Raw genomic sequence first — 265000 nt, forward strand, 5'->3', positions numbered from 1 at the left:
GTGAAGCCACCTGAAAAGGTAGAGTTCTTTTTTTTTTTTTTTTATATTAGAGAAACCTCAAAAGGCATGAGTTGTGGACTGCTGAGTTTTTATTTCTGCTCCTAAATCCACTCACCCAAGCCTCCTCTTTGAACACATGGCAGCTGTGGATGTAAGGGAAGACAAATGAATGTTTAGTGAAACCAAGATAATCATAATCTCGCATAATCTTGGTGTGTATTTTGGCAACACTGTTACCAGCTGTGAGCCACTGGTTACCAGTCAATCACTGGATTGAATGGAGAGACATTACACCATTATGATTATTTTACTTGAGAATAGCAAACTAAATAATATATGATCTGTTAACCTTCATCAGGTAAAATCCCTCAATGTACAAGAGATAAGGATGAGTTTAGTCTTTCATACAGTAAAGATACAGTCGGAAATGTCCTCATGTCTATTTAATGCAATTTGTGCTCCAATGCCCTCTGCTCTGCTGGAGGGTAGTTACGTAGGGAGAGGCTCAGGTTGGCCCCAAGCCTGCGGGGGAATCAAACCATTACGGAGTTTGTCCATACCGTACTACTGAGTTTATACAGTACTACTGAAGCACACAGAATTCATATCCACTGTAGGACAGTAGATGATTGATAGACAGACAGACAGACAGACAGACAGACAGACAGACAGACAGACAGACAGACAGACAGACAGACAGACAGATAGATAGATAGATAGATAGATAGATAGATAGATAGACAGACAGATAGACTTAACTGATGCCTAGAGGGAAATTGTTGTGTTACAGCAGTCAGACAACGAAAAGGCAGACATTTACAATAAATACGCAAAATATAGAAAAAGAGTGTATAAGATAGATAAAAATCAAAAAAGTATGCAATAAACAGCAGTAAAGTGTCTACCTGTAGACAACTTATGATGCCTGGTTTGTGTAAAACACATGCCTAAGATGTCCAACTGTGTTTAGTTAAGGACTACGTCCATGTCGATAGGAAAACAAAGGAGTAAAATGCCCTGTCCAAAGAGTCGTAGCACCAAAGGATCTTAGCACCCTCCAGGCTGGTTCAGGTCCATAGGGTCCAGCCGATCAGGAGATGCGTTGAACAGCATGAAGGACCTAAGGAAGCACTGTGGCAGGATCAGTCTGTGGCTGAAGGTACTCCTCTGCCACCAGCTGCAGTTATGGCTAGTAGGCACACACACATAGGGGGTTACTACCATATCCTCCATCTATCACCACAGATTGGATTGTATGGATGTGTTTGCATGTGTGCAGATGTGCATGCGTGTGTTTACAATTTCATGAGGCCTGGATTTTGTTTATGCTGTCATACAACAACATCTGCACAGACTAAAAACAAACAGCTAACATCATTTCCCATCTAATCTAACAAATAAATTAGCAACTCTCTGTATCTCTGTCTGTCCGCATTTTCCTCAGACACTGTTGGCCTGACAGCATTCATATTTGGCACGGGTACTGGCAGGGGTCTCGGACAGACGGTGATGAGCTGGATTTTTAAAGTAAATTAAATAAAAACTTTAACAAAAAATACTACTCCGGAGCCTCCTGTTCTTTGACAATAGGCTGCTTCAGCGTTTTTACTCTATCTACTGCACCAAAGTCAAGTCAGCAAACAGAAATGCAGCTCGGAATAGAACCCTGCCCTGAAACAAACCCTGCTCTCTGAACATTCGATCCAAAGCGTTTTCTATTACCTTGCATCAACATTCAAGCTACTCTAGAATTGCCGTTGGTCAGTTTTGCCTATTGTCTATTGTCCACCCTACACTATAGTAGCTAGCTAACTAAACAGAACATCTCTGCTAGCCATGATGTTTATTTTCTACTCCATTCACTTATGCTTAAAACATTAGTGAGAGCAGTTGTAGTTGTTGCATGAAATGGTCATCTTCTGGTCGATCTAGAGTGGTCAGTAAAATAGACCAAATGTCAAGAGGTAGACAGTATTGGATTCCTCTTGGCTTACAGAATCTAGCAATGTGCTTTTAAGCAGTTTGGAGTCAGTAAGAGTTGTTATAAGCATGGAGAATAATTGACCACCATTCAGTTGGGATTTGGGGCTCAGTAGCAAAATACATTTCCCCATTCATTCTGTATGGCGCCTGGTTCTAAAACCCGTATCTCATTACATTACTATGCATTCCATAACTTCAAAGTCGGAATTTCGAGTTCCATAACTAATCTCCAAAAATGTGGGGCAGCAGTGAGTTTGTGTACAATCCGTCACCCATCAGATAACACGTAAGGGATAATACATGACGGGGTGTGCTAACAAGCTCAACAGCGGCGCGAGCATAGCCTCAATAATGAAACTCATCTCCGGTAGCGTTCTTGCCAGGAATTTTAAAATAAAGGTCATGCAAAACAAATTTACTTTTTGTGATTTAACTGTGAAAACATTCCAGTGGATCCTGCCACCTCACCACTTCAAACTTAATCCAGGAAAGGTGAACATTCTCACATTTCTGCATTATAACGTCTGAAAGTGAGCAGATTTGTAGCAAGTGAGATGTCTGCAAAAAACTGAACTAGGTGGGTTGACCAGCAGGTTTATGCTCACTTAAGAATTTATTTAAATTTTCATTTAGAAGTTTTTTTACTTTATAACATTTTCTAAGGTCCCAAATGTTCTATATGATATTTAAAAATAAAATACATTTTGTTTAATGGCAAATTATATATATATATATACACACACACACACACACACACACACACACACACAGTCAAGCCGGAAAGTCTGCCAACCCCTTTCACCTTCTCCATGTTTTATTACATTACAGACTTATTCTACAATAGATTGAGTTCATTTTCTGTCTCAAAATTCTACATAAAATAGCCCATAATGACAAAGTGAAAACAGGATTTTAGACATTTTGTGTTAATTTATTAAAAATTAAAATGTAAAATCTATGTACACGGGTCACCCAAAAGTGAGCTGAGGAGCATTTTACTGCTTGAGATGTTTCTACAACTTAATTGGAGTCCACCTGTGGTCAATTTTGACCATTCCTCTTGGCATATCCTTGCAAGCTCCGTCAGGTTGGATAGGGAGCGTTGGTACACAGCCACTTTCAGCTCTTTTCACAGATGCTCAGTTAGATTCAGGTCTGGGCTCTGGCTGGGCCACTCAAGGACATTCACAGACTTTCTCCGAAGCCACTCCTTTGTTCACTTGTCGTTGTCTTGTTGGAAGGTAAACCTTCACCCCAGTCTGAGGTCCAGAGCGCTCTGCAGCAGGTTTTCTTCAAGGATCTTGGTGTACTTGGCTGCATTCATCCTTCCCTCTATCAGGATTAGTTGCCCCGTTCCCACTGCTGAAACACATCCCCACATCATGATGCTGCCACCGCCATGCTCCACTGTAGGGATGGTATTAGCCCGGTGATGAGTGGTGCCCGATTTCTTACAGATGTGACGCTTGGTATTCAGGTCAAAACGTTGGATTTTGGTTTCATCAGACCATAAAATCTTGACTCTCATGGTTTAAGAGTCTTCTAGGTGCCTTTTGGCAAACTCCAAGGTGGTCATGTGCCTTTTACTAAGGAGTGGTTTCTGTCTGGCCTCTCTACTATAAAGGCCTGATTGGTGGAGAGCTGCCTGGATGATCTTGGTTTTCCCATCTCCACAAGGATTGTCAGAGTGACCCTTGGGGTTCCTGCTAACCACTGGCGACAGCCCGTCTTTCCCGATTGCTCAGTTTGGCCGGTGGCCAGGTCTAGGAAGATTCTTGGTGATTCCAAACTTCTTCCATTTATGAATGATGGGGTGGCCACTGCTCTTTTGGACCTGTAAAGCTGCAGACATTTTTTTTTACCTTCTCCAGATCTATGCCTTGACACAATCCTGTTTCTTAGATCTGCAGATAATTCCTTTGACCCCATGGCTTGGAGTTTGCTCTGACATGCACTGTCAACTGTGGAACCTCATATAGGCAGGTGTTCCCAATTCCCAATCATGTCCAATCAATTGAATTTACCACAGGTGGACGTTGTAAAGTTGTAGAAACATCTCAAGCAGTATCAGTGGAAACAAAATGCACCTAAGCTCACTTTTGGGTGTCATATCAAAGGGTGTGCACACTTGAGTACATATGATATTTTACGTTTTGATTTTTAATAAATAAGTACAAATGTCTAAAAGCCTGTTTTCACTTCATCATTATGGGCTATTTTGTGTAGAGTTTTGAGACAAAAATGAACTCAATCTCAATATATAGTAGAATAAGTCTGTAATGTAATAAAATGTGGAGAAAGTTAAATGGATGTGCAGACTTAACTGTCTGTATGTATGTATGTATGTATGTATGTATGTATGTATGTATGTATGTATGTATGTATGTATATACACTATATATGCACAGGATCCTCTAGAATATATCTGAAGTGGAATTTGTGTTCAGTTATTAGTATTCTGAGCAGAACAGTTATTGTTTTAATGCACATTAAAAAACCTTTATTCTGAAATGAAATGCATTTTGCATTTAATTTTCTCCACTTTCTCTCAAGTATACAATGCTACAAGCTGTCTAGCAATAGATAGCCTGCCATTCGAGCCTGCCATAATGAACTGATAATGTCCACTAGCCGTGATACTAATTTTTGCTATGCCCTACTCCTTTCACCTATGCTAACGTTATCGTTATCGTAAGCCATCACAAAATACACAAAATAAATGGAATCCATAATCTTCTGGTCGATCTAGCGCAGTAAAATTGACCAAGAGGTCAAATTGGTCAAGAGGTGAACATCATTGGATTCCACTCTACAGAATGTACTGTAGCTATCTGCTTTTGAGCAATTTGGAGTCAATCACTGTTGTCATAAGCACAGAGAATAACTGTCCATTGACCTCAATTCAGTTGGTACATTTCCCCAATTACTGTCTATGGTGGCTGTTTTGATACACATATCTCAACTTCTGGGGGGATATAGTGGAAGGGGGGATGCAACTGTGGCATGCAAATGCATTTTGAATGGGCAGAAAGCTTAAAGCTAAATGTTATCTACAGTCAGATCAATAGTTGTTTGTTCTGAAACTGAGCTGATCAAAAACTTCACAGTGGAATTTCAGAATAAAGGCTTTTTTAATGTGCACTAAAACAAAAGCTGTTCTGCTCAGAATACTAATTTAAACCAGGCCAGGTCCAGTCTGGCTTATGTGCGTGGCTGGCTTGTTTCTGTTCAGGACTGGTAGGACAGAAGCTAGTCATGCCACTAAAATAACTGTGAATTGAAATGACATGAAATAATGTCTGATAAATTAAGATAGGTCTTGTCACCTGGACACATCAGTTCCAATGCTTCCAACGCTAATCCAGCACAATAAGAGTGGGATAGCCAGTTAGCTCATGAGCTCACAACAACTAGCAGCAGCTTCCATAACATTAATGGTAGCGGTCAGTGGCTAAAGCCATTACACTGATGATAAACATAAAGTCATCCCCACCGGGTCTTGAACCCTGGTCTCCCAGGTGGGAGTCCAATACTCTGACCACTTCTCTACTTGTGCAGTGGAGATGGGCAGGATGGTTTTGGTGTCCTTCTTCCAGTCCCTGGTGTGGGTTGGGGTTAGAATAAGGGTTGGCGTTGGGACAGGATCTGACATATAAGGCAAGGGGTAAAGGTTGAAGTGAAAGGATGAACGTGTGGAGGTTTGGGGTATAGTCCCATAAAGTCATCCCCACCGGGTCTTGAACCCGGTTTCCGGGTGGGAGTCCAATGCTCTCACCACTACTCTACTTGTGCAGTGGAGAATGGCGGGCTGGTTTTGGTATCCTTCTTCCAGTCCCTATGGGTTGGGGTTAGAATAAGGGTTGGGGTTGGGACAGGATCTGACCTATAAGGCAAGGGGTAAAGGCTGGAGTGAAAGGATGAACATGTGGAGGTTTGGGATATAGTCCCATAAAGTCATCCCCACCGGGTCTTGAACCCCCGTCTCCTGGGTGGGAGTCCAATGCTCTCACCACTACTCTATTTGTGCAGTGGAGATCATTAGGTTGATTTTGGTGTCCTTCTAGATTTTGGTGTGCTAGGGCTACTGCCTCTTGTGGTGCCAACAGAGAAATGCAAAATAAATATTTTATTGAGACATTTAAAAATAGGCCTTAACATTTCATGGTAATGTAATGATAATACAATCGCAATATACATTACAACACAAATGTGTTACAATTATATAATAATTCATATTATATTATCTAACCACATAATTATCATATTAAGATGGCCTGAACTGATTAACTGGACGGATACAGGTTTGATTCAATGCCATGATGACCTTCACTATGTTGTTATGTGATATGCTTTCTGGAATAAACAAATACTTTGAATTGTGTATAATTCATGCTTCAAATATAGTCTAGTTAATATGAATAGCAATAGGCTACATATAATATTCTATTTTCCTTTAGAGAAAATTATGTAGCAGTTTAGTGAATATGGAGAATAGCCTACGTATCATCAGCAGCGGGGGAACTATAGGAAATACAGGGTCCATTTGCAATTCAAAATCTAAAAGTTGGAGGCTGAATATGATGCATTTTAGGGGCTACGTTACAAGCTACAAAACAAACGTTGGCGTACACGGGGAGCAGGCCTAAGGCCTACAGACATTCAAAGACACAGGACACCTTGCAAAGACAATAGGCCTACAGCTGAACACATAATTTGTTTCATTAAAATGTTTGTGATGATTTAAAGCAAACATGATTAAAACGTTCGTTTCAATTGAATTATTAAAAGTAGGCTAACAATCTTAGTTTGAACCAGTTGAACCCCATTGAATCTCAAAATGTCTTAATTAAGCCCATACTCATATAATTAGGCTACCATAATTATGCTAGATCAATAACGTGAGGAAGTGAGTAACTAAAATTAATGTTAGCCCTACATAGTTCTACAACTGGCATAATAGGCAATAAGTTACAAAATGAATGTGTTCCTGTGTTGCACCGCCGCGCACAGCACAGTGGAGGCGCTCAAGTCGCGGCGTTTGGCCGCCTGATAAGAGGCCACTGAGGGTCCTGTGCTGCGTGCAGTCCAGCACACAATGTTTTCAGACAATAGTGCGCTCTCCGAGCTCAGCCCACATAATAGGCCTACATTGTTTGTCTACATGTATTCAAACAGAAACTGTCCCCAAATAAAACACAGGACTCTGGGCTGCAGTCGCCCAAGCTTTTTTTTCTCACTATACGCACAGTGCCGCGTGCATGTGTCCAGGCCTTTGCGCGCACGCACGCAATCACACGCACACACGCGCGCGCACGCACGCATGCACACACGCACGCGCGCGGACACACACACACACACACACACACACGCACACACACACACTCACACACACACACACACACACACACACACACACAGACACACACACCGATTCTAGACCATGCAAGTTCTCTGTTTACTCAATACTATAATAATTGCAGAATGAGAAGATGAAAATAAAAATGTAATTTAGAAAAATGTCATGGAGAGGATTTGTTGACAGTTTAAAAATCCGTAAGTTACAGGCTCCTCCCCTTCAGTGATGCAGTGATAACGGAACCTCCTTAATTACTAATTTCTCCATCCCAGCCGCGTCCCTCTCTTTATCCCACAAGTTCCTTCATGCATGCAATACCTGATTCCGACTGCATCTGATCTACTCGTTTATATACAAGATAGACTACCCGAGGTTTATCGTTCGATTCCGGCATGGAAGATCTGAAAGAACCGTCGATGGTGCACAGGTCTACTTCGTTCAGCATCAAGAGTCTACTGCTTCCCTCTAAATGCGATAAACAGGACTCCGCGGTTCCCGAAAAACACACTCCATCACCAGGGTCCGATTCGGGGGGAAAATCCCTGGATCCTGCTGAGATGGAATCCGCACCTTTGGACCCGGAGAAACAGAAGGAGGGGGAGGAGGGTAACACGGAGAAGGCGACGGAACCGAGTAAAAACGGGAAATATGATAAACCACCATTCAGCTACAACGCTTTGATCATGATGGCCATCAGACAGAGCCCGGAAAAGAGGCTAACCCTCAACGGTATTTACGAGTTCATCATGAAGAACTTTCCCTATTACCGGGAACACAAACAAGGCTGGCAAAACTCTATCAGACACAACCTGAGCCTCAATAAATGTTTTGTAAAAGTGCCGAGGCATTACGACGACCCGGGGAAGGGAAACTACTGGATGCTGGACCCATCGAGCGACGATGTGTTTATCGGTGGAACTACGGGGAAACTTCGGAGGCGCTCTGCAACCTCCAGAGGAAAGCTGGCGATGAAACGGGGGCTGCGCTTTGCTCCTCTCGGTTTGGGAATAAATGACAGGGCTAACAACCCACTGTACTGGCAGATCTCGCCGTTTTTATCTTTGCATCACCCCCATTACAATGGCTCATCGCCGGGTTTTCTGAACCAAGGGCACGCGTATGGGTCCTTACTTCCCGGGGTGGATCAACTTGGTAACGGAGACCTTACGCGCCCCATTCTCGGTGGATCTGCCGGGGCTCTGGGCTTAAACGGTTACGGCGTGAACACGTCTCCAGTTGGGCTGCTATCTGGACAGAGTGGCTACTTCGTCTCAGGGAGCCAGCACCCTCCGCCGCATCTCCAACAGAGCGCGCCGGCCTTCAGCGTGCCGAGCAGCTCGCCACAGACTCTGCTCTCAGACACACTCAGAACGTCCTTACAGGCTTTCTCACCGGGTGTGTCGAGTGGGTTTCACGGAGTTTTATCCCATCAAAAGAGGCTCGCTCCCAATGCTTTTTTAAACTGATCTCATCACTACAAGCATAGGTGCACACAATAAAAGGGCAATTGGGGGCAAATATCATCATTGATCGCAAAGTATAGGCTAACTTAAAAGACTATTTCTCAAAGATAATATGGCCATATGTACCCCGAAGAGCAACGGTTTATTATTTTGCGTTATTAGAAAGGGCACAGAGACCTTTTTACTTGCGGGTTAACAAACTAGACTTGCCAAAGGCAACGATATATTTCGAACTATTTATATCTTGTACAAAGATTTTCAATACTTTCTTTGAGTCGTTTATTTATGTTTTATATTTATTACGTACTGTATTTAAATTTTATTGTCAGTGTACACATCAGTATTGAAAAACGGCATTATAAATTATTTATATGAATATTAATTTTGAATAAATTGGGGAAAGCGCCTTAAACGAATGAGGAGTACAAGTCAAACAGGAGACAACGAAAGCCTACAACTCTTCTCTTCTCAGGTTCCCAGTTTAGACTCAAACGTAGGCTACTGCTGTATCTTATGTAAACAAATGGTACGCAACACATTAGAAAGGGGTAGAGTTGTGTGTGCATTTTTTCCTTTTGTCAATCATAGCATATTGTCCTCTGTTTTGTCGATGGGGCCATTTATGGGCGCATGTAGGCCTAGGACACGATATGCATGCCAGTAGAGGCAGTAGGCCTCCACCTATATGCTAGCATGCCCGGTGACTGACCCTATATTTCCATATTTCCATCTTCCATATAAAGCACTTGAGGTTTTCTGCTTCCTGGTAAATTCAGATCCTGTTGTCTTGATCCCTTGATCTGCTGTTTAATAATGGTCCCACCTTGGAGGACACAAAGCAATATCCCTTTAACGCTTGGAAAATGGTGGGTATCAAATCATATAGACCATTGAACATTGGAGGCAGAGCGAGGTGCAGCCTAGCCTACTTTAGCTACTTTCTTTTAAAACCAATGCAAATGGCGCTGAATTATACAAAGTCCCTAAATTATCCCCCTCTGCCGGGAAAGAACACCATAGGGATAAATGAACTCCACCATTCTGATTCTTCCATACAAGCGTATTAGGCCTAGACTAGCCTACTATACCTCAATTTGGAAAACACCGATCAAAACAATTAGCCTACATAGCCTAACATTATGCAACTAACAGAGGTTTCCTTCTCATTGTTATAGCCCTATTGAAGAAGAACCACTGGCTATAGCCTAATATAGGCCTAACATCTGACTAACTTCTCTTTTATCGGTTTAGCCCCGACCTATAGGAAGAGTAGCCTATAGAAGTTTATTTATTTCAAGACCATATTTTCAATGTTGCATTTTTTTTGGTGTAAATTTTCTTTAAAACTTTTGCACTTTTGTTGTTAGACTTGTACGAAGTAGCCTATGTATTGTCTGTTTTTGTTGCTGTATGTTTTCGAAAAACTAACGATTAAAGTATAAAACATTTGTGCAATACGTAGCCTATAGCCTATGTATGGCATATCTCAACATATTTCTACATTGTCTAAATGATCGTTAGGCCTAACCCTTGCCTGTTTCAATCATCTGCGTGTCTTTTATAGCCTATGTATGGCATATCTCAACATATTTCTACATTGTCTAAATTATCGTTAGGCCTAACCCTTGCCTGTTTCAATCATCTGCGTGTCTTTTGTGTCACTGAAGTGTCGTCAGTTAAGGGGAGCAGTGAAATTGCAATTAGGCCTAACTTTATAAGCACAAAGCAATCGGCTGGTGTCTCGGACAAGAAGGTGTGGTCCTTCTTTCCGTGAAGACAGACTAATTCGATTAGCCTATAGCCTATAGGCTAGTCTGCTACATGCTCATAATAATTGGCTACATTAAACCCTATAAGCCGTCAAGGAATTCAATCCTAACAGCGAAATGAGTCGTCTAATACAAAAACATAACACTTGGAAAACATTTGAAAGTGAAAAACATGAGATGTGCGGAATCTCTGGCTAGTAGCCTATAGCCCTAGTCAACTGCATTCGCGCATATTAGCCTAGTACAAAAATGTGGTATGGCTTAATTCAATACCTGCTATGTAGCATATTTAAGTTATAGACATAGCCCTACTTTACGCCTACATTATTTTACACTTTTATTGAGTGTGGCCTGTTTGCCGTGGGTCTGTTTCGTTACCAAAGTCGAACAGGTTACCCATAGGCTATAGAATAAGCCTATACGACTTTGAAGGCTTTATCATATAGCCTAGATAGATCCCAACCCAACCTTAAAGAATATTGCACTGAATTCACGATAGAAAGCATTACATCATGCCATTTGATTTGGATTAATGTTTAATAACTGTAGCTTTAAGAGGCACATTCGATGAATTTGGGTTAGGGTTAGGGTTGAGTGTGTCAGCAATGGAGGGTCTAGTTATTTGTATGATTTAATGTCAGTAGTAGGCTACAATTTACCCATTCATTCAGTAGCCTTATCATCGTGAATAGTAATTAGTCTATAGTAGGCTACATTTCAATTTATATATCACTTATAAGGTCGACGGAGAAATAAAATAAAATCAGGACAACATGATGTAGGCCTACACGAAATAGACCCTATTGAGCCTGAGAACAGCCCAAATTGTCGTATAGCTTTTATACTCTGCTTGGGAAGTGAAGTGAACCCTTTTGAAGCATGAATGTACAGTTTGAAACCCACGATGATTCTGTGACCCGAAAATGGTTCTATCTGTAACCTTTTTACAGTGTTCCTCAAGGAGAGTGGCTCACATATAGCACTATTTTTTTCTGAAAGTAATTCACAAAGCACGTTAGCTGACTGCATGAAGGCATATGGCTAAACGATATAGTCCAAGAGTTATGAATGACATCCATATTCTTTCATCTTTATCTCAATTACTCAAATTCAATTTAGTCGATAATGCCAATAATTAGCCCTGCACTTTAAGATGAAACAAATGACCAGTTTGTACCGCAATGGGGGTTTAGGACACAACCGGGTACCCTAACCCCAAATATATTAATTTATGTTGACAATATGTTAATAAACAACAACAATAACAACAACAATAAATCAAAGGGCAACATAAGTTCACAGACTCATGCAAAGCTGGTAAAGGATCGACTAGGCTGTAGGGGCTTAATATTTAACAATACAGTGCTAGAAGTAGGAGCCAATTAAACCTGTGTGGTTGTGTGTTGAAGGCACACGACCTTGTAGCCTACATTCATATGCCCCCCGGATGCCAGAGAGCAAAATATGACGAGTCATCTGCTTTATTACGAAACTAGAGTAGCCTATGCTGGTTATAGCCTACCATATCCATTGTGTTCAGGGTGAATTCGTTATGTATGGCCAGTAGTAGGCTAAGGCTATAGGGCCAGTCAATAAAACAAATCAAGATTAAGACAAATATTTACAAACATTTATATTAAGCTGTGTTACAAGAGGAAAGCAGAATCTAATCGCCTAATAGGTTTATCATTAACCAACATAAATTAAACTGCAGGCCTAGATCATGTGTAAGCTGCCATTTTAAACCTTTGTGGAGAATAAATTTGACTTCAATTATTTTATCTGTCACTACAATAGCCCAGTAGGCTATTCAAAATGATTTCAGTTGAACCATGAAGTAGGCTATGACTTTCACCTGGAAAGGTATAGGCTATATACCGCTATATTCCTGTAAATTCAGGACAGAACGATCCAGTAGCGGGAGGTAACCCGATAAAGGAAAAGTTAGCTTTAAGTTAGCCGGCCGGTCTAGCCTACTCCGTGCTTTTCGAATGGTCTCATCTTACACTCTCAGACCATTGTGAGGACAGACACGTACACGGATGTAAGCATATAGGCAACATTTATGGGATAAAATAAAATAAAAATTAAAGCAATTACGGAATGGGACGTTGGGCAGACGTGCCAATTTACAGATCAGCAACATCCATAAGGTATGCTTATCCATAATGAAATATGAGAAAATACACGATAGAATGATAGGCTACGCCTACTGTAGCATAGGTCTACAAAGCGTTATTCAACTTAATTTGAGAATTTTCAACTTAATATTTATCAACTCATGCTAATAGCCTATGCGTTAGACATAACCAGACATGGTGCTAGACATGGTCTAGGCCTATATAGACCTTATTCATGAGTCATAAATCCGGCATTTTAGAAAAGTCAGCTTGTCATTAAAATATGCCCTTTTATGGTACTATTACTACACTACGTCAGTTATTACACAGTTTAATATTTAATTTAGTTGTTTATGACCCTCGTAGAGCAAACGACGACCAAACCTGGGATAATTGCACTTATTCCACGAGGAAGGCTATTTTAATGGAATAGGGTTAAGTGTGTGTAATGTGTGTGTTCTAAACCAGAAACTATATGATAAAGTAAACTTTTAGTTTATTAATCTACAATGTTGTATCTCAGGCCCATCTCCTCTTTCGACAATAGGCCTACCGCATCTACAGCATTTGAAAATCTATTTATGGATGTTTAATGCGCTATCTTTTAAAAGTAAACCGCGGTTTAGGATACGAGGCGTTAACTTCTCAGAGGACCTATGCAGGAAAGGCAAAACAAATAGGTAGAAATATAAGCCACCCATTTGGTCACTGCCCCCGGGTGGAACCCAACAGAACCATTATTGCTCTTCTGGTTTACTTGTCATGAAACATTGGATGAGTGATGATGAGGCCTGTAATGCAGACATCACACCTGAATACAAGACACGAAGCCTCAGGGGTGGCTACTCGTTTTGGCATCTGAAAGAAATCCATGCGATAATGATAGAAACATGAGATAAGCATTCAGCAGTTATGCCTATTCAAAATTCAATAAACCTAGTCTATGTTATACAAAAAAGAAAAACACACATTTAGGCCTTTACTATAAAACTGAACAGCTGGATTGTAGCCTATAAGCTTGTGGATCACCATAATATGTATCAATGCATGCAGTGCAGGGTATATTACTTTATGAAGCTATTTGGGCTCTGCTGACCTTATAGGTTGTGAAAATCTTTTTCTGTTCCACCCGCATTTCACTTCCATTCAAAGGCTTAAGGTCTTTAACCCTGAGATTCCGTGATGAATTCTGAGAATCTTTGCTATGTTGGTGTCGTCTGACAGGCCTATTTATCTATATTCCATAAACTTAAAACACACTTACTCCAAAGAGTTTGGTATTTTTATTTGAAGGACAATCACATTTTTGCCTATGGCCATCATTCGTTTGGTCAGCACTGTAAAATATGATGCCTGTCTAACTTAGAAACATCTGACTTAATTTTTGTGCTTTGTTGACATTACCCATTTTCACTGAGTTTGTTCTGCTTTTACAGTATGGTGGCATTGTTCTTAAACGCATTTCAAATAAGTTTACTGAACTTAGTTATCTGTTCCTGTTCCAGCTGTTCCTCTTAATTTCCCTAAGGCAACGGGTTTCCTAACTTATTAAGTAATGTCATGCATCACATGATACGCAGCTTGTAAATAGATTTAACAAAAAGTTATAGTCTAGAGTTTTTTGTGTGTGCCGTCACGTTTTGAAAGCACACACTAGAGTGACAAATTGTTTTGTCATTATGAAAGTTGTTCATCAACGTCTTCGATGTAAGGATGTCAAAAAAGTAAAAAAGCACATCTGAGATCTAAATAGAAAAAAGGGTCTTATCACAACTGTTCCCAACTTTGCTTCTGCTAAAGCAGGGGAGGGCAATTCGCTAAATATCCTGAATATTAATTATCTACACCACACCTCTAAGATCTGTCAGCTGTCAATAGGCCATCGTCATGCAACCAGGCTCTTGAACAATGGACATTACCTGCCTGTTGCCTGTCTGCCTCTGACACAAACACACACAGCCATCGCCTCTCCCCGCAACTCGCACTTTTGTTTTAACCATGTAGGCCTATACCACAGTAGATTACTTTCAGGCACGAGAGAAGGCAATGAGAGAATAGCCGATAGGCTAATACAAGGTATACTTTTTGTCTAATTAACCCAATTATGAAAGTATCATGGCCCTATTATTTGCCATTGCTCAAATCGGAAATTCACGATTGGAAGGTTTCTGTCAATGTTTTTGCCACGTGTGTAGGCTATGATAAAATATCGCTAAGTTAAACGTAGGCCTAGAAGCCATAATTGTTTTTGTTGATGTTCGGACCACCACAATGTTTTCGAAACGAAATTAATGTCAAGTGATTTAAATGGAAAACGAACCTATTTCAATTTACTATAATAAGTTGACTTTACATGTTATATTTACAAGCTATGCACACGCGTCTAGCCTGATGTTTGCCAATAAACACGATCCTCCCCCAGCTGTCCCCTTCTCTCACTGTCACTGTGCCGCCTCTCCTCCCCCTTGGGCTGCCTTGTCCTTAAAACCGTGATAGAAATACAGAGGGATACTCATTATGCAACACGTTTTTTCTCAATGCAGGGTTTTGCAGTCATCTGTTTTTGATCTGTTTTAGACCCCCTGTTTCAGAACCCCATTCCTATAGGCCTAGCCTTTTCATTTTCGGGGGGGTGGGCTATGACGGCCTCTCTAAGATGGCAGAAGGAGATGGTTTTCAAAGCTTCATTGGGAGCTTATAAGCTTCATTCACATCCCAGTATGACTAGCAAGTAAGGAGTGTTGCCACAATATGCATGTGAAGCATGTTTCACACATCATTCTGGGTGGGTTCTTTGTTTATAAATATTTTTGCCCCATATTTAACACTTAAAGCTACAGGTATGATCAATGGCATGCTATTTAAAATAATAATTTGAGGAGTGTGGAAAGTTCATCCACCTTTTTAGCAGGGTAGTACCAGAGATGGTTAAAAACTAGATTCAACCACAAAAACATCTGGAATCAAAATTTGAGAATTGTCAGCCCTAGCCTCCAGAACACTAAATAATGACGGTACTGCTAATTCTTACAGAATAACTCTTAAGATTAGTCTGATATCAGACAGAATTGTCTTAATTACGTCGTTACACTCCGTTGAGAACAGTCAACTTTGGAGTGGTCATATTTGAATATCTGGACCCATTTTAAGACAATATGTGTCTGTGGCTCAGGAGGTAGAATGGATCCAATGATCGTTGGGTCAGCAGTTCGAATCCTGGCTCCTCCTGATGACATATCGAAGTGTCCTTGGGCAAGACACTGAACCATAAATTGCTCCCAATGAGCAGGCTAGCACCTTGCAGGGCTGCTGCCGCCACTGTTGTGTGAATGGGTGAATGAGACGCCATTGGTATGTGAATGGGTGAATGAGATGGCATTGTAAAGGGCTTTGAATAAAGTGCAGTCCATTTACCATTTGGCCTAGATTGCATAGTATCCCTCAATATTTCATTTAAGTTTGTCTGTGATCATGTACCATCATATACCCACCTATAATCTGTTTGAGAGCCAGTTTTAAAGATCAAAACATAGGCCTCAAGACATCATCTTGGAAGCTTCCATGGACAGAATTTCCACTCGACAGACCAAGAAGCCTAAGGAGACAATTCACATCAATGGGACGCAATCCCTTTTTAACAAAATACATCTTTGTGAAAGATAATCTTGGTTGGACACAAAACTCTGCAACACTGTCTCATTCCACACTGATTAATAAAATGAAATATTTAGAATGTGCAGCCTTATGTTCCAAGAGGATTAAGTAAGTAAAGCAAACATTCAACTGTTTAGATTATGATATCCTTCAATTTTCAAACAATGTCATGAAGACATTTTTGGATGTGTCTCCCTCTTTGGACAGAGCATGATGCTAGTACTTTCATATTGTTCAAAAGACCTTATGCATGTGCTCTCTCTCTCTCACACCCACACACCCACACATACACACAGGTGTAATGTATAGGATCGAGACAGATTGAGGTGTCTGTATTATGTTAAAGGTTATTCTGGTCAGTGGACTTTAAAGAGACTTCCTCTAAGTGGTCCCTAATCTCCTAGACTATGAAGGGTCAGTGCCAGCAGTCTCCTGACCCCAATGTGACCCATGGTCCATCCTGCGCTGACTGTCAGTGAAGACCAGTTTTACTGATCCCACACTTCATCCTTATTACAAACCGGATTACACATTAATGACATAAGCTCAATAATGAATGGCTTTAGAATGGGAAAGAACTTTGGTGGTAATTGTTTATTTTTGCATTGAAGTAAAACATTTTTTGGGTTTGTGGTTACCTGATGGTCTACAGTATCAACAAACGTTTGGTTTTATCAGTGACAAGCAAAGTTAGCTACAGATGTTCAGATTGGTATCAGGCAAGGAATGAGTTACGGAGTAGGTTTACAATAAGGTAATAGCTTAGCAAGTATTTATTCACGTATCACATAGCATGCCTTTCCTGAAACCCTGAGGTCCACATTTTCCTTGATCCACGGTGATGTCGTCTTGGCAAGGGGGGTATCCAATTTCGAAGTAAATGTGAATAATCAAACCTGAAACAATATATTCATATACAAGAACTCAAGAGCAAAATGGCAGACAGAACAGTAAATTACTCTGTGGTGAGGTCAAGGTCAAGGTAGTTACAGTATGGATACACTGATTAAACCTAAAGGCACTACAGTATATGCAACCATTACGACAAATCACTTTAGAAAGCTGTAACGTTTTCTAAAAGAGTGGACTATGTACACCAGAGAAGCTGAGGTATTCAGTGGGTATCATATGAAAAACAAATGTTTCCCACAATTACCCCTTTGCCAAATAAAAATGTGATTCTATACTTAATATTCATTTAGATCAACATTAACAGAATGTAGGCTACAGTAGCAGGTTTAGTAACATTATGTGGCAGATTAAATAATTAAATTATTCATAGTCCTTTCTACTCTATGTCTCATTTGAGCACTGCATGGGGCATTTCATAAGTATTAGTTTTGTATGAAGGCCCAGTGGCATTTGACACAATCAGGGAGGCAGTCGTGCAACACAAACACCAGGCTGAGGGACCAGAAAATCCATGGACATGAGATTGGACTTCATCAGAAACTACGTTTTGCGTTTTTAAATGAAGAAAGGAGTAACATGATGGTATGAATTTCCATCAGTATAGTCACATTAGAAATACTGTATACTATTACATTATCTAAAGAAAAACATTTTAAATCAATGTGCAAGATATATCACTGATAAAAAGTTGCATTATACAATTCACCACTTGATGCATTTCGACCTACACTTTCACTTAATATGAACACTAACATCCTTTTTATAATTCTAACTTTATATCAAGCATGACTATAACTTGACAATGGATATGCCTCACTGCCAAAGAAAAGGTTAAGATCATATTGAGTAAAATTCAATATGATCTTTAACTCAGTCATATAGTTTTCTTTCTTAGCATATATATATATATATATATATATATATATATATATATATAGAGAGAGAGAGAGAGAGAGAGAGAGAGAGAGGCATCTCATTATGATGACTGCAATGATTAAGATTAAATATTATCATTTTGATTTTGACATTAATATTACTGTTATCTGATCTCAAAATCAATGAGTACATAATTTCATATCTTTTATGAGATCAATGCTAGAAATGATCTGGAATGACCAGTATTACAAATCTCTCCATAGGTCAGTATTACACAATGTATTTACAGTATGTAAGGTAGCTTGTATCACCTCATGAAAATCCTTATTGTACTGGTAATCCTGAACACTTAAAACATCAATAAATACTATATATGATAGAATCATGGCAACAATAAAACAAATAAAAATCAAATATCCCTAAATACTAGAATATAAAATTATATTACCAACACCACTCAAAAGATTTATTTTATTAAATTATCAATTAGACAGGTACCATGTACAATTAACAACAATCTAAAAAAAACAACCAAGGTGAGTAAATATGAGAGGAAATTATTTCCAAAGCAAATATATTAAATGAATGCTAACTCACCCGAATATGTGTAATTGCAAATATATAGATTCCTCTGCTTAAAATACATTCAAAATAAGATTTACCAGACCCTATATGGCATGCAAAGGGGAATACAATAGTTTTTGTGAAAAAGTATTCAGTGGAACCAGAAACCACACACAGTGAGTCCTTTTATTATCATCCTATATAGTGATCAATATTGACAAGATACTGTTTTGTCTACAGCCAAAATCAGAATGTATTAATATCATATATGAGTTACTTTTAAAATAACTCATAAAATGTCTGCTTTGAGCAGTACCAACTTGGCTACAAGGTTTTCACACAAGTAAATGGTCAAATAAACACCCACATCTTGTCACTCAATGCGTGTTCATTTGTTTCTTTTCTATTCTTTTTTTTTTTTTTTAAGGGTTAGGTTTATTCAGAAGGTTTACAGTATGTTTTGGGTTATGGGTTAGGGTTAATGTCATGTAAGAATTCTACATAGCTAGTACAGTACAGTATAGTTGTCCACCATTTTACAAAAACCCCAATATACTCTGGCTAAGGTTGACATCTTGAACCCATAGTCTGCACATCGAAAACAAGTCCAACGGCACAACAACATTGGGTTCGATTTAGCGGGCCTTTTCTGCATTATTTTCAAACAAACACGTAAAGATCGAAGGGGTTAACCCTCCGCAGCCATGTTGTCTCCCCCCCGCCCGCTGGTTAGAATTGCGTGCAGAGTCAGAGAGTAGCGATTGCTGTGGGAGCGTGCACACCCAGGCGAGGTGACCTTCCCCAAACTAGCAGTGATGCAAGGGGCACGGGGGCCAGTGCGCATGCCCAGTAACATCCGCAGCGTTTCGTGACAACACTAATGGTCTGCATGGATCACTGGCACGCAGACTCACTTCTAATTAGAATTATCTCCATCCTCCACTGGCTCTATTTTCAGACCTCAATCTGAATGGTTTTCAGGGGGGCCTACAATCCCTTGACTCCACCCCTTGCTTACATCCCTCTGTAAATCCCTCCCTTGGGTCGGTCTTCCCCGCGTTTTCGCCCGATGTTTTCCCAACATGAACAAAGTAGGTGGCGATGATTCACAGGAGGTGCGGTTTGTTACGTATGCATGCTTTCATTTCTCATTGTTGTTTTCCTGTAAAGCGACATCTGCTTCAGGGTAGTTAGGCTGTATTTCCACATGCGTTGGAGATGTACAATCACTCTGCTCTGCGGCGTCCTCCATCTTCAGCTTCCTCAGCTTCTCGCCAAACTAAAATGCAAGAAAATCTAGCATAAATCGTTGAATGAAACGGGCATCGAGGTTAGGGTGAGAATGTGGGGGTGAGGGTGTTAAAGGGTTGAAGGTGAAGGTTGGGGTGAGAGTGAGGAGACTTGAATGAGGGCGTGGGGGTAGGGATGAGGAGACGGGGATGAAGACGTGGGGGTAGGGATGAGGAGACTTGGATGAGGGCGTAGGGATGAGGAGACGGGGATGAAGACATGGGGATAGGGATGAGGAGACTTGGATGAGGGCGTGGGGGTAGGGATGAGGAGACGGGGATGAAGACGTGGAGGTAGGGATGAGGAGACTTGGATGAGGGCGTGGGGGTAGGGATGAGGAAACGGGGATGAAGACATGGGGGTAGGGATGAGGAGACTTGGATGAGGCTGGTGGGGTAGGGATGAGGAAACGGGGATGAAGACATGGGGGTAGGGATGAGGAGACTTGGATGAGGGTGTGGGGGTAGGGATGAGGAAACGGGGATGAAGACATGGGGGTAGGGGTGAGGAAACGAGAGTAATGCTGGAAGATAAAAGGCTGTAGAGTTGAAGTTCTCACCGACGCGGTGTCGTGAGCAGTGAAGGGTGAGGCAGTGGAAAGGCCAGGCGACAGCTAAAGCCTCAGCTACAACATGGCAGGTTTGACCCCTCTGACGCCACAGAAACACCATGGCATCAAGAGCAAAGTAAACAAAACAAAACACTCTGTTAGGTTGTTGGCTAATTACATCTCGTGTGGCTATTTCTGAAAATGTTAATGTCAGCTTCTTTCCATCCAGGAGCTGTACCACGGTCGGAGTGCTAGTAAAGCTGCAGGATCATCAAAGACCCCAGTCACCCAGTGCTGTATTCTACGTGATAGGCAGGACTATACTGTATACCCACTAAGAACTAGTCAATCATCACAAATACCCACTACTGAAAACTAAACTACACCACTGGACTATGCCGTATACCCACTAAGAACTAGCCAATCATCACAGTATACCCACTACTGAAAACTAAACTACACCACTGGACTATGCCGTATACCCACTAAGAACTAGCCAATCATCACAAATACCCACTACTGAAAACTAAACTACACAACTGCTGCAGCCACCCTAATCATGGCCTGTTTCTGCTGCTGCGGTCTCAACGGTACAAACAGTACTGAGGTCACAAGGTCTGGACCTGCAGGCTCCGGGACAGATTTTTCCACCAGGCAACCAGACACACACACACACACACACACGCAATGTACATTTGCACTTTTCACTTTTCACATAATTTTCTATTGTATTGTATACTGTTCTTCTTCTTCTTCTTCTTCTTCTTCTTCTTCTTCTTATTATTATTATTATTATTATCTTGTATCTGTTATTGCTGCAAAGTTTAAAATTTTACTCCCCAATACAGTAAATACTTGTATAATGGATGTCACAAACAATCTTGAATCTTCAGGCAGACGATCTTTAAATACAGATTCTAAATATGTATACTGTAGGTCTAAAAACTTCTTTCCAGCCATTTTAGATGCTTTGATACCCTTGTTCATATTGTTGAATAGTAACAGCAACAATAAGTATATTGTAATAATGTACAGTAAATTAAATAGTGAATTACAGTAATATGATCATTATTATTAGTGTTGGTTTTGTTGTAATTGCTATTGTTACCATTACAATTATTATTGTAATTATCACAAATATTATCATTATTTCATACAGTAGTATATAATCGTAAAATATCTTATTTTTGAGACACAAAGCAAAACAAAACAACACAATCACCACACTCCTGGTAATGATTCAAAACAGGGAAATTAATATAAAATAATGCAAAAGCTCTCTTTTTGAAAATACAGACATCATTCCCAGTTGCAGTAAAATAAATTATTTCTGAGTGGTGGATACTTAACTGCATATCAAATGATTGATAATATACCAACAAGTGCATGTAAAACTTTTTAGAGAGAGTAACTTTACTGTTTATATTCTAATACTAATACTAATACTTTTTAGGAGCTACTGTGACAGTAGCCTAAGCCAACACACTGTTTTTTATTCATTTATCAAGAAGTAAGAAACCGATAGAAAGCACTTTAAAGCACTATCAAATACATAAGAAACTGTGCTTTGACACTGAGTAGTTGGATGGCAAAATATGTCCTTAAGTATTTGGATAGCATCCTAGCATGCAAAGAAAAAAAATAAATCAGAAATCGATATTTGTATTGGAACATATACAATTAAAATTGTATAAAAACAAAAAGTGAAAAATTCCCCATCAAGTATGAAGAAATACAGAAGTGGTAGTAGTAGTAGAAGTAGTCGTAGTAATAATAGTAATAATATTAACATTAGTAATTTCCTTTGCTGTAATACTGTATCTTCACACATTTATTTTCATTTATATCATTTTCTTCATAGAAACTTCCATGTGACAAGGTTAAACCTTTTTTTTTCACGACACGTCATTTCAACTTATCATGTAGGCATTCACTAACCATTAAGACCAGACCTGAATATCCAGCAGAACAGGCATTTACATAGACTAGCCTAAATAATGTTTCTATTTCAGAAATTGGCCTGATGAAATAGCTACTACACCCACTGAAACCAGTAATTCCCATGACCCTTAGTCTTGTAGGCTCAACTTAATGCTAAATATTCCAGCAAGCATGCCAAGTCTGTCATAATTAGTGACTACCACACACAGTTGACTATCTCCAGAACATTCTGTTTAGCAACTCATGAACCATCAGTAATACTTTGTGCCAATCCAGGAGCTTACAGGTCACTAATGTTAGGCCCTTTCCAGGGGATAATGCTGGGTGATAACAGGACACTTTAATTCTAGAGATAATCCTGTGTGCCCACACTAAAGACTTTGGCTGGGCACATTCTGGTAACTCATTGGACAACAGAGCCAGCGCCAGAGAGCTACAGTAATTCTGTTTTGACCAAATCTGGCATCAGATGCTGTACATGTCCAAGGCAGCCCAGACACTATCAGACATTTAAGTCTAAGCTGCATAACCATGCACTTATTAGAGGGGGTGGAGGCTAACATGTTTTAGCTGGTGTTGTGCATGTGATAGATAGATAGATAGATAGATAGATAGATAGATAGATAGATAGATAGATAGATAGATAGATAGATAGATAGATAGATAGATAGATAGATAGATAGATAGATAACAAAAAGTATTGGGACACACCTCTTAATCATTGAATTCAGGTGTTTCATTCAGTCCCATTGCCACAGGTGTATAAAATCAAGCACCTAGCCGTGCACTCTGCCTCTATAAACATCTGTGAAAGAAGGGTTGTTCTAAAGAGCTCACTGAATTCCAGTGTGGTACTGTAATAGGATGCCACCGTTGCAACAAGTCAGTTTGTGAAATGTTTTCCTTCCTAGATATTCCAGGATCAACTGCAAGTGGTATTATTGCAAAGTGGAAACGTTTAGGAACCACAGCAACTCAGCCACGAAGTGGGAGACCACGTAAAGTTACAGAGCGAGGTCACCGAGTGCTGAGGCGCATAGTGCATAAAAATCGTCAATGATCTGCTGATTCAATAACTGCAGAGTTCCAAACCTCGTCTGACATGGACGTCAGAACAAAAACTGTGCGCTGGGAGCTTAATGACCTATGTTTCCATGGCCGAGCAGCTGGATGCAAGCCTTACATTATCAAGCGCAATGCCAAGCGGATGGAGTGGTGTAAAGCACGCCACCTCTGGACTCTGGAGCAGTGGAAACGTGTTCTGTGGAGTGACGAATCACGCTTCTCTATCTGGCAGTCTGATGGACAAGTCTGGGTTTTGGACAATGCCAGGAGAACGTTACCTGCCTGACTGCATTGTGCCAACTGTCAAGTTTGGTGGAGGAGGGATAATGGTCTGGGGTTGTTTTTCTGGGGTTGGCCTAGACCCCTTAGTTCCAGTGAAGGGGAATGTTAATGCTTCAGCTTACCAAGACATTTTGGACAATTCTCTGCTTCCAACTTTGTGGGAACAGTTTGGGGAAGGCCCTTTTCTGTTCCAGCATGACTGTGTCCCAGTGAGTGTACAAAGCAAGGTCCATAAAGGCATGATTGGGTGAGGTTGGTGTGGAAGAACTTGACTGGCCTGCACAGAACCCTGACCACATCAAACATCTTTGGGCTAGGCCCTCTCATCCAACATCAGTGTCTGACCTCACAAATGCTCTTCTGGATGAATGAGCAAAACTTCCCACAGACACACTCCAAAATCTTGTAGACAGCCTTCCCAGAAGGTGCGACCGAAATCGTATTAATGCCTATGGATTTAGAATGGGATGTCATAAAAGCTCCTGTAGGTGTAATGTGTAGGTGTCCCGATCCTTTTGTCCACATAGTGTACATACGTACGTACATACATACAGCACACCTCCACACACTCAGGAACGCTCAGGCACTGTTATAGAGTCTGACACAGCCTTCTTACTCTTCTGTAAGTAATCATATAGATGGAACAGCAAGATTACGCTCTGCTCAATGTTACCAGTCAGCACCCCCTACACACAGTAGACAAAGCTTGTGGCTCACAGACCTAATTCCCTCTCATGCTGAATTGTGACAAACCCCAACACTCTTCACAGAGCTGAGGCCAGAGTGATGGGAGCAGATCTGTAGACATGTTCAGAGAGCCAATCCATCCCTGCTTCCTCAGAGAGAAAGATCCTTGGTGTGCTTGATGACTTGTGATATAATTGTGGTAATGACGGGAGCCGGAGTGCTGTGCGAGCTATCTTGACCTCTGCCGATGGGGTGGGTGGGCGGGCAGGTTAAGCAAACAGCCCCGAGCCGAGACAATAATCCTGCCCCCCCAGCCAGAGCCGCGGGTGTCAGGGTGGACTGTGATGCCATTCATTAGCACTTAGGGAGCCAGCGTTCATGGGAGCCCACCAATCACTGATCAAGGAAAAACTGTTGTTCTAAGGAAGCTGGGACTGAGATGCGTGACTAACCATGTGAATTCAGTCGGTCATTTCCGTCTCAGTACAAAGGTCAGTTGAACTGGTCTGATGTTATATTATAGACCTAGATCATGCACAAGTCTGAATCTGTGAGCTTTTAAAGCAGCGATGAAGGAAACTAGTTCCAATTGTCTTCGCAGCAGATATCGGTCTTAAATGATCATACACTGACAGCATCTTGACGTTGTGCACCCAGCGTTGCATACAGGATGTAGACCCTTTTCTCCTTCCTAATTGGTGTCCTTTATGAAGTCCTAGTCCCTTTGTAGAGAGCGGACAAGCCAGGTCTTCCTGGATTAGGGCTCCCTGGAGCTCTACAAACAGATGAAAGCTGCCCTAGACAGGATATAATGACAAGGAAGTACCAAACTCCGCACCCCTGTGGGCCCTGATGTAAAGAGCTCTTTTGGGTATCAATCAGGCGTGACTGTGCGATTTCTTTAGAGACTGGTGTCTGACAAAGACATTGTGATGTTCAGCATTGTCCAACTACTGTGAGAGAGAATACCCATGAAGCTCAACAGGAGGACCAGCCATTTTCTTCTTTTGGAGGAAGCTACAATGAGGTTGGCGTAAAGTCTTCAAATGCTTATTTACACGTCACACAGAGAACTATATCAGAAATTGTTACACCTCAGTTATGGCTACACACACATTTGTTTTGAGTAAACAAACACCACCTCAACATGTCTATTTGTACAACATGCGCATGTTGACACAGAGGGAATCTGCATTATAGACAGTGATGGAACCTCAGACGATCAGCTTTGGAATCTTACTGGATCCGATTAGATGTTCCGTGGTTTCAGATTCATCCTCCTATACTCCCTGAAATGACGATGTAACGATAAGAGAAGAAGAGAAGCTGCGTGTTCTGTGCTGTATGTTTTCAATAGAAACCTCCATTTTATAATCACTAGCCACAGACCATCACATCAGCATGATACACTGATACAACTGGGCCTGTGACTAGTATGCCCCATTTAACCTACTTTTGATTTCAACAGCAAACTTACTCTCTCTAACTACCGCCCGCTTTCAACATTTCCATAAAAAATTTCCATAAAAGTGACTTCACCTCTAGCTGTTGGTTGATGGTCTGTTAAAGAGAGAGAGAGAGAGAGAGAGAGAGATAGAAATCATTTCAGATTCTCTCAGGGTCTTCATTCATTTGGTTGGGAACCGTAGGAGGTCCTGTGATCAATGTACTCTCATCGTTCTGTCTAACCTATCCCATCTGCCTGTGAGACAAGGCTCTCTCTCTCTCTCTCAGTAACTCATACATTTGAATAACTAGTGAAAAGTGCCCGTTCAAAAAGCACTTGCCATGACATCAATGACGTCCCCCCCTCCATTGTAATATGATGCCCGTGGTGGTCGTCCTGCGCATTGCTAAGCATGCGGGTTGGGGCCCGTGGCCATTCTGTGCCTGCTTGTTCAACTCATTACAAATTCCTTATGAGGACATTTTCCTGAAATGCACTTCATGCACTTTCAATTCATTAAAATGAATTTACTCATACAATAGGTTACTTGAAACAAGTCCCCTTCTCTAATAGTCTACACTAATAAGATAACCCTTCCAATGGGGTGAGGTGCACTAAATGCAAAAATATTTTCGGCTCATTATGAGGGACATAAAGCTATACTAATACTTTACGTAATACTTTACGTACTGTAGCTAGCTAGAGATATTGGCCCCCAAATCATTTTACAAATTGTTTCATGTCACCATTGCACGGGTAAGATAAGTTGTGTATCGTACCACGACAAAGGAAAAGCCCCATATCTGTAGCTAGGTGGTAGCATTCTGAGCGCCTCTTGGTCTGGGGTTGACCGTAGCATTGTTCAGTAGCGTATAACTGAACACTTTTTCCCTGCACAGTGCCCGTTAAGATCCGCTGATCAAAGCAACAGGCGACACAAAGGTTCCTGTGTAATACACCTGTCGAATGTCAACTTCATACATCGCCCGGTTCTCAAGATAATAGCGCCCCAGGCAGAAAGACACCGAATGTGTCATTAGATTCAAGATTCTTTGATTTGTCACATGTCATGTGCAGTGTACAGTCACAGTGACTGTACACTGCAGTCGGCACCAAGATACAGTATGCTCATTACAGATGAACTCCAATACTCAAATTACAAATCACACAAGAAGTACCATTTCTATACAGTATTAAGATAATATATATCTAGAGGGATAGAGAGATTATAACCTTACAAAAATAACCCCAAAAGCCAACTCTATAAAATATTGTTGATGGTCTGGACAAACCTTCTACACATGCAGGTCTTGCTTATGCTGTGCCCAATGGCTCTTCTAGAGTGGTGCTTCTAACGCGTAGGGCCTACATTATACATCAGTTGACCTAGAGGTTCAATCCCCCAGCACATCGAGCAGGATTATCCATATAAGTAAAAACATCACTCACTCTGTGTTCACTAGCTCTCATTAAAACCATGCAAGCACTGAGATGGCTATTGACCTCTGTAATGCTGCTATAACCCAAACAGATAAATGGGAATAAACCCTCAGAAGTGCTGTGAAATTACCATGACCTATTACCATTGTGACAGAATTGTGTATGTGTGTGTGTCTGTGTGTGTGTGTGGGGGGGGAGGGGGGTGTGTGTGAATATAAATCACCCCCTGCAAGTGGAAAATGGGAATGGGAACATTTAACTTCACCAAAAAAAAGTTTCTAGTTCATGTCTGGTCCTTTGGGATATGGACGCAGCACACAGATTGAGACATACACAGGGTTTAAATTCAGGAGAAACGCCGCCCTGAACGGATGAAGAGAGAGCTATTATTCACAATCACCATCAAATCACCAGAACTCAGTATACTGGGACATCTGCAACCTATGACAATCAGCGGATAAAAGGACCTCAATCAATGTAGCAGCAAGGAGAGGCAGCTTGTTCCCCAGTCTCCTAATCAGGGACCATGGACTATGAGATCAATCAAGTCACCATTACAGGATCTAAGCAGTAAATCATGTTACAGTGAAATTATCTCACAGAATAGGTTTCGGGGTGATATGTAAAACTACCACTACCACCTAGTAGACTAGATAAGTTGTCCAGGAGAAGACATTTGTGTGTATGGGAAAAGATTTTTCCATACATCAACATCAATATAGTATATTATATTATAGTATAATCACTGCCAAGCGCATGTTCAATAGAATTCTAGCTTTAGCATGAAGAATCTTAGAGAGAACAGCACACATTCATGAAAAAAAAATTGTACCAAACTGCCGACCAATGATAACCACAACAAGCCACATACACTGGCTGAACATGTGCAAAACATGATACTGTATCTTACACACAGTACAGTACAGACCACACACACACACACACAATCACACACACACACACACACACACACACACACACACACACACACACACACACACACACACACACACACACGGCTACCTTTAGACACACCTTTCAGAAATACCAACAGCAAACATGACTTTACTATTACACATAAACACAGCTGTGGCGCATAATGCACCTCACACACACACATACACACACACATACGCAAACACGTACGTGCACGCACACACGCACGCACGATTCAACACCATCAAATCTCAAAGGAGGAACATCACAGGCGGACAAACAGATTCTCAGAGGAACATTATGACAACTGAATTCTAGGTCTATGCATCATTGACTGGACATGGCTAGAACAGAACAGACAGCTGTGATGATATAATAAATATAGCCTACTACAGACAGGACAGAGAGGTGTGGGATCTACCTGTCATCTTGGTGGAGCTCCCTAATTGCAGTGCAGGGCTGAATGAAGATCTGAGATCCCGGTCTGTCGGCCGAGCAAAATTGACAGAAAAAGTCTTATTTGAACATAGATCACTCTTTTACTATCACCTGCACCCAGGCAGGCTGGCACTGCCCATTCTCCAGCCGTGCTAGTCAGGCAGGCCGTGATTATAAAGCCCCTGTTACCCCCCTGCGTCTCTCACTAAGCTGTCTAATGACTAATGAGCATACTGTAATGTCGCCTGTGGTGACATATTGTGAGGTCGACAGTGTGCATTTTTCCAAGTGGCCAAGGCTTGGATTCAGACTGTCACACACATACAGCCAAACGGTCTGGCTGTGGCACAGATGCTGATGAGATAAAGTGGATTCATAAATAATGGTTTGGAAAGCACACAAACTAAAAGGAGAATCATTGAGAAGAAAACAAATGCTGCTTTGTGAATTTTTTTTTTCAACCATGTTATTAAAATGTGAGGTAAGTGGATGAGAGGAATTGTTTAAACGTTTCATGTCATGTAATTCCTGAATTGAACTTCAATATACAGTATGAATGAAATTCAGTTTGAGTAAGCTTACATGCATTGGTTTATATTAGTTACCTCTGCCCCAGCGACAGTGCAGGGCGAGAGGTAATGTTTTCGTGGCATGTGTACGTCTGTACATCCGTCCGTCCGTATATCTGTCAACTGGACTGATTTTCATGAAACTTGGTGGAATGGTCTAGCATGGGCGAACCTAGAACTCATTACATTTTGGAACGGATCCGAATTACTGTACAGGGCGGGTCCACGAGCTGACCAAACATGGCCGGCCATTCACCGCCATTCACTTTTTGTACCAGGATTTACGCAAAAACTACAAGACCAATTTTCATGAAACTGTGGAGGAGTATAGGATGGGCCAACTTAGGACCCATTAAATTGTGGAGCAGATGCCAATCCCGGGGCGGGACCACAAGCTGCCCCAAACACGCCCGGGCTGGACATTCACATCCATTCATTTTTTGGACTAGAATAACACAAAAACGACCAGACCGCTTTTCATTAAAGTCAGTGGAGCATGGGCCAATTTAGATCCCATTCAATGTTGGTGCGCACAGAGCCACAAAACACATTGAGGGGTGGAGGTCTGTGCTCTCTGAGCACCATTTATACTTGTGTATATGCATTACTTAATGTAGCAAATTGCTAGATTATATTTTGTCTAACAAAACACACAGGCGGGTGCCCGTGTGCACGCGCACACACACACACACACACACACACACACACACACACACACACACACACACACACACACACACACACACATATTTACAGTACACTAAGGCTATAATCCAGATGACAAAAACTAGAAGCAGGATTTGAGCCGCCCTACTGACATCATGAAATACAAGCAGCTTGAACTATGTTCAAGGGAATATTACTCAATCGATTACACCATTCTGAACAATATATTTTGGATGATAACTGAATTTGGTGAAAGCTGGACAATTCCGTACAAGACATGAGTATGACCTGACCCCGTTGTTAGCAGTACAATGGAGTGATTTGGTTTCCTCAGACTCAATCTCAATCAGCTGGTGGACACAGCAAGGGAGAACAGGATATTCTCAATGTAAACACAACACATACCCTGGAATAATCCAGGAAAGAGGCTCAAGACAGAACAAACGTGTTAAATAATATTTACATTTTCTATCATAACTACATCACTACACAGTCCTCAATTACCAATAATGTTGGATTGGTGACACTCAGATTCCAAACATTTGATTTGACAACATTTACTTTTACATTCACTCAATGATCATGGTATTTTGAACACACCACAAGTCTAATACTGTACATGCCAAGGAAGATAGAGAGACTCTCTCTGGGTCTTAAAGGGGACAATAGCACTATTAGTGGAGGTTAAAGGAACAGCAGGGTCAACCCAGGCAGCATTCTTAGTCCTCATCCCTGGATCCCGAGGCAGGAGTGAGTGTGAGCCAGTTCATCCATAAATAACTGTCTGTAAAAAGAGCTCTCCTATTGGCTACTAGAAGGACTGGATTAACGCCAGCCTATCAGAAAGAAGCCTATCAGAAAGGTGCCTGTCAGCCTATCAGAAAGGTGATCCTTTCTGGGAGTAAGACGATAGGTTCTACTGTCTCATCTCCTTCTTATTTCCCATAGATAAAAGCTGGTGTGTTCTTACAGGAGCAAGAGCAGTAATAAAAAGACACTTGAAGCATCATCATGGGGATGTGTGGCTTTGAGTGTCTCGACTCTTCCAATAGACTGTGGTTAGCCATACTGGCTCTGACTTCCACCCAAACCAAGGTGCTCCGTTAGAGTCTTTTCTCTTGACCATTCTCTCTAGTTTCAGCATTAGTTACATGTTTACTTTGTACAGATTGTGGGTTGTGAGGGTGCGCGCCTCTGTATGTGCGAATCGCTCAGAGGCTACTTTTTGCATTTGCCTCGCATCAAGACTACAGTCAGTGTTAAGAGCAGGAAGCAATGGGTCTTGAAGGGTTAAGTTGAGATTTGTGCCAAGTTCGTGGTTCATGAAAAAAATAAAGCGCATTACACCTTCGCGCAACCCTGGTCTCCACACTCAAGAGGCCAATCCACCCCCTGGAGTGTCCTACTAACCTGCAGCGTCTTAACACACTCACACACCGGAGTGTGTTTCCCAACAGCCTACTAAATCCCTTGACTAATGCGCTATCTGGGAGCACAGCAAACATGGCGTCATTCACCTGGTTGGAATTGAGAGGAGGATCAGATTTAAATCTACATATCCAGTGTTTGCAGATTTAATAATTGATCCCGTCAGTGTTTGCTAATGCACATTTACAGATCCCACTGAGAGCAAATGACAGATGGCGAGAGATATCCATTAATACAATATTCTATATTAGAGGTATTTTCTATACCTGTGACATGACAACGGCAAAGGAAGGAATACAGTTACTCTAATATTGAAGCATATTTTATTTTATGAAACATACAGTAATTTTGTGAGAACAACAGTGAGAGAGCAAGCATTCAATGGCTCTTTAGAACATTGACTTGACAGGACCTGAATGTGGACAGTAATTGTTCACACAGCTTCACATGCATTAGAGAGAGCATAACCTTTCCAAATGTCTATCTCCTCAATTCTATATACTAATGCAAAGTGCCCGTTCCAAATGCACTTGCCTTGACTGTTGACATAGTTGTGACCCCCTTCCATTATAGTATGAATCCCGTTGTGGTTCTGTGTGTTGCTGTGCATGGCTATTAGAGCCCGAGGCCATTCTGCGTGTGCATGGCTATTAGAGCCCAAGGCCATTGCCCGTACAATTACAAATTCCTTATAAAGGCTACTGCGATGCATTATTACATTATTACATTTTTCTTAAATGCACAAAATAAAATTAATTTTCTCATACAATGGGTTACTTGAAACAACTCCTCTTTCCCTCCTTAATAAATTTAACCTTAGCAATGGGGTAAGGTGCAAGTATAAAAAATGCAACACAACAATTTCACCAAATGAATTAATAAAGTATATATATTAATAATATCTATCTATCTATCTATCTATCTATCTATCTATCTATCTATCTATCTATCTATCTATCTATCTATCTGTCTGTCTGTCTGTCTGTCTATCTAATGTATAGAGAACATTAATTCAACACCAGGGCAGATAAATCAATTGAATCAGTTAAAATTCACCATTCAAATCATCACCTCCGCCGTACACCATAAACCAAAACGAATGCACCTGAACTACTTTTATTTCATGTCACAAACCGAAACGAATGCACCCATAACTGAATAAACTCCTACAACTCCGTTTCTAGTGTTCAACAACAAACTATTGATCTGTAACTGTAGTTAATATAACAACTAGATCTTAAAATTGATTCAATTAATTAAAAATTAAATTAATCTGATTAATTACATGATCTGTAATTAATTAATCTAATTAATCGCAATAATTTTTTGCTGGGAAGGATATTTAAATTAAAATACATTACATTATTGTGGCAGAAAGATGGCTTTAGAAGTCAATATATTGTTTTATTAAATTATTATTTGCAATATCCTATGTGTCAAGCTATCAATCAATCAATCAATCAATCAATCTGAGCAACATATTCAGCTTGTGCCAATACGTACTGGATTTTCAAAACTTGACCTCTTGATGGCGGCTTGTAGCTGGATTGGAGGAAATAATTTGTAATGCTTCCATTAAGCCCCTGTCTTCTACCATAGCAACTGACCTCCAGTCCATAGCAGTTCATTTTGCGACCGAGTTTGTCAGTTTGTCTGTGGTAGCCTTTAGCCTACTCATTCTGTGCAGCTAGGCCTACCTGTTTAAAATCGATTAATTTGCATTAATTAAAAAAATTAAAATCTTTTATATGTTAAAAGCAAGTATACAGCGACTTTAGGCAGTAGCATTGCTAACAATAGTAGCAGCATTGCTAACAATAGTATGGCTATCATAGGTTAGCTCCAGTACAACATAGCTATTGATCGCTTTAACTCTAGGACCCTTTTAGATACTGTAAAATAGGTTCTACTAACAATCAATCAACAATCAACAATCAAGTGAAGCTATCGTAATCTCAGAGTTAAGTAGCCCAACAGTTGTGTTCTGTAATGGTGACGCCTGTTAAAAGGGAAGTGTAGTTATTATATGAATATACCTTTTCCTGTAATATAATGCAGTTGTGTATTACTGTATGTTGCTTATGGTGTTTAGTTAGATTAGCCTATTGAAGAATTAGGCTATTAATTATGTCTGCTTGTATTATTGGTAATATTAGTATGTTATACTGCATAGTGTGTAGACTGTATGGATGTTTATTAGGGCCCGAGCACTGGCGGTGCGAGGCCCTATTGAAACTCGAAGGATTATTATTATTCTCCTACCTTCTTCTTCTCCCCAAACAAATGCCTTTTTGGCGGCCTAAACATCGATGAAAACGGATGAAACTTTGCAGATACATCAGTCCTGGTGAAAATCGGATATTTCATTGGTGACGGAAATGGGCGTGGCAAAACGGCTCAAGAGCGCCCCCTGGAAAGTTTAAAATGGCGAGCCCCACCTTTCAGTTGGATGTAGGCGAACGAAATTTGGTGGGCATATGTATTTCATCGAGCCACACTTAAATGTCTCTTGGAGCTATACCCAACATGCAACAGGAAGTCCGCCATTTTGCTCTTTATGTGCCATTTTGTCCTTGTTTTTACCATTTCCATGCCTCGTACTTCGACAAACTCCTCCTACAGATTTCATCCGATCAACTTCATATCGGGTCAGCTTCATCTTAAGACCTTTGTGATCAAAAGTTATCAAAAAAATTTAGTTTTCACCAAACACCCTTGCCGTGGCGCCCCGCCAAAGTTTGACATTTCGCCATAAAACACGAAGTCCTCATAACTCCTCCATACTTTATCCAATTTGTCCGATATATCTCACGCTTCATGACGCTTCTGTCCTGAACACATCTATGTGTCAGTATTGCGTCATACTTATAGCGCCACCTATTGGTGAAACAGGAAGTCCTCATAACTCCTCCATACATTATCCAATTTGTCCGATATATCTCACGCTTCATGACGGTTCTGTCCTGAACACATCTTTGTGTCAGTATTGCATCATACTTATTGCGCCACCTATTGGTGAAACAGGAAGTCCTCATAACTCCTCCATACATTATCCAATTTGTCCGATATATCTCACGCTTCATGACGGTTCTGTCCTGAACACATCTATGTGTCAGTATTGCGTCATACTTATAGCGCCACCTATTGTTGAAACAGGAAGTCCTCATAACTCCTCCATACATTATCCAATTTGTCCGATATATCTCACGCTTCATGACGGTTCTGTCCTGAACACATCTTTGTGTCAGTATTGCATCATACTTATTGCGCCACCTATTGGTGAAACAGGAAGTCCTCATAACTCCTCCATACATTATCCAATTTGTCCGATATATCTCACGCTTCATGACGGTTCTGTCCTGAACACATCTATGTGTCAGTATTGCGTCATACTTATAGCGCCACCTATTGGTGAAACAGGAAGTCCTCATAACTCCTCCATACATTATCCAATTTGTCCGATATATCTCACGCTTCATGACGGTTCTGTCCTGAACACATCTTTGTGTCAGTATTGCATCATACTTATTGCGCCACCTATTGGTGAAACAGGAAGTCCTCATAACTCCTACATACATTATCCAATTTGTCCGATATATCTCACGCTTCATGACGGTTCTGTCCTGAACACATCTATGTGTCAGTATTGCATCATACTTATAGCACCACCTATTGGTGAAACAGGAAGTCCTCATAACTCCTCCATACATTATCCGATTTGTCCGATTTATCTCACGCTTCATGAAGGTTCTGTCCTGAACACATCTATGTGTCAGTATTGCGTCATACTTATAGCGCCACCTATTGGTGAAACAGGAAGTCCTCATAACTCCTACATATGTTATCCGATTTACTCCAAATTGCTCATGCTTGATGAAGGTCGCATCTTGAACACTTCTGTAAGTCAGTATTCCGTCATACCTACAGCGCCACCTACTGGTGAAACAGGAAGTCCTCATAACTCCTACATACGTTATCAAATTTACTCAACATTTCTCACGCTTCATCAAGGTACCGTCCTGAACACATCTATGCTTCGGTATTGAGTCACGCCTAGAGCGCCACCTACTGGTGACAGGAAGTTTCTCTCAGTACTGCACACCGAAATAGCACAGCCTTTAACGGCGCAGCACCCCGACACGCGTGGGGTGCGAGGGCCCGCTCACTGCTGCTCGCAGCACTAGTTTGTTTTATTGTTTATGGTGTACTAAACTATCAAGTCTACAAGTCTACTAAACTATCATGGTGTACTAAACTAGGGCTGCGTATTGGCAAGGACCTTATGATACGATACATATCATAATACATGGGTCACGATACGATACGTATCACGATCGGATACATTGCGATAGGATACAATACATAATGCGATACATTATGACACTCTACAATTTATTGACATTTTTAAAATACAGCTGAAAATACAACTCCATCCCCCGCTCCCTGGATGTGATCCTGAGGGTGGAGGGAATGTAAGGACATTTTAAATCCATTTAAAACATGAATAATGTATCTATGACTGAATTATATACTTAATTTTCTATATCTATTCACTGTCTTGTTGTGTAATTGTCCTTGTGCATTTTTTTTTTTACTGTATTGATACTGTACCGGGGAAAATCGATACAGTATCGCAGAAAAAAATATTTGGATGTATTGCTGGATCAATTTTATTGCACAACCCTATACTAAACCAGCTTTTATTGTTTGTTCCTTTTAGACCACAACACCTGAACCTATAGTTACCTACAGATAACCAGTTATACAATTTGTACGAACCTGCGTGCCAAAAGAACATCCAGATAAATCGACTGAATCAGGTTTGTTTTCCTCTTCTGTAGCCTACCTTAAAGTCCTTCTGTTCTGATCTATGAACGGCTATCACAGGTAAATCAAATTCTTATCGAAACTAGTCGGGAGAAGAGCGAAAACATCTTTCCCGCAGAGAAAAGCTTTCAGTGTCGTTCTTTGTTTTTCTTTCAATGAAGAAATACTCTAACTGATGCTATAACAGCATCGACGCTAACTTCCGGCATTGTTGTTTTAGAACAGTTGCTTATTGCTGTTGTCACACCTAAACCACGCCTGCCATAGTTGCTAGCATTTCCTCAAAGAACGCTGATTGGCCGATCGTCTTCTGATCGGCAAATCAAACGGATCTCTATCGAGCTTTTCCAGACTGATGAGTGGAGTGAAACAACGTGAGCTGGTGAGATCGGGATGGTCTCACGAGGCTAGGCTACATCACCACCATTACAGGCAACACGCCACCGGTAAGAAACAAACGCTCGGCGTCCTGTGTTGTACCGTGCTGGTCAGTGGAAAAGCACCGTCTGTAACCAGCTAGCTTGCTGGTAGCATTGATTCTGATCCCGCACGGGAGCGACACACAGTGGCCGGTTGTGGGGTTGTGGCCTGTTCTGGAGTTGTGGAGGGACACAGGCAGACAGAAACGCACTCACACAGACATTTCTGTCATTATACCATAGTAAAGATGTGATATTGTGCATTACTCACCGATCCATTTCAATAGGTGTATGGTTGGTTGTCATGGCGTCAACTCAGCCTCAGTCTGAGAACAGGTGAGACTCGATTTCCTGATCCGGCCTGGCCCATCTCGCGTCGTAGCCTGTCCTTCCCTCTGCCAGTACAGAACCAGGGGACCCTCTCACCCAACGACTAGAGCCAGACCTGTGGGGAAGTCAGAAAGAAGCTCTACTAGGTCTGTGTTGGCCCACTTATTTCCCACTATATAGCCTAGATATTACAGCTAGCAGCTGTAGAAAATGCTACAGCAGGTTATCATTAGGGGGTTTCCCAGATAGCAGACAATGTGTTCTGTTGGGGCTGGGTGGTTAGTTGCCGTTTGGCGGGCAGCCAGACTTGGGTCCTGTGACGTCCCACAGTGCGACCTGGTGGCCTGGGGGCTCCACTGTGACATGGAGCATGAATGTCACATGGTCAGCCGAGCAGAAAAACACAAGGCACCGAGGGCGTTGGGGGCTCGGGGGCCAGTTTCAATACTGGGAACGTGTTTCCTTCCTCCCTCCCTCCTTACTCCATTGGAGTAAACACTGCCCTGACACTGTTCTGAGCTGGATTGGTGCAATCAAAGACTTTGATCCAGTCCAATCCTGTCATGCTAGATCAGTGAGTTTTCAAAGGAGAGAGAATGGTTTTTGCAAAGGAGATTGAGGTTTTGAGCTTTATACTGGCAGTGTAAATGATGTAATCAGGAGAGCCACTGACACCAGGTGACCTACTGTAGAGTATTACCATCAGCCTGTTTCATCCGGTCAGAATCAAACTGTTCATTCTGACCAGTGATTAAACCCCTCACTGCACACAGCTTGCTCATCGATACCCATTACTGCCCACTCTTTTTCATCTCATTGTACTCACAAGTCCAGGGAAGTGTTAGGTTGGACCTAATCTAATCTCCCCACAACAGATACCCTGAGAATGTCTGTACACATTGTAAACTTGCATATATTTATAGCTTGCCAAATGGGCTAATCCTGATTATGCAATACTTACAACTTGATGGGAAGAAGAGGAGACACTGGAAATGGGAAATGCTCTCCCTTTGTTCCCCCTCTATCCATGCACCTTCCAACCACGCTGCCCAATCAGCATAGAGAACATGAGCTGTTCCCTAACCGAGCTTCTAGAACTCCTAGAGGGAGGCGCTGTACAAGCAGCAAGCTGAAGGGAGGAATACAATTACAAGGAGAGGGGAGAATTAACCATAATTAAACTAATTTTAAATATTTTACTACTTTTATACATTGCTTTGGACACACACATTTGAGTATCCAAACATTGAAATCCGCTTGCCTACCCTCCTGCCTCTGCATGGTTCTAATGCACACACAGTTGGAGCTTCTCTTGTAAATGCGATCTCAAAAATCCCATTTTCAAAAACTAAATGGGACATGTCCCATGCAGGCTTAATGCAACCTACATCTGTGGCTTTGGTAAAAAGAACAAATCTAAACATGCAATCTCGTTATAGAGAATAATATTGCGAATGCGCAGTCTATGCAAGTACACTAATAACTGAACAGGAGTACAGTAAACTATTTGAAGGGGTGAGATGAGATGGGATAGCATGCCTCCTCTGTGACAAAGCTAATGGCGCTGGGACTGTATAAACTAGAGGATGGAACACCAGCATTACGAGCAGCAAGGCAGGCAGGGTTCTGCTCCAGTGAGCTGGCTGCATAGCGGCAGCCACCCTGACCTGAACTAACCTCCTGGGGTCATTAGAGACGCAGGGGAACAGACACAATGTCTCTAGCCCATGATGGGGAGGAGGCTCTCATTGTCTGGGGAGGGCAAGGCATGCAGGGTGGAGAGAACGCTTTTCCACCACCGGATCGTGGGGCTGGGAATGAAGGGATAGAGGAGTGGGGCTGAGGCTGATGGGAGGGGCTGGGTTCAGCCTGTTAGCCGGGCGGACAGGGCATGACAGAGTTCGGCTCATAGACACTGGAGGGTAGGGAGGAACTGGCGTCAGGGTGTGCTGCTGTGGGCTTTTAGTGCTCTGCGGTGGTTCAGGGTGAGAGGAGGTCTCCCTGGCAAAGTGCCGAGTCTTCAGGCTCCACTGAACAACCTTACAGTGAGACACCCTCCCCCCCGCCCCTGCTGTCACATTTCAGACCTGGAACCGTAGACATGTCAGGACTATGTTCCGTTTCGGACTGCTGTTCCCTTCCATGGATCCCCATACCCTCCCCTTCACAGACCTAGGACGACTGGCTGAATAGACATAACTCCCCCTAGTTCCCAATTTATTGTTTCTACCTACCTATAATCCCAGCAGATACTGTAAAAGGAAATAAACAAATGTACAAAAACAAACATCCGGAATGGAACACACCCCTAGGCCCACACTACATAACACATGGCATGTCATGGTCTGTCACAGTTCCAGAACAGGGGCCTGTGTCAGACGAGGCCTTTGCATTGGCTCTCAACCATCGCCATGGGGATCTCACCGCTACGGAGATCAGTATTTCAGATTCTGTTTCCTGTGTATCACCGTCAGGTCAAGACCGTTGGTAAATGTCCCAGAACGGGTTCTAACAGAGCGCCCGACACACCTTGCGCTGCTTCCATGATCTAATACCTACAGGTCCCAGAGTAAACAACAGGTCCATTAGTGGGAGAGAAACGTTGTGGGTTCAGGCAGTCTAAAACACCACCTCAGCAATGCAAGCACCCCAAAGGACTAGTTTGTCTATTAGTCATTGGAGTTTAAGTCTACTTTTTGCAATGCATAATCCTTTCAATGTTGTTGTTTTTTTGCCAGAAGTCACGTAATGGGGTTAAATAAAGAGAAGGAGAAATTTTCTGTGGAAGAGATTTTTTTTTAAAGAGTTTCAAGCACTTTCCAGAATATTTTGGTTAAAGGTGGCGGGTTCACAATTACTCACACCCATGGGAATGGTTCACCACATACTTTGGAGGTTTGTTTTCCTTCATGCGATGTGACAGCTAAGCTTTCATTGCATCTCTGAGGGTGAGTTGTTCGCTGAGGGCTAGGACCAGTTTTCTCACCAGCTGTGCCCCTTTTAACACCCCACCAAGAACCTCTTTCAGCACTTGTTAGTGTACCTCTAGCGGGTGTGGACATCTCAGGAAGGGAAGCCCCATTCTAACAATAAACGCCTTGCTTGGAGAAAAAACAATAGATGCGTACTAATGCAGTGCTATTCACCCAAAAGAGCTGGATTTAGTAGGCTGACAGATCTTGTCAAAACAGAAAAGGACAAGAGACAAGAGGCAGAGTCGGGACATGTGTATGCGGTCATTCAGTTCGTCTGGGGCTTTTGAGTACTGGAGTGGCATGATTGACAGATATGGAATCACACTGATGGTGTGAGAGCCTGAGAATCTGCTGTAAAGGGCCATTCTGAGAGCAGTAGCCTATTCACTCACACGCAGACACGCAAACACAGACAGTTACTGTATCTCACTACTGTACAATCTGAGGCCTGTTGTGTGAGATATGTAGTTGGTGTCTTTTTGGATAATTTCACCTGTGATGCAGACTTAGCTAATTTAAGAAATGCAGATTTATTGCATGTTATATATATTGAGCTTTAACTTGATCTTATATTCTGGCCAAGGCTGGCTAATGATTACTTAAATAAAATAAAATTCTTAGATTGAAAGATCAAACTTTGTCTACAGTACATTCATACTTATATACGAATGACACGCACAATCCACTGTGCCTTTTAGGCTGGGTGCTGGAACACAAACTCTTGTACAAGGAAAAAATATAGAGTTCCGCACACCAGATTGCTCCCATTAAAAATGATAAAAGATTGTTATTTTTTTTTTACTGCAAGTGCCAAAAGGCTCTTTCTTAGACTTCTGTTGAATACAGAGTCGGTCTGCCAGGTCTCTAAAACAAAACCGTCTTGACTGTGTTTCTGTTTTCACCTTTTACCAGGTCGCCTTGTTTAATAATGGATATATCTTTATGAACAGACAGAGGCGCTTCTAATAGATGTATAGTATGGTGGCTTTGAGTCTGAGCCCTTTATTGGTATACAAACTATTAAGAGGTACAAAAGTTGTATATGTGTACCCTTTTTATACCTTGTATTTTTATGTATGTATGTATGTATGTATATATATATATATATATATATATATATATATATATATATATATATATATACACACACACATATAGTTTAATGTATATATATATATATATACATATTAAAAATACATAAAAATACAAGGTATAAAATATAATACAAGGTATAAAAAGGGTACATATATATATATATATATATATATATATGTGTGTGTGTGTGTGTTTGTGTGCATATGTATTTGTAGCCTACTCTCTTATCGGTCTGTATACTGTATATATGAGATGTATTATTGGATACAAATTGATTGTAATGTGCAACAGGTGTGTGTAATTGTTGTGTATGGGTATTTAAGATGGTGACTGTATTCAACAGAAGTCTGAGGAAGAGCCTTTGGCTCGAAACGTCACTTAACTCACAATTAAAACATTCATACTAGGCCTAGGTAGAGGATGCCCTTTTAAACCATTGTTCAACTACCTCTTTTACCCATTGGAAACAATTATACAAAGCATCTCATCTCTAATATACAGTATACTCTGTTTTAAACACTAATTTAAGATAAAGATCATGAAGATCAGCATAAAAATGGTTTGGTATTGATGTTAAGTCAATAGATGACACTACAGGTACTATATAGGAGAGGGAAAAACTTGTTAGATAAATATACACCAAAGTTGTAGGCTTCTTCTTTCTCCTAATGTGCTTGAAATTGATGTTGGTCTATATTGAAACACCCACACAGTAGAAGCATAATTTAGGAAAATTTCTCAAATGAATGAAATGAAAATGAAAATATTAGTAATATCTAGGAAATGTTTATTTTTTTAATTTTTTAATTTTTAACTTCCATTGAAGTTGATTTCATGTAAACTTTTTCATTTGGAATTAGGGTTGGCATCCCAGGAAGCCATTCTGAAAATGCAGGCTAGTTAAACTTTATATCCTAAAGTTCTAGTGGGGGTGTCACTAGGCTAGGCTAAGGCCCCTCCTGCATGCCTGTGTATAGGCTGGTCTGTTCTATATTGCATGTTCAGTGAGTCATATGGTGCACATTTTTCGCTCTCTGCTGTTCCTGCACACTCTGAGGTAATAATAGCTAATGAAATTATCAGGGCTATTATACTATTAGGCCGGGAGCCAGGTCCACCCCTCAGGATGTTTTTTGGTACCTTTTTTTCTCCACTATTATTTCTTGTTACCCCATACCTTGGTCCATCACAAGTTGATAACGAGCACTCCCAACTTGGGGCCATTTGGTCTCAGGGGCCCAAAAAAACAAAACTAAAACAATTATGCTGCAACATCCTTTAAGGTCAACACGGTGGATTAGCTATCATATTCCACATGGACTTTTCAAACTGTCCTTAAACATGGGCAGTCAGTGAGTGACGTCGGCTGGCTTCATAATTACTGGTGAATCCAGATTCCAGCAGAATATGTCCCAGACCATGAGTTTGATTTAAACCATTTCATCGCTCTCTTCTATCGTGTTGTGTTGTCGGTGTGGCAGCGGTTGCCTGGGATACTTGATCTGGCTACACTGATTGCTCACGCACCCTGACATGGCAACCGCCATTACAGAGGATGACGATATGGTCTATAATGACTAGTCTACCAGTCCTCTATGTATAATGACTGGTTTCAGTCCTCTATGTATAGTGACTAGTCTACCAGTCCTCTATGTATAGTGACTAGTCTACCAGTCCTCTATGAATAATGACTAGTCTACCAGTCCTCAATGTATAGTGACTAGTCTATCAGTCCTCTATGTATAATGACTAGTCTATCAGTCCTCTTGTATAGTGACTAGTCTATCAGTCCTCTATGTATAGTGACTAGTCTGTTTTTTTAGGGATACGCTAACACTTAACCACTACAGTAAACTCACTCAGTGGGGTTGGGCCTGGGTATGAGAGCTGAACATGCAGCAACCCAGACCCCTCACTGTCGGAGATAACATACTCTTCTATTCATTTTCTATTTTGTTGTATCTTTATTAATTTTATTATTCGTATTTTTATTTCCTTTGTCTTAGTGTTTGTTGACTGTTTTGTATAAGTTTTGCAATAAAAAGTGATACATATTTCATATTCAATTTTTTCTTTTTTCTAATTGCTATGATTAGTGAGTGGACTACAGCATAGATACTGTAAGCAGCAAAGAGATCTAAGAACTAAAAAAAATGTGTTCCATTTTATGTTTGAGCTGTGTTTTAGTTTATCCTTCTGGCTGTATTGAGTGTTTATCTGTAGGTTAATAAAGTGTACTCTATTGATGGTTGGCCTCTTGATAACTAGTGATGACTGTACACTACATGAGTGTATTGATTTAGACAAGCTACTGTATATAATATACACCAAATATAGTTTTAATACCATTCAAAAGCATTTGGTTTCCTACTATAGAGTTTACTTTTCATGTTATTCACGTCAGTTAGCACAGCAGAACATAACATATTGTTAGATGCAAGAAATTTGCCTATTCCCATTTGGAAAGTGATTGAAAATTATATTTTCTCTGATTTGAGGTACAGTGAAGAACTTTGGCCACAGTAAGTTTAATCTTCTAGATAGAAAGGTCATCTTGGGCTTAAATTGAAGCTCATAAACTTGGGAAGTTTTTTATATACAAGTGAGGCAGTGACATACAATAAAGTGCTTGAAAATAATCACTTCTGATGAGAATTTGTCAAGCGGACAGACATTTTTAGTATTTTCAGCAAGCTCAGCAAGCCTGCGTATTATTTTGCTAGTTTCCCCTATGTTTCAGGATACTCCATGCCACATTTCTCACTTGACTATTTATGCAGTTGCAGTACCTTAATATTTGCATTTACATCATTTCGGCAGAAACTTTTCCCAAAAAGTTTTTTTTTTTTGGGTCCCTGAGACCAAACGGCCCCGAGTTGGGAGTGCTCGTTATCAACTTGTGATGGCCCAAGGTCTGGGCTAATAAGAAATAATCGTGAAAAAATGTCAGCAAAAAACATCCTGAGGGGTGGACCTGGCTCCCAGCCTAGATGGCAGTGTAATTTTTTACAATTATTAGGTGATCAAACTTCCAAAATAAATAGATTGGCAATCAATCAAAGGTAGGGCTAAGCTAATTTTTCACTTCGCAGGATTATGGAAAGCCTGGAATTTCCACTTTTATGACATGTACAGTACAGACCTGTGACTTTTACCATTTTCATGTTAACGTCTAGCCATCACTGGAGGATTGTGCCTCCTGTAATGTAAGGACAGATTATTATTTTTTTGGGCATAAACAGTTACAATAAACAAACATCTGAACATGATTTTTAATCCTTTGTGAATAAAATCCAAATTCTAGAAATGCCCCAGGCCCCTGTTGCAGACAATTACATAATCAAATAATTTTGCATTATATTATCCATTTAATACTTGTATGCAAATGGTATAAAGAGTGCTCAACAGTAACAATTATTGTAGGTTATAATCAAGCAACACCACTGTTGGCCAATTACCCTGCAGGTAAAACATCACAAATTAACAGGGTTGTAAGGACCTTTGTGGTAACTGTTGCCTAAGAAAAGTATTGCTGGCAATACAGTCTGTAGTCTGTGAGTGAGCACACATTGGTTGAATTTAGTTGGTTGAAAGCACACATTTATAATGTCAAAGCCATACATCTCCTACACAATCAACAAATGACGGCATTTCAATGGTATACAGCCTTTCCCATTGGTCATTTCCATCCACCATGTCTGCATTTCAAGGAACAGTGCAAAAAAATATACAAAGATAGAAAATCCATCAAAGTTAGGAATGGACATTTAGGGTGGTCCCATCAAAATAAATACCATAATATATTCTCTTTCTGTCTAACTCAACCCTATGTCTCTTGTACAGTATATTCTGTTCATCAAGGTCTATACTGGCTGTACTGTGAAGGGAGCAGGTTGGGGTTGGTTCCATAGCTGAGCGGTGCTGAACCTAAGGCAGTTCTGAAGGTTTGTGACGAAGGCATCCCTGCTCCCATCCCAAGGCCTACGCCCAAGCCCAGCCCACCTCCAGGCCGGGCCAGGCCTGGGTTGAGCATGTTGGTATAGGGGGGGGCTCCATAATTGATGCCCAGGCTGTATCCGGGCCTGTAGGGCTGCTGTGTGCTGGCCAGTACCACGGGCTGGATGTGTCTCCCAGGCGTGTTGAAGGCGAACTCAGGCGGGGGGTTGCTCTGCTTGGCTGGAGTGGAGGTCAGGGGGTCCATGTCAGCCTGGGGCCTGGAGGAGGAGGGAGTGGGGATGAAGCCAGCCAGGCCCCCATACTCAGAGGGCCCCAGTTGGGAGGTGGCGGTTGTGGGGAGAGTCCCAGCCATGAGAGATGGACGGATCCAGTCATCCTTGAAGATCTGAACCGTCAGCGTGGAGACAAGGGGGAGGAGGCGGTTTGTCACGTGGGCCAGCACCATCTGCTCGTTGGCATCTCTGCGGATTCGAACGTGGACCGAGCCAGCCTAAGAAAACACAATGAGGGGGGTGGAGGCGGGGAGGAGCGGAGGGGGGGAGAGTAGTTAAAGACTCCCTCCCTGTATTTATTATTCCAAATATTGCCCCTCCTCTTTCTCTCTCTCCCTCTCTCTCGCCCTCCCTCAATCAATTTTCCCTTCTTCTCTCTGTCATCCTCTTTTAGTTGTACATATTTAAAGTAAGCCAAGAATCCTTCCGAATCTTTCCTTCGTTAGCAGCCATCCTGTCTGTCTGTCTGTCTGTCTGTGAGCCTGGTTTCTCCATCTGCTCTGTGGGAGTCATACTACATGGTGTTGCTCCACCTGGAGGTAGGACAGGGGAACTGCACTGGCCTGGGGGATTAACTGTAACACCTTGTCGTAATGGGCATGTCTCTGCTGTGGGGTGACACGAATCTCACTAGCATCTGGGTTCACTTATTCAATGTGCATGTGTGTGTGCGTGCACAATGTGCGTATGTGTGTGTGAATGAGTGAGTGAGTAATAAACATGTTTTTTTCATGACACTGCCATTATTATTACTACTATTAAGAATTGATGTCAGAATCTGACATTTAAAGGAGTAATAACATAGTGGATAGTCACATTTTCTAGGTTTTTATATGCTATTTGCACAAAAGGGTATTGAAGAAACACAATGAAAGTATTAAATGTGTCCATTCTTTAGTTTTCAATTTATCATCCCATTTTCAACTGGTTGCGAATGTTCTCCTCGCAGTGAGTCATACAAGGATAACCACACCCCTATCCACGATCCATGGGTAACTCCTGACCCATAGTTGGTGCTGCTGGCCTACAGGCAAGACAATGCAAATATCTGACTAATGTTAGGTTCAGTTAAATTAGAGTGCCTTTTAAGGATTATTAGACTATTTCAGGTTATATTAATTTAGCTGTCAGGCTAACAGAGCTATCTAGTTTGCTTTCATAAGGTGACATTGATAACGTTAGCTAGCTAGTATGCTTTCATGAGAACAATATAGCTTTTATCTTAACTTGGCTGGATAGCAAAAATGATTATTGGGTGAGTCAGTATCCTTACCTTAGCTATTGATACTTGATAATAGTAGATAATAGTAATAGATAAAAGTTAGCTAGCTTGTGAAAATTCAGTCTCCCAAGATGAGCGTGTATCATAGAGGTAGCTACTGTATGGTAACAAACAACATGTGGAAAGTGGGTATGGTCTGTCAATCATAGTTAATCGACTGTTCCCATTACCACAGTCAAAATTTTTGTATTTTAAAGCTTGGAGCTGAGGGTGTCTAGAGGCGTACCCACACCTGGTTCAAAGCGAGTGCACATGCTAAGATCCAATCAGCAACACAGATAATTCTTCTATGGCCTTATGGGAGCGTGGGCGTACCCAAACCCACACACCGTGTGGGTGAAGCAGACTGAATTTACCCTGACAGACGGAAATTCCCCTCGCTGCTGGCTCGTGGCCTGCTCATGCAGAATTTACATACTGCAGCTTTAAAAGAACGTGGCCGAAAAACTGAAACCACTGGCCTGTATCGCATTGGTAAGATTTGATGTAAAATAATTATAATGTTATAGTATAAGCCTTACTTATCGCATACTTGAGACATGATATTCACAAAATTCTTCTGCTTCTGACTTCTGCTTAAAAACATACATAAAATATTGAATAAAATATGGGGGAAAAACTGAGGCAAGCTGGTCTGAATCTAGAGCAGGCTGGGTAGAAGCAGCCAGCCAGAGCCGATGGCAGCTGGAATGAAGGGCATTCCCATCCGTTGGTTTGTCAGAGGAAAAAAACACTGTTTCCAAAGTTGGAAGATAACAAATGAGGGATTTCAACCCATGAGCAGCTCGTTCTGTTTTTCATTTGAGTTAGCAAATCTGGTCAGCTTGTCAGCAGGGAAGCAGCCAGTAGAAGCTGAGTATGAATGGGACTCTTCTTGTCCCTGGCTTCTGGGGGGTGAGGGAGGAGGGGGGCAGGGACACTGTCTTGGGAACTACTGTCTTGTCTGACAACACCAAACACATATAGCGAGGGAAATACTGTTTTTACCATATGCCGAAAACATTCTGTGACAAACAGACATTTAGGACATGATTTCTTTATTTTTTGCTGTCTCTTTCCTTTATTTGACCATGGGTGAAAAAGCTACAGGACAAATACTGCCCTGGTGTATTACTGAGCTGAGGCATGTCTTACCAGTGAGCCAAAACCAACGGTCCAGAAGTGCTCGTTCCGGACCTCTAGTACCCCGTCCAGGGTGGACACCTGGTCCGAAACAAGCAGACCACAGAGTTACACTACAGACATATCTGGAACAAAACATTACACATCAAATTCTTAGGGTTCACTTGCTTACTAACCTACATCAAATAAAATAAAATAAAAATACATTAAAATACATTCAGTAATACAGTGTTAAGCCTGAAAATTGTTCTCACCTCTCTGAGCAGTTTGTCCAGCTGACCAATGACATGGGAGGGAGTGGTCTAGAGACGGGTGACACGATCACAGAAATACAATAAATAGAATGGACATTCACAGTCTGTTGTCCAAAGCATGTATCAAACACATATCAGGTATTATACATGAACATATATATCGTAGTAATGTGCATGTATATGAGCAGAGATGCTGCAGGCCATGCAGGTGGCCCTGGCGTGTCTCACCTGCAGGAGGACCTTCCCGCTGTAGACGCTCATGGGATACATGGTGCCGAAGATCATGAGGGCGATGGCCACCGCCGAGGCCGTGTCCACGGCGTTGTAGTTACTACGGTGACAGAGAGTCGCGACGACATCAGGAAATCATCATTATCATCGTCGGGCAATATACTCACAGAACAAATCCTCACAGATCTGTGTATTTTACCTAGTGGTTAATATGAGACTCAGTGACGGGTAGTAATGCATTCTCTCTCCACACTCCATTTACAACACCCCAGGATACATACACTATTAGCCTTACGACAGTAGTAGACTTAAACCATCCTGGAAAGCTGTATGTGTGTGTGTGTGTGTGTGTGTGTGTGTGTGTGTGTGCGCGCGCGCGCGGGCGGGGGCATATGTAGGTGTGGAGGACCTACTTCATCTCAATGAGCATGTAGGTGATGCAGAGGGAGAAAGCTCCGGCCATGTTGATCAGGACGAAGGGGTTCATACGAGGCAGGAGGACACTGCTCAGACCTGGGATGATTCCACACAGGCTGCGCGCAAGCACGCACACACACACACACACACACACACACACAAACAACACACGCACAGACACAGACACACACAAATAATAGGATTAGCACACCCAAGTCCCCCAACATGACTGCTTCATTCCAAGAATGTCACATGTGCACAAATGTGTTAAGAGAGGATGTGAAAACACACACTTGCAAGGGGCAACAAACACACTGACAAGACTAAGAGAATACCCCTGTGATACACATTCTAAAAAGGTTGTGACAAGTCATTCTGAGGATGAGATGATTAATGTAACATCCCGCTTTCTCCAAACACAGAGATTTTCTTTGTTCCGACATATTTTTTTATGACCATGGACCCTGGTCATAAATTAACAATTTACTCAGAACATGTAATAAAATGGTGTCTCCCCACAAAGCCGTCATCATAACGGACATGAAATATTCAGGGGTGTAGCTCTGAACACCATGACCTGAAAGAAACAGGCTCTGCTCATTGCTAAGGGAGAATCTCTGATTGTTCTTCTCAAATGCAATTTGAATCCAGAGATTAGGGGAAGATCTAATTTGAGGTAACCACTGCTAGTCCAAGAGTGTACCATTTTCAATTTGAAACGTCATAATATGGTAGCATCCCACAAGCACACAGTATTATTCACTATGGAGAGTACAGTACATTTCAGAAAATAAAAAACAGTATTAACTTAAAGCTGTGGTATGTAACATCTGTTCTATGAGCCTGCTATGAGCTAGAAATAAAGCAACTGCTTCAATCTCGCAGTTTGTGGGTTCACAAGTGCGTCTGGACTCTCGCATTCATCTTGTCGGCTAAGATGTTGAATTGGTATAGGCTGTTGGTTAAACGTGAGCCAATCAGAGCACTGTTGTAAACTCAGTTTAAGTAATTACATCATTAAACACATTTACTAAGCTTATAAGAAGCCTAAATGGTCATCCATGTTGTGCACCCTCAGATTGCGAGCTTGCAGTTACTTAGTATTTCTTTGGGCAGGGAGTAGGTCTGGTTTAATATTCATGTAGGCCATTATAAACCTGCTTTACACAATAAAAACATGATTCACGCCGTGTAGTATCACTTAAATGATTTATGAAGTGTACTTTTCATTTTGTGTGTAGAATTATCTTGTCAAAAGGTTGCAATAGTAATAGGTATAAAATAGTTTTTAAGCATGACATGCTGCCTAGCTCCATTCGAGCAGGCTCAGAATAAGTCTGCCTTGGGGGCAGTGTGAATACCCTGATTATGATAATAACTACTACTACTTAGTTATTTCTGTATGACTCCAGTTGACCAATAAGGGTTGATGTTGTTTTGGGCTTTGAACAAGGACCTTTCTCATCACTTAGCTTTTCTTTTTGGACCAATGCAAAGACACATTTATTTGGGGTGGGGGGTGGGGGGGGTGGACAGGATTCCCAATCCCAATAATCTGATTATCTCTCTGGTGCATTGATATAATTTGAGTAAAGCCACAATGGTGTGACTTCGGTTTGTGTGGATGTGTGGGTGAGTTTGTGAGTGAGACACAGAAAGCATACAGTCAGTGTACATACAATGTGCATGTGTGTGTGTGTGTGTGTACCCAGCCAGTGTTTAATTTCAGACTGCCACAGACAGAATACCCAGGATTACGGGGAAGTAAACAAACACTTGATACGATGCCAGTCTGCTGCCAGATCAGTGGCCCCAACAGCAGCCAGCAGCAAGAGAAACACTGGGCTTATATAACCTAACCCCCCAAGTGAAGAGAACAGGGAACCGTGGTGTACTCTGAGGACATTTATGACATGATTAGAGATGGAGAGAGAGGGAGAGAGAGAGAGGGAGGGAGGGAGGGAGGGAGGGAGGGAGGGAGGGAGAGAGGGAGAGAGAGGGAGGGAGGGTGAGAGAGAGGGAGGGAGAGATAGTGTGGGAGAGAGGGGGAGAGAGGGAGAGAGAGAGAGAGGGAGGGAGGGAGGGAGGGAGAGAGAGAGAGGGAGGGAGGGAGAGAGAGATAGAGAGGGAGGAAGGGAGGGAGAGAGGGAGAGAGATAGAGAGGGAGGAAGGGAGGGAGAGAGGGAGAGAGATAGAGGGAGGGAGAGGGAGGGAAGGAGGGAGAGAGAGAGAGAGAGAAGGCTGGGACATCCTGTCCACTGTAGCTCCTAAAGCCATTTCAGCTCAGTTCTTTTTAAGATTTCTGGGTGCTGTTGCCTTGTTTAAGGGGTACAGGGTGGGGAGAGGATAGGGCTTCACCTTCAAAAAACCCATGGAAAACTGGCTTCTCGACAACCAAAGCTGTGACCATTAGTGCCTCTGAATGTTGGGTGTAAATGTGCTTGTCTTGATATTATGTATTGTGTTGTGAAATTATGTACTGTGTAATGTGTACTGTCCCTGAATGTTGTGTGTACTGTGTTGATTTTAACCACTGTGTACTGTTCTGTTTTCCTTTACATTGCCTAACCAATTTTACCATTGCAGGTCGGCCTTTTAATTCCTGGCAGGGGGGCTGCCGACGGAAACTAGCCTTTTGGCTAAAATTGGGTGCATTTACACTATGTTTTTATTAATGTATGTTGTCCCTCTTAATCAAATAAACTAAAACTCAATCCTGCGGCAGATGGAATGGAACATATTATTGTGGCTTGAGTTTACTTCATGATAATGGGGACAAACTCAATACAGAATCCAATCATGGCCGCTGAAATTACTTCAATATTATACCATTTTAAATGTTAATGTTTGTACTCCCTTAAAGTTTTTATCAACTACAATAGTAACACTGCAGAAGGATCGACAATACAGCCTGTTCGGAGTTGTCCGAGACCTTAGTCAGATGTCCTATCCTGAGTGGACAGGGTCCAGGCTGAAGGTCCCATCCAACAGAGATGGAGGGGGAGCTAGAAGATGATCTCAGCCGTCACGGCTGAAACCAAACCCCTCAACCATCAATTATTAACCATACAAGTTAGCCTGTTCATCATTTTTGAAGCTACTGTATGGGGAAGGTGAGTTAGGCCTGGGGGCTACCCAATAAGCCACGTACAAGCCTTCCGAGCACGGCACTTACAGGGTTTCCATCCATCCATCAGGGGTCTTAACCTGAGGGCGAGGGCCCATAGTGAACACCACGGCAGAGGTGAGAGGGGAAGAGATAACAGACAACACCAGCTTTCACCTCTGACCTCCAAACAGATTTGCCTGAGGGGGAGGTCACCGTCATCCCCGAGAGAGGAAAACGAGCCAGGTTGCCCAGATAAACTTCTGCTGAGAAGCTCAATAAATCAACGACAAGTTTGGATGCTACAAAAGGCCACAACCAACAGACACGCACACACACTAGCAGACAAGCACCAACCCCCCCCCCCCCACCACCCCCCAGCCAAGCACCAACCCCCACCCGAGGGGCAGTGCAGGGGGTCGAGGTGTTCACCTCAGGGGCTGAGGACAGAGGGGAAGATGAGGAGGATCGATGCAGCTGGATGACTCGGTGAAACAGGATCTCACCTTCGACTTAGGTCAGCAACATGCTCCTGGAGCCAACTGCTACTGGCAGCTGTTCAGACCAGAGGTATGGAAGGAGGGCAAGGGGATGGAGGAGGGGGACAGGGATGGAGGGAGAGAGAAAGAGAACAAGTATTAGTAAATATTGTATGAATAAAAGCTGCATGTTCATGCTACGTAGTCGCCAACGTTCTCAATCAGCATTGTCTTCCTTGCTCCCCTCTCGGTCTCTCGCTAACTCAACTCTTTCTCTCCGTCTCTCTGCCCTCCCATCCACCTCTCCATATCTCCATCCACCTCTCCATATCGCCATAGTGAGTGTGCATATTGGGTTTGAACAAGGTGAGGGATGTATGTGAGCATGAAATCTACTCTTTAAGCCCAGACCATTAATATCCATGTGTCCTCTGGATGCGAGATGATTACTGGTCTAGCAATCTGGGACCGAACCTCGAAAGCCTTCAGGCCTGCTACATTTAGATACCACTGTATTGAATAGGAACCAAACAAAGTTTGTAAGGTTTTCGCACATTCGTGCTTGGCCCCCTATTGTAATAGGCTCTTTGCACAAGCTCCACTACTTCCTGAAATTCCACAGGCATTTTTATTTCCTGTCCTATACTATTGGATGGGAGTGATTAAGCAGGTGTGCGGCACTTCCATCCAACAGTATAGGACAGGAAATAAATATGCCTTTAGAGTTTCAGGAAGTAGTGGAGCTTGTGCAAAGAGCTCATTGGTAGTTTTCCTGCAATGGCAGTCTATGGTAGACTCTATAACTGACTGGTAACTTTTTACGAAACTTGGCAGAATGGTAGATGCTTGTGCCACGAACCCATGGAACAAGTCATCGATTGGCCAAAGAGGGGCGCTGTAGCAACCATTTAAAATCGCAAACTTTGAACAGGCATATCTCATGCCCGGTTTGACTTAGTCATGAAACTTTGCACACATATTCTTCTCCACACAATGAACAAATTTGCATCAAGAACCCATAACTTCCGATTACCAATCTGCATGAATCTTGGTACACACTATCCATCTAGGGATCAATATCTAAAATCCCATCTCAGAAAATGTTTGAAAAGTTGAATAAAACAACCACTATGAGCCGATTAATGTTGCAGAAGGCGTGGCTTTTCATATGAATGTTATCAACGGTTGGACTGAAAACCACAAAATCTTGTACATTTCACCACATATAAATGGAGGCTAACCCTCAATTATTGGACCGATCAAACAAAATGGGGGCGCTAGAGAGCTCGTTTCCGGTTTAGGCCTAACCGCCATGCCGATTTTTCAGAAACTTGGTAGAGTGGTACCAGGCCATGCCTAATGGTCACTGGAGAAATATGAAGCTGATTGGCCACAGGGTAGAGCTACAACAAGCCAAAATGCTTAAAAGTGGTTGAAACGCATCCGTTTCTGTGGTGACTCCCGTGGCCAAATGGGGTTAATATTTCTTGTATGAGTAGGTCTTGGCATGCTCTACAATTTACTAATTGGACTCGAAATAGCCAGATTCGATTTTTACGTTGATGTAAGTGTTTTGTGAAAAGCCACCGATCGCGCTTTCATGGTATTGGTATCAAATGTGGCTATGGTGTTTCGCTTCTTGCTTTTGATGCGTTTGTTGCGCTCGACTCCTGATATTGCTGCTTGCAGCTATTTTTTGTGTGACTGATCGTAGGTGCTAAATGGCCCTTCACTATGAACGATCTCAGTTATTTACAATTCTAAAATAATATTTATAGCTTTGGGGCATCTTGGCTAGTTGAGGAGCTCTGTTAAGACGGGAGGTTAACTATGTTAAGGTAGGAGGTTAAGTGAGGAGCCACTGGAAGTGCTGTGTAGTTGAGAGTGTTTCTGGAATGTAACATTGGAGCAGAGTTCTTTATTCATGATCTGCATGTCTGGCTGCCCTCAGGGGGCAATCCCACCGTCTGGAACCTGGTTATATAAGGCCATTTTGGTCTCACTCCTCTCTGTCTGTGTTTGTGTGTGTGTGTGTGAGTGCGTGTCTGTCTGTGTGTGGTATAGCCTTACTAATGTTAAATGATGTCAGGAGTCATGAAAAGTAAAGATGACGAGATGAGGGGATAGGAAGAGACAAGTTGAGAGAAAGAGTGCTTCAATTCTCCAGGCCCAAGCACAGGGCAAAGGAGAGAAAAAGCGAGGTGCTAACAGAGCCAATCAGAGCCCTCCTCTGTGGCTGTCACTGATTGACTGAGGGTCAATCAAGAATCTGGAGAAGGTGGAGGAGGCGGGTCTCCAGATGCTTTTGAAGCAGATTAAGGCCGTGTGTCCACCAAACCTTTTTTTCTCGGCTTAAAACGCTGGGCGCTCTGCTCAAAGCGCTCATCTGGGAGCGCTCATGGGCGCTGGGGAAGCATATAGCGCTTTTTCAGCTGAGCGCTTATTGTCATAGCAACCAGACATAGCAAAATATTCCTCCAAGCATTGTTTTTTAAAGACATGTTGTGGTATTCGTTCGTATTCATTGCATAAATACACAGATATTGAGACACAATCAATATCAACTTCTCAAAGCTAATTTTCTCCATTGTTGCTGTTGACGTTGGTAGAGTTGTTCAACCGTTTTGTCGAGACTTGTGTTTGTCCCGCCCCTTCTCCACTGTGATCGGACGGCTAGGTAAAAGCTGACATTGATGAGCTCAGCTGGCTCTGAGCTTTTCAGCCCAAGTTGAACATTTTTCAACTCGGGCAGGCTGATAAATGCTTGTCGTGCACGGCGCAGCGCAGAAAATACACTCAGCGCCACACTACGCTGCTGGCGTTTCCAAAAACGCGGCGCTCCCATTATAAACAATTAAAAACATACGCTACGCTCAGGGAAAAAAGCTTTGGTGGACACACGGCCTAAGCCATTCCAAGGGACGAGAAAGAATAGAAGGCTAATTCTGTACTATTTATCGGCCTGATCTGTTAAATTTGAGAAAACAATTAGGCTAGTCTGGCTCAACGGATGTAGGTTTTGGCAATAACCCTCGTCATTCGTTGTCACACTGTCCAATCAGTGGCGAGTCTGGCGACGCAAATTAATCTGATTCGGCCGAGAGATTATCTCGGCACCAATCAGATTTGATCTAGACTATTTTGCGGACTGTGATTGGTTTAAAGAAATACTGCGTTCCCCCCCCCCCCTATTGCAGAATGGTAATATGTCCAGCCAGACCTGTCTCCGGCGCTGGCACAGCTCAAACGAAGTGTGGTGATAGGTCTGGCTATGTGAGACTACAATTAGGCTAAATCGTTTAATACAAACGACCATTTTTCTGTCCAGTGCGACTGTTGTAATTGGTTGCACTAGTATGAGCAGAGAGTCTAGCTGGTCGGATTCAAATTCTCTTTTATTTTTTTGTCCTCAATACACTCTATAAGTAAGTAGCCTAGTGGCCCATAGGGCAGGAGCCTATCTCCAAATTCCTTAGTGTGAGGCAGCTTGATGTACAAGTACACCCCCGGACATGACGCTAGTATGTCACAGGGACTTACCCCAAATCCAAGCCTTGATACTGAGTGCCAAGAAGGGACGGGATAGAGCCCCCAAGCTCCCAGTCTCAGGACAGACAGTCTAATTACCCAGAAGACCACCGAGCTGGTGGCCCACCCTATAAGGTGATCTCAATGTTGCGGAAAACCCAGTCTCTCATAGCCAGACCTTTCTCTACACTTTGTTTCTCACTGTTCCAGCGATGGAGGAGAGTCTGGTCACACCCCCTTATTATTCTGAGACAGGGGTAAATCACTGTATTTCTTTAAACGAATCACAATCTTCTTGGGCGGCACTAAGCTTGTTGTTTTTCCCCTAATGGTGCCCTTTTCGAAATAATGTCGGGGCATGGAATCTGATTGGTGCCGCTGGAATTGAGCGGTGCCAATTAGCAGATTATCTCTAAAACCTACATCCGATGAACTACACTACGCAAGACGCAACTCCAGCACCACTTGGTGGATCATGTGACTGCTTGGGTGTTGGTGAGAGTGGAGGTACCTTCTGAGACATAAGCAAAGGGCTTGTTCCTGACAGACAGCAGAGTCAGCAGGTTGAAGAACAAGGCCACGAAGGTCCCCACTAGTAGACGACCACTGCAGAGAGAGAGAGAGAGAGAGAGATGGTGGGAAGGAGAGAAAAAACACGTTAGCTTGACATAAAACGATCGCTTTGATTAAAACAAATAGCTATACACATTAGCATAACACACACACACACCTGTATTCTTCACTCCTGAAATACCTTCACACATCAAGTTGATAAACAAGATTGTACAATCGATCAATCAAATCAAACTTTATTTGTATAGCGCATTTCAATGAAGTGTTTATTCTAGGAGGACGCTGTACAGCCAGGTGTACGCAGTTTCAAAATATGTCACGAATGAAATCCATACATCCAAATCACAGACAGTCCCTCTGAAAATAAATAACTATCAATACAAAATAAAACAATCACGACGACGAGTGGCAACAGGTTTTAAAGCTGGGGTGAGCCTCTTCTTGATAGGGTTTAAGTGGATGTTCGCAGCCCAGATCCAGATGAGGTGTTTTGGTACCTGTGGCGTCTCTCCTCTCACACACCTGCCTGACAGCAGTACTGATGATAATCTGGGCCTAGAGCCAAACCCTACATCTCAATCCTAATGTCCCGGTGGCATTGGAAAGTGTAATCTTGTCAGGGCGGACAGGTTTTAAGTCATGTTTTGTTTTTTTTAATCTGTATTTTATGATCGAGAGAGATGGGGGGGGGGGTTGTGTGTAGGATTTGGCAACCTGATTAGCTAACAATCCAGTTGTGTAGAGTCTCAAGGGGTGAAAACAGGGCAGGGAGGACATCCCAGTCTGTCTGTCTGTCTAGCCTCAACAAGCCCAGATGTTTGGACTGCTGTTCCGTTTTCCCTGGAGCTGGGAGGTGTGTGTGTGAGTGTGTGTGTGTGTGTGTGTGTGTGAGTGCGTGCGTGCATGAACACTTACGTGTGTACCTCCGGCTGCTCCATAAATCTCTCCACACTGTGGAAAAAAACAACGACAAAAAAACAAGCGGGAACATTGTCAATAAAACAAACATCATTTCGTTTGTCCACACGTCTGGTATTAACACGCAGGATCCCCTTGAGGTGCAGGACAGACGAGAAGAAGAATGTAGTGCCTTCTACCACTCAACACAAGCACAACACAGCCGGCCTCTCCCAAAGGCTGTTGAGGTGAGGTGTTGGAGGATGTGTCTCCGGGACAGATGTTGATATGACGGCACATGGCAACAATAGCCTATTTCCTCCAGTGCACAAGGGAGAGAATCACATCCTATACGCAGTGATCTCGCTGATGCGCACACAAGCGAGAGGGTAGGAAACCAGTCAACTGTGCACTGTATACATTAAACGCGCACACACAGACACACAACACATTAGCTCATATTCCTCTCTGCTTCTCTCTCATTAGCTCCCTCTCTCTCTCCCTTCATCCAGGTCTCTCTGCCCCTGGCCTGGTAAAACAGTTTGCCATGCTGTACTGGACTGGAAGGAGTGTGTGTGTGTGTGTGTGTGTGTGTGTGTGTGTGTGAGAGAGAGAGAAGGATATGATGACATGGGAAGCGCTCCCCCTGATTCCGCTTCCCCCAATGCCCCCCCCACCCAGTTGAACGTTGGATAAACCCTGCTTGAGCCATGTTGAGGGCCGCAGGGAAAACACATAGATTTAGTGCAATGACTGTCACACACGCACACACACAGGCACACACAGGCACTCCACATGGTTGATATGCTAGTCGGCGTGACCATGTGCGAGAGCTAGGACATTGTGTCATCATCATCACTGCCTCTCCTCCCCCATCCCTCTCCAGCAGTGCCCGTTAGATCAACCCTGCTCGTGGCTCAGTGACCGTTAGATCAACCCTGCTCGTGGCTCAGTGACCGTTAGATCAACCCTGCTCGTGGCTCAGTGACCGTTAGATCAACCCTGCTCGTGGCTCAGTGACCGTTAGATCAACCCTGCTCGTGGCACCTAGGGCCAACAAGCATGTGTGGTGCATGTCAGGCAGGCAGGGGAGCTGGCAGAGAGGCAGGCAGGCATAGAGGCTGGCACAGAGGCAGGCAGGCATAGAGGCTGGCAGGCATAGAGGCTGGCATAGAGGCTGGCAGGCATAGAGGCAGGCAGGCATAGAGGCTGGCATGGAGAATGGCAGAGGCAGGCATAGAGGTGGGCATAGAGGCTGGCACAGAGGCAGGCATAGAGGCTGGCTGGCATAGAGGCTGGCTGGCATAGAGGCTGGCATAGAGGTTGGCACAGAGGCTGGCACAGAGGCTGGCACAGAGGCTGGCACAGAGGCTGGCACAGAGGCTGGCAGACACAGCGTGATGGAGATGACGTTCCCACAGCTATGAAATATTCAGTAGCGCCCCCTAATGTGCTGGGGAGGAGAGGGTCAACCTTAGTACTGGGTTAAGTGTGTGTGTGTGTGTGTGTGTGTGTGTGTGTATATCTTTAGGTGTGAGGGTGGACACTGGACAGTACGTACCTCTCTTTCAGGATGAACAGGGCCCCCAGCTGCACCAGCACTGTAGAAGCAAACACCGCTAGCACCTCCAAACGCTCAAACCTACACACACACGCACACACAAACACACGCACACACACACGCACACACACACACGCACGGTAAGGGAACATATGTGTAAACACTTCAACACACACACACACACACACGGTAAGCGAACATACGTGTAAACACTTCAACACACACAAACAAACAGATGCTACTCAAACTGCTAATTAGGGAAGTTTCTGAATTGAGGTCCTGCAGGGTCTGTTCCATACATAGCAACACGCAGAGCTGGGGGGGAATCTGGCGCAGAGGCCGAGGACACTCGGTGAGCTCATTACTTCTCATAAAACAGCTGCATGTGTGAAAATAGGCAGATGGCTAAACTCAAACTTGGAAAAAATGTGTTAACCTGTCACACGTGTGTGAAAACACCATTTCTGCAAAAGAGAAGTGTTCTCGACAACCTTCCTGGTTCAACAAAGGCAGGAAAAATCCTCGGCAACAGAACCGTTTTAAGTCCCTGTGGTTGGACAGAGGACGAATTTAAATGTACTATATGACTAAAATCAATTAAAAATGTCAAATCAAAAGAAGCCGTACATGAATATTCTTGTAAAGTTCTTACTTTGACATGTGCAGCCATAGCATTTCCATCATTGATACTGTAAACCGTTTCCACAGTTAATTACCAACCCCCCAAATGCAAGCACAATAATGTTCAACAGCTGGCCTGGCGCCATATTAATGCAACCTGGATAGTCTGCCCAGAACAGTTCATGGTTAGTTGGGCCAATCACCCCCTCCCTCTGCCACCCCATTCTCCCACACCCCTCCCCCCTCCCCCCTCCACCCCCCAAATCCTTGGTGCTGACACCGGCTAAATGGCGCTGTTGTTGGGAGCAGAGAGGCTGTTTGCCCAACAGAGAGACTGGTTATTCTGTGGGGATGCTAAACAAACACCTCGGTGTCAAGAGGTGGCCAAATGTTTAATAGCACAGCCCGACACAGAGCCGGGGGCTGGGCCCCCGCGCGCACACACGCACACACACACACCCACGCGCACACATGCACACACACACACCCACGCGCACGCACGCACGCACACATATACGCACACACGCACGCACATACGCGCACACACACATACGCACACACGCAGGCACATACACATACGCACACGCACGCACACACACACTCGTGCGCACACACACACGCACCCACACACAATGTCCCCCACACACAATGTCCCCCACACAGTATTAGAGCACTAGTACACATAGACATTGTTCGTATTAGATAATCCTCAGGTGGCGACGACAAGTCTAACACATTTTTGATTTAATCTGATTAATGGAGATTCTAGATTAAGAAAATGGCGAACTCGGTTGTTGAGCCTGAGGAAATGGGAAATGTCCTGCGGTTGCTATGTACTCGGATGACTGGGCGAGTTTGACCACTGAATGTCCCGTGATACTGGGAGAGCAGTGCTGGACAGCGCTGGCTGGTGTTGGACTTGACTGGTGCTGAGCTCGACAGAGATGACCTGGGGCTGAGGCTGGCTAGGGCTACGTTCTAGGGCCTGGCTGGGTCTAGGACTGGGTCTGGGGTCTGGCTGGGTCTGGGGCCTGGCTGGGTCTAGGACTGGGTCTGGCTGGGACTAGAACTGGGCCTGGCTGGGTCTAGAAGTGGGTCTGGGGCCAGGCTGGGTCTAGAACTGGGCCTGGGGCCTGGCTGGGTCTAGAACTGGGCCTGGCTGGGTCTAGAACTGGGCCTGGGGTCTGGCTGGGTCTAGAACTGGGCCTGGGGCCTGGCTGGGTCTAGAACTGGGCCTGGGGTCTGGCTGGGACTAGAACTGGGCCTGGCTGGGTCTAGAACTGGGTCTGGGGCAGAGCCTGCGTGGTGGGTGGGGAGGGCTGTTCCAGTTGGAATGAGATAATCTCTTCGGTGGCTGACCCATTGTACTAGCCTAGTGAGCACATTAAGGCCAAGTGGAGCTGAAAAGCAGCTTTCGGTACAATCACGACTCCTCCACACCCTAAGGTCAGAGGCCCACTGTAAACTCCCTAAGCCTCCCCATCAGCCAGAAACCTACGCCATCAACACACACTCACATGGTATGTCAACAAAGCCTGTGTGTATGTGTATGTGCGTGTGTGTGTGTGAGATGGTAGGGCGATAACAATTCACACACAACAAACAAACAAATAAGCAAACAAACAGACATGGAGTAGGGCATCCATGCAAACAAAGAGAGGTCAGTTTCCCCCAACGCTCGGCCTAGAGGTCAAAGGGGATGGTTTGACCATCTGTTGACCCGGTGTGCAGTGCTGCTATACTCACCCGAACGAATACAGCTGACTCGGCTTCTTCATGCTCACCCAGGAGCTTATCAGACATGTGATCAGACTGGAGGAGGGGGCAGAGGGGAGGTTCAGTCGGGAGGGGCGGGGGGTTGGGGTCAAGGTGAGGTCAGATGGGAGGGGGCGGGAGGGGATGAGGGAGAGAGAGGTCGACGGTTACTCTTAAGGACGCTCAGGCTGTTTTGAGATCGATATGAAGTCTTCTTCAACTGCACTGCAACTTTTTCAACTGCATAACAACGCTAGACCGAGCAATTTTTCATAAATGACTTGACTGAGGACAGGGGCTTACCTGAAGAGATCGAAGATGGTGAGATACGTGTATGCGGTTAAGGCTGGAATGAGAGAGAGAGGGAGAGAGAGAGGGAGAGAGAGAGGGAGACAGAGAGAGAGAGAGAGAGAGAGTGTTACCGTGTTTTGTTTACATAAAACAAGTTTAACATGCTTATGTAAATATAATAATAAAATAAACAAATACACATGCACGCCGATAATGACACATACAAATACGTGTGGCCACCAAGGATTCCCTGAACTAACAATTCCTGCCTGGGAGGGGTGCCGGCATAGCTGTTGTGCGTTCGTAGCTGCAGGCGCGCGCACGCACGCACCCACCCACACCCACACCCACCCACCCACCCACACACACACACACCCACACACACAGACACACACACGCACCCACCCGCACGCACCCCCCACCCCTTCACACACACGCGCACAAACACACACACACACACACACGCACACACACAGGACTCTTGGGAGCAGCAGCGCAGGGCTGAAAGGAGGGACCATGCAGCCAGTGGGATCGTCTGGCTTTATGGAGCGGCTTTATGTAAGCTGGATATGATGGAGTGGAGATTAGGGGAGATTTGCATGGAGAAGAACATTTTGTTTCCACACTTGCCAGGGCCGTGTTGGCCAAACTACTGTGATGTAATCCTGGAAGACCAGCAGAGTGAGCCGAGGGCTGAGTGGATTGGACGGCTCTAATGGACAGACGGACGGACAGCCGTGGAGGCTCGGGAGAACAGTGCAGTCTCGGGCAGACTGGGCGTCCGGCTGGAACGTAAAGATATCGCCGCGTTCCGTCTCCATCTGCGTGACGCCTGCTATTCGGCAGAGGACATGTAGGCTAGGCTAACGTAGCATCCTACTGTACCTGTCGTATGGTGTAGGAAGCTCCAGCTCAGTCCTATGGCTCTCTAAAACACTACTTTGCCCTTTCTCCTTCCTGAAGTATTCACTTGATCGCTAAGAACAAACGTCTTGTACAGATAGGGTCGCAGGCTAGGCTACACGATCACAATCACAGTGTTCAGGATCAGATATCAGTTTATCCCGACTGACTGACTGACACACACACACGCACGCACGCACACACACGCACACACACACACAGATCCCCGTCCCACTACCACCACCACCCACTCCAATGACACTAAACCAGGATTTGCTTCCAATCTGAAATGCTTCCAAACACCGACACCCAGAGAGAGACCTGTGGGCTGCTTCTATCAACCAACACAAGCAGCATATTAGTCCTAACCAGCCAGACAGACTGATTGAGCCCAGCGGGACCTGAACCCAATACATGTAGCACACCGGGAGCAGATTAAGGTGGCTTGTGTATGTTTTCAGACCTAATCAATAAAGAGGAGTGAGGGATGGAGAGAGGGCAGGAGAGGAATAGGGAGGAGTGAGGGATGGAGAGATGGCAGGAGAGGAAGAGAGAGGAGTGAGGGATGGAGAGAGGGCAGGAGAGGAAGAGAGAGGAGTGAGGGATGGAGAGAGGGCAGGAGAGGAAGAGAGAGGAGTGAGGGATGGAGAGAGGGCAGGAGAGGAAGAGAGAGGAGTGAGGGATGGAGAGAGGGCAGGAGAGGAAGAGAGAGGAGTGAGGGATGGAGAGAGGGCAGGAGAGGAATAGGGAGGAGTGAAGGATGGAGAGAGGGCAGGAAAGGTATAGGGAGGAGTGAGGGATGGAGAGAGGGCAGGAGAGGAATAGAGAGGAGTGAGGGATGGAGAGATGGCAGGAGAGGAAGAGAGAGGAGTGAGGGATGGAGAGAGGGCAGGAGAGGAAGAGAGGAGTGAGGTATGGAGAGATGGCAGGAGAGGAATAGAGAGGAGTGCGGGATGGAGGGATGGTAGGAGAGGAATAGAGAGGAGTGAGGGATGGAGGGATGGCAGGAGAGGAATATAACCTGGGTGCTGAATATTTAATGCCGTCTGCAAGACTGCAGCCCAAACAGATCTGATTGGTTGTTCCCCCCTCCTGCCTTCCTGCACGCATGCACACATACACACACACACACATGCAAGGCCCAAACACACACACACATGCAAGGCCCAAACACACACACACACACACACACACACACACACACACACACACACACACACACACAAGGCCCAAACACACAGACACAGACACACACACACCCCACCCCAAGGGAACAAAGACCATTAGTGGCATTAAGTGCTGGTTGGTTATCAGAAGGGTAAGCAGAAGTTAAGGGCCCTGTGGGCCGAGAGAGGGTGTGTATCAGCTTTCCCTCAGCTCGCAATCCCTCGTCCAGAACTGCTGTGGTCAGTTGGCACACATCAAGTAAATATAGACGGAGACAGAGACAGACACACACACACACACAAAGACAATACAAACACACAAACACACACACACACACTGAGTATTAGGCCTAAAGCGCGAGCTGTCGACAGGCGGACGCAAGCGCACACACACGCACACACACACACACGCACACACACGCGCACGCACACAGGCTTCATTTCATCTCTCATAGGAGCAGATTTGCAAACTGCAGCAGCGGTGTGTCATTGCTGGGAGAAACACGCATCGACCGGAGGGGTCTCGGGTGTCTGTCGACGCGGCACATTAAAACAACAAACGATCGCTCCACATGTAAACTAAAAGCTTTATTGACTGGGCCTCCAGAAACACCTGCTGGAGGAAAAGGGAGCTGGGCAGAGGAAGGCTGGTCTGGGCCCTGCTGACGAGAGACACGGGGGGGAAAGTGAGACCAGGAGGAGGGAGGGAGGGAGAGAGAGAGAGACAGAGAGAGAGAGAGAGAGAGACAGACACACACACACTATATTACGTGCATACGTACGACGCGCACACACACAGACACACACACTATTAAGATGGGTAGTGTAGGTGACTCGCTGTTAAGTAAACAAGCCTACGGAGGGTCTCTCACTCGTCTCCGTCATTGGCATCAACACTCCCCTGTTCACAACGCTCTGTTAATGAGACAAAAAGAGAGACGGGATTGTTTTTAGCCGTCATTTGTCTCTCCTGCCAGGGTGGCGACGGTCTCCGCCGGATCCTGATGGATGAGGTTCGTTACAGCGGTCTGGGAATAGCAACCAGGACATGATTAGGACTGGGAGTGAGAATGGGGGGGGGGCTATTGAGGAACTTGTGGGGCGAGGATGAGGGCTGACGGCAGAGGAGTTACGTTCGGGGGGGGGGGTGAGTGAGTTGGGTAATAATAATTAATAGGAGCGGTGTAACAGTGTACCGTATCGTCAGGCTACAGATGGACGCTGGGAACTGGAGATGTTAAGTGGCTTGTCAGATGAGCAGGACGGCCGGGACAGGACCGCGGGGACAGCCCCCCCCTCCTAAGGACCCGGGCCGACGAGCCTCGATTGATATCCCCCCCGCACGCGTCATGCGCTCGCACGGCCCCGAAGACCCCTCATCTCGCCGCCCCCGGCCGGCTTGTACCGCTATCATGTGTCCCTGACCTCAGAGCCGGTGGGATTTGACCTCTCCCTGATCCCGCCCGGAGTTAATACCCAAGCTACTCTGTTCCTCGAAGACCACGCCCCTAAAAACCAGCCCGTCCTAAACATCTCTCTTGAGCGGACATCCTACGAAACCCTTGATCTCATGAAAAGTGTCGATGAGCTTTGTGCTAAATAAACCCTTTTCGTGGGCTTAACGCAGCTTAACACTAGTATGTTCCCATATATAGGGCGTCCCTGGTGTGGATGTGTGCGCTGTGGCCTGGCTGTGAGGCAGACCCAGTGTTCAGAGTGTTTGGATCAGTGTTTGAGCAAGGGGCAGATGTGGTGGTCGTTGAGGGGAGCAAACGGACCTCATAGTCTGGCGCAGGGCCGCGGCAGGAGCAGACAGAGTGGTGGAGACTAAACACTCATCTCTTCTCTGCTCCTCTCCTCCCCCTCTCTCCTCCTCCTCCTCCTCTCCCTCTCCTCCTCCTCCTCCTCCTCCTCCTCCTCTCCTCCCTCCCTCCCTCCCAGTGGAGCTGCAGGAGCTTCACCAGCTGAGCTCTATCGCAGCAGAAACCTCAGGGGCCTGAGAAAATACACCTACTGTCTCTCAAACACACACACACACGAACACACACACACACACACACTTACACATGCTGTTAAACAAACACAGACACACAAACACAGAAATAAACACATATACTGATAAACGAACAGACACACAAACATGCATAATTAAACACACACACACACAAACAAACACGCACACTGATAAACCAACAGGATATACACATCAGTGTTGGCATCAATTCCACTTCAATTCAGGAAGCGGGTTGTTCAGCTTAACATGCATAAAACTTAAATATTTTGAAATGAACCCTGGGCTTAGACAAGATAAACACACACACACATGCGCGCGCACACACACACACACACACACACACACACACACACACACACACACACACACACACACACACACACACACACACACACACACACACACACAAAATTAGAGGAGCCATGTGTGCAGCTACTGTAGCTGGAGTGAGACGCCACACTGGGTCTCCTGGATCGTTGTTTAATGGACAGCTGAACTCAACACAGACTGCAGGCTTGTCAGACAGAGTAAGCTCTCCATTCAGGAGGAGGGATGGGGGGAGAGCAGGGGAGGGGAGGAGGGATGGGGGGGTTGGCAGGGGAGGGGAGGAGGGGTGTTTGTAAGCCTGCAGAACAGGCACTTGACCTCCTTTTGCTTGGCTGCCCCCAGCTGTAGATCTACAGAGAGGAGAGGGAACACACTGTCTCTGGGTCTAGTGGAGAGGAGGGGCGGCCGACACAAACACACACACACAGAGACAGACAGACGCGCGCGCACACACACACACACACACACACCACAGAGATGTATGCAAACACACAACACAAACAAACATGATACGGACACACACACAGTCACATGAACACACACACAACACACCCACACCTAGAGTAAACAAAATGCTATCTTATTACAACCGTCCATAAACATGAGAGCTGAGAACGGTGAATCAAACTAAAATAGCCTTCAGAATCCTAACAACGTATCTCTCATACACTTCAATCATCTGGACTTCAGAACATCGACAGACTATAGTTGTCACAGCAGATCATCTTGACTCACAACACCCGACAACAACTATAAACTCAGTGACTTTACGAGAAAGCATTATTAGAACATAAAGCGTGCTTTATCTAAGTCGGCTAGCCGCTTGCTAACCATAATCGCTGATTGCAGTCACCTAATCCTGGATTCAGCTAAACCACAGCCTGGTAAACAAACAAACAAGAGTATAAGCAGCGCAGTTACAGACCTAAACATCCTGGTACAACACAACACAACCGGCCACAACGACCGCATCTGTAGCTTAGGCCGTAAGGCTGCCTGCTCCAATACATACACACGCCCTTAGAGACATGGGTTCGAATCCCCATCGTCTGTGATTTCCTCCTGTATAAATGAAATGAATACATTCGATAGGGAGTACAAAACTTTTTTCTTTTAAATATAAAAAATCAGCCAGTGTTGGTGTGTGTCTGTCTATAGTGACCTAGACAAATGCTCACGGGCAAGACAGTGTGATCGATCGTGCTAAAAGAAGTGTTGACAAAAGAGGAATGTTAGGATCAGGTGAAAAGCCCGGCCATCTTCTCCACCGCGGCTCTGAAACCCAACCTAGTCTTCCGATGGCAGAATGTGATCCGGACAAGCTGACAACACCGAACAGTGTCCTGGAGAATCATCCGTTTTAGTCTACGGGTCGGGGCTATGGAACAGGGCACCGCTTCGGGATCGGTTACACACACACACACACACACACACACACACACACACACACGCGCACGTCGCACAGACACACACACTCTTGCGGACTCATACATGTACATTCAATATGCACATGCATTGACCAACACACACACGCATACACACACACGCATACACACACACGCATACATACACACGCATACATACACACGCATACATACACACGCATACACACACGCATACACACACGCATACACACACGCATACACACACACACACGCACACACACACGCACACACACACACGCACACACACACACGCACACACACAAAATTAGCTGACTGAAACTGTCACAGCTAACCGTGTTCTCTTCGAGCGTAAATGCAGGCGTGAACCTAAACGCCGCTGCGTCCCTGACAGTGCGCAGAAGAAGCAGGCCTAACAGCCGGAGCTCCCCGGGCGCTGGAGCGCCCCGCTGACTAACAATGGCAGACAATGAGACTCAAAACCGTCACCGGGATGATTATCTCGCTCAGCCACGAGCTCTGCGCTTGGACTTCATGGGTCAGAGGCAGCATGTCAACCGCCCTCAACCCCACGCTCGTTCCCACACTGGACCGTTGAGCTGGGGGGGGGGGTGGTGGGGTGGGGGGGGGCGGGGCGTAGGGCAGCCTACATGTTTGGAAACAAAAGAGACCGATTCAAAAACTTTTGAACCGCCTACTGTCGGGCAACAAAAAAGGATCAGTTTCATGCGGTTAGTGGCAGTTGGGACGCGCACGCACACACACACACACACACACACACACACACACATGCCTCTCTATCACTCAGCATGAGAAACAGTGAGGAGGTAAATTGGACTCTGATTAGTCCAGGCTAAATGTGCTCTCTGTGTGTATTCAGCAGTGCGTGTGTGTGTGTGTTCAGTGTTCGTGTCCTCTGCGTGACCTCTGTGTGTGTGTGTGTGTGTGTGTGTGTGTGTGTGTGTGTGTGTGTGTGTGTGTGTGTGTGTGTGTGCGTGTTCTGTGGTGCCTGACTGGGCCCCGAGGACACATTCAGATCAAACTCCATTACCGCTGCTCTATACTTGGTTCCAGAACACCTCTGCCACTCAGTTTTAGGAACAGACTCGCCTGGAATCATCACCCCTTTACAGCACCGGGGGCCACGCAGGTAAAATGTAGTCCAACACTGACAGCAGGGTAATGTAGTTCCACACATCCTCCCTTCATGTGAGCAGCAGTGGAAGCTGCGATTGAACGCCGGCTGTGCGACTTCCTGCTTTGAGACGGCGGTGTGGTTTAGGGCAGCTGGAGACAGAGGACGTCAGGATGGAGAGAGGAGGATGGAGGGAGGGGGAAGAGAGGAGGGATGGAGGGGAAGCCAAGAGAAGGAGGGAGGAGGGGGGGGGGGTCGACGTATAGGTCCTGGTCTAATGAACCGGAAGACAAACGTGCAACGCTGCATTAGAGTCTTTACGCAATGACTGGAAAACACCCAGAGATGTGGAAGAGATCTAATTTGCCCTCCTGCCACACAAAAACACTACGATAGCGCTCGCACAGACGTTAACTTACAGCTACGAACTCTCACACACACACACACACACACACACACACACACACACACACACACACACACACACACACACACACACACACACACACACACACACACACACACACACACACACACACACACACGAAAACGCACAGACAGTACACACACAGCTAGATGGTGTGACTGACATCAAACCTTCACCCTCACGTTTCAATATTATCGCTCTAAAGTAACATCGCATGAGATGTTGTAAATGGACTGCACTTATATAGCGCTTTTCCACCTTAGCGGCACTCAAAGCGCTTTACAATGGCCTCTCATTCACCCATTCACACACACATTCACACACCAATGGCCATAGCTGCCATGCAAGGCGCTAACCTGCTCATTAGGAGCAATTTTGGGGTTAGGTGTCTTGCTCAAGGACACTTCGACATGTGGACATTGTCCTCACGCTTTGACTACTACAGTCCGACAAATCCTCCCAGCTCTGCGCACAAGTACCTTGAGGTCAGCGGCTGAGCCGGGGGGGGGTTAATGTGGGATTCGGGGTCTGAGCTATAGATCGCGCTTCCAGGAAGAGAAGGAAAGCCAATCTCTCACTGCTTCAATACCTTCAATATTAGCACAGCCTCATAGCCGTGTGGACAAACACCGCTGAGACAGTGTACCAACATGGCTTCCTGTCCTGGAGGGATCTATCCTGCCCCGTCTGTCTGTGGCTAAGTCTGGGGACCGGAGATGGGGGTTGAGGCTGGGGGCTGGGGATAGAGGCCGGGGAGGGGGCTGAGGGTCTGTGGCTGAGGCCGGGATGTATCTGGGGGGGAATATTGACGTCGGTGTCGCCTTCCTTTGGCCGTTCGATACCTCCATGTCCTCCGTTTCCTGCCTCGGCTGCCTCTCCGACACACAATACTAGTGGAGGTGGAGTTAGAGGGGGACTGGTCATGCTGAAGGAGGCTTGGGTTGCATGTGTGTTTCTTGCATTGCGCCGTTTTTCGAAAGGATTAAATCATAATGGGATTTCACACAGATTTTGCCATGATCGCTCAAATATTAGCAAACACAAACACACACGCACGCACACGCACACACACACACACGCGCATACATACACACACACACACAAACATACACACAGGAATGCACATCAGAAATGTGATCCAGCCAGTAGCTCTGCTATGCTCAAAATACAATGTCATGACATTGTATAACTCAATTCAATTCAATGAGGCTTCATTGGCATGACCAAACAAAATACAGTATTGCCAAAGCACGTCGCAGAAGGTAGTGCAATTGTGTACTACAAGTAAATAATAAATTAAAGCCGCAAGCAGCAACGAGACAGGGTCCTACGGTTAGGCCCCCTTAAGACTGACAGACAGGGGGAGACTGACCAGACAGACTGACCAGACTGACCCTCTCTCTCCCACACCTCTCTCTTACTCTCTCGCTCTCTCTGCCATCCTTCTAATGCCCAGCTAAGGTTTGTATCTGGTTCTTGCTGGATTCAGTATGGTACAGCAGCACTATCTACTCTGTATTGAGGTCATTGTGTCACAGTTACCACGGTCAAAGTTGGGGATAGACTGACAAACAGGGGAGTAGACTGACAGACAGGGGGGTAGACTGACAGGCAGGGGGTAGACTGACAGACATGGGGGTAGACTGACAGGCAGGGGTTAGACTGACAGACAGGGGGGTAGACTGACAGACAGGGGGGTAGACTGACAGGCATGGGGTAGACTGACAGACAGGGGGGTAGACTGACAGGCAGGGGGTAGACTGACAGACAGGGGGGTAGACTGACAGGCAGGGGTTAGACTGACAGACAGGGGGGTAGACTGACAGACAGGGGGGTAGACTGACAGACAGGGGGTAGACTGACAGACAGGGGGGAGACTGACAGACAGGGGGGTAGACTGACAGGCAGGGGTTAGACTGACAGACAGGGGGGTAGACTGACAGACAGGGGGGTAGACTGACAGACAGGGGGGTAGACTGACAGGCAGGGGTTAGACTGACAGACAGGGGGGTAGACTGACAGACAGGGGGGTACTTTGTGGCCCACGTTTTTTCTTTAAATGCCAGTTTCTCCGCCATCTTGGATTGGATTTCTTAGCTGTGAACACCCTATAGGGAGACACCTAGGGTCAAATCGTGGTGACTCTTTGTGGCCTACAGTAGTTACTCATGGTCTGCAGTTTGGACCTGTTGATTTTAAGCTTTTTTGGTCCAGAACTCTAAGACTTAAAGGAGAATTCAAGTCTATAATTTTGGAGCCTCTGTAATATGTGTCTTGTTTACAATGAACTTAAACCAAACCAGAAATTTAATAATAAGTTAAATAAACTGAATGTGGTGGTTACAGACGCTGTTATTTTGAAAGACTCAATTAACCAGCATGCATTGCACGAAACCGAGCTATCGGGAGTAGGTGAACGGAGTAGTAGCCATGATTATCTCTCGAGCGACCATTTGTCACTCAGAACATTTGTCAGACCTTGTATCTAGCTATATTTGCTATTGAAGAAAAACACAGACAATGCCAAAATTCTGTGCCATTTGTGGAATCAAGGATTAAAATGCACTGTAAAAAGCTTGAAGAACTCAGGTAAATGAAACATCTGTGCGTCGCTTGTCATCTTTTGTGAGAGTGTGTGCGATCGCATATTTTTCATTTTGTTGAACTAACTTTATAGAGTAGGCTAGAGCTAGAGGGTTAGCATGGTACACCCGCCTCACCCGCCTCAGGTCCCCACCCTCCTAGATGTTTGTTTTTTTAAATTGTAGTCCTCGTTATTTTGCTTCTGCGGACTTGTCTACACGTTTTGTTGCAGCAAAACCCTGGAAGTGCAGACTTCGTGAACATGCTTTGTTTACATGGAGCAACTATAGTCAAGGAAACCAAATTTGTCTTTATTGTTTTGTGGGTGTCTATTTGTTGAACCTAATGTTATTCTAGGGTGAAATTTCCCTTTAATAATTTATAATAATACAGCCCAACAATTAAAATAGGGTTCCTATACTCCGTAGAACCCCTAAATATATTAATATAAATAGCAATAATTATAAATAACTGTCATAGCAAGGACAGACAACACAGTCAAAGCATTATATTAGTCCTTCTAACTTTGTGTGTGTATGTTATAGCTATTCTTGTTTGTATCTCCATAAATAGGCCATCATGTCTCCAAGACTCTTGAGAATAATCAGCACAACTGGTGCTCTGATTCAAACTGTAACTATCCTTATGAAAGCAACTTTTAGGAGGAAACTGATGTTAGCACACAGTGTTGTAAACTGATCAAGCTACCAAATGCAGTTATAGATGGGTCCACTTCATAAGACCTACTTAAAGCAAGTCCACTTATTTATGACTTTGCCTGTATTTTGGGCCCTGTGGACCAGAACTGTATTACTGTGGTAGGCCAACTCCTTGTGTTGTGTACTATTCTTGTATGCTAGGTGTACTACATGTGTGCTACCGTTGTGTGCTTAGTGTATTGCTACGGTTGTGGCTAGGTGCGCTACTCACCCATGCTGTTGGTGGAGCTACACCACATCAGTAGGCAGCCGGTACACAACACATTCAGCACCCCGAACAGCAGGATCCTCCAGGACTGCAACACAACAACGAGAACAACACAAACAAACAAACAAACAAACACACAAGGACAACCATTAGGCTACAATAGCCACAATACCGTAGAAGATTTAGGCTTATAATTCTAGGTAGTCGAAATGCTTGCTCCCTGCGCCTGTGCAGAAACTAATGGCTTAACATTGAATAAGTCATGTCCTAAAAGCCCCAGGAGTGTGAAACCATGAGGAAAGTTGTAACGGCGGGCCGGCCAGCCCTGCTTGGCCTGTCACTTCATGTAGCAGTCACAGGCCTTCCTGGGAGTGCTGTGAAATCTACAATTACTGCGGTGCACGGTGTTATGACAGGGCTGGGGCGTTTAGTGACAGCCATAGCCAGGGACAGAGATGGGAGCTGAAGTGTGTGTGTGTGTGTGTGTGTGTGTGTGTGTGTGATGGGGGATGTGACCGCTTCGGGGCTCTGCTGTACACTGTGCCTGTGAGTGTGTGCAAACAGAGCGACAGCACTCTGGCCAACACATCGCCACCCCCCCCCCCAAAACACACATTTAGACTCACACACATACACACACAAACACTTGGACACACTGGCCCCTATGGAGGAAATATTGGGAATACGAGGTGATGCAGTGCCACCCTCTGGTTGATTATGGCACTGCAGCAGGTACAGATTCATCTCCGCTTTCCCTGACGCTTCCGCTGACAACGGAGGAGGCTGCAGCGGACATTGGGACGACACAGCCTTGAGAGCCCTGCTGCCTGTGTGTGACAGTGGCACACAGGACACTGTTAACGTCAAGCACTGCGCCACGTCATCAGCCTGGGTCCAATACTGACTGAGCCACATCAGCCCGAGCCAAACATTCCTATTCCAACTATCCTCCCTATCACATTAAAGAGAATCGGTCAAACATACCCCCCCCACCCCCAGTCTTTCCCCTACACTTCCCCATATCTGATGCTGCAACGGTGCAACCCCCCCGCACCAGGATCAATAAAGTACACAAGTACTACTACTAACTAGTAAAATTATCCGTCTTTTTCCTCCTACTAACTACACTTTTTCATACACTTTCTACAATACTCTCTCTCTCTATCTATCTCCCTCACTCCCTTGGATATCTCCCCTCTACCCTCTCCTTACTCCACTGGCAGATGGACGACTTGTGGCCCAAAGTAGCTTGTCATTAACCCGTCTTAATATGTCGTAGCGGACAGGACATCTTATTAGCAGCTATTTACAGTGACCTCCCCATACATGACAGACAGTGGGCTAGCTATATCCATCATTAAAACCTCAAAGTCATCAGGCAGTCGGCACACAAATGTGCATGAATTCTCTATGGCTAAAGACCTTGAACATCTAGACCTTTATTCTGGTGTGCCCTGTTCAGAATTCTGAAAAGTATCATTATCACATTCTGAGAAAATCCAGACCAAAAAGAAAACCAACCCTTTTTGGAAGAAAGCATATGCTTACTTCAGCAGTCGCATAAGCGGTATGCCAATACAATACTCAGCTGATGTAGGAGAAGATAACCTAGCTAGCTTGGATTTTAGTATTGAATGACCGAAAGGTGATAGAATGGGGACAAATTTCAAAATGCACATCTTTCGCCTTGATTTCGCCTCAATTTCCTGTATAATCTCTGCTGTAAAACTAATCCCATCAACGTTTATTGTCTCCCACCCCAGGCTGAGAATGCATTTTGAATGATGCAGTCCAGACAGAACAAACGTCTCACCGAGCCAGAGAGTGGAGCGGATAAAAACGCATTTTGAGTGGAATTGCGCAAATTATGAAAGTATGAAAGTATGAAATTTGGTGTATTTGTTCTCCAGAGGCTTCTGATCAAATCTGCCCGAATGGACGCTTGAAAATCCAAGATGGTGGCCATTTTTCAAGATTACTGCCAAATTAGCCTCCAAAATTGCTTCTTTAAATAAAAGTGACTATGACTATGACTTCAAGCCTGTTGGGTTGGATTTTGTGATTTTATATAGCACTCGACAAATTAATCAGGTATCTGGATATAAGATTTGCACCGGTATGTACCATACCAACATGTTTTTGAATGATTTTTCAAGATGCCCATCCACATCCATTGTATGACCAAAACGGTGGTAGAGCAATCATCAACTTTCTCGAAAATGCTAACTTTGTCAACGTTTTGATCTGAACCATTGTATATGATCATAAGTAATCTTATAACAGGGCTAAACATGCATTTTCCCTTTACTACTCCTTTAATATAGGTCTTTGAGTATGTTTTTCTGAGAATACCACTCATATTAAGCATTCTAGCATGCCTCTACCCCTCTGTTTCAGTCCTGTTCTGGATGTGCCGTTTCTGTGTCAGTAGCTTCAAATGTAAATAAGCTGCTGCTCCCCCCCGACTCTGTCCATGCCTCCACAAGCTCAAATAATGCAAATGCAGCAGGAGGTGAATGGTGAGTTAACAACTTTTTTTTCTGACAGGGGGAGGGGCGGTATAATTCGAAATAGTCCTGTTCTGATGTCAGAACAGGCAAATCTGAATGGCTTGTTGATTCACGTGTCTTCTGAAATTGGCTGCCCACAAAAAAACTGACTGGGTCTTCTTATTTCACAGTGTGTGTTAGCAGGTCCATGAAATACACCCACATGTATGTGCATAAAAGTGAGTTTTTCAATAGGGGACCTTTAAAGGGCAATGCTCGTTTTTGACAACCTGGACCTTATTTACGACATATTATAAGAAGTTTGACTCACCGAGATCACTTTTGTGTAGTTCGGAGGCCGGTAGAAGAAATTTAAAATCCAGCGCGAGCCAGTATATCCATGTAATCGCGGTGATCGGGGCACCGAGAATGCAGTTTCTAAAAATCTATTTTCGGCCGCTAAACGGTTGTTTTCATCAATCAGATTGAATGAATCGACAGTTGAGATTCCTCAACGCGAGCCATTGTTGTGGTTTTCAAATACGAGGTCTTTAGCCTCTGTAATATGATCTTAACACGCCTTTCCCCACTTGCTCCAGCACGCATGCGCACAGGCCAGCGCGCAGACTGGCTATTCTCCGGCTCACATTCTCTGCGCTACGATCGGATTGTTGCTGACGAATGACGACGACAATATTCTCGGCACCAACAACGATCGTAGCGCAGAGAATGTGAGCCGGAGAATAGCCAGTCTGCGCGCTGGCCTGTGCGCATGCGTGCTGGAGCAAGTGGGGAAAGGCGTGTAAAGATCATATTACAGAGGCTAAAGACCCCGTATTTGAAAACCACAACAATGGCTCGCGTTGAGGAATCTCAACTGTCGATTCATTCAATCTGATTGATGAAAACAACCGTTTAGCGGCCGAACATGGATTTTGAGAAACTGCATTCTCGGTGCCCCGATCACCGCGATTACATGGATATACTGGCTCGCGCTGGATTTTAAATTTCTTCTACAGGCCTCCGAACTACACCAAAGTGATCTCGGTGAGTCAAACTTCTTATAATATGTCGTAAATAAGGTCCAGGTTGTCAAAAACGAGCATTGCCCTTTAAGATTTTTCTAACCCTTCCATGACAAATCCATCACAAAGGATAGATTATGTCAGGTAAAGTGTTTTTCCAGGGAGACCTACTGGGGCCCAAGGGAATTCCTCTCTACAGTGATCTATAGGAACCTGGGAATTAACTTGTAGGAAACCTGAGAGATTAGAGCATTAGGTGTTTGGGTGCTAAATTACATGGGACGAGATATATAACAGCTTAAACATAATGAGATTATAAAGTCGGTAAAATTCACACTAAGAACTACCTTTAACACTCATGTGAATGCAGACAGACAGACAGACAGACAGACAGACAGACAGACAGACAGACAGACAGACAGACACTCACCCTTCTGTCAGAAGTCACCAAGCGGAATTCTTGAAGGAGTTTCCCAAATACGGATCTGTGAGTCTTCCGGAATGGGTGAATAGTGCCCTGTAGCCAGGCAGACCAAAAACACACAGTCAGTAGCATGAAAGTGTGGGAGATTAATCAACTGTTAATCAACTCCACTATCATAATATCTTATGATATCTTCTCCACATCTACTACTTAGTGGAGAGGATGTTTACGGTGTTGCTGGAAATGCTTGAACACAGTATAAACATTGATCTAACACCGCCATCTAGTGGCCATCTACTGTTATGATGCTGAGGCCTCTACGTGTAGGCCTACTAATAAACCCATGACAACACCTGTATTATGCACCATTGACCAAAGCAAATTGTATGTGTAAAAACTACCTGGCTAATCAAACTGATTCTCGTGATTCTGAAAGCAAAAAGCAATCTAGTAGCCAGTTACATGTAACTAAGGAACGGTTGCATGCAACTTACCAAGACATATGTGTCGGTTTCTTGCTTTTTCCTGTGCAATGGAATGTCTGTAAAATGACACAATTTAGATGAGTCAGAAGCTACAGTAACGTTAGCTACGTTACAAAGAAAACATCAATCAATTTTGAGATGACGGCTGTGACAAACATGCTGTTGTAGGCTAGCTAGCTACCAGTCAGATCACGGCCGAGCAACACAAGCAGCTGTCTGGCTAATGCTAACTAGCTATGTTTTTGTGGACAGTGCCACACTGAGTGTGATTTGTAATCTAGCCAATGTAGCCACATTTCTAATTGTATCCGTGGAAAGCTAGCTAGCTAAATAATAGTTAGCCGTAATTCAAATCTCCCAAGATCCTGTAATTTCTAGGCCAGACAGCTAGCAGTGGCTGGTAACGTTACTGGAGTTAACTATGGACCAATGTTAGCTAGGCTAGCTAGCACTAGTGACATACGCGTAACGTTATAACTCGCTAATAGAAGCTATTAGAAGTGGTGAACTAAACCATGTTTACTTGACAAATTATGAATGGATTAGGCCAAACTGATGAGTTGATGAATGCAGAATGAGTGTGTTCATAACGTTAACGCTAGCTAGACTAAATAAGCGACCTGGCTGGCTGGCTGCTAGTCGGCTGTCAACAAACCTGAATCCTTTATGTTGATCACGTCCACTGCAACCATGTCAGGCTTATCGAGTGGATTGACTTTTCTTTCGGTAACACCGGACGGCACCACGTCCGGCTTGGGACCAAATTTTCTGGGGTAGAAGTCCCCAGCATTGTGGTAAGAAAGTCCCGACTGAGACGTGGACATCCCGTCCATCGCCATTTTCGACTCCAGAATGGAATCTGTTGGCTCGTCCAGAGGACCTCTCCGTTGCGCAGGATATGCGCAAAATCACAGATCTTCTAATCAACGAATCCTGATTTGCGGGCTCGTTTTTTAAAAGGCAGGCGGTTCATTCTTTTTACAAATCAGGGCATCCACTGCACCTTACAGAATGTGTGAAGGGACATACTTCATGAATAGAAAAGCGAAGTCCTAATTACTGAAAATAGAAATAGCTTACGTTTTCAATAAATTTATTTATATAATAGCACAGTATTCATTAAAACAAGTTTTTCGGTGTTTCACCAAAACACTTCGTCTTTTGAGGAAACCATTCATGTAGAGAAGTATGCGTTTTGTTCACTCGCTTTCATTGAACTAGTGCAAAATGATGTCACGAGCTCACATTGGCAAATAAATCCGGATACTTTTGATCCCGATCAGAAAACGATCTCGTCAATCAGCGTTGGTTCTGGGGAATTTGAAATACAAACTCAACTCAATGATCTCATGTTAACTGTTGATTCAGGTAACTCTGCTGCTCTAGAGGTCCTTGACCTAACTGCTGCTTTCGATACTGTAGGCCAAGCCTACCACAGGATTTTATTATCACGTCTAGAACACTGTAGGCATCCCAGGTACCCTTTTATGGTTCCAGTCCTACCTGACAGATCGAAGCTTCTCTGTCCACCTAGGAGAGTTCTCCTCATCCACAACTCCTCTCACCTCCGGGGTCCCTCAAGGCTCCATTTTAGGTCCTATCCTTTTTGTGCGTGGCTTTAAGCCAGCGCACCATAGATAGCATTTGTCTGGTTGTCACTCCCTCCCTCCGTCCTGTTGTTGACCTGCAGTTCTATGTTGCCACCACAAGAGGCAGTAGTCCCAGCACACCAAAATAAATACACTATGACACCATGCACTTTCCAGATCCTTGGTAGTGTAGTGGATAAAGCATCTGGCTTCCATGGAAAAGGTCAGGATTTCAAACCCTGGTGGGGAAGATTTTTTTTTGTCACTGGATGTTATAGAAGCTATGTAAAATGTGGTTACCTGGTGGTTCTATGTCTGTTATGTAATTTATGTGCAGTAATTGAACATTTGAAATACTCCTGTTTTGGAATTATACCTACAGTATAGGTGTCTCAGTAATTACCCATTATACCCCCAAAATACACTATGACACTGTGCATTTTCCAGATCCTCGGTAGTGTAGTGGATAACGTGTCTGACTCCCATGCAGAAGGTCAGGGGTTCACTCCCCGGTGGGAAAGATTTTTTTTGGCACTGGATGTTATAGAAGCTATGTAAAAATGGGGTTACCTGGTGGTGCTATGTCAGTTATTGAATTTCATGTGTTATGAAATTATAAAGTTAAAGTCCCACAATCGGGAATCATTTGGTGATCTAACCCACCAATTCCAACCCTTGATAGTGAGTGCCAAGCAGGGAGGCAATGGGTCCCATTTTATAGTCTTTGGTATGTCCTGGCCAGGGATTGAACCCACAACCTCCCAGTCTCTGGGCGGACACTCTACCATTAGGCCACTGAGCTGGTTATACCTACACTATAGGTTTCGGAAACAGCTATCTTACACCTCACAGAGCAAATAAGATCTAAGCTTAACAAAGGTGGAGTTGTTGGTGCTGTTTTCTTAGACCTGCGTAAAGCTTTTGACACTGTTAACTATGATGTTCTCATATCTAAACTCTCCAACTTCAATTTTTCCTCTAAAACACTAGCATGGATGTCATCATCCCTCTCCAATAGAATGCAGTGTGTTAAAATCAAAGATGTGTGTTCCAACTATTCGAGGTGCACAACAGGTGTACCTCAAGGATCTGTGATGGGTCCACTACTCTTCAGTCTCTACATCAATGACCTTCCTCAGTACTGTCATGGAGTAGACGTACAATTATATGCGGACAACACTGTAATATAGGCTACACACATGCTGCATAAGCTCCATTTGCAGGCGAGAAGCTAACCAATGCTTTGAAGGGAGTAGTTGAGTGGCTAGACCAATCGTGTCTTACTCTGAATGTTAGCAAGACAAAAGCTATGTTTTTTTCTAAAACCAACTTAAAAACGTGAAATGTAAATATGTGAACATATTTAAGGGTGAACAAATCGACATTGTGACTGATTTTAAATAGGGGAGAAAAGTGGGATAAGGTGGGGCGTGGAGATGAGGGGGGAGCGGAGAAGGGAGAGAGGGTGAGGGGGTGAGGTTTGTGCACGGAGCGTTGACCGGGGGAGGGGGGAAAGAGGATCTGATATTGTTAACTTTCTTGTCAAAGAAGTTGGCGAAATCATCAGGGAGAAGGGAGGAGTTGGGAGTAGGAGGTGGGGTCTGGAGTAGTGTAGAGAAGGTTTCTAAGAGTTTTTTAGGATTGGAAGCAGAGGTTAGGATTTTAGAGCAGAAGAAAGCAGCTTCAGCAGCAGGTGCTAGGAGCTGCAGGTTGAATTCCATGAGCTAACTGGCTATCCCGCTCTTATTGTGCTGGATTAGCATTGGAAGCATTGGAACTGACCAGGCGACAAGACCTATCTTAATTTATCAGACATTATTTCATGTCATTTCAATTAACAGCTATTTCAGTGGCATGACTAGTTTCCATCCTACCAGTCCTGAACAGAAACAAGCCAGCCACGCACATAAGCCAGGCTTGACCTGGCCTGGTTTAAATTTACATGCTGCCGCTGGGGTCAATTTTTAGGAAACATAGCATCTCTTTCCACTGCTTTACGGATGATGTGCAGATCTATCAGCCCCTGACATCAAAAGGCAAGGACTCCGTACAACCACTGCTGGACTGTTTACGGGATGTTAAATCCTGGATGGACATGAACTTTTTTTTAAAGTTCCCCTCAGATTGTACCACTGGTTTGTTGGGCTCCTTCTCCCCAAATATTCGTTCTTCAGTCAAAAATCTCAGGGTGACCTTTGACAGTGCTTTTAAATTTGACAAACAGATTAGCTCTGTCATAAGAACCAGCTTCTTCCAACTAAGGCTTCTTGTCAATGTCAAACAAAAGTGTAACATCACCCCAATCTTGGCCTCGCTCCAGTGCGTTTTAGAATTGATTTCAAGATTTTGTTTGTTTTTAATGCTCTAAATGGACTGGCACCTCAATATCTTGCTGAACTCCTGCACTTTCATGCCCCAGATAGAGCGCTGAGATAATCTAATCAGCTGCTGCTGGCTGTCCCAAAGACTTGGCTGAAGACTAAATAGAGCTTTTCTAGCCTGGGGCCTATTTGCTTTGCCTTTGTGGTTTCCGGTGTAGGTACTGGATCTGCTCCAAGCGGAACGGCCCGGCGTATTGGCCAAGCTTGGTATTGCAGGTGCTGGGGTCAGAAAGACAATTTCCCATAAAGACCAAGAGGAAAAGAATGGGCCGAGAAGCAAAACGAAAAATCTTCTGGTTATCACTCAAAGTCAAAAACAACTCTTATAATTATCAAGTTTTAAATCATTGGGCCCAATTTTATTTAGAAGCCACAAGGTGCTGTAGAAACCAGGTAGCAACAGTCTTATGTGGACGCGCCTCGGGAACGCTCGATGCCCACTTGGGTTGCCAGTCTCGCCACTGATTGGGCAGTGACAACGAATGACAAGGTTTATTGCCAAAACCTACAATCAGACTAGTCTGATTTTGGGATTGAAGACCGTTAGGAAGACTAGGCGAGTCTACTAAAACCAGTTTATTCATCATTCTTTAGAAACTCAGTGAGTCCTGTGAGCTGAAGAGTAGTGAAATCCTTAGTGATAACTGGTATCAGGCCCTTGTACGGGGCACTGTGGAGACAGTGGTCATCATAGCAACACCCGTGAAGTCATAAAAGTGGGTTTCCTGTTTAAATAGTTGGCTAGGCCTAGAGGAGTTCCCTTCCTTGTGCTACTCGAGAGCAATCGCGAAAGTGAGTAAATATCATACATAGTAAACAAAAACAAACACAGGACTGCTTTCTTAGATCAATCAACCTTGTATTAACTAAGATATTCACATTAATTGTTATTTTTTCCCCACTAAGATTGATCCTAAACACCCGCAAATTCATGCTATTTTGCCAAACCACTTTGTTGAGTGCTGCTCAGGGCGATCACGGGAGTTTCCAAAACGGAATAAATACCACTCATATGAACACAAAACTGCTTTTCAGATCAGTTGGTTGTTTGAAATTAACTAAGATATCCGCTGGAAAAAATAATTGTTCTCATGGACATAAATACGAGGATGAGGGGATATTTTATGAAGGCAAATTGCATGCAACGTAGAGATGTAGTCGTTGTTGCCCTCTAATGGTGGTTCGGAAGTATAACTCCTATACTTTAATAACAAAACAGAAAAAAAAAGTGTGGACCGCTCTATAATAAGTACAGAAAACTGCTTTATATATAATATTTTGGAATTAAGTATTATCTAGTTTATCTGTATCAAACATAATCTTGGAGCCAGCAGCAATATTTCACTGTGACTGTACACAGTCGCCTACATTAGCCTAGCCTACATGTGACAAATTAAGGAATCTTGAATCTATAGATTAATAGGCCTACAAATACTGTCACCTATTTATAGACAATCACCTTTAGCTAGAAGGTGAAACATTATGACAGCAAGTCACCACAGACTAACAATATGAGGAAAACATCTTAATTCCTCATCAATTATCTCAGCAAGCTTTTTAAAACTTGATTTTCCAAATAGATTTTGAATTGATTGTTGACCACTACATGTCGATTGCTACCTATCGAGCGCTTTCCACCCTAAAAGTCTGAGGAATATGAAGACGCTGATTGATTGACTGGAGAGAAAAAAAGTTTAAGAGTAGGCTATAAATCAGCGATAGGCTAGGCCTACATAACAACAGAATTAATACTAATAAATATCATGGTTGAACTACAGTCCACTGGATTCAGATGGATTTGTTGTCTTGGCAACAGTTAGGCTACATCATTTGGCAGCAGAATTCAACTGGTCTGCTGAGATCTGAGTAGTTAAAACTGACTCCTCTCAATACTCCACTTGCATATTGAAACAGAGAAAATACAGCGTTTTACTAGTTAGAGTAGTTTTATTGTTTACACACACACGTTTGTGCAGCATTTAGTATTTATGATCCATAGGCTAAGCCTATAATTAAACCAGATAGACAATACAGACTGTAGCCTACATGTGGATTTCAAGCAGGCCTGGGCATGCATAGGTGTTGTAACCAGGGCTACAAATTAAGTGGGCAGGAGAATCCTACATTTCCTAAACTAATATTATCTGACTATACTTTAACTCACTCACTCACTCACTCACTCACTCACTCACTCACTCACTCACTCACTCACTCACTCACTCACTCACTCACTCACTCACTCACTCACTCACTCACTCACTCACTCACTAATATTATCTGACAATAGGCCTACTTAAAGTAACTAACTAAACTAAAGGAGCTGGCCACCACCACCACCTTCTATGACCTCATAATTAATTGGACAACAAATAACTAAAGGGAGTGGGGGAACAATAAAACAATCAACTTTAATACAAACAAAATAATAAACACACAACAACAACAACAACCAACAACAGCAATTAGTTCTATCTAAAGCCTATACTAAAATTTTCTATGCTAAACCCAAGCTAAATCTCTATTCTAAATCCTATGTCTAAACCCAAGCTGTAGTAGCAGAGTGGGAGCTCTTTAGTAGGGAAAGTCCAAGTCGAAGGGTGATGACAGGTGGATGATGATTGATGTGCCGGCTCTCTTGTGTGGAAGACAATGGGAGAACAGCGATCTGCGATGATCCTCTTCTTGGGGAAAGACGTTCACCTAGGCTGCTCAGATAGCCTAATGAAACCCACGAGATGGTCCTGAACTATCTGTCTGAAGTGAACGTCTCTCGACTCAAACGTGCGCTGACTAATTTGCTATTTGCAGATCACTACAACTCTATTCTAATGCTCTTTACTCACTTCAAATGACTAATTACTGTAAGCAACTAACGATTAAACAACAAAAACAGTTAGCTACTTTCTATTCTCTTATCGGCAACTGCAGCATAATGCCACTGAGTGTTTCATTGAAGTCCACAAGAGAAAAGAGGGTGAAAGCACACGTGTAACCTCTGGAGATGACGTCTTCGCTTTACAAACCAATAAATAATTAAAATAGAAATCAACAAAACCATGAAGACATTCTAATGCAGTACATTACATGATACACTCATAATGTAGCCTATTCCCCAAATAAACACTTAGGCCTACTGTACTACACCAAAAACACGTAAAGCATAAGACTCATACATTCCCCTATCTGAAAACGACATATACACAAGATAAACTGCTTCAAACAGTAACCGTTAAAGAAACAATTTCTGTGTTTTTTATTTTAATTTTATTTGACAATAGAAAAATTAAGTTGACATCATCGCTTAAAACATTGTCAAGTTTGTGTGTCGTCAAATCACACAAAGTCTCAGACTTATTTCCATTGTGGGCCTTAATGTGATGACAAGGTGGTGGCAGAACAAATAGTTAGACAGCATCCAACAATGAACAATCCGCTATAGCAAAAAATCAGAGATTGAATGAGAGAATCATGGGAGGGGAAGCGTGACGACGAGGGTTGACAGTATTTCGGTTGGTGGCACAAAGCCTGGAACGAAGCCGGAGAGGACCCTTATTTATTTAACTAGTTCTATGGTCATGAATAGTCACTTTGTACAGAAACTGTGAATCAAGTGTCACTGGGAAATGTGTATGTGAATGAGGCCAGTGTAGCCTATTAGGAGGTTCGGAAACTATAGGCGCCCTTGGAATCCCCCTTTCCCATGGGAGGACGTTGAACATCTGCTAAAAGATGATTTTTTTTTAAATTGTTTTATCCACACTTACAGCCAAATAATATACACAGCACAGCCTTAATGTGATTTAGGTACAGTATTCACATGATGCACTAAATACTATAAGGAAGGGAGATTATGTGAGAGAAAAGAGTAACATACTTGCAGTAATGCTACTTCATGCATCGATAATGAGTAGGCCTACTGTACACACAAGGAAGTGTACCAATGGAAGATTATGATCAGTTCCACTATTCTCCCTTTCTCTCTCTCAACCCCCCCCATCCCCCGCTGGGCAATGACAGAAGCAGGGTCTGTAGTGAGTGCACTGAATGCTCCAAGTAAAGAAAGAGGAAGCAGAGACCACCAGTGCCCTCCCATCTGGTCAGCATTGCACAGGCATCCCCCAATAAATCAACGCCCCAGACAGGAAACCAGTGCGTCCACACGACCCAATCAAAACAAGTAAACCAACGCTTCTCACGCAACCTCTATTGTGGAGGAGGGCCCAGCTCTGTAGTCCTCCTCCTTCTCCTTATTCTCCTCCTCCTTCTCCTTATTCTCCTCCTCCTCCTCCTACACACCCACATGCACTTCACTTACACACCCACTCACACCCACTCCCACAAAGTCACACTCTCAGAGCCACACCCCCTCACACAAGAGCATAGCGCATGGACATCCGACTGCACAATAGGGACCCGGGTGCCTGCTGGAGGGGGCTGAAACAGACGGTGAGATCTTCTTGACACTTGTGAGGTTTTCCACAGGGTTTGATCAAAATGAGCTCCTCTTTCCCAGCCACGATCCAGTCCAAAATGGAACTAGCCAAGGGCATGAGGGATGAGCAGAAATTGTACAGGTATAATGGGGTGCTGTACCCTGTTATCATGAGCCCGGAGGAGAACCTGAAGGCTCTGGAAGGAATGGAAGCCAGAGAAGATGATGTCATGCTTGTTGCATACCCCAAATGTGGTGAGTAACAAAACACCCATGTCCTCGTGCAGTTGATAATTAGGTAGAGAGCAACTCCTTGAAGGTAGAGAGAAACCATGACACATTTATACATAAAGTGTGTTTTTTCTACTATTATCTCACTTACTCATTATGAAAGATCATGGGCGAAACCTTTTATAGGACGTATTATCTTTTTTTCGTTTTAAATAGATTTACTATAGAGTAGTTGTTCCATAACCTGAGACATTCCACTTTATTGAGGAATCTGACACTGGAACACACCCTGGGCTCAAAGGGTATAAGTACACATTGCAGTGGTCAGAATACAAATAATCAATTTTAATATCCTGACACTTGCAGAAACATCGTCTTGTCCTAGAAAATGATCTTTTTAAATAATAGTTTAACTGTTAAGCATTTAAGACAGAGAGATCAGAGTCCTCTTTGTGTAACATGTCTCACAGTAAGGCAAACAGAAGGCCGCATATATCTGCCAGTATTATTCTAAGTGGATCAATTTACAGTGTTTGCTCCACGCTTTTTTCATTGTATACCGCAGCGCTGCTAAATTGATGTGTACTGTGTATGAGCGGGGACCGCCAAAAAGACAAAATCTGCCTAAAGTCGCTCAGCAGCTTTGGGAATGTGATGTGTATACAGGGGGCTCACTACAAAGACATTGTGATAAGCGATCGCCCTGGGGGAATGCCAGGTTAAACATGTGGCTCTCACCCGCGCTGCAGGCCGAGGGGCCCCTGGTATGTGGGGGATCTGTGGGCCTCATGTCTCACCCTCCATCTGTAGCCTATAGGGGGAAAAGAACTATTTTCATTTCATTGCGAGAAGACGCTTTTTTTGTCTCTCTCTATCTCTCGTGTACGTACACACACGCGCACGCACGCACGCACACATACTGTACAGTCCACTATCTTTCTCTCTCTCTCTCTCTCTCTCCCTCTCGCGTACGTACACACACACACGCACACACACACACACACACACACACACACACACACACACACACACACACACACACACAGTCCACTATAGTTTAGTCAGGGAATGACAAAACACATTTTGCTTATTTTGTTCTGTTTAAGCACAATTTACAACTGGCAGTACGACTGGAATTGTCCAATATAGGTAGAGTTCAGTGGTTCGCTCGAAGCCATGTCTTTTAAGGACATGCAAACTGTTACGTAACATTTACCGTATACTGTACTGTAGACAAAGATCAACCTGTGCAGATTTGAATATAGGTTTATGTGTCTCATCTTTTATCCTACTTTCATGTTAGTCTCAGTACCTCATTATGCATATCGTATCATCTTTCTAATATGGTTGGACTTCCTACATTTGCATATTCTCTATGCAAAGACATTGGACTGGAACTGTCTGAGTGTTGCTATCTCTGGGTGTTGCAAAAAAATACTGCTCTCTTCTTCAGTATTTGCACAAGCAAAGTATTTGCACAATCTCACAAACAAACAAACCTGAATAGTTTTTTACAGTACGTCATTGTTTTTCCTTGCAGGCTTTAACTGGATGGTGGCAGTGCTTCGTAAAATCATAGCATCTGCCACCGGGGAGAGAACAGAGTCCAGGATGCCCCCGTTGATGGAGTTCTTTGGGCCAGAAATGCTACAGGTGTGTATGTATGTATGTATGTGTGTATATATCAAATCTAATCAAACTTTATTTGTATAGTGCATTTCATACACAGAGGCACCACAATGCGCTTTACAGAGCAGCAATGGGTGGGGTGGTGGGGGGGGGAGTATTGGTCCCACCCCTACATATTCCAGAGGGAAGCAAAAAACCAGTGAGGCCAGAAAAGTGAGCTGTAAAAATTCTTCCCTGACCTTTCTCAACGAGAGTAAGGCTAAGAACATATACAGAGCAGTAAAGTGTGTGTGTGTGTGTGTGTGTGTGTGTGTGTGTGTGTGTGTGTGCGTGTGTGTGTGTGTGTGTGTGTGTGTGTGTGTGTGTGTGTGTGTGTGATGGGTTAACCTGGGTTAGAGTTTGTCAGCTGTCAATGTAAGAATGTAACACCTGCAAGTGTAACTGGTTGGAATGTTTCACTAACACATGAATATCACTGCAGGAATATTCCATACATCTGTGCTAGCTCACTGAACTAAAGACTAGAGGTATCAGCTCAGACGCTGAATCAGGATGTGCAGAGTCAGACAAAGTTATCCATCACCAGAGCGTACGCAGCCCAGCAGTTCACTCCTGCTCCAGAACCTGGCTAAGCAGAGAAATTCCCTCACATCTGTACATCATTACATTTACATTACATTACAGTCATTTAGCTGACACTTTTATCCAAAGAGACTTACTATAATTACATTTAATGTAGGAAAAGTCAGTGTATTACTTCTTGCCAGAACTCAAAAGTAAATCTCCTTGCTATAACAAGTGACTAAGAGCATAATCTAGTGCTGAAGGCAAAGTGAAGAATAGCAAACAAAAAATACAATAGGTGCTTAAAAGGGAGGATCCTGGTAGTACTTCTTGAAGAGTACTAAAAAAAGATGGGCAGTGACTCTGCTGTCCTTATGTCAGTGGGTACAGTAGTTCATTCCATCACTATGGGGCCAGGACAGAGAAGAGCCGCAACTGTGTTGATCGACCGCAGGGGCCTCGGAATGACGGGATAACCAGTTCCCCCGAGGTACAGTAGCATAGCATAGTGGTCAGGAAGGGGTGTAGGGTTTGTCTGTTCCTTTCATTGCCATGTAGGCTACCAGAGTTTTAAACTGGATGCGAGCCGCTACAGGGAGCCAGTGTAGAGAACGGAGAAGTAGTTGTGTGGGAGAACTTGGCGTGGTTGAACACCAGGCGAGCAGTAACTTTCGTCAGTGAGGAAAGGGCGAATACTCCTGATGTTGTAGAGCAGGAATCTGCAAGAGCGTGTAATAGATGTGATATGTGTGGAGAACAACAGTTGGTTGTCCATTGTCACTCCCAGATTCCTCGTAGTCCGAGTTGGCATCACCAATGTGTCTTCATTTGTGATGGCCAGGTCCTGGTGCGGGCAGCCCTTTTCCGGGAGGAACAGTAGCTTAGTCTTGTCCAGCCCTTAAGGTGGTGTGTCGCCATCCGCTCCGAGATGTCAGCCAAGGACTCAGCTATGCTTGCCTCCACTTGTGTGTCAGAAGAGGTAAATGACAGGACCAGTTGGGTGTCATCGGCATAGCAGTGATAGGAGAAGCCATGCAAGCGAATGACAGAACTCAGAGATGTAGTGTAGAGGGAAAAAAGGAGAGGACCCAGGACAGACCCTTGTGGAACCCCCATAGTCAGACTATGTGGTTCTGACATTGACCCTCTTCATGTAACCTGGTAGGAGCGGCCCGTCAGATAGGATACAAACAGGGAGCGTGCAGAGCCAGTGACGCCTTTCTCCTCGAGGGTGGAGTCAACCGAGGACACTTCTCTCATAGCTCTCTACTGTGTGTGTGTGTGTCCTTTCCACCATTCCTTTTTCCCATTCCGAGTACATTTTGCTATGTGCAACATAATAATAATAATAATAATAATAATAATAATAAAATGTCATTTGTATGCACCTGTCTTACAAATAAATGCAGCTCAAAGTACTTTACAACAGAGAATGTACATGCACGGAGTGCTTCACATAAAGGTAGACAAAATAAACAAAAAGCAGGAATATAAGATGGAAGATAAAACACAATAAAAGATAAGAAATCAAGCGTGTAATCAAAATTGGCAACCTTGCCCTTGAGGCCTCACCCTGAGCCCCTGAACCATTGATGTCCTTTCACTGAGGTAAAGGAATACATATACCTCAGACTGCATCTGTTGGCGTTAACCCCTATCTGCCATTCGATATGATAGCGCTCCATCACAGTGTTATCAAGATAGGCGACCTCGTCCGTGAGACCTCACATCGAGCCCCCACTTTCTTTCATTGATGTATGTTTAGGCACAACAACAACAACAACAACAACAACAAGAACAAAAACGTGCAGTAGCACGCAAGTGCAAAAGGAGCTAGTTAAAAGCTAAAGTGAAGAGATATGTTTTTAGCTGTCTTTTAAAACTATTTAGCGAGCTGGCAATACATGAAAAACTATGCTTGATCTCTCTGTAAGAGTATAGTCTATTCTACTCAGGAGGCCATCTACTTTCTAAATCCAGTTCAGAGCTTGAGGTTTTTAGTAGCTCTTTTGGTGCTTGTTCCTAGACCTAGACCTAGAATGCATATCCCTATGGCGGCAGTAACACTATACGGACACCAGAGGGAGACATATACCAGCTAAACATTGACAGAATAATAAAATAATCAATTTATGGCATTTTCATGTCAAACAACTGTACAAAATATGAAAATGCTTCCATTTTAGACCCCAAAATATTTTCGGCCTCTATGCTGGCTCTATAGATGCATCTAAACTAGAAAAGCTCACTCTACTTACATATTCAACAACTGTACATGCTGACTACATGCATCATGGGTTGGGGACGACAGGTTTACTGTGCACTTTTTTATTTAACATAGAGTATAGGGGGAAACACCCAGTACAGGCAGAATCTTCATTCCCACAAGGTCATGTGTCTCGTTATGTAACCGCTTCCAAGAATGAGGCTCACTATGGAAGTGCTGAGCATATAATTGTTCCACACCCCGACAAAGTCGAAGGGGAGGGACTTTAGATCGACCCCTGTACATGCAAGTGTCCAGTGCGTCTTGCACATGCTGTGCCAGAGCCCAACACCAGAAGGGCGCTGCCGCAACTCAATTTTCTCATTGTCAAGTACATTTTGCTTTATACATACAAAACTATGCTTGGTGTCTCAGTAAAAGTATATTCTATTATACTCTATTATACTCGCTTAGCCGTCTACTTTCTAAATCCACAGAGATGAGAGCTTGATGCGTTCCGTACTGTAGCTCTTTCAGTCTTTGTTTTGAATATTCATATTGCACAGCACACAGAGGAGGTGCATGGAGTTTGTATGGAGTTTGTGTTCTGCATTCATATACAGTACTATTATAAGCTCACATAATATGTGTCCTTAGGGTTGCCATACCCCTGCAGTAGTGATAGACCTGACTACATGTTACCTGTATTTCATTCATTAATTGTATGGAAGAAAACCTAGTCTAAGTTTACATCTTTAATGCATTATGTATTCTGTCTACAGTGCGATGATTTCTGTTCAGTTTTGTCTGTTGAAAATACGTTTGTGCCGGATTCTGTGGGCCAAGCTCAATGTTCCTGAATAGAGTGGGATATAATTCCAAATGAATGGGAGCACTTATAGTCATTATATTTCAAAACATACATTAGATCAGATGTCAACAACTGTACATGATGACGACATGCATCATGGGTGTGATACAGATTTACTGTTTACCTGTATGATATTGTGCCTGTGAGGCCCCTTTTTTTAATGTTCAATTAGGAACACATGTTCCAAGTGTGGCAGAGATGAAAACAATGTGTCCAGTAACACAGAAAGCCTGTGCTGCCGGATTTGTACGTCTGGACTTCAGCTCAAGATGGAGTTACCAGTATATTATTAATTTCTGAGAAGTGATATAGTTTGGCCTAACACTCTTTGGCTTGTTTAGCTGAACACAACTCTGGGGCTGATGCTGTATAGTGCATCATGTTTTAATCCTAAACAAGTGGTTTCTGTGTGAACAGCTGCCTCAGCAGGGAATAGTTTGTATCAATTAATGTGACCTTACCCCTATAAGCTATCCTACAGTATGTCAAAAACGTCATACTATACAACATGTGTATTTACTCAACGTTGTTTTGACTATACGAGTGTGGGAGAAACAGCATGCCCCTATGTCTCCCTCATACAGTAGGGTCAAATATAATGTGGAGGTTAGGTCGTGAAAAAAGGTCTTTGACGTATTTATTTATTCATTCCTGGGTCAACAAGAAAAAACGGACTTTTCAGGTGTTTGTTGTCTGATGTGTCTTTTCTTCACAGGTCATTGGTGAAGCGCCGTCTCCAAGGTTCCTGGGGACACACATGCACCCAGATAACATCCCTGCGTCCTTCATGACCAAGAAAACAAAGGCCAGCAATATGTCCACTAATTTAGAGTCTTTATACCCTCACTAGAGCTTATGTCGGCAATGTATATAGTTATGTCAAATGTTGAAATATGACCTTGTATGCCCTGTCACAGGAGATTTTCTTTTGCAAACAAATGTTCTCTAGCATCATATCATGTTTTACGCAAATGATTCCTTGACGCTAGATTTGTTGTGTGCTTCTTTGTTCAAATGTTGGTTACCCACTCTTGGCGGAATGCACATATTTCACCCAGTCAGACTCTAAAAGTGTAGAACTGATAGAACTTGTAAATTCAATAGTGATATTATCAGCAGTTTCCCTGCAGCACTTCCTCAATTTATGACATTTCAATTGAGGAATTTCCATTGTCGCTTCCTGTTAAAAACAGAGGTGTTAAAGTCCTGTGTAATGTAAGAGGTCTTCTGTTCTGGCATTTCCTGTGCAATATGAGAAAATAGTGCTGTGCTCTGCTACAACAGCCATGGTAGACAACATGGGCATACACATGGCACAAAGAACGCACTGAGCACTATTCATTAGACTTCTAACACAGGGGACACGGTGTGTCTCAAAATTCAGTCCCAAATTTCTCACTTGGGACATGAAGAATGATCAAAGAAGCACATCTGAAAGCATGCTACTAACCATGATTTGCCCTAAGGGGACTAACAAACTTGAATTGCAATGATCTGAATGCATGTGTGTTGGTTGCAAATAGATGCTGGTAATCTTCAGGAACCCTAAAGACACTGCAGTCTCCTTCTACCACTTCTCCAACAAGAACCCTGTTCTACCCACCACTGAGTCCTGGGACCACTTCTACTCACAGTTCATGAGTGGGGAAGGTAGACTCTACGCTCACACTACAAAGATAGAAATTATTATGAAATGCATTAAGAGAATGACAGCATAACCAAGACAAAGTTGTTGGTGACCAATGGACAGGCTTATTGATAACCAGTGATTTGATGATCAATTAAGTACTTTGACTGTAGACATGGCATTTGATGTAAAAATGTATTTAGCTCTCCAGGTACAATAGACCTCATGAAAATGCAGAGCAGTGTAAGCAAGCTAAAGCCACTGCTCCTGAAGTATTTTGGTAACATCTGAGTGGAATGAGCCTGGTCTGGATATGCTCTCCATCCCAGGGTACCCAGGGATGATGTCATCACGTCATGTCATGATGTCATCACGTCATGTCATGATGTCAATGAGATCCTGCAAACAAGCCTTAACGTTTAATCAAGCATGAATGTATCTGCTCCTAGTTCCATGGGGCTCGTATTTTGACCATGCACTGGCCTGGGAGAAGAGGATGGATGACCCTAATGTGATGATAGTGACGTTTGAGGAGCTAAAACAGGTATCACTCATTGCTAATTTAGTCAATCATAAAAGTGTACTCTTTTGTGTTGCAACTTCATGTATTTTAAATATTGATCACAGTGTTTGTTTTCAATTATTTCCAAACCCTGTAGTTGTGTTTTGATGGTAGTTGATGTCCCCAGGATCTATGTGAAGGTGTGTGGCGGGTGGCTGAGTTCTTTGGCTTCAGCCTGACTGACTCTCAGGTCCAGACTATTGCTCAGGAGAGCACCTTCACCGCCATGAAGGAGAGCGCCAATGACTCCCATGGACAGATGGGCAACGTATTCTTCAGGAAAGGTGTGTGTGCGAGTGTGTGTGTGTGTGTGTGTGTGTGTGTGTGTGTGTGTGTGTGTGTGTGTGTGTGTGTGTGTGTGTGTGTGTGTGTGTGTGTGTGTGTGTGTGTGTGTGCGTGTGTATGTGTGTAGAAGGTAAAAGAACGGTTACAAAACAGAATTTTAAGCACAAGACCCAACTCCAGTCCTGTCATAGGTCCTTATCCTCATGCTGTCCTGGAACAACTATAGGAATGACCTGAGCCATCTCTATTGGTTGAATACATCACTCATTTGTTGCAACACTCCACAGTGTACTGTATCTCATACAGATTTAGCTTCTTCTGGTTGTTTTTCTATCATTCATTGACATGGCCTCTGTGAGGGTGTGGCATGGATCCTATACTGTATCACATGCCTCTCTCCATGACCCCACACGACCTACATAACACTGTACTGCACATGCTGACTGGATTATGTACAGTGTGTCTTGGAAAATGATAAGGCTGTGTTTAGCTGACTAACATGATGGTATTCATACACCCACCCACCATAGAGGTCACATTCAGTCACTTCATGCATGCTGTTGGTGAATAGTGTAGTGTAGTGTGTGTGTGTGTGTGTGTGTGTGTGTGTGTGTGTGTGTTTCTACCTTACTTTTCAGAGGTGGTTTGGATATTCTCATGATGCGGCAGTCCTGCTCAGTCTTTGTAAGGTTGCATGGAGCAAGGATTTTATTATCGGTTGGGCTTGGGTGTGATGTGAGGTCAAAGTTGATCTTTTCTCCCAAGCTTATCGCTGTATGAGTACAGTAGTATGCGTTAGGGCCTCCCCACGACACTACTTGGATTTCACTTAAATTTGACCTTCAATTTACCAAATGATAGAGATCATGAACTCATCCCTTTTCAGATTGAAGAGTAGATTGGATTGTATTCAAGGATTTCTTTTTGTTATATGTGTAAGATAAAGGTACTGTACCAAATACCTGACAAACTTAGATTTTTTTTGTATAATGTCTCATTTTACCACTCCAGATCAATTTCTGAGGCCCCTTTCTATGGCCCCATGTTTGCTGGAGCAACATTGCAAGTATGAAAAGAAAAGCAAATATGATAACCATGCTTGCTTTCATCATGCTTTGCAAGTATGACATATTGAAAACACAATTTCAGGATTTTCCTGGAGATCTGTGGTCATCAAGCAATGTTAAGTAAACAATGCAGAAAGCTTTTAATTTATATTTTGAAATGAATTAGAAGTACTTTCCCCTTTAGTCTTAGTATTTCTGTGTTCTTTGCTCCAGTCTGACCAGTTTTGCTTCTCCAAATTCAGAAACTGTTCCTCACACTAACCATGGTACCATCTGATTCTGTTTGGTGATGTGTCCCCAAGGTGAGATAGGGGACTGGAAGAACCACTTCAGCCTAGCCCAGAGCCAGGAGATGGACGCCGCCTTCCAGAAACATCTGGCAGGAACCAAACTGGGGGCCAAACTGAAGTACGACCTGCACTGCAAATAAATGGTCAGCTGAAGAAGCACTGACAGACAGATAAAAGGAAGGACAAACCTCCGACCTGCAGCTAAGTGACCCTGATCAAGCAGTATGACATACTTTCAAGCACTGAGTGTTAGCTCCAACCAGCATGGGGGGCTAGAAGAGCATCGGGAGGGAGCAATGGGGGGGGGGGGGCTTTTTCCATTGGTTCAGTTGCCCCAGGCAAGCTTAAACAAGCACAGTTTATTTGAGAGGATCTGAGATGCTGTTTCAAGGGAAACCAAGGCAATGAGGGTAGAGCATACAACAGAGAGGAGGGAGGGCACTGACCAATGATACATACAGCACTGTACAGGGCATCCAGGAACTACTACACTGTAGCCACTCAAGGGCATTTCTTCTGTGTGAAACTGTGATATTAGTCAGACATGATGATAGACTTATAGATTTTATACATCACTTGTAATCGTTTTTGTATCAATGCCTTTGACCATGTTGAATAAAAAATGTTATCATTGATCCATATTGTTATGTTTTCTGTGTTTGATTTTACAATCATTCTCTCCTGACATCTACTGGCAACCATAGGCTACTATCGAACTGTAATCCAGATTTGTATGTCTATGATAAATCTACATAAATCAATGGCTAAGAGGTATTGGCAATACCACAGTTAGTACCCTAGTGACTGCCTCACACACAGTTCATGATTCAAAACTTCCTCTATTACACCCTAAAATAACCTTTAAAATGGTGAAGAGCAAATACATTTACAAGGGCTCATGAGATGAGTCAAGCACCAACTTTAACTTCAAGCACCAACAATCTCAGGCGGAGATGTCGTACGGCCTAACATATGTGGAAAACTTCCAACCTCCAGGTCCACCGTCTCTTTTAAAGAACTCCAAACCGAGTTTAACAATTTGGTTAAGAAGACGAGGGTTTCATATTTCGCTGACCTTATCACCTCAAGTAGGGGAAATGCCAAAGTCCTCTTTGAAACAATCAATAACATTGTTAGCTCTCCGCTCACCACAGTCCCGGCTTTTTCTAACAATGACTAGTAATGACCTGTTGTGAGGTCCGGCATCACCCCCTCCCCCCCCCCCCTCCTGTCCAGCCAACTATAGGCAGCCAATTATTACCAGTTTTTCTTGTATTTCCATGCAAGAACTAACCGACCTAGTGAGCACTATGAAAACTTCCTCCAGCCCCCTAGACATTCTACCAACATCCTTACTGAAGGATTAGCTCAGTTGGCCCTAGCCTGGTCTCCATCATAAATAGTTCTCTTGAGTCAGGTTGTGTCCCATCCTTTTCTAAGCAGGCGGTTGTGCAGCCTCTCCTTAAAAAACCCAACTTGGACCCTTTCATACCCAATAACTACAGACCCATCTCCAAGCTGCCCTTTATCTAAAAAAAAAAATAGAAAAGGTTGTTGCAAATCAACTTTCTGTGGTTTTAAATAGTCCTGATATTTTAGATCAGTTCCAGTCTGGTTTTTGCCAGAAACACTCCACGGAAACAGCTCTCCTGAGAGTCTCTAATGACATTATGATGTCCTCAGATGCAGGTGAACACTCTGTTTTGGTGACGTTAGATCTCAGTGCAGCTTTTGATACTGTAGACCATTGCATCATGTTAGACAGACTCAGAGAGTGGGTGGGAGTCTCTGGGAGTGCCCTACACTGGTTTGCCTCCTATCTTAGAGACAGTTTATCTGTGGCCGTTGGCTCTTTTAAGTCTGAATCTGCTGTCTTATCCTGTGGCGTGCCTCAGGGCTCTGTTTTGGCTCCGATTTTATTTGCTTTGTACATGCTTCCTTTTAGTCACATTATTAGCAATTTCCAGGGTGTCTCATACCATTGCTATGCAGATGACATTCAGTTGTACTTTTCTTTTAAACCTGACAAGGTTGAAAATGTAAATATACTAATTGATTGCCTGTATGCCATTAAGAACTGGATGACAAATAACTTTTAACAACTAAATACTGACAAGACCGAAGTCCTTATTGTTGCTACAGACATTATTGCTTCTAAGGTGGTTAATTACTTAGGGTCCTTAAAAGGAAATGTACGCTCCACCATTAGAAATGTCGGTGTCACTCTCGATCAAAATATGCACCTTGATACGCATATAAAATCCTTGACCCACACCTGTTTTTTCCACCTTAGAAATATATCGAAATTAAGGTCGATTCTGTCACATACAGAGTTGGAAATGACTGTCCATGCATTTGTATAATCCCGGCTGGATTATTGTAATTCCCTGTATACCTGCCTCAGCAAGTCATCTCTGGACCGTCTTCAACTGGTCCAAAATGCGGCTGCTAGGATTTTAACCAGGTCAAGAAAGTCCTGCCATTATCACACCCATCCTGGCCTCCTTGCACTGGCTTCCTGTATCACTCAGGATACATTTTAAGGTCCTTGTGCTCACTTATAGAGCCCTTCATGGGCAAGCACCTGGCTATATAAGTGACCTTCTCCACAACTATGCCAGCAGCCGGTCTCTGAGGTCCTCTGACCAGGGCCTACTGCTTGTGCCCCGAACCAGGCTGTTTTTTTCTCTTGTTTGTATTATACTGTCTTTTTTGCCTTTTGGACCTGTAAAGCATTTTGTGACTGTGCTGTGAAAAGTGCTATATAAATAAAGTCGTTCTTACCTACTTACTTACTTACTTTAATACAGAGCCCTGGGTACATGCTGTTGTTCTTGGTATGAAACTCAGGGAATTTATTTAATAGTCCCTTTCAACCTTAGATTACATAGTTCAGAGAAAGAAAGTAAGCAGAAATTCTTAATTGTTTATTCAAACACTGGTAACAGCTGTTACAGCAGACAAATGTCGGTGAATTTGTGTCATATTTGAATTAACTATTCAGAAATAGTTCAATCTATTTTAACTTGATAGGAAAATCACCTTGAAGTGAAGAGTGAACCACAAAGCCAGGAAAAAACACAAGTCACAGAGACAACCAGGTCCAGCCTGGCTTATGGCTGATGCTCATATAGATAGTAAGTAAGTAAGTAATTAAGTAAGTAAGTAAACTTTATTTATATAGTGCTCTTCACAGAGTGCTTTACAGTAATAAGTTCAAATCAAACATAAAATATGCAATCCAAAAACACACTAAAAACGAGAAACAAGAAAACAAAAAAAAAAAAAAAGAACATTGCAAGCAGCAAAAAGTACCGTATCAATTATAAATGACCAAAGGCCTGTCTGAACCAGTGTGTCTTTAGTTGTTTTTTGAACATACGTTCAGACGGTGCAGCTCTCAGGTCAGTCCTACAGATCCTACAGGAAGTGGACTGGATTTCATTGCATCAAGTGTTGCACTGTGCAAATGTGCTCTGAGAACAGTATTAGGTTATTATACCCAACACCTGTAAAGTCTTCATACAAGGCTGGCTTGACGAGGGAACAAGGGAGCAGTCATACTAACTGAACAATGCATGTTAAACAGAGCTGATATGTATCCAAAGCTTTGTCCAGACTTGAAGGTACAGGTGGTGTTGTCTATTTTGGGTTAGTATAATTCCCGTAGGGGGAAACACAAAGGGGGTTATGGGTAGCCGCTATGTGTGACCTTATGTCGTTATTAGCAACACAGTTGTGAACGACCTAGAAATGTTAATAAATGTTTAACTATACTTTGTGGGTTATCTTTGCTATGCAGATAGCTCACACCTGCCTAAGATACATAATAGGTGGCCCTGAAAAGGCCGTTGTGCAGTGCTGAGGATAAAGGCACTATATAAGTGCAGTCCATTAACCATTTAGAGTCAATTATGCAAATGAGGGCAGGGGTGATTCTGGGGTGAGCTTCATAAATGTAATTCTGGCTATAGCCCACGCCGTGCATTTTACCCACCAGACTACATCTGTTTATTGCTATGTATATGGTTCACACGTACTAGGAATTTGACTAGGCATACGCTGTTGGAGATGACATAGAACAGGGTGCAGGACAGGACAGTGCAAAGACATGACAGTGCAAAAAACAGTGCAACAAAATGCAGTGCAATGTACAAATGATGATATATTGTTAAAAATATTACAAAAATAAAGGAGGAGGCACAATTTCAGTATACGTACTATACAGTACAGAATGGGGTGTGGTGAGTGTATGTAGTGTGTGTGCAGAGTGTAGTGTGGTGGGTGAGTGGTGTTATGTACAGTGAGTGCAGCGTGTGTTCCATTAAGGTATGTGGAACAATCAGAGGAGGTCGTGTGCAAGTGGTGCAGGGGGTATTCAGAGACAGTCAAGCTGAGTTTATACAATCCTCATTAGGCTTCTAATGACATTAGTTTGGGCAAATTCAAGGTTCCCCCACCACTGAGAGCCCAGTCAGTCAGCTACCCACCCAGCAGTACACTTAGGCAGGGCATGCTCAAATTGGATCATGTCAGACTTTGCACCACTGACCTTACCTGCTGATCCCCCACAAAGTAATGATGACAGATATCCGTGCTGTATCATCATATGATAAATGTCGCCGGATGAAATGTTATGTAATTGGATTAATGGTTCTTATACTGGATACTTGTAATACATTCCAGCCTAAATTTACCAGTCCCTCAATAATCTACAGTATTGTCGGTACGCTCCGCTGCCACTGCTTCTTGATCAACAATGCCTCCTGGTGGTGAGTGTGCAACACTGCACGAAAAGACGTTGGTGCTTCCCGCCAACGCGCTGTCAGCACAGCGCCGCTACAGGCATGCCACGCCACTACGTTTTGCGATTTCTAAAATTAGAGGCTTTGATTTGATTTGCAGGTGGATCACTGACTTCCTGTTTGACAGGAAACAGCACGTGCAGCTGGGCAAAAACATCTCCAACTCCAGGTCCATCAGCACTGACTCCCTCCAGGGCTGCATCCTTCCCCCCTACTCTTCTCCCTGTACACCAACAGCTGCACCTCCAGCCACCAGTCTGTCAAGCTCCTGAGGCTCATGGACGACACCACCCTCATCGGACTCATCTCTGAGGGAGACGAGTCCGCCTACAGGTGGGAGATCGATAAGCTGCTGTCCTGGTGCGGCTAAAACAACCTGAAGCTCAATGCTCTCAAGACAGTGGAGATGATTGTAGACTTTAGGATGAAACCAGCCCCGCTCCCCCATCACATTGAATGACACCAGTGTCATAGCAGTGATAGAAGCCATGCGAGCGAATGACAGAATCCAGAGATGTAGAGGGAAAAAAGGAGAGGACCCAGGACAGACCCTTGTGGAACCCCCGTAGTCAGACTATGTGGTTTCGACATTGACCCTCTTCATGTAACCTGGTAGGAGCGGCCCGTCAGATAGGATGCAAACAGGGAGCGTGCAGAGCCAGTTATGCCCTTCTCCTTGAGGGTGGAGAGGAGGATCTGGTGGTCCACTGTTTCAAATGCTGCTGACAAGTAGAGGCAAAGGCCCTTGTACATGCAGGAATGAAACTAGCCACGGCATGGACATGCAATATACATTGTAAATGCAATGTACACAGTAAACTAGTCAGTCAATAGCCATTTGGTCAGTATGCAGCTTATTAGCCAATTAGGAGACAGGAGAGAGGGTGTTGAGAGCTGAACGACACAGCTGACATCCTTGTCAGATAGAATGTTGTGTCCTCTCTCCTGGTTTTGGAACACAGAGGAAGACAGATACAGACATAGGCAGAGAGGGAGACAAGAGACAGGTAGCTGAGATACATCAGAGTGAGAGCAGAGCCGGAGAGCACCCATTTGGCTGACCACACCCGTGTCAAACCTAGCTACTCAAACTGCACCGGTGATGGACCACCCTAATATCACTGTACATGCTGACAGCATGCATCATGTTGGACAGAGGTCTGCACTCCCAAGTGTCATTCTAGTTTATTTATGAAGCTCTGAATTTCAATACCAGAATGGATCAAGATTGTCTTTATTTCTTAAATTAGTACAATCATATTTGCATACAGTTATATACACGGGGATAACACAATTTCAATAAATTCAAATATCCAATATCACATATTGTGATTTAGCAATACAATTTACAACAAAGTTGAAGAAATAACTTAACTATACACATCATGTAAAGTTCCCTGCAGCGACACCTCTTACCTTGCAAGGTGTAAACCTTCCCCAGGACTAAGCCTGAAGACCCCGCGCCATCAGGCAGTGTACAGACCAACAAGCCCATGAAGATGAGGAACAACCAGCTAATGTCATTCAAGCCCTTTTTGAGAGAAAAGGGGACCGACAGACATACACATATTGTACACAAGTGTCCACTGAAATGCAACATACGTTCAATTAACCAGAAATCCATTTTCATGATTCAGTTTCTTTGAAGATAAATCAGTGCCATTACTATTGCATAACAATGCCTTTCAAGTGCATAGCTTAACTACATACTTCCTCCCTCATTTGTCAGAACTACTAGTCTTTTCTTATGCAGGTTGGTTACAATTGTCACAAAAACTCTTGGACAAGTGGAATGGGCAATCTTAAAAAACTACTATTGAATAGCTACCTGCCATTCTGTCTGACCATTGTAGAGCGCTCATACTTTGAGAGCACCATAGTTTTTCTGTCTAGCCTCTGCAATCTTTCCTCTATAAGTGAATTCAACAAATGCTGCCCTCTCTCTCTTTCAGTGGGGCAGGGAGGCTTTAGGCGTGTTGGTTGAGAGCTGAAGTGTTCAGGCTGGGGGCAGAAATCCAGGAACTGCTCAGCAAGAGGGCGGTGGGCTGGAAGCCTGAAAGCTGAAGAATCCAGGTATCGAGTCAGTGTTCTGGTCCAAGGCTGGAGGAGACCTGGGGGTGTCTTCAAGGTGTTTGGTGCCTTGTAGAGGAAGGTGTGTGAAGCAGGCATCTACTTGGCCACCTTCCTCAGCTCTGCCAGGACCCAGATGGCGAGTGTGAGGAGTGCCACAGAGCCAGACTGGTGGGTAGCTGCCAGGGGTGTGGGCACGTACAGCAGCAGGGTGCTGATGCCCAAGGCGACCTGATGATGAGAGCACACACAAGGACGATGACCATGACATTAGGCCATAGACAAACCCATACTAAGCCTGTAAGTGCCCAGTCCCCATATCCCCATTGAGTCATTTAGTTATGAACCAATGGTCCCTCAGGGAGAAGGGTGTAGTGTGTAGTGTACCTGTCCATAGGCCATGGCTGTGAGAAGGCTGATGGCAATCTTAGCCCTCCTGGGGAGCCTCATCCTCCTGGAGTACAGGTACAGACCTGTGATGGCCGACAGAGAGGAGATAGCCTGGAGGGAGGGAGAGGGAAGGTGGTGGCCAGGAGAGAGAGAGAAAGAGAGAGGTCATTATGGCTCTGTTCAATGATCACATGCTTTCCTCATCAAACTGGATTAGATTAAGGAGAAACTCACGTGGTTAACCCATTGGGGTGTTGCGTTGATATTCATTGTGGTGTCTGTTCGATCTTTGTTGATCGTATGAGTGAAACGCTGGCTTACCAGAATCCGGTGGTCGAACTGGACAGTGGTGGGGTTCTCAAAGAAGTTCTTGAGCGTGGGGGAGAAGGCCAGCAGGTCGTCAGGGATCCAGCGCTCGCCCATCTTAGGGAAGGAGTTGTACACCAGACCTGCATCCAACCCAGCCACAAACGCTCCTGCAGCACACCGGAGAACAAGCATCTGTAAGACTTACGGTTCTTCAAAAACCATAGATCTTTCTGTCCTCCCAACACACGTTAAGACACACACACACACACACACACACACACACACACACACACGCGCACACACGCACACACGCACACACACACACACGCGCACACACACACACACGCGCGCACACACACACACAACCTGAGAGAGCAGTGAGGAAGACCAGTCCTCCAGTCCCCTTGGCAAATCTTCTAAGCCGAGTCAGACGCTTGGTGTCAGCCAGCTGAGAGACAGAGAGAGAGAGAGGGGGAGGGGGAGGGGGAGAGAGAGAGAGAGAGAGGGAGAGGGAGAGAAATCATATATGAGACAAACATTAGGCTAAATCAAGGCATTTAAAAAAAAGGTGTGTTAATGATGAGTTAATGAGAATGTAGCACCGTATCAATAATTTGTGTACAGTATGTGTGCAAATACATGCCCCTCAGTACCTTGTGAATGGGCAGCAGCAGGGTGAGCCCGGTCCAGAGACTGGCACAGTAGAGCAGCAGAGCAGAGCCCAGGTGGGCAGACAGGCGGTACTGGCTGACCCGGGGGACGTCGTAGGACTCGGGCTTCTCCTCCAGGCCACTCTTCACCATGTACCAGCCCAGCAGACCCTGAGGAGAACGCAGAGGAGATAGAGATACTAGAGATATTAGGATAGGACAGTTTAAGGACAGATAGGAAATGTAGGCGAGAGAGAGAGGGTGGGGGAGAGAGAGGAAGACATGCAGCAAAAGGCGTGGGCCGTATTCGAACCCATGCAGCTGCGGTAAGGACTAGCCTTTACATGGTACGCTCCCCAGCCCATTGAGCTACCGGGGCTCCCCCAGATACAGCATTTTTGTCCCAACAAAGATCCAACGACTGATCTTTTTACAGATACACGCAGATACGTATGCACGTGCGCACACACACACACGCCTGTTTCTCACCACCCTCCCTCTTTCCTCTGTCTTATCTTTCACACATCACTTAAAAGGTAAAAAATGCAAGCCTCAATCTCTCCCCCTCAAGACTCCTCTCTCTTCCCACCATCTCTCTCTCTCTCACCTCTCCCCCTCTCTCACCTGGAAGAAGACGAAGCCACAGAGCCCCAGCACACGTCCCTTCATGGATCTGTTGAGGTAGCCCTTCCTCCAGAAGTAGATGGTGGGCAGGATGTAGGCCAGCCCCACCAGACGACCCCACATCCGGTGGCCCCACTCCATGTAGAAGATGAACTTGAACTCCGGCAGGGTCATGTCATGGTTCATTCTGCCGGCATACAGGGACACAGTGAGACAGAATAATATGACACCACAGACACGTCACAAAACAAGACCAAGAAGGATACCGATCAACTCGGAAAAGACTACATGCTTTATATTTCAGTCGGGTCACTGATAAATGTCATCCATCTGCCAACGTCTGTGGAAGGGTTGAAGTCAAAGAGATAGTCGATTTCATCTCATGTCTATCATATAGAGCAGTGATTCTCAAATGGTGTGCCATGATGTTTTTATGCAGTGTTTCCCATAGCCTACATTAAGGTTGGGCGATTCAGCGATAGTCTCCTCAACTGCAAATTTGAAAATGTGCGAGAAATAGATTCATACGTTGAGCAGCAGTCAACCAGGAATGTTTAGGCTGTCACTAAAGCATTTTCGTGAAAGTAAGAGCTCAATCTGTCTATGGGAAAAAAAATATTTTCCTATGGATTTCTCAAGAAGATTGATCTAGGAAACAGGGTGGGAATTACACGACGACCATAGCCGTCGATGCCCCTCCCTCTGGCCGTGATGCCCAGAAAATAATTCTACCCCCGCGGCCACCATGGCTTTTGTGCCCCTGCTACCAATCTAAATCTCAAGGTTCCTTTAAAAGCATCAGTAGTCTCCTGTCATTTTCTTGATATTCCATAATGAATTCAATTGAGGCTACATTGATATCAATAAAACGTCACAGCGGTAGTATACAATGTAGCCAGCTAGTGGCTTTGATGCGATGTGAAACTGGCATGCGCAACCAGCTGCAAGGACTGCTGCTGCGTTGTGGTTCATTGAGAGCGCAAGCAAGAAAACAAGGTCTGAATTGACTATATCGATAGCTAATAAATTATGACAGTTCAAAATGCCTTAGCTATCTAGCCATTGCCCAACACATTTTTTTTCTACAAAATAATGTCCAGTGTAGAGAAAGTCTCTCGATTTCAAGAATCTGAGGCGACTTAAGGGTCTCCGACTGATGATTTGACTTGTCAACTTTCAGGGGGCAGCCTTATGTGTTATAATGAAATCTTCTCCATTATCTTTTTAAATATATTATCTGTCTTGCTTTGTCTTCTTGTTCTTTTTTTGTAACATATACTATTAATTGTTTTTATTTCTCTTATTCTGTAAAGCACTGCTACATGTGCGACATCTGCTTGAATGAACATGTGCTATATAAATAAACTTGACTGACTATATAACTAAAAATGTATTACTATTATATTATCCTATTATATCTCTAATGGGTTATGATGGCAAGTCTGTGTTCAGATGAAAGGATGAACCTAACAGAGAAAGGAGACACAGACAGAGGGACTCACATCTTGAACTCAGGGAACTGCTGGTACTTGGTGAATTCAGCCTCCCACTCCGCCTGGGTTTGAGGGGGCTTCATCTCCCTCACCAGGTGCCAGTCAACCATGGACAGACCTGACTCTGTCAACCTGACACAGCAGAACACAAAGCGTTGTACCATTTGAGCTCAGGATTGATTAGTTAGCCTATATAACTAGGGTCATGCAATGTACTTGATAGTGATTACAGTGTGTGTTTTATTACCTTGTGACGCCACCCAAGACAACTGCCCCAACCACCAAGCCACTACAGCCGAGCAACCACCGCCCGAGGATCCTATTCGTGGCTGCATTTGGAACTGTGGCTGCCAACGTAACTGGGGCTGGGGCGGCCCCTGCCTCTGCTGCAATGCTGCTCTGTCCTCTTCTCACCAACCATTGCCGCACTGGAGGGCCCCTCTGTTGTTATGGAGCAGAGAGGATTGACGGTTACTATACACAGGATGTTGCCTGTGTAGTTTGTTTGAATTGGAACAACCCTCGTGTGATGAGTAGCCCTGCCTGTGACGGGAAAGCCCAAAGATCAACCCATGATTTCAGAAATTCTCTTGGGTCTCTATAACAAGTCCCACTCAACTGCAGCAACAAGCTAGCTAGAGTGTGACACGAGTTGTTGACTGTTAGACCACGCACCTAGCGGTAAGGAAACAAAGCAAAACAGTGAATAGTTAGCTAGCTAGTAGAAGGCAATATATCAGCGAACAATGACAGAAAAGTGCTGTCAGTACTACTAACGTAACATTCGAGTTACATGGCTTTTAAATCCATTGACCTTACTACTGGGTAGCTAGCTTACTATAGTAACGCTACTTTAGTTGGCAGCTAGCAGAGGGAGCACTATAATATTTGCAAACAGCTTTTAAAATGTCCTTCATAAGCATCAAAATATAAAGTTGCATAGGAAACAGAACAGCGTTCTCTTGCACTGTCTGTACAAGATATGCTAGATATGTTAAGGTAGGCTAACGACTTTATAGCTGCATATGGCTGGCTAGCTAGTAACGTTAGCAAGACACCATCTTACAGTTCTCGAGTAACGTACACCTACATTGCTCTGTTGGAATCCTCTCCCAGTACTCCGGCAGCCACACAGTGCCGCAGTCCGTAACGAAGAGAGCAGCATCGTTTTATGTGTATTGACAAGTTGCGCGTCACTGCAATTTTTACACAGCTACATGTGTTACATAAAATACATCATGTACCGATTCAACTCTGACCTGTGACGTCAGTTTGAAAAAAAAGTAAATTATAATATAGATGACTTATGTATTTCCTCATATTTAATTCAAACAATATCATATTAACTGCTTAATTAATTTAAATGAAACTAAACTAAACAATAAACAATAACATAATTAATTTGGCTGTAGATTTCGGTGCACGTGATTAACGGAAAGACTAATCGATCGTCGACCAGGCATAGTTAACAGAACACTATGATCCGCGGCAGATTGGATGTTAAACAGAGGAATTGACAGTTTGACAGGTAGCTAGCTAGCCAGCTAACTAGTTTTCCAATATATTTAGACACATTGTTGCTTTCATTACATTACGTTATATGTTAAGTTTGCTAGCTAGCCACTTATGACATTCAAGTCAATCTTATTTTGTGAAACTGTATGACGTGTGTTATAGAGAAACCTCGGTTCCATGCCAGTAGCCTAGTAGGCAGTTTGTCAGAGGTGCGCCTAGCTAACGTTATCTATAAAACCCTTCAACACAATCTGACTGCAGCGAGTATAGACTATAGTCTAGTAGTCTAGTGTATTCAAAAGCTCTCATCTCACTCCATTTGTGTGTGTGTGTGTGTGTGTGTGTGTGTGTGTGTGTGTGTGCGTGTGCGTGTGCGTGTGCGTGTGCGTGTGTGTGTGTGTGTGTGTGTGTAGATGGCAGAAAGCTTCTTGATGGAGGTGTGTGTGGACTCTGTTGAATCAGCCATCAATGCACAGAGGGGAGGTAGGTAATAGCCTAGGCTAGCTAGTGTTAACTCTGATTTACAGTTCATGGTCAATGTTCGACTCTGTCTTTCCCATTTCCTGCTCCTCAATTCAAAATAATGGCTTTGTTTCCATGAGAAACTTGTAGATACACACAGATCCTTTCTATCCACGATTTAACCATGACATGTCTGTCTGAGCTGTCAACATTAACATGAAAATCAATCACTATTTCATAATGAGGTATCCTGCTTGAAGTCACCATTCTTCTGGAAGGTTATAACCTGTAGGTTCTATTCTCTAGTTATTAGGAAGAGCTCTTGTTGGTTCTAAGTTTACCTAATACTCTGCTCTGCCACAGGTGCGAGCCGACTTGAACTGTGTTCCAGTCTCCTGGAGGGGGGGATCACACCTAGTATAGGTGAGCCTTACACTCTTGCCTACCATCTCACACACACTATTCATTGGAGTAGCAGTGAGTGTTAAAACACACACACACTCTCTCACACTCTCTCACAACCCCCCTCCCCCCACAGGGATTATCAATCAAATTATTAAAGTTCATACTCTATCTATCTATCTATCTATCTATCTATCTATCTATCTATCTATCTATCTATCTATCTATCTATCTATCTATCTATCTATCTATCTATCTCTCTCTCTCTTCCTCTCTCTCTCTCTCTCCATCCATCCATCCATCTAGTCTGTCTGTCTGTCTGTCTGTCGATCTATCTGTCTGTCCTTCCTTCCTTCCTTCCTTCCTTCCTTCCTTCCTTCCTTCCTTCCTTCCTTCCTTCCTTCCTTCCTTCCTTCCTTCCTTCCTTCCATCCATCCATCCATCCATCCATCCATCCATCCATCCATCCATCCATCCATCCATCCATCCATCCATCCATCCATGTATGCTGGGCTCCTAGCTTAAGTCTGGCCCTATTTACATGTTGTTTCAAGTTATGTTTAAGTTACAGTTTGAAAAGGAGCCTTCTTTGAATTTATTTTTATTTATTTATTTTTCTAATGTCACGTTGACCATTAAGTTTAGGGGCAGTTTAGCTGGCTTTTTGCCAACTATGAGTCTTTGAGTGTCCTTGCCTCTTGCCCCTTTTCCTGGTGTCACCTTTCCCCGGGTGCCACACAATTAATAATCTCCCCCTTTATGCTCCTCCCCCATTTGATTCCTTGGTCTGCCCCAGGCCTGCTGCAGGTGGTGAAACAGCATGTGAGAGTCCCGGTGTATACCATGATCCGGCCCCGCGGGGGGGATTTCCTGTACTCGGACCGCGAGGTGGAGGTGATGAGGAGAGACATAGAGCTGGTGAAGAGCCACGGGGCGGACGGACTGGTGCTGGGGGCGCTGACGGAGGACGGATGCGTGGATGCAACGCTCTGCATGGAGCTGATGGGTAAGGGTGTATGTGTGCTTTGCTTGTTGTGGAGTCGATCACAACTCTCAAATATGCACTGTGAAGTCACAACAACAGCTACAGAGCCACCTCCATCTCCAGCACTCTGGCCTCCAGGACAGACTCTGAGGAGGAGCCTTTAGAAGTCACAGCCCCAGTGTTGCAGACCAGCCTCTGCTGTTGTTTTAATGTGAACTCATCCTCTGTGAATCCAATTTTATTCTCTAATTTATTCTCTAATTTCTGCTCTTTTCCAACAGCTGCTTCTCGATCGCTGCCAGTCACTTTCCACCGAGGTATAAAAATAAACCGCCATTGGTGTGTGAATGTGTGTGTGAATGGGTGAATGAGAGGCCATTGTAAAGCGCTTTGAGTGCCGCTAAGGTGGTAAAGCGCTATATAAGTGCAGTCCATTTACCATTTACCATTACAGATGGCGAGGAAGTGGGTGGCTTTCATCCATTCCTGAGATTCTCCTCTCCCCTCCATCTTTCAGAACAGCTGAGAAGAGAGTAATAGAGCCTGCCCAGGAACGACTTGTCTCTCCAGTACATCAGAAGTGTAATCAGACAGTTTGAGATACACTGTAAAGCACATTCAAAGAAGATTGTGCTATACAGAACCATTTTTACCCAAAGAAGAATCCTCTAAAAAGGTTCCAGACTGAACCTTTTTCAAGTCTGTAAGGTTCCAGACTGAATAATTTTCAGTTCCTTAAGAACCATATCGGGACCTTACAGACCTGAATATGGTTCTATATGGAACCTTTCAGAGGGTACTGTTACAAATGGTTCAAAATGGCACCCTTTTTTTTGAGTGAAACTAAAGTAGGGAGACAGCAGAGCCATAGTGAGCAGAGCAGAGAAGCTTCCTCTTCGTTCAACCCTTCTATTCTTACAAATGTCTCTATACAGTAAATCACCTTTTTATTTGGAGTATAGAGAGGAAGTCTTTGGAGATGACCCCTGTTTGACCCCTACCCCTGAGTAATGCCATTATCTCATGTTGCTGTCATTGCAGCGTTTGACATGGTTCACGACCCTGTGGTTGCCCTGGAGATGCTGGTGTCTCTGGGGTTCGAACGTGTGCTTACAAGTGGCTGTGACAGCTCTGCTCTGGAAGGACTGCCACTCATTAAACGCTTGGTGGAGCAGGTGTGTGTGTTAATTGGAGCAGGTGTGTGTGTTAATGTGTGTGTGTGCGCACCCTATGACTTGTTCAGGTTTTATTTTACAATAGTCCTTTCCTGTCATCCCACAGGCTAAAGACAGAATTATCATAATGCCAGGTTAGTGGCATGTTCTCTAATCAACTACTATTGATGTAAAAATTAAATGCCTGTATTATGATTGACGCTGAGCTATAATAGCGGTAATTGCATGCACAAGGTGTGTGTGTGTGTACGTGTGTCTGTGCACGCGCACCTGTGCGTGTTCGACAACAGGAGGGGGTATCACCGAGCGGAACCTCCAGAGGATTCTAGAAGGTTCCGGAGCTCAGGAGTTCCATTGTTCTGCCCGCTCTGGTAAAGACTCAGCCATGAAGTTCCGGTATGTTCCTAAATTCAGTTACTACCCATGTCTCATTCTGTGGTCTGCTTTTAGACAAAGTTTTCCGTCAACAGTGTACCTGCTGACCATTGTACATGTGTGGGGAAATGTATATGAGCTATACAACAGTTGTGTTGTAAATCTCTTGTCGGTAATCCAATATAAATTCTTGATTGGTTGCTTAAAAAAAAACTGGGCACGCACACTTGTGTGTTCTACCTCCTCTCTCTCCTCCAGGAACACCTGTGTGAATATGGGAGCCTCTCTTGCAGCGCCTGAGTACAGTCTGAAGGTGGCAGACGTGAGCAAAGTCCGCAATCTCAACGCAATTGCCAAGAACACGCTGTAGGGACTAGAGTAGCCAATCATGACAAGCCAGTCTCTGACTAGCCAATAGCCATAGGGACAAGAGGCTTTCATCAAGCCAAATGAGCTGATTTGAGAGCTTTGTTTGTTTGTTTGTCTGTCTGTCTGTCTGTCTGTCTGTCTGTCTGTCTGTCTGTCTGTCTGTCTCCGTCTCTTGTCTGTCTAGTGATAAGCTAGTGGCTGTGTTTTAGACAGTCAAAAACATGCTGGCCACTCTAACCAACTGGTTGACCTGACTAATCTACAAATCAGGTATTTAAGATGATGGGTGATTTGCAGATCAGGCAGAGCTGTTTAACCTTTGTGAAAACAACAGGGACGTAAGGTCCTGTCATGTGGTCCCCTGGGATAACATGTCTCCAGAGCAGGAAGTTCATTACAAGGAATTACCAGGAAAGCAAAAATAAGGAAGCATGCACAATGTGGCTTGTGACACTTAGGGATTCTGGCTCCATTTTGGTTCCCAGTGTAGCAGTAGTCACAGATAGTGCGAGTTGATGACGTTTCTGACACGTCCTTAGTTATACGTTCCTCTGTGTGACCTCATGAACCCTTCAGCGTGCTATTTTTTTTGTAATCCTTCATGTCACAGAAGTCATATCTAAAGGTTCTTACAGCTTCATACACTGTATTGTATGAGACCACATACCACCAAGCTGCACAGCCTGCTGGAATTACCTCTGCACTTTGGAGAAATTCAAGCCTTTCACATTTCAGTTAATGTGAAGAAATGACATTTAATCGATTTGAATGTTCTGGGAGACAGTAGAACCCTAGCGAACGCAGTGTTCTATTTTTCAGGATTCTAACCATGGCATAAAATAACTGACTTTGTGATGTTTATAGATTTCAATTGAATTTAAATAAATCTTTCAATTTGTTCATGTGGAGTGTCATCCTGTCTGAACAGTAGATGTACAGATGCAATAGATGCACATAATATATTAATAATACATGCAATCATAATATTTATAAAGCACTTTTCATACAAAAGAAGCACAAAGTGCTCATTACAACACAATAATATAAGAAATACTGTAAAATGTGTACAAATAGATAACAAAACCTATAGAGACAAATGGTGTATACACTGTGCAGTACTGTACATGCGTACAGTACATACATACTGTATATACATACATGAGTGAGTACGAGATTGTAAAAGTCCTGCAAGCAGCCAAGGAACGTAAAGCTTATGGTTACAATTGGATACCCACTGATGTTTTAAAAAATGGTAACACTCTACACTTATTGCATCGGCTCTTTAATCACTGCTTTCTTTATAGCACAGTCCCAGAACTATGGAAATATGGTATCATTAAACCTATCTATGAAGGTGGGGGAAAGGATAAGAGAATACCTGTAAACTATCGAGGGATCACTCTGACCTCTGCTGTTTATAAACTGTTCTGCTGTGTGCTACATAACAGGGTCTCTGAGTGGGCGTCCAACAGCATCATAACAGATGAACAAATGGTAAAATGGACTGCACTTATATAGCGCTTTTCCACCTTAGCGGCACCCTAAGCGCTTTACAATGGCCTCTAATTCACACACACATTCACGGTAGCTACCATGCAAGGTGCTAACCTGCTCATTGGGAGCAATTTGGGGTTAGGTGTCTTGCTCAAGGACACTTCGACATGTGGACAATTGGAGCTGGGATTCGAACCACTGACTCTTCGATCACTGAACAACCCGCTCTACCAACTGAGCTACAGCCGCCCCCAACAAAATTGGCTCAGAAAGAAAAGGATCTGTTTAGACCATATTGCCACCTTAACTACCATCATAGACTCAAGGAAAAAGTTAAAGAAATCTACCTTCTGTTCATTTATAGATTTTTCCAAAGCCTTTGATCATATTAACCGTAGCATGCTCTGGGAGAAGCTGTCAGCCTTAGGCCTACATGGCAATATCCTTAACTCTCATTGCTCTGTACGAAAATGTGAAATACAGTGTCCGTATTAATGGCAGTCTTACAGACTGGTTCCCAGTTGAAATCGGTGTAAAACAGGGCTGTCTAGCCCTGCATGCTAACAGAGCACTAGGTGCAATTATAGCCAAAAGCAGTGTTTTGGGTGGCTTCCCCTTTAAATGCTTAAAAGATGTTTTACTAAATTGTTTGAATCTCTGGTTCTGCCCATCTTGACCTATGCAGCTGCTGTCTGGGGCTACAAATGTTTCTCCTGTATCAATGCTGTCTTTAACAGGGCACGCATGTCGTTTCCATTTAGGGGTTGGTAAATATACACCGAACGCTGCCATACAAGGTGATATGGGGTGGAAAACACCGTGGCAACACCAGTGGTCACTCATTCTTAAGAAATGGCAGGATCTCTGTGGTATGCCTGACAACAGACTATGTAGGCGTGTGTTTATATGGGCTGATCAGCTGAGTAATGTGAAAAACTATGCACATACTGATTGAACAGGCAGTTGCAGAGGCAGACGAGGAGAAATGGCTCCTGCTGATTAACAGGCCAGACGGAAACAAACTACGTACTTACTGTTCATTTAAGAATGCTTTTGAAACAGAACCATAATGTACAAAGTATGTCCATGCAGCATAGAAGTGCCCTTGCCAAGTTTAGATGTGGAGTCGCACCCTTAGCTCTAGAAAACGGTAGATACACTAACCCAGCTAGCAGGGAATGTTCCCACAACATTGGGAAACATTCCCAACACGTTCTGCTAATGTTTTTACATTCTTAGAATATTCTTATGCTAGCTGGGAACACTCCAGTGGAGAGTCATTTCTGTACACTTTGCAACAGTAGCTCCATTGAATCAGAAGCCCATGCCCTATTACACTGTGAACTTTACAAGGACATACGCTCAGATCTTTTTATCTCCCTCTCAAAGCACTTTGACCTTTTTAATGACCTTGATGATCAAAATAAATTGTGTATAATTTTAGCTGGTAGATACTGTATCAACGAATGCGCCAAAGCCTGCCACCTCATCCTAAAAAGAAGAGTAGCTTTCATGAGTACTGGTCCATAAACTGACCCATTTCTATTCCTCTCTATTCTTTTAGTCCTCATTCTCCTCTATACTGTATTTGTATGTCCCTATCCTGTATTGTATTCTCAATTGTATCGTTGTATGTGTGTAGTACTATCATGTACACGTTATTCTATTCTGATTTGTAATTATATTGTGTCTCACAACTCATTGTGAGTGGTCCTTAACTTTTTATTACTGCACTTTTGTACTAATGTGATGGAAATGTTTGTTTAAGGAGTGACACAAAAATAAAGATTATCTATCTATCTATCTATCTATCTGGGTTTGGACTGGGGTGTGCAGGGGACCCCTGAGTGCACTGAACCGCCCCCCACTGGCTGTGACCCAAGGAGGGCTCCACAGAGCTGCCCAAACACGGCCGCCCATTCGCTTCCATTAATTTTTTGGGATGGAGCAAAAAAGTTCCCTCATTCATTGTCAATGGGGGGATTCAAATGACCATATCTTGGCCATATCTCAGCCATATCTTGACGTGGGAAGGTCAGAGACACAGGGTCTTGACTGGCATAAATATAGCAATACTAAACATGTCCTGCTCGCACGCACATGCACAGAGCCACAAAATGCATTCATGGGAGGAGGTCTGCACTCTGAGCACCATTTTTTGTAATTAATTTAGGAAAATATGTCCTTTGTGTTAATCGGTACCAAAAAAAAAGGAATCAAATAAATTTTGATTCCATGTTATAACACAATAAAATGTGAAAAAGTCAATGGGGCTGAATACATTTATAGGCATTATGAGTACAGAGACTAAAACTCTGCATATGAGACTAAAACTCTACATATGGGATGAAAGTTTGGGCTGAATCACTGAAGAACCACCTACAGTCTAATCACTTTTCTACCTCTCTGTTGAATTGTCAGTGGTGTCAGACACACTGGCTCTGATATGCTGAAAGTGTCAGTGCTCAAATAGCCAATTGGGAGTAGCCTACCTCGTAGGATCTTCAAACGTTTTGTCAGGGTTTACTTTTTTGATGCTTCGTTCTTTTGACTGTGTATGAAGCGGGGTAGAATGACTGGTATGAATGAGTGGGTGTGTCAGAGTGGAGTTGTGTGAATGAGTGTGTGTGCACGTCTACCTGCTTCTCCACAGGTGTTCTCAATCACCCCCATGATTGGGAGAGTACAAATGCCGGTGCTTCCGTTCTACCGGGAGCTGACGTTTCTTCCACGTACCCGAGGACTCGAATGACGGGGACGGGTCTACCATCCTACACCGAACCGCACCGGAGATTGAGATACAACGCACGCATTTCACGCAGTAAAGCGCGCACCGGACTGGGCCAGCCGACCGTGCAGCGGGGTGATCGGCGAGAGATTCAGCATACAACGCCCTCAATTCACCACAGCAAAGGGAAGTCTTGCTTACCACTGCTCGTGTGCGAATTGAGCAACGCCAGTGTTTGTGACTGTAGTGTGTCCGGCGGCTGATTCTGCCTTTCCCCTCCTCTTGCCCGCAGCGCAACGGACCAGCCTACCATCGCGGAGCTACGAGCGAGGACGGTGGGAACGACCCACGCCTACCCACGGACGCCTAACGTGAATGCCTCGCTCCCGGGACTCCCATTGAGAGGCGCAAGATCGAGTGACGTCATCGAAGACGGGAATTCCCTCTCATCCCTCCCCCGATTGGACGAGGCCGTGGGTTGGGTTTTGGATGGGTGGCGCCACACGAACTATCCTCTACAAATAGGTTGTAGTTCTTTTTATGGGTGATAGTGTTTTTAGCAGGGTTCTGGTTGGAAGCCTAGTCTCGGCTGCCTGCTTCTAGGTACTATTATAGTTGTAAGACCAGTATATCGTTGTGTAGTGTGTAGTGCCGCATGCCTTATTGGGTACAGTGTACCCCATACCCCATCTTGAGTGCTCGGCCCCTTTTCGTTGGCCGTCTTACACGCAGTGGATTTGTAGTGGTACGTGTTGCCGTGTATGGTAGTGATACCTTTTGCAGTGATACGGGTGGCTGTGGTTTACCGTGTGCAGTGTATTTGTAGTGGTACGTGTTACCGTGTATTGTAGTGATACCTTTTGCAGTGATACGGGTGGCTGTGGTTTACCGTGTGCAGTGTATTAAATAGTAGCATTACTCGAACTCTCCATTAGGGGGAGCCCAATTGGTCCCAACCGTATTGTCTCACTAAAGCATAGTGCCCAGGATTAGTGCCGCCTGACCACCCTGTTTTATAAGCTGATTTTATATTGTTGTGATATTGTGTTCATCCCTATGGTGGGAAATGTGTCCTTAAAGGAATTGCCAATAAAATTATTGTGAGAAATATATATCGCCTCCTCTGGCTGTGTACTCAAGGGTCTTTAGCATAACCTGTACGGTTACATTTTTGGCGTTGTCGGCAGGACCCTTGACCTACATGGCAAGATGGTTGACGTTGACGATGCTGGCGGGCAGCCCCAGGGAGCAGTAGTTATGCCTTGGTTTATGGGTGGGCCTTGGGTGCCCAAGTTTGACGGAAGAGAGTCATCAAGGTTTCCAGAGTGGAAAAGTCAGATTGCAGCATGTATTCGAGCCCAGGGGCTAAATGCACAGCAAAGGGTCGATTTTGTGTTGAGCGCCTTAGATGGAGATGCCAAAAGAGAGGTGGCGCTGTTGGTTGTAGAGGAGCGCAACACTGATGTTAAGCTCTTAGAGGAGCTAGAGAAGCTATATGGGGGACAGAAGTCGGTAGCACAGCTGCGAGTAAAGTTCTTTAACTGCAAACAAGAACCTGGAGAGGAAGTGAAGGCATTCACCCTCCGGCTGCGGGAACTGCACCACAGTTGGAGAGCGCAAGACCCACACCAGGGGTCGGACGACGAGCTACTACGGACTCAATTCGTCATGGGTCTGAGACCCGTACCCATGAAGCAAGAGCTACAGCGGCAGCTCAGGAGGAACTCGACGACCACCTTCACAGAGGCTTGTCGGGAGGCAAGAGCATTAGAACGAGAGTTAGGAGGATCTGAAGAAGCTCAAGCCTGCCCCGTTTTTGCCCCTGCATCTAGGAGAGCCCCACCAACAACTCCTGAGTGGCAGCAGATCAAGGAAGACTTGCGGACAGAGCTGCGCCAAGAGCTGCGCCAAGAGCTTAAAGAACAGATGGCCCTCCTGAGTAAGTCTGTGGTAGACGAGCTGCAGGAACGCCTGAGCACGGCACAACTCACCACACCTCCAACTGCCGCTGCAGCCCCTCAACCACTCTGGCGCCGGCAACCGAACAACCCCCAACGTCAGCGCCTGGAGTCGGCGCCTCCGGGGCTATCCCACTACCAGTGGGACGGCCAAGGCCGTGCAATCTGCCGTGACTGCGGGGAAGCAGGACACATTCAACGGTTCTGCCCTCGCCGGCAGCCACAACAGGATTTTTGGCAACCCCGGTCACAACAGGGCAAGTGAACCGGGAGGGGCCCCCGATTGTGCCCCCACAAAGGCCCGCCATGGTAGGAAGATGCCCGGAAATTGAAGTGACTATCCAGGGTAAGACGATTCCATGCATCCTTGACACTGGTTCACAAGTCACACTCATGAGCCAAACGTTATTTCAGCGGCACTTTGGAGGGGAATGCATAAGCGACCCTGACCGCATATCATGGCTGGCCTTGAAAGCAGCCAATGGACTTAACATCCCTTACGTGGGTTATGCTGTACTTGATTTCATCATTGGGGGTATAGAGGTGAAGGAAAAGGGGGTGGTTATTGTTCGAGACGACTGCATCAATACGGAGTATGGGTTGCTGGGGATGAATGTTGTAACAGATTCCTGGGCCAGTATTTTTCAGGGTGGGCACCCAGGGGTTGCAGCCTTTAAATCAATCTTCTCCCCCTCTGCAGAGAAGTTGTGGGACGTGGCCTTTGCGGCCTGCCAGAGGGCAGAGGCCTCAACCACTCGAGTGGAACTACAGGGGGTGGCCAGACTACAGCGACAGCCCCCAGTGATGCTGCCTCCCTCAACGGAGACAATTATCTGGGCCCAGGTACCACAAGCTGCTGGCCTGGCGGATTGCCCGGTTCTACTGGAGGATCTGGACGGCTACGGTCGTGGATGGCGGGTGGCTAGGTCACTGGCCTGGACCCGAGGGGGGAGAGTCCCCCTACGCATCTGCAACCCGAACCCTTTCCCCCTTGAACTGCCCCAACGGTGCCCCCTAGCCACCGTTACCCAAATCGACCCGCACGAGATCAGGGGGAGGACGACCCTGACGTTGCGCAGCGCTGGCCCCCAGGCGATTGAGGTGGACGTCCAGCACACTGCACAGACTCCGAGTGAGGACCACCCAGCCCTGGCTCTAAAGGGCGACGGCCTGGATGGGGATCAGCAAGCCCAGCTGGAAGTCCTGCTACGGAAGTGGTCGCACGTATTTGCCACACGATGAAGATTTTGGGAGGACAGCGATCATCACTCACCAGATCCCGACTGGCACAGCTCCCCCGATACGGGAACGCTACCGCCCTGTTCCCCCAAGTCTCTACCCAGAACTTCGATCACTGCTGCAGGGTATGCTGGACAGTGGGGTCGTGAGGGAGAGCTCGAGTCCGTGGGCTGCCCCAGTGGTCCTCGCCCGGAAGAAGGATGGGTCTTGGAGATTCTGCGTGGATTACCGCAAACTAAACGCAGTGACCCACAAAGACTCCTTCCCACTGCCACGAATTGAAGAGTCACTCACAAGCCTGTCCAAGTCGGAATGGTATTCAACCCTCGATTTGGCTAGCGGATATTTGCAGGTGGAGGTGGCGACAGAAGATCAGGAGAAGACCGCCTTCACAACGCCCTTCGGCCTCTACCAATTTGACAGGATGCCATTCGGCCTCTGCAACGCCCCGGCCACTTTTCAGAGGCTCATGCAGCGCTGCTTGGGGGCCCAGGTCTACGACCATCTTCTCATCTACCTTGATGATGTGATCGTCTACTCCCCCAGCTTCGCTGCACACCTGCAACACTTGGAACAAGTATTCGCTCGTCTCGACGACCACGGCTTAAAGCTTCAGCCACGCAAGTGCCACTTGTTCCAGAAGAAGGTGGCTTACCTTGGACATATAGTCAGTAGCCAGGGGGTGGCAACGGATCCCGACAAGGCCGCTGTTGTCCGCGACTGGGCACCACCTACCACAGTCAAGCAGGTGCGATCCTTTCTTGGCTTTGCGGGCTATTACCGACGATTCACCCAGGGATTTTCCAAGATGGCAGCCCCACTCCACCAGCTCCTCCAAGGCCAAGCCAATAGGCCGTCAGCCTCCATCCACTGGACGAACGATTGTCAGGTGGCCTTCGACAAGTTGAAGCAGGCCCTCCTCAGCGCCCCCATCCTGGCTTTCGCAGACTTCCATCTCCCATTCCGGCTGTACACAGACGCTAGCCTGGATGGTCTCGGGGCTGTCCTGTCCCAGGTCCAAGATGGGACAGAGAGGGTCATTGCATATGCAAGTCGTAGTCTCCACCCCGCCGAACGCAATGACCAAAACTACAGCTCCTTCAAGTTAAGAGTTGTTGGCGCTGAAGTGGGCAGTCACTGAAAAGTTCAAGGATTATCTGTGGGGTGCGCAGGTCACCATATTCACCGACAACAACCCATTGGTCCATCTCAAAACAGCGAGGCTGGGAGCAACTGAACAGCGATGGGCAGCCCAACTGGCCAAAGACTCATATGAGATCCGGTACCGACCTGGGACGAAGAATCAAAATGCTGACATCTTGTCACGACTACCAGGGGAGACGACGGGCGCCGTTGTACAGGCCACCATGGGCCGATCCTCTGAGCTGGAGCTATGGAGGGAGCGACAGATGGGGGACCCCGACTTCCGTCTTCTCCATGCCGGGATAACCGAAGGTGAGCCCCCCACACCTATTGATCGTTCTACTTTGTCCCCCCAGCTCCGCTGCCTACTCCGCGAATGGGCCCACCTGGAGCTTTGTGAGGGGATCCTGGTGAGACACGTGACTGAGCCAGACACGGGCGCTCCAGTGAAACAGATCGTTGTCCCGGAATCCCAAGCTCGTGCCCTGTGGGAGGATTACCACAAGGCGGCAGGCCATCCAAACGGTGACCGAATGATGTCATTACTAAGGAGGAGATTCTACTGGACAGGTATGAGCAGAAATGCCCGGGCTTGGTCGGCGGAGTGCATCACTTGTGTGGTAGGAAAAGCGGGTGCGCAGCCAAAGGCACCTCTGTGCTCCATTCCATCTAGCTATCCCTTCGAGACTGTAGCTATAGATTACCTGACCCTAGGAAGGCCTGCCGACACTTACCAATATATTCTCGTCATCACAGATCTGTTCTCTCGCTACGCGCTGGCAGTCCCCACGAAGGACCAGACGGCTCCTACTACGGTGAAAGCCCTCTGGACTGCGCTCATCCTCCCCTTCGGCTGTCCCGAACGCATTCTCACGGACCGGGGGGGAGCATTTGAGTCGGCCCTGATGCAGCAACTCTGTGCGATGTATGGCTGCCAGAAGGTACGAACGACCCCCTACCATCCGCAGGGCAACGGGGCCTGCGAAAGGCTCAACCGCACACTTCTCTCGCTACTGAGCACAATCGAAGCCAAGCACCAAGCCCAGTGGCCAGCCCAGCTACCTGCACTCTTGCAAGCCTTCAACAATACCACCCATGCAAGCACAGGCATGACGCCCCACTACGTCGTCTTCGGCCGTCACGCCAGACTTCCAGTGGACATGCTCCATGAAGTCGCGCCGCCCCAACAGAGAGACGACCTGGACGGGTGGGTCAAAGGACATCATCAAGCCCTCCTGCAAGCCTATGCCACGGTTCGCAACAACGTCGAGCGGCGTAATAACTGGAACGAGGAGAACTACAACCGGAACACACGGAGCTTGCCACTGCTACCAGGAGAGAGGGTGTTGATGAGGAACTTTCGCTGCCAAGCCCAAGGGAAGTTGGCCCCCCGGTGGCTCCCAACACCTTTTGTGGTGGTCTCCCAACTACCGGATCGCCCAGTCTTCTCCCTACGGCCAGAAGGGAAGGACGGCCCCATCCGAACCATCCACCGCAACAACTTAAGGCCGTGCCCAGGAGATGCGCCGACGAGGGGCGACCAGGGTATGAACCTTCCAGCGAGTAATCCGGAACGTGCTCAACATGGACAACCGCAGCCCATTTGGCCATGCAGGTGGATGGTCCAGCCGCAGCCACCTGCTCCGCCTCAACACGGCCGTACATCTGGACAACCGAGGCCAATCCAAGGACCACCCTTCCCTCCAGCAATGGCATCAGCTCCGACTGCCCCAACTGCCCAGCCTCAGGAGGCCCCAGAGCACCAACTAGGGGCAGACCAAGGCGATTCGCAGCGGTATTCACTCCGCCCCAATCGTGGTAAACCCCCACCACGGTTTATACCTTAAGGGTTGAGACACACTGACTATAGTCGTGCTCGGGACGAGCACGGTTAAAGGGGGGGCGAATGAAGCGGGGTAGAATGACTGGTATGAATGAGTGGGTGTGTCAGAGTGGAGTTGTGTGAATGAGTGTGTGTGCACGTCTACCTGCTTCTCCACAGGTGTTCTCAATCACCCCCATGATTGGGAGAGTACAAATGCCGGTGCTTCCGTTCTACCGGGAGCTGACGTTTCTTCCACGTACCCGAGGACTCGAATGACGGGGACGGGTCTACCATCCTACACCGAACCGCACCGGAGATTGAGATACAACGCACGCATTTCACGCAGTAAAGCGCGCACCGGACTGGGCCAGCCGACCGTGCAGCGGGGTGATCGGCGAGAGATTCAGCATACAACGCCCTCAATTCACCACAGCAAAGGGAAGTCTTGCTTACCACTGCTCGTGTGCGAATTGAGCAACGCCAGTGTTTGTGACTGTAGTGTGTCCGGCGGCTGATTCTGCCTTTCCCCTCCTCTTGCCCGCAGCGCAACGGACCAGCCTACCATCGCGGAGCTACGAGCGAGGACGGTGGGAACGACCCACGCCTACCCACGGACGCCTAACGTGAATGCCTCGCTCCCGGGACTCCCATTGAGAGGCGCAAGATCGAGTGACGTCATCGAAGACGGGAATTCCCTCTCATCCCTCCCCCGATTGGACGAGGCTGTGGGTTGGGTTTTGGATGGGTGGCGCCACACGAACTATCCTCTACAAATAGGTTGTAGTTCTTTTTATGGGTGATAGTGTTTTTAGCAGGGTTCTGGTTGGAAGCCTAGTCTCGGCTGCCTGCTTCTAGGTACTATTATAGTTGTAAGACCAGTATATCGTTGTGTAGTGTGTAGTGTCGCATGCCTTATTGGGTACAGTGTACCCCATACCCCATCTTGAGTGCTCGGCCCCTTTTCGTTGGCCGTCTTACACGCAGTGGATTTGTAGTGGTACGTGTTGCCGTGTATGGTAGTGATACCTTTTGCAGTGATACGGGTGGCTGTGGTTTACCGTGTGCAGTGTATTAAATAGTAGCATTACTCGAACTCTCCATTATGAGGAGCCCAATTGGTCCCAACCGTATTGTCTCACTAAAGCATAGTGCCCAGGATTAGTGCCGCCTGACCACCCTGTTTTATAAGCTGATTTTATATTGTTGTGATATTGTGTTCATCCCTATGGTGGGAAATGTGTCCTTAAAGGAATTGCCAATAAAATTATTGTGAGAAATATATATCGCCTCCTCTGGCTGTGTACTCAAGGGTCTTTAGCGTAACCGTAGCATAACCTGTACGGTTACATGTACATGTTGATGTGTGTTTAGTCATTGACATGCTAATTTGGTTGAATGCTATAGTTGGCTGAACTCATAACTGCCTCATAGAAACTCCATATTACTGTCTGTCTAAATCCCCCATCTCTCTGTCTGCCTGTCAGTCTGAATCCCACATGTCTCTGTCTGTCTGTCTGAATCGCAGGGCGTGTCCTCAAGTTATGTGCTGTCCAAACGGTACTGGTGTTCACAGTGATATTTAACGTCACTGGCCCAGTCTGTCATGTCCACGTTTCAAGGAATGCATTATTAATTCTGGTACCCAAGAAACCAAGATCAGCCATGTCTTAGTGACTATCGCCCAGTAGCGCTCACCTCTATGATGATAAGGTGCTTTGAGAGGTTGATCAAGGACTACATCTGCTCCCAACTGCCCAGCACATTGGACCCTCTACAGTAGCCTATCAACCCAATAGGTCCACAGAGGACTGGTCACCATTGCCCACATACCTGACACTGCCCTATCTCACCTGGACAGAGGCAAGGGAGAATTATGTGAGATTGCTGTTCATTGACTATAGTTCAGCTTTCAACACCGTAATTGCCACCCCATACTCACCAAACTCGGGGACCACCTACCTGGTGAATCCTTGATTTCCTGACAGGCAGATATCAAGTGTTAAAGTTAAAAGTTCGTCCCAATGATTGTCACAGTGTGTGAAATTAGTTCACATTTGACCCATCCTATGGGGGAGCGGTGAGCAGCAGCGGTGCCGCACTCGGGAATCATTTGGTGATCTAACCCCCCAATTCCAACCCTTCATGCTGAGTGCCAAGCAGGGAGGCAATGGGTACCATTTTTATAGTCTTTGTATGACTCGGCCAGGGATCGAACTCCCGACCTCCCAGTCTCAGGGCAGACACTCTAAAGTGGGTAGAGTGGGTAGCCACACACACACACACACACACACCTCATCTTTATCCTCAACACTGGAGCACCTCAGGGCTGTATCTTCTCCCCATTGCTGTTCTCCTTGTTCACACACAACTGCATAGCACCCTCTGATCTCAATGCTGAGCGGTTTTCCCCATGGAGGAAAGCTGGAACCAGACTGTCTGTCTCTGAATACCTTCTCTGTCTGAATCTCCATGTGTCACTGCCTGTCTGTCTGAATCCCCATGTGTCACTGCCTGTCTGTCTGAATCCCCATGTACTGTATAATGTCATCAATCATCATGCTTTCGTTACTGTAGTTAGTCAGCTATCTGTCTGACTTGAGCTCTCCTTGAGCCCTGGACATTGGTCCTTGAGCCCTGGACATTGGTCCTTGAGCCCTGGACATTGTTCCTAGAAAGCTAGTTAACAAGTTAACTGTCTGATCCCTGGGTCCACACTCTGAGTCCACCTGGTTGCAGGCCATGTGAAGTTAGCATTACATTACATTACTTTCATTTAGCTGACAATTTTATCCAAAGAGACTTACAATAATTGCATTTAGCATAGGAAAAGCCAAATGTACTTACGACTTGCCAGAACTCACAAGTGCATCTCCTTTGTGGCTAAGAGCATAATCTAGTGCTTAAGGCAAAGTGTAATCAGTTTAATGATTAGCCAGCAGACACTGCCTGTAGGGAGAGGGGTTATCCTGAAGCACCATGTTCACACACACACACACAATCACCATGACGGAGCAGACTGCCTCTCCCAGTTTAAAGACGACAGGACCTGTTGGACTATAAGACATGTATGACAGTCAGCATTCTCAGAATGGTCTCAGAATGATTTCCTGTCTAAATAAAGGTTAAATAAAATAAATAGTTTGTATATGCTATTACAGAACATTTCAAAAGAGATTAGAAACCACAGCCAACTTTTTTTTTTGAGGAGGAGGCTCAATCAGGGATAGAGTCAGAGTTAACGAGTTGTTATTTGAGAATGCACGGTATAAAACAAGATACAAGATAACGTATTTGCAGTTCTAGTACTGTTTGGTGCTGGTCGATGGAGTTGTGTGTTTATGATTGATGTAGAGAGAGAGGTGGGAGTGTGTGTGTGTGTGTGTGCGGGGGGGCGGGGGGGGGGGTTGTGCAGGGTGAGGCAGGGTTGTCAATAGGCTGTTTGCTCTGATACGGCTAGAGGCCATGTGAGTGCGAGGGTGGGGCGCTCATCGTTAAGCTTGGCAGAAACAAGAGGCGCACACCTACCCTCGTCTCCCTCACGGCTGGAGCAGATCGTTGAGCAGGGGTCAACAGCTGAGCGGAGGTCTTCACTGAGGCTGGTGCATTCTGTCGGCCCACCAGTGTGAGTCTTTTATTAGAGAGGCAGACACACACACACTCACACACACACACCTGGCCTGCTGTGTGTTTACAGTTGACAGACTGTCAGGGTGCAGTGCGTGTAGCAGAAGGGTGGACTAGCTGACACTTTTATACAATGAATGTGGGGTTTGGGGGTAATATGTTTATATTGTGTGTTGCACTTGTACAGTTCAGCAAATATGAATTTCCTGCAAAGGACAATAAAGACTAATCTAATCTAAGGCCCGGATTACACTACCGGGTTTTTTCTGCGTTTTCACCGAAAAAGACCTACATTTGCTGCTAGCAATTACAGCAAGTCGTTGTCACTACTGTCCAAGGCCTTAGAATTCTACTATTGTTTTGGAAGCAAATGGGCTTGACATGTTTCAGCACTCCACTCATTTAACTAAAATGTCCCTGTTGAGTTTTTCAGTTGAAGAAAAACTATATCTCAAATTAGAGCTAAGACCTGTGTGAATTTCATTCACCTGAACATGCTCGCCTGCCTCTGTCTGCGTTTCAGGCCTGGATTACTCTACTGCATTTGTTCATGGCTATGTTTTTGTGCGTGGCTGGATGCCAGCGCACCTAGTGTAGCGTTTGTCTTGTTATCGCTCCCTCCCTCCCTCCCTCCCTTATTCCCTCCCTTACTTTGTTACTCCCGTTCAAGACCCGGTGGGGATGACTTTATGTTATCATCAGTGTAATGGCTTTAGCCACTGACTGTTACCATTAATGTTATGGAAGCTGCTGCTAGTTGTTGTGAGCTCATGAGCTAACTGGCTATCCCGCTCTTACTGTGCTGGATTAGCATTGGAAGCATTGAAACTGATGTGTCCAGGCAACAAGACCTATCTTAATTTATCAGACATTATTTCATTTCATTTCAATTCACAGCTATTTCAGTGGCATGACTAGTTTCCGTCCTACCAGTCCTGAACAGAAACAAGCCAGCCACGCACATAAGCCAGGCTGGACCTGGCCTGGTTGAATGGAGAAAATGATCCCCGATTACACACAAAATTGCACGCGAAGATCTGTTCAAATCTCTTATCACACTAACACTCCCGAAAACACATATCACATCGCCATTATATCAAACAGGTGATTTACAAGTTTGAGCTATAGCAATCAAGGGTATATTTTTCTTGGCTAGTAGCATAGTCGAAAATGTTGTGTGAGTTTAAAATGCAGCTGTCCAGCCATCCAACGAACACCAACAGTCACCAACAAATACATTTACGCCTCCATTTGTGTTCCATGTCTGTGTTCCCTGCTTTTAAAATAATCTATTTTTTTTGTGAAGAATCCAAAAAGATAGTCTACTGTTATTTCAATCTGTATGTGTGTGTCTGTGTGAGAAAACTATGTTTATAAAAGGTCGGGCTCATACTGTATGTGGAATGTGTGTGTACTGTATGGTGGCTAGTACCAACACGTGTGTGTGTGTGTGTGTGTGTGTGTGTGTGTGCGTGTGTGTGTGCGTGTGTGTGTGTGAGAACTGTATGTTAATGGGTTCATAGCATATTCATAGCAAAATCATATGCTATGAACTCATTAGCTGTTTTAAAATCACTATAACACACGGCCTCTCGTGGTTTATTGCTTAATTTGAGAACTCTGAAACTGAACTTTAAACTTTGCGAACATCAATGTTCGTGCAGCAACGCTACCATCACTGTTCAACGGGAACGCAGGCGCGCTGCCCCCCTGCATCGAACCAAGTGACCATCACGTCATGTGCCTCTTTCCTTCGTTGAGCCAGACAACAGCTCCGGACACCGCACTTTCAAACACACCGCTACTAAGGTTGTATCCATCAGTCTCCTTTGATTGTGGTGTGAGATGCCAAAGAAGTTTAGAAGATTTAGGATAGGCTGTGATGACATCCATGACATCATTCTTTTCATTCCTGCTGTGTTTTCATATTGCCACATGTTTTTCCATCTATTATTGAATTGTGTTATAATATTATTTTGATAATTGATTAGTATAATTTCAATAAATATTATTAATTTTGATCATGTCCGAGCGTCATCACATTATCTTAGGTCACTTGATTGAGTCAAGAACTCCTCCTGCAGACTGAGATATTGATAATTAGATTATTGATAAAGGTTATCTTGTTTCCCTGTACAAAACAGGGTGGTGCCCCATATACAAGTTGATTTAATGCATTAAATCCATTTTCCTTCATATTTGTGATAACTGCGGTATAATCATAAATTATACCAAGTCATAGTCATTGTTCTAACCCAGGGGTCGGCAACCTTTACTATCAAAAGAGCCATTTTTGGCCAAAAAATGAATACAAAATCTGACTGGAGCCGCAAAACATATTTGAGCTTAAAATGAAGGTAATGCTTCCTATTAGATTTATTTTCAGGCATGGTGGTACAGTGTATATGCACTCAGGGGGGACACATAAAGGGGGGCAGGGGTGTCTGGGGGTCCAACGGGGAAATTTTGAGCACCAAACACTACATTTCCTGCATTCTGGTGAATTTCTACAGTATGCAGTCTGCTGCTATCTAACCTGACGACCAGATAGTTCACTTTGCATAATCATCTGGGAAATCTCCTTTGGTATTGCTTGGAAAAGGGCAGACACTTTCAAAATGACTTGGCAGGTGATTGGATGAACCATCTGTGTATCACCATCTATCACGTGCTAACTTCAACCACTCCTCACTATCGTCACATTTAAACCCACCCTGCCTGTTTGTATTTCAAATTCCTCACAACCAACGTTGATTGGCGAGATCGTTTTCAGATCAGGCACAAACGGATCTTTATGGAGATTATCCAGACTGATTTGCAAAAGAAACAGAATGTGAGCTCACGAAATCAGGATGGTCTCACGAGGCTAGCTGCTATCTAACTAGTTAGCTAACTTGAATGCCAGCATGACCATTTATTTTAATAATAAATAAATGTAATTAATAGTAATATATTTATTTACTTATTCATTTCCATATAATGTTTGTCAAAGCCAGTGAGCCACTGTAGAGGGGCTAAAGAGCTGCAGGTTGCAGACCCCTGTTCTGACCCCTGTTCTAACCCTAGAACACGCTACACTGACGCTAACAGACCCCGTGGAGCCCAGCCGTAACTGGAGTTGGAAATGTATTAATAGTTTCAGTATCTGCAGGTCATCTAGGGTCTTTCAAGATTTATTTATTAATTTATCTTAACCAATTCTTGACTCAATTGACAGTGTGTTGCCCAACGTTGGTTCCTATGTCAGCTGATTGTGGTTCCTCACACGTTCTGTTGTTCCGTCTGTAGAACCCTGAGGCGGGGGCCGCATTCCTCAACAGAATCACGCTGACGCTAACGGACCCAGTGGAACTGAGCCGTAAGCACTGTACCGTACTAGTTAAAGAGCCCTTTGTTGCAGTCATGCAGTAGTGTGCATTGCATTACATTACAGTCATTTAGCTGATGCTTTTATCCAAAATGACTTACAATAATTGCATTTAACGTAGGAATAGCCAATGTACTACTATGCCCCCTTAACTGCTAGTGAACTCACAAGTGACTCCCCCTTAACACAGTTAGGCATTAACTGTGTGTTTATTTACAAGAGCTCTACTCTCCATTACTGCTTCATGGCTCAAAGTCCTGTGGTGTCACATCCTGCGATTGTCTAGGGGAGTGTGTGTGATTGAGAGTGTGTGACTGAGATTGTGTGTGACTGAGAGTGTGTGTGTTGTGTTCTGCCTGTTGTTGGACCAGGGCAGAGCAGTGGAGCGGCTCAGAGAGACGAGAGAGAGAGAGAGAGAGAGAGAGAGAGAGAGAGAGAGAGAGAGAGAAGACCCACGTCTGGCCACCTGTCTGTGATCAGAGCTGATCCTCCGGGACCATGGCTGTCCCAGCTCTGGACCAGTACTGTGGATCCACATTTTGGGTGAGGAGAAAGGGGCTGGTGGTCAGGGGAGGTTGGGGGAATGGAGGTCTGGGAGGCTGGGGGAGGAGGAGTCTGGGAGGCTAGGGGGTTCGGGGCTGGGAGGCCAGGGGACTGGAGGTCCTGAAGGATCTCTGTAGCTGGACCATGTGGGGCCAGCCTGAAGATACGCAGCGGGAGTGGAGTCACGAGTCTGTCAGGCAGCGCTGGAGCTTTCATTAGTACAGAAAATAGACTTGCGTAGATTATGGAAAAAACATTTCAATTTTGTTGATTTGACTCACAGGACGATGCAGTTAGTGCTACCAACATATCATATTCACAGATCCAGACCTGTAGATTGTCATGTTGAGAATGAGAAATGTTACAGTTGGATTTGTTGTTTATTGATTGATATAATGGTTGCTTGATGTATTTGTGGTTGTATTGATAATGAGTATTTGGTTTGTATTTTGTATCTTGGTTGACAGAGAGCATAGAGAAGACAGGACAGAGAGTAAATGTGTTATCATCCCCTTATGAATGTGTTAAGTAAGACATGACTCATGATTATAACACAGCACTAAGTGTGGACTGTATCTTAACACAGAGCCAAATTGTGTTCAGAACCAGTCTGACATCACCTCTGGTGTTGACCACACAAAAATTCCCAACTACAGCCAAAATGCCACTACAGCAGGGTTTTAGTGTGAAATAAATTTATAAAAATATCATGTATGCCAAATGTCATGTTTCTACAGTATTTGAAAGTGAGTAATTGTTGAGCTCATTCGCTGATCTATACAGCATAGTCTCCATGTAACACAACTAAAAGACTAATGGCTAATGGGCTTGAAAACCTGCTCAATGCTCTGACTGCTATTTATTACTTGGAGTATGAAATGTTCTTTCGATTTTATTTTGACACCATGGTCATCTCCATAGCAACCACTTTTATTTAAAAAGGTTTTTAAACGTCCAAATCCAAGCAATTAATTTAGATGAGGCTAGAGGCTGGATCTGGAAACGGCCACTAAAACTGTCAACTGTCAATGTTACTTACAGTAATGTGCTAATATATATATGTATACACACACCACAGCCACAGATGGTGTGTGTGTGTGTGTGTGTGTGTGTGTGTATAGGTGTGTCTTAATGTTCTCAGCTGAAGGCTGTTAATGCAGGTGACCTGTTTGTGTGTGTGTGTGTGAGAGAGAGAGAGAGAGAGAAAGAGAGAGAGAGAGAGAGAGAGAGAGAGAGTCTAATAATGATGAATCTCTCAATGCTTCAGAATTGGTCATACCTGGAGCGGGAGGATCCCGACCTGCCCGTGTGTTTGGAGCAGACGGTGCTGGTGTGGGCACCACTGGCGCTCCTCTGGCTCTGCGCCCCCTGGCACCTGGCTGACCTCTGTAGGGGGGAATCTAAGAGACACATGTCCAAGCTCTACCTCTGTAAACAGGTAACCTACACACACCTCTCCATGTCCACCTCTGTAAACAGGTAACACATTTGAATCATTTATTTATGTCCACATAATGAAACAATGCATACAGGGACACAAATACTAAAGGCACAGATTAGTCTACACTCACAATTAACATGGGCAATGTCTTTCACATACAAAACACATCACTCATGGGTACAAGTAGAAACGTCTCCGCCACATATGGCGGCTGCCAATAATTGCAGACAGCAATACTTGGTGAGCCTTTTAGCTTCCTTCTTGGACATCCCAAGTAGACGTAGTCCCCTGACAACCAACCTATGAACATGTCCAAGGCTGCCAAATATAAAAACAAGTAGTTTACACCTGTAGCCTAGCTCTGAGATGGTATTTATGAGAGGTTGGTATTTCAAGACCTTAGTCATAAAGGCTTCCTCGAGGCTTGTATCAAAGGTGCATGCTATCTAATACAGACACTTCTCTGGACTCTTCATTAACAACAACAACATCTGCTGTGTAAGCAGACAACTGTGAAAAGGCATATTGGTCATTCCAGAGATGGAACATAGATGCATTGACGCAGGCATGTGTGTACATTTTCACTGATGCTGGGGAGTGGTGTGATATGTCCTTAACTATTAGGTTCACTATTCTATCATGACGTGCTTTGTAAGCATAAGAGCCATTCAAGATATGTGATAGTGTTTCTGTAACCTGTTCTGTGGTGTGATGCAAGCAATGAGGAACCTGAGTGGAAGGAAACCAGATAGAGAGGTTGAGTCTGGTAGGTAGGACTTGTAATTTGCCCTTGATTGTGAATATGAGAATGTCCTCATCGAGTGCAGTGTTTTTGAGAAAAGAATGAGAAACAGAGTGATCAGCTGTGGGAAGAGATGCTAGTTTTCCCTGGAGTTTCCGTCCAGTCCAGTGTTGTTGTTGTTGATGTTGGTGAATGTCCATGAGAGTACGTCTGGCCCCTTTAGATGTTAACAGCAAATGGGGCTGTTGCCCTGACCTGTGTGAGAGGGTCAGATATACAGTCCTCTGAGACCCGCACAGTCTCAGAGTCAGACCGCACCCACTCCAGGGACACCCCGGTTCGGACGCAGCGGTCGTTCAGGTCTGGCCAGTCATGTCCAGGAACAGGGAGGACCGGGCCAGCTCCCTGACGTCCTTGTCATCGTTATTGTGCATCTTGAGAAGATGGGAGATTCTCATGCTGGTGTAGATCCATTCTACATTGGGGACCCCCAGGCCTCCCTCCCACTGGGGGTGAAAGATGATGTCATGGGTGTTGTGTGAATTAAGTCCAAGCCACCTGCGCACTAAGCTCACCGTCTTGTTGTTAATTTCACACAGCACTTTCTGAGGGATGTGGACATTGGAGAAGAGGTGCTGAACTTTCGACAGGGCCACCTGCCTGATGGCTTCTAACTTCATAGTTAGTGGCAGTGGACAACTGTCTATCAAGTCCAACCTGGATGTGAACTCAGTCAGGATGTTATTGACTTGCTCCTTCCACTCTCCTGCGATGTTAATTGTATGTCCCAGATATGTGTTTGTCTCATGAAGAGGATATACACAAATGGGCTGTGTTGCTATGGAGAACAGAGGGGGTGTGTCTGTTTTTGAGTGGTACCACCTGTTCCCCCCACTCCGCCTTTGATACAGGACAGCACATTTGCTGGTCTTGACCTCCAGGCCGGACCATTCTAGAAAGCGATCCGTCCTGGTGAGCATGTTCTTGATTACGTTCTCTTTCCTGGAGGCCAGGACAACATCATCAGCATAGCCCTGCACTGGGTTGGGGGAGATGACACCCTGGGGGGCACACTGACACAGCCACTTCATGGTAACACACACACACACACACACACACACACACACACACACTCATCTCTCCAATCTCTACCTCTGTAAACGAGTAACACACACACACAAACACACACCTTTCTAAGCTCTACTTCTGCAAACCGATAACATGCACATACCTCCCCAAGCTCTACCTCTGTAAGCAGTTACATTAAGACACAGCGAGGAAAAATGTGCAGTCAAGAATAACACAGTGCAGCATAATTTCTGTCCATCTGCGTTGCTCCCTCTCTCACTTTCTTTATCTCCCTAACTCTCTTTCTCTTCCTGTCTCTCTTTCTCTCCACCTCTCTTTCTCTTCCTCTCTCTCTCTTTCTCTTTCCCTCTCTCCGTCTTTCTTTTCCTCTCTCACACTTTTTCCTTCATCTTCCTCTCTATCTTTCTCTTCCTCTCCTTCTCTCTCCCCCCTCTTCTCTCCAACAGGTGCTGGTAGGAGTGTTGCTACTGACGGCCGTGGCGGGCCTGGCGCTGACATTAGGAGAGGATTATGGACCAGGGAGGGATGAGAGTGTGGTGGAGAAGAACCCAGCTGTTTTCTACACCAACCCTATTCTCTTTGCTGTCTCCTGGGTAAACACACACACATACACACACACACCAAATAATAGTGTTTACCCTCATACCTGTTTGTCTACGTGCTTAGGCTTGGTCACACTCACAGTGTTTCATACCAAAATCCAAACACAAGACGCACGAGTAGCAACACACTAACATAGACAATGGGCCGACAAGGAACAATGGAAACAGCAGGGGTGGAGCCGGGCGGACAGCTAACTCCTAAGCTCGGACACCAGGCCCGCACACATTCATTGCAGCAAATACAATTAATTAATTAAATTTAATTAAATCAGTTTGCATGATTTTAGGGACTCTCCCCGTCCGCCCCCCTCTCTCTGTTTGCCACCTTTAACCCCACCAGCTGCTGCTGCTGCTGTGCCAGGAGGGGGTGAGGAGGAGGGAGGGAGCGGTGGACTCAGCCACCCTCTTCCTCTTCTGGCTGCTCCTGCTGTTGTGTGAGGTCTTCCCCTTCCAGACCCTTCTTCGAGAAGCCCTCAGAAAGGTACCTGCTACTGAGGGAGGGAGGGAGGGCTAGGGGAGGGGGGGGGGGGGTTGTCTTGGAAAACTAAGACCTGGATTACACTAGCGCGGATGTCCATGGCTACGTTTTCGAACGGGGAAAATGATCCACGATTACACGCGAAATTGCTTGTAAAGATCTGTTCAAATCTCTTATAACACTTAACCTGCCCGAAAACGCATAAGAGCATATCAAACAGATGATTTACGAGTTTGAGCTAAGGCAATCAAAGGTATCTTTTTCTTGGCTAGTAGCATTAGTCTAGAATGTTGTGAGTCTAAAATGCAGCTGTCCAGCCATCCAACCAATGGCAACAGTCACCAGCCAATACTATACATTTCCATCCCTGTTTGTGTTCCATGTCAAGTGCGTACCCAGAATTGTTGTGGCAACATCTTTGAAAGTAACTTGATCACCTTTCATTCTTTGGACCAAGTTCATTCCATCAACCACTGTAGCAGAGTTTGCTGGGAGTCTATTATTACATTTTTCTGCAAAGTTGTGGCCATGGTAGCTTTATTTTGTTTTTCTCAGCAATCCATCTGGTGTGGACAGGGCAAAATTGAGGTTCCACATGCTTACGGTGTGGTCCAGCAAGAATGTATGGTGCGGTCATGAAGCTCAGTTTATGCCAATAGGAGCTTGCCTTGTGGGGCGGAGCTCCATGAAATCGAACGATGGTTACATATAGTTCTTTGAGTGGAGCGTAGCCCCAGAGGGTGAAGACTTTGCCGAATGCCAGTCTGCTTACTGAAAGTTTCGTCTAGGAGCAGATGTATGGACGAAGCCTGCTTATACAATGGTGCACCAGATCTAGTTGGGCACAGGTGCGTGTACTGTATGGTTTTTTTCTTCAGTCAATATAGCTGGCTAGGGTTTCTCGAGCCAATAGGAGCTTGCCCTGTAGGGCTACGCTCCACTCATAGAACTAGGGTTACAATACGTAGCCATCGTTCTCCCTTGTCCTCCATTCACCCTCTCTACATCTCTCTTTCTCTTCCCTCTCTCCCTTTCCTGAACCCCAACCCCTCTCTCTCTCCCTCCACAACTCTCTCCCCTCTCCTAATGATGTTCTCTCTCTTTTTTCTCCCTCTCTACTATGTTCATAAATCTGTTTTTTTTACCATTTCCCCCCACTCTCACTTCTCTCCCTCTTCTGAACCTCCAACCCCTTGGTCTTTCCCTCTCTCTTTCACTCTCTCCCTTCTGTTTTCTCTCTCTCACCCCCCCTTCTCTCTCTCTCACCCCCCCCCCCCCCATTCTCTCTCTCTCTCCCAGGGAGAGGTCCCAGACCTTCCTAGGTTCTGTCTATTCTACATCTCCTTCGGGCTGGAGCTTGTCGGCCTTGTCCTGTCAGCCTGGGCTGATGTTCCTCCGGAGACAGAGGACCTCGTCAAGAAGGTAATCTAATTCTAACACCAACCCAGTCCTCCTGGAGGGCTATGTTCCTCTTATCTAACCCTTACCCTAACCCCAAACCTAACCCTTACCCTAAACCCTTGGCTCCACTGCATCGGTCAGCGTCAACTGTCAGCGTCCGTCAAAAATCAAGAAATGAGCCTCGGCGATTCTCTAACGTTGGACGCAGGCATCGAACGCAACGCAACGGCTGCAGTGGAGACACTGTCATTAATTACAGTGGATTCATTTCCTTAGCGTCTGATAGCTGATGGTTGACGCTGACGCTAACGGACCCAGTGGAGCCAAGCTGTAACCCGAGTTGAAAATGTATTCATAGTTTCAGTATCTGCAGGTCATCTAGGGTTGTTCAAGATTTATTTAGTAATTTATCTAACCTTTATTTGGCCAGGCAGGTCAGTTAAGAATCAATTCTTGACCCATTTGACAGTGTGTTGCCCAACGTTGGTTCCTGTGTCAGTGCTGATTGTGATTCCTCACATGTTCTGTTGTTCCGTCTGTAGAACCCTGAGGCAGGGGCCGCATTCCTCAACAGAATCACCTTCAGCTGGATAAATAGGTAAACCATAGTCCGTATGACTACAACCCACACGCACACACACACACACACGCGCGCGTGCGCACACACACACACACACACACACACACACACACACACACACACACACACACAAACACACACACACACACACACACACACACCTCTCTCTGACTGCTCCGCTGTCCTTCCCCAAACACTCTCTAGTTACTCGCTGGATGTTCCTAAGAAGACATGTTTATCAAGAAGTAGACCTCCTGACACTTGATCTGCCCCGACCACCTATCATGCCCTCTCTTGGGTGTCTCCCCACTTCACCTCCCCCTAACCTCTGCCCTGCTGACCCTAACCTTTTGCTCCACATCCCTCCATCCCTCATCCCCTGCTCCCTCCTCACGCCACCCTCACCACATCATCAAATTTGTGCCCTCATTCATTTCACTCTATGTCCCATCCTACCCCTTGCCACCTCAATTCAATGCATCCCCTCACCCCCTCACCCCCTGTGTACCCCCCCCCAGCATGGTGATAAAGGGCTACAAGCGCCCCCTGGTCCAGGAAGACATGTGGGACCTGAACAAGGCTGACTCCACCCTCCACATCAGTCAGCGCTTCCAGAGAAACATGCAGGTGATCTGTGACAGATAAACCACATGATTCTCTGTTTTTAAATGCTCTATCTATTTTATATTTATTGTTGTCTGTATGTGTCTTGATTCTGTTTATATACTGTATCTTGATGATCTGAGCAAAATTCATTTCCAAATAGTGGACAATAAAGGAAATCTAATGCAATCTAATGTATTCTAATCAAATCAAATCAAATCAAATCAACCAGGTGGAGTTGGGGGCTGCCAGGGTCCGGCTCCAAAAGAAGCTCCGGAAGAGAGGGGACAAGTTGAGGGAGCATGCCCAGGCAGAGGAGCTTCAGAACGGGCTGGGCAAGGGGGTCAGCCAGGACGTGCTGGTCATGGTGAGTGTCGAAAGAGAGCAACCGTAAAGTGTTGTTAAAAAGGGTGCCTATAGGTTTCTGACATCATATTAAGGGCAGTACCTTCCAAAGGCTTTACCAAGGTTATTTTGTTTTTGTTTTAATCTACGGTATGACTGCAGTCTGTAGTGGAATTAAATCTGATCGAAAGTAAAAAGATTTGCCAAGGTTCGCTCAAAGAGGTTTAGTCTGGTTTATTGAGAGAAACATATGAGCGCAAGGACCTCCAGGATAACGCATGTGAGTGGTATCCAGCAGAAGTGCAGTAGGCTTGTCTTGCGGCGCCTTATATTCAAGCAATATACAGGTATGACGCTTCCAGGGATGTGATTGGCTAACCCATCTGTACACATCATAATAAATGGCAGGCATCATCAACAATGGTCAAGAGTTGAGACACGTGACATGAGAAAAGGCGGTAAATCTTGCAGGGACAATGGAACAAAGGATGGTTATTCTAGGGTGTCTAGGTGTGTCGACCTCCTGAAGAGAGGTCATCCTGTCATAAATGAGATTAGCACAGCTATGTGAAAGGTTGAGGGAGGTAGTGAAGTTATAAGGGAGGTGGTGAAACTGAAACTACAATTTCTATAAGTCTGACAGTGTATTTGACCCTAGGTGTTTTTTGTTTGTAGGTACACTTGTCCTGTATATGAAATGGAAATTATGCATTACCACTGCATTTACTTGTGATCATTTCCAACCCAAGATGTTTATTTGGCCTCTAAAAACTTTTGTGGCTCACCTGTATTGTTCACATTCTGAACTTTTATGTTTTTTTATACCAGGAGGAAAAGGGACATACAAAAGACAAGGAGAAGAATAAGAAAAAGAATACGAAGGTGGATGGGGACTACCCTGAGTCATGGCTTATTCCCACCATCTTTAAGACCTTCAGAAGGGTCCTGATCGAGTCGGCCATTTTCAAGCTCTTCCAGGACCTGCTAGCCTTCGCCAGTCCACAGCTGCTCAAGTGAGTCGAAAGTGTGCAGACCTCCCTCCATCCTTCAACGTGTCCCATCCATCCCTCTCTCTATCTCATCCATTACTCCTCCGGTCTCATCCATTACTCCACCGATCTCATCCATTACTCCCCCTATCTCATCCATTACTCCTCCGGTCTCATCCATTACTCCTCCAATCTCATCCATTACTCCTCCGATCTCATCCATTACTCCTCCAATCTCATCCATTACTCCTCCGGTCTCATCCATTACTCCTCCGATCTCATCCAGTACTTCTCCTATCTCATCCATTACTCCCCCTATCTCATCCATTACTCCTCCGATCTCATCCAGTACTCCTCCTATCTCATCCATTACTCCCCCTATCTCATCCATTGCTCTGTCCCTTCTCCAATCTCATCCATCACTCCTCCAACAGTATCTCATCCAACGCTCCATCCCTCCTCCTATAGTATCTCATCTATTTCTCACCACAGACCAGTAGCAAGATTCAAGATTCAAGATCTGTTTATTCGCCATGTATATGGTTTACACATACTAGGAATTTGACTAGGGTAATGACATACGCTGTTGTAGATGACATAGGACGGGGTGCAGGACAGGACAGTGCAAAGACATGACAGCGCAAATGCTTTACAAAATACAGTGCAAATGCTGCACAGAATATAGTGCAAATACAATATAACTAATAAAAATAAGCCACAAATGTATGCAACACTGTATATACAGAATGGAGTGTGGCGAGTGTACTGTATGTACAGTGTGTGTGCAGAGTGTAGTGTGATACTGTAGATGTGTGATGTTTTACAATGTGTACAGTGTGTGCAATGTGTGTGCCGTTGAGATAGAGTATGTGGTACAATCAGAGGTTGTGCGCCAATTGTCCAAAGGGTATAGAGTCAGTGTGTGTGTGTGTGTGTGTGTGTGTGTGTGTGTGTGTGTGTGTGTGTGTGGAGGGGGGGGGGGGGGCGTTGAGTGGGGCCTTGTTGAAGAGTCTGATGGCTGTTGGAAAGTAGCTGTTTTTGTGGCACATGGTCCCCGTCCCAATAGGCTGCAGTCTCCTGCCAGAGGGGAGTGTTTCAAAGAGACCGTGACCAGGGTGCGAGGGGTCGGCCACAATCTTTCTGGCCTGTCCTAGGGCCCTGGAGGCGTGCAGGTCCTGCAGGGATGGCAATGGCAGTTTACAGCTGATCATCCTCTCAGTGGAGCGGATGATGCGCTGCAGTCTGGGCTTGTCTTTATCTGTTGTGGCGAAGAACCAGATGTTGATGGAGATGGTTAGGATGGACTCGATGATGGAGGTGTAGAAGAGTCCTCTGTAGGAATCTTTCTCTTTATTTACAGGCTTTGGACAATCCTGCTAAGTCACTGTGACTCACCAACCTCAGCTGAGCTCATTAAAGCTTGACTTTTACTGTTTACTGTCTTGCTTGTCCTGTAAATATGACATGATGGCTCACTGATTTATGCTGTGTTCCAGTTGCATCGGAAACATCGGATTTCCGAGTTTGACATCAAAATCGTCATCAAATACGTCACCTGAACTTTGGAAATACGTCACTCTGAGCTCTGTGAATCAACAATAAGTGAAAGCTGAAATAAGAATGTTCATTAGCACTTCTGTTTCATTTGTATGTCATTAAATCTACACACTACTGTCCAACTTCTATCAGTGGACAATGTTGCTACAGTGTTCTTACAGTATGCACAAAATGGTGCATAGTGCTTTGTTATCAACTGTTATTGCTAACAATGGCTAACTTGGCTAGAACTACAAAGATGGGTCTGAAGTGGGTTTTTCGTCTTTTGTTTCTGGAATGCTTTTAACTGGGGTATAATGTCATCTCTGGTGGAAAATCCCGGTGTCCAATGCAACGCAGTCTAGGGCCTAAGCCCAGATTTGAAGTTCCCTGATTGGCTCATTCATGCCAGAGTATTGAAACCCTGCACAATTCAGAAGACGTATGAATAATTGAACAAGAGGACCCAAGCAAGGACGAAATAGGCCAGTAGTTTCCACTGTTTAGACGACTCAACAGAGGCTTGTTTATTTTAAAGCAGGTCAACTTCACTTTTATTGTCATGTCAGTCGAGTAATCAGTGATTCTAGAAACATCCACCAGCCTGACCCCCCTCCCCCTCAATCTCTTCATTTGGTTTGTTCCAGATTGATGATCTCCTTCACCCAGGACACATCCATGTTTGCCTGGAAGGGGTATCTTTATGCAGTGGCCCTGCTGTTGGTGGCCATCCTGCAGTCTCTGTTCCTGCAGCAGTACTTTCAGCGCTGCTTCGTTCTAGGCACCAAGGTCCGGACTGCCATTATGGCCGCCGTGTACAAGAAGGTATACATGTCACACACACTCACACACACACGCACACACACACACACACACACACACACACACACACACTCACACACACACACACACACACACACACACACACACACACACACAAGCACATATACCTGTCTCAGTCCCCCTGTATATGGCCTGTAATAAAATAGCTATCAGCAAACCCTAACCCTGACCCCACTGTTTGCATATCAACAGCTGCAGCTGAGTATCTGTAGATCATGTGTCTACTGGGGCCTCGAACCACAACGCATTGCCAAATCACCAGATGATATTTAAGCCATTCCTTAGGATTCAGATAAATCTCTATTTATTCCACCCAATTGATTTCCATGGAAACTGTTAATGCCAGAGGTCTGTGTGTGTGTTTCAAAGCTGAGGGTAGGCTTGCTGCTCTGGATATTGACAGGCCTCCAGGGAAATCTTCAGGAATAAAATAACGAATGAATGGTTTGTCTGTGTGTGTGTGTGTGTGTGTGTGTGTGTGTGTATAATTTCTATCTTAATAAGTCATTAAATGATTGCTGTTGACTCAGCAGAAAGATTCTTTCATTACTCTCACATCTCTCTCACCTCTCTTTCATCACTCTCTCACTTTCCTTTTGCTCACTCTCTCTCCCTCTTTCAAACGACCCACCCTCCCCCTCCCCCTCTCTTTCCATCCCCCCCCCTCCGTCTCCCTATCTCTCTCCACCATCTCTTTTTTTTTCTTTTCATATCTCTCTTTTCCTCTCTGTCTCTTTCTCCACTTTCCTTTTCTCTCTCTCTCTCTCTATCTTCCACTCCCTCTCCCCAGGCGTTGGTGGTCTCCAACGACACCCGTAAGGAAACGACGGTGGGCGAGACGGTCAACCTCATGTCAGCAGACGCCCAGCGCTTCAACGACGTCACCAACTTCATCCACCTGCTGTGGTCCTGCCCGCTGCAGATCGGTATCTCCATCGCCTTCCTGTGGCTGGAGCTGGGACCCGCGGTCCTGGCCGGCCTGGCTGTCATGGTGCTCATGGTGCCCATCAACGGCCTGTTGGCCACTAAGTCCAGAACCTTCCAGGTTGGCCTAAAGTAGAAACACATTTAGTATAAATGACTGGACACTGTAAACCACTGTAAGTCAGGCTTGGCACACAGATGACAGAATACAGTAGGTGGGATACACTTGATTTTGTCTAGTTGTTACAACTGATGAAGGGATGATAAGGGGATGAGAGAAGGAGGTGGAGGATATGGGGATGAGAGGATGAGGGGATGACCCTATGGTTTCAGTGTATCAGGACTCAAGGCTCCATCAAATGCCACACACACTCTCTGGATCCATTCGGAGGGATAGGACCATGACAAATCTTACCCAAGCAACACCTCCGGCAACACAATCTATGAATCTAACCCCAATAACCCTCGGTCATAAACATTGTAACTTCTCCTAATGAATAACCAGAAACATTTGTCACTTGTTTTAGTCATCTTATTGTCCTCAAATTTAGCCGGGATGTAGACATCTCTGTGTCAGCTGGGATTCATTGCCTACATCCGGAGCATTTCTATCTGTCCCTCCTCCCCACCAGATAGAGAATATGAAGTACAAGGACCAACGCATGAAGATCATGAATGAGATGCTGAACGGCATCAAGGTAACATCACATCGCTCGCCGTTCCTCCCAAAACAGAGAAAAAGCTGTGTTGTTACACAATCCAACTCAACTCATATTTAAAGGTGCCACAGACAACTTTTTCGTTTTGTGATGATCAGCAGCCATTTTGCTGATTCTGAAACATGCCTACGCTTGTTAGTTACTTCCGTCTCATGTAAGCTACATTGATGGCTTATAATAATTGTCAATATTATAATAACTGCCAATATTCTTGGGCAATAATTGTACCTGGCTCAGACGATGGCAGACAGAATTTGCGAGGCCATAAGGAACCTATCTAAACGCTGATGGTGTCATTTTTCTACAGCCATTACAGTGTGCAATCTACATGTATTTCATAATGATATGTTAAATCAAAAAAGCTGTCTGTATAACCTTTAAGGTTAATGTTTCTTAAACTTGTGTGAGTGCGGAATTGGAGTGGCCGACAAAATCCACCCGCTTCACTCCCCTCACATGCTCTGAACACCACCACCATATTTTGACATTTGCCGCCTCTAATTATCGGTGCTTTAATGTCACTGACCAAAACAAATGTACAATGTTTAATCAAGCAGAACAACGGCTCATGTTGCATTATCATTGCCATGAGCAGCTGGGTTTGACACAGGTGGCATTAGCCAATCGGCTATCATTGCTGACCCTAACCCTAAACCCATTGCTGACGATGTCCCATTCACATCCCAGCCAAGCACAACTGGGTCTGACTAAATACATAGCTTATTAAAATGTAATCAGTTAACTAGCTAGACACAATAGTCGCTAGTCAACTAGTGATCGGGTCACCTCCTAACTCTGACCACTTGGCTGAATGTATTGTGATACCTAAACAGTCTGTTCATTTGAGATGGCCTTTTGCTTGCTGTGCACTGAGAGCATGTTTCTCAGATGTTTCCAAGTGTCCCACGTCAATCTAAAGTATGTGTTCCGGCAGACACTCCGAAAGTGAGCTCTAAGAATGCAAGGAGAGATTATGAATGTATGTTTTGAGACACACTCAGAAACATCCCACCTATGGGCATGACAAACATACTCACAAGCTGGACACAAACATGATCTACAGTACCTGTATCCGTACACTATTACTAGTCTACTCTAATTTATCCAACATTATCAAACTCCCTTAACAAGAACCATCTAATCTAAACTCCTCAAGCTCTAAACTCTGTGGATTTGAAACTGGACTATACTTTTACTGAGACACAAAGTATAGTCATTTATGTACAGTGCAATATGTATTGGCAATGGGAAAAATGAACTGTGGCCAGCACCCGTAATGGTGGGCTCTGGTACATCTTGGACAAGCCATAATAATGGCTTCCCCCTGCGGTTACACCGGTTTGGAAATGGAAAATGGTGGCAGGGGTTTTCATTGTGAAGCCTGGACCGCCTGTTGATCTCTCTCAAACACTTTATAACTCTTTCCTCTCTCCTTCTCCTCTCGACCTCATTTCTGTTTTTCTTTTTCTGTCTCCTCTTCTCCGTCCTCTCTCCCTCTCTCCAGATCCTGAAGCTGTACGCATGGGAGCCGTCTTTCCAGGGCCAGGTGGAGGGGATCAGAGAGCAGGAGCTGAAGGTCATGAAGAAGTTTGCCTACCTCTCCTCCATCTCCACCTTTATCTTCGCCTCCGCTCCTGCCCTGGTGAATACAGAGAGAGAGGAGGGGGGGTTGGAGTGTAGGGAGAGAGAGAGAGAGAGAGAGAGAGAGAGAGAGAGAGAGGGACAGGCCCTGCTCTCAACCGTTGTCTTCTGCGTCTCTCACCTGTCCTAACTAGCGTGTCCCTGTGTCCAGGTGTCCTTGGCGACCTTTGCAGTGTTTGTCGGGGTGAGCTCAGAGAACGTTCTGGATGCAGAGAAGGCCTTCACCTCCATCTCTCTGTTTAACATCCTGCGTTTTCCCCTCGCCATGCTGCCTATGCTCATAGCTGCCATGGTGCAGGTAGGGTCACACACACACACACACACACACACGCGCACACTCACACACACACACACACACACACACACACACACACACACACACACACACAGACACACACACGTTAACCTGGTGTGCTGTGTGTGTGTGTGTGTCTAGACGATGGTGTCTAAGCAGCGTCTGGAGAAGTTCCTGGGAGGAGACGACCTGGACATGAACATTGTCCGCCACGACCCCGGCATCAGTACGTCAGGGTTCAGGGGTCAGGGCAGGGGTCAGGAGTTAATGCCATGACCCTTACATTCCCTCTCCCTAACTTAATTTAAACTGCAATACGGCTTCATTGGTCCATTTTGGAAGTTTGTCATTATATTGTCTAGTACCCAAATCATAACACACACAGGCGCACACACACACACACACACACACACACACACACACACACACACACACACACACACACGTACAAAGCCTTACCTTTGTGAAGTGGAGTAAAGACCCCTACTGTTGTGTTTGTGTGTGTGTGTGTGCTGTATATTTTCCCAGACACAGCAGTGAGTGTGTGTGATGGGACATTTGCCTGGGAGAGAGATTCTGAGCCTACTCTGAAGAGGTGAGTGTGTGCGTGTGTGTGAGTGTGTGTGTGCGCGCGCGAGCGCATGAGTGAGTGTCAGCTCTTAGCCCCAAGGCATTATTTCTATGTTGATTCTAAATGTGCGCACCATATTTTCTCTTTATGCGTGTGTGCGTCCCAGTGTCTCATTAGACATCAATCCTGGCCGCCTGGTGGCGGTGGTGGGAGCAGTGGGTTCTGGGAAGTCATCACTGATCTCATCGTTGCTCGGGGAGATGCACAGTGTCAGAGGCTTCGTCAACATACAGGTACGAACCACTGGGCCAGCTGGTCTCTAACAGAGCTGGTAGTTCCCGCTAATTGGGAATTGTCTGAGTGCACTGGCAATTTATTCAGGTCAGTTGGAGTTGTTTTTTTGATAAACTTGTCCTCCAGGGAGACACACAGCGCTGCTCTGTCATGTAATGGCGACAGATTACATTTTGCCTGTTTACGGGGACAAAGCTGCTGCTCTCTCTCCCTCTCTCAGTTCATCCCACACGTCTCTTTTATCCTCTCCTAACCCCCCTCTGCTCCTCCTCCCTCCTCTGCAGGGCTCAGTGGCCTACGTTCCCCAGCAGGCCTGGATCCAGAACGCCACGCTGAAGGACAACATCCTGTTTGGCTCCCCAGCGGAGGAGAAGCGTTTCCAGGCGGTGTTGGAGGCCTGCGCCCTACTCCCAGACCTGGAGCAGCTGCCCGGGGGAGACCTCACCGAGATCGGGGAGAAGGTGAGAGGGAGGAGCCCGGCTCTATCTTCCGGGGAAGGGAACAAAATCGCGACCGGAAATCAGAGCCTTTTCAACGCTGGTGGTGAGATTACAATCCCCTGTGAGAGCAGATATTCTGAAACGTGTCTCAGCGGCCAAAGGTTTCATTCACATCAAACCAACAGCTCTTTGCCCTTTCCAACGACTCTGTATTAGAGTGATGTTGGCTGAGGCAAGAAAAGCAGATGTTAATCATCATGACACACCACTCATGTCATCCACACATCAGAACACTCGCGTACACAGAATCAGAATCAGTTTTATTGCAAGGTAGCTTTTACACATACTAGGAATTAGCTTTGGTCAATGGTGCATAAGACTGATGGAGACAACATTAGACAGGGTGCAAGGACAGGGCGGGACAGTGCAAAGACAGGACAGTGCAAATGAGCAGTGCAAAACACAAAGACACAATGCAATATACAGAATGGAGTGCGATGTGTCTCAGTATGTGTACAGAGCGTTAATGTGTGTGCGACCGGTCAGACATGTCGTTCTCACGCAGAGGGTGTGACTTATTACTGGAGAACTGCAGTAAGCTACTGGAGGATGGTACAGAGAGAGGCTAGTAAGCAGACAGGCTACACAGCGCACACACACACACACAATACTCTCTCACTCCCACCTGTCGCCTGGTGTGCCCCCCCCCCCACTCAGGGCATCAACCTGTCCGGGGGTCAGAAGCAGCGTGTGAGCCTGGCGAGGGCCGCCTACAGCCAGGCAGACATCTACCTGCTGGATGACCCTCTGTCAGCCGTGGACTCCCATGTGGGGAAGCACCTGTTTGAGAAGGTGATAGGACCCAGCGGACTGCTCCGGGACAAGGTAGGTCCCACACACACTTACACACACACACACACACACTTACACACACACACAGACGCACACACCTCAGTCAAGTCAAACTGTCAGTGAATCAGCGTTTTTTTGTGTTTCTGTGTGTGTGTGTGTGTGTGTGTGTGTGTGTGTGTGTGTGTGTGTGTGTGTGTGTGTGTGTGTGTGTGTGTAGACCCGTATCCTGGTGACCCACGGGTTGAGTTTCCTGCCCTATGTTGATGAGATCGTGGTGCTGGTGGATGGGTGTGTGTCTGAGGTGGGGTCCTATGACAGCCTGCGCGCCAACCGGGGGGCTTTCTCTGAGTTTCTGGACACGTACGCCAAAGAGGAGGGCAACAAGACCCCCGAAGGTGAGCTTGTCTGTGTTTGTGTTTGAGTGTGTGTTCCACATGTTTGTGTGTGTGTCTAACCCTGTACGTGGGTGTGTGTGCGTGTGTATGTGTGTGTAGAGCCAGTGGTGGAGATGGAGGAGATGGATCTGGAGCCTGAAGGACAGGACCCCAAGGCTAACTGTCATGTAGAAGACGTGGTCTCTGCCACTCTGAGAGACCGCAGCATCAGACGCAGCCAGCGCAGCGGCAGGTAAGGCAGTGTGTGTGTGTGTGTGTGTGTGTGTGTGTGTCTCTTTGTAGGCCTATGCTGATCCAAACACTCTCTTTCATCTTGTCTCTTTCATCACGTTTCGATCTCCCTCAGTCTTTGTTCCCCTCTCCCGTGTGTGTGTGTGTGTGTGTATGTGTGTGTGTGTGTGTGTGTGAAGTGTCAGATTGAGGAAGAGCAGCTCCATAAAGAAACAGATGAGCCCCATTGAATCTAAGAAAGGACAGAGGCTGATAGAGAAAGAAACCATGGAAACAGGGCAGGTGCCCCCATCCGCACGCACGCACACACACACACACACACACACACACACACACACACACACACACACACACACACACACACACACACACACACCCCTGACTGGCTGGATACTATGGAACTGAGCCAGTGATATACAATATATATATATATATATTTCTCTCTCTCTCTCTCTCTCTCTCTCTAATATATACAAACAAGTCAAAAAACAAGTCAAACTTTATTTATAAAGCACATTTAAAAACAACTGTGGTTGACCCAAGTGCTGTACAGTGCTGACCATAGTGCTGTACACACCCAGAACCAGAGCCACACACACACACACACACACACACACACACACACACACACACACACACACACACACACACACACACACAAATCCTCTCCCCCCTGTCCTCTCCAGGTGAAGCTCTCCGTCTTTGTCCAGTACCTCCGGGCCATGGGCTGGGGCTACTCCACTCTGGTGTTCCTGGTCTACTTCGTCCAGAACATTGCTTTCATTGGCCAGAACTTGTGGCTGAGCGACTGGACCAATGACGCAGTGGATTATGTAAACAAGACCTACCCCAACTGGAAGAGGGACACCAGAGTGGGCGTGTTCGGGGGTCTGGGCATGGCTCAAGGTAACCATGGTTACTATATCTCTTTACCATTACAGAATTGGACCGGTGATGCTGACCGTGTGTACGATATCCGCAGTTATCTCGTGAACTTCATACATTCCTACATTCCTCAGCACCCTTGAGTGTCACCTGTGAAGCTGTTTGGATCAGTGGTTCTTAACCGGCATTGTCCGGTATAAAGTAGTTCCGCTTCCATGGCTTCCTGCTTCCATGGCAGGATAATCTCCCGTGCAGTGCTACGGTCAACCCAATACCAGTGGGTGTTGTATGCTGAGTTTTGCATGCCTGCCGACTTGCGTGCATGTGAGATGAGTTGGTACAGTACTGTATATAGCTACTGTACACATTGCAACCTAATTTCTCTATGAACCAAATTGATTTATCAGCATAATATAGGCTACTTGCATTCAGCCCTTAAAGGGGTAGTTCAGAATTTTTGACAGAGCTTCATTTATAACTTATCCATAATGTTGTTGATTGATGGAGAACATTTTCAGCTGATTCCATGCTGTCTCTCGTTCCGGTGTTAGCAGCATGCAGGACACTTCAAATCAAACCACGAACGAACAAATCACTGTGGAATTTCAGAATAAAGCCCTTTCAAATATTGTGCATCAGACACATACATTCAGATACATTCTAGAGGACCCCAGGTAGAGGCAACTGTCATGGCAAACCTATCTATTATCTATCTATTATAGATCTAGATAAGATAATGATTTGTTGATTGATCTACAAACCACCACAGGCCCAGCAGTAATGTTGTAATAAACCCTGGCTTTCGTATGTATATTCACTGGACAATCAGTTAATCTCAGGCAACAACATATCCTTCAGGGGCTGAGTAGAGGATGGTATGACCATCCCGATCTAGCGAGCTCACTGCTTCGCTCCGCAATATCGGTCTGGCCTTCGCCCCATAGAGAGCGATTACGTGGGCGGGGGTACTTGCCTTGACAGACAAACATCTTCAGCCAATCAGCGTTCAGCACACTTTTGCCAAATCCAGTCGGAAAGACGTCAAAAACGTCTTTTCCACCGAGAAACTCCGCTAGTGCATAGGTTTGTACTTGATTAAGTGTTGTGATTAAGTCTATTTCTGCAATAACTGCACTTATAGCTGCGTTTATTCTTCTAACGTTAACGTTACCACTCGTTGCTTCGGGAGCCGCCATGTTTGTTTAGCGGGCGGCAGGGACACGAACCAATCAGGGGCTGCTTTCCACTGTGGGGCGGGACAGCAGTTAAAACGCAGTCCCTGATTGGCCCGGTGTGGTCTGGATTTTGGCATAATCGCTCTGTAGGAGGCGAAGGCCAGACCGTTCTGCGTTATTGAAACAGAATGTGAGCTTGTGAGAACGGGATGGTCGTACAGGCTATAGAGGACTGGCCAAGCTATGACATGCCCCCCTTCAAGTCTGTCCCCAAGATAGCCTTGGTCCAGGTGGGTATACTGGTCGGGGCTGTACCCTGCTATACCGCCCTGCCAGCGACCATTCATTATGCCGTAGACTTTTTTTCACTCGGTCTACATTACTGCATCTACAGACAATATTATTTCGTTACTCACTGAAGCGAAGACATTTTTCGAAAGGTGAAAGACTCTGGCAGTCTTGAAAGCGGAGGGAGAGCATCCTGATACAAGAGACGCAATGATGTTTTTCCAGTGACGGAAATGCAGATCGTGCTTGGACTTTGCCAGTATTGCACACTCTAATGCATTTGCATATCTACATTGGTATAGATGGAGAAGCATGGGGTGGGTGTGTGCAAGGCTGCTATAGAGGAGCTGAGCAGCGTCAACATCACCCGGCTGTGGCGTCGGTTCTGGAACCGATATGCCGCTTTTTTCAGTCCTATTTCCTCCTTTTGGGGTTTGACCTTTGACCTACGCACGTGGGAATCGGGCTATTTCCTGTGTATATAATACGTGCCAAGGCAAGAGCGCTGTGCATCTGTTGCACTATGAATGTGTGTGGGTGTATATTGATCCCCCTCTCTCCATCCCAGGGTTCTTGGTGTTCCTGGGGACCCTGCTCCTGGCCAACGGGTCCATCTCCGCCTCGCGGATCCTCCACTCCCGGCTGCTCGCCAACGTCCTCAGAGTGCCAATGCTCTTCTTTGACACCACGCCACTGGGCAGGGTGGTCAACCGCTTTGCCAAGGTAATGGCCAGGGCGTGGCACCTCACACACCTCTCTGAACTCTCTCTTCTGAATGTATGGTTCCACCATGCTCTGATGAATGCTTTTGCCAAAATGTGCCAGCCGAAATAGCCAAAAGAAAGAATATGGTGTAAATTACTTCCTCCCTTTTTGTCTTTTTATGAAGCTTGGAGTGCTGCCATTCCCACTATATGTTCTCCACTGTGGTTTGTTTTTAACAAGTGTGTCTGGGACTTCGTGTTCCCATCTACCCCTGCAACTCTTCCCCAGTCGATGCTGCAAATGAACAAGTTCTCAGTTGACTTACCTTGTTCAATTAAGTCAACTGATCCCTGTGTCGTTAATTCTGTCATACCCTGTTTCTTGCAAGACATGCCATTGGTTATGTCACATCCTGTTTCCTGTAGGACATGTTCACAGTGGACGAAGCAATCCCTACGTCCCTCCGCTCCTGGATCCTGTGTCTGCTGGGTGTGGTCGGAACGCTCTTCGTCATCTGCCTGGCCACGCCTTTCTTCACCATTATCATCATTCCTCTGGCCGTAATCTACTACTTTGTACAGGTGAGAGAGGGAGAGAGAGAAGAGGAGAGGTTAGGTGAGAAGAGGAAAGGGAGGGAGAAGAGAGGAAGAGGAAAGTTTAGGTTAGGTGAGGAGATGGAAGGAGAGAAGAGGAAAGGAGAGAGAGGAGAGTTTAGGGAAGGGGAGGGGAGGAGAGAGAGTGAGGGAGAGGGAGATGGAAGGCAACTGAGAGAAGGAGTGAGCAGGGAGACATAGAAAGGGATAGTGACGTAGAGAGAAAGTTAAAGGGACCCCGAGGAGTTTATTTTTGGTTACGAAACAGTCTCATTTTAATGTGGGTGAATTTACATTACCCATACTTGTTTGTGTGTCTATTTTCGACAAATGTCGTTTCTTGTAAGTAGTTTATTTTTAGAGTATTATTTCTTGGTCGGGTCGTTCAGAACTTCCTTGGAATGACGAAACGATTTACTGCAGTAGCCTACACCGCGACAACAGACAGCACGAGCATATATATACCGTTATATATTGTCAAAAGTAACATTACTAGTAAGACCTATGTAATTACCTCGTCGGTGGCCATCGTTCCGTCTTCAAAACACCCGGCTCAGGTAGCTAAGGTTTATGACAGTGTGCGGGAAGGCTCATGGGAAATGTGGTCTTTTTGGGTGGAAAACACTTCCGCTTCCCGAAACTCCTTGTAGGGCCTTTAATTAGAAAGACAGACAGTACAACCTGTGAGGGAAAATGGATTTTGTCAGCACCCGTCTCATCAATATCTATCTATCTATCTATCTATCTATCTATCTATCTATCTATCTATGGATCTGTATAACTCACCTCACCTCATCCCCTCCTCCCCCATCCTCTCCTCTCCTCTCACAATCCTCTCCGACCTCCCTCCTCCTTCAATCCTCTCCTCCCTCCTCCTTCCATCATCTCCTCTCCTCCCTCATTCTTCCATCCTCTCCTCCCTCCTCCTTCCATCATCTCCTCTCCTCCCTCCTTCTTGCATCCTCTCCTCCCTCCTCCTTCCATCCTCTCCTCCCTTCTCCTTCTGTCCTCTCCTCCCTTCTCCTTCCATCCTCTCTTCTCCTCCCTCCTCTCCTCCCATCCTCTCCTCCCTCCTCCTTCCATCCTCTCATCTCCTCCCTCCTCCTTCCACCCTCTCCTCTCCTCTCTCCTCCCTCCCTCCTCTGTTCTCCTCCCAGCGTTTCTACGTGGCCACCTCGCGCCAGCTGCGCCGTCTGGACTCGGTATCACGCTCGCCACTCTACTCCCACTTTGGTGAGACGGTGTCGGGGCTGTCAGTGATCAGGGCCTACGGTCACCAGGACCGCTTCCTGAAACACAATGAAGCCACCATCGACGAGAACCTGAAGAGTGTCTACCCCTGGATTGTCTCCAACAGGTCTGGGCTAACACTGCAGGCGCACACACAAACGCAGGGATACGCACAAACACACACACACTTACACAAACCCATTACACATGCACACACCTGTGTGTGTGTGTGTGTGTGTGTGTGTGTGTCCAGGTGGCTGGCTATTCGTTTGGAATTCCTGGGGAACCTGGTGGTTTTCTTCTCAGCTTCATTTGCTGTCATCTCCAGAGAGTCCCTGGATAGTGGTATGGTGGGCCTCTCCATCTCCTACGCCCTCAATGTAAGTTATACACACACAAACAAACACATGTACTCACCTAAACACACACGCACGATGATGATGATGATGATAATAATGATGACCTTTAACCCCCCCCCCCCCCCCCCCCCCAGGTGACACAGACCCTGAACTGGCTTGTGAGGATGACCTCAGAGCTGGAGACCAACATCGTTGCTGTGGAAAGGGTCAGCGAGTACACGGAAATAGAGAATGAGGTGTGTCTGCTCAGATGGATAGAAGGAGAGATAAGGAGCAAGAGCGTGACCGCGGAATGGGAATGGTTAAAGATGCTACATGTTACATTCTTTCAGGTTTTTTTCTTTGTATATCTACATATTAGCAAATTGACCAGGAAAATCTGCGGGGCTGGTGAAGTGTATATGTGTCAAAGTATTTCCTGACCGCATATGTTGCAATAAGCCATGATATCATGTTGAGTTTTCCTGGCCAGTCTCTTCTAAAAGTATCTTCTAAATTATATAGAGTGTCACGGTGAGGGAGTACCTTTTTCTTTTTCTTTCTCTTTCAAAGTATTCTTTTTCGCTGAAGCTACTCAGTAAATGGCAAGATGTACTGTATCTTTGCACAACACCTCACAGTAAGAACTGTAGGCTACATTAGAGAACCCCCACTGACTCCGAAAGCCACCATAAAAAGGTTATTGAGAAAGTATACTTCTTTCTCTGTCCTCTTTTCTCTCTTTCAGCTCTTTACACCGCAGGTTTTCATTTCACTCCTTTTATGCAAGGCGTTTTTGGACCTATGTGATTATATTTCATTACAGCCTGAGTCACATCATGTGGAATGGCAGCTGTGTAACCTAGCAACAGGGCTGGCGGCTGTATGGTGAGGGCTGGAGGCTAGAGGCTAGGGGCTGGAGGCTAGAGGCTAGGGGCTAGAGGCTGGGGGCTGGAGGCTGGGGGTTGGAGGCTAGGGGCTGGAGGCTAGGGGTTGGAGGCTAGGGGCTGGAGGCTAGGGACTAGAGGCTGGGAGCTAATAGGCTGGGATCTGGAGGCTGAATGCTGGGAGCTGGAGGCTTGGGACTAGGGCCTGGAGGCTTGGGACTAGGGGCTGGAGGCTAGGGTCTGGAGGCTAGTTGCATGGAGCTGGAGGCTAGTTGCTGGGGGCTAGAAGGCCTGTCAGTGAATGGAGCCAGAACTGATGTGGCGTGTGCAGCATCATTACAGCATGCTTAAAGATGGCGTGGCTGATTCTCCACAGGGAGGCTGTATGCACTCACACAACCCGTCACAACAGTCTTTGCCACTGCTGTGCTGAGGGATTATGATAGCGTGTGAAGTGTTGAAGTGTGTTTCAACTCCCAGTCAGGTTAACTGAGGACGGACTTTATGAACTGACCAGCCAAATATCGCTCTCTCTCACTCACTCTGTGTGTACATATGTATGTGTGTGTCTGTGCATGTGTGTGTGCATGTACTGTATTTGTGTGTGTGTGTGTGTGTGTGTAGGCGCCCTGGGTGACAGATATCAGGCCTAAAGAGACGTGGCCAGAAGGTGGGAAGCTCCGCTTTGAGAACTACAAGGTTCGCTACCGACCTGAACTTGACCTAGTACTGCACGGCATCACTTGCGACATTGATAGCACTGAGAAGGTGAGTGTGTGTGCCCGCGTGTGTGTGTGTAGGTGTGCGTTTGTGTGTGCTTGCACATATCTCTACAACGTAAAAGGTGCAGCAGTATTCGCCTGCCCTGTTCGAACGGTGTGAAGAGCATGATAAGAGTTTTCTTTTCACAGTGGAAATTAAGCTGTTCAGTACTACTGAATAAAGCTTATATAATTGCAACTTTTGAAAGTGGATTGAGATGTTTGCGTTGGAATAAGGTGCTTCAAAGCTCCCTCTCTCTTGGGTGACTGGGCAGATAGACAGGGACTGCATGACAGGGGCTTTACTTGCTTTGGAACTAACCACATACTGAATGAGGGGAGGATAATCTATTAATTTCAATTAATTTCAATAAAATTAAAATGCACATTTTTATTTAAACTAACGCAAAATATTAAGCTGTTATGGCTGTTATAATGAATTGATTTTGGACCTGCTAGAATTGAACTTAGTACAGCAACTAACACAAGAGTCTAGAGAACAGATAGTAAAGCCCAAAACATTGCCAGTCAAGAAAAATAGACTTGAACTCTGTATACTGTATCTGTGTGTGGTTGGCTCTTTGTGTCTCGTGACAGACATGTTCTGTGTCCTTTACCTGGTGTAAAACAATGGAATTTATTTATTTCGTTTATTTTTTCACTGTCGCCGAATGTACATTTGACACCTGTCGATTGCTGTATGCTGTGTGCTCGGGGCTTAAGAGTGTATCCTCTGTCCAGATTGGTATCGTTGGCAGGACCGGGGCAGGGAAGTCCAGTCTGACCAACTGCCTGTTCAGAATCATCGAGGCGGCAGAGGGCCGGATCCTCATAGACGGGACTGACATCGCCACATTAGGCCTGCATGACCTCAGGACCAAACTCACCATCATTCCACAGGTAGAGTAACAGACACAGATACAAGCAGACCCACACACACACCAATTTGCACACACACACAGAGAAGCACATGCAAGCGCACATGTGCACACATACACACACACACACACACACACACACACACACACACACACACACACATACACAAACACACACATTCTCTCTCTCTTACTTCCTCGTCCCCCTGTGTGGGTAGGACCCAGTGGTGTTTTCAGGGACCCTGAGGATGAACTTGGACCCGTTTGAAACCTTTAGCGATGAAGACATCTGGCGCGTCCTTGAGCTTTCCCATATGAAAGAATACGTGAAGGGTTTACAGGAAGGACTGCACCATGAGATCTCAGAGGGGGGGGAGAACCTCAGGTGGGTCATACCAACACACCACAGACACGGCACAATACTGTAGGCAGCACAGACATCAATCCCTTGATCATAGTATATCAAGATTCAGGTCATTCCATCGTGAGGGAAGATGTTTACAAAAAAAGTCATGTTCGGATACCGGTTTTTGCACACAATCATTAATAGGCTACGTCTCTCTTCACTGCTCTCACATGCACGGCGCCGATGTGTGTGCGTAATAGCTCTCTATACAATCTACTGTAAAGCGTGTGTATGTGTGTGTGCCCATGCATGTGTATGGGCCCGTGTGTGTGTGCACGTGTGTCATTGGCCAGGCGTGGGTTGTCAGTGGACTGAGGGGATTTTGGTTTGCAGTTGGTGATCTGTCTCAGGCCTTTCCAGACAGAGGACATGTTCCCCTCTGAGAACTGATGTTGTAGTTTCTCTGAGAAGCGTCGTTTAGCCTCCATCACTGCCTTGCTGAACCTGTACTTGGACGTCAATGGGGCCAATGCGACTTCTCAAGCAGCCATCGCCCTCTCTACAATTGCAGAAGCGAAAGTGAAGTTTACTGCGAAATAGTTCTATTTCAAATGTAGCTTTTGTTTCAACATTCGGTTTATGATAGTTATACTGTATTTCACAGGAGAGCATACGGAGACTGGTAATATTACACCCTGTGCTTCCCATCTCGGATAAGCACATTTACTGTACTGTATCTTACTTTTTCTAACTTCTCACTGGCCCTGTTGACTTCCATTGTTGTAGCCAAGTGGGCGTATTGAGTGGTAGCTCAAGTATTGAGTGGTATAGTAGCTCAATACTGAGGCGGTCAGGGAAATTATACCCAATACGTGTCAGGTTCATGTAAGACAGACTGAGAATAGGCCCTAAAGTCCAAAACAGTGAACCTACCTTTAATTAAATTAATTTGCATGACTACAGACAGGCCAGACATACTCTGACGGCCTTTGTCAAAACAAACCTCAGATCTGGCACAAAAAAAAAGTGCCTTGTGTTGCCTCTGTGTATGAAATGCGCTTTACAAATAAGATTTGATTTGTTTTGAATAATGGCACTTTCCTCCCACTCAATCAATTACTGCTGCTCACACAGCCGGAGATAATTTGTCTTAGTGTGTGTACTTGTGTGTGTGTGTGTGTGTGTGTGTGTGCGCGTGTGCATGCATGGGCACTTTGAGACATTATATTAGTCATTTAGCAGACGCTTTTATCCAAAGGGACTTGCAACAGCATTTAACATAGGTAGTCAATGTACTACATCTGTATTATTAATGCAAATATGGACGAAATCCCCAGTCTGACCTACACATCCATCCCCATGTATATCCACTCAGTGTGGGCCAGAGGCAGCTGCTGTGTCTGGCCAGAGCTCTGCTCAGGAAGAGTCGTATCCTGATCCTGGACGAGGCCACGGCGGCGGTAGACCTGGAGACAGACGACCTGATCCAGGCCACCATCCGTAGTGAGTTCTCCCACTGCACCGTCCTCACCATCGCCCACCGCCTGCACAGCATCCTGGACAGCTCCAGGTAACACCCTCCTCACTCCCTTTCTCACTTTTCTCACACTCGCACACACCCGCCCACACGGAAAAGCTCCGCATTAGCAGTTGGGTGTCTGTAGGGCAGTGAGATGTGCTATATATATATGATGAATAATGAGCTCCAGTATATAGAACAGCCTTCGTGTAGTTTTGCTGTAAATGAGTGTAAGGCTGTAGTCACACTGGTGCTCTTGATGGAGAAAAAGCGGAGGTTGTTTCCATAAATATATACCAAATGTAAAAAATCTGCTTGAATTGAATGTTATTTTGTCCATATATATATATATATATATATATATATATATATATATATATGTTGACTTTCGTTGTCTTTTATTATTGTCCTTATTAAGCTCTGCGTTGTGTTTTGATTTCAATAAAAGATGGCCCCCAATCTCACACAATGCCACACAGTCCAGTGTTTCCTTGTTCTGATGTATCCCAAATAAATCTCTCCAACACGGGATTTGAGCGACAAGCAAAATCTATTTATTCCAGAAGGTTTGACATACAAAGACGATGGCATATAGTCTAATGTACAGTTGACCTCTCTATATGCTGTCTGGACTCAAATCAAAGCATTGGTCTCGTTGCAACTTTCTTATGGTTCGGGTGTCCCCCCCCTCGTCTCCTCTCCGATAAGACTGTCTTTCTGGTCTCTTCTGTGGCCTTGTTTGGTCAAGATAAGCTACGCCGCCTTGACGCTAACCACAACAATTGCTGTTTGGCACAGAGTGTACCAGCCATGGAATGTCATCTTTATCTCATAAGTCTATGGAAGAGGGACACCACTTCTTACAGAAAGCTACAGCTACAGCCATACTCAGAGGTCAATCATTATAATTTAGAAATAGCTAACAGGATCAGATTAAAAGGCATTTCTCTGAAAATCAACCAATATTCAACATATATATATATATATATACATATGCATGACAGTTTTAATTACTTCCCCTTTCCTTAGTTACTTGTATATGAAATCGAACAACCAATCAGAAATTAGCAAAATAAGAAAACAACTTAAGTATAATTATTGAAGAACAGAAGATCAGAGAATATCCTAAACAAATTCACATCGATCACAAAACAAAACATCTCAAAATAAGCAAATAGACCTAAATATACTCCTCTTCTTTGTTGTGATTGGTCATCTGGGAAAAAAGTGGCATTGACGGCAGGTGTGGCTTTGTTTAACTAATGTTAACTTATGTGCTCTGGCACAAAACACACAAAAAATGAGCTGGTGAACTGAGATAAAAGGGATTTGTAGAACAGAGGGTCCTTATAGATAGCCTGTCTCCAGAATCGCACGCCCACTTTCATTTTCAAAAGTGAAAGAGAATGGCAATTCAGTGTCAGGCTACACTAGATGGAGTAGGGCAAGAACGGACAAAGTCACTGTTTCAGTAATAAAATGTGATTTTATTACTGATGTGCTTACTAGGGAAAGGAATATCTTTATGGCTAAACTAGATATTTGTGACATTGCCATGCTCTCTTTTTCACCCCCTCTCTATCTCCTCTCTCTTTTCTCTCTGTATCAGGGTGATGGTGCTGGATGCTGGCAAGATCGTAGAGTTTGACTCTCCCGGAAACCTCTTTGAGAAGCAGGGACATTTCTATGCCATGGCAAAGGATGCTGGGATCACTGCCATCAACAGCACCGCCCTCTGAGGTCACTTCCTGGTGACTTCCTCATACTACTCCGCCCGTTGCACAAGAAGAATCATAGGACTTGTAGGACTCTGGGAGGCATTGAATCATATATGTACCTCCTTTTTGGTAAACTACAGAGGACAGACAGTTGTGGAAGCTGTTTGAATTGAATGTTTTTTTCTCCAAATATTAACTATATATTCATGTGTAAGATTTTTGCTATATTTTGGTATGTGATTTTACAATATCTATTCTACCTCTACTGCAATGTTGAGGGATGAGTGGTCAGTGTATAGCCTACATGTGAACGATGATATAAGATAATTGATAGATGTTAATTTGCTTTCAAAATCTCCCAAAAGAGAATTGTTCTTTCTTTTTTGGGGTTAAAAGTTATCGTTGAAATTTGTTGTATATAATTTGTGGAGCTATTACAATCTGTCCACGAAAGAGCAAATTCTGTTGGTATGACATTTGTTTTGTATGATCTGTAAGATCACAGCATTATGTATATTATTATTTTATACATACAAACACATTTAAATACATTTAAATACATTTAAATATATTACATTCAACATTCATTTCATTAAATGTCAGCCTCTCTTGTGTTCTCTAGTATACCATTAGCTGGCATCATTGTATTGGCACACTGAGTATCTGGGAAGGTACCGTATAAACACAATGGGGCATGTTCTCAGTGCCACCTATAGGGAGAGTGTCAGTGAACTGAAATGACAAGTTCGGATCATTAACTTGCTGACGGTGAAGGTGAGATAATTGAATGTGTGGAGTCATGGGGAACATTGACGTAGGCAGGGATCATGAGAACCATGTTTAATCCACCTCCTGTGTCATTAATCCCACCTCTCCAAATATCAATCATGCTACTCTGTGTGACAGGGTCAGCAGGCAGGTGCTTCTGTCTTGGGCTCCTTTCAAATATGCTGCTACGAGTAGTCTTCAAAGGTCCTTGAATATGAATGATTCATAGAGATCGATTATCCTCGTTTAATATCGCCAATAATGCTTACCCATCTCTATCGAAAATGTGGACAATTAAGCGACTGCAGCGCTGAGTGACATGTGATCACTACGGAGACTATCAGCTGTTATCCGACCAGCCTTTTAAGAGCTCCTATTTGATTCTGAATGTGGGAGTGTATTAAAGGTATTAAAGAGGTAGCTCACTACTGTTGAGTGACAGTTTAAATTCCCCTAATTCCCCTCACCCTAACCCGGGTCCGTATCCTTTTCCCACCCCCACCCTACCCCCGAACCCTGCCTCTACCTAGACCCAGGCACACTCACACTCACGCTCACACACACACAGACATACTCCAGTCCTGGGCTCGGATCCCCTCACCCTAACCCGGGTCCGTATCCTTTTCCTACCTCCACCCTACCCCAACCCCTGCCTCTATCTGGGCCCAGGCACACTCACGCACACACAGACACACACCAGTGTTTGCCATACCTCTCCCATGATGCTCTTAGCCTTTCTTGCTCTGAAAATGTAATTTAATGTAATTTATTGCTCTATGAATGTTCTTAGCTGTTAGACAAATATATTCCAGGAGCTTGCTCCAGGTTGCCTGTTTTAATATCTGTGTTGTTTTTATGGCTCTGTGCGCTACTAACCCTGTTCTGCCTTCCCTCTCCCTAGTGCCTCTCTCTCTCCCTCCTATCTTCTAACCAGGTCCAGTGGATGCCCCACTGTCTGCTATGGATGTTGTAGCATTTAGTTAACACACACACACGTACACACAGACATACACCAGTCCACTTCCGGCTTTAGGCCTGGGCCTGGGCCCAGTCCCCATCCCCTCACCCTAACCCGGGTCCGTATCCTTTCCAACCCCCACCCTACCCCCGACTCTACCTGGACCCAGGCACACTCACACACACACAGACATACACCAGTCCTGGGCTCAGATCCCCCTCCCCTCACCCTAACCCGGGTCCGTTTCCCTTCCTACCCCCTCCCTACCCCTACCTCTATCTGGGCCCAGGCACATTCACACACACACACACACAAACATACACCAGTGTCATATCTCTCCTATGATGTTTTTAGCCTCTCTTACTCTGAAAATGTAATTGAATGTAATCTATTGCTTTCTAAATGTTGTTAGCCGGCAGACAAACATACTCCAGGAGCTTACTCGAACGCCTTGTTGAGAGGAGTCAGGGAAGAATTTTTACAGCTCACTTATATGGCCCCCGGGTGACACTGTTTTTTTGCTTCCCTCTGGAATATGTAGGGGTGGGTCGTATGCCCACCTCCCTTGTTCTCTGTAAAGCACATTGTGTTGCCTCTGGGTATGAAATGCGCTATACAAATAAAGCTTTGATTGATTGATTGATTGATTGATTAAATGTTGGGGATACCCTTCCAGCTGAGTAGCTGATGTGTCACATAGCCTATGTATAGGCTACCGTTCTCTTTACGTTTCCTTAATTTTCGTGAAACGACCTTCGCGATTTAATCTATTAATTGTAATAGGCTAAAAGAAAATAGCTTAAATCTATTAAAATCTAGCCAAACATATATTTCAATTAGAAAAAGGAGAAAACGGATCCAGGCAACTCAAGGGATACGGAGGCAGGAGTAGTTTTAGTTTAAAAAGCCTTGTCATGGCTTACGCGTCAAAATGTTTCGACCTTGCAGTCTTCATCAGGACTAGTGACTAGACAAAGAGACACACCCTTTAAATACCCTTAGGTGAGACAGAAAACAATCATTCAATCATTCAATCAATTAGTTTGTCAGAGTGTTTAAGACATGAGGCGCAGGTGCGCACCACACATGAAACAAAAAGTGGGATGGAAATGTACTTGTTGGTGACTTGATGTTGGTTGGATGGCTGGACAGCTGCATTTTAAACTCATAACTTTTCAGAATGTTGCTTGTTTTTTAAATAAACATTTTATAACCTGAAAGAGCCTATTGTATAGAGTGTTAATTTGTGTGTATGAGGGGGGGGGGGGGGGTTGTTGCTGAAATTAGTTCATTGTGTCAAAGCTCAACACAAGCCATAAGACAACACTTGGGAAACATCTCACTTCTATGTCAAAATGAAACTCTGCAATCAAAGCCCAACAATCCCTTTTCAAAGTGGCATTTTTGCAACAAAATGATTCACACATGCACCAGTTGAAATATTCTTTCAAAGCAGCAACAAAACTGATGTACTTTATACAAATACTGCCGTCTTTAGTACTTAGTATACCTTTTTAATGTTCTTACACAGGCTTCTGTTAAAGATTGTTCTAGTACATCTACTCACATTTCAATCAGCAACAAAATAGAGAGGCTTCAGAAACAAACATACGGCTCATGTTTATGCCACTGCAGGTTTTTACAATAAAGAAAAGTATAATCACAGTACAGTAATCAATACAATCTTGGCAACAAGTAATTACATTAAAATTTGAGTGCAGTGGTAAACAAAAGATAGAATTGTAAGTGATGAGGTGGATGGTTTCTGGATCCCGCCTTCTGTCAGGGTCTGACATCACCTCATCCACATCACAAGCTATGTCATCCCTGGCTAGACAACGGGGAACGCTTCAGTATCAACCCTGGACTGACCCTGCCTCAGTATCCAACCCTGGACTGACCCCCCCCCCCCTCCCCCTCAGTATCCAACCCTGGACTGACCCCACCTCAGTATCCAACCCTGGACTGACCCCCCCCTCAGTATCCAACCCTGGACTGACCCCACCTCAGTATCCAACCCTGGACTGACCCCCCCTCAGTATCCAACCCTGGACTGACCCCCCCTCAGTATCCAACCCTGGACTGACCCTTGAACTGGAGGCTCCAAGACGGCTACTCTACCTCCTGAGCTGCTGCCGCCCCCTCAAAACGTGATCATGTGTGCAGTACTGGATGGACCTAGGGTGGCATGGTGATGGAGAACTCCTTGCAGACTGATGGAGGATGTTGAAAATTATTTCAGCCCTCAAAAGCCATATCTAGGTTTTTGCTGGGTGATGATCAATCTAGTAAATATATTCCATAAACCAAGGCACATTTAATTAATTTCATGGTGACCTCACAATGTATGTCTGATCTCCAGAGCAGGGATATCACAGTAAAAAGGTGTGGTCAAAAAACAATGAGTCTCATACTTCAGCCAAGATGACCTCATCTCAAGACCTCCTCCTACAGGTCTTATCTCTCTGGGCTAGTGTAAAGGGCTCTCCCCCTCCCCCAACTAAACATTCTTGAAGCTCACAGACCTGCTTCCACACACCACAAAACACTGATTCTTCGTCCAGGAACACAAGGTGATATTTCCCCCACGTTGCCCAGGGACATTCACAAAAGCTCTTTGTCCTGTAACATCTGGGCCCCGACGCCTGGTTTTAGATAGATTGAATCCAGCTTCATCAATGAAAATGAACTCATGACTCTTTGCAGCTGTACAAAAAAAGTCCAGGACTGTCTAACTGTGATGGCCCCTGTGGTGCCATCTAGAGGCGTGTGGGGTTGAGTGTGATCATGTCTAAATCATTCTGCCTCTCATCCCCTGCAGGTTGGCTTGCTTTGGTTATGTCAGGGTAGACATTTAGTTTCCTTTGATCCACTCTTCAACACCCCTCCACTCATACATTCACACACATCCAACATGAAGCACTACTGATGTACCCCATTGTACATTTCCTTCTGTTGGTTCTGTTCTACTTTGTTATATATTTTGGTTAATAAATATTATTGTTATACTTTCAAACCGTGATGTGTCTCCCTCTTGTTATGGCCTTCTGAGCCAGGTCATGACACTAACAAAGTGCATACACTGTACCCTGAATATGGTGCAACTCAAAACACAGCAAGTCAAAACAACATTTTCACACAAGGATGGGGTTGGAGGTGGGGGGTGGTTTGGGTCAGAGTGCGGTCGATATACTGACACGGTTGATATTATGGAATGTTGTGTGGTCTGCAATGATTTGCTCTTGTAGTTGATGTAGGCGGATGGCGTTGTCTGTCAACACGGTTATGAATCAAGTTAAAGAGCTGACTTGGAAGTGAACAAATTCAGAGAACATAGATGAAAGATGTATAGTTGTCATCACTGAAACTGCAGGCATCACAACAACATACAAATATATAATCATCTTTTTTCACATAAAGAAATACCAAACAATGTCAAATCCATGTTTGCTTTTAAACCACCCCTCAAAGAAAATGGCAGGGGCTGTATTGAATTAGGCATGTATGGGAGGTCTCAGTGTTATGGTTTGAGGGTGGTGAAGTAGGACACAAAAGCAGACAGCAGGCAGGCAGCGCAGGTTCAAAAATAATGTTTAATTTCAAAACTGCAAACCAAGGAACACAGGGAGCAACACACTAACATACAGTAGACAATGAACCAACAGAGAACAAAGGAAACAGAAGAGCTTATATACTCTGGGAGAACAATCAAGGAACAACATACAGTTGAGTAACAACACCTAACAAGACACAGGTTCACCAATCACCCAGACAAGGACATGTAGGGATTCCAACAAGACACCAACACAAGGACAGAGGGAGCTAGGACACAAGGGAAGGGAACAGGGAACAAGGCTGGGACTGGGAATGGAACTGGGCAGGAAACTCGAGTAAACTAGAGGGGGGAGCTAGAGGATACTAGAGAACTAAAGGAGGGGACTGAGGGGACTAGAACAGGGACTGGGAACTAGAGAGGGGAGTTTAGAAACACAAGGAGTAAGTAAGTAAGTAAAACTTTATTTATAGAGCAGAGCGCTCTTCTCAGCACGAGTGCACAGAGTGCTTTACAGTGGGGAATTAAAATAAACATACAGATCACAACTCCAAAATCAACATAGAAAAAATCATGACAACATGGGGGGGGGGGTCAATAGTTGGGCTACAGATCACCAAAGGCCTGTCTGAACAGGTGAGTCTTCAAGAGTTTTTAAAAAGATTTCTCAGAAGTTGAGGCTCTCAGGTCCTGGGGTAGGGCATTCCAGAGCCTAGGGGCCATCGCCCCAAAGGCTCGGTCACCCTTAGTCTTTAGCCTGGTCTGAGGCACCACCAGGAGCCCCTGGTCGGACAACCTCAGGGACTGGCTGGAGGAGTAGGGGTGGATGAGGTCGCAGATGTAGGCGGTGGCTTGTCCATGGAGGGCTCTGTAGGTGAACACCAGGACCTTGAAGTTGATCCTGAGGTGCACAGGGAGCCAGTGCAGGGAGGCCAGGATGGGGGTGATGTGGCACGATCTCTTGGCCCTGGTGAGCAGCCTGGCCGCGGCATTCTGGACCAGTTGCAGCTGGTCCACAGATGCTTTGTTTAAGCAGGTGAACAGATAATTGCAATAGTCCAACCTGGAGGATATAAAAGCATGGACAGACATGTCCAGCTCAGCATGAGCAACAATGGACCTAAGTTTTGCGATATTTCTCTGATGGAAAAAGCAGGTGCGAGGAGTGGGCTAGAAGGGAAGACTAGGCTAGAGGGACAGGAGTAGAGAGGGACTGGAGTGACGTGGGACTAGTGGGGGACAGGTGTCTAGAACTGGGGCTGGGAGGACACAAACCAACATAGAAGACCAGACAACGAACACAAGACCAAACACACAAGGAGGCAGAACAAAACCTAGTGACAATGTGATCAACGTGTACAAAAGTCTCTGGGGGGAGTGCACGGGCAGTCACTGGGAGGGGAGGTGCTCAGGGTCCAGGAGGGTCCAGGGGGCACAGGAGCTCAGGGGCAGGTGTCCAAGCCGGAAACAGGGGCTCAGGGCGAGCCGGAGTTCCGGGGCAGGGGTGAGGGTCTGGACCGGGACCAGGGGGTGAGCAGGGGGGAAAAAGGGCTTAAAAAGTTCAGGGGCAGGGATGAGCGTCCGGGGGCACTGGAGCTCAGGGTCCAGGGGTAAGGGGCCAGGCTGTGAGCAGGGGGCAAATGGCCAGGACCATAACACTGAGATTCTAAAACTCAAAACCAATTTATGTTGATTGTTCACATTGAACAGCCTCCTTGCCAATCTACCAATCTATCTCTAGAGGTGTTCCTTCTCCATTTTCATTTATTTCTAACATTTTAAATTGAAGTACAAAGCTCATTTGTTCATTCTAAACAGTAAGAGGTTGGGACTGACGTTTGACTTCTTTTTACCTCCTTTAGTACCGTCCTTCCCTCCGTCCCCATCCTTTTCATTGGCTACGCTGTCCTGGCCTCCGCTTTGACGGCAAGGAATCTAAAATGAAGGAAGTGACATAGTATATGCCACCGAGATCCATGGTGTACTTAGCTGTGACAGGGGCACTGAGCACTAATATCTCAAGAGTGCACAGTTCGTCAACATTTTTATATGGACCGTTGTATATGATCGTAAATAACAGGGCTTATGGTGCTAAATACCAAAGTAGTCCTCTAAAGGAGTAGTAAAGGGAAAATGCATGTTTAGCCCTGTTTTAAGGTTACTTATGATCATATACAATGGTTCAGATCAAAACTTTGACAAAACTAGCACTTTTGAGAAAGTCTGATAATTGCTCTACCACTGTTTTGGTCATACAATGGATGTGGATGGGCACCTTGAGAAATCTTTCAAAAACATGTTAAACTCTCGATTTCAAAGACAAGAAGCCACCGAGGGGGTAATTGGTGTCCGTTGGTGTTCTGACATCAAATTTGCCGCAAAGTATGAATCTTGTAGGGTTTTATTGATCATTTTATGAAATCCATTGACTTGTATTGACGCGACCGTTGTAGATGTGTAGATCAATCCGCAGAGGGGATTCAGCATGGATGTATTAATAGAACTGGATACAGCCACTCCATTCACTGGCCGCTATCAACAATGAAGCCCTATTGAACCGCGCCATCTTGGCAAATTTGTAGTCATTTGACTATTTCCGGTGACTTTTGACTTGCGCAGTTGAGCTTCTCTTGCCGACGCGCGTCCACGAAAAAGTTCACATTTATGTGAAATGTAGACGCACGTTCCCGGCTCTCTCGGCTCTCCCCGCTTTGATTTAGCAATGAAAACCGGCTTGCATATTAACCTGTTTTTGTCAAATATATCAATTGGAGAAATTATTTTTTCATCCAGGCATCTTAGTTTTAACAGGTTAAATATAACTGAACATGTTTCGTTTGCTAGTAGATGGTATTCATACCGTTCGCGATAACGTTATTGCAGCCAGGCTAAATTCCTCCAGGGAGCCAGTGACCGGCGAGTTGAAGAGCTTCACTCCCCGCCAGCAGGAGCTTTGGCCGCGGCTACCGCATCTCGGATAACCCGCTGAGTTCGTGGCTGCTATTTCACATTCGCCCTTGATCAATCCCAATACCGATCCATGGTAATAATGAATCAATCGTTCAGATCAGATCGGCAGTGCTGCATGCATGTTACAACATCATTGTTAGCTTTATTAACATAACCATAGCCTACATTTATCTCTCTAACGTTAGGCTATCCATCTTACACCAGTCGGCCATTCGATAGCTGGAAGCGGTCAACGCCAACGTTGACTGAAAACACCCAAACTCAGTGTATCGTTTCATCTTCATGCTACACATCAACTCCTTTACATTGTATGTGAATAAATTCCTGTTATTCTAAAAATATCCCATTTCTGTCCATTCTTGGAAAAGGCTAATAATTGCTGTCAAATGATCACTCCAGTTTATCACCGTATCCCACTACCATTTCAACTATGCACAGGAGGTTGTCTTGTGGTCATTTTCATTAAAAAATGATTAGCCTGATCAGTTTGTTGTATGTATTAAGCCCTTTTTGAGCGGTATGCTTGTATTAATAGCTTATAGCTTGCCATACTCACCAACCTTGGGACCTCAGAAATAGGGAGCATTTCCAAACCAAATTGCGGGGGGGGGGCATTAAAAGCATTAAAACGAAATGTGAAACATTATATATATATATATATATATATATATATATATATATGTGTGTATGGAGCAATTGTTTTTAATGTCCGACTTTTGTCTGTGCTGTTCAGTAAATGTGCATCTGTCCTAATTTATTGTAGCCTATCTACTACACAACCTAGTTCAAATTTATGAATCTCCCGCGGAAGTCAGGAGGGTTGGCAAGTAGGCTATGGTCACTGCTCCCCAGTAAAATTGAATAATTGAGGGGTTACTTACAGTACAAAAAAGTACAGCATTTGTAGAACTCGGATGATACTACATAAATTGCCATGCAAAGCCAGAGACTGTTGCTTGTAGACGACAAGACTGCTGTAACCATTCAAATGTGGAGGCTACACTGCATTGAAGGTGGGTTGGCTTACTTGACACAGAACACAGAAAACGGACACCACAAAAAAGGGCTTAAAGCAGGTCCTAAACAGCAGCAGGTCTGGTTGAGGTGTGAACTGGTCTCCTAAAAATGGCTTGAGCTGTGAGGATTAGAGGAGGCACACTGTTTCTGTTATTACATTTCAATAATAGAATATGACACACAAAACACAAACCACATACATACACACATACACAAAGGCCCGTCTTGGTTTAAAGCCCACTCACCAACGTCAAGGTGCAAGCCTATCGAGTGGGAACACGAGACCAATCACGAACAGGACAAACTCAGACGGGACAACACAGCATACAAATAATCAAGGAATATGTATGTTGTCATGCTGTTTCACATTTCGTTTTAATGCTTTTAATGTCTAATTTGTAATGCTTTGAATGCCCCCCCCCCTGCAATTTGGTTTGGAAATGCTCCCTATTTCTGAGGTCCCAAGGTTGGTGAGTATGGCAAGCTATAAGCTATTAATACAAGCATACCGCTCAAAAAGGGCTTAATACATACAACAAACTGATCAGGCTAATCATTTTTTAATGAAAATGACCACAAGACAACCTCCTGTGCATAGTTGAAATGGTAGTGGGATACGGTGATAAACTGGAGTGATCATTTGACAGCAATTATTAGCCTTTTCCAGGAATGGACAGAAATGGGATATTTTTAGAATAACAGGAATTTATTCACATACAATGTAAAGGAGTTGATGTGTAGCATGAAGATGAAACGATACACTGAGTTTGGGTGTTTTCAGTCAACGTTGGCGTTGACCGCTTCCAGCTATCGAATGGCCGACTGGTGTAAGATGGATAGCCTAACGTTAGAGAGATAAATGTAGGCTATGGTTATGTTAATAAAGCTAACAATGATGTTGTAACATGCATGCAGCACTGCCGATCTGATCTGAACGATTGATTCATTATTACCATGGATCGGTATTGGGATTGATCAAGGGCGAATGTGAAATAGCAGCCACGAACTCAGCGGGTTATCCGAGATGCGGTAGCAGCGCCCAAAGCTCCTGCTGGCGGGGAGTGAAGCTCTTCAACTCGCCGGTCACTGGCTCCCTGGAGGAATTTAGCCTGGCTGCAATAACGTTATCGCGAACGGTATGAATACCATCTACTAGCAAACGAAACATGTTCAGTTATATTTAACCTGTTAAAACTAAGATGCCTGGATGAAAAAATAATTTCTCCAATTGATATATTTGACAAAAACAGGTTAATATGCAAGCCGGTTTTCATTGCTAAATCAAAGCGGGGAGAGCCGAGAGAGCCGGGAACGTGCGTCTACATTTCACATAAATGTGAACTTTTTCGTGGACGCGCGTCGGCCAGAGAAGCTCAACTGCGCAAGTCAAAAGTCACCGGAAATAGCCAAGTGACTACAAATCTAGCCAAGATGGCGCGGTTCAATAGGCCTTCACTTTAGATTTCGAATCCTGGGGGCTTGGGGATTCAGGAAGCTGAACTACTTACAGTAGCTATTGTTATTGTTTATGTTGCTAGGCTACCTAGTTTGCGGACGTTTACACATGTGTGTGCTGTGACTAAATAGTTCTATGCTAAAAAAAAAAAAAATGTAAAGCCTTTCCAGATGAACTAGAATCTTACTTTATGGCGAATTATATGTCAGAACGCCAACTAACACCTCGGTGAGTTTCTTGTCTTTGAAATTGAGAGTTTAACATGTTTTTGAAAGATTTTTCAAAATGCCCACCCACATCCATTGTATGACAAACGGTGGTAGAGCAGTTATCAGACTCTCTCAAAAGTGTTAGTTTTGTCAACGTTTTGATCTGAACCATTGTATATGATCTTAAAACAGGGCTAAACATGCATTTTCCCTTTACTACTCCTTCAAGTTGTGCCTGGCACAAGGGGAGGAGATGTGTTAAGTCAACCACGGCCTCCCGTTGATCTCCAGTTATTTCCTCTCCAAAGTCAAATGATCCAAACTTGCCATCAACATACAGATAATAAATAGATGTACCCTAACCTACCCTACAAACCCTACCCTACCCTACCCTACATACCCTAACCTACCCTACCCTACATACCCTAACCTACCCTACCCTACCCTACCCTACGTACCGTTTCAGGACCAGGAAACAGGGGCTCAGGGCGAGCCGGAGTTCCGGGGCAGGGGTGAGGGTCTGGACCGGGACCAGGGGGTGAGCAGGGGGGAAAAAGGGCTTAAAAAGTTCAGGGGCAGGGATGAGCGTCCGGGGGCACTGGAGCTCAGGGTCCAGGGGTAAGGGGCCAGGCTGTGAGCAGGGGGCAAATGGCCAGGACCATAACACTGAGATTCTAAAACTCAAAACCAATTTATGTTGATTGTTCACATTGAACAGCCTCCTTGCCAATCTACCAATCTATCTCTAGAGGTGTTCCTTCTCCATTTTCATTTATTTCTAACATTTTAAATTGAAGTACAAAGCTCATTTGTTCATTCTAAACAGTAAGAGGTTGGGACTGACGTTTGACTTCTTTTTACCTCCTTTAGTACCGTCCTTCCCTCCGTCCCCATCCTTTTCATTGGCTACGCTGTCCTGGCCTCCGCTTTGACGGCAAGGAATCTAAAATGAAGGAAGTGACATAGTATATGCCACCGAGATCCATGGTGTACTTAGCTGTGACAGGGGCACTGAGCACTAATATCTCAAGAGTGCACAGTTCGTCAACATTTTTATATGGACCGTTGTATATGATCGTAAATAACAGGGCTTATGGTGCTAAATACCAAAGTAGTCCTCTAAAGGAGTAGTAAAGGGAAAATGCATGTTTAGCCCTGTTTTAAGGTTACTTATGATCATATACAATGGTTCAGATCAAAACTTTGACAAAACTAGCACTTTTGAGAAAGTCTGATAATTGCTCTACCACTGTTTTGGTCATACAATGGATGTGGATGGGCACCTTGAGAAATCTTTCAAAAACATGTTAAACTCTCGATTTCAAAGACAAGAAGCCACCGAGGGGGTAATTGGTGTCCGTTGGTGTTCTGACATCAAATTTGCCGCAAAGTATGAATCTTGTAGGGTTTTATTGATCATTTTATGAAATCCATTGACTTGTATTGACGCGACCGTTGTAGATGTGTAGATCAATCCGCAGAGGGGATTCAGCATGGATGTATTAATAGAACTGGATACAGCCACTCCATTCACTGGCCGCTATCAACAATGAAGCCCTATTGAACCGCGCCATCTTGGCAAATTTGTAGTCATTTGACTATTTCCGGTGACTTTTGACTTGCGCAGTTGAGCTTCTCTTGCCGACGCGCGTCCACGAAAAAGTTCACATTTATGTGAAATGTAGACGCACGTTCCCGGCTCTCTCGGCTCTCCCCGCTTTGATTTAGCAATGAAAACCGGCTTGCATATTAACCTGTTTTTGTCAAATATATCAATTGGAGAAATTATTTTTTCATCCAGGCATCTTAGTTTTAACAGGTTAAATATAACTGAACATGTTTCGTTTGCTAGTAGATGGTATTCATACCGTTCGCGATAACGTTATTGCAGCCAGGCTAAATTCCTCCAGGGAGCCAGTGACCGGCGAGTTGAAGAGCTTCACTCCCCGCCAGCAGGAGCTTTGGCCGCGGCTACCGCATCTCGGATAACCCGCTGAGTTCGTGGCTGCTATTTCACATTCGCCCTTGATCAATCCCAATACCGATCCATGGTAATAATGAATCAATCGTTCAGATCAGATCGGCAGTGCTGCATGCATGTTACAACATCATTGTTAGCTTTATTAACATAACCATAGCCTACATTTATCTCTCTAACGTTAGGCTATCCATCTTACACCAGTCGGCCATTCGATAGCTGGAAGCGGTCAACGCCAACGTTGACTGAAAACACCCAAACTCAGTGTATCGTTTCATCTTCATGCTACACATCAACTCCTTTACATTGTATGTGAATAAATTCCTGTTATTCTAAAAATATCCCATTTCTGTCCATTCTTGGAAAAGGCTAATAATTGCTGTCAAATGATCACTCCAGTTTATCACCGTATCCCACTACCATTTCAACTATGCACAGGAGGTTGTCTTGTGGTCATTTTCATTAAAAAATGATTAGCCTGATCAGTTTGTTGTATGTATTAAGCCCTTTTTGAGCGGTATGCTTGTATTAATAGCTTATAGCTTGCCATACTCACCAACCTTGGGACCTCAGAAATAGGGAGCATTTCCAAACCAAATTGCGGGGGGGGGGCATTAAAAGCATTAAAACGAAATGTGAAACATTATATATATATATATATATATATATATATATATATATGTGTGTATGGAGCAATTGTTTTTAATGTCCGACTTTTGTCTGTGCTGTTCAGTAAATGTGCATCTGTCCTAATTTATTGTAGCCTATCTACTACACAACCTAGTTCAAATTTATGAATCTCCCGCGGAAGTCAGGAGGGTTGGCAAGTAGGCTATGGTCACTGCTCCCCAGTAAAATTGAATAATTGAGGGGTTACTTACAGTACAAAAAAGTACAGCATTTGTAGAACTCGGATGATACTACATAAATTGCCATGCAAAGCCAGAGACTGTTGCTTGTAGACGACAAGACTGCTGTAACCATTCAAATGTGGAGGCTACACTGCATTGAAGGTGGGTTGGCTTACTTGACACAGAACACAGAAAACGGACACCACAAAAAAGGGCTTAAAGCAGGTCCTAAACAGCAGCAGGTCTGGTTGAGGTGTGAACTGGTCTCCTAAAAATGGCTTGAGCTGTGAGGATTAGAGGAGGCACACTGTTTCTGTTATTACATTTCAATAATAGAATATGACACACAAAACACAAACCACATACATACACACATACACAAAGGCCCGTCTTGGTTTAAAGCCCACTCACCAACGTCAAGGTGCAAGCCTATCGAGTGGGAACACGAGACCAATCACGAACAGGACAAACTCAGACGGGACAACACAGCATACAAATAATCAAGGAATATGTATGTTGTCATGCTGTTTCACATTTCGTTTTAATGCTTTTAATGTCTAATTTGTAATGCTTTTAATGCCCCCCCCCCTGCAATTTGGTTTGGAAATGCTCCCTATTTCTGAGGTCCCAAGGTTGGTGAGTATGGCAAGCTATAAGCTATTAATACAAGCATACCGCTCAAAAAGGGCTTAATACATACAACAAACTGATCAGGCTAATCATTTTTTAATGAAAATGACCACAAGACAACCTCCTGTGCATAGTTGAAATGGTAGTGGGATACGGTGATAAACTGGAGTGATCATTTGACAGCAATTATTAGCCTTTTCCAGGAATGGACATATATGGGATATTTTTAGAATAACAGGAATTTATTCACATACAATGTAAAGGAGTTGATGTGTAGCATGAAGATGAAACGATACACTGAGTTTGGGTGTTTTCAGTCAACGTTGGCGTTGACCGCTTCCAGCTATCGAATGGCCGACTGGTGTAAGATGGATAGCCTAACGTTAGAGAGATAAATGTAGGCTATGGTTATGTTAATAAAGCTAACAATGATGTTGTAACATGCATGCAGCACTGCCGATCTGATCTGAACGATTGATTCATTATTACCATGGATCGGTATTGGGATTGATCAAGGGCGAATGTGAAATAGCAGCCACGAACTCAGCGGGTTATCCGAGATGCGGTAGCAGCGCCCAAAGCTCCTGCTGGCGGGGAGTGAAGCTCTTCAACTCGCCGGTCACTGGCTCCCTGGAGGAATTTAGCCTGGCTGCAATAACGTTATCGCGAACGGTATGAATACCATCTACTAGCAAACGAAACATGTTCAGTTATATTTAACCTGTTAAAACTAAGATGCCTGGATGAAAAAATAATTTCTCCAATTGATATATTTGACAAAAACAGGTTAATATGCAAGCCGGTTTTCATTGCTAAATCAAAGCGGGGAGAGCCGAGAGAGCCGGGAACGTGCGTCTACATTTCACATAAATGTGAACTTTTTCGTGGACGCGCGTCGGCCAGAGAAGCTCAACTGCGCAAGTCAAAAGTCACCGGAAATAGCCAAGTGACTACAAATCTAGCCAAGATGGCGCGGTTCAATAGGCCTTCACTTTAGATTTCGAATCCTGGGGGCTTGGGGATTCAGGAAGCTGAACTACTTACAGTAGCTATTGTTATTGTTTATGTTGCTAGGCTACCTAGTTTGCGGACGTTTACACATGTGTGTGCTGTGACTAAATAGTTCTATGCTAAAAAAAAAAAAAATGTAAAGCCTTTCCAGATGAACTAGAATCTTACTTTATGGCGAATTATATGTCAGAACGCCAACTAACACCTCGGTGAGTTTCTTGTCTTTGAAATTGAGAGTTTAACATGTTTTTGAAAGATTTTTCAAAATGCCCACCCACATCCATTGTATGACAAACGGTGGTAGAGCAGTTATCAGACTCTCTCAAAAGTGTTAGTTTTGTCAACGTTTTGATCTGAACCATTGTATATGATCTTAAAACAGGGCTAAACATGCATTTTCCCTTTACTACTCCTTCAAGTTGTGCCTGGCACAAGGGGAGGAGATGTGTTAAGTCAACCACGGCCTCCCGTTGATCTCCAGTTATTTCCTCTCCAAAGTCAAATGATCCAAACTTGCCATCAACATACAGATAATAAATAGATGTACCCTAACCTACCCTACAAACCCTACCCTACCCTACCCTACATACCCTAACCTACCCTACCCTACATACCCTAACCTACCCTACCCTACCCTACCCTACGTACCGTTTCAGGACCAACCCCCAAAGGTACAACCAGAGAGAGAGGGAGGATGGGGGAGTGCACCGATGTTTTGTTCATCTTGAAATGACTTCTTGCAACAAGATTCTGTCTGAGTGATAGAGCACTGGGCTAGAGCTAAGCTGGTTTAGAGAGGGGAGAGAAGGGGCACATATTACAGATCCTAGATTAAACGGACAGGCATATAGCCTGTGTAACAGAGTTAGAAATATACTATTGGTTATGTGAGTTTAGCTGTAATTGAGCAGCCTTAGCAGTGTTAGTTGTTGTTGAGCCCCCTTTGGAGTTGTGGTGTACTGCAGGTCTGCGAGTGTGTTTTGTCTTTGTGGTGTTGCCGTAGTAGGCTTGACTGCAAAAGGTAGACCTTTGTGCGTTGTGTAAAATGATCCTTGTAATTTATTATTTGTGTGAAAACCCTGTAATTTAGGTTAGGAACACTGATGCATTGCATATGGCTACTATTTGTTTTCACATACACTGTGAGGATTTCTGTTAAGTGTTGTCCACGTTTCTGTTTACTGGCTAGCAACGTTGCATTCCGCGTTCTGGTTGCTTCTCAGACGAGGCCGCATGTGAAATGTGTATTTTTTATTTTTCCAGAGGAATTGCAGACATCTGGAAAACACGTGATTTATTTTTTGTGTGGCTTCGACTCGGGTATGTTGCTCCAAATATGTAAATAGATTATCTCAGATTTCTAAATTCAGCCATGTGTTCTGTACATTCTGCCATCATACTGTGTTTTTGTTCTAAATAATGCGTTTGTTATGTTTTAAGGAAATGTGTGTTCTTTCTGTAAACAAATGATCCCGATGTTGGAGAGAGAAAGCAGAGCAGTAGCGGTAGGCTTGACTGCATGAGCCCCAGAGGAATTGCAGACTCCTGGAAGACCAGTGTTTTATTTTGTGTCTTCCACTCAGAATAAACTGCTAAAAGCACATCGTCGCCTGTCCATCCTGCGACTGCTTGACCGTAGTTACGGTCCATTCACACCCAGGCCTCACGTTTACCAGGTAGGTCTCCTACAGTCCAGTGTAACATAATCTTAATACTACATGTCCAGTAATAATACATCAAATTAGAAAGGGCCAGGCCAGCAAGTTTTTCAGGTCTCTGAAGGGCACTCTTGCTAATTGTATTATTCTAGATAAACAATGTTATGCTCCTCTCCAATGAGTTAAATAAACCCTTTTTTTTCTATAAAGATGGGAATATCTTGAAAAAGGTAGACATTTTGTTTTGACTATTTTAGGGTACTATTATTTTTGCTATTTATTTGTTGTTGTAATGCACTATTTCTTATGTAGCCTATATGTTTAATCATTAATCTGTGCTTACCTTCTCTGTTCTTCTTGCTGCTGTAATGCCCCCTGGGGATTATTAAAGTTGGTCTAACTGTAATGGTAATTGATTTTATTTCATAGCCTGCAACAGGTAAAGTCTGCCAGACCTGGCTGAGCACTGTTCTGTAATAGACAGGGAGGAGACCTAGGGACTCAGCAGACCAGAGAGGAACAGGCATAATATCAGAGATCCAGTCTATCCATAATCGGGACGAGGAGACTGCTGTCTGTAGAATAACTGTTCCTCACCCACCGGCCAGCAGAGAAATTGCTACAAGTGCCAAAAAACAATCTGCCTGCCGAAAAACGACAGCACCCCCTAACTCAGATAGCAAAGTCTAGCACCTGATGACCTCTGTTGGAATAGAAAACATCCACTGATGTCCACTAGCCTGGCTTCACGCTGATCACGTGATCTCAAATGCTGTTACTCTATCTTGGAGAGAGGTCACGTGATCAGGGTCGTGAAGTCAGTTTAGTGGATATATCTGTGGATATGTGCTATTGAAGTGCAATAAAGTGTGTTTTATACAGTATAATATCATATTATGTGAGGGGCTGCAAGTGTAGCCACCTTGGAGAAAAGGCTTTCACCTTTCGAAAACTGTCTTCCCTTCGGTGACTAATGAAATAATTGTATCTGTAAACACAGTACTGCAGACCGAGTGACAAAAGATATTGGCACAATATCGAATGGTTCCTGGCAGGGCGGTATAACGGGTTATAGCCCTGAATCCGCCCTTACCAGGTCTCCATCTCTCTCCTCCCCCCTCCCTCTCCTCCTCCATCTCTCTCTCCTCCTCCATCTCTCCTCTCCATCTCTCTCTCGTCCTCCATCTCTCTCTCCTCCCTCTCCTCCCTGTGTGTTGCAGGTCTGAAGTCGACAGCCCCAGCCTTCATGCATCGAGATCGATCCAAGATGGCGGACCTGCCCCCCCTTCCTGGGCTCAGTGACTCGGTGGAGTTGACCCCTCATCTGGAGATACCCTCTCAACGTACGCATACAGAGTAGAAGTAGTACTAGTAGAGTAGTACTATAGTAGTAGGCTATTGTGTGGTAATAGTACTGTATTAGCCATTAGTGTAAAATTTGTGTAAAATAAACACACAGCAATATAAAATATGAACATTTATTCAAAACGAAGCATCATTCCCTCAATTCTGCCGAGCAAAATAGTTCCTCTTACAAAAGGGTTGCCAAGCAACAGAAGCGTTGGCGTCAAGCATGCATTGGATCAAATGGGAGGCGCATTAATACTGAAAAAGGAATGATACGCGGTCCCAGGTGTGTTACAAAGTATTTTAACACGGCTTCCAGCCAATCAGAATCAAGAACCAGAACTAACCGTTGTATAATAACTATATAATGCATTATTACTATTTATTGTTTATTAGCCTATGGTTGTTGTTCATCATCTTATGCTACCAGCAAGTAAGTATCTCATTGCTCTGTGCAACTGTATACAGTTCATATAATAAAACTACTTAGGAAAACAAGAGAAAGGGTAGGTAAGTTGGGCATCGCCCGGGAGTAACAAATTATTTTCCAACCTGATATTTTGATTCAGTCAAAATCTGTTAGGCATGACAGGCTCTGCGCAACAGGAAGTTGTTTCTATAAAAGGTTTAGCCTTCAGAAAAAGGCACTTCTCTCTGAGAGGCGAAAAGGGCAGGATCCCTCTTGAGGTCTAGGAGTGCACGTGCCTGACTGTTAGTGGGGTTTGTGTGAGTGTGTACTCTTGTCAGTTTCACTGTGTGACATGATAACCCTGTATGTGTTTGTCTCATGTTAACCTGTGTGTGTGTCAGACGTGTTAGAGGTGAAGCAGAGGTCAGAGGTGAAGCAGAGGTCAGAGGTGAACCAGAGGTCAGAGGTGAACCTATACTGCAGAGCGAGGAACCTGAGAGACAGAGCCAGAGTCAACTACACTGAGCAGGAGCCAAAAGATGACCACTACCTCTGTAAGAGAGCTGCTCTCTCTCTGTATATCCTCTCCCTCCCTCTCTCTTCTCTCTCTCTTCCTTCCTGTTTATCCCTGCTCAGTCTCTCTCTCTCTGTTTATCTCTCCTCAGTCTCTCTCTGTTTCTCTCCTCAGTCTCTCTCTCTGTTTATCTCTCCTCTGTGTCTCTCTCCTATCTATCTCTCTGTCTCTTTCTCTCTCTGTTTATCTCTCCTTGGTCTCTCTCCTCCCTGTTTATCTCTCTATCTCTGTCTCTCAGTCTCTCTCCCTCCCTCGTAAGTTTACCGTTTAGTTTTGCCAGTTTGAAACCTTGAACATTCTAGAACTGCTATTTTCTTGATTTGTTTTAAAGACTCATGATGACACAGGTACTGATAGGTCAACCAGGCTCACTGTCACAGATGCACACACACACACACACACACATACACACACAGTCTCTCTTTCTCTCTCATCTGTCTCTTTAAACTCCTCTCTCTCCATCTCTTTCCCTCTCTGTAATGCACTGCGTCTCTCTCCTCCCCCTCTCCTCCCCTCTCCAGACTGTGAGGAGTGTGAGTCTTTCTTCCTGGAGGAGTGTGAGCTCCACGGCCCCCCCCTCTTCATTCCGGACACCCTGGTGGTCCTGGGGGTGTCTGACCGGGCCAGACTGACCCTCCCACACGGCCTGGAGGTCAAGAGGTCACGGATACCCGGGGTGGGGCTAGGAGTCTTCAACTGTGGGGAGGCGGTTGCCAAGGGAACCCACTATGGCCCCTACGAGGGGGAGGTGATGGAGAAGGAGGAGGCCATCAAGAGCGGATACTCCTGGGTGGTGGGTATGAGGGCGGTGGTGTGTGTGTGTGTGTGTGTGTGTGTGTGTGTGTGTGTGTGTGTGTGTGTGTGTGTGTGTGTGTGTGGAGGGGTGTTTAAATGATCCTCATTAACCCCCTCAGGATGCGCCACATTTCAAAATGACAACAGATTATATTTATACTTCTAGTTCTGCGAGATTTTATCATACACACATGCAGCAAAAACATTGCCGGAATCCTTATAGTCGTGCCTTTCCGGGTTTAGCATAGTCAAATAATATGTGATTTTTAAAATAAGCTTAATTACACAAAAATGTAAGCTTGCATTATCTTGCATATTACTGTCAGACCCCCAGCAATGTACAGTCCCCTTTCTGTTGACATTCTAATGGGGGCTAATTGACCTGGATTGATAGGGCGCTTTCTCTGTGGACATCCATTCACATTCTAAACAGGTAACAGGGTGCGAGATGGCCATGGGTACATTGACGGTTTGTAAACAAAAGCCCTATTCGCTATCTGTCTATTTCTACATTATAAAGCGTTATAGAACTATTCTATTCTATAACGTAGTAGTCCGCTAGAATAGGGCTAAAGCGTGTAGAGGTATTTTCAATGTCCCGTACAAGTTGTACGCTCATATGGTTATTGGTAATTTTCCCCGTGGTGAGAGGGGCTTGTATGACTAGAGTTACTGTTGCTCTACCAAAATTAGCCTGATATAGCAGTAAAAAATATAAAGTCAATTCACAAGTCCTTCACAAGTTTTTGATTCATAGAGATTGCTTTGAGCACTTTAATTGAGTATTTCTCCCGATTGCGCGTGCAACATATTTGAGGGTTGTTTTGCAACATTGGATATATTTATTGTTCTCAATGGTGTCAATTTCAAAGCGTTTCTCGGGTTTCACCTTTCACCTGCTATTCTCCGATATTCTCCCATCAAGTTTGTTTTTTATGAATCCCAAAGTTTGCTCAGGAGTGGCGTCTTCTTTTGTGCGTGTTGTTATTGTTGTATTATTCTGTTTTGCTGATGATGAAGTCTAGGATGTAGAGTATTAGATGATTTTTTGTCTGCATGTTTCTTTTCAGCACACTGCTCTGACAAAGCGCTGTGCGTTTGAGTGATTCCATGTCCTGTGCATGATGTCCATGCAAATAGCCTACGAGACATGTTGACTGTTTGTGTACCAAATACATTGAAATACATTCTCTTGATGGACAGGCAGACAGACAGGCTGTTACTGTCCTTTGTCCAAGATGATGGCCCATTGTGAAAGATCATGGGGTGTTGTGTTGGTAATTAATATTCTGATTGCCTGCTAATTAGCCAGCTAAATGTGGGAACTGTTCTGGCTAAACCCTTCTTTTGGCTATTTAGATCTAAGTTGTTCCAAATAATTTTGACATCATTACAACCAAGACTTTGATTAACAACTTTCATATTGACAAAACTGGGTGTGTTTTTACATTTGTGAGGGCAGAAAAGACTAGTCTTTAAACGTTTGTGTTTGTAGATCTATTTACATACTGAATATGCTACTGCCCAAACTATTGAAAGCATATAAGTGTAGTTGTGATTTTTCTTCAAATAAAAACACGAATCACTTTGGAGTAAGTGTGCATTAAGTTGATGAAATGTAGATAAGTATCAGACACCAAAATCACTAATCTGAAAAAATCAGCACGGACCTGAAGGGGTTAATAAAAAGATTGATCTCAGGAGTTTTTTCTCTTTAACATTAGATGTCTGTCTGTGTTCTCAGATCAAGAGCAGAAACTGTGATGAGTACATCGATGCCAAAAGAGAGACGTACTCCAACTGGATGAGGTGAGGAACCAAGTAAATTGGTCTCCATCTACATCCCTCCTCTCTCTTACTTCAAATAAACCATCTCTCCAGTCTTGAATCTTTCTCTCCCTTCATACAGACAGTCCCTACATCTCACCCACTTTGTTTTCTCCCTCCCCCTCTTCCTTCATCCTTCCTTCCTCCCATCTCTCCCTCGCTCACCTGTTTGTTCTTATGAACCCACCCCCCACTCTCCCCCAGGTATGTGAACTGTGCCCATACTGAGGAAGAGCAGAACCTGGTAGCGTTTCAGTACCGTGGAGGGATCCTGTTTCGCTGCTGTCGGCTGCTGGCTGTCGGGGAGGAGCTGCTGGTCTGGTACGGACAGGAGTACAGATACAAGAGCATCTCCTTCGACTACTTCTGGGACAAAAAGAGCACCGCTAGAGGTATCTGTCCTCAACTCTTCTTCCCTCTGTCTTCTCCTCCATCTCTCTCTCATCCACCTCTTTCCTTAAAGCTGAAAGAACCAGAGGTCTGCTAGTCATAATAGTAACCGCTGTCCAAGTAGCTCTCCTCTACCATCCTTCCCTCTCTCCTCTCCTCTGTCTTTTTCCCATAGTGCCAGCCAGCAGACAAGACATGTGCATACAACGTGAAATTCAGGACACTCTTGGATGCAACGAAACAGGGGACGCTACGTCACGAACAGCGACGGCCCCTGTGCAAATCACTGTTGTGCGGCACACAAATTGCCGATGTTAGGCAGGCACACTAGCTATGTACAGAATGGAATGCTGTTAGTTGCCATGGAACATGGTAGCTTGACTAACGTTAATGAGTGCTGGCTAGCTTATTCTAGCTAAGTTAGCTAATGCCATGGGCTTCAACGTATTCATGCTTGTTTTCTCTTCTCTCTCTCCTCATTTTTTTCACTCCTCTCTCTCTCCTCTGTTGCTCTCCCTCACTCTCTCTCAGCCAGAGGACCCTCTTGCATATCTTTCTCTCTCCTGTCCTCAATCTGAAGTTGTGGTGTCGTTGTGCTCCCCCCCCCCCCCCCCCCCACGAGCTACATATAATCACTCTATACAGTATTTGAACTTGTACTACAGGTGTGAGAATACTTTTTAATGTTTGTCTCTCTCTCTTTCACTCTCCCAGGAGTGATGTCAGACTTGGGTGAGACTCAGGTGTTCTCCTGCTCCGAGTGCCCATTCACCTACACCTCCCAGATCTACCTCCACAAGCACATCAAGAGGAGCCATGACAACCTCTACGTCTCTCTGCTGAGGAGTGGAGAGATCAGACCAGAGACTCTCTCCTCGTCGTCGTCGTCGTCCTCTCAATCACTCCCTATCACCACCTCCAACACCCCCCTCACCCCAGCCCCCGCCCAGAGACAGACAGACACAGACAAGCCAAGACCGTACCACTGTGACCAGTGTGGGAAGAACTTCATTCAGTCAGGTGACTTAAAGAGACACCGGCGTGTTCATACAGGAGAGAAGCCATACCACTGTGACCAGTGTGGGCAGAACTTCATTACGTCAGCACACTTAAAGAGACACCGGCGTGTTCATACAGGAGAGAAGCCATACCACTGTGACCAGTGTGGGAAGAACTTCATTCAGTCAGGTGACTTAAAGACACACCAGCATGTTCATACAGGAGAGAAGCCGTACCCCTGTGACCAGTGTGGGAAGAGCTTCACTAAAAACAACCATCTCAGGACACACCAGCGTGTTCATACAGGCGAGAAGCCATACCACTGTGACCAGTGTGGGAAGAGCTTCATTAAAAAGGACAATCTCAGGTCACACCAGCGTCTTCATACAGGAGAGAAGCCATACCACTGTGACCAGTGTGGGAAGAACTTTGCTCATTCAATAAACTTAAAGGAACACCAGCGTGTTCATACGGGAGAAAAGCCATACCACTGTGACCAGTGTGGGAAGAACTTCACTACGTCAAGAAAGTTAAAGACACACCAGCTTATTCATACAGGCGAGAAGCCATACCACTGTGACCAGTGTGGGAAGAACTTCAATCAGTCAGCAAACTTAAAGACACACCAGCGTATTCATACAGGAGAGAAGCCATACCACTGTGAGCAGTGTGGGAAGAACTTCACTCAGTCAGGAGAGTTAAAGACACACCAGCGTATTCATACAGGAGAGAAGCCATACCACTGTGACCAGTGTGGGAAGAACTACACTGAATTACAACACTTGAAGTCACACCAGCGTGTTCATACAGGAGAGAAGCCATACCACTGTGACCAGTGTGGGAAGAAATTCACTAGGTCATCAGATTTAAAGACACACCAGCGTGTTCATACAGGAGAGAAGCCATATCACTGTGACCAGTGTGGGAAGAACTTCACTCAGTCGGGAGAGTTAAAGACACACCAGCATGTTCATACAGGAGAGAAGCCATACCACTGTGACCAGTGTGGGAAGAGCTACACTCAATTACAACACTTAAAGTCACATCAGCGTGTTCATACAGGAGAGAAGCCTGTCCTGTAACATCTGGGCCCTGACGCCTGGTTTTAGATAGATTGAATCCAGCTTCACCAATGAAAATGAACGCATGACTCTTTGTAGCTGCACCAAAGTCCAGGACTGTCTAACAAAGTGAATACACTGTACCCCGAATATGGTTGAACTCAAAACACAGGACTACAATGACCTGTGGGGGGGGGGTGTTGGGTCAGACACATTCAGTCAAAACTGCAGGCAAGGCAAGTGGCCCCGCAGACCACCCCCCCTCTAGAATGAGATCACCTGCCTAGGTCACTGTCTAAATTAATCTATGCAGAGCCTATAGGACACAATCTACTGCCATTACTGTACTACAGTATAGTACAGTGACAGTACAGTGGTCATGGCGAAGGTCTTCAACCCTAACACTGTTCCTCTTAAATGGAACCCTGTACAGCGTCATCACACGTTGTGGTTGACGCAAGATGCGGCAGAGTGTTGATATACTGACATGGTTGATATTATGGAGTGTTGTGTGGTCTGCGATGATTTGTTCTAGTTGATGTAGGCGGATGGCGTTGTTTGCCAACACTATAGACATTACAGACATTACGTTACAGACATTTAGCTGACACTTTTATCCAAAGCAACTACAATAATTGCCTTTAATATAGGAAAAACATAATTCACAAGTGCATCTCCTTTCTAAAACAAGTAACTAAGTGCAAAATCTAATGCTGAAGGCAAAGTGGAAGAATTGCATTCTAAATCTAGACAGTGGCCAGTTCATGGTCAATAATAATAATAATAATAAATTACATTTATGTAACACTTTAAAGACCTAATGACGCTTTATACAGTGAAACAAGTCAGACAGACAAGAGACACCAGATAACTAAATAGCTTATAGCCATTAGGCCAAAGGCCTTGGGATCAGTTATGAATCAAGTTAAAGAACTGACTTAAAGTGAACAAATTCAGAGAAATCCAAGAGAAACTAAATGACAACTGCAGGCATATATAAATATATAAGAATATAATTATATAAATAATATAAAAGAATATAATATATAAACAGAACATGACTGATTCATTATGGATGAGGAAATAAGGAGTTATAAGGGTCAAAAATAGTGACTGGGGGATGACAGACACTTCTTTCTACATCATATTTCGCATTAAAGAGGCAGCTATGGGGAAAACAATATTTCAGGGGTGACAGGAGTAAGTGGGGTTATAGAGGGAGGAGCTAGAGCACGTCCCTGACAGTGCACAGCAGGCTACAGTAGGCTAAATATCAGCAGTAGGCTAAATATCAATAAAACTAAATAAAAGAAATGGAATATAATAACGATTGATGTGGTGTAATTATACATAAAAAACAGTAGGGTTACACTGGCTCACTGGAATGGCTTACGCGCTTAATAGAATGGCACCTTAATTAATTAGATCAATTACACCTGTGTTTAGCCTATTATGACACTTCAACATGACTGCTGGGGAAAATGTCTGTGATTGGTGAGCTTGCTGAAGGCAAGAAGGCTTTGTGCAATGATTCTCGCTTTGTGTAATGAAACTAGTATTAAAGTTGCCTTTTTTTTTTTTTTTTATTCAAAATGGCCTAGGTCTAAAACACCAAGCGGAGAAAACGACGCACGAGACAAAAGTAGTTTTCCCATCAAGCTGTAATTTGCTTGTGTCTTGTTACAGCCTGAGGGCGCTAGAGAACAGTGTGAGGTACAACCGCGTTGGAATGTGCTGTGGATGGGAGTTGAATAAAGATATGGAAGCTGCAATTCTCCCTGTCCATTCCTTATAATGATGCACAATACCAATCTTTGCTGCATACGCTGTCACGAATGTTTGAATAAACTTTGTCTTCATGTGAGGCTGAAAGCAAAAGGGCGAAGACGGCATTAACTACTCTTAAATACATTATGTACAAGTTACAATGGGAAAACATCGGCTTAATTGTTAGATAATGAGGTGGCTCTTAAAAGAGCCTTTGGTGATGTAGAGAAAGCAAATCATGCCATTTTAGGCGCGCTCTCCGCGAATGCGGCGGGCCAACTGGATGTCTTTGGGCATGATGGTTACTCTCTTGGCGTGGATGGCGCACAGGTTGGTGTCCTCGAACAGGCCGACCAGGTATGCCTCGCTGGCCTCCTGCAGTGCCATCACAGCAGAGCTCTGGAACCGCAAGTCAGTCTTGAAGTCCTGGGCGATTTCCCTCACCAGGCGCTGGAAAGGCAACTTCCGGATCAACAGCTCGGTTGATTTCTGGTAACGACGGATCTCTCTCAGGGCTACTGTGCCCGGCCTGTAACGATGAGGCTTCTTCACACCGCCGGTGGCTGGTGCGCTCTTACGAGCAGCCTTGGTGGCGAGCTGCTTCCTCGGGGCTTTGCCACCAGTGGATTTGCGGGCGGTTTGCTTGGTTCGGGCCATGACGTCAGCTTTCTTCTCTGCGACTGCGAGTCAGAATACTAACGTCGACAAAAAACAAAGTACAATTTTTATACCGTCAGCAGTCGTGCGCTGATTGGACGGCCTGTCTGGGCGGCTTCATTGGCCGGCTGTCGCCTCCTTCTCCATTGGTCATTAACACGGGGTTTGGGATTGGACAAGACGACAAAGGCAAATGGGCGCCATACGCAAGGTATAAAAAATCGACCGCTGTAGTATCGCAACACTTTGGCTCCGAGTTACTTGATAGATCGAAAATGAGCGGAAGGGGAAAAACAGGAGGGAAATCCAGGGCCAAGGCCAAGACCCGGTCATCCCGCGCCGGTCTCCAGTTCCCCGTAGGTCGTGTCCACAGACTTCTCCGTAAGGGTAACTATGCCCAGCGTGTGGGAGCTGGCGCACCGGTCTACCTGGCCGCTGTGCTCGAGTACCTGACTGCTGAAATCCTGGAGTTGGCCGGCAACGCTGCCCGCGACAACAAGAAGACTCGTATCATTCCCCGTCATCTTCAGCTGGCTGTCCGCAACGACGAGGAGCTCAACAAGCTACTCGGAGGCGTGACGATTGCCCAGGGCGGCGTGCTGCCCAACATCCAGGCAGTGCTTCTCCCCAAGAAGACCGAGAAGGCTGTCAAAGCCAAGTAAAGTCGTTACTGAACTTCAGTTTCCCAACATCCCCAAAGGCTCTTTTAAGAGCCACCCACTTCACTTCTTAAAGAAAGCGCAATATGTATTTTCATACCAAGTTTTTAAGACTTGGCCTACTAAGACCTACAACGTTGCCAATCCTCCAAGTAAACCCATGTTATTTCTCTTAAGGGTTTGTCACGAGGATTCAGAAACGTCTCGGGATTGTTTTAATGTGCCATCAATTGCATGCTGCCTACAGTTGTCAGTGTACCGGCATATAGTTTTCTTGATCACTGGGCTGTTTGATCTGTGTTTTGGATTGAATCGCATTGTGTTGCGTTTTGTGTATGAAGTGCGCTACCATAAAGGGAACAATTCACGTCAAGTAACGTTTGACTTGTAATGCCTGTTGATCCTCCCTACTAAATAGACCTCCATTGACTTTCCGTCCTGTCCGAAATAGAAAGGCAGAAAAGAGCAGCAGCTCTGAATGATCCCATCAGCCCCAACAGACTGCTTACTACCTGTAGCCTACTACTAATACTATCCTACTCCGTCCTTCACCAGGTGTCATGCGCAGCATGATCTGCAAAAAAAAAAAAAAAAAAAATCTTACCTACCGGTGTGCCACCACACTTTAGCTCAACTTTGTAAGTCGCTTTTGATAAGTGCCTGCTAAATGACCCAATTGCATGAGCACCAGGAGCTACACGGTCAGACACTAGTCCTGTTTTAGTTCAACCTGCTGCTATATAGACAAATACAAGCGAAATTAGTATGGGCACATGGCGAAAGACAGCTTATGCCTTGATCTACTGCCACTTACATTACCACCAGAGGGCAAACAGAGAGAATGCATGGAGGTCTATGGAGGTTTTTCAAAAAGCCTTTTATAATTTGTGATGTAAAATGAAGTGTGTCATGATTGAAGTAGTAAGTATGGCCAGTGGACGTACCACAGTCATAACTCTGTCTTCTTTAAATATGAGATCGTAAGTGAAGCGGCTGTTCAAATTATAAAATGGCTGTGGCTGGAGGCAAGCCGGTCGAAATTTAGCCAGAGGCCACAGCAAGGCGGCGATCGGCGCTGATTATTGACTGCGCAGTCCTGATCCTTACGAACGAGCCCACGGTCAGCGCTTGTCCCCAGCTCTCTCACTAACTCTGCTAATTTTGGGCGCCAGAATGACGATATTCATAAACTATCCTAGTGTTGATCTGATCCAAAGCCTCAACAATTTAGTCCTAGAGTTGACATCCCAAGCCTGTGCTGTGGAAGTTCATTACAATGAAACATCAGCGTGCATAAAACGCGCACCCGCATGAATAAGGTACCCATACATTGAGATGCTTTTATGGAAAGGGGTGGGTGGCTCTTAAAAGAGCCTTTGTTATGTAGGAGGACGAAAACAGGACGTTTACTTCTTCTTGGGGGCTGCCTTCTTCGCCTTGGCAGCCCTGGGCTTTGCAGCTTTGGGCTTGACGGCCTTCTTGGGGCTCTTAGCTGGGGCTTTCTTGGGTGTCGCGGGCTTCTTAGCCTTTTTGGGGCTCTTGGCTGGGGCCTTCTTAGCCGCTACTGGCTTCTTGGCTTTCTTGGGCGATTTTTTGGCGGCTGCAGGCTTCTTAGCCACAGCCTTTTTGGGCTTCTTGGCCGCAGCGGGCTTCTTGGCGACTACTTTTTTGGCCTTCGGGGCGGGGGTCTTCTTAGCTGGCGTCTTTGGCTTCACCTCGGCGGCCTTGTTGATCTTGAAAGAACCGGAGGCGCCAGTTCCTTTGGTCTGTACCAAAGTGCCCTTGGTGACGAGGCTCTTGACGGCAATCTTGACGCGGGAGTTGTTCTTCTCCACGTCGTAGCCGCCGGCAGCAAGAGCCTTCTTGAGCGCTGCCAGGGATACACCGCTCCTCTCCTTGGAGGCGGAAACGACCTTGACGATAAGTTCGCCGACGCTGGGTCCCACTTTCTTGGGCTTGGCTGCTGCCTTCTTCCTGGGTGCCTTGGCCGGAGCGGCGGCTGCGGGGGCTGGGGCGACTTCTGCCATGTCTAGTTTCAATTTGCCCTCTAGTAACACACACGCTGGTTTTGCTGACTACGACGTTTTTAAGAGCTTTATTGATAATTTTAGTACATTACAAAAAATACAATACTTGACAGTTTAACAACAATAATAATATTATATAATAATCAGATTAAAAATTCAAAGTGCCATTGTGCAATAGCCAGTTGAATAACAGGCCTACAATTCAATACAATATTACAAAACAATAAACAATTCAAGTCAGGTCAGATCAATTGTGGCCCAGTTAAGTCTTGGGTGTGTCCTGTTTAGATCAATGGTCCTTCTCCTTTTGAGTTCGGTTTTGATCTGTTTTAAAACCATACATGAGCCAATGAAGGTGCCATCGATAGACATTTTGCACCGGGTTTTCCATAGTTTAAAAACAGTGATACAGATACATATATAAAACAGTTTATGGTTGTCGGTGCTGTCAAAATTGGCATACACCATTTTCCATTCGCAAGGCACTTTGACTCCTATATCATAAATTTTTTTCCATACATATTTGGCTCTATCACATTCTATTATAAGGTGTTCTATTGTTTCTATTTCTTTACAGGTTGGCATTGGGCACTCCACTGTCCTGACTGAGGGGAGGTAGTTCAGCACCTCTCTGACGGGTAGCTTGCCGTTTACCGTCAGCCACATAGTGTCACGCATGACTCCAGATATATCATCACAGTTTAAATATTTGATTAATTGTTTACTTTGGTCTTCTGTTAAATCTTTATACAATACCATCCCCCCATAGAGGTGGTCACTTATCTGTTGATATATGCTTTTGCTAGTTTGAGAGCACCAATCAATATTTAGACCGGCGTACTTGTCTACGAAGACTGCATATGACACCTTGTGGCCAGGTACGGTTGGTCCACGTCTTGTTCGTTTCCACTGGTCTTTTTCCCCTATCCATGTTGCTTTATTTTGTATTCCTTTTGCCATGTTTTTACAATAAGCTATGTTCAGCTTCAGGCCAACATCTACAGCACCGAGACCACCATGTGCCGTGCTCTTATACATCAGGGCTCTCTTTGCCACTTCCCTGTTGCTTCCCCATATAAAACGAACACACATTTTATTAATCTTTTGCATTGTGGTTGCAGGTGGTGGGAGTATGTTGGCTAAAAAAAGTAGTTTTGATATAATAAAGGTCTTTACAATCTGTATTTTTGAGTTGTATGTACTTGTCCTGAATCTCCACTTGTTAGTCTCTTCTTCTATTTCTTTTTCTTTTCTCTGCCAATTTTTGTGTATGACATCCTTATTGCTGAATAAAATTCCTAATATTTTCATTTCTTCTTTTACATCTATGAGCAGCTTAGGTTTTTTCTTTTCCTCTCCTATCCAGATGCACTCAGTTTTGCTATCATTTAGCTTGGCTCCTGAAGCCTGCTCATACTCATGAAAGTGTTCTCTCACTATGTCGAGTTCCTTCTGATTTTTTATAAAGACAGTCACGTCGTCGGCATAGGCAGCCACCCTCTCTCTTGTCCTATGCGGCTGACCTTAAACGGTCAGCCGCAAAGGGTTGACCTTAAACGCGACATGAGAACCGTGTGGACTCAGCTACCCAACTCTGCAGCTCCCGGTTACCAAAATGCTTCTCCTCTTGTGTTTTCTCCTGGCGAATAAAGGGCTAAAAATCAAAGTTGGAGTGGAGCAGAAGTCCTAAAGCGAATGTGACAAGGAGTAACCTATTTGCCGTTCGAAATAAAGCGGTTTGGGTAGCGGTGGCCTCGTCTGTTTAGTAGCGACTGTGTGAAAACATTGCCGTTGATCTCTCGGATGGAGCTGTGCAAACTGGGTTTCCACTGGCATTTGACTCCTAAAGTGTCTAAAAGTGCAAGCGATTATGGACACAAACCGTTGCCCAGTGAGCAAAGTTGTTTGGCGAGGGACTAAAATGATTTAGGGTACACAGATGTGGTGCCGGAGTTTTTAAACAGGGTCTCTTTTGGGGTGCGTAAAGCACAGTGTTGAAACTGGGTCTGAGCCCTGGTCCCTATAAAAGTGGTGTCTGTCCGTGTGTGTATGCTACCTTTCTCAGAGGGTGACTCTCATTTGGATTCCCTGCAGAATGACTCCCTCTGGTCTTTTTAGACTAGGCTACTACTACTACTACAGTCTACGTCCCTCGTCTGGCGCAATGTCGTCGTTTGGTTGGTATGGCTATGCAGTAAAGTGACCTGAGGCGCACCGGCTTCGTCTCACCTGGGTTGGTTTAGGAGGAGTCTCTGAGCACACCTATGTCATAGTTCCCTTTGAGGAGCGATGAGTTGGACTCATTGTACATGGGTTGAGGGTTAGGGTTAACCGACTTCTGATTTCGATTGCTGCCTGGAGACCGTGCATTGTTGTTGAGGCAGTGACCTGCACGCTAGCTCCCTAGGGTTTCGTCATTTAGATTGTACCACAGCTTGTTCTCATTCAATAACCTCCTTTCTTAGTAGCCTACAAATCAAACCAAATGAAATCGCCTAAAAGCACATTGGTTGCAGAGGGCAGAAAGGTGCAACATAGCCCAACAATCACAACACACTCTTTTTCTTTTTACTTAATTTGATGACCTGACTATATACATCTCTTCATCGTGTAATTGAATGTGCCATGAGAATTACACAAAGCTTAACAATTTGAAGAAGCCTAGCTTAGGCTTTAGGTAGGCTCCAACTGAAGATGTAGGCTACACTTTACACTTCACACGGAAAGTGCTTATTGATGAGTGATCAATTGATCAAAACTCCTTCTGTGCTGTTCTTTACTAAACTAGCCTACCTGACGTGAATATGCGTGGTCGAGGAAAAAGTAAATGAATTTGGCATAGTTTCTGAAAATAGTAAGCTTTTTATTTCTATAGCGCTCTTCATAGCACGGATGCACAGAATGCTTTACAGTAATACATTAAAAGGCAATACAACACGAGACAAAATTAAAACGACACAGAACAGAAAAAACAGAACATTGCGAGCAGCAAGGTGTTATAGATGGCCGAAGGCCTGCCTGAACATCTGTTTCTTAAGAAGTTTTTTGAACATGAGTTCAGTGGATGACTCTCTCAGGGCCTGGGGAAGAGTATTCCAGAGTCTTGGCGCCACCGCCTCTAATGCTGTGTCACCCTGGGCACTGTTCTCGGCATTCTCAAGAGACCGGGCCTCTGCCTGACATTGTGAGCTACTAGGCTATTGTAGCTATATCCCCAAACAGTGGTGAGCACCATGGCCCTGGTCATATTCAAACCCCTCTCTCTGCCACTCTTTTCAAACACATGCACACACACTGAAACATGCTAGTGTTGAATGTGTACTTTACATGCCCACGTACGCACACGCACACACACTCAGGTCGCCTGGTGAAAATTTCAGCCTTTGACCCATCCTATGCTATCCTTCCTCCAAGGGCTGCCAGGAGGGCAGAAAAAAACGGAGAGGGGGGGTCCCGGCATGTGCAATTGATTTGGGTCACATGTGAAACGAGGGCGTCAAGCTCAACGCAGATATTAGAGGGAGCCTTGCCTAAATATTTGCATACCCCTCCATATATAGTGGGTGAATACCAGCGGCTTCTTACATTTGTTCCTGTGAAGCAACGAATAATCGAGATGCCTGAACCTGCTGCGAAATCCGCGCCCAAGAAGGGCTCCAAGAAAGCCGTCTCCAAGACCGCTGCCAAAGGCGGCAAGAAGCGCAGAAAGTCAAGGAAGGAGAGCTACGCCATCTACGTGTACAAAGTCCTGAAGCAGGTCCACCCCGACACTGGTATTTCCTCCAAAGCCATGGGGATCATGAATTCCTTTGTGAACGACATCTTCGAGCGCATTGCCGGTGAGTCCTCTCGCCTGGCTCACTACAACAAGCGTTCTACCATCACCTCCAGGGAGATCCAGACCGCCGTGCGCCTGCTGCTCCCCGGTGAGCTGGCCAAGCACGCCGTGTCCGAGGGCACTAAGGCAGTGACCAAGTACACCAGTTCCAAGTAAAGCGGCTGCTTTCCACGGCTCCAAACTACCCCAAAGGCTCTTTTAAGAGCCACCCACTTTCTGTAAAATAATGCAATTCCATGGCGATTTAGATTGTTGGCTACTTTTCGTACATCTCGCAAACTGCAAATGCTGCAATTGGTCACCGAATGTGCCTTTTGTTGTCCAATCTGCGATTGTAGAATTCTTTTTTTTTTTTTTTTACAATGTATATGTACCTCATCTTTCCAGGGATCAAGTTATCGAAGTAGCATACAGTCCCATCTATAGCTAGATTGATCACTAATTTTTGCTATTGCACCCTTTTTCCAAACTCCCGCCTCTGGAAGACGGCGAGGCTGGATCTGCTTCTTGAATATCGTACGATGTGGAGCTCATTGCCTCAAACTGAAGATCTAACCCTACCTTTCAGTTTTATGCAAGTTTAAACAATCGATTTGATGTACTGTGCACTGTCATCCTTGTAATTGCATACTTATTCATCTAGTGTCCTTTGTTCATGTATATATTTTAAACGTAGTATTCAAGTCAAATTCAGTGTAGCCCGACTAGAAGGAAACGGAAGATTTCAGTACATAGGTCAGGTCGTCTAAATAGGCTATGGACAGCATACCGAATATTGCAAGGTAATTTTGATATGAATGGGCAACAAACCCGAGTCTGGGATTTTTTTCTGTTTTCCTACAATTAAACAATTTCAACAGTGTTGGCGAACAAGCAATTCATTCTGGTTAACCAGCTGGATTGTAGTTAATGTAGTTATATGCGAGTGTACAACGCAATGCGTATTTCGGAGCTCCTCAGATGCAAGCTCACGATTAATACAACCTTAAAAATAAATATGAGCGTTGACTTAATACCCGAGTTTCACTCAACATGGACACATCGCTTTTAATTGTAGACGTGGGTGGCTCTTAAAAGAGCCGTTGGGTTGGTGGAGTAAAGAAACGGTGAGACGATGCTTATCCGCCGAAGCCGTACAGGGTACGTCCTTGGCGCTTCAGAGCGTAGACGACATCCATGGCGGTGACGGTCTTTCTCTTGGCGTGCTCGGTGTAGGTAACGGCATCACGGATGACGTTCTCCAGAAAGACCTTCAGCACACCACGGGTTTCTTCGTAGATCAGACCAGAAATACGCTTCACGCCGCCACGGCGAGCCAAACGACGGATTGCAGGCTTGGTAATGCCCTGGATGTTATCACGAAGAACCTTACGATGGCGTTTCGCACCTCCCTTTCCGAGCCCTTTGCCTCCTTTTCCGCGGCCAGACATTTTTTGACGGTTTTCTTTTCAATTGTTCTACACGAAACCTTCGAGTTACTGTTCAATTCTCGAAACGGGGCCCGTCTATTATGTCGAAAATGCGGATGTGATTGAACACAGTGAGAGCTCTTTTCTGCTGGGCGGAGCCATGGAGGTATGATGAGACGGCATTGAAAATGGCTGCCTATTCATTTCAATGAAAGTTGCTCACCGGCGCATGAAGCCATTTGACGTAGGCTAGTGGCCAAAGCTCGGTATTGCAAGTCACGTGAAGGCATGCGGCCCAAGACCTATTCCCCATGATTTGTGGATTAGGATAAATAGGGCTAGAAAAGGAACACAAAATGTTTGTATTCATGGCTGAAGATGGTCTGATACGACCGAAGCGGTCCTTTTTTTGTGTGTTGTCACATTAAATCACTTTTTATTTGTATCCTGAGTGCCTCCTCTCTTTTTTGTCAGTGTGCGGGCTTTTTCTTCTATTTTTCCTTGATCAGTGCATTTGGGCCCACGCACCTGACTTAGATTTGAATCAGCCTCATTTTAAGAGCGCCAACTTTTCCTTCAGTTTGAACAGTATGCAAGCCAGCAGGTTCTCTTTTTAACATTAGTTTCAATGTTTCACCTATGGGATGCGCATGCGCGACCCTACGACGGAAGCTTTTATACAGCGTCTGTCGTGATAGGTCAGACTGGCAGTGCATGACAGGAGGCCCCACCCTCCGAGGTTATATACCTGAGTCACCGCGCCAAACGTCATTTTCGGTTTCTTCCCTGTGAAGATTTGTGTGAACCTATGTTCGAGTTGGCAACTCTAAAGCCGCCTTCACACTATTACGGAAAAATTACCGCGGTACGGTTCTGAAAAGACCGGAAGTCATTCGTTTCCTATGAGAGTCCGCAGACCGCATGCGACAGGACTCCGAGGGATGCGGTGCAGACAAAATTCCGCTCCGGTGGACGTCCGTATGCGTTCAAAAAATTGAACTCATCCGGCAAATCCCAGTCCAGCAGTACGACCGGGAAATAGCGTTGCTATGGTTTTGGTAAATAATGGTGTGTGTAAACAATGATAGATCGCTTTCTTGTCACTTTACTTGAATAATTTAATGTAATTAACTATATCAAAAACAGAATTAACAAGCCCATGTGATCTAGTGGAGCACGTTGTCAACATAACAAATATAACGAATATAACCAGACAATCTAACCAGCATAGAGCCGGCTTCGGCTATGGCTAGTTAGCTAACGTTAGCTATAAGCTTCGTAGATTTGTCAAACTTAACAAATACGACACACACACCACCCAAAGCTGTCAAAATATTGGTGTAACTAAGATAGCTGGGTAATAAAATATTTTTTTCCCACAGACACATTTTGCTACAAAGTCTGTAACCTTTTAATATAGTTTGGCAAATTTCTACCGCTTCGATGTCCGCCATGACTTGACAGATCACTGACTGCTCGGTGACGTCGACACTTGACGTATCGTCCGGCAGTTCTATTTCGCGGAGCTTCGCCCCATAGGGGGGCTTCGCTCCTAGTGGTTTACCCCGTTGCCTAGGCAACGCAGACTGAATATGAATATTAAAAATTGAACGCATCTGACAGCCAATCAGGTACAGGTGCCTTACTCTCTAAACTGTATAAAAGAGAGCTAAACCCATCAAACTGCTCCCAAAATATTTCAGCGAGCTGAAATATTGACTGAGTGTGAAGATCTACCACAAGTATGAAGAAAGCGGTCAGCAACCTGGAAGCGGCGGGACTGGGAGACATTCCAGCCCCACCAAAAGCCCTTCTAAGGGCTCAGTGTTGCTGCCGGAAGCTCAACCCGAAGACGGACTGGCACGATTTGTGCTTCGTCTGCCTCGGGGCCCAGCATGCGAGGGATGGTCTGCTTGTGCCTCCCCCGTGCACGCCGTGCTACCTCCTGCCGTTGGTAGAGAGGCAGTATCGTGCTGCGTTTTTTGCTGAGGAAGTTCCTCTGACCCCCGTGGACTCGCTCTCTATGGCAGCCTCCGGTTCGGAGTCCGGTTCTGAGTCCGGTTCTGAGGGAGAGGACGAGGAGGAGGAGGAGGGGAGAGGCGCTGTCGGCGATCGGTTCGGTCATCCAGCCCCCTCCCAGGTGTCTGAACCCGAGGACTCTGACGGTTCGTTGGACCCGGGGGAGGGTTAGAACTCATAGAACTGGAGTAACAATAGGTAACTATCGTTCTATTTCGCGGAGCTTCGCCCCATAGGGGGGCTTCGCTCCTAGTGGTTTACCCACAGAATGGGGTATAGAATGAATATGAATATTAAAAATTGAACGCATCTGTCAGCCAATCAGGTACAGGTGCCTTACTCGCTAAAATGTATAAAAGAGAGCTAAACCCATCAAACTGCTCCCAAAATATAAATATTTCAGCGAGCTAGAATGAGGGTCAGCAGGGCCTGAAGCCCTATGGGGCTACACTCCACTCATAGAACTGGAGTTACAATAGGTAACTATCGTTCTATTTCGCGGAGCTTCGCCCCATAGGGAGGTTTCGCTCCTAGTGGTTTAGGCGGAGCGAGCGATGCCCTATGTACCCCTGCTGAGCCTGACATCCCGACGGGACGTCAAACCCGGCATGGCTGAGGCCAAGGCGCCACAGTAACACAAGCATTATAACCTTACAATGCCATGATACACAGGCCCCGACCCACCCGCCACTATCAGTGCACTGAAGGGCGGGGTAAGAGATGCGCTGAGAAGGAGACTAGGTAGGGCGGCAGTTACGCATGGTAACTCTAGCCTACTATGTCCTTCACACAAGTAAATTACGACCACAACAATCCCACACATAACCCAAAGGGGATGTGGAGATAACAGCCGTATCCACCTGCCAGGAAAAACCTGAGGGCAGGTCACTTGATGGAACTGAACACTAAGGCCAGTAGCACCCAATCAGTCCATCACTCCATGTCCCGCCGCGCACCCCTGACAGCTGTGCTCAGCACAGATGTAGCCAGCGAGTCAGACGGGACATCCAAAATATAGTAGCGGATAAAAGGCGACGGCGTCGACCAAGAGCCATGTGCCGCCACACAAATATCCTCCACACTAACCCCATGAAAAAGGCCACCGACGTAGCCTCTCCTCTAGTGGAGTGCGCTCTGACCCTCCCAGGCAGAGGGCAGCCCGCCACCTTATAGGCTGCTGTGATTCCCTCACACAGCCAGCGGGACAGGCGCTGCTTGGATAGAGGTGACCCAACCTTGCCAGCGCCGTAGCAAACCAGCATGGATGCGTGGACCTCACCGCCGCTGTGGCCTTGACATACCGCGCCAACACACGGACGGGGCTCAGACGGTGTAGGCGAGCATCCTCCCCGTCCTCTTGCGGTGGAGGATAAAACGCCCGTAACTCCAAAGCCTGTGATCTGTAACTGTGCACTCACACAGCGAGCGACTTGGGAGACGATAGCGGCCGGCTGCCATTCATTCTCAATGGAAGCTGGCGACATAGGGCGACGGACGCCTCGGCGGCAGCGAGCGACGTGGTACCAGTAATCTGAGCGTAGATTTGAAGTTGGGCAGAGTTCAACTTTATGCAAATTAGCAGCGACATCGCCGAAGCAGCAACCAATAGCAGATCAGGTTACCTCAGAATGGCAGTAGAATACATCTTCAATAATGTGAGTGACACATGTAAGACCCACCCCTCGGCGTCTGCAGCTCTTGGCTGCCTGGGAGCTGGTGATGCGATGCATGCAACCAGAGCGACCACTGTCGCCCTAGTCGCCCAGTACCCCCTTCCCCTCACCCTAACCCGGGTCCGTATCCTCTTCCTACCCCCACCCTACCCCTGACCCCTGCCTCTACCTGGACCTAGGCACACTCACACACACACAGACATACACCAGTCCTGGGCTCAGATCCCCTTCCCCTAACCCGGGTCCGTATCCTTTTCCTACCCCGATCCTACCCCTGACCCCTGCCTCTATCTGGGCCCAGGCACATTCACGCACACACAGACATACACCAGTGTTTGCCATGTCTCTCCTATGATGTTATTAGCCTCTCTTACTCTGAAAATTTAATTTAATGTTATTTATTGCTTTATAAATGTTCTTAGCCGGTAGACAAACATACTCCAGGAGCTTGCTCGATCGCCTCGTTGAGAGGGGTCAGAGAAGAATTTTTACAGCTCACTTATCTGGCCCCCGGGTGATTACTGTTTTTTTGCTTCCCTCTGGAATATGTAGGGGTGGGATGTCTGCCCACCTCCCTTGTTCTCTGTAAAGCGCATTGTGTTGCCTCTGGGTATGAAATGCGCTATACAAATAAAGCTTTGATTGATTGATTGATTGATTGATTGAGAAGGGGGAGGCTGCAGCCGTGGAGCACCAGTCTGGTGCATGGAGGTATAATATAAACTCCGAATCGTATACTACCCTACTATATAGTATGCCAAAACAGGATGTAGTATGTCCCAATACATAGTATGCCACATGCAGTATGGCAAAAATACCAGGATGTCCTACTACATCCGGTCGTATTTTGCAGTATGCAAGCCAGCAGGCTTTTCTGCCTATTCTGACCCACAATCCTGTGCGCAGCGGAAATTACGTCACGTGCGAGTCGCGCTGGAGGCTTTATTATGAATCCTGCGGCGCACAGACAGATGTGCAATGATGGCGGACGCAAGCGGCAGCGGCAGCGCATTCAAGTGTAAGTACAGTAACGTCACTACATATTTGTAGCGACTCGTGTTGTGTGTATAATTGAAACATCAAAAGATACTATTGCTGCACGAAGCTAAGTGGATAAATGAGCGCAAATGTAAACCTATAACCTCAGCCAGTGGCCTAGTGGTATCTATAGTGGTAGCTACTAGCGTGACTTACTTCTGTAACATCAACTAGCCAGCTAGTTAGCTAGCTAGCTTTGTGGTGCACTGAAGTTAACAACGTTACCTCTCACTCTTCTGTCAAATTTGCCAAAATGCAGAATGCAAGCCAAGTCAGTATAGCTAGCTATGTAAGGTACGACCATGGATGTATTAATAGAACGTACGACATACCAATTCAGCTCACCAGAAAATAGTTTGCTGATAATGCACAAGCCTATCCAGGACGTCAGTTAGCTAACGTTAACTAGGTAGTTGAAGTACTAGTCAGTCAACTGCTTTGTCTCACTGGAAAACATTATTAATTTGTTAGGGACAGATGAACATACTGAGCAACTCATTCAGTGGAGGATGGAGAAGGAGGAGCTGTTCACTGGGAAGAGGAATGCTGCGATAAAGGGGTTTGAGTGAGTAACACTTGACCCTATTTTACTAAATGTGATGAAAGGAACATTTGTCATTGCTGGGCATGTTCCTTGTCCCCTTAGGATGTTTGTGGTCGAGCATGGCTTGGAGGGGAAGGTGACACCAGCCACCATTAAAAAGAAATGGGAGAACCTCAAACAAAAATACAAAGTCAGTCACCAGTGTTGTGTGTATGCCTTCGATTAGCCATTTACTATGCTTTAGTGTCATTAACTAATCCTGTCATCTAATTTGCAGGATTTAAAGTGTCCTAAAACAGGGGTCAGCACAGAGGGAGGGGAGTCAACAGCAGCCTCCTGGAAATGGTATGGGGTGATGGATGCTGCATTGGGCAGTAAGCCATCCATCACCCCACCATTGCTAATTTCATCAGCAAGCCAGGAGGCTGTTGAAGTCTCAACTCCCTCTGTGTCTGATCCCATTCCTGTGGAGGACGAGTGTCCTGTACCTGTGCGAAAGAGAAGGAGGGAGGGAGGTCAGTCCAGTAGCCAGGTACTGGAGTACCTTGGAGAGATGGAGAAGAGAGAGGCAAGGCAGCAGGCACTAGAGGGGCAAAGGTATGAGGAGGCCAGGGGGAGAGAGGAGGCAGCCAGGGCTAGGGAGGAAGAGAGGTACCAGGAGAGCAGGAGGAGAGAGGAGAGAAGAGAAGAGGAGGCCAGGAGGAGAGAGGAGGTGGCCAGGGCTAGGGAGGAGGAGAGGTACCAGGAGAGCAGGAGGAGAGAGGAGAGAAGAGAAGAGGAGGCCAGGAGGAGAGAGGAGGCAGCCAGAACAAGGTATGACAAATACAAGATGGTGTGGACTACTCCAGTCTCCCTCAGTATAACAAGATTGTGCTGTATTTTTACTCTATTTTAAATTTGTAGTGCCTTTTACTTAATAACTTCTATTTTTCACTGTACTATGCACATTTGGGAGCTAGCAATTGCATTCCAGTGCATATTATACCTGTATGATGTGCACCTGACTAATAAAACTTACAAGGGAGGAGAGAAGAGACGAGGAGGCCAGGAGGAGAGAGGATGAGTCTCGGTCAAGAGAGGAGAGGCGGGAGGACCACTTTTTGGCACTGCTGGAGGCACTCGCCAAGAAATAATAATTTAGCTTTGTTTGTTTTGTTTGTCTTGTGTTGCAGCATGTTTAATTTAATTAGCTTCATTTGTTTGCTTAAAATGCTTCATTAAATGTTTGGACCAACTAACCTGTGCTTTCTTAGAGCTCAATCAGTCAAATATACTGTATCCTGAGTGTTGAATAATTGTTGACTGACAGGGGTAGCTTGGCCTCCACTGGACTTGAAATGGTCTTTCAAAGCATCCACACTTTTTCCTTCAAAGTTACAGGTGAAACTGGGACAAAGTGATGTGTGGATTACACAGTACACAATACACAAGTTATGATTGATCATTGGATTTATACATCACACGTGTTAAACAAAACATAATGCATAATGGTAGCTTGGGAAAATGAGGGTGACAATACAAAATGAAGAACAAATTAACAGCCATCAAGCTTGGTTTTGGTGAAGAAACAATGAGGTGTGATGCTATGTATCCTAATGTTGGATCGTGTAATCGTGTTCTTGGAGAGCTGGAACACAGTCAAGTGGTGCAGACACTGCTGCAGCCAGGAGATCTCTGATACCTTCACCTGCTTCCACATCCCTGTTTCCAGGTTCTGGGCCATCGCCATTCTCTCCTGCCTCATCATCATCTTCCTCAGGCTCCACAATGTCGCCGTTGTCTAGGCAGAGGTTGTGAAGGATGGTGCAGCAGGTGACGACAACAGGTGCAAAAGTGTGGCTCACTTCTAGGGACTTGAAGAAAATGGAACGCCAACGGGTCTTCATCATCCCAAAAGAACGCTCTATGATGCCCCTGGCTCTGGACAGCTTCTTGTTGTACCTGGCCTGCACAGCGTTCTGGACAGGCTCACGGTAGGGCGTCATCAGACGGATGGGGGCAGTCAGGCAGGGGTAGCCACCATCACCCAGGATGCATCTTCCCTCTGGTGGGTAGAGCTGCTGGGAATAGACAGGACTGTTCTTCAGCACACGGGCATCGTGGACAGACCCAGGGAAACCACAGAACACATCTATGAACCTGCCACGATGGTCACAGATAGCCTGGAGCTGGATGGAGGCGAACAGCTTCCTGTTGAAATAGCAGTTTGCATTCTCTGCAGGGGGCTTGATTCGTATGTGGCAGCCGTCGATGGCACCGACTGCCACGCGAAATGCTGGAGAGCCCGCTAGCCGGGCAAAGCCAGCACCCACTTCCTCAATGTGGTCTGGTTGAGGGAAGCGGACGATCCTCTTCAGGAGCCCAACCACTGCCCAGCTGACCTTGTGTATGGTCCTGTGGACTGTAGTCTTGGGGATGCCGAAAGCCCTGGAGACTACCCTGTAGGAGGCTGCATGGGCAAGCCAGTACAGGAACATGAGGACTTTCAGCTCTTTTTCCCAGCCATGTTCAGCCTCCAGGGTAAGGGCACCTGTGAGTGCTGCTATGGATGCTCTTGTCAGGCGGAGGTCAGGGCGGAGGTTGGACACGCCATCAAAGTAGAGCTGCAGGATGGGTGCATTGGGGTTCAACTGGCAATATGTTGTAGGGTGGACATCCTATGAATATGAGTATGGTGATTGAATGTGAAATTAATGGGAAATAAAAAGTTAACTTAATTGCATGAATGGTTTATTTCCAGTTTGAGATACAAGGACACTACATTACGACTGCAATGATCTGATTATATACTGTCACATATCAAAGTTTGTAAAATGTAGGTTCAGTCAACTAAGTTTCACAACAGAATTGACAAGAATGTTTACACTAACGTTACAAAGTTAAATGTGATGCTGCTTCACATGCAGACAGGACATAGAATGACAATGACTGAAATGCATTATGTAATTTTACTGACGTGGATAAATACCTTGATCAGGTTAAAATGTACAATTCAGTTCAAACTACATACATTGCAAAGGAACAACAGGAGAGCTCTTGTCCTCCGACGGTATTGGCGTCTCTGGCGAGCTCGACGAATGGCGTTCTCGTGCATCTGCAAGGGATTTAATGCGCCAACCATTTCGAATCTTGCGAAACAGCTGTGGGCGAATGTCGCTTTATGGACTGCGACAGATGTCGTCAGATTTCAGGGCGCAATGTCATGACAGAGTAGTATGTCCCAATTGGATGTCTACTGCTTGCAAAGTACGTACTTTCTAAGGGCAGCTGTAGTAGGTACTGGTAGTAAGTAGTAGAAGTATGCGATTCGGAACGCAGCTGGAGACGGCGTTCAAAATGGCTGCCTATTCATTTCAATGAAAGTTGCTCACCGGCGCATGAAGCCATTTGACGTAGTGGCCAAAGCTCGGTATTGCAAGTCACGTGACGGCATGCGGCCCAAGACCCTTATTTCCCATGGTTTGTGGATTATGATAGATAGGGCTAGAAAAGGAAAACAAAATTTTTCTGGGTATCATTCAGCATCAGAGACCAATCTTATCAATATAAACTTTTATTTCAATTGTTTTTTTTTGTTTTTGAAGCCACCAATACCTGTATCGAGCCCATTTGAAACATGTGCTGTGAACGAGCCTCAGGGACGCTGGGCGTGCGTTCATGAGTCCTGCGAACTCGGCGGAAGACACGTCACCATAGGAAGACCCGCCCTACTCTGCCTCTGATTGGATAGGAAGTCATATGTAATGACGTCGGCTAACATTTGCTATGCTTTTAGCAATGAAGCTGCTATGATCATGCTAATCATAGATATGAATGTATGTCTATGATGCAAATGATCATGACATGTGGTTACTTTAGGACATCATTGGAAAAGATCTAGAGGGTAAGTGGGTCAATGTTGAATAACTTAGCTAACATTATCTAATGTTACATTTATTTATATTAACGTCAACTATATTGATAGGCTAGGTAGCTATGCTAATGGTAGCTAATGCTAACGGCTTAGGGTTAACTTTAGTTAACGTTAGTTAATGCTAAAGTTACGTTCGGAGGTTTCAGATGTATTTCAATTTTAACATAATGTTGAGCATGCTCAATGTGACATTGTTCATACATTGATTACAGTCTGTAATCTTGTCTGGCGTTATTTAGCTATAGTGGGCTGATGCTTGCTGCTGCTACTATAGCATTTGCCACATTATACATAAAATTAATCAAGCATGGTTATTGTTATTACCTGAAGGCATTATTACCATTGCAAGTAAGCATGCCATGTATATGCCATGCCTGGAAATCAAATTAATAGTGTAATTGTTCCCCATCATAGCTCATTGTACACTGATATAATCATTCTCCTTGCCTTTACTAATACTCATCTCTTTTAACAAACTTTGTGCTAGGAAAGAAATCTGAGTGTGATTCGGCGCTAGTGCTCATCCAGGCTGTTGTCTTCTCCCGCCTGGACTCCTGTAACTCCCTACTTGCTGCCATCCTGCAGCGTTGGGCCATCAGACTCCTGGAGAAAGCTGCTGCTGACCTGGTGTTCAACAGCCCCATGCTCTTCCACACAACTTCCCTACTCCGTTCTCAGCACTGGCTCCCTGCGCTGTCCCATCCAGTTTAGGACTGTGGTGCAAGCCTACAGGGCAAATGAACAGCTCCCTCCTTCCTCCAGGCTGTGGTCAAGCTCTGCTGCCTTGAGGTGATTGGTTCCCCAGTTGCTCCAAGCCCCCCTATGGCAGATTGTAACGGCCATGGCTCTTTTCTTGTGTGAAGGACATAGTAGGCTAGAGTTACCATGCATAACTGCCGCCCTACCTAGTCTCCTTCTCAGCGCATCTCTTACCCCGCCCTTCAGTGCACTGATAGTGGCGGGTGGGTCGGGGCCTGTGTATCATGGCATTGTAAGGTTATAATGCTTGTGTTACTGTGGCGCCTTGGCCTCAGCCATGCCGGGTTTGATGTCCCGTCGGGATGTCAGGCTCAGCAGGGGTACATAGGGCATCGCTCGCTCCGCCTAAACCACTAGGAGCGAAACCTCCTTATGGGGCGAAGCTCCGAGAAATAGAACGATAGTTACCTATTGTAACTCCAGTTCTATGAGTGGAGCGTAGCCCCATAGGGCTTCGGGCCCTGCTGACCCTCATTCTAGCTCGCTGAAATATTTATAGAGCAGTTTGATGGGTTTAGCTCTCTTTTATACATTTTAGCGAGTAATGCACCTGTACCTGATTGGCTGACAGATGTGTTCAATTTGTAATATTCAAATTCATTCTGCGTTGCCTAGGGAACGGGGTAAACCACTAGGAGCGAAGCCCCCCTATGAGGCTACGCTCCACTCATAGAACTGGAGTTACAATAGGTAACTATCGTTCTTTTGTACTGACATCGACTGCAGGGGATGAGGTCATTGTATAATTATGCCATTTCTGACTGACTTCTGAGCTGAACCAACAAGTAGGCTACCTGACTGCCTTTTATTATTATCATCAATAATTATCTATTTTTACAGATTTGCCTTTTTTTCTTGTCTTTTTTACTGCTGCCATCTGCGCATTTTTTCTTGCGTGGACTGTTGTGCACATGCTACAACACAGGAATTTCAAGCCTCGGCGGAACTCCACGACATAGAGCAGGGGGTGGGGGTGCCGCTCCGATTGGATAAGACGACAACGGCCCTGTGGCCAATGGGCGCCCGTTTCTGCAAGGTATAAAAGAACGGTGTTCCGATTAGCGTAGTATCATACTGTCGTAAACCCTGAATTACTGACGTAATCAAGATGAGTGGAAGAGGCAAAACAGGAGGAAAAGCTAGGGCAAAGGCGAAGACCCGATCATCCCGCGCCGGTCTTCAGTTTCCCGTGGGCCGCGTTCACAGACTTCTGCGTAAGGGCAACTATGCCGTGCGTGTGGGAGCTGGCGCACCGGTCTACCTTGCCGCTGTGCTCGAGTACTTGACTGCTGAAATCCTGGAGTTGGCCGGCAACGCTGCCCGCGACAATAAGAAGACTCGTATCATTCCCCGTCATCTTCAGCTGGCTGTCCGCAACGACGAGGAGCTCAACAAGCTACTCGGAGGCGTGACGATTGCCCAGGGCGGCGTGCTGCCCAACATCCAGGCAGTGCTTCTCCCCAAGAAGACCGAGAAGGCTGTCAAAGCCAAGTAAAGTCGTTACTGTTAAGTCTCCCGACAACCCCAAAGGCTCTTTTAAGAGCCACCCACTTGCATCTTTTAAAAAGCGCAATGTGTACTTCTACGATCCTCTAACAATGAACTTTAGCTACTGTTTCACATTAACCTGTGTGCAGCATGCCTTCCAAGTTAATGGGGTCATTCTTCACCCAGCAGTTATTTTTATATTAAGCCATTTTACACACCGTTGTTTACTGTGATGTAGGCTATAGGCTACAGTATTTGGGGGGGGGGGGGGATACTTCTCTTGCCGTTTTTTTATTTATTTAAGTAACACAGCAGGCCTATTTTACAAGAGCGAGTGTAACATTGAACAAAAATGATTTGTGATTAGTAAATTCTCCTGATAAGGCATTCAGTTTCTTTTTGTTTTCATTCTAGTGTTTCCCACTCACCATATTGGTGTTCAATTGGTTCTCAGAAATATCTTATGAACACAATACAATTTTGAGAAGACATTTACCTTGTTTGGATGGCAGTTTCATCTTGCAGATTTGAGGGATTTTACATTTCGTGTTTATTTATTGATTATTATTATTTTGTGTTCAGAATTTAGTGAAAATAAGGGATGCTTTCAGAAAACGTGTGTAAACAAGAGAAAAACTTGGTGGTGGCGGGTCACGGGTTAAATTGACATAAATTTGCCTCTAAAGCCAGGGCTCCACTGCAACGTTTTCCTTCAAATTACTTTGAAAATGGTAAATGGACTGCACTAATATAGCGCTTTTATTTTTTGTATTTTACATTGTATTTTACAATGGCCTCTCATTCATCCATTCACACACACATTCACACACCAATGGCGGTAGCTGCCATGCAAGGTGCTAACCTGCTCATTGGAAGCAATTTGGGGTTCAGTGTCTTGCCCAAGAACACTTCGACATGTGGACAGGAGGAGGCGGGATTCGAACCGCCGACCCTACGATCATTGGACGACCCACTCTACCACTGAGCCACAGCCTGCCCTGAATGACGTTAAGAGCTTTATTGATAATTTTAGTACATTACAAAAATACAATACTTGACAGTTTAACAACAATAATCAGATTAAAAATCCAAAGTGCCATTGTGCAATAGCCAGTTGAATAACAGGCCTACAATTCAAAACAATATTACAAAACAATAAACAATTCAAGTCAGGTCAGATCAATTGTGGCCCAGTTAAGTCTCGGGTGTGTCCTGTTTTGATCAATGGTCCTTCTCCTTTTGAGTTCGGTTTTGATCTGTTTGAAAACCATACATGAGCCAATGAAGGTGCCATCGATAGACATTTTGCACCGGGTTTTCCATAGTTTAAAAACAGTGATACAGATACATATATAAAACAGTTTATGGTTGTCGGTGCTGTCAAAATTGGCATACACCATTTTCCACTCACAAGGCACTGACACCTAAATCATACATTTTTTCCCATACATATTTGGCTCTATCACATTCTATTATAAGGTGTTCTATTGTTTCTATTTCTTTACAGGTTGGCATTGGGCACTCCACTGTCCTGACTGAGGGGAGGTAGTTCAGCACCTCTCTGACGGGTAGTTTGCCGTTTACCGTCAGCCACATAGTGTCACGCATGACTCCAGATATATCATCACAGTTTAAGTATTTGATTAATTGTTTACTTTGGTCTTCTGTTAAATCTTTATACAATACCATCCCCCCATAGAGGTGGTCACTTATCTGTTGATATATGCTTTTGCTAGTTTGAGAGAACCAATCAATATTTAGACCGGCGTAGGCCTACTTGTCTACGAAGACTGCATATGACACCTTGTGGCCAGGTACGGTTGGTTTACGTCTTGTTCGTTTCCACTGGTCTCTTTGCCCTATCCATGATGCTTTATTTTGTATTCCTTTTGCTATGTTTCTACAATAAGCTATGTTCAGCTTCAGGCCAACATCTACAGCACCGAGCCCACCATGTGCCGTGCTCTTATACACCAGGGCTCTCTTTGCCACTTCCCTGTTGCTTCCCCATATAAAACGAACACACATTTTATTAATCTTTTGCATTGTGGTTGCAGGTGGTGGGAGTATGTTGGCTAAAAAAAGTAGTTTTGATATAATAAAAGTCTTTACAATCTGTATTTTTGAGTTGTATGTACTTGTCCTGAATCTCCACTTGTTAGTCTCTTCTTCTATTTCTTTTTCTTTTCTCTGCCAATTTGTGTGTATGACATCCTTATTGCTGAATAAAATTCCTAATATTTTCATTTCTTCTTTTACATCTATGAGCAGGTTAGGTTTTTTATTTTCCTCTCCTATCCAGATGCACTCAGTTTTGCTATCATTTAACTTGGCTCCTGAAGCCTGCTCATACTCATGAAAGTGTTCTCCCACTATGTCGAGTTCCTTCTGATTTTTTTATGAAGACAGTCACGTCGTCGGCATAGGCAGCCACCCTCTCTCTTGTCCTATAAGGTTTAACTCCTCTGATTCTTTTATCATTCTTTATTCTGTTGAGTAGTGGGCTGATGGCTATAACATAGAGCGCTGCGCTCAGAGGACACCCTTGTTTCAGTCCTTTCTTTAGCTCAATAAAATCAGTAAGACTCCCATTAACCTTGACGGCCACCTGCGACTTCGCATACAATAGTCTAATCATATCAATAAATACTTCGGGGAACCCATATTTTTTTAAGACACACCATACATACTCCCGGTTTATGAGGTCAAAAGCTCTCTTCTGATCAAACCCGACAATGAAGAAGCCCTGATCTGCCTGTCTGCCATTATCATTTCTCTGATTTTACTCAGGTTGTCCCACATGACAACCTTTTATTGCACATGTCTGTTCCTACTCTATGATTCGTTGTAGGACACTACTTATTCTTAACATTATTTTAGCAAAGATTTTATAATCTATGTTCGTTAAGGTTATCTGTCTCCAGTTATTAAAATCACTTTCATCACCCTTTTTAAAGATCAGAGAAATAATGCCCTGGTAAAAACTACTGTGCATGTGGTTTGTAGCAATTCCTTAATTGAAGGTAAAAGCCAACATTTCTACAAGCTCCCCGGAGAAAGCCTGGTAGAACTCACTTGGGAGGCCGTCAGGACCTGGTGATTTACCTCTGCTCAGAAGTAAGATGGCAGACATGATCTCCTCTCTGGTTATGGGACCCAGCAGCCCTGCAGTTTCGCAGACACCTGCCAGCAATGCCTTCGATAGAAAGTCCTCGGGACCCTGTGAGCTGTCATTAACATTCCCATACACTTCCTCGAAGTTGTCTATGATCACCTGACTGATTTCTTTATCATCATGGACAATATTGCCATCTCTGTTTCTAAGTACTTTGATACATTTATGGTCTACTCTTTCCTTATATTTATGTATGATCGTATTAATGTTTGAAGGGTCATCTGCTTCTACTCCTGCATGCACTTTCACTGTACTTACATATTCATTATTAAAAACTGCAAGCTTTGTCTCAACATCTTCAAGCTTCTTTTCATCATGTTCGGTCAAAAGGCGTTTCCTTATACATTTAATATCTATATATGTTTTCATTAAATCATTATACTCCTTATTTCGATTCTCATTTAAAAGTTTACATTGAAGAATAAGGTGCCTTTTAAGGCTTCTCTTAATCTCCTCCCATAGCTCTACAGCCGAGCCGGTGAGAACTCTTAATTCTTTCACTCTTCGAATTTCATTTCTCACACTTTGTAACACATTTGTGTTTTTCAGACAGTGCACATTTCATTTCCAGCTGTTCTGCCGGGGGCCTGCTCTTGGGAGGCTGACCGTGGTCCGTACAGCCAATAGGTCAGAACTGACCCAGGCCTCTGTTCCATACGTTTGTACATTGAACTTGTCGGATACATAAACCCTGTCTATCCTCGTTTTGTACCTAGCTTCAAAACGAGTGAAACCGGTTGCATTTGGGTGGAGAACTCTAAAAACATCTTTCATTTTGAACATTTCACATGTGGTTTTAAGTATTTTGCTAGCTCGGCTACACAGCAAAAACTGGAGTGTTGAAATTCCAGGGTTGAATATTTCAGAGTTGATTTAAACTCCCAGAGTGTTATTTCAACACATTCTGATTTAAATGGTGTTTATTGTTGGAGTTATTTGACAGAGTTGATCACATCAGTGTGATTTCAACTCACAGAGTGTTACTTTAACCTATAGGCTTGAAAGGTCTCGCTGGGATACGGTCGTTGATTTCAGTAATGATATTGAAATCTCCTGCCAGAATTATATCATGTTGTCCACACAAAACCTCTTTGACCCTATCAAATAGTTGTACTTTTTCCTTGTCCTTCTGACTTGTATAGACATTGATCAACCTGAGTTTTTGCTTTTTCATGATACAATCCAAAACTAGCAGGCGACCAGGTATGAGCTCTCGTTTCTTTATTATCTCTACGTCTTTTGTGTTAAAGAAGATTCCTATACCATCTGTTCTATCAGTGCCGATGGTGAATTCAGAGTGTCCATTCAACCAACGTGCTTTTACATCTCTAACATCGTCTGTTGTTTTTAGCCATAGCTCTTGTGCAAAGATGACATCGGCTTTGATATTTTTTAGGACCGCTAGCTTCTCTCTCCTCGGCTTTGCCGATAAAATACCTCTGAGATTGATGGTAGCAATGTTTAGGCTCATGAGGTATATAGTTGCAGCTAGATATAAGCTAAGTCTACACATCATTCATGATTTTTGTTCTTCTTCTTGTCTTTCTTATTTCTCGTTCTCTTTCTTTCCTGGGTTCTAGTGTCCTCAGGGGACAATCTCCCTTTCTTGCCCACTAGATTGGGGAAGTTTTCTGGTGTCACCTGTAGAGAGGCGCCTTCCTCGCCTTCCGTCCGCCCGCACAGCATGGCTAGGGCTTCGTCCAGATCGACGCGCAGGCTGACTGAGTCGGGTACCACGCTTGCCACCTGGTAACTGGTCAAGCTGTTCTGGCTGATGTCCTGTGATGCCCACGTCCCGACGCCACTGTTGTCTTCCGGGAGCTGGGTTGATGTGTCTGACTCAAGAGTCAGACTCAGCTGTTGGTGGTGTCGCTGGTGAGGTTGTCGTCACGTCTGTACCGCTCTCCGCCGCTGTTGACGCCGTCGACAGTGCCGCCTCCCTCGCCGATGCCGCCTCCGTCGCTGGTGCCACCTTCGTCGCCGTTGTCACCGCCGTCGCCGCCGCTTCGGTGGATGCTGCCGTCTCTGGAGCTGCTGCCGATGGTGTTGGTGCCGCAGCTGGATCCTCCGTCTCTGCCGGTGCTGCCGATGAAGTCACTGGGGGTAGGGGGTTCTGCGGTGCTGCTCTCTCTGCTGCCGGTGGTGCCTTGTGCTGCTGGCTCTGAGGATGCTGGTAGGTCTCTGGCTCTGCCGCTGTACTTGTCGTGGGTGCTGGTAATGAAACCTCCTGTGCAGATGTTGAGGTTGGTGGAGCTGGGCGCTGCCCACCTGTTGCTCTGGCCCGGTTACTATATGAGGATGGGAAGGTGAAATAGCTGTGGCCTTCACCTAGGCACAGGGTGCAGGTCTCGGTGTTGTCACACTGCTTCCCCTTGTGGCCGACTTGTCCACAGCGCCAGCACTTGACCACGTGAAAATCTTTAGCTTGGTGGGAAATTGACTGACAGATGTAGCACCGCTGGGTCTGCCCCGGGTGAGTGATCTTGCCATTGTATGGGCCGAGGGAGATGGAATTTGGCAGGGATGTGAGCCGCCCCTCACCGTCACGGTTAAGTTTGATGCGGTAGCGCCGCACCCCAAACCACAGCCCAAGGTTGTCCAAAAGTTTCTCCACCGGCCGCAGGATGGTACAGTACCGGCGGAGGTAGTGCTCCACGTCATGGTCAGCGACCCTCGCGGTCCAGAACTTGACAATAATGGACAGGGTGTCAGCTGGGACGGAGGAGTGTGCCTCAAAGTCTTTCCAATCACTGTCTGCTCTATCTGCAAACAAACCCAAGAATTTCCGCAGAGAGCGATCTGTGTGAAAGCTTAGCTCAAAGTCTTTTCTGGAGGGAAGCTCGATAAACGAGAAAACCTCGCTTACCTCAATCCAGGTCGTGCTAAACAAGCGGCGACCAACAGAGTCTCGGGTAGGAGGCTCACCCTGCCCAACAAAACACAGCCTGACCCAGTGCCGGCCGGTCTGGTCGGCCATGGTTTTTGCAGGAGAGCAAATGTGTTTGTTTTAGAATGTGTTTGTTTGAATGTACTTCAAACGCATTTGGTATGAGGGGACCGCAGACACCGCGAGGTGCAGCGGTCAAAACTTTTTTCACGTTCCTGAAGCTCACAATAGGGAGACGTGTTTGTGTAATACGTCTGTCACACTTCTCAGGATGATGACTCCTTGCTTCTCAGGAACGAAAGTACGACTGCGAGTCAGAATTCTAACGTCGACCAAAAAACAAAGTAAAATTTTTATACCGTCAGCCGTCGTGCGCTGATTGGACGGCCTGTCTGGGCGGCTTCATTGGCTGGCTGTCGCCTCCTTCTCCATTGGTCATTAACACGTGGTTTGGGATTTGACAAGACGACAAAGGCAAATGGGCGCCATACGCAAGGTATACAAAATCGACCGCTGTAGTATTGCACCACTTTGACTCTGAGTTACTTGATAGATTGAAAATGAGCGGAAGGGGAAAAACAGGAGGGAAAGCCAGGGCCAAGGCCAAGACCCGGTCATCCCGCGCCGGTCTCCAGTTCCCCGTAGGTCGTGTCCACAGACTTCTCCGTAAGGGTAACTATGCCCAGCGTGTGGGAGCTGGCGCACCGGTCTACCTGGCCGCTGTGCTCGAGTACCTGACTGCTGAAATCCTGGAGTTGGCCGGAAAAGCTGCCCGCGACAACAAGAAGACTCGTATCATTCCCCGTCATCTTCAGCTGGCAGTCCGCAACGACGAGGAGCTCAACAAGCTACTCGGAGGCGTGACGATTGCCCAGGGCGGCGTGCTGCCCAACATCCAGGCGGTGCTTCTCCCCAAGAAGACCGAGAAGGCTGTCAAAGCCAAGTAAAGTCGTTACTGAACTTCAGTTTCCCAACATCCCCAAAGGCTCTTTTAAGAGCCACCCACTTCACTCCTTAAAGAAAGCGCAATATGTATTTTCATACCAAGTTTTTAAGACTTGGCCTACTAAGACCTACAACGTGGCCAATCCTCCAAGTAAACCCATGTTATTTCTCTTAAGGGTTTGTCACAAGGATTCAGAAACGTCTCGGGATTGTTTTAATAATGTGCCACCAACTGCATGCTGCCTACAGTTGTCAGTGTTATTACCGGCATATAGTTTTCTTGATCACTGGGCTGTTTGATCTGTGTTTTGGATTGAATCGCATTGTGTTGCGTTTTGTGTATGAAGTGCGCTACCATAAAGGGAACAATTCACGTCAAGTAACGTTTGACTTGTCATGCCTGTTGATCCTCCCTACTAAATAGACCTCCATTGACTTTCCGTCCTGTCCGAAATAGAAAGGCAGAAAAGAGCAGCAGCTCTGAATGATCCCAACAGACTGCTTACTACCTGTAGGCTACTACTAATACTATCCTACTCCGTCCTTCACAGGGTTGCCAGATTGGTGTGATGTTTTCCAGCCCAATGAGTGCTCAAAATCCGCCCAATGTGATAAAAAACCGCCCAAATATTATAGTATATAATATATAGCAGTGCATGCTAAGAAAAATGCCAGTTGAAATACTGAAAATAATAATAACTCATGTTGTAAACTGCAACGCACGCCTACACACAGTCTACGAGAGAGAGAAAGATGCTTAATCCCATCAAATAGTCAAAATGATATAATGCAGGCAACAAATTATAATAACACATGAGAAGCATGGCTATATCATGAATAGAGGAACGGCGATGTTGCGGTCATAGAAAAGAGAGCAACTCAAGATGACAAGATGAAGCTAGATAACAAGCTTTATTGGTGACAAGAAACCGCTAGAGAACGTGACAAGTGGACTAGGCTACACAACTTCCAATGGTAGGCCTATATAACCACCTGTATAACCACCCATGAATAGCCTGCCTGCTCGCCTACAATAACCGAGTCAGGAGTGTGACGCTCAGGCAGGCAAGCAGGCAGAGACACAAGTAATGAATCACTCAATGATGCCACATCCAGAAACACCTGCTGTATAGTATTAAATAAAAAATATCTTACCTTCAAGCCGAACAGGCCAGGAGTCCGTTCCAACTTCTAACGTAACTTGTCAATGTAAAATTATGTACATGTGGTGAACTTGCTAATTAGCAAATATTAATAGATGGTTGAGTCAAAGTTCCCCAACAACTGTCTGCAGGGTGGAACGTTGGGGAGGGTGGAACGTTGCAGCCGTCAAACCGCTCCGTGTTAGACCAGAGCGCACGTGCACGAGAGCAGAAAGCAGCGGTAATCCCATGCGATTTCTGATAATCTTTAGCGTCACTTGGGAAAATGCTCTCTCCACATGAGCATTTGATATGGGCAGAGTGAGCAATCTGATTGCGCCAATTAAGTGCCACATCCTGAAAGCACTGATTTCCTCCGGCATCTAAAGGCCTCCACCTCCAGCCAAAAGGCATCGATGCGGTGATCATGACAGAAACCTGCTGATCCCACATCCCCACGTTGGCATCTTTAGGTTTCTTCAGGGGGTAGCTAGCTAGATTTGACTCCGACCTCGACCTCGTGCCTTCTCCTTGACCGTGTGAATCAAATGCATCGAACAGGGAGAGAGCTCCCTCACCCCTATTGGACAGGTGCACATCTCCCACCCAATTAACATCATTGGATAAAATTGAAACGTCTGTCCCGCCACTTTTAAAATATATATAGGCTATATTTTTTTTTAAACGCCCGCCCAATGCTATTTTTTCCAGCCCAACCAGCCAGTGCTATTTATTCCAGCCAAATGTGATCAAAAGAAGCCCAATTGGGCGTGAACCCGCCCAAACTGGCAACACTGGTCCTTCACCAGGTGTCATGCGCAGCATGATCTGCAAAAAAAAAAAAAAAAAAAAATCTTAACTACCGGTGTGCCACCACACTTTAGCTCAACTTTGTAAGTCACTTTTGATAAGTGCCTGCTAAATGACCCAATTGCATGAGCACCAGGAGCTACACGGTCAGACACTAGTCCTGTTTTAGTTCAACCTGCTGCTATATAGACAAATACAAGCGAAATTAGTATGGGCACATGGCGAAAGACAGCTTATGCCTTGATCTACTGCCACTTACATTACCATCAGAGGGCAAACAGAGAGAATGCATGGGGGTCTATGGAGGTTTTTCAAAAAGCCTTTTATAATTTGAATGAAGTGTGTGTCATGATTGAAGTAGTAAGTATGGCCAGTGGACGTACCACATAGTCATAACTGTCTCTTCTTTAAATATGAGATCGTAAGTGAAGCGGCTGTTCAAATTATAAAATGGCTGTGGCTGGAGGCAAGCCGGTCGAAATTTAGCCAGAGGCCACAGCAAGGCGGCGATCGGCGCTGATTATTGACTGCGCAGTCCTGATCCTTACGAACGAGCCCACGGTCAGCGCTTGTCCCCAGCTCTCTCACTAACTCTGCTAATTTTGGGCGCCAGAATGACGATGTTCATAAACTAGCCTAGTGTTGATCTGATCCAAAGCCTCAACAATTTAGTCCTAGAGTTGACATCCCAAGCCTGTGCTGTGGAAGTTCATTACAATGAAACATCAGCGTGCATAAAACACACCCGCATAAATAAGGTACCCATACATGGAGATGCTTTTATGGAAAGGGGTGGGTGGCTCTTAAAAGAGCCTTTGTTATGTAGGAGGACGAAAACAGGACGTTTACTTCTTCTTGGGGGCTGCCTTCTTCGCCTTGGCAGCCCTGGGCTTGGCAGCTTTGGGCTTGACGGCCTTCTTGGGGCTCTTAGCTGGGGCTTTCTTGGGTGCCGCGGGCTTCTTAGCCTTTTTGGGGCTCTTGGCTGGGGCCTTCTTAGCCGCTACTGGCTTCTTGGCTTTCTTGGGCGATTTTTTGGCGGCTGCAGGCTTCTTAGCCACAGCCTTTTTGGGCGTCTTGGCCGCAGCGGGCTTCTTGGCGACTACTTTTTTGGCCTTCGGGGCGGGGGTCTTCTTAGCTGGCGTCTTTGGCTTCACCTCGGCGGCCTTGTTGATCTTGAAAGAACCGGAGGCGCCAGTTCCTTTTGTCTGTACCAAAGTGCCCTTGGTGACGAGGCTCTTGACGGCAATCTTGACGCGGGAGTTGTTCTTCTCCACGTCGTAGCCGCCGGCAGAAAGAGCCTTCTTGAGCGCTGCCAGGGATACACCGCTCCTCTCCTTGGAGGCGGAAACGGCCTTGACGATAAGTTCGCCGACGCTGGGTCCCACTTTCTTGGGCTTGGCTGCTGTCTTCTTCTTGGGTGCCTTGGCCGGAGCGGCGGCTGCGGGGGCTGGGGCGACTTCTGCCATGTCTAGTTTCAATTTGCCCTTTAGTAACACACACGCTGGTTTTGCTGACTACGAGTCCTCTTGACGCTGCTCCGTGCTGTTGTGCTGCTCGCCTGTGCAAAGGGTTGGCCTTAAACGCGACATGAGAACCGTGTGGACTCAGCTCCCCAACTCTGCAGCTCCCGGTTACCAAAATGCTTCTCCTCTTGTGTTTTCTCCTGGCGAATAAAGGGCTAAAAATCTAAGTTGGAGTGGAGCAGAAGTCCTAAAGCGAATGTGACAAGGAGTAACCTATTTGCCGTTCGAAATAAAGCGGTTTGGGTAGCGGCGGCCTCGTCTGTTTAGTTGCGACTGTGTGAAAACATTGCCGTTGATCTCTCGGATGGAGCTGTGCGCACTGGGTTTCCACTGGCATTTGACTCCTAAAGTGTCTAAAAGTGCAAGCGATTATGGACACAAACCGTTTCCCAGTGAGCAAAGTTGTTTGGCGAGGGACTAAAATGATTTAGGGTACACATATGTGGTGCCGGAGTTTTTAAACAGGGTCTCTTTTGGGGTGCGTAAAGCACAGTGTTGAAACTGGGTCTGAGCCCTGGTCCCTATAAAAGTGTTGTCTGTCCGTGTGTGTATGCTACCTTTCTCAGAGGGTGACTCTCATTTGGATTCCCTGCAGAATGACTCCCTCTGGTCTTTTTAGACTAGGCTACTACTACTACTACTACAGTCTACGTCCCTCGTCTGGCGCAATGTCGTCGTTTGGTTGGCATGGCTATGCAGTAAAGTGACCTGAGGCGCACCGGCTTCGTCTCACCTGGGTTGGTTTAGGAGGAGTCTCTGAGCACACCTATGTCGTAGTTCCCTTTGAGGAGCGATGAGTTGGACTCATTGTACATGGGTTGAGGGTTAGGGTTAGCCCGACTTCTGATTTCGATTGCTGCCTGGAGACCGTGCATTGTTGTTGAGGCAGTGACCTGCACGCTAGCTCCCTACGGTTTCGTCATTTAGATTGTACCACAGCTTGTTCTCATTCAATAACCTCCTTTCTTAGTAGCCTACAAATCAAACCAAATGAAATCGCCTAAAAGCACATTGGAGGGCAGAAAGGTGAAACATAGCCCAACAATCACAACACACTCTTTTTCTTTTTACTTAATTTGATGACCTGACTATATACATCTCTTCGTCGTGTAATTGAATGTACCATGAGAATTACACAAAGCTTAACAATTTGAAGAAGCCTAGCTTAGGCTTTAGGTAGGCTCCAACTGAAGATTTAGGCTACACCTTACACTTCACACGGAAAGTGCTTATTGATGAGTGATCAATTGATCAAAACTCATTCTGTGCTGTTCTTTACTAAACTAGCCTACCTGACGTGAATATGCGTGGTCGAGGAAAAAGTAAATGAATTTGGCATAGTTTCTGAAAATAGTAAGCTTTTTATTTCTATAGCGCTCTTCATAGCACGGATGCACAGAATGCTTTACAGTAATACATTAAAAGGCAATACAACACGAGACAAAATTAAAACGACACAGAACAGAAAAAACAGAACATTGCGAGCAGCAAGGTGTTATAGATGGCCGAAGGCCTGCCTGAACATCTGTTTCTTAAAAAGTTTTTTGAACATGAGTTCAGTGGATGACTCTCTCAGGGCCTGGGGAAGAGTATTCCAGAGTCTTTGCGCCACCGCCTCAAATGCTGTGTCACCCTGGGCACTGTTCTCGGCATTCTCAAGAGACCGGGCCTCTGCCTGACATTGTGAGCTACTAGGCTACTGTAGCTATATCCCCAAACAGTGGTGAGCACCATGGCCCTGGTCATATTCAAACCCCTCTCTCTGCCACTCTTTTCAAACACATGCACACACACTGAAACATGCTAGTGTTGAATGTGTACTTTACATGCACACGCACGCACGTACGCACACGCACACACACACACACGCACACACACACTCAGGTCGCCTGGTGAAAATTTCAGCCTTTGACCCATCCTATGCTATCCTTCCTCCAAGGGCTGCCAGGAGCAGTGGGCGTGTGCAGGGAACCAATCTGTCCAATTCTGTTCACCTTTTGAGAAAGCTGTCTTTTGATGTGTGTCCTGCTAGCTTGGTGACAGATGCTGCTGTAGCATCGTTGGATTAGAGCTACCGCTTGCTTACGCACACACAAAATATTCATTATTATTGTTACTATTATCATTAATAATAATAATAAATATCTGTGTTTCATTACTGTACTTGTACATCTCAGATTCAGGAAGCAAGATTGTCCCTCCCACATTTTTTTTTTGGGGGGGGGGGGGTTGACTAACTTAGTTTGTATGGATAGGCTACAAAAAAAAAAAAAAGGGGGGGGGTCCCGGCATGTGCAATTGATTTGGGTCACAGGTGAAACGAGGGCGTCGAGCTCAACGCAGATATTAGAGGGAGCCTTGCCTAAAAATTTGCATACCCCTCCATATATAGTGGGTGAATACCAGCGGCTTCTTACATTTGTTCCTGTGAAGCAACGAATAATCGAGATGCCTGAACCTGCTGCGAAGTCCGCGCCCAAGAAGGGTTCCAAGAAAGCCGTCTCCAAGACCGCTGCCAAAGGTGGCAAGAAGCGCAGAAAGTCAAGGAAGGAGAGCTACGCCATCTACGTGTACAAAGTCCTGAAGCAGGTCCACCCCGACACTGGTATTTCCTCCAAGGCCATGGGGATCATGAATTCCTTTGTGAACGACATCTTTGAGCGCATTGCCGGAGAGTCCTCTCGCCTGGCTCACTACAACAAGCGTTCTACCATCACCTCCAGGGAGATCCAGACCGCCGTGCGTCTGCTGCTCCCCGGTGAGCTGGCTAAGCACGCCGTGTCCGAGGGCACTAAGGCAGTGACCAAGTACACTAGTTCCAAGTAAAGAGGCTGCTTTCCACGGCTCTAAACTACCCCAAAGGCTCTTTTAAGAGCCACCCACATTTTCTGTAAAATAATGCAATTCCATGGTGATTTAGATTGTTGGCTACTTTTCGTACATCTCGCAAACTGCAAATGCTGCAATTGGTCACCGAATGTGCCTTTTGTTGTCCCATCTGCGATTGTAGAATTTTCTATATATTTTTTACAATGTATATGTACCTCATCTTTCCAGGGATCAATAGTTATCGAAGTAGCATATATAAGTAGCATCTATAGCTAGATTGATCTCTAATTTTTGCTATTGCACCCTTTTTCCAAACTCCCGCCTCTGGAAGACGGCGAGGCTGGATCTGCTTCTTGAATATCGTACGATGTGGAGCTCATTGCCTCAAACTGAAGATCTAACCCTACCTCTCAGTTGTATGCAAGTTTAAACAATCAATTTGATGTACTGTGCACTTATCCTTGTAATTGCATACTTATTCATCTAGTGTCCTTTGTTCATGTATATATTTTAAACGTAGTATTCAAGTCAAATTCAGTGTAGCCCGACTAGAAGGAAACGGAAGATTTCAGTACATAGGTCGTCTAAATAGGCTGAATAGAAATAGGCTGAATAGGCTGTTTAAATGGGCTATGGACAGCATACTGAATATTGCAAGGTAATTTTGATATGGATGGGCAACAAACCCGAGTCCGATTTTTTCTGTTTTCCTACAATTTAACAATTTCAACAGTGTTGGCGAACAAGCCATTCATTCCGGTTAACCAGCTGGATTGTAGTTATATGCGAGTGTACAACGCAATGCGTATTTCGGAGCTCCTCAGATGCAAGCTCACGATTAATAAATACAACCTTAATGAGCGTTGACTATTAATACCCGAGTTTCACTCAACATGGACCCATCGCTTTTAATTGTAGACGTGGGTGGCTCTTAAAAGAGCCGTTGGGTTGGTGGACTAAAGAAACGGTGAGACGATGCTTATCCGCCGAAGCCGTACAGGGTACGTCCTTGGCGCTTCAGAGCGTAGACGACATCCATGGCGGTGACGGTCTTTCTCTTGGCGTGCTCGGTGTAGGTAACGGCATCACGGATGACGTTCTCCAGAAAGACCTTCAGCACACCACGGGTTTCTTCGTAGATCAGACCAGAAATACGCTTCACGCCGCCACGGCGAGCCAAACGACGGATTGCAGGCTTGGTAATGCCCTGGATGTTATCACGAAGAACCTTGCGATGGCGTTTCGCACCTCCCTTTCCGAGTCCTTTGCCTCCTTTTCCGCGGCCAGACATTTTTTGACGGTTTTCTTTTCAATCGTTCTACACGAAACCTTCGAGTTGACTGTTCAATTCTCGAAACGTGGCCCGTCTATTATGTCGAAAATGCGGATGTGATTGAACACAGTGAGAGCTCTTTTCTGCTGGGCGGAGCCATGGAGGTATGATGAGACGGCATTGAAAATGGCTGCCTATTCATTTCAATGAAAGTTGCTCACCGGCGCATGAAGCCATTTGACGTAGGCTAGTGGCCAAAGCTCGGTATTGCAAGTCACGTGACGGCATGCGGCCCAAGACCTATTCCCCATGATTTGTGGATTATGATAAATAGGGCTAGAAAAGGAAAACAAAATGTTTGTATTCATGGCTGAAGATGGTCTGATACGACCGAAGCGGTCCTTTTTTTGTGTGTTGTCACATTAAATCACTTTTTTATTTGTATCCTGAGTGCCTCCTCTCTTTTTTGTCAGTGTGCGGGCTTTTTCTTCTATTTTTCCTTGATCAGTGCATTTGGGCCCACGCACCTGACTTAGATTTGAATCAGCCTCATTTTAAGAGCGCCAACTTTTCCTTCAGTTTGAACAGTATGCAAGCCAGCAGGTTCTCTTTTTAACATTAGTTTCAATGTTTCACCTATGGCATGCGCGACCCTACGACGGAAGCTTTTATACAGCGTCTGTCGTGATAGGTCAGACTGGCAGTGCATGACGGAGATGACGGAGGGATATGGTCCGCTGACCGCCGATCTGACGCGAGCGGCTCTCCAGCTCTGTCAGACGGCGGCAGCTTTCGCAGGACGGGGCATGGGTAACTCCGTCATGCAGCAGTGGCACCTGTGGCTCGGCTTGAACAGCATGAAGGAGGCGGATAAGCCGGTGCTACTCAATGCCCCGATCTGCCGCACTGGACTGTTCGAGTCCTCCGTGGGCCTGGCACTGGAGCGGTTTGGGAAGCTGGAGGACGACCAGAAGCCGCTTTCCAAGCACCTCACTGTTCCTCACGCCAAGGCAGCGACAGCGCGCGCACCCACCCAGCGGCAGCACCAGCATTCGGCGTCTCATCGCTGTGACAGGAGGGAGAGAGCGAGAGCGGCCAGGGCGGAGGCAGCATCTACCTCCCGTCCGGCGCACCCATCTCCACAGCCCCCTGCTCAGCGCACTCAGAACGGCGCCCAGTCCGGCGCTGTTCGCCGTGCTGGCCCATCTGGCGCCGCTCCATGGCACAAGAAGCGGCGCACGCAATGACAATTAACGGAGATGGACTGTTCTCCCTCTGTCCCCTCCGTCCCCGTTAAGGACGACGAGAGCGTCTGCAGGGACGAGTTAAATAAAGATTATTTTTGCACTACGTCGGTGGTCATGAGTCTTTGTTTGATGATAAACAGTTTGCATCTCATGTTACCTCAGCGGTTGACCGCTCTCTAACCTCGGGTGTAGCTAGCCTACATAGTAGTGCTTTAGCGTACTTTGATGGGCAGGGAGAGAAAGGTTGTACTATGAGCAGGGCGAGGTCCAGCAGTTCGGTGCTGTCTCGCCCTGAGTGCTTGGGGTGTACGGTAATGAAAGATCAGAGTGATGCTTCGGCAGCATCGTCTGGGATCTTGCTCCATTCGGAGCCGGTGTCTCATGAGCGGGGCTCTGCGGGGATTACCGCGAGGACAACGAGTTTCTCTGGTCAGCGCCGCAATAGTCCGGGAGCCATGGGGTTGAACCTTGTTTTGTCGGGTGCAATTTTTTTCTTTGCTGTTTCTTGTAGCTTGGGGGTACCTCTTCAAAATACAAGAGGGTGCTCGGTGATATTCCGTGAGCATTTTGAGATATTCATTCCCTTCATGCCCGAAAATGTTTACGAAGCACACCAACATAGCGCTCTAGTCAGCTGCACTCTCTAGTGAAGTGCTCAAAATTATTTCACCACTATCTCCCATGAAAAAGATACCACTTAAACCACTCAAGTATGAAAATGTTCAGCTCTTTAAGGACATTCCGAGACTTATTTCAGATTTTTAATACCTTTTATACTTTTTAAAATATTCTGCTTTTTCAAAATTTTTTGGGAATGGAAGTCAATGGGGGAATTTTGAAACCTTCTTCAGCCTTCAACTCCTTCATACTTTGAGCTACAGAAACTTTAAAGTATCTAAATATTTAGCTCTTTAAGGTCATTATGGGGTACATTTTTAATATTTTTCATACTTTTCAAAATATTCAGCTTTTTTCAACAAACAATACAATGGACAATGGGCGGAAATTGAAATCCTCTTTGAAGGGGAACGCCGCTGTCATAGCAAGTTTAGTAAACTGCTGTCACTCCTACAGTTTTAAGAACTCATACACATACGTTAAAACTGTGCTGATTCGTACAATGGAAGTATCTAAGCTGTGTGACTTTTTTCGAGGTATGACGATTTGTTCGACAACCATGCTCCCCATTCAAACGAATGGCGCTCCACTGTAACTTTCGAGCTGCTAATTTTTAATTCATACCCCTTTTCTAACTTGTCACCATGCCTACAGTTTTTAAGCTACACAGACATGTAATACATAAAAATGTTCAGCAAGTTCCCAGGATTCCTACGGTGTCAATATCTAAGCTGCAGCATTTATACTTTTTCCAGAGAGAGCTGTCTGATGCCGGCACGCCTTTACACTGAAGGGAATGAAGGGATGCTCAGTGTCAGTTGGGATTTGAATTTGGGGACACAAGCAGGCTCTCTTAAAGATACAGGCACCCATTTATGACTACTGTGGTAGCATTTATATTCCTTCCTACATTCCTTCCTTCCTACCTTCCTTATATTCAAAGAATATTCAGTATGACAGTCTTATTCAGGCTGTAAACTCATATTAATACCTTTTGTTCTTTTTCAGCTATTTAATTCATTAAAACCGTATGAGTTATAATGAGTGTCTAATCTATTAGTATAGTACAAGCAGTAGTAACTTGAGCATGTGCCCTTGTGTCCCTACAAACACCTCCACAGCTAGTGCTTCTCACCTCAACTTCCATACCAATACCTCCATAGCTACTGCTCAACCCCGGCGGGGCTAGAGACACGCGCTCTTCACTTAGGGGTGCATGGGGATGGCCTGGCGGTCACTGATATATTAATGCGCCTCCGCTTTAATCCAATGCATTGTAGTTATTGTTGTTGCTTGGCAACCCTTTTGTTAGGGGAATTATTTTGCTTGGCGGAATTGAGGTAATGATGCTTCGTTTTGAATAAAGGTTAATATTTTACATTGCTGTGTTTATTTTACACTAATAGCTGTAACAACCGTTGTATAAAAGCAACAAACCACTCGAGGCGTGTGTTATAGTGATTGCCTAACAACGCCCCATAGCTGTTATAAAATCACTAACACACGGCCTCGAGTGGTTTAATTAACGCACACATAGTCGTTGATGACCAACGTTGATTATCCGTTACATATAGAACGGTAAAGCGGCTTTGCCCTTGGTATATCGTGAATATACAACGGCTCGCAATCAGATTGCGAGGTCGGAACTACCCGTTGTATGCGAGCCAGACACCACTGGATGGCGTCAAGTAGTATACTACAATTATCCATCATATGTGTTTTAGTGTAGTACGTAGCCTACTAAATAGTATGAGTCGCAGTATATATTACATAGTATGTAATGTTGACTTTCGGACACAGCCCTAGTTTTTGGACATTGAAATACCAAAATGTGATTCACAACTGCAGCCAATAGAGGTAGGCAAATTGCTTCGTCTCATGTAGAATGGTAAAGCATTGGCTTCATTATTAGAGACAATGAGGTGGCTCTTAAAAGAGCCTTTGTGGGTATTGAAATGATAAAGCAACTCAGACTAGCTTAGGCGCGCTCTCCGCGAATTCGGCGGGCCAGCTGGATATCCTTAGGCATGATGGTCACTCTCTTGGCGTGGATGGCGCACAGGTTGGTGTCCTCGAACAGGCCGACCAGGTATGCCTCGCTGGCCTCCTGCAGTGCCATCACAGCAGAGCTCTGGAAGCGCAAGTCGGTCTTGAAGTCCTGAGCGATTTCCCTCACCAGGCGCTGGAAAGGCAATTTACGGATCAACAGCTCGGTTGACTTCTGGTAACGACGGATCTCTCTCAGGGCTACTGTGCCCGGCCTGTAACGATGGGGCTTCTTCACACCACCGGTGGCTGGTGCGCTCTTACGAGCTGCCTTGGTGGCGAGCTGCTTCCTCGGAGCTTTGCCACCGGTGGATTTACGGGCGGTTTGCTTGGTCCGGGCCATGACGCTTCTTGTCTTCTCTGCGAGTTGGGAGTTCTATCTCGAGAAACGGCTATGTACAAGTTTATATCGCCGCCCGCAGCCATGCGCTGATTGGACGGCCTCTCCGTGCGGCTTTATTGGCTGTCGCCTCCTTCTCCGGTGGCCATTGGACACGGAGCCTGGTGTCAAGCGCGCCTAAAATTCAAATGGGCCACCTCCCTCGCTCCACTTCCAACGGGCGTATTTGCTCCCTTTATCTTCAATCTACTCTAGTCAAATTATTTTGGGGGATTTCTACGAATCATTTTCAAAGTAATTTGAAGGACAACGTTGCAGTGGAGCCCTGGCTTTAGAGGCAAATTTGTCAATTTAACCCGTGACCCGCCACCACCAAGTTTCTCTTGTTTACACACGTTTCTCTTGTTTACACACGTTTTCTGAAAGCATCCCTTATTTTCACTAAATTCTGAACACAAATAATAATCAATAAATTAACACGAAATGTAAAATCCCTCAAATCTGCAAGATGAAACTGCCATCCAAACAAGGCAAATGTCTTCTCAAAATTGTATTTTGTGTTAAGATATTTCTGAGAACCAATTGAACACCAATATGGTGAGTGGGAAACACTAGAATCCCCCCCCCCATACTATAGCCTACATCACAGTAAACAACGGTGTAAAATGACTTAATATAAAAAGAACTGCTGGGTGCAGAATGACCCCATTAACTTGGAAGGCATGCTGCACACAGGTGAAGTGAAACGGTACCTAAAGTTCATTGTTAGAGGATCGTAGAAGTACACATTGCGCTTTTTAAAAGATGCAAGTGGGTGGCTCTTAAAAGAGCCTTTGGGGTTTTCGGGACACTTAACAGTAACGACTTTACTTGGCTTTGACAGCCTTCTCGGTCTTCTTGGGGAGAAGCACTGCCTGGATGTTGGGCAGCACGCCGCCCTGGGCAATCGTCACGCCTCCGAGTAGCTTGTTGAGCTCCTCGTCGTTGCGGACAGCCAGCTGAAGATGACGGGGAATGATACGAGTCTTCTTATTGTCGCGAGCAGCGTTGCCGGCCAACTCCAGGATTTCAGCAGTCAAGTACTCGAGCACAGCGGCAAGGTACACCGGTGCGCCAGCTCCCACACGCTCGGCATAGTTGCCCTTACGCAGAAGTCTGTGAACGCGGCCCACGGGAAACTGAAGACCGGCGCGGGATGATCGGGTCTTCGCCTTTGCCCTAGCTTTTCCTCCTGTTTTGCCTCTTCCACTCATCTTGATTACGTCAATAATTCAGGGTTTACGACCGTATGATACTACACTAATCGGAACACCGTTCTTTTATACCTTGCAGAAACGGGCGCCCATTGGCCACAGGGCCGTTGTCGTCTTATCCAATCGGAGCGGCACCCCCACCCCCTGCTCTATGTCGTGGAGTTCCGCCGAGGCTTGAAATTCCTGTGTTGTAGCATGTGCACAACAATCCACGCAAGAAAAAATGCGCAGATGGCAGCAGTAAAAAAGACAAGAAAAAAAGGCAAATCTGTAAAAATAGATTATTATTGATGATAATAATAAAAGGCAGTCAGGTAGCCTACTAGTTGGTTCAGCTCAGAAGTCAGTCAGAAATGGCATAATTATACAATGACCTATACAATGACCTCATCCCCTGCAGTCGATTTCAGCCTGACTTTTAGTGGGTGTCAGTACAAAAGAACGATAGTTACCTATTGTAACTCCAGTTCTATGAGTGGAGCGTAGCCCCATAGGGGGGCTTCGCTCCTAGTGGTTTACCCCGTTGCCAAGGCAACGCAGACTGAATATGAATATTAAAATTTAACGCATCTGACAGCCAATCAGGTACAGGTGCCTTACTCTCTAAACTGTATAAAAGAGAGCTAAACCCATCAAACTGCTCCCAAAATATAAATATTTCAGCGAGCTAGAATGAGGGTCAGCAGGGCCCGAAGCCCTATGGGGCTACGCTCCACTCATAGAACTGGAGTTACAATAGGTAACTATCGTTCTATTTCACAGAGCTTCGCCCCATAGGGAGGTTTCGCTCCTAGTGGTTTAGGCGGAGCGAGCGATGCCCTATGTACCCCTGCTGAGCCTGACATCCCGACGGGACATCAAACCCGGCATGGCTGAGGCCAAGGCGCCACAGTAACACAAGCATTATAACCTTACAATGCCATGATACACAGGCCCCGACCCACCCGCCACTATCAGTGCACTGAAGGGCGGGGTAAGAGATGCGCTGAGAAGGAGACTAGGTAGGGCGGCAGTTACGCATGGTAACTCTAGCCTACTATGTCCTTCACACAAGTCAATTACGACCACAACAATCTCACATATAACCCAAAGGGGATGTGGAGATAACAGCCGTATCCACCTGCTAGGAAAAACCTGAGGGCAGGTTACCTGATGGAACTGAACACTGAGGCCAGTAGCACCCAATCAGTCCATCACTGCATGTCCCGCCGCGCACCCCTGACAGCTGTGCTCAGCACAGATGTTGCCAGCGAGTCAGACGGGACATCCAAAAGATCGTAGCGGATAAAAGGCGACGGCGTCGACCAAGATGCCGCCGCACATATATCCTCCACACTAACCCCACTGAAAAGGGCCACCGATGTAGCCACTCCTCTAGTGGAGTGCGCTCTGACCCTCCCAGGCAGAGGGCAGCCCGCTGCCTTATAGGCTGTGGTGATGCCCTCACACAGCCAGCGGGACAGGCGCTGCTTGGATAGAGGCGACCCCACCTTGCCAGCGCCGTAGCAAACCAGCAACTGAGGCGTGGACCTCACCGCCGCTGTGGCCTCGACATACCGCGCCAACGCACGGACGGGGCACAGACGGTGTAGGCGAGCATCCTCCCCGTCCTCATGCGGTGGAGGATAAAACGCCCGTAACTCCAAAGCCTGTGATCTGTAAGAGCTCTTAACCACCTTCGGCAAAAAGGATGGGTTAGGATGTAACACTGCCTTGCTGAAATCACCGGTGATGGTGAGACAGCCTGACTGCGTCGACAGAGCACACAGATCACTGACACGCTTACCCGAGACCAAAGCGAGGAGTAGCGCCGTTTTCACCGACAGCCACTTGTGTGACACCTGTTCCAAAGGCTCGAATGGCGGCTCACAGAGCGCATTCAGCACCAAGGACAGGTCCCACTGCGGCGCCGTGGCTCTGACCGTAGGCCTAAGCCTCCTGGCGCCCAACAAAAAACGCCTCACCAAGGGATGCGTGAAAACTGTAGTCTTGGCGAAACCCTCATGACAAGCAGAAATGGCTGACGCATACACTCTAATAGTGGATGCCGACAATTCCATTTCCAGCAGGTGCTGTAGAAATAAAAGAATTGACTCTACCGGACAGCACTCCGGGTCGACTCTCTCACTCACACACCAACGCGTAAAAGCCGCCCACTTCCCAGCATAAAGCTTAGAAGTGGAACCGGCCCACGCGCACTGGATGGTACTGATCACAGCAGCGGAGAGGCCCCTACGGGCTAATCTCTGCCTCTCAGTAGCCAAGCCATCAGAGACTGTCCCAGCACCGGCGGTGAGCAGATTGCCCCCGCTGCCTGAGACAGCGCGTCCCGCCGATACGGCAGGCACCATGGGTCTCCCGACGCCATCGCCACCATCTCCGCAAACCAACGCGCCCCGGGTCGGTCCGGTGCTAGCATGATAACTGACAGCCCCTCTGACCGGTTAACAGCGGCGGAATAGCCGCTATTGGGGGGAAAGCATACAGTAGAGCTCTCGGCCACGGAGTGTGAGCGAACGCGTCCACTCCCAGAGGGGGCTCGTCCCGCTGGTTCATGGAGAACCAAAGGTGGCAGTGTGCATTCACTCGTGAGGCAAACAGATCCACCTCGGCTTCCCCGAAACGCTCCCACAGTTGTGACACAATCTGCGGGTGCAACCGCCACTCGTCCTGACGCGGACCCCCCCCGAGACATCAGGTCCGCTCCGACATTCAGATGGCCTGGAATGTGCCGTGCCGTCAAGGATCGGAGATTCATGCTCGCCCACTGCCACAATGCTACCGCTATGCGGTGCAGAGCTGGCGAACGAACACCCCCCTGCCGGTTGATGTAGGCTACCGCGGTCTGGTTGTCCGAGCGTGCCAACACATCGCACCCCCCTACCACGGGGGCAAAGTGCTGCAGAACCAACAAAACAGTCTCGAGTTCCAGGAGGTTGATGTGTCGCCTTTCCCCCGAGAGCCATTTTCCTCCTACGGCCTGCAACAGACATGTCCCTCCCCACCCCGAGAGGGACGCGTCCGTGAACACCGGCACGTGAATCGACACCCTGCCCATTGTGACCCCCTGCGCAATTATGCGCGGGTCTCTCCAATAGTGCAGGTGACCTTGGTATCACCACCAAGCGGCGTCTGTGTCTGACCGGGTCCAGACGCAACCGAGCAAACCACCGTTGGATACTCCTCATGTGAAGCAAACCCAGCGGAACCACCGCATGAGCCGCTGACATGAGACCCAGCAACCGCATCACCGACAACGCAGTGACTGCGACTGTCGGACGAAAGTGGTGGAGAGCCAGCGCTAGCGCCTCTCTCCTTGGATCTGACAGGGATGCTCTCATGGTCACCATGTCCAAACTGAGACCCAGATAAACTACCTGCTGAGCTGGACATGGCGCGCTCTTCTCCCAATTTATCGCAAACCCCAGACTCGAGAGGTGATTCACTAGTCTGGTGGTGTGCTCCATCGCTATCACTGGGGAGGGGGCGAGGACCAATAAGTCGTCTAGGTAGGCTAGTACTCTGATCCCCTGCCGCCGCAGCGGGTCGAGTGCAGCCTCCACGCACCAGAACGCGTTCCAGCCACTTGGAGAGAGAGCATTTCTCTCGCCATACGGCATAGCTGTCTGAGAGCGGGCGTGCGCTCAGTCGAGGTGTAACAGAGTTAAAAATGCCCTTTATTATTTATTATTTCTAATCTGTATTTGTCTTTTATTTATCATTTAACAATCCTGTAATGTGTTTATGTGAATTTTATTCGAATTGAGCAACCCCCAGACAGTATTTGTTATTTTGGAGCAATCTGTAGAGTTTTGATTCACTGCACTTTGGTTATCACACTTTATGTCCCTGCTGTGTTGCCGTCTCCCTGCAGCAGATTTGAGTCACTTTGCTGCAGGTTGGCTGTCATTGAAGTCAGAAGAGTCTTTATTTTATTAATCTTTGCTAAATATAGATAATTTAAGTTGCAATTTGTAGTGCATAATGCTTAACATCAGTTTTACTACGTGCCCTGATGATATCTGTGTTTGTTTTGACTGATGGCAATAGATATCCTAATGTGTAATTTCACCACGTTCTAGAATAGCTAGCTGCCGCTCCAGGCATTCTGTCGTTGTCATGTGACTCATGTAAAGCTGTTCAGAAAGATGCACTCGGTTTTTAGGGAAAAACGTATTCATTATTTTATTTTGCTCATTTAGACTTGCCAGTGCAGTGATCAACAGACGACAAATGTGTGTGTTTGCTTGTCTTCTACAGGTATGTGGCTCCATATAACTACTTGTGAATATGTTCTTTCTGAGAGTATTTTAGCTCGCTATTGCCTGAGCACTGTTACACTTCACACTTTGTCCAGCAGGTGGTGCTAGTTTACGACTTTTGTTTTAAGTCATGTTTTAATTTAATTGTACCTTTGTAATGGATTTTAACTGATCAAGTCAAAAAAGGATTTACCAAGATTCGCTCAAAAGGTTAAGTCTGGTTTATTGAGAAACAATACGAGCGCAAGGACTTCCTGGACAACGCAACAAGTGGTTCATCCAAGAAGTGAAGTCCCTATGTCTTGCTCTGCCTTATATTCAAGCAAAACACAGGTACGGCGCTTCCAGGATGTGATTGGCTAATCCATTGTACGCCATATGAAATGGCAGGCGTGGCCGAGAATACAGACATGTGACATGAGAAAAGGCGGCAATTTCTTGGAGGTGGGACCGAGTTTGAAAATCTTTTTAACAGTTTAGTTCGAATGTATGAGCCTCACGCAGAGGAAATCGCCATAATTATGAGACAATGCCTTGGGTTAAAATGGGGGGATGTGAAAGATCCGTTTGACATTACGTTGCCTTTTTCTCATGCCGATTTTAACGGCCAAAACGCTGCGCTGTTGAACAGAATCAAAACTCGATTCCCTAAAAAGATGAATTGGGACCGTATCACATATTGCAAACAAAATTCCGATGAACAGTTCGAGAAATTTTGGGAACGGCTAGAATCAGTTTTCGCCGCACACAGTGGCATGGACAAAGCGAACGCCGATTATAAAAAGATTTTGAAACAAAAATTAATGAATAACTCTCTCTCCTCTTTGTCCGACCAAGTTAGGTTGACGTGCCACACCTGGGAGTCGACTTCTCTCGAAGAGGAGGACAAAGGATGGTTATTCTGGAGTAGACATTTCTAGGTGTGTGGACCTCCTGGAGGCCATCCCGTCTATGTGAACGGTTGAGGGAGGTGGTGAATTACAAAAGGAGAGAGAGAACAAAGGTTTAAGGTGTTTGGAATAGGCCAGATGTAAATTCTATAATACCTTTCACTATAGGAAAGATGAAAAACAGTGTCTTGTGGTGTTGAAGACATGTATTTAACATGTATATGTTGTGGAGACTTTACAAAAGCAGCAGATTTGAGTCTCTTTGTTGCAGACTTGCCAGTGCAGTGATCAACAGAAGACAAATGTGTGTGTTTGCTTGTCTTCTCCAGATTTGCTACAGTGAAATAAATTCTCCAGAGGAACACTGAGTCATCACTGTCCATGCCCTAAACCACGTCCGTTACAGAGGCATTCCTGCCAAGAACCGCTCGTAAATTCGCTTGGCCCTGACCGCCGCTGACCGCCGCTGAGCAAGCGGAGGCATAGCCCAGGGCGGGCCCTCTCTGAAAGGGAGCGGAAGGTATCCCCGCCTCGGTGCGCGGGGGGGAAGCGTGGGCGTCGGTTAACAACGTTGTAACCTGAGCCTCAGCAACCCCTCGCACACTCCAGGCTGGGGAAACCGTCTGACGTGGATCGCGTCGGCAAGGTTCCCCCAGCGTCACTGAGGGAATCCCGGAAGAATCGTGCCTCTGTGACGCTGGGGCTAGCGAGAGCAAACCACTCGATACAGCCGCCACTGTATCTTGGTTGTCCGGAAAAGAACGTATCACCCGCTTATGGCAGGGCAGCACCGAACTGCTGGACCCTGTTATGCGATCTGATACCTCATCCTTCTCCAACACCCGTAGGCTAGCTAATCCCTTCGTAGGTAGGCTAGCTAGCCCCGATGCCAGTGGGTGACGCGAACTGCTGGACCTCGCCCTGCTCATAGTACAGCCTTTCTCTCCCTGCCTATTAGAGTACGCTAAAGCACTACTATGCACGATACTGCCTATCTACCAACGGCAGGAGGTAGCACGGCGCGCACGGGGGAGGCACAAGCAGACCATCCCTCGCATGCTGGGCCCCGAGGCAGACGAAGCACAAATCGTGCCGGTCCGTCTTCGGGTTGAGCTTCCGGCAACAACACTGAGCCCTTAGAAGGGCTTTTGGTGGGGCTGGAATGTCTCCCAGTCCCGCCGCTTCCAGGTTGCTGACCGCTTTCTTCATACTTGAGGTAAATCTTCACACTCAGTCAATATTTCAGCTCGCTGAAATATTTTGGGAGCAGTTTGATGGGTTTAGCTCTCTTTTATACAGTTTAGAGAGTAAGGCACCTGTACCTGATTGGCTGTCAGATGCGTTCAATTTTTAATATTCATATTGTGGTGGCTGGACTCGGTTGACCTATGACATTTGGACACTCACAAAGTACTATTATAACACTTCAGATTGAATTCACCAGTAGCCTACCACAGGGTTCTCCTCCCAAGGACCAACACAATCAACCTTGTCAAATGAGGACACGAAATATAACAGAGTAGAGTAAAAGAAACATACTTTATTACCTTACAATTGCAGCAAAGGGACGGTTACACAGAGACACAAGGGGTATCTGAGTAAGCGCGCCGACTCAAGTCGGAACGTTCTGTATATACTATTCCACACAATACATTGGCGCGTGACTACATGTGTGAGTACCTGATTGGTTGAAACTTTTATCTAATGCTTGTCCTATGAGCTTACTACTTTCGTTTTCCATTCAGCCGATGTGATTAGGGTGTTCCCTGTTAGTTACAACTTTAACAGGCTTTTCATTGTGAGGTGTCCTTGGCAGTCAACTTATCTGCTACTGGAACATAGATAATAACAACTTTTCATGCGTACTGTGTTCTGGAAAAATACAGACTGCTGACATTCAGTATTGAAGCAACTAGGCCTAAATAGGCAGGCCTTGTGTTTAAACAACTATAATAGTACTTTATCAAAAATACCTTCCACAATATTCAGTCTGCGTTGCCTAGGCAACGGGGTAAACCACTAGGAGCTAAGCCCCCCTATGGGGCGTAGCTCCGCGAAATAGAACTACCGGACGATACGTCAAGTGTCGACGTCACCGAGCAGTCAGTGATCTGTCAACAGTCATGGCGGACATCGAAGCGGTAGAAATTTGCCAAACTATATTAAAAGGTTACAGACTTTGTAGCAAAATGTGTCTGTGGGAAAAAAATATTTTATTACCCAGCTATCTTAGTTACACCAATATTGAACTATTTTGACAGCTTTGGGTGGTGTGTGTGTCGTATTTATTAAGTTTGACAAATCTACGAAGCTTATAGCTAACGTTAGCTAACTAGCCATAGCCGAAGCCGGCTCTATGCTGGTTAGATTGTCTGGTTATATTCGTTATATTTGTTATGTTGACAACGTGCTCCACTAGATCACATGGGCTTGTTAATTCTGTTTTTGATATAGTTTATAACATTAAATTATTCAAGTAAAGTGACAAGAAAGCGATCTATCCGCGAGCTCATAAGCTCGAACATAAGTTCACACAAATCTTCACAGGGAAGAAACCGAAAATGACGTTTGGCGCTGTGACTCAGGTATATAACCTCGGAGGGTGGGGCCTCCTGTCATGCACTGCCAGTCTGACCTATCACGACAGACGCTGTATAAAAGCTTCCGTCGTAGGGTCGCGCATGCGCATCCCATAGGTGAAACATTGAAACTAATGTTAAAAAGAGAACCTGCTGGCTTGCATACTGTTCAAACTGAAGGAAAAGTTGGCGCTCTTAAAATGAGGCTGATTCAAATCTAAGTAAGGTGCGTGGGCCCAAATGCACTGATCAAGGAAAAATAGAAGAAAAAGCCCGCACACTGACAAAAAAGAGAGGAGGCACTCAGGATACAAATAAAAAGTGATTTAATGTGACAACACACAAAAAAAGGACCGCTTCGGTCGTATCAGACCATCTTCAGCCATGAATACAAACATTTTGTTTTCCTTTTCTAGCCCTATTTATCATAATCCACAAATCATGGGGAATAGGTCTTGGGCCGCATGCCGTCACGTGACTTACAATACCGAGCTTTGGCCACTAGCCTACGTCAAATGGCTTCATGCGCCGGTGAGCAACTTTCATTGAAATGAATAGGCAGCCATTTTCAATGCCGTCTCATCATACCTCCATGGCTCCGCCCAGCAGAAAAGAGCTCTCACTGTGTTCAATCACATCCGCATTTTCGACATAATAGACGGGCCACGTTTCGAGAATTGAACAGTCAAGTCGAAGGTTTCGTGTAGAACAATTGAAAAGAAAACCGTCAAAAAATGTCTGGCCGCGGAAAAGGAGGCAAAGGACTCGGAAAGGGAGGTGCGAAACGCCATCGCAAGGTTCTTCGTGATAACATCCAGGGCATTACCAAGCCTGCAATCCGTCGTTTGGCTCGCCGTGGCGGCGTGAAGCGTATTTCTGGTCTGATCTACGAAGAAACCCGTGGTGTGCTGAAGGTCTTTCTGGAGAACGTCATCCGTGATGCCGTTACCTACACCGAGCACGCCAAGAGAAAGACCGTCACCGCCATGGATGTCGTCTACGCTCTGAAGCGCCAAGGACGTACCCTGTACGGCTTCGGCGGATAAGCATCGTCTCACCGTTTCTTTACTCCACCAACCCAACGGCTCTTTTAAGAGCCACCCACGTCTACAATTAAAAGCGATGGGTCCATGTTGAGTGAAACTCGGGTATTAATAGTCAACGCTCATTAATCAATCAATCAAAGCTTTATTTATATAGCGCATTTCATACCCAGAGGCAACACAATGCGCTTTACAGAGAACAAGGGAGGTGGGCAGACATCCCACCCCTACATATTCCAGAGGGAAGCAAAAAAACAGTAATCACCCGGGGGCCAGATAAGTGAGCTGTAAAAATTCTTCCCTGACCCCTCTCAACGAGGCAATCGAGCAAGCTCCTGGAGTATGTTTGTCTACCGGCTAAGAACATTTATAGAGCAATAAATAACATTAAATTACATTTTCAGAGTAAGAGAGGCTAATAACATCATAGGAGAGACATGGCAAACATTGGTGTATGTCTGTGTGTGCATAAATGTGCCTGGGCCCAGATAGAGGCAGGGGTTGGGGTAGGGTGGGGGGTAGGAAAAGGATACGGACCCGGGTTAGGGTGAGGGGAAGGGGATCTGAGCCCAGGACTGGTGTATGTCAGTGTGTGTGTGAGTGTGCCTGGGTCCAGGTAGAGGCAGGGGTAGGGTGGGGGTAGGAAGAGGATACGGACCCGGGGTAGGGTGAGGGGAAGGGGGTACTGGACCCAGGCCTAAGGCCGGAAGTGGACTGTTGTATGTCTGTGTGTGCGTGTGTGTGTGTTAACTAATTTGCTACGACATCTGCAGCAGACACAGGGGTATCTATCGGACTCAGGGTGGTCTGCTGGTGACAGTGGGGCATCCACTGGACCTGGTTAGAAGATAGGAGGGAGAGAGAGACGCACTTGGGAGAGGGGAGGCAGAACAGGGTTAGTAGCACACGGAGCCATATATAGAGCAATACATTACGTCAAACTACATTTTCAGAGCAAGAAAGGCTAAGAGCATCATGGGAGAGGTGTGGCAAGCACTAATGTGTGTGTGTGTGTGCGTGCCTGGGCCCGGATAGAGGCAGGGGTTGGGGTAGGGTGGGGGGTAGGAAAAGGATACGGACCCGGGTTAGGGTGAGGGGAAGGGGATCTGAGCCCAGGACTGGTGTATGTCAGTGTGTGCGTGAGTGTGCCTGGGTCCAGGTAGAGGCAGGGGTCTGGGTAGGGTTGGGGTAGGAAGAGGATACGGACCCGGGTTAGGGTGAGGGGAAGGGGGTACTGGGCCCAGGCCTAAAGCCGGTAGTGGACTGTTGTATGTCTGTGTGTGCGTGTGTGTGTGTTAACTAATTTGTTACGACATCTGCAGCAGACACAGGGGTATCTATCGGTCTCAGGGTGGTCTGCTGGTGACAGTGGGGCATCCACTGGACCTGGTTAGAAGATAGGAGGGAGAGAGAGGCGCACTAGGGAGAGGGGAGGCAGAGCAGGGTTAGTAGCACACAGAGCCATATATAGAGCAGTACATTACATCAAACTACATTTTTAGAGCATTAAGGTTGTATTTATTAATCGTGAGCTTGCATCTGAGGAGCTCCGAAATACGCATTGCGTTGTACACTCGCATATAACTACATTAACTACAATCCAGCTGGTTAACCGGAATGAATGGCTTGTTCGCCAACACTGTTGAAATTGTTAAATTGTAGGAAAACAGAAAAAAAAATCTGACTCGGGTTTGTTGCCCATCCATATCAAAATTACCTTGCAATATTCAGTATGCTGTCCATATTCAGTATGCTGTCCATAGCCTATTTAAACAGCCTATTCAGCCGACCTATGTACTGAAATCTTCCGTTTCCTTCTAGTCGGGCTACACTGAATTTGACTTGAATACTACGTTTAAAACGTATACATTAACGACACTAGATGAATAAGTATGCATTACAAGGTTGACAGTGCACAGTACATCAAATCGATTGTTTAAACTTGCATAAAACTGAAAGGTAGGGTTAGATCTTCAGTTTGAGGCAATGAGCTCCACATCGTAGGATATTCAAGAAGCAGATCCAGCCTCGCCGTCTTCCAGAGGCGGGAGTTTGGAAAAAGGGTGCAATAGCAAAAATTAGAGATCAATCTAGCTATAGATGGGACTATATGCTACTTCGATAACTATTGATCCCTGGAAAGATGAGGTACATATACATTGTAACAAAAAAAAAATCTACAATCGCAGATTGGCCAACAAAAGGCACATTCGGTGACCAATTGCAGCATTTGCAGTTTGCGAGATGTACGAAAAGTAGCCAACAATCTAAATCGCCATGGAATTGCATTATTTTACAGAAAATGTGGGTGGCTCTTAAAAGAGCCTTTGGGGTAGTTTGGAGCCGTGGAAAGCAGCCGCTTTACTTGGAACTGGTGTACTTGGTCACTGCCTTAGTGCCCTCGGACACGGCGTGCTTGGCCAGCTCACCGGGGAGCAGCAGGCGCACGGCGGTCTGGATCTCCCTGGAGGTGATGGTAGAACGCTTGTTGTAGTGAGCCAGGCGAGAGGACTCACCGGCAATGCGCTCGAAGATGTTGTAGTGTATTTTTATACGGTATTACATCAATACATCTGTATTACTCTCATGTAGTAATCATTTTATTAAGAATAATGAATAAACTCCAATTCAGTAGGAACTTGGTTAACTTAATTAGTTTAACATGTAGATGACAAACAGATGTCCTTTCCTGAGTCAACATTCCTTTGCCCCTGAGGAACAATAGAGATGGCACCTCTGAAGAAGAAGTCAGGAAGCCTACAGGTGATCAAAGCAGGACCGGAAAAACCCCAAGACTGCCCCCATGTCCGGAGGGGGCAGAACCCAGCGACACCAATTGACCTATCACAAAGACAAGCTTACCAGATCTGTGTTAAAATGTACCTCCCTCGTATGCAAAATTGTTTATCGTGTGTTCATTGGCCTGAGGCCAAGTATATCAACCCGGATACTACCTACTGTAAATCAGTACCGCTGAAATTTGACCTGAATGGCGTGCTCAATAAATTTGGTTTAAACTGCATTTTTCTCCAGAAGATTCTTTCCAAGTCAAGACAAAAAGATACGACAATGTCGTTCACAAAGGAATTCATGATCCCCATGGCCTTGGAGGAAATACCAGTGTCGGGGTGGACCTGCTTCAGGACTTTGTACACGTAGATGGCATAGCTCTCCTTCCTTGACTTTCTGCGCTTCTTGCCGCCTTTGGCAGCGGTCTTGGAGACGGCTTTCTTGGAGCCCTTCTTGGGCGCGGACTTCGCAGCAGGTTCAGGCATCTCGATTATTCGTTGCTTCACAGGAACAAATGTAAGAACCCGCTGGTATTCACCCACTATATATGGAGGGATATGCAAATATTTAGGCAAGGCTCCCTCTAATATCTGCGTTGAGCTCGACGCCCTCGTTTCACCTGTGACCCAAATCAATTGCACATGCCGGGACCCCCCCTCCGTCTGCCTTTTTTTTTTTGTAGCCTATCCATACAAACTAAGTTAGTCAACCCCCCCCCAAAAAAAAAAATGTGGGAGGGACAATCTTGCTTCATGAATCTGAGATGTACAAGTACAGTAATGAAACACAGAGATTTATTATTATTATTATTAATGATAATAGTAACAATAATAATGAATATTTTGTGTGTGCGTAAGCAAGCGGTAGCTCTAATCCAACGATGCTACAGCAGCATCTGTCACCAAGCTAGCACGACACACATCAAAAGACAGCTTTCTCAAAAGGTGAACAGAATTGGACAGATTGGTTCCCTGCACACGCCCACTGCTCCTGGCAGCCCTTGGAGGAAGGATAGCATAGGATGGGTCAAAGGCTGAAATTTTCACCAGGCGACCTGAGTGTGTGTGTGCGTGTGCGTGTGTGTATGTGCGTGTGCGTACGTGCGTGCGTGTGCATGTAAAGTACACATTCAACACTAGCATGTTTCAGTGTGTGTGCATGTGTTTGAAAAGAGTGGCAGAGAGAGGGGTTTGAATATGACCAGGGCCATGGTGCTCACCACTGTTTGGGGATATAGCTACAGTAGCCTAGTAGCTCACAATGTCAGGCAGAGGCCCAGTCTCTTGAGAATGCCGAGAACAGTGCCCAGGGTGACACAGCATTTGAGGCGGTGGCGCCAAGACTCTGGAATACTCTTCCCCAGGCCCTGAGAGAGTCATCCACTGAACTCATGTTCAAAAAACTTCTTAAGAAACAGATGTTCAGGCAGGCCTTCGGCCATCTATAACACCTTGCTGCTCGCAATGTTCTGTTTTTTCTGTTCTGTGTCGTTTTAATTTTGTCTCGTGTTGTATTGCCTTTTAATGTATTACTGTAAAGCATTCTGTGCATCCGTGCTATGAAGAGCGCTATAGAAATAAAAAGCTTACTATTTTCAGAAACTATGCCAAATTCATTTACTTTTTCCTCGACCACGCATATTCATATCAGGTAGGCTAGTTTAATAAAGAACAGCACAGAAGGAGTTTTGATCAATTGGTCACTCATCAATAAGCACTTTCCGTGTGAAGTGTAAGGTGTAGCCTAAATCTTCAGTTGGAGCCTACCTAAAGCCTAAGCTAGGCGTCTTCAAATTGTTAAGCTTTGTGTAATTCTCATGGCACATTCAATTACACGATGAAGAGATGTATATAGTCAGGTCATCAAATTAAGTAAAAAGAAAAAGAGTGTGTTGTGATTGTTGGGCTATGTTTCACCTTTCTGCCCTCTGCAACCAATGTGCTTTTAGGCGATTTCATTTGGTTTGATTTGTAGGCTACTAAGAAAGGAGGTTATTGAATGAGAACAAGCTGTGGTACAATCTAAATGACGAAACCCTAGGGAGCTAGCGTGCAGGTCACTGCCTCAACAACAATGCACGGTCTCCAGGCAGCAATCGAAATCAGAAGTCGGTTAACCCTAGCCCTCAACCCATGTACAATGAGTCCAACTCATCGCTCCTCAAAGGGAACTACGACATAGGTGTGCTCAGAGACTCCTCCTAAACCAACCCAGGTGAGACGAAGCCGGTGCGCCTCAGGTCACTTTACTGCATAGCCATACCAACCAAACGACGACATTGCGCCAGACGAGGGACGTAGACTGTAGTAGTAGTAGTAGCCTAGTCTAAAAAGACCAGAGGGAGTCATTCTGCAGGGAATCCAAATGAGAGTCACCCTCTGAGAAAGGTAGCATACACACACGGACAGACACCACTTTTATAGGGACCAGGGCTCAGACCCAGTTTCAACACTGTGCTTTACGCACCCCAAAAGAGACCCTGTTTAAAAACTCCGGCACCACATCTGTGTACCCTAAATCATTTTAGTCCCTCGCCAAACAACTTTGCTCACTGGGCAACGGTTTGTGTCCATAATCGCTTGCACTTTAAGACACTTTAGGAGTCAAATGCCAGTGGAAACCTAGTTTGCACAGCTCCATCCGAGAGATCAACGGCAATGTTTTCACACAGTCGCAACTAAACAGACGAGGCCGCCGCTACCCAAACCGCTTTATTTCGAACGGCAAATAGGTTACTCCTTGTCACATTCGCTTTAGGACTTCTGCTCCACTCCAACTTTGATTTTTAGCCCTTTATTCGCCAGGAGAAAACACAGGAGGAGAAGCATTTTGGTAACCGGGAGCTGCAGAGTTGGGGAGCTGAGTCCACACGGTTCTCATGTCGCGTTTAAGGCCAACCCTTTGCACAGACGAGCAGCACAACAGCACAGAGCAGCGTCAAGAGGACTCGTAGTCAGCAAAACCAGCGTGTGTGTTACTAGAGGGCAAATTGAAACTAGACATGGCAGAAGTCGCCCCAGCCCCCGCAGCCGCCGCTCCGGCCAAGGCACCCAGGAAGAAGGCAGCAGCCAAGCCCAAGAAAGTGGGACCCAGCGTCGGCGAACTTATCGTCAAGGCCGTTTCCGCCTCCAAGGAGAGGAGCGGTGTATCCCTGGCAGCGCTCAAGAAGGCTCTTGCTGCCGGCGGCTACGACGTGGAGAAGAACAACTCCCGCCTCAAGATTGCCGTCAAGAGCCTCGTCACCAAGGGCACTTTGGTACAGACAAAAGGAACTGGTGCCTCCGGTTCTTTCAAGATCAACAAGGCCGCCGAGGTGAAGCCAAAGACGCCAGCTAAGAAGACCCCCGCCCCGAAGGCCAAAAAAGTAGTCGCCAAGAAGCCCGCTGCGGCCAAGAAGCCCAAAAAGGCTGTGGCTAAGAAGCCTGCAGCCGCCAAAAAATCGCCCAAGAAAGCCAAGAAGCCAGTAGCGGCTAAGAAGGCCCCAGCCAAGAGCCCCAAAAAGGCTAAGAAGCCCGCGGCACCCAAGAAAGCCCCAGCTAAGAGCCCCAAGAAGGCTGCCAAGCCCAGGGCTGCCAAGGCGAAGAAGGCAGCCCCCAAGAAGAAGTAAACGTCCTGTTTTCGTCCTCCTACATAACAAAGGCTCTTTTAAGAGCCACCCACCCCTTTCCATAAAAGCATCTCCATGTATGGGTACCTTATTTATGCGGGTGTGCGTTTTATGCACGCTGATGTTTCATTGTAATGAACTTCCACAGCACAGGCTTGGGATGTCAACTCTAGGACTAAATTGTTGAGGCTTTGGATCAGATCAACACTAGGCTAGTTTATGAACATCGTCATTCTGGCGCCCAAAATTAGCAGAGTTAGTGAGAGAGCTGGGGACAAGCTGACCGTGGGCTCGTTCGTAAGGATCAGGACTGCGCAGTCAATAATCAGCGCCGATCGCCGCCTTGCTGTGGCCTCTGGCTAAATTTCGACCGGCTTACCTCCAGCCACAGCCATTTTATAATTTGAACAGCCGCTTCACTTATGATCTCATATTTAAAGAAGAGACAGTTATGACTATGTGGTACGTCCACTGGCCATACTTACTACTTCAATCATGACACACACTTCATTCAAATTATAAAAGGCTTTTTGAAAAACCTCCATAGACCCCCATGCATTCTCTGTTTGCCCTCTGATGGTAATGTAAGTGGCAGTAGATCAAGGCATAAGCTGTCTTTCGCCATGTGCCCATACTAATTTTGCTTGTATTTGTCTATATAGCAGCAGGTTGAACTAAAACAGGACTAGTGTCTGACCGTGTAGCTCCTGGTGCTCATGCAATTGGGTCATTTAGCAGGCACTTATCAAAAGCGACTTACAAAGTTGAGCTAAAGTGTGGTGGCACACCGGTAGGTAAGATTTTTTTTTGCAGATCATGCTGCGCATGACACCTGGTGAAGGACCAGTGTTGCCAGTTTGGGCGGGTTCACGCCCAATTGGGCTTCTTTTGATCACATTTGGCTGGAATAAATAGCACTGGCTGGTTGGGCTGGAAAAAATAGCATTGGGCGGGCGTTTAAAAAAATATATAGCCTATATATATTTTAAAACTGGCGGGACAGACGTTTCAATTTTATCCAATGATGTTAATTGGGTGGGAGATGTGCACCTGTCCAATATGGGTGAGTGAGCTCTCTCCCTGTTCAATGCATCTCTCCCTGTTCAACGATTCACACGGTCAAGGAGAAGGCACGAGGTCGAGGTTGGAGTCAAATCTAGCTAGCTACCCCCTGAAGAAACCTAAAGATGCCAACGTGGGGATGTGGGATCAGCAGGTTTCTGTCATGATCACCGCATCGATGCCTTTTGGCTGGAGGTGGAGGCCTTTAGATGCCGGAGGAAATCAGTGCTTTCAGGATGTGGCACTTAATTGGCGCAATCAGATTGCTCACTCTTTTCCCAAGTGACGCTAAAGATTATCAGAAATCGCATGGGATTACCGCTGCTTTCTGCTCTCGTGCACGTGCGCTCTGGTCTAACACGGAGCGGTTTGACGGCTGCAACGTTCCACCCTCCCCAACGTTCCACCCTCCCCAACGTTCCACCCTGCAGACAGTTGTTGGGGAACTTTGACTCAACCATCTATTAATATTTGCTAATTAGCAAGTTCACCACATGTACATAATTTTACATTGACAAGTTACGTTAGAAGTTGGAATGGACTCCTGGCCTGTTCGGCTTGAAGGTAAGATATTTTTTATTTAATACTATACAGCAGGTGTTTCTGGATGTCGCATCATTGAGTGATTCATTACTTGTGTCTGCCTGCTTGCCTGCCTGAGCTTCACACTCCTGACTCAGTTATTGTAGGCGAGCAGGCAGGCTATTCATGGATGGTTATACAGGTGGTTATATAGGCCTACCATTGGAAGTTGTGTAGCCTCGTCCACTTGTCACGTTCTCTAGCGGTTTCTTGTCACCAATAAAGCTTGTTATCTAGCTTCATCTTGTCATCTTGAGTTGCTCTCTTTTCTATGACCGCAACATCGCCGTTCCTCTATTCATGATATAGCCATGCTTCTCATGTGTTATTATAATTTGTTGCCTGCATTATATTATAATTTGTTGCCTGCATTATATCATTTTGACTATTTGATGGGATTAAGCATCTTTCTCTCTCGTAGACTGTGTGTATGCGTGTGTTGCAGTTTACAACATGAGTTATTATTATTTTCGGTATTTCAACTGGCATTTTTCTTAGCATGCACTGCTATATATTATATACTATAATATTTGGGCGGTTTTTCATCACATTGGGCGGATTTTGAGCACTCATTGGGCTGGAAAACATCACACCAATCTGGCAACCCTGTGAAGGACGGAGTAGGATAGTATTAGTAGTAGGCTACAGGTAGTAAGCAGTCTGTTGGGATCATTCAGAGCTGCTGCTCTTTTCTGCCTTTCTATTTCGGACAGGACGGAAAGTCAATGGAGGTCTATTTAGTAGGGAGGATCAACAGGCATGACAAGTCAAACGTTACTTGACGTGAATTGTTCCCTTTATGGTAGCGCACTTCATACACAAAACGCAACACAATGCGATTCAATCCAAAACACAGATCAAACAGCCCAGTGATCAAGAAAACTATATGCCGGTAATAACACTGACAACTGTAGGCAGCATGCAGTTGGTGGCACATTATTAAAACAATCCCGAGACGTTTCTGAATCCTCGTGACAAACCCTTAAGAGAAATAACATGGGTTTACTTGGAGGATTGGCCACGTTGTAGGTCTTAGTAGGCCAAGTCCTAAAAACTTGGTATGAAAATACATATTGCGCTTTCTTTAAGGAGTGAAGTGGGTGGCTCTTAAAAGAGCCTTTGGGGATGTTGGGAAACTGAAGTTCAGTAACGACTTTACTTGGCTTTGACAGCCTTCTCGGTCTTCTTGGGGAGAAGCACCGCCTGGATGTTGGGCAGCACGCCGCCCTGGGCAATCGTCACGCCTCCGAGTAGCTTGTTGAGCTCCTCGTCGTTGCGGACAGCCAGCTGAAGATGACGGGGAATGATACGAGTCTTCTTGTTGTCGCGGGCAGCGTTTCCGGCCAACTCCAGGATTTCAGCAGTCAGGTACTCGAGCACAGCGGCCAGGTAGACCGGTGCGCCAGCTCCCACACGCTGGGCATAGTTACCCTTACGGAGAAGTCTGTGGACACGACCTACGGGGAACTGGAGACCGGCGCGGGATGACCGGGTCTTGGCCTTGGCCCTGGCTTTCCCTCCTGTTTTTCCCCTTCCGCTCATTTTCGATCTATCAAGTAACTCAGAGTCAAAGTGGTGCGATACTACAGCGGTCGATTTTTTATACCTTGCGTATGGCGCCCATTTGCCTTTGTCGTCTTGTCCAATCCCAAACCCCGTGTTAATGACCAATGGAGAAGGAGGCGACAGCCGGCCAATGAAGCCGCCCAATGAAGCCGCCCAGACAGGCCGTCCAATCAGCGCACGACTGCTGACGGTATAAAAATGGTACTTTGTTTTTTGTCGACGTTAGTATTCTGACTCGCAGTCGCAGAGAAGAAAGCTGACATCATGGCCCGAACCAAGCAAACCGCCCGCAAATCCACTGGTGGCAAAGCCCCGAGGAAGCAGCTAGCCACCAAGGCTGCTCGTAAGAGCGCACCAGCCACCGGCGGTGTGAAGAAGCCTCATCGTTACAGGCCGGGCACAGTAGCCCTGAGAGAGATCCGTCGTTACCAGAAATCAACCGAGCTGTTGATCCGGAAGTTGCCTTTCCAGCGCCTGGTGAGGGAAATCGCCCAGGACTTCAAGACTGACTTGCGGTTCCAGAGCTCGGCTGTGATGGCACTGCAGGAGGCCAGCGAGGCATACCTGGTCGGTCTGTTCGAGGACACCAATCTGTGCGCCATCCACGCCAAGAGAGTAACCATAATGCCCAAAGACATCCAGTTGGCCCGCCGCATTCGCGGAGAGCGCGCCTAAAATGGCATGATTTGCTTTATCTCTACATCACCAAAGGCTCTTTTAAGAGCCACCTCATTATCTCTATTAATCAAGCCAATGTCTTCTCATTGCAAAATGATTTGTCATAATAGGAGTAGGGTAGATATTTGTCTTGAAGCTATTGATTCACCTCCATTTGAGATCCACGTTACAGGATTATACTAGCCACCTGTTCTGACTGTCAATGCAAACGAACTTTGTATGAAACTCAAGTTTAATCGTGGTAACGGCGTATGATACAGGTTGGTTTGGTTTAAGTATTGGGAACGATACTGCTGTTCAATATACTCTTAGCTTGATGGTGAAACCACCTTGAAGTGAAATAAAGTTTTTTTTGTGGTATTTTATAGACCTAGGCTATTTCAAACAGTCTTGTTGAAAAAAACCTACCTATAAAATACCACAAAGCGGGAAAAACACGAGTCACAAGGGACAAAAGGGCCCTTTACCTCCCTCTAGTGGCTATAGTTATAAATTACTTTCTTGAACCTGTGGTTTATGTAGGTTACATGTGGCCGGTTTGACGAGGGAACAAGGGAGTTAACTAGTGATGGCCAAACTAGACTTTCTGAAACACCGAGCCTTTTAGGCACATTGTATCGCAAAAAGATTAATTACTCGAAGCCTCATGCTTTGTATGCTAGCTACTGGCACCTGCTGGCAAAGATAATTTAATTTAGAATAACTAAATAATATTCTAAAATGTCCTATGTCCTGACCTTATTGTTTGGGGGAAGTCCAATTGTTGAAGTGATGATAGGTTGTTTATCATGATTGTGTCTCGTGCTCCCATGCAGAACACTGTGGGAGAATGATGGTTATGCATTGTAACCCTAGTCCTATGAGTGGAGCGGAGCCCCACAGGGCTAGCTCTTATTGGCGAGTGAAACCTAGCTAGCTTCACCTGCATAACTGCTCCTAACTGAAATTTTCAGCGAGCAGACTGCGGGGTCAGTAAGTCTGCCCACTGTGGGGCTCCACACCACTCATAGAACTTGGGTTACAATGCGTAACCATGGTTCTGTTTCGTGGAGCTCCGCCCGACAGGGCTAGCTCCTATTGGCATAAGCGAAGCTACACGACCGCATCATACACTCTTTCTGGCCCCTTAGTATCAAAGGACTGGCCAGCAGGACACAAGCCAGCGCTCCAAGGTGAGATCATACCAAACGTTGGCCCAACCAAGCACTGGCCCCACCCCACCACACTCAGGTTATCACAACCGAGGGCAAGGAGAGGTACATGAGGGGAGAGCCGGACTGGAAGCGGTTACATCGTAACATAGCCTGTCCTAGCCTCACCCACAGACGGTCCCGTCCTGGGACATGTCTAACGCTGACTCGCGCTGGTGGCTGTGTGCGTTCGGCTGAGGAGGGATGAACCACGGTTCCACAGATGTCATGGCCATCACCTCCGCATACTATCTCGCCCAGTGGCGATCCAGCACTATCAGTATCGCTGATAGACCCTTCCGACCACACTCTGGCTAGCAAGGCACTCTGCTGGATGCCAAGCCACTCGTAATGACGTCATCCCAGCCGGCCACTCTAGAAGCTCTCGCGAAGGGCCATAGCGGAGCTTTCAGTGCGGCCGGCTAACCCCATCCAGCCTCCACGAACATCTCCAGGTTGGGCATAGCCGGCAGGAGACGAGGGGCAGGTGTGAAAGGAAGCCTGTAGCAGACGAAGCTCCAGAGAGTTAGCCCCGACACAGCAGCAGCTTCCGGGATGGGGATGTTGAGGTGATGCACGGCTCTCTCCAGCAGCTTGAGAAGGTCACGGTCGAAGGACTCATACCCTTGCCCGAATCCTTGCCTTCCTCAGGGTTCCCGTCCTCTTCCTCAAATGGCGAGAGGGACAACATCGGCACCGACTGTTGCAAGGGCACATCCACATCATCACCTTCATCCAAGTCGCCCTGCGTGTGAGCGGGATCTTCGGTCTCCTGCGGCAGCGGAGTCTCAGAGAAGTGCGCTCGGAGGATCCTCTCCAGAGGATCGAGGAGAGTGCAGACCTGGCAGTCGGGAGACGGAACCAGGCCCGCCTTGGCGTGCTGCGGCCCCATACAGCGGAAGCAGAGTGGATGTCCCACGTCGCTGTAGCGAGTGCCGCAACCGCAGAATCTATCTGGCAGACTAGTAAGCGCCGGTCGGGTATTCCCCTTGGGATACCGCCAACTCCAGGGAGAGTTGCTGAGTAGACATCTTCGGTTCTTCTCTTCTCAGTCATGAGCTGAAAAATTTCATAGGAGCAGTTGTGCAGGCGAAGCACGCTTATACAGTGGTGTACCGGACCAGGTTAGATACAGGTGCGTGTGTGCATGTTTTTCTTCTTCAGTCAAATGTAGCTGGCTAGGTTTCACAAACCAGTAGGAGCTACCCCTGTGGGGCGGAGCTCCGCGAAATAGAACTTGTGACTCAGATGACTCAAATCTAATAACAAAACCACGTGACGCACGCCAATGACGCCAACAAGGAAGTAGCGTCGTCTAGCGATCAGTTGCAAATGAGTGGAAGTGGTGTCTTGACATGAGCCTCGCGGTGTATATTTTGTTTTTAAGCCTTCTTTTTTGTTTTCAGGATATTGCACGGTCTCTGGACTTATATAGAAAGCAAGAATGGCCGGTTCCTTACAGGTATTTGCAGTTTCTAGCCACTCAGTTACTCTAGTTCAGCAAATCATGTGACATCTACTATGTGTAGACTGGATAGTCCGTAATAGCATGCAAAAAAACGTTTCTGAGCATAACACCTGCAGTTTAGTGTAGCATGCTTTACGATGTTACAACAACTAACCACACTTTTTCAAATCCCTCTCCTTAACTAGCGCCAAATGCTTTACGATGTTACAACAACTAATCACACTTTTTCAAGTCTCTCTCCTTAACTAGCGCCGCATGATGTTTCTTTTGACACTGACAGGCGGTTTGATCACCGCCCCGATGCTGACTCGTATTGCGAGGCTCTGTACCCCTTCTGCCCCACCGGTGACAGGGATGGACGCATCCCCTACTTCAGGGACTCTGATGTCGTCTCAGTGTTTCGACTGCAATCTCCAGTGTGGGAGTTCAAATATGGAGACGTGTTGGGGAAAATGGTAACGTTACATATCGAAAAGCGGAAGTTGCACAGCTGCCTTCTTTCTTTGCCTGCTCTTCATCTGTTGTCTTTACACACACACACACACACACTTCACAGTAGTAAGTAACTAAGTAGGTAAGTAAACTTTATTTATATAGCGCTCTTCACAGCACGGATGCATAGAGTGCTTTACAGTAATAAGTTAAAATCAAACATAAAATATGCAATCACACATTAAAACAAGAAACAACAACAACAAAAAAGAACATTGCAAGCAGCAAAAAGTATCAATTATAAATGACCAAAGGCCTGTCTGAACAAGTGTGTCTTTAGTTGTTTTTTGAACATATGTTCAGAAGGTGCCACTCTCAGGTCCTGGGGAAGAGCATTCCACTGCCACTGCCTCAAAGGCTCTATCACCTAGTCTGGTCCGGGGCACCGCCAGGAGGCCCTGGTTGGACGACCTCAGAGACCGACTCAGTGGGTAGGGATGGAGAAGCTCTGAGATGTAGGTTGGGGTCTGTCCGTGGAGAGCTCTGAAGGTGAAAACTAGGACTTTGAACTGGATCCGGAGGTGTACTGTGAGCCAATGCAGGGAGGCCAGGATGGGGGTGATGTGGCAGGTCTTCTTTGACCTGGTGAGCAATCTTGCAGCAGCATTTTGGACTAGCTGAAGATGTTCCACAGATGATTTGTTGAGGCAGGTAAACAGTGAATTGCAGTAATCAAGTCGTGATAAGATAAATACATGGACAGACATTTCTAATTCAGTATATGATACAATGGACTGGAGTTTGGCAATATTTCTGAGATGAAAAAAACAGGAGCGAGTTAGAGATTTGACATGTTTGTCCAAGTGCATGGCTTTATCAAAAAAGACACCCAAGTTTCTTTAAAAAAAGGCCTAACATTTCCCTTAAGGGACTCCATGTGGTTAACCACTGTGGAGGCAGTGTTGTTGTTTGCAACGATAAGTACTTCAGTTTTGGTGGCATTGAGTTGGAGGAAGTTATTTGCCATCCATTGCTCAATGGCAGACATACAGTCATGCAGGATGTGGAGTCCCTCTGTTTTACCAGGTTTAAAAGAGAACTGAAGTTGGATGTGATCAGCATACAGATGATATTTGATACCTTTGAATTGACTGATGAGAAGACCTAGGGGGGGACATGTAGAGAGCGAACAGTCTCCTCATTTATTTTTTCTTGTTTTCAGAACATCATGCATGATGCCATTGGGTTCAGCAGTGCTGAGACGGAGAGGAACTATACTATGGAGTGGTATGAGCTTTTTCAGCTGGGGAACTGCACCTTCCCCCACCTGAGACCTGACTCAGACGCCCCCTTCTGGTGCAACCAGGGAGCTGCATGCTTCTTTGAGGGGATAGACGATGTCCACTGGTCACAGAATGGCACCTTGGAGAAATTGGGAGAGATCACAGGTGGATTTGAACTGTAACTTGATTAGTCTAATTGCCACCCCTATATGTCCCATATGAGACCCTGCAATGTTAATTATCATACTCTAAAATAAAATTCACAGAAATGTATTTATATAGTTAAGAGAGCCAAATTAGCTTGGTTGCTACTTGTGCAACTTTGAGCATTTCTCAGAATTCACGATGGCGGCCAATTTTCATAACTCAAAATACATTCTCGTTTTGATGGACATTTTGTGATTTAAGGAGATGGTAATTTCACATCTGCTTCGACTAGCATTGCTAACAAACTTAAATCCACTGCTTTAGGTTGATTTGAAAACCGTTTCAATGGACCAACAGCAGTGAGGATGATTGTAAAAGCAAGGTAAATGTTGAACATGCTGAACTACCTCTTTAAGATATATTTGTGTTTCTGCCTCCAGGCAGCCAGTTCAACGACATGGCCCAGTGGGTCCAGGACGACAATGAGACCGGGATCTACTACGAGACGTGGACAGTGCGCTCTGACCCAAGCCCCAACACCACTGTGTGGTTTGAGTCCTATGACTGCTCCCAGTTCGTCCACCGTACCTACCGGAAACTGTCCGAACTGGGTGCCAAGCTCTCCAGCCGCTCACAGACCAACTACACCAAGATTTACCTGTACAGTGGAGAGCCCACCTACCTGGGGAATGCCAGCACCATCTTCGGACAGGCCTCCACGAAGGACCTGGCTGCTGATATCCTCAAGTTCTACTACACCTTCAGACCACACCAGTCCTATGTAGACTTTGCCCTCAGTCTCTTGGAGGCCTATAAGAAAGTGGTGCTGGACAAGAGTTTCTATCTGTACTATAACTTTGAGTACTGGCACCTACCCATGAAATATCCTTATGTACAGATCACATATGAGGAAGTGTCTTTGCCCTAACTAATCTCTAAATTGACTGTGATGTACAATGCTGCTTGTTTTATTGCATTGCCAGGTTATATCAGTATTTCTTCACCAGCGTTTCATACATGTATTTTCACATGCCATTGCTGAGCTATGTATGATGTTGGGGCCTAAAACTGCACTGTGAAATGACATCACCGTCTAAAATGATATGCTAATCAGAGCTGTCAGTGGCAAGCCGTCGAGCTGTTTCCTGTCTCAACTACACACATATGGTCTGTTTGTACCATCTGGGATGTGAGTATTTATTTTTCTCCCCACCAACTTCACTTTTTGTGCTCTGCACCTGAGTAACTAACTGTAAGTGCATATTTTATGTGATTTCAAATAGTATCAATCCTTTCTAAATATGGTACCCAGAGCATTTACCAAAAATGATTTTATATGCTGACATGAAATGATAAATAAAAATACAAATAATTTTTTTTTGCCTCTAACAGTATACAAATGAGTATTGTCTTGAAAGAGAGGAACAGCTTCAAATATAGAGGTGTCACAAACATTTTATTCCAAGATCACATGTCCAAAACTTGCATTTTGAAACAATGACCAATAAGCAAAATTCAAAGTACACAAGTACTTGCAAATACTGAAGCATAACTAAAGGGACAGCATAGTCGACACCATTATTTATTTGCAGGGAAATCAAGATACAAAATGACTTTTGCATCTCAATAGGCTAAGCTGGCTTTCCCTTCTCACCTTTCCTCCTGCAATGGAATGAAAACTGTTTCCAATGACATCAGTTAATTCACTCCAAAGCTGATTAAGGGAAGGAGAGGAGGGAGGCCTACATATACTATTGAGATGCATCCGGAACAGAGGAATGGAAGTTAGGGAGACTTTTAAGAATGCAGCCGTTACATATCCATCCTATGTCATGAAGACAACCTGGAGATATGTAACTAGACCCTAAACGTTATCTTTGAACACTTAACCATGATAGCTCTCTCCTTCAGTCAGTGATGAGGCCACTGCTACCTTGCAATCGGTTCCGTTAAACCAGTATAAGAAAATACTACAGCTTCTCCATGAGTATCAAGCAATGCATTTGCTGTTTGATTCAGGATTTTAGAAAACTTTGATGCAGGGTGAGAAGTCTAATTCTAAAGAATTAAAAAGACATTCAGCTGAGATGACTAACCCTACAACAAACCCCTCTGACATTGTGGGAAGTCGACATCAGCTAGACCCAGCCCTCGCTGCAGAACTCGGCTCACTGGACACAGAATATCACTGAGTAAACCACCAATTAATACAAACGCAGCTCTCATACATCAATAAATACATGACATCAACTCCTAGGGACTAGAGAGCATAAAAATATCTAGCATCAACATGACATGGCTCACACTCTGGTGTTAAATACATTAGCCATGGGTTAAAGAAACAGAATCCTGCCAGGTGTGATAAAGAATGTACATTTGCATTCATATCAAATGCCACGTTTTATGCAAATGACTTCCTTCTTTTAGGAAAATTTTATATGTAAGTGTTTCACTGATCTGATTTGCCAAATCTCCTCAAACTGAAACAACTGGTACCGTTAGTAATGGTACTGTAACTGTACTGTGGGAACCAGTTGTTAATGTTAAAGTAGGCCAAGGTCTCATGTCATGAATACTGTAGGTTCTCTTCTCACAACAGAATGGTCAGGTTTTAAAGCTGAATGGACAAATAGCAACAATGACAAAAAATGAAATCAATTATTATTTTTAGTTTGCTTCAGATCATTAGAAAGGCATGGTACACTTTGCATTCCCAATGTGTGCCAACATTAACAAGATAGACAATTACTCCATGACTAAATCAACTTTCCAAGTCCGGCCTCGAAAATCTCACCACTCAGATTTTTGACAAGGCATTTTTATTTGAACAACATAACATATATATTTACATATATTTCATACTTTCTCATGTGTGAGTAATGATATTTTATCAAACCACGATTGCTTAGTTTACTTTTGACTGGTGACCTATCATATTAGACCCCAGAGCAGAGCAAAAGATGAAGGGTAAAACCAGGTTAGGTAGGGTCAAAAAAAAGCTAGATTTTAGCCACAGAAGAAACTATCTAATCTTCTTTAACACATCTGCTTCTGACTGACCATAGTGCAAGCTAAAACCGCATAATAACATTCTGCTTAGTTTCTCCCAAATTATATGACTTAGCATTTGGCATATGTTTAAGGTGCTTAGTGTTATTACAACTCTAAATAAACCATTCTACAAACAAAAACAGACTAATGGATCTAGCTCACTTAGGCTGGTTGAAAACAGAAAATGACAGACAATCCAATTATATGATGAACATAATCGGATCCAGAGACTTCAGAACTGTACACCTTCACTCATCACCAAAAACACCAGTCCACACGGTGCCTGCTTTCTCCACCTTCACCACTCATGACCAGTCTATACACACATAGACCAGTCTATACACACATGACCAGTCTATACACACATAGACCAGTCTATACACACATACTGTACATTAATGGGTACACTTGGTTACATGCATGATTGCATTTGGTAAGGATTTTCAGTTAGGCCTAGATGCCTAACCTAGTACAATATCTGATTTAGATTATTTCAATATATTATGTTGTGAATAGTTTGACTACATTTGAGTATATTGTGGAACCTTTCCAAACCAAATCATTAATTCTGCTCCATCTTACAAAAATATTTGTTAGATGTCTCACATATTTACATTATACACAACATTGTGGCCCTCAATCCCAATACCGTTTCTTTTACAAAAAGTGCAGAATTTGTCCCAAAATCTCAGCCTTTCTACCTTTTCTTTCCATTTCCAACATACCACAAACATTTAAAAAGGGGACAAAAACAAACGTTACAGTTCTACATATATACAGAATTACACACAGCTCACAATGTCTCTCAGAGCACAGAGTATATTGACCAGACTACAAAGGCAATAATTCCATTTACAGAAAAGTATAAAACCCACCACTGTAGAGACCAATTTCTATAATTGTCTCACTGATGATTGTCCAATATAATTATGTGGTGGAGCCAGCTTGTGACTCTTTCTCAGGAAGATGCACTACAGTGTGTTGTTGTTGTTGTTGATGATGATGATGGGGTGGGGTAGATGTGGTGATTACATGTTCTGACAGCAAGATCTAGCTATATAAACATCTGTCTGTACAATAGCACAACCACCGTCACCAGCTTCCTGGCCCACTTCATCTTTGAAGAATGCTCTGGCACACAAAACCACACAGAGTTCAGAAAACTAGCAGAACGCCTCGTGTTGGCACCCAACATTCCGGAACTGTCACATTCTAGAAGCATCCTCAGTGGAATGTGACAGTCTTCGGGACCTCCGGTGCAACCCCAGCTGCTGTTAACGAGCAGTTTTCTGAAACCCATGCCGTGTTCCACAGCACTGCCAGGCGTCTCTCTACCAGGTGGGCATCATGTCTGGGAACCACACCCGGCCCAGGTGTTTAGACACCTCCCAGTGGATCTCATCCAGGTTGTACTTGTGGTCCGGGATCAGGACCTCCTCCATGATGGACAACTGCGACAGCCTCCGGCCGCACATCTTCACGAACTCCACGAAGGCGCTGCACGACACCTCGCACTCTCCCAGCCCGATGGCGGACAGCTGGGTGCAGCGCTTGGCAATGCGGATCAGCTCCTCGTCCAGCGGTCGCAGCCCGTTGGCGCAGACCACCAGCTCCACCAGGCGGGGGCAGTGCAGCCCCACGCGGCCCAGAACGTCCTTGCTGACCGAGCGGCCGAAGTAGAGGTGCGTGACGGGGATCTCATCGCGGAAGAAGGGCCCGAACTCATCCTCGTAGAGGAAGAAGTACATGACCAGGTTGAACTTAGGGGAGTGGTGCACCATGGCGTCCCAGCTGCTCTTCTTGATGGTGTGGAAGTGCTGCCCGGGGGTCTCGCTGACCACGTCGATGCGCAGGTGCTCCAGGTGAACGTGCTTCTCAGAGGAGAGCGCCAGCAGGAGCTCGTCGCTCAGCAGGTGGTAGTTGAGCGCCAGCTCTCTCAGACCGTGGCACTGGTCTGCCACGCACAGAATCCCTACAACAGCAGCAACACAGACAACATGGCGTTGAGCTTCAGTCTGTATTAGCATTGAAACGCTGAATCTGTCCTACTTAACATCAGTGGGGACTCTCAGTCCAAGACTGTGTCTGGGAGACCTGCCCCATAAAGATCTACTCAAGGCAGAATAGGTTCTATCGGTTCAGGAGGTATAGTTATTAGGGATGTGCACGGTTAACCGATTTCTCGAGTACCCGAGTAGGCAATCTGCTAGTCGGAAAATAAACACTACTCGGTTAATCTAAAGGCTATACAATATGGCATGTTTTGCCGTGAAAGCGCGCATTTCTGAGCGCCTGTGCCCTTTTTCAATTGTTACCAAAGAGGATAGAGCGTTGGCGGCTGCCTGGAGAAAAGCGCTGTACTGTATGGAGTCTTTTTAAGAGCGCTCCGGCACAGGCCCATGCGCGTATAGCCTACTCGTTTTCCAGCCTATAAAGAAATATTGAATGAATAGGCCTGTTGTTCAATAAATCTATTTAGTTTTGCATGGACATTTCTCTAATGAAGGCTTGACGCCGAAACATCCATTATTGTCCAATAAATTGGAAATAGGCAGTGAGTGCCGCGGTGCTTTTTAGATAACGCTAAAAATTAATTCACTTGTTATCCGGCATCGGCAGTAAAGGCTTGGTTTAATACTTAATTTATATTAGTAAATTAGAGGTCTGGTTGCATATTGTAGGCTTAGAGTTTTCAGAGTAGCCTAACGATAGGCTTAATAAGCTATGAGCTGGGCAGTGCATCCAAATTAAAAGGCTGCGTTTTTCGATTCCGATAGCTTCATGAAAACTTGTGGGTTATTCAATCTGATAAGTAATGCATCCAACCACACATCAGCTTTTAAATATGTTTATTTGCAAGGGCATGGACGAGACATGAAAGCACCGCCACGGTAATAACGGCGGAAAAAAACGTTTTCCCCTCCGAGGGGGCCGGGGTTCAATGCGCTCTGTCTGGACGGTATCTTTTTTTGAGTAATCTTTTTTTTGAGTAATCGGTTACTCGAGTAGGATCAGGTTAGGTTACTCGGTTTTAAAATTAGTCGAAATTCCCATCCCTAATAGTTATGCACAATCCATATGCGTATCCACAGCAGTCATGCCAACATAAAGAGTAAGCGTCTCAATAAAGCATAGAATTCCCTCATATTCAACAAGAAACAGGGAGGTGGGAAGGCGGTTAAATGTGAACAACCTTAACGAGGCCTACATCTGTTCCCAGGAAAAGTTAACTAGCGTAAGTGGTGCTATTAACAGCCCCGCTTGAAAGGAACGGTATTATCGACCCTACGCTGCGACAAGACAGATTTCTGGGCTTAAACATTTTAAACTGCGACAGAAAAGTAACAGACTCTTCTACAATTAAACATCATAGAGAGTCTACCTCTATATTTTCAGCTTTTTATGTGCATATTTAGTTATATAAAAGCGACCTCAAATAAACACTATGAATTCCGTGAAGCTTCACCTTGAAAATGTTGCTTGGCGATGCCGCGTCAGTCATTTGAATGGAGAATGAATGAATGGAAAATTCCATTCATACTTTCTGTACTAATATTATCAGTTAATGTACAGCGGGTCGTTAATACAGATCCTCTCCAGGATTCTGAAATTGCAGCGCTATCGTCAAAATTAGCAACGCAGTTTAAAACTGACACAACAGCGTTAGATTTGAAAACCAGAATTGTTTTGAGGACATTTTGAGCTACAAAGTAAGCTACATTATTATCACGAACCGTCTGGTTTTATTATATTTAGGTTTAAGTAACAATTTCTGACGTTGCCTCAGAGAGGTCGTTGCGACCTTATGTTTGGAGGAGAAACAGAGATCTCTCATATCTTCAACTAATACATGGCATATGAATTGTGTATGAAAATATGCCCAACTTACAAATAGGCTCTGTTTCTGAATGCAATCACATTCCAACATGAAATCTTATGAATAATATTGCTTATATATTATTGTTATATATATAAAATATATTTTTATATGATTGATAAAAGCAATCCACTGGGGTCTGGCTGACCCAGCATACCTGCAGGTGAGACGTGAGGACAGCTGCTCATCTTCAGCAGCTTCAGAGTGTCACTGTTGTTGGCCACCAGCACCTTGAGAGACGGGTCGTCCACTGGCGTGTCATCGATCTTCAGAGAGGACAGGGACTTGGAGTTGACAAACACCACCGTCAGGGCTGAGATGAAATGAGACTAGGGGAGACACAGACAGAGGAGAGCACTTTAGATTGACAGGTGGCCTGGACACGATGGACACAGTGTGCTGTTAAACATTAGGTGGCACTGGAGTAAGAGGAGTTTATTGGCGTAGCAGCACACATTCTTGCTGTGCATGGACTAGGGTGAGCCTGAGGAGATCCTAATTTGAGTATTCTACTATTGATTCAGAAGATTGGTAAAGCTCAATTCAATTCAGTATTCGGACACTTCTGGGGGGGGGTTCTGCAAAACTATTTGCAAAAGTAGCTTAAACTACAATACATTTTGACAGAGAATTGCTTTTTTTAGATAACAATTATTAATATATAGAAAATTTGGAAGACTAAATGAAAAGCTCATTTAAGATAATGTATGCATCCACGTAGCCTGGAGTAGCGCACCCACTGGTTTCCATGTGGCCGTTGAACAGGCTGGCTGAAGATACCGAAGAAATCAGCAGAACATTTTAAATGATCAGATTTATTTACTTTTTCATTCTCAGTGCCAAATATGCAACCAGAAATTGGCATATCACGGAGGAATGACCAGCTTGATTAATCATCTCATATAAGGATTATGCATATCCACTCGGTAGCCCTATTTGTTGGCACCAAGACAAAAACATGTATTGGTTTAATAATTACTACGTACCTATTAAACTATGATGGACTGTTACAATATTATCATATTATAGGTCCATCATCAGAAATCACAACCATTAGCATAGACCTCAAAAGCTACCCAAAGGACCCTCAAGTTTGTGAAGCCAGTCTCCAACAAAAGAAAGAGATAAAATAGCAGGCTTGGTAGTGATGGACATGGACAACATAATCGGAGTCGAGGGTTTTAAAAGATTAGTTAATTTGTTGGAGCCCGGCTACCCCATCCCCAAGCGTTCAACAATCTCAGAAGCCATCACCCTTAAGCACAGCAAACTGCAGGGTCAAATATTAATGCAGAGTGTGAGCTTTAATTAATGCAGACTGGGAGCTGCAGGCCGTATGTTTGAAACAAGAGATCGGGGAAAGCTACACCGGAGAAAACATCGCACACAGACTTGGAGAGGTGGCCAACTCTTCTGAAATCCCCAATTTTAAACAAGTTGCTATTGTTCACAACAATGCAAGCAATACGTCACTGTCAGCCAGAGGTGTGGGGCAATATCCAAGGAGTGCGTTGTTTGGGAAACACACTACAGCTGTCCGTGAACACAGCTGTCAAGCAAGACCCGATATGATGGACAGTAAACGCTGGCAGAAATCTGGTTAGTCACTTTAGGAAAAGTGCTAAAGTGACTGCAGCACTCAAGGAAAAACAGAAGCAGCAGAATGTGATTGAGCACAAGCTCATTCAAGAAGTCCCAACTCGGCGGAGTTCCACACATTGTTAGAACACGTTAGACCATTTCTGGCAGAGCAGAAATGGTCAATGGCAGCAGTACTGTCGGACCCCATTGTCATGAAGAAACGTGACCGAAACATGGACCTGACATCAGACCAGTGGAATCTGGCACAGGATACTGATACTGCCCAAGTGTCGGGGCTGTTAATAACCCTCGCCGAACTGCGGTCACGGGAGGAGAATGTCACTGTCACCTGTCGTGCCAATGCTGAAGAACATCTAAAGAATTCACCGGACACCGCTGGAAGCTGACACCGACGGTCAAGGCACTGAAGAGATTGACACCAGATGGAGGCTGTCAGAGTTGGAGGCAAGCAGCGTGTACCTCCTTTCTGGAGCACTCAATCCCAGTTTCAGACACCAATTTCCATGATAAAAAAAAATAAAAAGGACTCTGAAGTTGTCCAATTGGCTGAACAATTGTCCCAGAGAATGGCACTCAAGGAGGTGGAAGAGGAAGAGCGGGAACACAGAGGGCGACTCTGAAGAACATGAGGCAGTCTCCGCATCACGACCGAGAAAACGCAAGACTAGGAAGGAACTGCTGCTGCACTCCAATGATGAAGAGAAAGAGAGTGACGATGGACAGCACACAAAAAAGAAAAGGAATACTATTTGAAGAAGACAAACCTTGAGCCGGATCCACTTGCATGGTGTATGAACAACACTGCCTTCAGAAAATCTTTTCCAAAGCAAGCTATTATCGTGAATAAAATGAGGAATTCACTTTTGCCGGAAAAAGTTGAAAAGCTTGTGTTCCTGGGCTCACAACTTGAAGGGCAAATATGTGAGTAACTAAGTCTGTTGCATATTTTGAATAGGGCTGTCCCGAATACAATTTTACAGGCTCTCTATGATGTCATGTGAAAAACACATACAGAATTGTATTCGTTCTCCACACCTAGGTGGGAGCATTGCATAGTCTATATCTACCGGTGACAAGCTGAGCAATGTGCCAGACAGTCTTTCCCTTGTTGTGCAACTTTCGCCTCCTGCTACTTGTAGATTGTAGGTTGTGTGGGTTTATTTTATCATGGCTTGAGACTGTGTTAGTTTGCCTGAGTTTAGGTTTCACTTTCAGCTCTGAATACCAACAAACCGAACAAATAGTGGAATACTCCAATTACTTGGACCAGCCCTACTAGCAATCGACTGAATTGGTCTGTTAGTGTATACTAGGGCTGGGTAAAAAAAAAAAAAAGAATCTGAATCAAATGATTCAGAATCGATTCATGAATCCCAAAATTGATCTTTTATTTAATGAATGAATGAATAAATTAAGGAATGAATAGTTCATTAATTCATTCAATGATTCATTCATTTCTTTTTGGAAATCAGTATCAATACCCAGCCGTAGTAGGCCTGTTGATGTGTTGCATAACTTAGCAGTCATGTAATTAAGGTTACAGCAAAAAAGAAAAAAAAAGAAAACAGGTTTTAGTAACACTAACCGAATCGATATTGAATCGAATCGGGAATCGATTCTGAACCGTGTGAATCGAAATCGAATCTTGAAATTCGAATCGATACCTAGCCCTAGTGTATACTAGGCTTAACATTAATTTATAGAGAAAAGTATCGGGAAAGGTTGGAATGTTGCCTCTGGCCAGTGATATTTTCAGGTATTCGGGTTTACAACTTTCATAGTCACCACTAGCCGGTAAAATGACTCCTGATGTCAACACAGAAGCTATGCCATTCATTTTAGACTGAGTATAATTTACAACCCTTTACTTTTACTGCAGCTAGGTAGATTATTGTGGGCTACTACTGTTAGCTGCAGCTAGGCTGAGTGTACCTTGGGCAGCTCCATGAAGCTGGGTCTGGCTGTTGAGATGAGGCCCAGGGTCTTCAGAGAACAATTCACCAGCTGGGACAGGATATCACAGGCCGCCTCTGCAGACTCTGTACTACTGTCCACCTGAAGGATGAACATGAACACACACACAGAGTTCAAACTATGATATATAAAAAATAACCCAATGATCACTGAGATTCAGCTTCCACAAGTCTACCCAGCACTGTGGTGCATGCAAATCTCTCTCACCTTGAAGCTGACATACTGCAGATGGTTAGAGTGCCTTTTGATGATCTGCTTGATGAGGTCTGGGTGCGTGGCCTTCAGATAGGAACTGGCCGGCTGGTTGAGTTCAAACTCGAAGCACCTCCACAGTTCTGGCATGTGGAAGGCATGGTTCCAGTCGCGACACACCTGCGAGGCGTATGCCCGGTCCAGGAGCGTCAGAAACTGGAAGATGTGGAGCAAGACTTCCTTGGGTAGAAACGTCCAGTCACAAGTATAACCACAGGCCGCCACCTCCTCATCGTCCTCCTCCTCCTCCTCTTCAGGCACCTCACTATGCTGCTGCCGGACCTTCTTGCATGCCTCCGTTGGGCCCTCACTGGAGGAGCCGCCGCTGTCGTCCCCCTTCACCCTCTTCATTCTGAGACGGGCACAACAACACTGACATTTATAAACTTGAAGTAATTAATTGACAGGCCGTTACAGCATGTTAGTTAATGTTAGCTAGCCAACGTTAGCGTGATAGCCATCTAATCTAGCTAGCCAGCTAGCTATAGACGTCAAATAGCTAACGTAAACGTTAGATAACGTTAGCCATCTAATAATAAATGAGAGGATTTGTAACTATATCCCTGGCCTTATGTTATTCAGCCTTGATATTTCTAGTTAATTAGACACAACTTAAGATTGAATATCATCTCTCAACATTGTGTAATATGCTAGCTAAGGCAGAAGCTTGCTAGACGACCCATCCCCTCCTACCTTGTTATTAAACCAGCTGGCTGCTGGGATAGCTAGCTAGCAAGCGCGCTCCTCGCAGGGAAAAATCTGATCACCGACACTTCAACCCGGGCCTGCGGTGGAAAAACTCATTCGCACAAGCCAAATAACACGCATCAGGTACTATCCCAAAACAATGTATCGTAGAATAAATGTAAAAAAAATACAGTAAAGGAATATATGTTGGAATCTTTCGCTGTCTCTGGGCTGACCTAATCCCATCACCAGACACCCCGTCCTGATCCCTGAAATGGCGATGTTGTTTTGACAGCAGCAATGCATTGTGGGTAATTCCCTGTGTGAAATGGCTGTGGCGCACAAAGTAAAAATCACCATCTGGGTTATTATCAGAGTAGCTTTATGGCTTCATCTAATATAGAATATTGTGGGAGGGGAATTATGGAACGTCGCACTGCAATTTGTTCTCTGAATGAATCATCCAAAAAGCAAGAAAACATCTAATTGATGTGATTAGACAGACAGACAGATTAGATAGATAGATAGATAGATAGATAGATAGATAGATAGATAGATAGATAGATAGATAGATAGATAATCCCCTAGGTGGAAATTTGGCATTTCCGGAAACATTACAGCAGAGGTTGGAAATGCAGATAGACTATAGATAGTAGTAAGAAGCAGAAGCAAAAGAAGTAGAAATTAAATAAGCAGTCCTTTTAATTGATGTGATGGAATGGAATAAGCAGTCCTTTAAATCAATCATCAAATACATTGTGCCTTTTTAATAAGTAGGCTACCAAACATTGACTACAGGAAATAAACACAAAGGAGTCTTTGAAATGTACCTTGCGAAACAGAGAACCTGGTTTATTACCATTCAACTCCATCCACCACAGTTATTACACAGCAGATTCACAAGTATTAAGCTTTTTATAACAGCAGCTGTTTTTTTTTTATATCACACTCCCATCCCCAGACCACACATCCCCTTGCCTCCTACTCATGGAAAAGCATTACAGATTCACAATTCTTTTAATATTTGGTGCGAAGACTGGCCCCCTCCAACACTTCAGTTATCACTCTATACATTGGTAGTCTAGTATCGATTCACCTTCCCCGTTGTTGATAAAAATGGTATGTACCACATTTACTTCTGATTGAGGAGCTGGAGCTGTTTCCAGAAGAACAGAAGTGATTTGACATTTTGAAGAGAGGTTGGGGGAGGGGAACGACTGTCTATTACTGTATAAAAATGTACAGTGGCTTTTATTGACATACATTCCATAGGTTAAACAGCTGCAAGATAGGAGGCACACCCAGTATTGCACTTCATTAAAAGTTCTGGCTCAAAACATAACCCAGAATATCAAACGAAACTGAAGTGTAGAGTAGCAACTTCGGAATACAGCTATTTTGGATACTATCATTATATACAAGATTAGATAAATCGTACACTATTTTCCTCCCAACATAACATTCTTAACAGTCTTCTCTCTTTTATTTGTCCGTCAACCTATGATGCACTCAACAGTGGAGAATACTGTACAGGATTACGAAAAAAGTCAGTTTACATACAACAATATTTTGAATTCATAGTTAGGAAGCTGGAAATACGGCCTGTCTCATTTTTTTTCTATTATATCCAAGTTCATCCACAGTTGCCTTTAAGCAAATTTATTTCATATTCAATATTTTTTAAATCTTCAATACATTGTTAGACTTCAGTGATCAGGAGGTGTGCAATGTCTATGGAAGCCGAGGGCCGCATGCAAACACGTCACAAGTTTTTTTTTTTGTAATTATTTTTCTTTTTTCACCAAGGAAGAGTTTCCTTTAAATCCACTAGAGCCTTGGGCTCTTTAGTATGTTGTTAGCAGACATGGCCTCCTCAGGATAGCAGGGCGGAGCTCGGGGGCGTGGCTATGACAGAGGCCTGGCCCAGAGTGCAGGGCGGCCTGACGACACAGCGAGAGCCGAGGCGGCTGGAGGCTGAGCTTCGGCGGTCAGCAGCAGTCGCAGTCACAGTAGAGGAACGACAGGTGTTCGGTGCGGGTCTCTGGTGGTTTAGAAGGTATGGGCGTTCCTGCACACTCCGCAGCCCAGGGCAAACTCCTCCCCAGTGGGTGGATGGACCACGTGTAAGGGGCACTCTGTGCCCTCCAACTGCTTGCCTTTGGGACCTGGGGGAGGGAGGAAGACAATGAGGACTGAGGCTGGCGCTGTTCTGACTCCGCATTACGAGACAGAAGCATAGAGTTTCAGACAGACAGAGCCCCAAGGTGTCCCTCTATATCCCTTGGTGTGTTTGTCAGTGAATGTGGTGTACTGTACTGTATGTATGTCTCTGTATGTGTGTTTATGATTGTGTGTGTGTGTGTGTGTGTGTGTGTGTATACTGTAGGTGTGTGTGTGTGTGTATACTGTAGGTAGGTGTGTGTGTGTGTGTGAGTGTGTATACTGTAGGTGTGTGTGTGTGTGTGAGAGAGAGAGAGAGAGAGAGAGAAAGACAAGAGTTTGTGTGTGTTATAATTCAAAAACAGCATTTTCCACCTAGCCAGACAGACAGCAAGGTGAGGTGCTTTGCTATGCTATGTTCTACTGGTTGTGTTGTGTACCTGCAGGATAGTGAGGTGATGTGCTTTAGAGTTTGTGTATCTGCAGGACAATTAGGTGAGGGGTTTGTTAAGCGCATTGTGTTGACTCTGTGTATGAAATGCGCTATACAAATAAAGTTTGATTTGATTTGATTTGTGAACCAGTGAGCGGTGATGTTTGTGAACCTGCGGGACAGTGAGCTGTGGTGTTTGTTAGTCTCAAAGCCAGACCCATGAGAGTTATTTCGCTTATACACTATGTAAGCTACGCTTACAAGGTTACTGCATGCTGCAGATCTCTCTGGGTCTGGGACACAAAATCTGGTGCTCAAATCCTGGTAGTTTATTGGTTTCGCAGGAATCCCTGCGACACCAATCAGTAACGACTTTCGCGATCAGGCGCTCCCACCCATAGATATGCCCTGCCCATCTAACCTGGGCTAGCATCTCTCATTTGCTGCTACAAACTGTCACTCTTTCAATTTTTAACCGTCGATAAGCACTCAGAATACCAGCTTGGGTGGTGAAGTGGCACAGACTCTATTATGTAGTATGTGGAGCGCAGCGATTCAACATAATATTTGAGTCTGGAGAGAGACTAGGGGTGTGTGTACCTGCGGGACAGTGAGGCAGCTCCTCCTTGGGCACACTGGTCATCCTCTGGAAGTCGTCGTGGCAGGCGTTGCAGAAGTGGGTGGTGCCGAAGCAGAAGAACACAGCCACCGAGCAGCAGTACCGACACTTATACTCCAGGAAGTCTGTCCCGTGCTTGGAGCACATCTGGAGACATGACACGCGTTATGAGGATGTGTGAGTGTGTGTGTTTGTAAGTGTGTGTGTGTGTGTTCAAAATATAGTTTAAAAAATAAATAAATTAAAAAGCCAAATTCTGAAAAGTCCACCTGATTAGCTACATTAGGCTAACTACACAGTAAACAAGTGTGGATATTTCGGTACAAGCGTGCACAATGGCGTGCGCGGGCCTATCTCTGTGTATTATGAAGATGATCCCCTGGGCTGCCGGCTTCCGCCACCCACCTGAGCCCTGGACACGTCTGAGCATGCTCCACAGATGAGCTCGCTGGGGTCGTAGTCATCTCCCTGGCCAGCCTCAGCGTCGCAGCGCGCCTCGCCACCAAAGTACGCCTGGGAACGGAGAACGTGTCAATCTTTGGTTTTACATCCAGTATGAATAATGTGTACTGTACTGCACCCTTAAAAAAATATCTTTCAGAAAAAACTTCACTGGAAACGCTAAAATGTCAGAATTGGCCAGAATGTTAGCTCTCGTGCAGTAACCCCATGACAAATACAGGTCTGAGTATTCCTGCCTACCTTCTTGCACTTGTAGCAGACGTAGTAGGCGTATCTGTTCATGGCGAAGCCTGCGGGGTCGTTGTGGAAGCGCGCTCCAGGGGTGGTGATGGCCTCACTTTTGTGGAGCCCCTCGTACTCCAGCCTCATCAGAGCCTTCCTCCTCACATCCTCAAACAGCTCCTTGATGGGGTCCAGCAGGTCCTTGATCACAGAGTGGTTGATCTTGTTCTGAGGAGGCAGAAGGAAACGCATAATAAGACATCAATAACATCAGTAGGCTTCTTTCAGCCTAGCAATAGGGATACAGCCAAATGTGCAGGGAACTAGAGGACTTGACTCTGCCTTGTGTGCCACTAGGCATGACAACAAGGAAGTAAGAAAGTTAGTAAAATAAAGTAAGAGGGTATCACGTTTTAGGTAGGTTGGCTTGTTCACAAATTAGTTTAAAAATGACCTGCGTGATGAGAGAAGACAAATGAAATCTGAATCTGAGAGTTACAGCGTGCACAGGACACAAGATTACTTTTCGCAGCCCAGTTTAGCAAGAACACCATAGAGTTTAGGTTTAAGGTTAGGGTGAGGGTCAGGTGTAGGGTTAGGTTTAAGGTTAGGGTTAGGGTTATTGTTATGGTTAGGGGTTAGGGTCTTCCTTAACCCTAAACTCAATGGTGTTATCGCTAAACTGGGTTGCGAAACGCGTAGACGCGCACAGGACAGGTCTCGCTGTATGGAGAGAGAGTTGTTTTTTTTAAGCACACAGCTAATCCCTCTCCGAGGTGCGGTGGGTCCAGTTTCCAGACCATGTGCCCCAGAGTCATACCTCCTCGGGTCTCTTGCAGTAGGTTACCTTGCAGATGGGACACGACATGAACCCAAACGTGATCCTCGGCCCGAGCCAGCGGTTCTCCAGAACACGGCGGGTACACTGGAGGTGGAACACGTGACTGCAGTCCAGCTGAGAAGAGAACCAAGCAGAACCAAAAACAGAACCTTTATTTAGAAATCTAGTTCTTAATCTGTCCTACACTATTTACTGTACTTTTATTATTAAACCTATATTTAACCAGGTAGTAGCTCATTGAGATTTCAAATCTATTTTCCAAGAGAGACCTAGCCAAGAGGGCAGCCTAAAGGCATACATTTAAGTTACATACAGACACACAAACATCAAACAGACATTTTGTTTGTTACGAAATACTGAAAACAAAAACAACCAACAAAGATGGTTTGCTGGCCATTATACAAGCCCCAAGAGGCCAGGGGTTGATTTCCATGCTTCTCAATCTGTCTCCACCTCAGTTTCTGTCTCTATTGTTTCAGCTGTCTGAATAAAGCAAATATGCCTAGAAAATATTAAATATATCAATCAATCAACCAATCAAATAGCCAGCCAATTAGCCAATCAAGGACACTACCGGGACACCAGCTCAGTGGCCTTATGGTTTGAGTGTCCGCCCTGAGAATGGGAAGTACGGGGTTTGATGCCTGCCTGAGTCATACCAAAGACTATAAAAAATAATACCCAATGCCTCCCTGCTTGGCACACTGCATCAAGGTTTGGATTGGGGGTGAGTCCCTGCAACATACTAGAGTCATGTCCGGGGGGGGGGGTACTTATACATCAAGCTGCCTCACGCTAAGGAATCAGGAGATAGGCTCCTGCCCTATGGGCCACTAGGTTCTCAAGGCTACTTAACTTACCTGAACAGCAGGGGCAGCAGAGAGCGCCTCGGTGAAGCAGATCATACACATGTCATCTGCGTCCTGTTTGAGACAGCCCGTGCTTTTATCACAGCCGTGTAAACAGGGCAGACACGCCTCCTCGTTCTTCACCCCGCCGCAGGGGTGGCCGCACGGGTGGGTCTTACTGCACGCCAGCTTGGCATATTCCTGGGACACACACACACACACAACCACACCGGTGAATAGGAGAGAGTGAATGGTTGAGAGTGAATGGGAGAGAGTGGATGGGAGAGAGTGGATGGTTGAGAGTAAATGGGAGAGGGTGAATGGGAGAGAGTGGTTGGTTGAGAGTGAATGGTTGAGAGTGAATGGGAAAGAGTGGATGATTGAGTGTGTATGGGAGAGAGTGGATGGTTGAGAGTGAATGGGAGAGAGTGAATGGTTGAGAGTGAATGGGAGAGAGTGAATGGGAGAGTGGATGGTTGAGAGTGAATGGGAGAGAGTGAATGGTTGAGAGTGAATGGTTGAGAGTGAATGGGAGAGGGTGGATGGTTGAGAGTGAATGGGAGAGAGTGGATGGTGATGGATGCTTGTGTACCTGGCAGTCTGGGTCTGAACAGACACTGCCCACGGCGGAGAGTTCTGTTCCGTTCCTTGTCCCACAGAACCTGCAGGCATCTGAACTGCTGGAGGCTGGTTTACCTACAACACAGAGATGAGGTGTTAGCTAGGCAGTAAACAATATCGACCATAAGACCTCTTTCAAATAGAGCCATAAGGCCTTCCATTCAACCTCCTTTACAACAACATGAAGTATTACAACCTGATTCCGACACTTATACAGCTATCACTTGCTTATGATGGTTGGGACGTAGATATGCTCGCTAGCCAGGTTAGCCCGTCTAAACAGGAAGTGATGTTTACCTGTGTGCTCTCTGAACTCCACCATGGCCTTCATGGTCTTGGAATCCGCCAGGGCCATGAGCCAGAAGAGTTTGGTCCTGCCACAGCCCTCGTGCAGGTCCACCTTGATGGCCTCCTCCTCCTCTTTGAACACCTAGGGGATGTCAGGGGAGCAGCAGTGAGCATCACCTCATACAAGTCAAACCCACCATGGGGAAAATTAGATAATAATACTCTTATCTAACATGACTGAAGTGAAAGCTGATGCGCTCATCTACAAAGCTGTAACCATATCCAGTCATATCACAGCAGGGATGTCTCAAAAGAAAGGAGGAGGGAACTTGAGAGCCCCAGACGCCGGTCTTCATGACCGCGCCCGGCGGGTGTGGCGGTGGCTCACTTGTCTCTGGTGCGAGCGCGTGCGTCGGTGCAGGTGGAGGAAGCGGTCGCAGTCGGTACACAAGTTGCCGCACATGTTACACAGGATGATGGCCGCCGTCTCGCCGTCGTCGTGGTTATCGCACATGGGCTGAGGACGGACAGGAAGTGGACCACAGAAGCGGTTAGGGCTCAGGAAGGAAAGCCACGGGAGACAGAGCGTTTGATTCGGGTTTGTTTAGTTTCAACTGACGCCGGAGAATGAGGCCCTGCTCCCGCATGAAATTTCAATTGAATAAAAACATGAAAACAAAAATGTACCATCTGTTTCTGCTGTCCGTCTTTCCCCATCCAGCGTCCAGAGGACAGTCTGTCTACGTGGTCCTGGTCCAGCACACACAGAGAGGCCAGCGCCAGCCACAGCTGAGG

At 45.3% G+C, this 265000-nt stretch overlaps 27 protein-coding genes across 28 annotated transcripts in view; 14 read left to right on the forward strand and 13 right to left on the reverse strand.

Moving 5' to 3' along the window:
- Positions 1-7731: 7731 nt before the first annotated feature.
- On the forward strand, positions 7732-8805 carry LOC311326670 (forkhead box protein G1-like; the record flags this gene model as incomplete). Its single annotated transcript, XM_084459606.1, has 1 exon — positions 7732-8805. One exon carries the CDS (start codon positions 7732-7734, stop codon positions 8803-8805), a length of 1074 nt encoding a protein of 357 aa, XP_084315732.1.
- A 35592-nt stretch (positions 8806-44397) lies between these two features.
- Positions 44398-77575, reverse strand: slc30a6 (solute carrier family 30 member 6; the record flags this gene model as incomplete). The annotated part of the gene is made up of 15 exons (XM_084461477.1): positions 44398-45529; positions 47728-47796; positions 47970-48017; positions 48198-48300; positions 48614-48733; positions 52230-52278; positions 56242-56336; positions 57219-57254; positions 58762-58842; positions 61129-61194; positions 61441-61483; positions 72317-72401; positions 76258-76344; positions 76746-76792; positions 77392-77575. 15 exons carry the CDS (start codon positions 77573-77575, stop codon positions 44939-44941), a joined length of 1704 nt encoding a protein of 567 aa, XP_084317603.1. The 3' UTR covers positions 44398-44938.
- Positions 77576-85200: 7625 nt separating this feature from the next.
- On the forward strand, positions 85201-94610 carry sult6b1 (sulfotransferase family, cytosolic, 6b, member 1; the record flags this gene model as incomplete). The annotated part of the gene is made up of 7 exons (XM_084461273.1): positions 85201-85393; positions 86910-87022; positions 91355-91444; positions 92163-92289; positions 92716-92810; positions 92956-93112; positions 94483-94610. The coding sequence occupies 7 exons, from the start codon at positions 85201-85203 to the stop codon at positions 94608-94610; spliced, it is 903 nt and encodes a 300-aa protein (XP_084317399.1).
- A 5951-nt stretch (positions 94611-100561) lies between these two features.
- Positions 100562-106043, reverse strand: cox15 (cytochrome c oxidase assembly homolog 15 (yeast)). The gene is made up of 9 exons (XM_084450359.1): positions 105902-106043; positions 105059-105252; positions 104821-104943; positions 103319-103505; positions 102698-102865; positions 102411-102492; positions 102057-102211; positions 101733-101846; positions 100562-101576 (listed from the first exon to the last, which is right to left on the reverse strand). The coding sequence occupies exons 1-9, from the start codon at positions 105974-105976 to the stop codon at positions 101445-101447; spliced, it is 1230 nt and encodes a 409-aa protein (XP_084306485.1). The 5' UTR covers positions 105977-106043; the 3' UTR covers positions 100562-101444.
- A 213-nt stretch (positions 106044-106256) lies between these two features.
- cutc (cutC copper transporter homolog (E. coli)) lies at positions 106257-110646 on the forward strand. Its single transcript, XM_084450421.1, has 9 exons — positions 106257-106339; positions 106740-106809; positions 107152-107211; positions 107987-108196; positions 108457-108492; positions 109217-109350; positions 109457-109484; positions 109641-109746; positions 109984-110646. The coding sequence occupies exons 2-9, from the start codon at positions 106740-106742 to the stop codon at positions 110093-110095; spliced, it is 756 nt and encodes a 251-aa protein (XP_084306547.1). The 5' UTR covers positions 106257-106339; the 3' UTR covers positions 110096-110646.
- Positions 110647-127763: 17117 nt separating this feature from the next.
- On the forward strand, positions 127764-158714 carry abcc2 (ATP binding cassette subfamily C member 2). The gene is made up of 33 exons (XM_084457116.1): positions 127764-128015; positions 129283-129453; positions 131734-131880; positions 132230-132370; positions 133667-133789; positions 134311-134366; positions 134867-134975; positions 135184-135318; positions 136125-136309; positions 138469-138646; positions 139455-139709; positions 140221-140286; positions 141812-141949; positions 142100-142246; positions 142385-142469; positions 142772-142838; positions 142981-143107; positions 143393-143569; positions 144266-144433; positions 144618-144795; positions 144895-145027; positions 145206-145308; positions 145713-145932; positions 147943-148097; positions 148505-148660; positions 149830-150029; positions 150156-150282; positions 150396-150497; positions 151752-151895; positions 152630-152788; positions 152985-153151; positions 154488-154682; positions 156241-158714. The coding sequence occupies exons 1-33, from the start codon at positions 127971-127973 to the stop codon at positions 156368-156370; spliced, it is 4689 nt and encodes a 1562-aa protein (XP_084313242.1). The 5' UTR covers positions 127764-127970; the 3' UTR covers positions 156371-158714.
- Positions 158715-174675: 15961 nt separating this feature from the next.
- On the forward strand, positions 174676-182501 carry LOC311329543 (histone-lysine N-methyltransferase PRDM9-like; the record flags this gene model as incomplete). Its single annotated transcript, XM_084461418.1, has 7 exons — positions 174676-174751; positions 175566-175718; positions 176260-176531; positions 178278-178342; positions 178565-178752; positions 179465-180409; positions 182497-182501. 7 exons carry the CDS (start codon positions 174676-174678, stop codon positions 182499-182501), a joined length of 1704 nt encoding a protein of 567 aa, XP_084317544.1.
- A 322-nt stretch (positions 182502-182823) lies between these two features.
- On the reverse strand, positions 182824-183234 carry LOC311328012 (histone H3.2; the record flags this gene model as incomplete). Its single annotated transcript, XM_084461124.1, has 1 exon — positions 182824-183234. The coding sequence occupies one exon, from the start codon at positions 183232-183234 to the stop codon at positions 182824-182826; it is 411 nt and encodes a 136-aa protein (XP_084317250.1).
- A 275-nt stretch (positions 183235-183509) lies between these two features.
- On the forward strand, positions 183510-183896 carry LOC311328063 (histone H2A-like; the record flags this gene model as incomplete). The annotated part of the gene is made up of 1 exon (XM_084461179.1): positions 183510-183896. One exon carries the CDS (start codon positions 183510-183512, stop codon positions 183894-183896), a length of 387 nt encoding a protein of 128 aa, XP_084317305.1.
- A 1403-nt stretch (positions 183897-185299) lies between these two features.
- LOC311327991 (histone H1-like) lies at positions 185300-185920 on the reverse strand (the record flags this gene model as incomplete). The annotated part of the gene is made up of 1 exon (XM_084461103.1): positions 185300-185920. The coding sequence occupies one exon, from the start codon at positions 185918-185920 to the stop codon at positions 185300-185302; it is 621 nt and encodes a 206-aa protein (XP_084317229.1).
- Positions 185921-189536: 3616 nt separating this feature from the next.
- On the forward strand, positions 189537-189914 carry LOC311328080 (histone H2B-like; the record flags this gene model as incomplete). The annotated part of the gene is made up of 1 exon (XM_084461201.1): positions 189537-189914. The coding sequence occupies one exon, from the start codon at positions 189537-189539 to the stop codon at positions 189912-189914; it is 378 nt and encodes a 125-aa protein (XP_084317327.1).
- Positions 189915-190876: 962 nt separating this feature from the next.
- Positions 190877-191188, reverse strand: LOC311329545 (histone H4; the record flags this gene model as incomplete). Its single annotated transcript, XM_084461420.1, has 1 exon — positions 190877-191188. The coding sequence occupies one exon, from the start codon at positions 191186-191188 to the stop codon at positions 190877-190879; it is 312 nt and encodes a 103-aa protein (XP_084317546.1).
- Positions 191189-202221: 11033 nt separating this feature from the next.
- LOC311328072 (histone H2A-like) lies at positions 202222-202608 on the forward strand (the record flags this gene model as incomplete). Its single annotated transcript, XM_084461192.1, has 1 exon — positions 202222-202608. The coding sequence occupies one exon, from the start codon at positions 202222-202224 to the stop codon at positions 202606-202608; it is 387 nt and encodes a 128-aa protein (XP_084317318.1).
- A 6615-nt stretch (positions 202609-209223) lies between these two features.
- On the forward strand, positions 209224-209610 carry LOC311329546 (histone H2A-like; the record flags this gene model as incomplete). The annotated part of the gene is made up of 1 exon (XM_084461421.1): positions 209224-209610. One exon carries the CDS (start codon positions 209224-209226, stop codon positions 209608-209610), a length of 387 nt encoding a protein of 128 aa, XP_084317547.1.
- A 2795-nt stretch (positions 209611-212405) lies between these two features.
- On the reverse strand, positions 212406-213026 carry LOC311327980 (histone H1-like; the record flags this gene model as incomplete). The annotated part of the gene is made up of 1 exon (XM_084461093.1): positions 212406-213026. The coding sequence occupies one exon, from the start codon at positions 213024-213026 to the stop codon at positions 212406-212408; it is 621 nt and encodes a 206-aa protein (XP_084317219.1).
- Positions 213027-215531: 2505 nt separating this feature from the next.
- Positions 215532-215909, forward strand: LOC311328090 (histone H2B-like; the record flags this gene model as incomplete). The annotated part of the gene is made up of 1 exon (XM_084461212.1): positions 215532-215909. The coding sequence occupies one exon, from the start codon at positions 215532-215534 to the stop codon at positions 215907-215909; it is 378 nt and encodes a 125-aa protein (XP_084317338.1).
- Positions 215910-216891: 982 nt separating this feature from the next.
- Positions 216892-217203, reverse strand: LOC311329547 (histone H4; the record flags this gene model as incomplete). Its single annotated transcript, XM_084461422.1, has 1 exon — positions 216892-217203. One exon carries the CDS (start codon positions 217201-217203, stop codon positions 216892-216894), a length of 312 nt encoding a protein of 103 aa, XP_084317548.1.
- Positions 217204-221028: 3825 nt separating this feature from the next.
- LOC311328021 (histone H3.2) lies at positions 221029-221439 on the reverse strand (the record flags this gene model as incomplete). The annotated part of the gene is made up of 1 exon (XM_084461136.1): positions 221029-221439. One exon carries the CDS (start codon positions 221437-221439, stop codon positions 221029-221031), a length of 411 nt encoding a protein of 136 aa, XP_084317262.1.
- Positions 221440-222302: 863 nt separating this feature from the next.
- On the reverse strand, positions 222303-222689 carry LOC311328052 (histone H2A; the record flags this gene model as incomplete). The annotated part of the gene is made up of 1 exon (XM_084461168.1): positions 222303-222689. One exon carries the CDS (start codon positions 222687-222689, stop codon positions 222303-222305), a length of 387 nt encoding a protein of 128 aa, XP_084317294.1.
- Positions 222690-231154: 8465 nt separating this feature from the next.
- LOC311328099 (histone H4) lies at positions 231155-231466 on the forward strand (the record flags this gene model as incomplete). Its single annotated transcript, XM_084461224.1, has 1 exon — positions 231155-231466. The coding sequence occupies one exon, from the start codon at positions 231155-231157 to the stop codon at positions 231464-231466; it is 312 nt and encodes a 103-aa protein (XP_084317350.1).
- A 2358-nt stretch (positions 231467-233824) lies between these two features.
- On the reverse strand, positions 233825-234738 carry LOC311329548 (histone H2B-like; the record flags this gene model as incomplete). Its single annotated transcript, XM_084461423.1, has 2 exons — positions 233825-233947; positions 234544-234738. 2 exons carry the CDS (start codon positions 234736-234738, stop codon positions 233825-233827), a joined length of 318 nt encoding a protein of 105 aa, XP_084317549.1.
- A 2516-nt stretch (positions 234739-237254) lies between these two features.
- LOC311328002 (histone H1-like) lies at positions 237255-237860 on the forward strand (the record flags this gene model as incomplete). The annotated part of the gene is made up of 1 exon (XM_084461114.1): positions 237255-237860. One exon carries the CDS (start codon positions 237255-237257, stop codon positions 237858-237860), a length of 606 nt encoding a protein of 201 aa, XP_084317240.1.
- Positions 237861-240659: 2799 nt separating this feature from the next.
- Positions 240660-241046, reverse strand: LOC311328041 (histone H2A-like; the record flags this gene model as incomplete). The annotated part of the gene is made up of 1 exon (XM_084461157.1): positions 240660-241046. The coding sequence occupies one exon, from the start codon at positions 241044-241046 to the stop codon at positions 240660-240662; it is 387 nt and encodes a 128-aa protein (XP_084317283.1).
- A 288-nt stretch (positions 241047-241334) lies between these two features.
- On the forward strand, positions 241335-241745 carry LOC311328030 (histone H3.2; the record flags this gene model as incomplete). The annotated part of the gene is made up of 1 exon (XM_084461147.1): positions 241335-241745. The coding sequence occupies one exon, from the start codon at positions 241335-241337 to the stop codon at positions 241743-241745; it is 411 nt and encodes a 136-aa protein (XP_084317273.1).
- Positions 241746-244292: 2547 nt separating this feature from the next.
- On the forward strand, positions 244293-247506 carry cln5 (CLN5 lysosomal BMP synthase). The gene is made up of 4 exons (XM_084461082.1): positions 244293-244400; positions 244687-244861; positions 246061-246286; positions 246709-247506. The coding sequence occupies exons 1-4, from the start codon at positions 244294-244296 to the stop codon at positions 247194-247196; spliced, it is 996 nt and encodes a 331-aa protein (XP_084317208.1). The 5' UTR covers position 244293; the 3' UTR covers positions 247197-247506.
- Positions 247507-247725: 219 nt separating this feature from the next.
- Positions 247726-257967, reverse strand: fbxl3a (F-box and leucine-rich repeat protein 3a). Of its 2 annotated transcripts, none has more exons than XM_084461066.1 (5): positions 257718-257967; positions 256980-257376; positions 256731-256853; positions 253354-253525; positions 247726-251291 (listed from the first exon to the last, which is right to left on the reverse strand). In XM_084461066.1, the coding sequence occupies exons 2-5, from the start codon at positions 257373-257375 to the stop codon at positions 250651-250653; spliced, it is 1332 nt and encodes a 443-aa protein (XP_084317192.1). In that variant the 5' UTR covers position 257376; positions 257718-257967; the 3' UTR covers positions 247726-250650. The 2 variants fall into 2 exon arrangements, with proteins under 2 accessions (XP_084317192.1, XP_084317193.1); XM_084461067.1 differs by having other exon boundaries at positions 257948-257963.
- Positions 257968-259359: 1392 nt separating this feature from the next.
- mycbp2 (MYC binding protein 2) overlaps positions 259360-265000 on the reverse strand; it is a gene marked incomplete at its 5' end in the record, with an annotated part of 100424 nt that continues 94783 nt past the window's right edge. Inside the window, 10 exons of the mRNA XM_084461239.1 lie at positions 259360-259876; positions 260905-261070; positions 261329-261436; positions 261626-261835; positions 262455-262562; positions 263309-263497; positions 263889-263992; positions 264215-264347; positions 264594-264722; positions 264893-264994. Coding sequence (XP_084317365.1) covers positions 259761-259876; positions 260905-261070; positions 261329-261436; positions 261626-261835; positions 262455-262562; positions 263309-263497; positions 263889-263992; positions 264215-264347; positions 264594-264722; positions 264893-264994 — 1365 coding nt within the window. The 3' untranslated portion in view covers positions 259360-259760. The remainder of the gene's footprint in view (positions 259877-260904; positions 261071-261328; positions 261437-261625; positions 261836-262454; positions 262563-263308; positions 263498-263888; positions 263993-264214; positions 264348-264593; positions 264723-264892; positions 264995-265000) is intronic.

Source organism: Borostomias antarcticus (genome assembly GCF_949987555.1).
Source record: "Borostomias antarcticus genome assembly, chromosome: 2".
Classification (NCBI taxonomy): Eukaryota; Metazoa; Chordata; class Actinopteri; order Stomiiformes; family Stomiidae; genus Borostomias; species Borostomias antarcticus.

Coding starts and splice junctions, on each gene's coding strand:
- cox15 (XM_084450359.1), bottom strand. CDS start 105,976: ATGCTGCTCTCTTCGTTACGGACTGCGGCACTGTGTGGCTGCCGGAGT. Junction 105,253..105,901: donor GAGGATTCCAACAGAGCAAT/GTAGGTGTACGT, acceptor CCATAACAACAG/AGGGGCCCTCCAGTGCGGCA. Junction 104,944..105,058: donor GTCTTGGGTGGCGTCACAAG/GTAATAAAACAC, acceptor CTGCTGTGTCAG/GTTGACAGAGTCAGGTCTGT.
- cutc (XM_084450421.1), top strand. CDS start 106,740: ATGGCAGAAAGCTTCTTGATGGAGGTGTGTGTGGACTCTGTTGAATCA. Junction 106,810..107,151: donor CATCAATGCACAGAGGGGAG/GTAGGTAATAGC, acceptor GCTCTGCCACAG/GTGCGAGCCGACTTGAACTG. Junction 108,493..109,216: donor GCCAGTCACTTTCCACCGAG/GTATAAAAATAA, acceptor CTGTCATTGCAG/CGTTTGACATGGTTCACGAC.
- abcc2 (XM_084457116.1), top strand. CDS start 127,971: ATGGCTGTCCCAGCTCTGGACCAGTACTGTGGATCCACATTTTGG. Junction 141,950..142,099: donor TCGCCTCCGCTCCTGCCCTG/GTGAATACAGAG, acceptor CCCTGTGTCCAG/GTGTCCTTGGCGACCTTTGC. Junction 152,789..152,984: donor AACTCACCATCATTCCACAG/GTAGAGTAACAG, acceptor CTGTGTGGGTAG/GACCCAGTGGTGTTTTCAGG.
- cln5 (XM_084461082.1), top strand. CDS start 244,294: ATGAGCCTCGCGGTGTATATTTTGTTTTTAAGCCTTCTTTTTTGTTTT. Junction 244,401..244,686: donor GAATGGCCGGTTCCTTACAG/GTATTTGCAGTT, acceptor TGACACTGACAG/GCGGTTTGATCACCGCCCCG. Junction 244,862..246,060: donor GAGACGTGTTGGGGAAAATG/GTAACGTTACAT, acceptor TCTTGTTTTCAG/AACATCATGCATGATGCCAT.
- fbxl3a (XM_084461066.1), bottom strand. CDS start 257,375: ATGAAGAGGGTGAAGGGGGACGACAGCGGCGGCTCCTCCAGTGAGGGC. Junction 253,526..256,730: donor GCTTCATGGAGCTGCCCAAG/GTACACTCAGCC, acceptor TGTCTCCCCTAG/TCTCATTTCATCTCAGCCCT. Junction 251,292..253,353: donor TCCTCACGTCTCACCTGCAG/GTATGCTGGGTC, acceptor CTGCTGTTGTAG/GGATTCTGTGCGTGGCAGAC.